This window comes from Fringilla coelebs (assembly GCF_963513975.1).
Source record: "Fringilla coelebs genome assembly, chromosome: 24".
NCBI lineage: Eukaryota > Metazoa > Chordata > Aves > Passeriformes > Fringillidae > Fringilla > Fringilla coelebs.
Window position 1 is genome coordinate 7,192,953 of NC_140050.1, and position 247,821 is coordinate 7,440,773.

The window sequence follows — 247,821 nt, forward strand, 5'->3', positions numbered from 1 at the left end:
GGATCAGCACCTCTGGGGATGCTCTGCTCTGCTCTGCAGGTGCCTGCAGCCCCTCCTGCCTCTCCCAGCTGATCCTGCAGAGCCATTCCCTGGGCTTGCAGGAATCCTTGGCAGTTCTGCACCAACCCTGCGGGATGAAAGGCGCAGATTAATTCCTGGAATACAGTGCTCATTCCCGGGATAAAAGGTGCTGAATCCCATGATTAAGGTGCTCATTCCCGGGATAAAAGGTGCTGGTTCCTGGGATAAAAGGTGCTCATTCCTGGGATACAGTTGCTCATTCCCGGGATAATAAGGGCTCATTCCCAGGATAAAGATGCTCATTCCCGGGATAAAAGGTGCTGATTCCCGAGATAAAGGTGCTCATTCCCACTATAAAGATGCTCATTCCCGGGATAAAAGGTGCTGATTCCCGGATAAAAGGTGCTGATTCCCGGATAAAGGTGCTCATTCCCACTATAAAGATGCTCATTCCCGGGATAAAAGGTGCTGATTCCCGGGATAAAAGGTGCTGATTCCCGGATAAAAGGTGCTGATTCCCGGGATAAAGGTGCTCATTCCCGGGCCCTGAGGTGCTCGCAGCTCCTGGGTGCTGGTTCCTGGCCAGCGTTCTGCACTGTATCCATCCACCCTCCCATATTTATGGAAAACCACCAAAGGAATGCTGGCTCGGTGCTGTCAGGAGTGCATTTTCCTGTAGCTTTACACTTTTTTGGAGGGGTGGGAATTTCTCTGGGGTGGGGGATGTGTGTGTTTACTGTATCGGGGCTCCAGGCAAACTTGAAAACTCTTCAAAGCAGCTCCAGACTCTGGATTTTACAAGAGTCCCAGAGCTTGTGACAGGATGGGTGGCCTGATGTTTGGGATTGTTTTTTTTTTTTTGGTTTTTTTTTTAATTATTATTTTTGGTTTGTTTTTTCCAACAGGTGCTTTTTTTTTTAAAAAAAAAAGAAAAACCAAAATCCAAAAAGTATTAATAATAATAATAATAAATTAGCAGAGCTGGGTTTGTGTGCGTGTGTTGAGCCAAAGTCTCAAAGCTCAAGTTTTCCTCTCCTCCTCTCTGGTGTGGTGTTTCGGTTTGTTTTTTAGGGTTTTTATTTTGTTTGTTTGGTTTTTTTTTTAATTTGTTTTATACTGACATTTCTTGCTGGTTGGTTTTTTTGGGGGGAAGTGTTGAAACCCCAAACCTGTGCCCCTTGTCCCACACAGAGAGGCGGCTCTTTGTGGAATTCCTTTTTTGTATCAGAAGCAACGGCAACAATAAAATTATTTTGGGTTAAGTGGGGCTGTGTCTTTGTGTGGGCACAGACTGGGCCCATCCAGCTCCAACCTGGAGCTCCCTTGGAGATGGAATTGGGATTGTTCAGCCTGGAGAAGGCTCCAGGGAGAGCTCAGAGCCCTTCCAGAGCCTAAAGGAGCTCCAGGACAGGGGCTGGGGACAAGGGAGGGAGGGACAGGACACAGGGAACAGCTTCAAACTGGACCAGGGGAACTTGAGTGGGTACAAGGAAGGAATTCCTGGCTGGGAGGGGCTGGGATGGGATTCCCAGAGCAGCTGTGGCTGCCCCTGGATCCCTGCCCAAGGCCCGGCTGGAGCAGTGGGACAGGGGAAGGTGTCCCTGCCAGGGCAGGGGTGGCACTGGGTGGGCTTGGCCGGGCTGGGGCCGATGGGGTCCGGCCCAGGCGCTCCTTCCAGACCGATATTCCCGATTTTCTGGAAGTTCTTCCCGGCTGCCAGCGCAGACGGAGCCCGGTGCCAGCAGAGGGCGGGCGGGACTGCGGCACCCGGGGCCGGGAGGGAGCGGGGACAGCACCGGGAGCACCGGGACAGCACCGGGAGAGAGCGGGGACAGCACCGGGAGAGGGCAGGGACAGCACCGGGAGCACCGGGCAGGGGGGACAGCACCGGGAGGGAGCGGGGACAGCACCGGGCGGGGGCAAACAGGAGCTGGGACAGCCGGAAAATGTCCTGGAACAGCTCCGTGCGTGAGAGGGGATTTGTGCGGGGACAGGAGGCGGCCGGGCTGGGTCCCCACGTCCTGGTGGTCACTCCTGCAGCGCCTGGCAGTGACCCCTCGCCTCCTCCTCCTCCTCCTCGTGCCCCCAGGGTTCGGGGAGGGTCCGGTTCCCCTCCCGGACGCAGCACAGAGCGGAGCAGGAGCCGGCTGGGGTCGGCACGGTGCGGCTTTATTTCCATGGAGGGGCGAGGTTCTCCCCCCGGGCCCAAATCCCTTGGCAGGACCCTCCCCTGCCCACCACGGCCCTTGGCAGCCCCTCGGCCGCTCCCAGAGCCCTGGGAGAGCCCGGGAAGGGCCGGACACCCCTGCAGGGATGCCCCAGGAGCCTCTCGCGGGGGTTTTGGGGACCCTCGACCCGTCCTCGTGTCCCCAGCCCAGGACTGCCCCGGCTCCATTGTCACCGGCCGGGCAGGGACAGGGGGGAGGGGACAGGCTGGGGGGGCTGCACAGGGGGCGTCTCCACCCTCCCCTCCCTTTTGGGGGGCCGAGGACCGGCGCAGAGGAGGAACAAAGCCAGCGCTGGGGGCCGGTGCCGAGAAACCCCTGACGGACACAGCTCAGCTACAGGACACACAGACACGCACTGGACCACGGGGGCACTCCCGGGGGGCACTCCCGGGGGGCAGCAGGGGCCGGGGGTCAAAGCTCGGGCCTGGCACCGGGCAGAGCCCAGCCCAGGGGCCCCGCGGGCCGAGGGCAGGTCCCGCCATGCCCCGTCCCGTCCCCTCCTGCCCCTCCGCGGTGCCCGGGGGCACGAGGGGCAGCGGGGTTCCCGTCCAGCCCCCGACCCCCAGCCTCCCACGGGCTGCCAAGAGAACTGAAAAGTGCTTAGAAAAGAGAGAAACCCCTAGAAAACCTCCCCGGGGCCGGACCCCCGCTCGCCGCCCTGCCCGGAGCATCCCTGCGGGGCGGAGGGAGGGAGGGAAGGAGGGAGGGATGGAGGGATGGAGGGAGGGATGGAGGGGGAGCCGGGCCGGGGCCGGGCTCGCCCTCACACCAGGGCGTAGTCGAACTGGCCCCGCTCCAAGCCCTCCTTGTGGTCCGTCCAGGAGGAGGCGGGCATGCGGCTGTAGGGGTCCAGCAGGATGCGGAAGCAGCGCACCATCAGCATCACCAAGAACACCAGGAGGAAGATGACGAAGGCAAAGACAGTTTTCTGCTCGGCATCCATGCCCGCGGCGCCGGCGGGGTGCTCCACCAGGGACGGGGAGAGCAGTTCATAATCCATGGTGGATGCATCATTCATGGCAGAGGCCGGGGGCTCCGGGGCAGGGCGGCTCTGGGGGCCCCGGGGCAACAACTTCAGGTTCCCGCTGTGCCCAGGCACCCGGGGAAGCGCCTATTCCATGGGCAACCCCTCGGGATCGGCTCCTGGGCGAGCCCAGAGCTCCTGGAGGGAAAAGCAGAGCTGGTGAGGGAGCAGGGATTGGGTACGGGCATGGAGGGATGGGGAGGGAGGAGGAATTGGCCACGAGGAAAGCAGAGATGGGGAGGGAGGAGGAATTGGGTGTGGGGGAAGCAGAGATGGGGAGGGAGGAGGGATTGGATGTGGAAAAACAGATGGTGAAGGAGAAGGAATGGGATGTGGGGAAAGCAGGGATGGCTGGGGAGGAGGAACTGGCCACGGGGTACAGCAACAGGCCCAGGGAGGGTCTCTGGGAGTTCTGGATTTCCTGGCAAGCTCAGGAAGCCACTGGTGAGGGCACAAGGCACGGGTGGGCAGCTCCAGGCACTGGTGCAGAGGCTGCTCCTCTGACCATGAATCCCCAGCAAACCCCAGAGAGGCCCAGGCTGGTGCTGAGGGACCCCTTGGAAGCCCAAATCCCAGGAAATTTTCACCAAAAAGGAGCTGTGGGGACACAGGGGCTGCTCAGGGAGGTCTGGAGCTGCCCCAGGATGGACTCAACAAGGACAGGGGGGCTGATTCCTGCTGGGGACTGGTGTCCAGCTGCTGCTTCCCCCGGGGCTTGGAGCAGAGGGAACAGGGGCACCCACCTGGCTGCAGCTGCGTGGGGACAGGAGCAGGGCCTGGCTGCGCCCACACAGCCACGTCACCGAGCTGGGCTCCGGCTCTCCAGGGCTTTGGGAGGCGAGGCAGAGGGACAGAGAGAAGAGGGACAGGGTTAAAAGGGCTCTGGCCACTGCAGGGAGCACAGCAGCACATCCCGGGACGCCTCGGGAATTCCCAGCACTGGGGGGGCTCACACAGGAGAAATCCACACCAACCTCCCTGGAATATCCACACCAACATCCATGGAAAATCCACACCAACCTCCCTGGAATATCCACACCAATATCCATGGAAAATCCACACCAATATCCCTGGAATATCCACACCAATATCCATGGAATATGTACATCAACCTCCCTGGAATATCCACACCAATATCTGTGGAATATCCACACCAATATCCATGGAATATCCACACCAATATCCATGGAAAATTCACACCAATATCCCTGCAATATCCACACTAATATCCCTGGAATATCCACACCAATATCCATGGAAATTCCACACCAATATCCCTGGAATATCCACACCAACCTCCCTGGAATATCCACACCAATATCTGTGGAATATCCACACCAATACCCCTGCAATATCCACACCAATATCCATGGAAAATCCACACCAATATCTTAGGAATATCCACACCAACCTCCCTGGAATATCCACACCAACCTCCCTGGAATATCCACACCAATATCCATGGAAAATCCGCATCAATATCCATGGAAAATCCACACCAATATCCCTGCAATATCCACACCAATATCCCTGCAATATCCACACCAATATCCATGGAATATGTACATCAACCTCCCTGGAATATCCACACCAAAGTCCCTGCAATATCCTCATCAATATCCCTGCAATATCCACACCAACATTCCTGGGAGAACATCCATGACAACCTCCCTGGGAAAACATCCACGTCATCCTCCCTGGGAGAACATTGACACCACCCCCTCAGGAGAACATCCACACCATCCCCCTGCAACATCCACACCATCATCCCTGCAGAAACCACACCAATATCCCCTCTGGAATATCCACACCATCATCCCTGGAGCATCCACACCAATATCCCTGGAGCATCCACACCAATATCCCTGGAATATCCACACCGTCTCTTCTGGAATATCCACACCATCATCCCTGCATCCTCCCCACCACCATTCCTGGAATATCCACCCCAATATCCCTTTGCAGCATCCTGGAGCCTGAATTCAGGCTCCAGAAGATCCAGGCTCCCGGAAAAAAAAGCCCAAAATCTCTCTGGGAGAGCTCAGGAGCATCCCCTGCCCTCCCTGGCAGCGATAGCCAATATCCAACATCCGATATCCAATATCCAATATTCAATATTCAACATCCAACATCCGATATCCAATATCCAATATCCAACATCCAATATTCAATATCCAACATCCAATATCCAACATCCAACATCCAATATCCAACATCCAACATCCAATATCCAATATCCAACATCCAATATTCAATATCCAACATCCAACATCCAGCATCCAACATCCAACATCCAATATCCAACACCCAACATCCAATATCCAACATCCACTATCCAATATCCAACATCCAACATCCAATATTCAATATCCAACATCCAATATCCACAATCCAATATCCAATATCCACAATCCAATATCCAATATCCAGGGGGAAGGGGGAGCAGAGCAATCCAAAGGCCACCACTGACCCTGTCCCCAAGTGCCACATCCACAAGATTTTAAATCCCCCCAGGAATGGGGATTCCACCCCATTTCCATGGAGGAATTCTTCCAATATCCCAAACCCAGCCTAAACCTCTCTTTATGCTTCCCCCATGGATATATTGGGTTAAAAACTTCCCCTTTGTGGTGCCCAGGACAGCAAAAAATCCTGGATCTGGAGATGCCCAGTGGCCCAGGTCCCAAATCCAGGGAGGATCAGGCACAGCCAGGACAAAAGAGAATAATTCCTGCTAATTGGTAACCCTGGTATTATTTGTATATTATTACTCTATTAATGTAAATATATCAATATTGTTTATTGATATATTATTAATACAATGTATATGTTTATATATTTTATATATTATTTATATTAAATATTATTTATCCTTAAAATAAAGGATTTGTTCTCCTTTGGGATGTGTTGTCTTTCCATCATTGGGGGTTCCCAGAGCAGCTGTGGCTGGAAGTGTCCAAGGCCAGGCTGGAGCAGCCTGGGGTGGTGGAATTGGGTGGAATTGGGTGAGTTTTGGGCCCTTCCAGCCCAACCATCCCATGGCTCTGTGCTCTGGATTTCCTGGGAATTTGGAGCAGAGCCCCATCCCTGCGCTCAGGCCCCTCCAAGGAGCTGCTGTTATTTCAGGAACAGTTGATGGAGTTTTATTAAGATTTTATTCCTGTTCCCTTAGTAACTCAAAAGACACAGGCGAGGAAATTGCTTAATAGGGACAGAGCTCACAAAGGAACAGGATCACTGTCAACAATTCCAGGAGGCTGTGCCCAGGTTTTTCTGGGAACGAGGCACGAATTAAATGTTAATTTGGGAACGGTGAATACCTAATGAGATGCTTATTATGAACAAAGGAGGGAGTCAGCGCAGAGCCAGGCAGGATCTGGGTGTGATCCAGGTGGGATGGAGGGCAGGATCCAGGTTCGGGCTGGAAGGACCTTAAAGCCCATCCAGAGCCAGCCCTGGCACCTTCCAGTGCCCCAGGCTGCTCCAGGGATGGAGCTCTGGGAATTCCATCCCAGCCCCTCCCCACCCTCATCCTAACAAATTCCTCCCTCATCCCACCCCGAATCCCCCCTCTTTTCCCTTAAAATCACTACCCCACCCTCATCTTGCTCAGAAGTGAAGCTCTGGAAAATCTCCCTGGAGCGTTTTCCCCCCGACTTTTGGTGCCCCAACTCCTCAAAGGTGGGGAAAGGCTCCAGGGCAGGGCCATGGGGGTCCCTCCCTCCTCCTCCCCCCCTTCACCTCCGCAGCAGCGGGTCCTGGTGTCCGTCCCAGCCGCGTCCCAGCCGTGTCCAGCAGGACAGACGGACAGAGGCAGCTCCGTGCCCCTCTGGACACCCTGGTGCTGCCCCTGGAGCAGCTGCAATCTCTGCATTGCCTTTTTCAGTAAATTCTGCTGCTGGGACGGGGCCTGGCTGCCTCTGGAGCACATCCAGGGGCTCTGCCAGGGGATCCTGAGCCTCCAGCAGGATCCAAGCCCTGGGCACGGAGCAGCCCCAGCCCCTGGGGGTTTGTGCCCCAGTCCAAGCAGGGTGGGAGGCTCCTGCAGAGCACAGGGCTGTTCCCACGGTTTATAGGGCTGGGACAATCCTGAATTTCCTCTCTGCCCTTGCTGGGAATCCCAAAGCTCTTATGGGGCTGTTCCCACTGGTTTATAGGGCTGGAACAATCCTGATTTTCCTCTCTGCCTTTGCTGGGAATCCCAAAGCTCTTATGGGGCTGTTCCCATGGTTTATGGGGCTGGGACAATCCTGATTTTCCTCTCTGCCTTTGCTGGGAATCCCAAAGCTCTTATGGGGCTGTTCCCATGGTTTATGGGGCTGGGACAATCCTGATTTTCCTCTCTGCCCTTGCTGGGAATCCCAAAGCTCTTATGGGGCTGTTCCCATGGTTTATGGGGCTGGCACAATCCTGAATTTCCTCTCTGCCCTTGCTGGGAATCCCAAAGCTCTGTTACCCCTGGAATCTGCTCCTGCCTGTGCCCCAGCTCAGAGCTGCCCCAGGGGCTGCCAGGCCCAGCAGGAGTAAAGGTGTTCCCCGTGCCAGGAATCCTGTCCACTGGGATCCACTGGGATCCACTGGGATCCACCTCCCCTTCCCAGCCTCCCTGCCAGGGTCAGACCCTTTTTCCCACCCTGTCCATGCCCAGGGGGATGCTGACCCCCCTGCACCCCCAGCCTGGCTGTTCCCAACCCTCCAGTGGGTCCATCCCACCCTGGAGAAGCAGGCAAAGCCAGGAGCAGGCAGTGCCAGCCCTTCCCAAGGATCCAGCAGGATCCAGGGGCTCCCTCCCAGCCCCTCTCCATCCCCCAGCCCCGTGGGATGGACAGAGGGATGCAGGAGGGATCCTGCCCTGGCTCTGGACGGTGCCCAGGGAGGATCCCGAGCCTCGTCAGGATTCCTCGGATGTCTGGTGTCCCCTCTCATCCCAAACCCTGCTCCCAGGATCTCTCCAGCTCGGGCAGTTCCCTGCTGGAGCAGCCTGTGGGTGATGGGAAGGGCTCCAGCCCCTCTCCCAAGCCATGGAGATTCCTTGGGAGCTCTCCCGAGCGGGAATCCTGCCTGGATCCCGCTGTTCGGGGCAGATGCACTCTGGATCCAGGGAGATCCCAGAGGATCGGCCCCACGGAGTGTCTGGGATGTCCCATCCCGTCCAGGAGCAGCCCAGGGGAAGGCTCAGCCCACCCCCAGCCAAGCAGGGATGGATTTCCCCAAATCCCAGGCTCTGAGACCCCCCACCCTGCCAAGGACCCTTTTCCAAAGCGATCCAACCCCAGGAAAGGCAGTTCCCACCCCAAATCCGGCTGCCTGCCCTCTCCACCCAGCCTGGACAGCACCCCTGGAACATTTCCTGGCTGCCAGCCCCCGACCCCCCGGCAGAGCGGGGCTGGGGGTCCCCGGCGGTGCCGCTGCCCCTCGGGATCGGTACCTGGCTGCCCCCCCGGGCTCCCGGCTCCATCCCCGGCCATCCCGCGGCTCCCGGGGAGCGGCGGCTCTCGCTGCCGCCCGAGCGGGTTCCTATGGCGATGCGGAATCAATTAGAATAAAAGGTGGAGCGCAGCAATTGGAGCCGGAGAAGTTTCCTGAGGCGCCTGCCTGGGAAAGCCAGACCGTGGGAGTGCTCGGGCTCTGGGGCTGAGCTGCGCCCCCACCCCGGCTCCGCATCCCTGTGATCCCAAAAAAACCCCCTGTGATCTCCCGGGGAGCTCCTGCTTCCCAAAAAACCCCTCTGATCCTACGGGGAGCTCCTGCTTCCCCAAAAAAACCTGCTTGGACCCCTGGGAAGCTCCTGCATCCCAAAGAAAACCCTCTGATCCCACGGGGAGCTCCTGCATCCCAAAAAACCCCTCTGATCCCACGAGGAGCTCCTGCATCCCAAAAAAACCCCTCTGATCCCACGGGGAGCTCCTGCTTCCCAAAAAAAACCTGCTCTGACCCCTGGGAAGCTCCTTCATCCCAAAAATTCCTGCTCGGAGCCCTGGGAAGCTCCTGCACCCGTGTCCAGGATCCAGGACTGTCCCCAGCGTGTCCAGGGGTGCTCCAGCATTCCCAGGCTGGCACAGCCCCCTCCGTTCGTGGCACTCCCACCAGGATCAGCCTCAGGGACACGCTGGGGTCACACCTGGCAGCACCTGGGCACCTTCCCAGCCCAGGATCCGCAGGGATGCAGCTTTTTGGGGTGCAAGGTGCCGCAGCTCCCATGTGCCCTTCCCACAGGGAAAATCCCTTGGAAATAGCTGGAAACTGCCTCGAGTTTTCCTGCTCTGCCAGGCTCGGTTCTGATGGAATTTGGGTTCCTGGGAGGGGATTTTTCCACACTCCAGCAGAGCAGGGAACGCTCGGTGCCCGGGGCACAGGGCAGCCTCAGCAGGGGCAAATTAAAATTGCTTTGCTCCTACGGATGGACAATTCCTGAAGGTCTCCTTCCCACTGCTCCTGGAAGAGCCACGGGGGCTTGGTGTGGCTGCCCTGGCCGTTCCCAGAGCTCCTCTGGAGAAATCCATCCTCTGTCCCACCTCCAAATCCCAAATGTGGGCAAGGGTCCTCAGTGCCTCCTTCTCCATTCATCATCCATCCATCATCCATCCATCATCCATCCATCCATCCATCCATCCATCCATCATCCTCCATCCATCCATCATCCATCATCTATCCATCCATCATCCATCCATCCATCCATCCATCCATCCATCCATCCATCATCCATCATCCATCCATCCCTCCATCCATATACCCATCCATCCATCCATCCATCCATCTGTCCATCCATCCGTCCATCCATCCATCCATCCATCCATCCATCCATCCATCATCCATCCATCATCCATCCATCCATCCATCCATCCATCCATCCATCCATCCATCCATCATCCATCCATCCATCCCCCATCCATTCCTCCATCCATCATCCATCCATCCATCCATCCATCCATCCATCCATCCATCCATCCATCCATCCATCCATCCATCCATCCATCCATCCATCCCTCCGTCCATCCATCCATCCATCCATCCATCCATCCATCCATCCCTCTCTCCATCCCTCCCTCTATCCAGCTCCTGGCAGTGCCCAAGGCCAGGCTGGACAGGGCTTGGAGCCCCCTGGGACGTGGGATGGGGCTGGAAGAGCTCCCAGGTCCCTCCCAGCTGGAGCCGTTCTGGGATTCGTGGCTTTAATTCCAATTTAATTTCAAGACTTTCATCCCAAAATTCCTCTGCCTCTCCTGAAATCCTTGATAAAGAGCCCCTGGCTGTGGGAATTGCCGTGTGGAGCTTCCCACTCTGCCCTCTCTCCTTGGAAAGCTCTCAGAGCTGGAAGAGATCCTTGTGCTGAGGATTGTTCCTCTTCCGGCACAAAGAGCTGGGATGGTCTCGGGGGAGCTGGGGACAGAGGTGCCCTGAGGCACAGGGATTCAGGAATATTCCCAAATTCTGGCACTCAGGAATACCAACCCCAGCCCTACCTCAGAGCCAGGTTTGGAGCTGCAGCCTCAGGGGGATCTGGGGTTTGGGGGATGCTGAAGAAGCTCCGGGTGGAGGCAGGAAGGGAGCTGGTTCCTGCTGGCTCAGGAAATGAGGTTCAGCCTTTGCCTCGTCCCACGCTCAGCCCTGCAGTTTGGGGAGAGGAAAATCCGAGAGTCCCTCTAATCTGAGCTCCCTCCCCTACGAAATGCCAGAAACCTCGGGCGGGATCTGAGCCCTTTTTAGTGCTGACAAAGGGATCTGTGGAACCTGCAGTGGCTGCTCTGGGTACAGCCCTGTGGCACTGAGTGACTGTTCCTGCTTGGAGGACAATCCCACACTTGGCTGCTCCAGTTCCAGGCAAAAAAAACCCAAAAAACCAACATTGCCCGTGCCTGGGGGAAACCATTTGTGCTTCCTGCAGCTTCCAGCCATGGCAGGTTGGATTGAACTGCCAAGGGAAATGAAAGAAAATCACCTTGGGCTTAGTGGGGGCTTAGCCTGGGTGGCTGCAGGAGGAGAAATTCCTCCATGGAAAGGGCGGACAGGCCTCGGAACTGGCTGGAGTTCCATTCCTGCAGGGCTTGAAAGCCACTGGAATGTGGCACCTGGGGACAGGGGTGGCCTTGGCAGTGCTGGGGATGGTTGGGCTCGATGGTCCTGGAGCCTTTATCCAACCCTGATCATTCCATGATTATCCTGGATGGCACCAAGGCCCCCCCAGAACCCCTGGCCCTGGTGGGGTTCCCCTCCCCGCCCTCCTGGGCAGCACCAGTGCCCCTTCCCGAGGACTAAACCTCATCCCAACATTTCCTGGTGACACTGAGGGACTGTCCTGTCCTGTCCTGTCCTGTCCTTTGCAGGCTCCCCTGCTCAAGCAGAGAATTCCAGCTCGCTGCCCCTTCCCGAGCCAAGCCCAGCCCTGCCGAGCTCTCCTGGACAGGTGAGGGATGTTCCACACCTGAGCTGCTCCCTGCTCGCTGCAGGAGCTCTCCCTGCACACAATCCCAGCCCCAGCAGAGCTCTCCAGGACAGGTGAGGGATGTTCCACACCTGAGCTGCTCCCTGCTCGCTGCAGGAGCTCTCCCTGCACACAACCCCAGCCCCAGCATCCCCAGAGCACTGAGGAGAGGCCACGAGGGCAATCCTGGTCCCTTGGATGCTCCAGAGGGGAAAAGGGGAAAAGGAAATCCCTGGAGCAGGAATTCCCAGGGTCAGGCAAACACGGGGAGGAGACCCCAATTCCCAGGGGGCCCCGAGTGTCCCCAGACAGGAACTGGGGGTGCAGCCAGGGCCATCCACGCCTGTGGACAATCCCAAATTCCCACAGTTTTCCATCACACCCAGAGAGGTTTGTGACACCAAAAATGGGAGTGACAGGGGGTCAGTCCTGCCTGGCTGGGCAGGGGACTGCCCAGGGCAGCTCTGGGGACACCAGCGGGGTCCAGGTCCCTGCAGCCACCCCAGGAGAGGCTGCAGCAGCTCCAGAGCCACCAAATTCCCTAATCCCTCTTTCCTTGCCGTGCATCAACCACAGGAAATTCCCAGCCCCTGTCCCTCCTCCTGCTCTGGTCCTGTCACCCCAGCCCTGCTCCAGAGCCCAGGGAGGAGCATCCCAGGCTCCCAAAATGGATTTTGCTGCCAGCCCAGGTGACCCAGAGGCCACAAATTGCGTTGCCACTTCCAGAGGGACGCATCAATCTGCTCCACAACTCCTGCAGAGAATCTCTGGATAACCAGGAGCATCCCATGGGCTCTTCCTGAAAGAATTTGTCACCATCCATAAATTGCTGGGAGATTTATTCCTGCCAGCCCTAAAACTGCACACAAAGTAATGGGATTTGTCCAAAGCCTTTAACAGGCTGTTCCCCTTGATTTAAAGGCTGTTGAAGTGTCTTTATTTTCTTAGCACATTATTAATTCACATTCTGGCTCCGAGGTGCCGCCAGAGCTGGTGATTTGGGAATCAGAGCAGGAAAGGGCAGCTGGAAGGGCTCAGGCAGCAAAAACCCAGCCCAGGGTGACTCCAGGCTGGGAATGAGCAAAGCTTTTCCGTGCCTGGAGTTCTGCATGGAGCAGCCACGCTCGGCTCCACAGCTCCCAGAGCTCTGCACAAAAAATGAAATTATTCCCTGTCCTAAACTTTGGGAATTGCGATCCCAGTCCAAGGCTGGGGCAGCACCTCCTGAGGAGCTGGGAAATGTCGGCTCCAGCCCCTCCAGGGGTTTCCAGCTCCTCGAGGCCCCTGCCCACGTTTCCCTCGGGGTGGGGTCTCTGAGCCCCACGGGGAGGAAATTCAGGATTTCAGCAGTGCCACAAACGGGGGGGCAGCTCCTGAACACCCCAGGATCCATCCCTGGTGGGGAGCAAAATCCGGGGAAGGCTCAGCCCAGGGCCACTCCAAACCCAGCTCAGTGCCATTCCCATCCCAGTGCCACTCCCATCCCATCCCAGTGCCACTCCCATCCCAGTGCCACTCCCAGCCCATCCCAGTGCCATTCCCAGCCCATCCCAGTGCCATTCCCAGCCCATCCCAGTGCCACTCCCATCCCAGTGCCACTCCCAGCCCATCCCAGTGCCATTCCCAGCCCATCCCAGTGCCACTCCCATCTCATCCCAGTGCCATTCCCATCCCAGTGCCATTCCCAGCCCAGTGCCACTCCCATCCCATCCCAGTGCCATTCCCATCCCAGTGCCATTCCCAGCCCATCCCAGTGCCACTCCCATCCCAGTGCCACTCCCAGCCCATCCCAGTGCCAGCTCCTGACCCTTCATCCTGACAGTCCTTTCCATGAAAGACTTTTCCCAATATCCAAATTAAGCCTCCCCTGGCACAGCTCGAGGCTGTTCCCTCTTGTCCTGTTGCTCCCTGGGAGCAGATCCCGATTTCCCCTGGCTGCTCCTGTCAGGAATTGTGGAATATTTGTAAATACAGCCCCACATTCCCTTATCAGGAGGCCCAAACCCAGCCCCAAAAGCACCTGGGCATTCCAAACTCCTCCCAAACCCACCCATGCAGAGCCTGGAAGAGGACGGGGATCAAACCCCGGAGTTTCCCACGGGCAGCCGCCTCTTTTCGTGTTAATTTGCATTTTTTCCTGGTTTTTATGAGCCATTAGAAGAGGATGGGGCAGCACAAGGCTTCCCTCAGCACCGATCCAGGGATAAGTTTACAGGAATTCAGCCTGGAAAACAGGGAGGGCGTTTCTGCTGTGTGCAAACAACCCCAGAAATGCTGAGTAATTCCTGGAGCATGGGAAGCAATCATTACTTTTAATTACCAATTAAATGACTCGGTAATTTCTTGCATTCAAGCAGCAATGGAACTGCAAACAATGCCAGGCAAATCGGGTCTTTAGCATTTAATTACCGGGCTCTGCCATGAATTATTGAGCAAATGGGCAAAGACTCAGCTCCGAAGAACTCCGGCGCTGCAATTAAAGGATTTTTAATCATTCCTGGGTCGGAGGCGCTGTTCGGGGCCGCCCTCCACGTGCACCAGCGCCCGGAGCAGCGGCCGAGGCTCTGCGCGGATCCCGGAGCTGAATTCCCCCAAAACAACGAGAAACACACCAGAGTGGGATCAGTGGGATCGTCAGCCCCAGCCCGGCCAGCTCGGCTCCTGTCACAGAATCCCAGACCGGGCTGGGCTGGAGGGACCTTCAAGCCCGCCCAGTGCCACACTGGGACACCTCCCAGTGCCCCAGGGGCTGCCAGCCCAGTAAAACCCAGACTGGGAAGGCAGCAGAGGCTGAGCAGAGAGAAATCCAAACCCACGGCTGGACTCTGCCCTGGAAAGGTCCAAGCAGGGATTCAGCCCAGGGCTGAGCCCTCAGAGCCTCAGGCACGATCCCAGCCCTGCCCTGGAAAGATCCATCAGGGATTCAGCCCAGGGCTGACCCCTCCGAGCTCTCCAGGCAGGATCCCAGCCCTGCTCTGGAAAGATCCATCAGGGATTCAGCCCAGGGCTGACCCCTCCAAGCTCTCCAGGCAGGATCCCAGCCCTGCCCTGGAAAGGTCCAAGGAGTTCAGCCCAGGGCTGACCCCACAGAGCCCTCCAGGCAGGATCCCAGCCCTGCCCTGGCTCCCAGAGCTCTCCCCTGCAGGGAAGGATCCCGATCCCGTCGGCTCCAGCGGGCTCCAGCCCAGCCCCAGCGGCTCCTGCCAAGGCAGGGGAGGAGCAGCCAGGGAAGGGCAGGGCTGGAGGGGCCAGCCCGGCCCGAGCTGAGCTCTCCCTGCCCTGGGAGTGCCAAGTGCTCCCCGGCCCAGCAGCCCCACACGACCATAAATCCAAGGGGAAATGGACCTTTCCAGGGCCAGCACGGGCTGATTGCTGCCATCAAGGAATTCCAGAGGCGACAAGAGCAACCCCCCCTGCCTGGGGAATTCTCTGGAATTGTTCAGCCCCTCCACCCACCCAGCTCAGAGGCACACGGGAGCAGGAGAGGGAGGTGAAGAGGGAAAGCCAAGCCGGGCTGGATTTGGTCCATGTCCTTCCCAAAAGCACGACAAGTGTCCCAGCCTCTCTCCCTGGGGAGCCTTTTAACCTGGAGAACGTCCCTGCATCCCTGATTCCTTCCATCCCTCCATCCCTGCCTCCCTGATTCCTTCCATCACTGCATCCTTCATTCCTTCCATCCCTTCATCCCTGCATCCCTCATTCCTTCCATCCCTGCATCCTTCATTCCTTCCATCCCTGCATCCCTGATTCTTTCCATCCCTTCATCCCTGCATCCCTCATCCCTTCCATCCCTGCATCCTTCATTCATTCCATCTCTGCATCCCTCATTCCTTCCATCCCTTCCATCCCTCCATCCCTATCCCTTCCTTCCATTCCTCCATCCCTGAATCGCTGATTCCTTCCATCCCTCCATCCCTGCATCCCTATCCCTTCCATCCCTATCCCTTCCTTCCATCCCTCATTCCTTCCTTCCATCCCTCCATCCCTCCAGCCTTTGCAGGACGTGTGGGGCCCGGCAGGGAGGAGCTGAGGGACCACCAGCAGCCCCCCCAGAGCAGAGCAGAGCTGCTGCTGCTCCTCCTCCTCCTCCCTCCCTCCTCCTCCTCCCCCGCAGTGCCAAAGCCTCTCAGTCACCGAGATGAGCTGATAAAAATGCAGATCGATCGCAGGGCCAGGGCTCAGCTCCCGGAATCGATGCCGCTCCCCTGCTGCCAACTCCCGGGATTTTACCCACCCTGGGGAGGCTGGGGGCTGCAGGGAGCCGGGGGATCCCATCCCTGCTTCCCTCGGGGAAGGTCCTGATCAAACCTGGCCACGGCTCCCAGCATTTGGGGCAAACCAGGCAGGGAAAGGAACTGGGAGCTGCTGGTGGATCAGAGGGGCTGCCCTGAGCTCCTCGAGGCTCCCCAGATGCAGACTCTGCTCCAGGGGTGTGCTGTGGGATGAACAGGATTAGGGAAGCCAGGGACGGCCACAGACCACAAAAAAATCCCCCAAATCCCCTCAAAATTCCCAAAATAGTCCCCAAATCACCAGAAATCTCCATCAAAACCAGGGGGATCCAGCAGGGTCCAAATCCCAGCAGGGTCCTGGATCCCAGCAGGTCCCTCTGGCCCATCCCCATCTCCCACCTCCTCCGTGGCTTCCCCAGGGCCGGGGATGTCTGGCCTGGGTTGGGGTGAGTGGCAGAGCAGGGACAGAGCAGGAGGGAAGGAGCATCCCCAGCACCAGACCCCAAATCCTCTCACCCCACTGCTGGAACCCTTCCCCTTCCCACCCCGCCTGTGCCAGGCAGGGACAGACAGGGGGACAGCGCTGTCCATCTGCAGCTGGGACCCCCAGCCCCGCCCGGGGGTCCGTGTGCCCCCCACCCTGCCCTGGGCTGCAGCTCCCGTGGCTCAGACTCCGTGCCAGCCTCCCAGGCTGCCCGCCCGGTGCCAGGACACTTTGTGCCACGCCGGTGCCAAGCGCTCTCCATCAGCGCCTGATTTGCGTCCCCGCCGCGCCCCGCGGCCTGAGGCATTCCTGGAAGCACCTTGGCAGCCGAGGCGGGCCGGGATCCCGCTCCAGCAGGGCTGTGTCTGCCCGGCCTGGCGGGACAGGGGTCCCCTGGGGACAGGGATCCCTCCCCGCTGCCCCCGGGGTGCGTTCCTGACGCCCTGTCCTGCTCAGCTCGGCAGGATCCGTGTGTTCACTCCATGTTCACTCCATCCCCCGGCGGCAGCTCTGGTTCCAGCCCCCTCCTCTCCTCTGGAGGAGCTTTGGGCGCATCCCTGGCCTGGAGAGAAGAGGATCCCACGGATGGAGCAGCTCCGTGGGATCCAGCAGGGAGCAGCTGCTCCTTCCACAGGAGACAGAGCATCCCCAGCTCTGCCCGGCCCTGGAGCCCGTCCCCATCCCTGAGGGAGCACCCAGCTCCATCCAGGAGTTCCCTCAGTCCTTGGGAAGGCTCAGCAGCTGCTGGGGACTCGTGGCCCAGCCCCAGCAGTGGCTCAGCTCTGGATCCCAGCGCGGGATGCTCCAGGCGGGGATGAAGGAAGGAATGAAAGGAGAGCGTTACAAAACGAGCCCTTCTTGGAGCAGGGAGGGGAATTTGGCCGGCACCGCTCGCCCTCCCAGGCCTTAATCCCTTCGTTAGCACAGCCCGGCACAATTAAAGACAAACTCCCAGCCCTGCAATGCAGAGGGGCTGCGGGAGATCCCGGGAATTCAGGGAATTCAGGGACCGGAGCCTGAGGAGCCCCGAGGAGCCCTTCCCACCCCGGGCAGCTCCCTGGGGCTGATCCAGGGATTTTCCAGCTGAATCCCCCCAACCAAGAGCTCTCCCAGGCCAGAGGATCCCTCACCCCCCGGGCTGGGCCAGCTGGGACCCCGAGGGCAGTGGGAGTGCGGGGACAGTGAGGCCGGGATGGCAAAGCCACCTCTGCTCACACGGGGACACCGCCGAGGGGGCTGTGGGATCATGGAATGGGGTCAGGGAGACCTCCCACCGTCCCAGGCTGCTCCAAGCCTGGCCAGCCTGGCCTCCCGAGCCATTCCAGGCTGGAAGAGCATCCATCAGCTCCTGCCCTGCCTCTTTGGGAGCCCCCAGGAGTCTCCTCCTCTCTGTGACCCCAAAGCTGTGGCTCTCCCGTGGGCTCAGGGGTCTGTGCTCCAACCCTCTCTGCCCCAAACCGTTCCCAAGGACTGGGGAATCCCAGCAGAAGCCAAACGTGCTTCCAAAGAAAGGTTTGGATTCCAAAAATCCTCCCTGAAGGAGGCTCTGCCTGGGTGGTTGGGATGTAGGGACCTGGTGGGCACCAAGCCCTGCCAGGCCGGGAAGGGAAAGCCACACAAGGACTTGGGAGGATGCTGGAATCCATGGATGCACCTGTGCTGCCCCATCCTGGGAGCTGCCCCGGCTCCAGCTCTGCACCTCAGGCACTTCCCAGCAGCATCCTGCCCTTCCCACACCACGGAATCCTTCAGCAGGGCGGCTGTGCAAGGGTCTGGTGGGTCCCTCCCTCGGGGGGGACCTCCAGACAGACCCGACCCCAGGCACGGCTGGAATTGGAATGGGAGTGGGCAGCTCTGTCCCACCAGCCAGGCACGACTGGGATCAGCAATTCCAGACCCACTCCAGATCCCTCTTTTGGGTGCCCACAGCTCTTCCCTGCAGGTTCCAGCTCCTTCTTCCAGAAACAGCCTCCAGCTCCCCCCTAAATCCCAGTTTTCCATCCGTGGCCCCACGCCCTGGAGCACTCCCATCCCGCAATTCCCTCCCCATCCTCGGTCACTCCTTTAATCCCGGGTTTAACGCCCCGCCCCGGGCTGCAGCTCAGCCTAATGGCCCTTGGGTGCCTTCAGGGAGCTCCGATCCATCAATTTGACTTTGTGGGGAACGTTCGGGGGCAGCGCAGCTCCGGCCGGGCAGCGCTTCCCTGCCGGATTTACCGGCTCGGGATTTACCGGCACTTCCAGAGAGCTCAGCGCCGCCAGCCCGAGGTGTCACCCGCTGCTGTCACCCGCTGCTGTCACCCGCTGCTGTCACCCGCTGCTGTCACCGTGTCAGGCGCCGGGGGAGGCGCGGAGCTCACGAACCGCGGCTGCTGCTCCGAGCTCCGGCTTTTCCGGCAGCCGCCCACGGCCCTGCTGCTGCTCCAGCCCCGGGCCGGCCTGCCGGGGGCTGCCCGCGGCCCGCTCCGTCCCGCTGAGCCCCGGGAACGCTGCCCCGGCCCCGGGAGCAGCGAGCAGATGCCGCCGGCAGCGGGAGAAGCCGCGGGGGCAGCGGGAGCGGCCCGGCCGGGGCCACCGGCAACAGGTGGATGGAGCCTTGGGGACAGCAGGCGCTGCTGGGTGGCCCTGGAGCTGTCCCAGAGGATGGAATCAGGGAATTGTTTACGTTGGAAAAGTCCCCCGAGATCGTCGAGCCCATTCCCGGCGTTGCCCAGGCCACCACTGACCCCGGTCCCCAAGTGCCACATCCCGGTTTGAAATGCCTGCAGGGATGGGGACGCCCCCAGCGCCACCGTGCCAGGGCTTGAGCAGCTTTTCCGTGGAGAAATTGCCCCAATATCCGACCTAAACCCTGCCTGGCACGGCCTGAGGCCCTGTCCTCGTCCTTTCCGGGGGGATTTGCAGTCCTGGGGTTCCACCCGTGCGGTTTTCAGGGATGATCCCACCTCCCTCCCTTTCCCTCCTGTCACAGGAGCCGTGGGGAGAGACCCCGAGCAGATCCCAGGCAGCCCCCAGGGCTGCTCAGGAAAAACAGAGCCTCACCCAAGGACCTGAGCGCTGCCAGGAGCGGCTGGGGCTGCGCTGCCACAGCAACCGGGCAGATCCTGCTCCCTCCGCCTCCCTTGGCCGGGAAAACCATCCCCGGCTCCTGTCCCACGCACAGCCCTGCCCGGGCGCCACCAGAGCCACCGCCAGCAGCACCCTGTCCCCTCCCGGGCTCTGGGACACCCTCCTGCCCAGTGCCAGCGGCTGGGAGAGGCAGGAGCCGGGAATGCAGGAGGAGGGGATGGCAGCCGGGTCCTGGGAGCCCCGAAGCGCCGTCAATCCCACAGCTGGCCCTGCCGGAGCTTCATCTCATGTTCAACACGAGGCTCTGCACCAAAAGCTGCCTCCAGCCGGCCCAGACTTCCCCAATTCCCTCTGCCGCTCCCCGGCGCTCCCGGAGAGCCCCCGCAGCTCCGGCTCTCCCCGAGGGGGCCGAGAGCGAAACGCCCCCGGCTCCTCCAAGGGGCAGCTCCGTGGCTCAGCCCTTTGTCCCGGGGTTCCGCGGGGTCCCCCCGGCTCCCGCACAGACCCCCGCCTCCAGCAGGGACCCAGCGGCTCCGTTTCATCCCAAAGTTTCCCGGAGCCGCCCTCCGCCGTCTCCCAGGGCGGGGTGCGCACCCCCAAATCCCCTCCGCACGCGGGGCCTTCGGCAGCCGCCCCTTTGCTCCCCGAGAGCAGAACCCCAAAATCAGCAGCTTTGCAGCAGCTGCGGGAATTCCTTGTTTTCCACTTCTCCTTCCCCAGAATGCCCATCCCAGATTTTATCTAGCAGCGATATTCCTTCCGATATTCCCCTTTTTTCCCTCGCCCCCCCACCCCAGGCTGTCACAGACCCCCGGGCGCACCCCGACCCCGGGGATACCGCACCTCTCCGGACCCCCCAGCCCCGCAGGGAGCCCACCGGGCACCGGGAGCGGCACCGGGAGCGGCACCGGGAGCGGCACCGGGAGCGGATCCCCCCGCATCCCGCACCGCCCCTGCGGAGCCGCGGCCGGGCGGTGCCCGGTGCAGCCCCGGGGCTCCGCCACCAAACTTTCCCGGTTCCCCCCGCTTCCCCCGGTTCCTCCCCGCTCACCTGCGCTCCGGGCGGCGGGCGGGGGCCGCGCCCGCCCCGCCGCTCCCCGAGCCCATCCGGACCGGCCCCGCCGCCGCTCCCGGCCGCTCCACGGCGCAGCCTTCCCGGCCGGGGAGCGGAGCGGAGCCGCCGCCGGCGCTTGCGGGGCCGGGGTTTGAATTCCTCCGAGCGGCCCTGATTGGGCTGCGGAACGGGGGGGAGCTGCGACTGGGGGGGCGGAGTGAGGATACGGGGTGGGGAGGGCGTGGAGGGATGCGTGGGGTGCGGGGATGCGGAGGGTGTGGAGGGATGGAGGATGCGGGAGATGGAGGATGCGGGGGTGTGGTACCCGGCGTGGGGGGGATGCAGCGGCTGCGAGGAGGCGGGAGGGGGTGGGAAAGCGTGCGGGGCTGCGGGGGGATGGGACAACGTGGGGATGCGGAAAGGTGTGCGGGATGTGGCGCCGGGGGGATGCGGGGGGAGGTGGTGCCCTGGGGGGGGTTTAGGGACGTGGTGGGCCGGGGATACAGGTGGAGTGGGGGGGATGCAGGGATGGGGTTCCTGGGGGGATGCAGGGATGTGGTACCTTGGGGGTTTCAGGGATGTGGTACCTTGGGGATTTCAGGGATGTGGTACCTTGGGGGGATTTCAGGGATGTGGTCCCTGGGGGGATTTCAGGGATGGGGTTCCTGGGGGGATTTCAGGGATGGGGTTCCTGGGGGGATGCAGGGATGTGGTCCCTGGGGGGATTTCAGGGATGTGGTACCTTGGGGATTTCAAGGATGGGGTTCCTGGGGGGGTTTCAGGGATGTGGTCCCTGGGGGGGGTTTCAGGGATGGGGTTCCTGGGGGGATGCAGGGATGTGGTACCTTGGGGGTTTCAGGAATGTGGTCCCCGGGGGTGCAGGGGTTGTGCTGTCGTGGGGGGCGATGTGAGGAATGTGCTGGAGGCCCCCGGGGAGGTGCCAGCACGGGGCCCCGGGAGCAGGGACAGGGGGCTGCAGTGGGTGTGGTCCTGCAGGAGGACCCTGGGGATGCAGGGAGGAGCAGAGCCACGGGAATGCTGTGAAAATACGGGACTGGGGGGTCAAGGTGGCTGCAGGGGCATCCATGGGAGTGGCCCTGGGGATGTGGGGAACAGGAGGGCCCTGGGGATGGCAGGAAGCCTTGGAGCAGCCCCGCGCTGGGACAGGCAGGAGGGATCCAGGCCCCGAGGGGGCTTTTGGCCGAGATTCCTTCCCAATGCCAGCTTGGAATTCCAGGATTGCTGCTGCTTGTGCTCATCCCATCCTGCCTGGGATCCCTGGGATGCTCCTGGGCCAGCACGGGCTGACAGCAGGGACAGGACCGAGGTGATGGAGCTGCTGCTCCTCTCCAGCCAGGAGCTTCCAGCACACCCTGAGCATCCCTGCAGCCAAGCACATCCCTGCTGCTGCACCATTCCTGGCTGGATCCGTCCCTCTGGAGCGCTGCCTTCCACACCCTGGGGCAGAGCAGGGGGTGACCCTATTTTCCCTCCATCCCTCATCCCCAGTCCCTCTCTGGCTCTCCTGGAGCCCCTTCAGGAGGCCCTGGAAGGGCTCTGAGCTCTCCCTGGACCCTTCCTTTCCCCAGCTGAAGGCCCCCAGCCCTCCCAGCCCGGCTCCAGGGCAGAGATGCCCCATCCCACACGGAATCCTTCTGGCTGGCCATGGGAAGAGGAGCCCGCTGGGGTGGCACAGACCTTGGAAGCAGCAGGGTGCTGGGAGCAAGGCTAAGCTCCGCCAGGGCTCCCACCTGGCATTCCAGAGAAAATTCCACTATTCCCTTAAAATGATCAGCCCTTGCTGTGGGCACAACAGAGTCACACGGACCCGAGGAGGCTGGCAGGGGGAAAAAAATAAAAAAAAGGGAAAAAACGCCTGGAAAAGTGTTGCTGTGCACGGCTTCAGTGTCTCCATGGCTACGGGAGCTCGTGGCAGACGTTCCCGGGGAACTCAGACGTGCCGGTGCCAATGGAGACCGCGGGGCTCATCCCCGCCAGGGCAGGTCCCACTCCCATCCCGCGGATCCGAACGAACGCCCGGAGGAGAGATCCCGTCCCACGGCCGGGGGGATGGAGGGAGCCGCGGGGCCAGCGCCCAGCACGTTCCCAAAGGAAAGCTGAGCCTGTGATCCCGGGAAAGCTGAGCCTGTGATCCCGGGAAAAATGAGCCTGTGATCCCGGGAAATCTGAGCCTGTGATCCCGGGAAAACTGAGCCTGTGTTCCCGGGAAAACTGAGCCTGTGTTCCCGGGAAAACAGCCTGTGATCCCGGGAAAAATGAGCCTGTGACCCCGGGAAATCTGAGCCTGTGACCCCGGGAAATCTGAGCCTGTGTTCCCGGGAAAAATGAGCCTGTGATCCCGGGAAAGCTGAGCCTGTGATCCCGGGAAATCTGAGCCTGTGATCCCGGGAAAACTGAGCCTGTGTTCCCAAGGAAATCTGAGCCTGTGATCCCGGGAAAAATGAGCCTGTGATCACGGGAAAACTGAGCCTGTGTTCCCAAGGAAATCTGAGCCTGTGTTCCCGGGAAAAATGAGCCTGTGATCCCGGGAAAACTGAGCCTCAGTTCCCAGGGAAAGCCGAACCTCTCTCATTTCCCAGGGAATGCTGAGCCTCTCTCAGTCCCAGGGAATTCTGAGCCTCTCTCAGTCCCCGGCAATTCTGAGCCTCTCTCAGTTCCCAGGGAATTCTGAGCCTCTCTCATTTCCCTGGGAATGCTGAGCCTCTCTCAGTCCCAGGAATGCTGAGCCTCCCTCATTTCCAGGGAATCCTGAGCCTCTCTCAGTCCCAGGAATGCTGAGCCTCTCTCAGTCCCCGGGAAGCTCCGGGCAGGGCTGACAGACCCCGCTGCAATCAGAGCCTGCCGGGGTGTTCAGATCCATCCTTTGCCAGAGCAAACCTCGCTGGCAGAGAGGATCCATCAAAATCACGGTGGATTTTCAGGGTATTTTAAGAAAATGGTTTCATGAAGTTTCTGCTGCATCCGCGTTTAAAAAGGAAGGTATTTTTGGAAGTTTTTCCTTTCCCGTTTCAAAATCTATGTAAATCCTGTCAGATAGTCCCAGTTCCCAATTAGCAGCACTGCAGCAGCCAAGGGAAAATGAATTAAAGCTGTTTTAAAAAGCACCTCGGCCGAAAACATCCCAGGGAAAGGCGAGGTGGAGATCAAGGACAGAACAAAACCAATGGATCCATCCCTCAGCCCGTGGCCGCTTCCCTCCCGAGGGCTGCACCTGCATGGCTTCCCAGGGATGGCACAGAGGAGCTGGATCCCACCTCCCTGGGCATTCCTGGGGTTTTCCAGCCCTGCAGGGACACCCCCAAAGCTCTGTGTGCCCCCTTGGTGACAGCCAGGGGTGGTGGCACGGCAGGTCCCTGCTGCTGCAGCCCCTGGGGATGCTGTGCCAGGATCCTGCTCCTGCTGGGCACCCAGCCACTCCCAGGGCATGTCTGGAAGCTCTTCCCCTCTGGAAAACAAATCCCTGCTCCCTCTGCAGCCCTCGGCGCTGCCATTTGGGATTTTCCAGCTGCTGCTCCCGGCTCCTGCCCTTCAGGGGGCTGAGCCAGGGAAGGGGACTGGCCTGGGAGGACCTGAAACCCCTCCAGTCCCACCCCCTGCCCACCAGGGCCGGACACCTCGGGCAGAACCTTTCCAAGGGGAATCTGAAGTGTTCGCTAAGCCTTGGCCTTAATGAAGCTTTATTTATTTCTTTTTAATTGGCAGGAATAGTCAGAGCCAGAAGGATCCCCACACCCCTCAGTAACTCATCCCTCCACCCAGCCTGACAAAGCCCCCGCTCCTTCCAGCAGCTCCAGGGAGGACTCACAGCTCTTGGAGCTGAGCTGAGACAGGAGAAGAATCATTTTGGAATCGTTCACCAAAAAAAAAAACAACCAAACCAAAACCATCTCCGAGGCTTTGGCAGAGGAGCTGAGCTCTGGAGAGGCAGCACAGGAGGCTGCTGCTCCGTGGATCCATCCCAGCTCCCTTCCCAGATGAAAAACACCTCATTCAAAAAAACCTCCCCCCGCTAATGAATTGTTCTTAAACGAGCTTGGTGCTCGGGGCTTGGCTCAGAGCTGTCATTTGGCAGAGATGTTTTGTGTGCTAAAGGCTGGAAAGAAGAGCCCCCGTGCCAGAAAGGCCCAGGGAGGACAATTTCACCTGGCAGCAGGGGCTGCACGCCTAAAAAATGCATTGGAGGGAGGAAGAGAGGAGCAAAGAGCACTGAGGGACCACTGGGGATCATCACATTCCATCAAATCCAGCCCTGAGCTGGGAAAAAGCCCCAAATGCCTCGGGGTAAGAGTGAGGGATGGCCCAGGGGCAGCTGGGGGATGACAGAGCCCTGGAACGGGCTGGAATCATCCCCTCCCACCCCTGAGGCTGGGGAGGCCCTGGAGTGGCACTGCCAGAGCAGCCCTGGCTGCAGGCTGCAGGGAAGGTGAGGGGGATGAGGGGGCTCAGAGCCCCCCAGGGTGGGAGGGGAACGGCCCACGGGCTGTCAGAGCCAGCAGGAGCAGCTCTGAGTCACCATCCCAGCATCCCCATCCCCATGGCAACCCTGCAGCATCCCGGGGATGGAGCCAGGGCAGGGCTGGCAGTGCCCGGCCCCGCAGCCATGGAACCCCCCAGAACCCCCCAGAACCCCCCAGAACCCCCCAGAGCCCCCCAGAACCCCCCAGCCCTTTGCACCCCAAGGCCACCAGCATCCACCCAGCACTGCCAAGGCCACCACTGGCCCTGTCCCCAAGTGCCACATCCCCTTGGCTGTTAAATCCCTGCAGGGCTGGGGACTCCAGCCGTGCCCAGGGCAGCTGTGCCAGGGCTTTACAACCCTTTCCAGGAAGGAATTTTCTCAATATCCAACCTAAACCCCCTGGCACAGCCTGAGGCCGTTCCCTCTTGTCCTGGTGTCCCCTGGGAGCACAGCCAGACCCTCCTGGCTGTCCCCTCCTGGCAGGAGCTGTGCCCTGATCACCCTTTTCTCCAGGCTGAGCCCCTTCCCAGCTCCCTCAGCCCCTCCTGGGGCTCCAAACCCTTCCCTGGACCTGCTGCACCCCAGCATTCCAGCCTGGAGCATTCCCTGGGCTGGCTGTGACCCAAATGCCACCCCCAGCCTGCCCTGGGGGTGACCCAGACAGGGAATGTGGCATCCCCACACCCTGGGGATGCTCCAAGGGCTGGGGCTGTCCCATCCCAGGGAAAGGCTCAGCCCAGGGCTTGGGAAGCTCCCAGGGATGGTTTAAGCTCAGCCCAGGGCTTGGGAAGCTCCCAGGGATGGTTTAAGCTCAGCCCAGGGCTTGGGAAGCTCCCAGGGACGTTCCAAGCCCAGCCCAGGGCTTGGGAAGCTCCCAGGGATGTTCAAAGCTGCAGACACTTGCAAAAGAGGAACTGGAATTATTCTCTTTAATCACTCAGGCAGGGCAGAGCTCTCCTGCCTCACCCTCAGCACCACAGCAATCCTTGGATTTCCTCTCCAAACCTTTTCCCAAGCTCCCTTGCCATGGGCAGGGGGTGCCTCGGCCCTGGCTCAGCTCCCAAACCCCTCCAGAAGCCCAAATCCCACAATTTCTGCTCCCCCTCAGCCATTCCCCCCTGCTCTTCCTCCCAGCAGAAAGAAGCTCAAGAAGGAGAGGGTCCCAAACCCCACTGGAACCCGGATTTGGGGATTTTTTTCCATGATTTGGGATTTTCAACCCCTTTTTTTTCAGATTGGGATTCACCCCACGCTCCAGCAGCAAACTGGGCGAGTTTCTGCTCCTGGACCTGGGGTGAGGGCAGGGATGAGGAGCAGACGAGGCCAGAGAGCTGAGCAAGGAGCACAGCTTTCCTCCTGGCAATGGGACAGGATGGGACAGAAAAACTCAGCGTTCCCAAGGCAGTGCCACTCCTCACACTCCCCCTGCCCTTCCCCTCCTGTCCCACACCCTCCCCACCCCCCCAGGGGATGCAGCTGTGGCTCTTTGTGACCAGAACCAACGACATTCCCCCTTCCAAGCTGTGGATAAACAAATCTCCCCTGTCTGTTCAGGAGTCAGCCCCAGCCCACCACCAACCTGAGCATCCAACACCTCCATGTGCAAAGTCCTGGCTGTATTTGGCTTGGGAAAGTGCAAGACACGGCAGGGACACCAGGCTGGAGCCCCTCCAAGGCCTCTCCAGGGATCTCTGGGGTGCCAGCAGGTGGGAATGGCAGCTCTGGGGGGTTCCAGCTGCCCAGGAGCCTCTGAGGCACGAGGATGAAGCAGCAGCCGCTCGTCCCGGACGTCCCCGAGCCGGGATTGCCGTTCCCCAGGGATTGGGGGCTCTCCCAGAGCCCCAGCCTGGGCTGCTCCCCACGGGCAGTTCCAGGCTGGAGCTGCTTCCAGAGGGTGGGAAGGGCCCAGCCCAGCCCTGCTCAGAGCACCTGCTCCGTGCTGGAGGAGGAAATGTCCAGCAGCCTCCAGGCCATGTAGGGGTTCAGCTCGTCCTGGTCCCGGCACAGCGCCCACACGTAGAGCATCCTCAGCACCTTGTCCTGCCACAGAAAGTGCTCTCAGGGGCAGGGTCAGGCTGCCAGCAGGGCACCTGCCAGCCCCAAAATCACATCCTTCCAGCCCCAAAATCACATCCTTCCAGCCCCAAAACTCACATCCTTCCAGCCCCAAAATTCACATCCTTCCAGCCCCTTCCAGCCCCAAAACTCAAATGCTTCCAGCCCCAAAACTCCAATCCTTCCAGCTCCTTCCAGGCCCAAAACTCCAACTCAAATCCTTCCAGCTCCTTTCAGCCCCAAAACTCAAACTCAACTCAAACCCTTCCAGCCCCTTCTACCCCCAAAACTCACATCCTTCCAGCCCCAAAACTCACATCCTTCCAGCTCCTTCCAGCCCCAATACTCAAATACAAACCCTTCCGGCCCCTTCCAGCCCCAAAACTCACATCCTTCCAGCCCCAAAACTCACATCCTTCCAGCCCCAAAACTCACATCCTTCCAGCTCTTTCCAGCCCCAAAACCCAAACTCAACTCCAATCCTTCCAGCTCCTTCCACCCCCAAAACTCAAATCCTTCCAACCCCAAAACTCCAATCCTTCCAGCTCCTTCCACCCCAAACTCTGGGGATTTGAGGTTCCCCTCTCCCCAGACCTCCCTGTGTTCAATACTCCAGCAGCTCCCCCCAAGCCCAGGCTCCTGATTAAAGCTGAGCTTTGGGCTCCACTGGGGGATTTGAATTCCTCTCCCTGATTGATTGCAGCCCTGGAGGGATCTGACAGCAAACAGACTTTGATATCCTGTTCAATAATGATCCCATCAATATTTATCTCCCAGGAATGCAGGAGTTTAATGCAGGGAATCACTGGATCAGCTGTTTCTGCCCTGGCTGTGAATCAGCCCAGATGGGCCCCAGCATTCAAATGAATCCCATTTTTCCAGCCTGGACCAAAGGCCAGCCTTGCAAAAGGCAATATTTGTGAAAACTCTGTATTAATTAAAGGACAATGAGCTGGGAAGTGGCAGCTCCAGCACTGACACTGTGAGGTGTCACTGAGCCACTGAAGGCCAGGACAGGCTGGAGCTGCCTGGAGAGAAATATTAATAATATCAATAGCATTATTAATCATATTATATTAACTATATTATATTATATTATATTATATTATATTATATTATATTATATTATATTATATTATATTATATTATATTATATTATATTATATTATATTATATTATATCATATTATATCATATCATATTCTATCATATCATATTCTATCATATTCTATAATATCGTATATTACATTATATTATATTGCATTCTATTATATAATATCGTATCATATTATATTATATCATATCATAATATTATAATTATGCCTGGATAGAGAAATATTTATTCTGGGAATTCCATGGGCCAGGCTCAGCCTGGAAGCAGCCAGGAGGGAAGAGCCCCAGGGCCAGCCCAGGGCACGCAGGAGGTGCCAGGGATTTGTCCCCCAGATCATTCCCTGCTCCCCAAGAACCCCCACAGCTGCAGGCAGGGGTGGGAGTTCCCTGGGGGATTTCCATGGAATTCATTTCATGCATTCTTGGTGGGAGGATGGGGAGATAAAAATGTGGATTTGGGGTTTTTTTTGATGCAGTGACTCAACCCTGCTCCCACCCTGTTTGCCAGAGGGCTCTGCCCTGCCAGGGAAGGGAAATGGGGAGGGAAACCCAGCAGGGCCAGGTGGGAATGGGATGGAGCTGGAGCTGCAGTGGGAGACCCCAAACATGGCCCTGATCCCAAACATGTCCCTATTCCCAAATGTGACCCTGACCCCAAACATGTCCCTGATCTCAAACCTGACCTAGACCCCAAACATGACCCTGACCCCAAACATGGCCCTGACCCCAAACCCGTTCCAAACCCCAAACCTGTCCCTGACCCCAAACACGTTCCAGACCCCAAACCTGTCCCAGACCCCAAACGTGTCCCCACTCACCGGGTCCCCTTCCACCACCTCCCCCAGGTGGTTCTTGATCACCATCACCACCTGGGCCTGGAAGGTGATGATCAGCACGGGCCCCTGCTCCATCATCTTCCCCATGGCCAGCTGCAGGGACACACAACCCCGTGGACATCACCCCAAACCCCAGGGACATCACCCCACAACCCCGTGGACATCACCCCAAAACCCCAGGGACATCACCCCATAACCCCAGCGACATCACCCCAAAACCCCAGGGACATCACGCCCATAACCCCAGGGACATCACCCCACAACCCCGTGGACATCACCCCAGGGACATCACCCCAAACCCCAGGGACATCACCCCACAACCCCAGGGACATCACCCCACAACCCCATGGACATCACCCCAAAACCCCAGGGACATCACCCCAAATCCATGGACATCACCCCATAGACATCACCCCAAATCCCATGGACATCACCCCACAACCCCATGGACATCACCCCAGGGACATCACCCCAAACCCCATGGACATCACCCCAGGGACATCACCCCAAACCCACGGACATCACCCCACAGACACCACCCCAAACCCCACAGACATCACCCCTGTCTCCCAAAACAATTCCAAGTAAAAGCTTGGGAGCCCTCAGAGCTTTCCCCAAACCTTTGTGGATTTTTCCCATTATTTCCCCAAGTCCATAAATCTGGGAAATGGGAACAGGCTCTGCTCCGTTAGTCCCAATTAGGAACCAAATCAAAGACACCCTGCTCTCCAAAAAAAGGGATTTTCTGAGGGAAATGCTGGGAATCAGAACATCCTGAGCTGGAAGGGACCCACAAGGATCAAAGAGAGCCTTTTCTCCTGCTTTTACATCAGGAAGTTGTTCTGAACCAGACAAAAACTGTCCAAAGGACGTCAAGGTGGGACCCTTTTGTTTGCCAGCATCTTTTCCCTCTATTCCCAGGCCACCCCGTTAAATATTTAAAGCCTTTATTCACTGGAATGCAAGAGGACTGGAAATTTTCCCCTTTTTAAAGCCCATAATTCTCTTTCTGCCCATTGTGGGAGATCTCCTTGCATCCCTTTTTTTGTGGGAATGCAGGATGCCATGGGATGCTCTGCTGCTCTTCAGCTCAGGAGTTCCTGCCTGTGCTGCCCCAAAAGGAGCCACAGGGACTGAGGACAGCAGGATTTTCCTCTTTTGAAACGTTCCCAAACATTCTGTTTTATCCCTAATAAAGGAAGCAGCCCCAGGACAAGGCTGGGCTGTGTCACAAAGGAATAAATTTATTTTTATTTTATTTTCCCTGTTCCCTGAGGGAATCTCAACAGCTCTGCCTGTTCCCATGCCTGATCCCAGGGAAGGAGCTCCCTGGAGCTGCCCCAGCCCAACCCACACTGGAGCTCAATCCATCCAAATGAAAACCAATTTTTCACCCAAACCCAAGCCTAACCCAATTTCCAAGATATTTTAGATATCTTGGATGTCTGGGATTTCCCTTCCAGCACTGGGATTTCTCTTCCACAACTGGGATTTTCCTTTTCATAACTGGGATCTCCCTTCCAACACTGGGATTTTCCCCTCCACAACTGGGATTTCCCTTCCACAACTGGGATCTCCCTTCCACAACTGGATTTTCCCCTCCACAACTGGATTTTCCCTTCCAGCACTGGGATTTCCCTTCCAGCACTGGGATTTCCCTTCCAGCACTGGGATTTCCCTTCCACAACTGGGATCTCCCTTTCACAACTGGGATCTCCCTTTCACAACTGGGATTTTCCCCTCCACAACTGGGATTTCCCTTCCACAACTGGATTTTCCCCTCCACAACTGGATTTTCCCTTCCAGCACTGGAATTTCCCTTCCAGCACTGGGATCTCCCTTCCAGCACTGGGATTTTCCCTTCCAGCACTGGGATTTCCCTTCCAGCACTGGGATTTTCCTTTCCAGCACTGGGATCTCCTTTCCAGCGCTGGGATCTCCCTTCCAGCACTGGGATTTTCCCTTCCAGCACTGGGATCTCCCTTCCAGCACTGGGATTTCCCTTCCAGCACTGGGATTTCCCCTCTGGGAGCAGAAATCCCAAACCCCAGAGTTCAAACCCAGCATTCAGAGCAAAGAAGGTGGGACTGGGTGATCCTGGGGGATTTTTTCCATGCCCCTGATCCTACAGAACCCCTCCTGAGCCCCAGGGGGAAAGCAGGGCAGGGAACTCACATCGATGTTGTCGATGTCCAGGATCCTGGAGTGGAACTGCAGCCCCAGGGCCTTGGCCTGCTGGATGGGATGGGCCAGCTGGCTGTAGGTCTGAGGGATGAACAAACTTGGGTTGGGAATTGTTTGGGATTGTTCTGTCCCCATCAAAGAAAAAAAAAAAAAATAAAAAAAAGGGATTTTTTGCTTGGAGAGGAAAAAAAAAAAGCCCCGCGAGAAAAAGTAAATTTTTTTATTTTTGTGAATGTGCTGAAGGGATTAAAGAACTGCAGGAAATGCTTTGGGAGTCACAAAAATCCCACTGAAAATCCCATTTTTACTGGGAAGAACGAGAGGACCTGAGAGCAGCTGAGAGCTGAGAGACTCACAATTGGAGTGAACAACAGGAACAGGGAAAAGCAGGAAAAAGCAGGGAAAAACTGGGGAAAGCAAGGAAAAGCAGGGGAAAAACTGGGAAAAGCAAGGAAAAGCAGGGGAAAAGCAGGGGGGAAAGCAGGGGGAAAAGCAGGGGGAAAAGCAGGGGGAAAAACTGGGGGAAAAACTGGGGGAAAAACTGGGGGAAAAACTGGGGGAAAAACTGGGGGAAAAACTGGGGGAAAATTGGGGGAAAATTGGGGGAAAGCAGGGAGAAAACTGGGGAAAAAACTGGGGAAAAAAATGGGGAAAAACTGGGGAAAAGCAGGGAGAAAACTGGGGGAAAAACAGGGGAAAAAATGGGAAAAGCAGGGAAATGAGGGAGTTCAGTGACCAGAATCTCCATCTCAGCAGCCCTGGGATCCATGAAGAGGTTTTATCCCCCAGGTTCTCAGGGATAAAATTCCCATTTCCACCCTGGCTTATCTGACTGATTACTCTGGACTTTGGAGCTTCATTTCCATTTCCAGCTGCCTTGGGAATGTTTGATTTTGGCCTCAAAAAAAAAGAGCAGTGAAGCTGCTGCTTCCCTCCAGAGCAATCCAAGGTGTCATTCCCAAGGTTGCTGGAAGCAGGGAAGATTCTCTGCTTTCAGGCTGGATTATTGTTAAAAATAAAAATACTGATCAGGATTTATTGAATTGAAAAAAAATTGGCTCTCCCAGCCCTCTGGTGGTGGGGAACAGCACAGGGAATTCACTTGGAGAAATTCAGCTCTTGGATTAATTTTGGATTTGGAAGAGCAGAATTATTTTGGGTTTTACAGCACAGCAATTTTGGAGGAATGAAGACCCAAATAAAAGCCCAGCCAGGCTGCCAGGAAAGGCTCTGCTGCCAGGAACTCCCTGAATCCCAAGCCCTCAAAAAACCCCATTTCCAAGGGAGAATCCCAAGCTTTGGGGAGGTTTTTGGGAGCTTCACTCACGGCCTCATAGCACCAGTCCTTGAGGATGTCGAGCTCCCCGGAGATCAGAGCCTGAGCAGGAAATCAGACAGAGCATCTTAAAGAAAGAAACATTTTACAGCTCCCCCTACATCAAAGGAAATCAGACAGAACGTTTTAGAGCTCCTCCTGTATCAAAGTGGGACCCATCAGCCCTTCCAGCAGCACAACACCTTAAATCCCTCATTTTGTGGGACTCTGGGGGGAAACTGGAGCTGCAAAGGGGAGCAGCAAAAAGGATTTCTATAAAAACACAGGAGCTGAGGCCAAGGGACATAAACCCTGGGATAATGAAACTCTCCTAAAGCTTCCAGCTGAACCTGTCTGTTAAATCTTCCTGTTCACCCTGCCAGAGAGCCAGCAGAGCTCCCAGGGCTCCCAGATCCTGGGATCCAACAGGAGCAGAGCTGCAGCTCCCACACTGAAAAATTCAGGGCACAGAGGGAACAGAACAATCCCACCCCTGGCTCCTCAAACCCACTTCTGCCAGGCTCTCCTGAGTCCCTCTGAACAATTCCTGCTCCACTTCAAATCCCAAATCCAGAACAATTCCTGCTCCACTTCAAATCCCAAATCCAGAACAATTCCTGCTCCATCTCAAATCCCAAATCCACAACAATTTCTGCTCCACTTCAAATCCCAAATCCACAACAATTCCTGCTCCATCTCAAATCCCAAATCCAGAACAATTCCTGCTCCATCTCAAATCCCAAATTCCCTCTGTCTTTCCTGCTGCAGTGACAGGGACCCACATCCATTTACAGTCACATCTCCCATCACTGAGTCCCTAAAAACCTCAAATTCCAGACACTTCCATGAGCACTGAACCATTGCTCACAACCTGCTGCTCTTCCCAAACCCCAGACCAAAACCCTGGAGCACATTCCAAATTCCTTCCCTTATCCCTCTGCTATCACCATTTGCTCACTCATTTCCCTCTGATCCCACCTCCTTTGTGTTTTCCAGGCCAGAAATTCATTATTTAGATTTTTTATATCTCTCTCTCTCTCTCTCTCTCTCTCTCTCTCTCTCTCTCTCTCTCTCTCTCTCTCTCTCTCTCTCTCTCTCTCTCTCTCTCTCTCTCTCTCTTATTTATATTTATATTTATATTTATATTTATATTATGTGTTTTAACAACACATATTTTAGATATTTGGTTTATATATTTATAATATAATTATCCCACGGTTTCAACTTAAATGTGGGATCTGATTCCTTCCCCAAGGTCTGTGCAAAGCTGCAGAAACAAATCCCATCCCAACTTTTGATTTTAGCAATTGAAAAGTAAAAAACCCAAACATTTCCCAGGGGGTAATGCAGGGGAAATGCAGGGCAGCAGTGGCACCTCCAGGACGTTGGGGATGATGTCCCGCTCACACTGCTTCAGGAAACGATCCTTGTCAAAGGAGGGATCCACCCTGAGGATCTCTGTCAGCACCTCGGACATCTCGGTCTTGGAGAAGAGTCCCCCTGCAAGAACAGCCCAGTGGGTGCTGGCACTGCCACCAGCACCAGGACACAGGGACAGAGCCATGGGGACAGACAGAGGGGGAAAGGCACCTGGACACAGGGACAGAGCTCTGGGGACAGGGACAGAGCCATGGGGACAGACAGAGGGGGGAAAGGCACCAGGACACAGGGACAGAGCTCTGGGGACAGGGACAGAGCCATGGGGACAGACAGAGGGGGGAAAGGCACCAGGGAACAGGGACAGAGCTCTGGGGACAGACATGAGCGGTGCCAGGGGGGTGTCCTTGTCCCCATGAGCAGCCCCAGGGGGTGTCCCTGTCCCCATGAGCAGTTCTAGGGGGTGTCCCTGTCCCTGGGCTGTCCCTGTCCCTGTCCCCATGAGCAGCTCAGGGCTGTCCCAGGGCTGTCCCTGTCCTCATGAGCAGCCCCAGGGGGTGTTCCTGTCCCTGTCCCCATGAGCAGTCCCTGTCCCTGTCCCTGTCCCTGTCCCTGTCCCTGTCCCTGTCCACATGAGCAGCTCAGGGCTGTCCCAGGGCTGTCCCTGTCCCCATGAGCAGTCCCTGTCCCTGTCCCTGTCCCTGTCCCTGTCCCTGTCCCCATGAGCAGCTCAGGGCTGTCCCAGGGCTGTCCCTGTCCTCATGAGCAGTCCCAGGGGGTGTCCCTGTCCCTGCCCCTGTCCCCATGAGCAGTCCCTGTCCCTGTCCCTGTCCCTGTCCCCATGAGCAGCTCAGGGCTGTCCCAGGGCTGTCCCTGTCCTCATGAGCAGTCCCAGGGGGTGTCCCTGTCCCCATGAGCAGCCCCAGGGGGTGTCCCTGTCCCCATGAGCAGTCCCTGTCCCTGTCCCTGTCCCTGTCCCCGTACCTATCAGGTCGGTGACGCGGTCGGTGACGGCGCGCGACGCTCGGATGAAGGCGTTGTCGCTCTCGTCGTACTTCATCTTCATCTCAAAGAACCCTGCAGGGAACAGAGAGCTCAGAGCCCTCCCAGCAGGGCCCAGCCTCTCCTCCAGCCCTTTGTGCAGCACCAGGCACCACCTGGGAGTTGCTTTGCTCCCCATTTTATTCCCCATTTTTCTGTTTTTTCCCCATTTCATTCCCCATTTTACTGTTTTTACCCCCGTTTCATTCCCCATTTTCCTGCAATGCTCTGCTCTCTCAGCAACCCCTCCTCTGCCAACACTCAGCTTTAACACCTCTGGGAATGGCACTCATCCAATGGAATGAGCAAATTCAGGATCAGGCTCACTTTGAGCAGTGCTGCTCCCACTGCAGGAGTGGGACAAGGTGGGGATCGGGGCAGGTTGGACTCCAAAGGTCCTGGAGGGCTTTCCCAGCCTAAATTCTGGGATTGTTTTCAGGGCATTTGCACCAGGAACAGCCTCAGATGATACTGAAGGTCAGCTTTGCACGACAGAAACATCACAGGATTTTTGTGCTTTTTTAAAAAGCCTTTCACCAATTTGGAAGTTGTGTGAAACTCCCTGGATTTTTCAGGATTTTCCTTGTTTTAGGCTCCAGCTGGGGAGGAGCAGAGCTGCCCTCCCTGCCCCTGGTGCCAGAGCAAAGCTGAGGAGGGAAGAACAGGAAAGCCACGAGTTCAGCTGGGCCTGGGCAGGGTTTGGTGCCCTGGAGCTGCTCCCAGCACAGGAGGGGCTGCAGCACAGCTGGAGCACAGCTGGAGCAGCTGAGAGCTCTCAGCTCTGCCTCCCTCCCTTCTCAGCACTCCCAGCACTGGCTCCAAGCCCACAGAGGAAAGTGGGAATTTGGGATTTGCTGGGGCTGGAGGCACAGATGGGAGCAGATCCAGGAGGGAGCAGGGAATGTGCTCAACTCACTGTTGAAAACCACGTTGTTGTCCTTGAAATCTTTCCACTGCTGGTACCACTTGGAGTCTTTATGCAGCACCATGCCCATGGCTTCCCTGGAGAGGGCAGAAAACAGGGATAAAATGTGGATATTTGGGAAAAATTAACTTGTAGCAAATACAGACAACACCCTGAGGAATATCCCTGCAGCATTTGGCATCACTGAGGCTGAGACAGCACTGAAATGATGAGCTCAATTACAAGATAAATGATGGCCCCATCAATTAGAATATAAATTGCAGCCTCATAAATTATAGCCCCATAAATGATCCACCAGATAAATGAAACACCAGACAAATAAAAACCCAGATAAATAAAACATGAGATAAACAAAACTCCAGATAAATAAAGCAGCAGACAAATAAAACTCAACTCAGAGGAGCAAAGCAGCCCCAAAAAAGGAGCTCAGCCTCAGTCCTGCCCAGCCTCACCCAGCAGCAAGAAGTTAAAACTGAACACAAAACAATGCTCAGCTCAGGATTTCACCTCAGAACATCAAATTTCACCTTTGGAATTTGAAATTCCCAGTTTCACCCCGGGATCACCCACTCCTGCTGGGAACGCGCTGCAGACCCAGCTGCTCCCACCCCACAGCTGCTGGATTTCAATCCCTGACCTGGTTTTCACCTTTTCCATCAAATCACACACAGAAACATCCCCCCAGAGGATCCCCCCACGTACTCATTGGCCTCAAACACTCGCTGCTCTTTGATCCTCTCTCCGGAATATTCCGTCCGCTTCCGGAGCCGCTCCGGGCGCCTGTAGGGACCAGTCTGCCCCAGAACACTCTCATCGATCTCCTTCTTAACAGTTTCCACTCCCTGCAAGGAAAAGCCCCATCAGGGGGGGTTCATGGCTCTCCCAGAAGCTGAAAATCCCATCCTGGGATGGTCGGGGAGAGCATGGGTGGGGCAGGGCTGGGGCAGCCACAGCAGGGCAATAAAACATTGGATATTTTCTGTGTTTTCTGCAAAAAGAGGGAGCTAAAAACCCTCTGGAGAGGGACTTTAGCTCCCACACAGCTCCCCAGGAGCTCAGCCCTGCCAGGGGAGGTGTGGTTTCCCCCCAAACCTCCCCAAAAGGGCCCTGGCGAGGTCCTGGGTGCCCCAGTACCTGGGAGATGGCTTTGAAGGCTGCAGTCCTGCCCAGCTTCTCCCCTCCCCTGGTCACAGACTCTGCAGACTGCTTGGCCGTTTTGGCAGCTTCCTCCACCCCCTCCTTGATCTTCCTGCCCAGGTCGCTCTTGCTGACCTCGTCCAAACTCTGCAAGGAAAAAGGGAAAAGGGAAAAGGAACAAGGGAAAAGGAAACAGGGAAAAGGGAAAAGGAAAAAAGAAAAAAAGGAAAAGGGAAAAGGGAAAAGGGAAAAGGGAAAAGGGAAAAGAGAAAGGGAAAAAGGGAAAAGGGAAAAGGAAAAAGGGAAAGGGAAAAGGAAAAAGGGAAAAGGGAAAAGGAAAAAGGAAAAAGGAAAAAGGGAAAAGGGAAAAGGGAAAAAAGAAAAGGGAAAAGGGAAAAGGAAAAAGGAAAAAGGGAAAAGGAAAAAGGGCAAAGGGAAAAGGGAAAAGGAAAAAAGGAAAAGGGAAAAGGGAAAAGGGAAAAGGGAAAAGGGAAAAGGAAAAAGGGAAAAGGGAAAAGGAAAAAGGGAAAAGGAAACAGGGAAAAGGGAAAAGGAAAAGGAAAAAGGGAAAAGGGAAAAGGAAAAAGGAAAAAGGGAAAAGGAAAAAGGGAAAAGGGAAAAAGGAAAAAGGAAAAAGGGAAAGGTCATTGCAGCTCCAGGCCTGGCCCCAGCCCCTCTCCAGCCCTCCTGGAGCCCCTTCAGGCCCTGGAAGGGCTCTGAGCTCTCCCTGGAGCCTTCTCCTCTCCAGGTGAGCACCCAGCCCTGGGAGCAGCTCCAGGGGCTCCTCCTGACTCTCTCCATCCTTATTTTGGGCTCCCAAGGGTCTCCTTCTTCTCCATCCCCCCAAATCCCAGAGGAATCCCTGGCTGGGTCTCCTCTGACCACACCCCATCCATTATTTTATAAATGCCTCTGGTTTTAAAAGCTCCAGGAGCAGCAGCACCTGCCACCAGCAGTGACAATTCCAGCCCCCCAAAAGCCCAACTTCAGCAGAGCTGCCCTGAGGAAAAACCCTTTTACCTCTTTAACCGTGCCTGTTATTTCTTCAAGTTTCTTTTTAATCACTTCTGAGGTCTTCACTGTTTCAGATTCAATGGTTTTCTGGGGGAAAAGAACATTAATCAAGAGACAGAAACTACTCAAACCCAGCTTGGATGGAGCACAATCCATTAAGGCTGGAACTGAGGGCAGAAAAAGCAACATTTCAGGAGTTCATGGCCTGAGTCAGCAGCAGCTTTGCAAATGAAGATGTTCAGAGCTCTCTGAACAATCAAAAGAAACATTTGATGCTCAATTTAATGCCTCATTATTTGATCTGCTCAGAAATGCAGCCAAGCGTCTGCTGGAAAGACTTTCCACTAAAATAAAAAAATAAAAAAAAAAAACCCCAAAACATTCCAACAAATAAACATTCTGAGGCATCCATTGAGCACTGAGTGCTTCCAGCCAAGCAGAACTCCCCCTGAACAGTTCAGCCCTGGGTGGAAATGTTCACTCAGGGCAGGAAAGGCTCCATAAAGCAGGGAACAACCCAGGGAACAAAGCAGGGAAATCCCAAACACTCACATATTTCCTCCTGGCTTCCCGCAGAGCATCCGACTCCTCCAGCTTTTTGGCCTCATCTCGGAATTTTTTGATGCTTTCCTTCATCTCTTTGTTTTTGGCTAACTCCTGTTTGATGTTCTCCACAAAACCTGAGATGAATCCCTTCCTTCCTCCCGAGGAGTAGCATCTGGACTGGAGAAAACCATTCCATGTTGGAGAATCCCACGGAATTCCAGCAGACAGGACCCAAAACCCACAAGTTTTGGACTTGAGGCAAGCCCTGGATCACTTTTAGAAGGTGTGGAAAGTGCAGAGCTGCTTGGGAAAGCAGCAGCTGATCCTTCAGAGAGCCACATGGCCAGTGGATTTCATGGAACCTCAGGATGGTGTGGGTTGAAATCCTTAAATCCCACCCAGCTCCACCCCCTGCCACGGGCAGGGACACCTCCCACTACCCCAGGGTGCTCCAAGCCCTGTCCAACCTCAGCTGCCCCAAAATTTCCTGGAGTTCCATTTGAAAAGTGGAGATTTCCAGGCAAGAACCGGCCCCAAAATTTCCTTGAATTCCATTTAAAAAGTGGAGATTTCCAGCCTGGAACTGGCCCCAAAATTTCCTTGAATTCCATTTAAAAAGTGGAGATTTCCAGCCTGGAACTGGCCTCAACAATTCATGGAGTTCCATTTGAAAAGTGGAGATTTCCAGCCTGGAACTGGCACTCCCCAGAGCCACATCCACATCCAGCCGAGGGCTCTGCTGGGAACACTCTGTGGGGTGGAAATGGAATAAATTCAGGTGGGACCAACCTGGGGGGAGCCCAGGGCAGGGCTGCAGATCCTGTACAGGGCACTCCTGGGGAAGGCAGGGCCGGGATAACGCCTGGAGAGCAGCCACGGGGCACTGAGGAGACATTTCTGCAAGGAGAAGAGCACGGCAGGAGCTCAGGGAAGCGCCCAAGAGCGCCCAGCACCCGGATCTGGGCCAGCAGCCACTGCTCAAATCCATCGGGAGCTGAAACGTGAGAAGCAGGAGGGATTTTTTCGGGGAAAACTCCTCCAAACACAACTTTCCCAGATCTGGAGGGTCCCAAAACAACCCCGGGACGGTTGTGCTGCCCTTGCCGAGGTCAAACCCGCAGGTTCTGCTCTGGAAGGGGTCGGTGCTGAGCTCGGGGCGGGCAGCGGGGCAGAACCGGGGAAATCCCGCACGGAAATCCCGAGCAGCACCGGGAGCAGGAGCCCGGACCGAGCAGAGACCCCGAGGCGCTCCTTTCACCCCGGCACACGGGGCTCATCCCGGCCGCTCCTGCTCAGCGAGCTCCGGGAGCAGCTCACGGCAAAACCGCCCCCACGGAGCCCCGGGAGAGCCCCGGGAGCAGCTCGGGGCTCGGGAGCACCGGGAGAGCCCCGGGAGAGCCCCGGGAGCCCGGAATGGTTGGGCTGGAGGAGCCTCGACCCCTCCAAATCCCGGGAACACGGCCCCGCTGGAGGCTCCATCCCGCCGGGCCGGGCGGGAGCAGCGGGCGAGGAACCGGGGCCCCGCCGGCCCGGGTGTCCGCACCGGGAGCCGCCAGCGCCGGGGCCCTGCGGGCTGCGAGGGAACGGCGGCCCCGGGCCGGGCCCCGCCGCGCCGCTCGCTGTCCCCGCCGGCCCGAGCAGGCCCCGGGGGTCCCGTCCCGCCCGGTCCCGTCCGGTGCCCCCGCGCTCACCCGGCACCCTCCGGCCGCCGCCATCGCCCCGCGCGCCCCGTGACCTCCGCGCGCCGCCGCCGCGCCGTGACGTCACTGCCGCGCGCCGCCCGCGCCACGTGGCCGCGAACGGCGGGACCGGGCGGGACCCCCGGGGCTGCTCCGGCCCCACCGGGGCTGCTCCCCACTCTCCCCGACCCCACCGGGGCTGTTCCCGACTCTCCCCGGCCCCCCCCACGCCCGATCCATTTGTGTTGAAATCGTTTCCTGCAGAAAAAGGGGAATTCTCGCCCCTCGCACCTGCAGCAGGTGTTTGTCCCTTACCTGCCTGGGCCACACACCCCCACGGGACACAATAAAGAGGTTTTTAACCCCATTTTCAGTTCAAACCTTTCCACTGGCACCAACACCACCCAGGGGAGATTTTTTTAAGCCAGCATTGCCACTAGAGAAAAACCTTGAGTTGCGACTGCCCACGGAGTAGGTGGGAGACAGGAGAGGGAAGATCCTTCACTCTTGGACACAAAGAGATTCTGTCAGAAATCAAGAGCAACACTGGATTTCTTTTTGACAAAAGGATGCTGCAACTGAAATACTGAACTGGCATTTATTATCAAAGTCAGACTGTTTACATCTGTCAGGTCAACGAAATGCCACAACTACAAAAAAAGATTGTGCACATGGCAGTTCCAATGCAAAAAACCAGTAAAACGGGGCTCCCTCGGTTAAAAAAAGGACTTAAAATTACTCCAGAAAGCAACCGGGTCGGGCTGAACAGCTTTACATCCAGTCAGAGGAGGAGTTGCGGGGCAGCGGTGCAGGGCAGCGGTGCAGGGCAGCGGTGCAGCGGCGCAGGGCAGCCCTGTAGAGGTGCGGTGCGGCCCTGCAGCGGTGCGGCCCTGCAGCACGGCCCTGCAGCGGTGCGGTGCAGCGTTGCGGCCCTGCAGCACGGCCCCGCAGCCCCGCAGCGGTGCGGTGCAGCCTGCAGGGGTGCAGCCCCGCAGCCCTGCCTAGGCGTTGCGGTCGATCCGCACGTCGATCTCGCGGCCGCGCAGCTGCAGCCCGTTCATCATGCGGCACGCGCGCTCCGCCACCTCGGGCGACTCGAAGCGCACCACGCCGCAGCCCTTGGACTTGCCGTTCTCCATCTTGATGTCGGCGTAGAGCACGTGGCCTGTGGGCACAGCAGGGCAGGGTCAGCCACCCTGCATCCAGTCCCTGCTCCCATCCCAGCTCTGGCACTCTCCATCTAATCCCAATTCTCCATCCTAAGGACTGCTCCCCACCCCGGCTTTGGCCCCCTCCATCCAGTCCCCGTTCTCCATCCCAAGGACTGCTCCCCACCCTGGGTCTGGCACCCTCCATTCAGTCCCTGTTCTCCACCCCAAGGACTGCTCCCCACCCCGGCTTTGGCACTCAGAGCTCTGGGAGGTTATTCGTATTAATTCCTCAGAGTGAGGAAAACAACTCACCGCATTCATTGAATTTATCTTTCAGCATTTTCCATGTAAAATCAAAAGGCAGCTGTGGGAAGAGAGAAAGAAACCATTACTGAGACTCTGCTGAACAACCTACAGGCACCCCCAACTCCCCAAAACCAGAATCTATCCCAGGACAGCCACTGCCATAAAACCATGGATCACAGTCTGCCAGGAGCTCTTCTCCTGGTAAGGAAACAGCTCCAACTGTCCCCAAAGAGTGGCAGCATCCAGTACCAGACATTGTGACTGGAAACCGAGCATGGATGGGATCGACACATCAGTGACAATGAACGCCATGGGTGGGAAGGGAGGGGTGGGAAAGGGCAGGGCTGGAAGAAGGGGGCAGCACAGAAAGGAGAAGAAGGGACACTCACATTTCTCACAAATATCTGACAGGCTTTCCGGGCCACGCCGGCCGCAGGGCCTCCGGCTCCTCCCAGGGACCCTGCAAAATTCCCTGCGAAGTTGCCCCGCTCCATGTCCATGGGCCGCTCGAAGTTGCTGCCCATGGCCAGCCCCATGCGCTCCATGCCCGCCCCCATGCCCTGCCCCATGGGCGGCCCCATCCTCTCCATGTTGGTGGCCCCGATGCGCTCCAGGCCCATCCTGTCCATGGGGGCGGCTCCCATCCTCTCTATCCCGATCCTGTCCATGGGCGGGCCCCCGATGCGCTCCAGCCCCGCGGGCATCCTCTCTATCACCTGCCCCATGCCCGCGCCCATGCCGGCGGGCACCATGCGCTCCAGGCCGATGCCCATCCTATCCATGCCCGCCCCCATGCGCTCCACGCCCGAGCCCATCCTGTCCATGGCGCCGCCCACGCGCTCGATGGCGGCGCCCATGCGCTCGATGCCGAAGCCGATGCCGGAGCCCATGCGCTCCATGCCCGGCCCCATGCGCTCCATGCCCGGCCCCATGCGCTCCAGGTTGGGGGCCAGGTGGTCGATGCCCAGCGGGGCCATGCGCTCCATGCCCGAGCCCATGCGCTCCACGTTGGAGCCCATGCGGTCCAGCACCAGCCCCATCCTGTCTATCTCCGAGCCCACCCGCTCCATGCCGTGCCCCATGCCGGCCGGGAGCCGCTCGATGCCCGAGCCCATGCGCTCGATGCCAGGGGCCATCCTCTCGATGCCGGGAATGCTGGCGTTGCCACCACCTGCAACACAGCACAGACAGCGTCAGCGGGGTGGGGATGCGGAGACCTGAGGGCTGCTCGCTCTGCTGGCATCAATTCCCATCGCTCAGAGCTCCCCCAGGCCAGGGCTCTGTGCCTGCAGCATCAGGCAAACTCAGAGGCTCAGGTCAGACCTCTCTGCAGAGCTGCCCCAGCCCTGGGACCCCGAAAAAGGACGTGGAGCTGATGGGACAGAGTCCAGAGGAGACCCCGGAGCTGCTCCCAGGGCTGGAGCCCCTCTGGAGCTCCGGGAGAGCTGGGGGTGCTCACCTGGAGCAGGGAAGGCTCCAGGGAGAGCTCAGAGCCTGAAGGGGCTCAAGGAGAGCTGGAGAGGGACTGGGGACAAGGCATGGAGGGACAGGACCCAGGGAATGGTTCCCTTGATTCTGAAATGTTGTGATTTGGCCATTTAAACCAAATTAATCTGGAAGTTGATGGAGGAGCTCTGCCTGCTCAGAGATGTTTGAGTTCAGCTTTGCTCCAGAAATTCTGCAGTTTCATTACTGAGATTGTCCAATATTTCCAGGGAACGTGCTTGGAAGTTAAATATGATACAGGCAGCAGGAGAAGCAGGAATTTGTTTTCACTGACAAAAATTAACAACTTCCCAGCAGCATTTAGAAGCCAGACAGCAAATTCCTACAGCAAACCTAAAATCTGCTTTTTTTAAATCTCTAACACCCCCATAATTTTTGTGAGCAGTTCAGGGATGAAAAGCAGGCAGGAAATGGATTTCATATACTGCACTCACCTATTCCCCTCTCCAAGGTCTCTCCAAAACTCCGGGACATTCCCATCTCATTTCTTCCAAACTCCCTCTCGAATCCCCCTCCCATGGCCCGATCCATCTCTGCAGAGAGGAAGTGGAGAAGTTTGCAGGGGTTTTTTTGTGGCCCCTGAGAGAACATTTTACCACAGGAATCATCTTGAAGATTCACAGCACAGGAAGGTTTTTGTGATTTTCTCCTGATCATTTTGTCATGGCTTCAGGAGCCCAAAGCCCCAAGGAAAAGTAGGATTTACCCCAACCACATGGGAGGCTCTGGACAGAGCCAGAATATTTCTGAATAAACCCTCCAAGGTACCATCAATAAATCCCTGGGCTTGTGCAGCTCAGAAACCACGAGGGACTTAGGGACACAACTGGAAAAACCCCAAGTTACTCCCATAAAAGTGAGAAGAGGCTTCTGGCAAGAGGGGAAGGCAGCAGGACACAGGAGCAGCCGTGCCTACCGCTCATCCTGCCCATGTTCATCCCGGCGGGGAAGCGGCCGATGTTCTCCATGCCACCGAAGGGACCTTCCATTCCTGAAAAACACATTTGCCAGGGGTTCTGTAGCAGGGATTCCAGCTCCACACTGCTGCCACACAACAGTCCCACACAACTCCCCAGCACCAGTTCCCAAAAAGGGGTCAGGATTTGGGCACAGTGTTATAAAAACCGTGGAATCACAGAGTGGTTTGGCTGGGGATATTGAGGGTCCAGTTCCACTCCCAGATCTCCTGAGGTAAGGAAGCACAGGCCATGTTTTAGGGGATGTACCCACCCTCCCCACACACCTGCAGCAGTTTGAATACCCAAAAAGGACCAAATTCTTGCTAAATTGGTGATGATTCCCCAGCACAGCAATTCCTGCCACACGCACACAGCTCAGTCTGCAGGACTTGCACCAAAGGCCAAGCTATGAACAGATCAAGAACCACAGCTTACCTCCCATTTTATTCATTCCAAAGCCCATGCCTTCCATTCCCATTCCTCAAAATAAAAGAGAAAGCTTTATATAGCAGGTGTCATCCAAGAAATTCCAGCCAAAGGCTGCAGAACTCAAACCACACAACACATCCATGGCTTGGGCTGAAGAGCTTACATGGGATAAGTCTGAGGAGATTTCAACATTCCTGCTCAGAAAATCAAGCAGCAAAGGGGAAAAACCCACTGGCATTTCGACATGGAAAGCTGAGTGTGTGCTACTTTTTAGGTGGCTCTTTGAAACTTGTGCTATTTCAAGAGATCCTCACCAAAGATTTGCAAGCCCACTAGAGGTGTTAAAAGTGAGAGATGGTTTGGAGTTTCATGGATCTTTGCAGTGTCTGCTGCTCATGCTCAAGAGTCAGAAAATGAGAGCTGTGTCTTGACCACAGTGAAAAAAAAAATAAAAATGGAGCAGTTGGTTAAATTCAAGTTTCCATTATCAAGCTGAACAAAAAAACTCATTTGGCTTTAACATTCCTAAGAAACTACCAACTTTTTGGGGAGGCAAACAAAGCTATCTACCTTCTACACAGCTTAAAGCTCTCATGAAACAAAAGCATAGGAGTAATCTTCTTACCTCCAGGTCCCATGTTGCCCATTCCCATGCCTTTGTTTAAATGATTTGCATCAATAGGTTGACCTCCAGGTCCTAATCCCATGCCAATACCACCAAGACCATCTGAAGGAAATATTCAGATATCAAAAAAGCCTTCTTTCCATAGTTTGACAAAACAGCAAGTTTTATTTCTTAAGTAATTGACTTTCATTCTCCAAAAAAAGCTTGCTGTGTCCCCCCTGTGGGGTGTGTACTGAAAGCAGGGAAGTGTGGAATAAATCAAGAGTAGATGTGTCTTGAAATAGGCTAAAAACTATCTCCAATTATTTGGTTTTATATTTAAATTTCCATCTTACTGCTGAGAAAACTTGGTTTGGAGCTGACTCCTGAAAAATAACTGGCTAGAACACTGCTTCATTTGGGCAAAGTCCTCAGCTGAGGAGGGTGGAGTGGGCAATTTGGGAGAAGATCCCCTAAAGCTGTGCACAGTTCTCCCCTCCAGCCCTGCCAGGGTTGGCCCCTTGCAGGGGAGAACTGAAGCACCCATGGATCAATGACAGCCACCGATGGAATTGGAGCACACAGCCAGCCTCTCTCCGAGCAAACACAACAGGCATTCCCAGGCAGGGAGCTCAATCTGCCTGAAGGATTCCCCAGCCCAAAGAAAGAAGAAAAAGCCCTTTTTTTCCTGAAGCAGGAAGACAGTTCTCTGCTTGGCACAAACACCAGCTCATGGCATTCTCTGCCTGCAGGATTCCCTCGTTTCCAGCTCAGCACTGAACACAGGAGTGTTGAATCTTGTTTTAAAACAGCACAAGGTCCCCCTTCCCCGCCCCAGTCAAGGCCAAAATCCAGGCTTCCAGAGGGATTTAGGGAGTTTTACACCAAGGTAATGGAACTGGAACCCAGTGACTTTGTCCTGAAGAGAGGAACATCCTTACAGTGACACTGCTGCTGAGGAAGGCCTTGACAGGCACTGCGAGCTGAACTAGGGAGGGACTAATTAATGATCATTAATAATGGGCAATTTAGCAGCACACAACAGGTCTGGTTCCCAGGAAGAAAACAGCATCTGTCTGAATTCAGAGAATCCCAGACTGGTTTGGGTTGGAAGGGACCTTAAAGCTCCTCCACTCCCAGCCCCTGCCCTTCCAAAGCCCAGGCTGCTCAGGACAATTCAAATGCCACCAACAGCCCCAATTAAGCGGCATTTGAACAAGCTCAGCCTCCAGCTCTTCCAGCCCCAACTCTTCTCTTCAGTATTCCAGTACCTCATCCCAGCATGGCCGAGGTTGGGAAGGGCCTCTGGAGGGCCCCAGCTCAGCCCAGCTGAGCCCAGATCACATCCACAGCTTTGGGGTATTCCCAGGGATGGAGACTCCTCAGGAGCTCTGAGCAACCCAGTCCCCCTCCCAGGAATCTTTCCTTACATCCACGTGGAGCCTGTGGATTTCCACTGCTGGTTTAGACTTGATCTTTTAGTTCATTCAAATTCCAAGTTGGAAGGAGCAGCTTGGGGCAGCCAATTATTCTGAATTTTCATCTCCTGGGTTTTGGTCGGTGCTTTCTGCATCCTGCACCTCCAAGAAGAGCCTGGTTCCCTCTTCTTTCCATATTTAATACATTGATAAGATCTCCTTTGGAAATGTGAAGGCCTGGAAGGCTCCCAGGTCCTGAATTCAGCCCTTCCAATTTACGGGAGAACATTCCATTCCCGGAGCACCACCCCACAGAAGGAGGTGCTGCCTGATTCACTGTATTTCCATTAAATCCCACTATTAATGGAAGGCACTGGGATCTTGGAATTGCAGTGGAGAGCTCTGGAAGCCTTGAGAAGGTGAATGTTTTAAGACAAGCTTCTGGCCATGAGCTGAAAGAAGTATCCAAAAAATCACTGAGCAGCTCTTCTTCACTATTCCCCTTTCTGAAATGATTCAGGAATTTGGCTCCCAGTTTTCCAGTCCGAACCAGAGTTCTACTGGGGCTGGGACTGGTTCCCAGGTGCTGAACAGCCAAATAAAAAGCAGAAGATGTTGAATCATGCAGGGGACACTTACGAGGGAGCTGTTGGGGTCGCTCTGGAGGGAAGAAATCTCCCTTGGGGAAGGCTCGTTCATCCTAGAAGGAATTCAACATGTTAAAGCTGGCAAGGAGAGCAGGAAATTATTTCCTGATTCTTAAAACTTTGAATTAAAATACAGAAATTTCAAGTTAAAGCAGTCTTGACTGTGGTTTTGTCTTTTAGCAAAATGATCTGAATTAACCTTCCCCGATGGCATCAATTCAGCAGGCAACAGGCAAATCCCACATTTCCCCCCCTGGATTTTGATTTACCCTTGGAACCAGAGATTCCCCCCAGATCAGGAGGGCATTGCCAGGTCAGTGGGAATGGGGGTGTCCTCACCATTTTGACGTGCATGGGTCTGTCAAAGAGCAGCTGCCCATTGAACATGGCTGGGGGGTGTTAAGGATCACTGTTCAAGCACTGAGGGCTCTGACTGGGAGCACAAAAACCCCTCAGAAAATCTCATCTCCTCAGTTATCATTCACACATTATCCCAAATCCTTCTGCCTTCTCCAAAACTAAAAAGCCTTGAAATCCAAATATACTGAACATTCCAAAAAAAAAAAAAAGGCTTTTTGAAATTAAAAAAAAATTTATAAAAACACATTTCTGGGTAAGATTCAGTTCACAAAGAGATACAAAATGTAACTCTAAGTGTTTAAATGTTTCCTCAGTCAGCTTATCCATTGAAAACAGGGAAAAGTTTCACAGCAACACGACATTCTAAAGTGTGCCATGCCAGCAAATCCTCTGCCCAAGTCGGGCTCACACAAGGTTTAGTGAGTGCAGTGCAGAAAACAGAAACTTTGGGAAAGGAAAGAGGGAGTATTTTCTTCCTATCCATACCATAACCAGGAGCTGAGAGAGCAATACCTGGAATTTTATTGCTGTTTGGTTTCTAGGTGGCAAATCATTGCTTGGCCAGTGAAAGGGAACAGGAACAGGAAAACACCAGCTCCATGTGCCTTGGCACGGGGACCTTTTCCCTTTCCAGACAAACCTTTTCAGAGAATTGCATTTTAATACTAATTACAACCTAGAGACAGAAACTCACTTGGGATAGAAGTACTTATCCAAGTAGGAAAGAGAATTTCCTTTGCTAAAGATTCTGAGCAAACTGCAACAATTCCTTCAAGAAGGAAAAGCGAGAGAGAGACAAAACTCCATTTCCCATCTACTACAACCTGACCTTCCCTGCCATGGCAACATCCTCCTTTGGAATACAGCCCCCCTGTGCCCTGCTGTGTTCCCGGGGTTCCCTACCCCCTGCCCAGCTTGCTGCCAAGGATACAGATGGCCTGCACGGCCTCGATGGCCTGCTCGAAGGTGACAGTGCCGATGCCGCGGCTCTTGCCGTCCTTGTCCTCCAGGATGTCGGCCCGTACCACCACCCCAGCCATGCTGAACACCTCCTTCAGCTTCTTCCAGCCCACCTTGTAGTCCAGCTGGAAAACAGGGCATCGTTGGAAATGCAAGAGAGATTTCCATGAGCAAACAGCTTTAGTGGGCTCCTGTCCCTCCCTGGTATTGGCACTGAAGGTGTCACAGAGCTGAGATAAGATTCAATCGAAGCACAGAGGTTTGTTCAAAAATCCCAATGAACAGACTCTGTGGTACACCTTAACTGAGAACCTCCTTTGCACAGAGAACCAAGAGGACACAGAGGAACTTTTCCTGGCATTGCCAAGGCTTTTCCTCCCTCAGATTTGCCCAGCTGAGAGGCTCCCATGCTGGATTTGCAGCAGGGGGTGCCCAGCACTCACGTTGGCCACGAAGACGGTGCTGCCGAGGCGGCCGGCCTGCAGGGCGTGGATGATCTCGTTGGGGATGTTGGGGTTGTTCAGGATGCTGGGGGGGATGTTGATCATGCCAGGGCCACCGGGGCCGGGTCCGATGCCCATCCCTCCTGCTGCCATCACCTTCTGCATGGCCCTCCTGGCGTGCTCCCCGTCGGGGTCCTGGAACACACACACTCACATCAGATCCCCCGGCCACCAAGGTCAGTGCCAGGGCTCCAGCAGGCACAGACAGGAGGCTCCCTTTATCCCAGGATATCTGCTCCCTAAGCATTCCCAGCCAACTTCCTCCCTTCCACTGTCAGTCAATTTACTTTATTTTAGCCAACACCCAGCACCCTTTTATCATTTAAATGATACCTTTATTATTGGTACCCTTTCTTATTGGAGTTATTCCTCCCCAGGCATTTTCCTGGTTCCCAAGGTGTTTATCCATCATTAATACCAAGAGCAAACCTCTGTTACATCTGCTCCAAACCCTGATAAACCCCCAGTGCCACTGGAGAGGGTTTGGAATGAACTCCCAGGAGTTCATTGACTGGCTGTCAACAGCAAAGCCACTAAAATGGAAACACATCTTTGAGGTATTCCAGGAAAAAGCTGATTCTATGGAATTGTTGGTGGAATCCATTCATTATGATGCAGAATTCAAAGGGAAGTTTGTAAAGAACAAACATGGAGGTTTCTGTGTCAAATTATTAACAAAGGAACTGCAATTAAAGCCAAGCTCCTGCTTTGTCCCCACATCAAATTTAATCTTGATAACCACAAGTTCAGCAGTGGTTAAAACGATTAGGAAAAGGCTGACTGAGGGTTTTTATCCTATTTAAGTCCTGCTTTCTGTCCATCATCCTCTGAGCCAGCCCCAAACCCTTAACAAGAACTCCCCCTCTGCCAGAACAGATCCCCTCCTTCCTTACTTCTTTCACTTTCAGGGGTCTCCCACCAAGACTGTGCTTGTTCAGAACTTCAGCAGCCTTTTTCATGCTCTCCTCCATCTTGAACTCAACCACCCTGTGGGGACACAACACAGCTCAGGATGTTTTGTTTGAAAAAGCCTCCTTGGATTGCTTGTAAAAATTCAGAGTGAACTTACGCGCATCCCTGGCGAGGTGATTTCCCAGGGCAGTCACAGGGAGGAGGGAAGAGAGAAGAAACAAAGTCAGTGAAAGCCCAAATCACACACAACTATTTTATTATTAAAGCCAAATCACATCAGTTAAGCCCTACCAGCGAAAATAAATGTAACCTTACACAGACAAGCCTCCAATAGTGGAATTCCATAACTTCTTATGCCTTAACAGGATTAACCTGGGGTCTCTGAGCTTGTAACAAACACTAAATCCCGACTCTCCGAGAAATACCACACGCTTCCTGTGACCTGCATTTCCCTGGCATACAGCAAAACCCTCCACACTCTCACCCTAAATCCATATCCTTCAGGACACTCAGGAGTGCTCCTACTGTCTTCCCTGATCCTGGGCTCAAGGCCCATGAAGGCACTGAACGTTTACATTTAGGAATTTCCCTCTCTCTACTGGCCCAGGAAGTGGAGTTTGCAGCACCTGCTGTTGCACCCTGGCCCTTCCGAACTCAGCCAACCACTCGAGTGACTTTTCCAAAGCACAGGAATATTCCAGAGCCCTGTCCTGCCTGCTGGGCTCCAGGGTCACACGGCCAACGCCAACGGCACGCAGGGAACAGCTCCTGACTGCAGAGCCCACCCCACCTCCTCCCATCCCACAGCACTCCTGACCTAGAGCCACTGCACATCCACACTCTGAGCCTCCCTGGCCTCCTGTCCAGCACACAGAAACATTTCAGGTAGAAAATCCACAAAGAAACTCTCAAACACTTACCCTTGACTTTCCTTCAGCGTCCATTAAGAGCTCCACGTATGTTACCTCACCAACTACAAATCAGATTCCAGACGACACAGATACCAAGGGAGAAAAGCCAAGAAAACAATGGGAATTTAGAACAATCAACAACCGTGTATGGAGCCTCTGCCTTATAAGAAAGCCCAGAAACACTCCATGTTCTCTAGACCACAAAACTGGACAATTACAGGTATGCAGTAAAGGCTTCAAGCACTTCAATATGTTCTTGGTTTTCCTCCACCTCAAAAGACAAATTTCCAGAGTTCCCTGGAACTTTAGTGCCCACTTATTACCTGAGGCAATCCAAACCCACGGGAAAGGCTGCAGGAACAAGTTTCCTTCACTTCCCACAGGATGCAGTCCTGGATCCATAATCCAGAATTTCAAGTGACTTGTTTTTGTCAGGATTTAAGACAAAAAAAGCAGTCACACTGAATCAACAGATCAAGAGATCGCTGCCTGCCTGCTATTTATTTTAACAGGTATTTTTAAAGGCCACAATAAATTATATGTTAGCATTGAAATCTGCCATATTTGCTCTCAAGACAAAACTGTCAACAGCAAAAAGCAGTTCATGGAAAACTCCAGCTTTCCTCACAGGATTGGGATTGCCTCTCTAGGACCAAATAACCCTGTCAGGGACCTCCAGAATACAACTACCCAAATGGCTGCTGCCTTTGAAGGGACTGGCACACAGAAGAATGGAATAAACACTTTTTAAAAAATATTTATTGTTTCTGGTTTTAGAAGTCCTAGGGTTTAAATTTAAACCAGGAGGACTCCAAGCTGCATTATCTGGACAGTGGAGTGTTTTATTTGTGGGAAACCACAAGCCAGTTGAGTATGAATAGTTTAACTGGAGCAAGGAACTGGGGTTTCATAAGACTCTGCCAGGCACAGAGGGAGGTGCTCAGCCTGACCTCCCCACGCCCAGCAATTTACAGGACACTGTGGAAAACTGACAGCCCAGAAGGGCTCTCTTGAAGCTGGGAAAAAACCAGAAATGCTTAATGAAATCACTGATTTGTAATCTCCACTTGTTATTTTAAACAATAATTTAGCAGTAAGAGCATTCCAGCCAGAGAACAGGATGAACAGCTCTGATCCACTCCTGCTTTTGGGAGGACAATGCTTGAGGCTGGAAAAGGCTGGGAAGTCCCTCTGAAAGGGACTCTGGGCACTGGGGTGTCCACTACCACCCACAGCTGCAGCAGCTGGATCCCCGTTGGGATGGAGCCTAACAAGGAATTCCAGCTGCAATCCCTGAGAGCTCCCACAGCACACGTGGGACTGTTCCAAGGAGTCCTGGGGGCCCAGCACTGCCACGAGGTTCTGTCGCCATCCAGCTCAACTGCAGCAGCCAGAGTCCAACCACACCTGGGGCACGATCCACCAATTCTTCCCAGGTGAGCTCCACTCCAAAACCTCTCTGAGCCACAGCTTCCAGGTCTGGCACTCCCCAGAGAGGGCTCTCCTCTCCCAGCCACTCCACCTACAGCTCCTCACAAACAGCTCCCCACGGAGTTTGCCACGCTTGAGGATATCCATACAATTGAACAGCTGCTCTTGTAACCAACCCCTGACTCTGAAGCACAAGATCTCCAGGAATCTCTTGGAAAGCTGAGTCTGTGCCAATTTTGCTCAGAGCTTCCTGTTGGAACCTTACAGGTACATGAAAATCCAAATATCCAGCCTGAAGCAGCTGCTTTGCTCTAAAGGACATCTGAACTTCCTGAAGAGCCCAACTTCAGAACAGCAGGAGGGGGGAATGACACCCCCACTGCAACACCTCTGAGCAAGACAGAGCCCACAACCAGTGCCATGAAAATGCACTAATTTCACCTTAAAATGTGTGAGAGGAGCCAACCCAACCCCTCTGCCAGGAGAACGTTGTCTGCAACTGGCAAAGGAGAACTTTTTTTAAGAAACTAGGCTGGGTCACATTTTATTTGGAGTTTTGGGGTGTTTTTCTAGATCCCAAACCACAGGATGCCATGGAAAAGTACCAGGGGCAGATATCCATGTGCCAGACCCAGATAAATGCCCAGTTAGCCTGGCAGGATTACCTTGTGCCAGAGAACAGCTGGATTCTGACAGGGAACACCCCACAGCCACATGTGGAGAAATTTCATCAGAGCACGAAAACTTCAGGAGCTTCCCATGGGAAGAAGCTTCCAAAAGACACTGGCTCCAAGTCACTGCAGGTTCATTTAAAGAACATGTCCCCATGGTGTCTTTAAGCTTAATGTAGGGGAGACTGATTTATGGATTTATGTGTACCTCACACTTAAAGTTTGGAAATGCAGCTCTCCCAAACCAAGAGACTGGAGCAGAATTTGCTGCAATAACCAGAAATCCAAACTGAAGGAAGCTTCAGTGCTATTTATCACAGGCACTATTTTTAATCCTCTTTAAAACTTTGCATCCCTTTTATCAGTACAGGAAATGCCAATGTTCAAGCTGAGCTGCTCCAGCAGAATTCCAATACTCTGCAGGGCCTGCCCAGGAAGCTCCTATCAGGATTCACAGGGTGACCTGAGCCCTGAAGACACATCTGGGAACTCCCGAGAACAAACTCAGACAGAAACAACAACTTCAGGTTGGGCAATTTGATTTTAACAGTTTGTGACAAACCAAAGAGCTCTGAGAGGTGTGAAAGGTGCAGAGAGGAAGTGGGAGCAAGCACAGAACTGGGACTGGGGAAATGCTGTGTAGCAGTTATTCCTTGCCCTCCAGGGCCAAAAGTAAATACTAAATATGGAAGGAAAGCCCCAAACTGGCTGGATCAAAAACCTTCACATTTGCAACGTGAGGCAAAGCAGAGCTGGCCACAGCTCCTCTGTCATTTACAGGTAAAAGCTTGGGACAGGCAACCCCTGAAAAGCTACAGGGGAGAGAAGAGGAGCAAGTTTTACACATGCAAAGCTTTGGCTGAAAAGGGAGAAGGAAAACCTTCCCAAAACAGAGACAGCAGTCAGCAATTCTGTCACAGATGGGGAAGGGAAACTTCTCTTTTACAAGAGATGGTGGTGATTTAGGCTCTTGAAGAGCTCAGGCAGCAGAGGGAGTGAAAAGCTCCCTGCAGCCAGGGAAGGGCTGAGATTCCTTGGAAAGAGGTGAAAGCCCAAGGGAAACAGAGCAACTCATCAGAGACTCCAGCAAATGGAAGGGGGAGCAGGCCAAGGGCAGAACAGCACATTCCTTCCCCATCCCTCCCTCCCTGAGTCCCCAGAACTCCACACTGTGACCAAACCCTGGGGACTTTGCACTAAGGTAACACCTTGTGTCTGCCAGCAAAACGAGGGAGTTCCAAACAAGAACATCTCTTCATTCCATTACCAACATTCCCACTGCATACCTGTAATTGAGTTTCTCCAACCAATCCACTGGGATGCCCGAGCCACGGCGTGGGGGGAGAGAGAGAGGTGGCACCTGGAGCAGCCGGGCCACTCCCAGGCTGCAGCAAAGCGGCACCTCCCCGAGCTGAGCTCCTGCTGCTACAGTAGCCCTGCAGAGCCCTCACACACCCAGGGTTTCCCCTTGGGCACAGAATTCCACCTGCTCCCAGAGCCTGGGACGTTTGGCCTGGCGTTCTTACGCTTCCAAAGCAAGAATTCCAAGGGGTCAGAGTTCCTGGGGCTTGGAACTGCTCTGCCTCAGGACAAGGACTGAGCACAGCTCGAGAGCAGCAGTCTGGGAGAAGTCCAGAACAACTCCACGGCAAATCCAAATGCTTGGATTCATCAGCAGTGCCAAACCCCGGGAATGATCCCAGTTTTAGCAGGACAAGCCCTGCAGCCAGAAGGAAAAGGCTCCAATGTTCCCCTAGGAGCATCTGCTAGAATGAGCAGCTGAACAGCCCGGCAGGAAACAATCTCAGCCCAGCCTCTGCCATCCACGGGAACTGGAGAGAAACCACCAGACACTGGGAACAGGACCCAACACAGCACAGAGACTTGGACATCTCCACACCCGGAACACCAACAGCTCTGGGGCAGCCACGAGGCACTGAGGGCTCCATCCATAATCAGGGCCTGCTCAAGCAGCCCTTGAGGCTGACACTGTTGCTATGGCACAAAACCACTGCTGCCTCCCAAACAGCCCCTCATTAGGGAAGCTCCCAGTCCCGACGGCTGTTCCACAGACTCTGTTCCCTTCTGCTGCTGAAGACAAACAATTGAAACCCTCTGGAACTTTGTTTTCCCCTTCTTTAGGCCACAACTCAAACACCTGAGCTGTCAGTCCTTACCCAGCACAATGACCACTGCCCTGACTGAGGCTCTGTATCCAGAAGTGCCCCACAGGAAATATTGTGCTGTTACTCTGAACTTAGTTTAGATATTTTAAGGCTGGAGAAGCCAAGGACTTTCTTGCCACTCCACTGCAATTCCAAGGTGACTTGAACACTAGAAAGCTGGGCACCAGCCTGAAGAAATGACACTACTTTAGACTTGTCACTACCTGAATACTCAGCTCAATCTCTTCATCTTCCTCAAGAGATGAAGGCGTTCAGGTCAGCAAAGGCAGCTCCCATCCACATGGGAACTAAAGGGAATTGTGGAAGGGGGAACACCACAAACCTGATTTCCAAAGCCCTGATTCCGCTGCAGCACGTGCCAAAGCACCAACCTGATTTTGCAGGTCACCCTTAAACACATCGAACTGCAACCAATGGCAGAATGGCTCTTGTAGCCAGCCCAAACCCCTGCGAATCTGGGGACACAGCTGGATATCCACACACCAGAGCAGGACGTAACCACCTGAATGCCCAAAAAACATTAAAATGCTTCAGAAAGTTCTGCTGCACTTCAAGGCTAAAATCTGCGGAAAGCCGGGGGTTGGATCCCTAAGGAAAGCACTGCTAATCCTGGGATGAGGCTCTCTCAGCTGCATGCCACAGGCCTCCACAGGAACCATCCCTGGAAGGCTGCCAGGGACCACGAGGCTGTGCAACACCCAGGAGGCTTCGGGAAGAGCCTTCCCAAACTGGTGTGGCCAAGCGCACCCAGAGGTGCAAGTGCTGAGCTACAGACAGAGCCAGGCACGGGCTGGAGCACAGACAGCCTCTCCACCTGAGCTGCACTTTACCTTTCTCTTTGACCAGGTCCTTCAGGGACTGCCACTTGACGTCGAAGGGGATGTTGGTGATAAAGGCTCGGTACCTCTTGGCGGGGTTGGCGTAGGGCTCGAAGCGGTTCCCTCCCCTCTTCATCCCCTTCTCCTTCTTCTTCTCATTGGGGGTCGGGCGCTCGCCTTCGCTGCAAGGAGAGAAGCCCTGTGAGCTGCTGGGGATGGAGCAGGGCCAGCAGCCCCAGAGGGAACAAAACCAGAGCTGCAGCACTGAACCCCAGAGCACTCTGCCTGGGAAGGGACCTTAAAGCCCAGCCCGTCTGGAAAGGAAGAAAACCGAACCAAGGGTTCAAAGCTTCAGCCTCAGCCTTACATAATTCCTTTCACTAATCCAATTAATCTCCTTGCTCACTCAGTGCTGCTGGAGAAGATGCACCAACACATCTTGAGGAGGAATTCAGAACACATCAGATAAAAAAAGCTGAAGTTTCTACAATCTCTCTGTCCTGAGCTTTTCCAAACCTAGCACCTGTGCAGCCCTGCAAATTCTGGGTAAGAAATCCCAGGAAATCCCTTCAGGACCATTTCAATCCCTGAACACACACAGCAGCCTGCAGGGAAAAAGGAAATTAAGAATGTAGTGGCCTTTGAAGGTTTCTTTTGATAATATTTCTATTCTCCCTGCTTCTATCACCCAGCAGCCAAAGCTTCTCCAGACACAGGAATGGGAATTTTCCAGTCTTTCTCTCACTTAACTTTTTTAAAGCTTCCTAATTAATGAAACAATGAAAACTCCAAAATTAGACTTGAAATAGGACAATCCTTTTTCCACCTTCATTTCTGTTTGGTTGATGAAATAACACAAAATGTAGCTGTGTTAAAAGCTGCTCTCAGATTTTAGTTGTCATTTCTTAAACTGGATTTCCCCAAGGCCCCTGAGAACATGCCCACACGAACGTTGGTGTTATCCCTGTGGAAATGAGAGCTCTGCCACGTGGAGCTGGATAGTCCAAACAGAACTGCACCTGCAGACACAAACAAATTCCCTGGAGGCATCCCAAACATAACAGGGTCAGGAAAACCAGAATCACAGCAGAGAGATATCTTTATTTATACTTCCAGGAATTAACTGGCTCCTCATGCAGGCAAACTGCTGATTCCATGTTCCCAGGAGTGGTGGGAACAGAATCCAGGGTGGGAACACCCTTCCCTGCCGCTGGGATGCCTCTGCCTGGCTCAAGCTGCACAGTCAATGAAATCGTGTCTGTCAGTATCTTTTGCCTAAAGCACAGTCTGACTGCTCTCCAATGGAAAAAAAAAAAAAAAATTTCCCCTAAAGCGACACTTGGAAAGCTGTTCCTGGTCTCGGGAAACACAAATCCAAGCTCAAGTCTGCAGCAGGAATCACAGCACACCAGGTTCAACCTGATTCTTATCAGCCCGCCATAAAACCGAGGCCAAAAACGCCCCGAGGGAGAGAAGTCCTTTCTATTCAGTGGATTTGGTACCAGAACCGGCTTTGCCAACTGCAGAACTTTCACCGAGCATCAACACGAGGAAGTGAGAAGCAGCACAGGCTTTCTGTGCCCTTCATCCCCACGATTACAGAGCCGGAACTGCAGCGCTGCTGATTCGGGTTTGAATTTCTCTAACGTTTTACCGAGGGATTGTGCAACCCCTCCCCGGCACCACCTTAAACTCTCACCCTCGAGGTGTCTGCGCTTCTAAATCCCCTCACACGTAAATCACCCCCAAAAAGAAGCACGCTCGGCTCCAAAGCGAGCAGCAGGATGAGAGCGTGCTGAGAGCAACGGAGTTCTTACAACTTACTGACAGCACATAAAGTAATGAAGTTAAACACCCCCACGCTGGCGGGGAGGCCCAAACTCCACCACAACTCAGCAGCAGGTTTTCCTGAGGGGATGGGGGCGATCCCAGGGGACGGGGATGATCCCAGGGCTCCCTGCCCGCCGGGACCGGGCCTAGAGCGCCGCGGGAGCCCCGGAGGCGCCTTCGGGACGGCCCCGCCCGGGATCCCAAGGCGTGCCCGGAGGGAGCAACGGCCGCAGCGCCAGGAACGACCCCGCACCGGTATCGACCTCTCCGGGACCGCTCGCCGGCCCCGGTCCGTCCCGCCGCTCTCAGGCCGGGCCCAGGAGCGAGGAGGCCGCACGCGGCCCCTCGGCCCCACCGGCAGCGCGGCCCCTCACAGCCCCCCTACCTCTTGGGGGGCGGCCCCCCCGCGCCGGCCGCCCCGTTGGGCGCTGGCGGAGCCGCCGCTGCCGCCGCGGCCGCCGCCGGGGGCGGCTCCATTTTCCCGGGGGCGTTTTGCGAGGCCGCGGCCGCCGCCATTTCCCAGCGCGTCCTTTGTGTGGGGAGCGCGGGGCACGACGGGACGGCGCCGCGGGCCGGGCCGCCAGGGGGCGCCGCGCCGCTCATGCGCGCGAGGGGCAACGAGCGCTGGGCGGGGCGGCGGGAAACGGCGCGTGAGGCGCTGCGCATGCGCCATGAGGCGGCACGGCCGCCCGCGCCGGGGGTAATGGCGGGTCTGCGCGGGCGCGGGATGGCGGCGCCGTGCAGGAGGGACGGGGGGATCTGAGAACGCGCAGGGCTGCAGCCACGCGGGGCTGGCGGCAGCCGCACCGGGGATAGCCCGCGCTGGCGGCTGAGGCCATGGGAGGCGCGCTGTACGCAATGGCGGCAATAGCAACGCCGCATGCGCAGTGAGGCGGTGCCGTACAGCATGGCTGCGCATGCTCAGTGGAGTGAGCGAAAAAGTAGGTGCAAATTCAACAGGGCTCAGAGTCCTCGGTTTTTCTAAAGGAAGTGACATTTTAAACAGAAACCAGACTGTTTGGGGACTGTTAGCTACATGATGAGTACGCGTCAGGGGAGACCTGGGCCTGCATCCCATGTTGCTGTGAGGAAGCCGAGTTTCCCCTGCTCCAGATCGTAGCCCCGGGATCCTCCTGCCCCAGATCGCAGCTCTGGGATCCCCCTGCCCCAGATCGCAGCCTCGGCGTTCCCCAGCCCCAGCCGGAGGACAGCCACCCGCCAGGACCCAAGAATGTGCGGAACCCCTTGTAAGGCCGCGGCTTTCCGGCGGACTCTTGGCTGTGTTGTACAACAGCCGTGGGCGGATCCTTTGACGGACAGCTGGATCAGCCAATAACAGGCGAGGGCTGGGAAGGCCGCGGCTCGCTACGCCAATGAGCGGCTGAGGGGGCGGGGCCACACCCGGAAGCGGTGAGGGGCGCGGGGACAGCACCGGCAGCACCGGGGATCGGGAGAAGCCGCAGCGATGTCGGAACGGAAAGTGCTGAACGTGAGTTGGGGAGGATCCGCGCCAAGGGGGCCGGGGAGCGTCCCGAGCCGGGCTGGGCCAGGGGAGGGTTCCCCGAGGCCTCTGACGGGGTCCCGGTTGGTTCGGGAGTCGCTCGGAATCCTGGGATCATCGAGGCTGGAAAAGACCGGGGATCGAGTCCCAGCTGTGCCCGGTGCCTGCCTTGTCCCCAGCCCAGAGCACTGCGTGCCCGTCCAGGCCGTCCTTGGGCACCTCCAGAGATGGAGACTGCAGACCCCCCTGAGCAGCTCGTTCAGAGTTTATCAACGCTTCCCGCCAAGGAATTCCCCGGTGTCCGGTGTAAACCCCCGCTGGGGCCGCCTCCTCTCATCCTCTCGCTGTTCCCCGGCAGCAGAGCCCGAGCCCCACCTGGCTGCAGCCTCCTGTCCGAGCTGTGGGGAGTGAGAAGATTCCCGGTGCTCCAGCACTCCCAAATCTGCTCTGTGTCCACAGAAACATTCCCAGGATCCCCAAATACAGAAACATTCCAAGGATTCCCCAATGCAGAAACATCCCAAGAATTCCATAATCTGCTCTGTCCATAGAAACATTCCCGGAATCCCCAAATACAGAAACATTCCCAGCACTCCCAAATCTGCTCTCTGGCCACAGGAACATTCCCAGAATTCCCAAATCCCCTCTCCCCACAGAAATATTACCCCCCGGACTTCGATCCGGCCAAGATCCCGAAGCTGAAGCTGCCGAAGGACCGGCAGTACGTGGTGAGGCTCATGGCCCCCTTCAACATGAGGTGAGAGCAGCCCTGGGGTCACTCCTGGGGTCACTCCTGGGGCTATGGGGTCACTCCTGGGGTCATGGGGTCACTCCTGGGGTCACTCCTGGAGCCCTGGGGTCACTCTTGGGGCCCTGGGGTCACTCCTGGGGTCACTCCTGGAGCCCTGGGGTCACTCTTGAGGTCACTCCTGGGGCCCTGGGGTCACTCCTGGGGCCATGGGGTCACTCCTGGGGCCCTGGGGTCACTCCTGGGGTCACTCCTGGAGCCCTGGAGTCACTCCTGGGACCATGGGGTCACTCCTGAGGCCCTGGGGTCACTCCTGGGGTCACTCCTGGGGCCATGGGATCACTCCTGGAGCCCTTGGGTCACTCCTGGGGCCTTGGGGTCACTACTGGGGCCCTGGGGTCACTCCTGGGGTCACTCCTGGGGCCATGGGATCACTCCTGGAGCCCTTGGGTCACTCCTGGGGCCCTGGGGTCACTCCTGGAAGGGCCTCAAAGCCCACCCAGTGCCACGAGCAGGGACACTCCACCGTCCCAGGGTGCTCCAAGCCCCATCCAGCATGGGCTGGAGCACCTGGAGGCAGCTGGAGGAAGGAGGAATCTCCTTAGGAGGTCCAGATGTTGTTGGGTCCAGGCTCCAGATGTTGCCTCTGGTGGCTCCAGGTGACCCCAGCAGGGCAGGGGGTGAGGGAGGGCAGGAGGTGCTGGGGGTGGGGTGGGTTTCCTTCCAGGACCCAACAGGGTGGAGAGTGACCAAGGACAAGGGACAGAGGGACAGGACACAGGGAGAGGCTTCCCACTGCCACAGGGCAGGGGTGGATGGGATACTGGAATGGAATTCCTGCCTTGGAGGGTGGGATGGGAGTCCCAGAGCAGCTGTGGCTGCCCCTGGATCCCTGGCAGTGCCCAAGGCCAGGCTGGAGCAGTGGGACAGTGGGAGGTGTCCCTGCCATGGCAGGGGTGGCACTGGGTGGGATTTAAGGTCCCTTCCAACCCAAACCAATCCACAATTCCCCAATTTCAGGGTTGGTCACCCCTAAATTTCTAAAGGCAAAACCAGCCTGACACAACAAGTCACCTGGACTGTTGCTGGTGTTCATTCCCTGTTTTTCTGACATGCCCTGGACAGAATTCCAGAATCACTGGGTTGGAAGAGCCCTTAAAGATCATGGAGTCCAGCCCAGCCCCAACAGCTCAAACCCTGGCATCCAGTGCCACATCCAGGCTTGGTTAAACACACCCAGGGATGGGGACTGCACTGCCTGCCCGGGCAGAACATTCCAGAACTTTATCACCCTTTCTGTAAAAAACTTTTTCCCAATATCCAACCTATATTTCCCTTGCTGTAGTCTCAGTCTGCCTCCTCTGTTTCTGTCCTGGGGACAGAGCCCAGCCCCAGCTGGGCACAGGCACCTTTCAGAGGGATGAGGGCACCCCCGAGGCTCCTTTTCTCCAGGCTGAGCACCCCCAGGGTGCCAGGCTTTGTTTCCCAGCCCCTCCCCAGCCCTGTTGCCCCCTGGGGACGTTTCCCTGCCCCTGCCCAGGTGCAAGACGTGTGGGGAGTACATCTACAAGGGCAAGAAGTTCAACGCCCGCAAGGAGACGGTGCAGAACGAGGCCTACCTGGGGCTGCCCATCTTCCGCTTCTACATCAAGTGCACGCGCTGCCTGGCCGAGATCACCTTCAAGGTCAGCCTCCCCCTGCCCTGGGCACTGGGCTGGATCCCAGGGAGCAGCTGCAGCTGTGCCAGGACCAGGACATGGAGGTCAGGGAAAGGTTTTCCTCCTAGAGTGGTGGGATGGAGATCAGGGAAAGGTTTTCTTCCCCCAGGACCAGGGGATGGAGATCAGGGAAGGTTTTTCTCCCCCAGGGTGGTGGGATGGAGATCAAGGAAAGGTTTTCCCCCCAGGACCAGGGGATGGAGATCAGGGAAAGGTTTTTTCCCCCCAGGGTGGTGGGATGGAGATCAAGGAAAGGTTTTCCCCCCAGGACCAGGGGATGGAGATCAGGAAAGGTTTCTCCCCACTAGAGTGTTGGGATGGAGATCAGGGAAGGATTTTTTCCCCCAGGACCAGGGGATGGAGATCAGGGAAGGTTTCCCCCCCAGGACCAGGGGATGGAGATCAGGGAAAGGTTTTTTCCCCCCAGGATGGTGGGATGGAGATCAGGGAAGGTTTTTCCCCCAGGATGGTGGGATGGAGATCAGGGAAAGGTTTTTCCCCCAGGGTGGTGGGATGGAGATCAGGGAAGGTTTTTCCCCCAGGGTAGTGGGGTGCTGAATTCCCCCAGGGAATGGGGGCTGCCAGAGCTCCAGGAGCCTTTGGACAGTGGGGTTGGTGGGGTTGTCCCATTTAGAGGCAGGAGCTGCTGTCCCTTCCAGCTCAGGGTGTTCCATGATTCCTTGACTCACCTGCCCAGCAAAGGCTGATGTTTTTTTTTGTTTCACTAATTTGAGATTTTCTTGTTAATGTATTAAAGAGTGTGGTGTGTTTGGGAAACCACAAAAACACAGCAGCTGAGTCTCAGGGTGGGTTTTTGGCTGGATCAGCCCGTCCCCAGTTCATGGAGCTGGGGGATGTGTGGCTCTGGGGGTGGCTGTGGGCTGGCTGGAGCAGGATCCCCACCCTCCGTGGTTTTGCTGCTGTTCCCCCTCAGACAGACCCTGAGAACACAGATTACACCATGGAGCACGGAGCCACCAGGAACTTCCAGGCAGAGAAGCTCCTGGAGGAGGAGGAGAAGAGGATGCAGAAGGAGAGGGAAGAGGAGGAGCTCAACAATCCCATGAAGGTACAAGGACTGCAGGAGAGCCTCTGCCTGACTCTCCCCAGCCACAGCAGTGACTTTGTAGCCATTCAGACTTTCCTGTCCTACCCAAAAATGAGGATGAGGAGGATCCTCTTGTGCTTCACCCAGCGTGGGGAGGTGTTGGAGGCTCTTGTCAGGCCCTGCTGCCTCAAATATCCCAACTTGTGCCCCCCAGGTCCTGGAGAACCGGACCAAGGACTCCAAGCTGGAGATGGAGGTCCTGGAGAACCTGCAGGAGCTGAAGGAGCTCAACCAGCGCCAGGCCAACGTGGATTTTGAGGCCATGCTGAAGCAGTACAAGGAGCTGGAGGAGGAGCAGAGGCGCAGGGAGCAGGAGGAGGATGAACAGGAGATGAAGTGAGGGGACTGGCAGGGCTGGGAGTGGGATCAGCCAGGCTGGGCTGGGAGAGGGGGCTGAGTTACCAGGACTGGGGGGTGGGAGGAGATCCCAGCCTGTCCTGGCAGAGTGTTCAGGGAGGAGGAGTGGGAGGTCCTTCCAAGCCAGCCAGGCTGGGATTCTGTGGGATCTGGGCTGCTGGAGGGGTCCAATCCTCTGGGAACTGCCCTCCCATGGACACAGTTCCTGCTCTGGGCTGAAGCTCCAGATCCCAGTGCTCCCACCCCTCAGGCTTGAACCTGCTCCCATAGAAGCCCCTGGGAAGGGGGATGCCAAGGCTCCTCTGCTGGCCCCAGCTCCCCTGGAGCCAGCAGGGCCTGGCAGTGGGATGGATCCAGCTCCAGCACTCCTCTGTCCCCGCAGGGCCATGCTGGAGCAGGCCCAGAACCGGCGGCTCCTGGTGGATTCCGACTCTGACGAGGAACCGGCAAAACCCCGGCCCAACCCCACGGCCCAGACAAAACCCACGGACATCCTGCAGGAGGTGAGAGCCTGCCCTGCCCTTGCCCAGCCCCACTGCTCTGTCCTGGGGCTCTGAGTGCCCCTTGTGTCCCTCTCTGGGTGACACTGGGCTCGTGTCACGCCTGAGCGGCTCCCAAAGGCCGCGTCCCTGTGCGCTGGGCTGAGAGGAGCCGGGGATCACTCGGGGATTCCGGGCTGGGCTGGTGACAAAGGCAGGGATGGAGCTGTCCCCATCCCGTCCCCACCCTCCCTTCCTCGGGAAGAACGGCTCTGCTGGGCCCTGCTGCTGCTCCAGGCAGGATTTCAGTGTTCTGGGCCGGCCTCTCCCTGGGCTGGGCTGTGGGTTCAGGCGGAACAAAAGAGCAGCCAGCCCCGGCCTGGAGGGAGGGATTATCCCAACAAACAGCCCTGCCCTCCCCCACTGTCAGCCCTGCCCCAGGGCCCGCTGGGCTGGATCAAAGCTGCCGTGCCTGGGGTTAATCCCAGCCGTGGTCCCTGGCCTGGCACTAATCCCTGTGCCCAGGGCACTCAGACTCACTGGGGTCCGTGGCTGGACCACCTGCAGGCACCCAGGGCTGCTCAGTGGCCTTGAAAGGAGCTGATAAAACAGAGAGAAAACAACTCTAACCAGGCAGGGAGGGATAGGACACGAGGAAATGGTCTGGAACTGAGGCAGGGGAGGGTTGGATTGGATTTAAGGAGACTTTGGAACAGATTGCCCAGAGAAGCTGTGGCTGGAAGTGTCCAAGGTCAGGTTGGACAGGGCTTGGAGCAATCTGGGATAGTGAAAGGTGGGATTGGATGGGCTTTAAGGTCCTTCCAAGCCAAACCATGCTGGGATTCTTTTCTCTGCCTCCTCAGCATCCTGAGGCTGGGTTTAGGTCTCTGGCAGTGGGACACGGATCTCCAGGGGCAGCTTTGCAGATCCACATCCCCATTTGTCCAGCCTGTGCCATCCCTGCAGGGCAGAATTCCCCCTCAGGCCCCTCTCCTCCTGTCCCTGCTGGTTTGATCCCCAGTCCCCTCCAAGCTGGAGCCCCCTGACCCCGGCTGTGCCCACAGGAGCCCCAGCCCCAGAGCAAGAGGCCGAGGATGGAGAGCTGGGAGCGCAGCGTGGGCAAGCTCAGCACCAAGGCCCAGCTGGCAGGGCTGGTGGCCCGCAGGAAGGACAAGCCAGATCCTGCCCTGGAGAACGGGATGGAAACCAGAGGCACCACGGCCAGCACTGGTACCTGCCCCTGGCTGGGCCCTGGGGGGCTCTGACACCTCCTGAGTGGGATTTGGCTCCGTGCTCAGAGCCTGGGCTGGCATCCCTGGGGGGTGGTGTGAGAACAGGGGTTTGTCCCCATTTCCAGGAGCTTCCTGTGAGAACAGGGGGTTGTCCCCATTTCCAGGAGCTTCCTGGTGAAGCTGAGGCTCCCTCCTGGCTCTTGGCTCTCAGCCACGGCCTTGGGGACAGATCGGCAGGGCCAGGAGCTTCAAAACAGCAGATAGAGCCCTGGGGAGGTCACAACGGCGAGATAGGGGTGGAACAGCAGGGGAACCGCTTTGGTGTGGGGCCTGGTGATAAATCCAGCCTCACTGCTGGAGCTGGGAAGCTTCAAGGAGCACAAAACAAGCTGGAAGGCTTTTCAGCTTCTCAGTGAGCTGCCCAGCAAGGCAGGAGAGCCATGGGTTGGGGAGGGACATGGGGGATAGATTTGTTCTGGGCTGGTTGATCCTGAGCCTTTGGCTTAGTGAGTCCCCCTGCCCTCGGGCATCCCTGGGAAGGGACAGCTCTTGGAGGTGTCCCCTTTTCCCTGTGCTCCCCCAGCCTCCTGCTCCTGCTGCTGTCCCAGGGATTGGGGTGGTGGGAGCCCAGAGCTGGCTCCTCTCTCCCTTTCCAGGGTCTGGAGTCTCCCAGGGGGCTGTGGAGGGAGAAGAGGGTCCCAGACCTTGGTGCTTCCCTCAGGGTGGAGGAGGGAGGCTCCAGCCAAGGGCTGCAGGAGCCTTTTATCCACCTGATTTATCCTCCCTGACCTGAGGGTCCATCCAGGGATGAGGCTCCACTGGGGATCTCTCCAGGCTGGTGTTCCCACACCAGGAACTGCCCTGGGGAGGCTGGACCTGACCGGATCCCCTCCCTCCCTCCCCTTGCAGGCTCCGTTCCAGCCGCAGCGGCAGCAGCAGCCACGTCCTCGCTGGGTTTGTTGGGAGCCTACTCGGACAGCGAGGACAGCGCCAGCGACTGAGGAGCCGGCGGGGCGGGGACAGCAGCGACAGGGCAGGGACGGGGCTGTCCCCGCTCCCTGCTGCTCTGCAGGCGCCGCCAGCGGCCCGGGGGTGCCCGGCCACCGCAGCAGCAGCAGCAGCAGCTCGGGGAAGGTGTTTTCCCTGCAGCTGCGCCTGCTGGGTCCCAGCCCCGCTCCCAGGATGTGTTTGGAAGTGACAGGACTCTGGTGTGTCCATTCTGGGGGTGCCCTGACCCCCCTCAGCAGGAAGGGGACCTTGGGGCTGTCCTTGCAGGGCAAGGTGGGCGCTGAGCCCCGTCTCCTTCACTTCCCAGGGTGTGTCAGATGCCACCTTTGCACACACCTGGGGGCTCCTGCAGCCCCTCAGTACGGGGACAGGGCTGTCCTGCCGCCACCAGCCCCCCCAGATGTCCCCAGGAGCTCGGGGACAGAGCCCTCCCCACCGTTCCAGCAGCCACAGCTCCGGAATAAATGGGATCAGGCAGAGCCAGATCAGAGCTGCATCCCAGAGCTTCATTCTCCAGAGTGATTTGTACGTGGGCACAGTGGGACCCTGCCCCAGGGACCCCCACCCACCCCCTGACGGGGACCCCCCCAGTGCCCACCCACCCCAAGTGGGGCTCTCCTCACCGTGGCCATGAAGTTCCCCCTCATCAAGGCCCCCACCTCTAATTGCTGAGCAGCCTCAGGCTAATTAACACCCTCACAGAGGGGAGGGGGGGGGCGGGGGGGGCTCTGGGGCGTCAGGGAGAGCTGGACAGAAACCCAGCCCCCCCACCCCAATTAGCATTCTGTGCACATGCCTTAATTAACCTCTTCAAATATTAATGCTGGCCACTGGGCTCAGCCCAGGGCTGGGGGGCCATGAGGGGGGGTCTCTGGCCGTGTCCTCCCAGATGTGTCCCCCCAGTCCCCAGCTGTCACCACCCTCCAGCACCAGGTGGGACCCCGAGAAGGACCCCAAGGAGAGGGACCCCAAGGAGAGGGACCTTTGTTCTGGGGACAGACAATGCCAGGAGGGGACTCAGGGCAGGGCTGGGGGGTCCCAACCTCCTGCCCCCCGTGTGGTGCCTGAGCCCCCCCAAACCCCGCGGCTGGGGGGGAGCAGAGCCCCCCGTGCCCCCCAGGACGAGCTCCCCGGGGTGGGTGACAGAGCTGGGGGGGTCCTTGCTCCCCCCCAAAGCCCTGCACCCCCTCAGCACCGGGGGGCACATCCCATCTCCAGGGTCTGGGGGTCCCGGTAACCCCCCCCATCTCCCGCTGTCACCCGGGGAGGGACCGTCCGGTGTCATTTGGGGGTCCCGGTGCCCCCCGCCACTCGGGGGTCCCGCCGTGTCGCCCTCGCTGTCCCTGCCGGTGTCCCCTCGGTGGTCTCGCCCCCCCCGTGCCGGTGTCCCCGGCGAGGCGGGCGCGGGGGGGGATCGGGGGCTCCGGTCCGCGCCGCGCGCGGCGGCGACACAAAGCGGCTCCGGCGGCGGCGGCGGCGGCGGCGGCGGCGGGGGGGTCCCGGCGGGTCCCGGTGCCGCTGGGTCCCGGCCGTCCCGGCGGTGCCGGTGCCGCTCCCCGCCATGGCCAAGTGGCTCCGGGAGTACCTGGGCCGGGGGGCCCGGCGCTCCCCCCCGCGCCCGCCCCAGCCCGACTACAGCGGTCCCGGGGGCCCCGCCGCCGCCGCCCCCGGAGCCGCGCTCCGCGGCCCCGCCGCCTCCCCGCGCCACCGCCTCGTGCGGGTGGGGGGCGCGGGCCCGGGGGGCGGCCCCCGCCGCCTGCAGCAGGTACGGGCGGGGGGCACCGGGAGGGGACCGGGGGCAGCGGGCGGGAGCCGCAGCCGAGCGCCAGGAGCGGGGAGGGCGGCGGAGGAACCGGGGGGTGCAGCGGGGCAGCGGGTGGGGGGCTGGGGAAGGGGAGCGGGGGGCACCGGGAGCGGGGGGGTCGGGCAGGTGTGAGCGGGGCAGCGGAGAGAGCGGGGAGCCGCGAACGGGGGGCTGGGGACCGGAGGGGATGTGGGGAGATGGGGAACGGGGGTGGGGACCGAGAGCGGCCGGGAATAAGGACCGGGAGAGCGGGGACGGGGAACCGGGGAGAGCCAAGGGGTCGGGGGGCAGTGGGGTCGGGGGGCAGTGGGGCATCCGGGGCAGAACTGGGGCCACTGGAGAGGGAACTGGGGGGCGGCTGGGGGCGGCGGAGTCACTGGGAGAGGGGAAAGGGAGAGGGGCTGGGGGACAAAGGGACCGAGTGGGCGGGAGTGGGGACAGGGCTGGGGACAATCCGTGTCGGGGTGTGGGAGCCCGAAGGGTCCCGTGAGGGCACCCAGGGGCCGGGGGGCTGCCGGGGGGGCAGTGGGGGTCCCGTCCCACCCGGAGCCCCCCCTCAGGGCCCAGGTGAGAGCGAGTACTCGGAGCCCTTCGAGGGGGAGCAGGACCCGGCGCCCGAGGGCGGCTGCGACGAGGAGGCCACAGGTGGGTGGTGACACCCCGGGCACCCCCAGCACCCCCGCGGGGGTCCCGGGCGCCTCCCACCGCCCCCTTCCCCGTCGCCAGGGTGCCCGCGGCAGGGCGAGGGCCGGCGGGTGCGGCCGCGCCGGGGTCCCCAACTGTACGACACCCCCTCCGAGGAGTGGGACACGGCCGGGGACGGCCCGGGGGGGCCCCCGGCCCGCGAGAGCCGCCTCCCCCGCGACGACGAGCGCCCGGCCGACGAGTACGACCAGCCCTGGGAGTGGAAGAAGGATCACATCTCCCGGGCGTTCGCAGGTGACAGCGTCCCCGGGTGCCACCTCGGGGGCGCACGGCTGCCGTGGGCGCCGCTCCTGGCTCCCTCCTCCTTGTGGGGACACCCACTGCGTCCCCCAGCCCCACATCCCGCAGCTTCCACGGGTATCAGTCCTGGACCTCAGCATCCCCCAGCACCCTGTGGTCCCCCCCATGTCCCCTGGTGCCCACAGCTGTCCCCGCTGCCACCCTGTGCCCCCCGTGGGTACCCCCAGAGCACTCCTGGCCCCTGCAATGGGACCCCACGGCAGGGCAGAGCCACCCCTGGGACGTTCCTTTGTGGCGCTGAGAGGAGCCGGCAGCGCGGGCGGGGTGGGTGACGCCCCTTTGTCCCCGCAGTGCAGTTTGAGAGCCCCGAGCGCTCCCCCAGCCTGTCCCGGCCGCTGCCGCGCTCCCCCCGCGGCCCCGGCGGCCCCCGGCCCGCCTGTCCCCCCAGCCCCAGGCACGTGGACACCTCGCTGCCCCTGGAGAAGCAGGCGTGAGTCTGGGGGCGTCCCGTGGGGTGGCACCTGCAGCCTCCCGGTCACACAGCGGGGCACGGGGCAAACCTGGAGGGAGAAGGTCCCCATGGGTGGCTCCTTGTGGGGTCAGGGGTGTCCCTTGGTGTGGCTGGGCCCTTTGACACGGATGGGTCCCCCAGGGGGTGGGGAGGGCCCAATGTCCGGGGTGAATCCCCATGGGGCTGGGCACCCCACAGGATGTTTGGGTGCCCCACGGTGTGGTTGGGTAATCCATGGTATAGTTGGGTGCCCCACGGTGTGGTTGGGTAGCCCATGGCGTGGTTGGGTGCCCCACAGCATGTTTAGGTGCCCCATGGCATAGCTGGGTGTCCCGTGGCATGTTTGGGTGCCCCGTGGTGTGGTTGGGTCCCCCATGGCAGAGGGGGTGCCCCATAGGATGCTTGGGTGCCCCATGGTGTGGTTGGGTCCCCCATGGCAGAGGGGGTGCCCCGTAGGATGCTTGGGTGCCCCATGGTGTGGCTGGGTGGCCTGTTTGGGTGGCCCATGGCAGAGTTGGGTGCCCCGTGTCGTGGCTGGGTGCCCCGTGGCCCAGGGGGTGCCCCATGACGCAGGGGGTGCCCCATGGCGTGGCTGGGTGCCCCGTGGCGCAGGGGGTGCCCCACGGCGTGCCCCCTGTGCCCAGCTGGTACCACGGCCCCATCGGGCGGGCGGGCGCCGAGACGCTGCTGGCGCTGTGCCGCGAGGGCAGCTTCCTGGTGCGGGACTGCGAGACCAGCCCCGAGGACTACTCACTGTCCCTCAGGTGAGCTGGGGACACGGGCACAGCCCTGCCAGGGGCCGTGCTGGGCTGGGAGTGTGGCTTGGATCCGTGTTTGGCTGTGCCAGCCCCCGTGGGGCCGTGCTGGCGTGTCCCCATGCATGGCTCAGGCTGGAGGTGACCCGGGATCCTTTGCCTGGCGTAGTGCCACCCCCTGCCCCTGCTCTGGATGGGGTCCCTGTCCTCATCTCCACCTGCTGTCCACATCTGTGCCCCAAGCTCCATCCCAGACCTCACCCCTACTCCCATTCCCACCCCATCCCTATCCTTGTCCCCCTCCCGGTCCCAGCCTTCGCCCTGCTCCTCATCCCTGTTCCCATCCTCATCCCTGTCCAGATGCCCACCTTATCCCCATCCCCATCCCGCTATCCCGTTATCCCGTTATCCCGTTATCCCGCCATCCCGCTATCCCGCCATCCCGTTATCCCACTATCCCGCTATCCCGCCATCCCGTTATCCCGCTATCCCGTTATCCCGCTATCCCGCTATCCCGCTATCCCGCTATCCCGTTATCCCGTGCCTCATCTCCCGTCCGTCCCGCAGGAGCAGCCAGGGTTTCGTGCACGTCAAGCTGACGCGGACCCGGGAGCAGCACTTCACGCTGGGCCGGGCCGGGGCCGCCTTCCCGTCCGTACCGGCGGCCGTGGGGCACTACACGGCGCGGGCGCTGCCCGTGCGCGGTGCCCGCCACCTGTCCCTGCTCTACCCCGTGGCCGTGCAGCCCCTGTGAGCCCGGGACCCCCGCCCGCGCCCCCCGCCCCATTAAACCGCCGTGTCACAGCGGGCTGGGGACGCTGTGGTGCCTCCGAGCGGGATTTGGGGACGGGGATTTGCGGGGCGGGGATTTGGGGAGGAGTTTTTGGGCAGAGATGGGGATGTGGGCGGGGGGGATTAGGGACAGGGGTGGGGACAGAGATAGGGGACAGGAGTGGGGACAGGGAGGAGAAAGGGATGAGGATGGGGGATAGGGATGGGATGGGATGGGATGGGATGGGATGGGATGGGATGGGATGGGATGGGATGGGATGGGATGGGATGGGATGGGATGGGATGGGATGGGATGGGATGGGATGGGGATGGGGACAGGGACTGGAATGGGGACAGGAACAGGGACAAGAATGGGTGCCTCTGGTGCGTCTTGGTGCCCAACTCTGTGGTGTCCCTGGGGAAGGCAGGACAAGGTGGTGGCACTGCCACCCCGGGGAGGTCCGTGCTTCCCACCCCCCCAGCATAGCCCTCGGGTGCCGGGTGACACCGTGCAAGAAGCCAGGGGACAGCAGAGTGGCGTCCCCTGAACGAGGGGGTCCCGGGGCCGCTGTCACCCCGCTGGCACAGTGACCACGAGCTGCCCACGCACCGGATGGCACGGGGGCGGGGGGACACAGAGGACGCTGAGCCGGCTGACAGGATGCTGCCAAACGCCTTTTTTGGGGGGTTTCCTGAGGAAGGGCAGAGCCGGGAGAGGGTGTGAGGCACAGCGGGCACCCTCAGGGCCGGGGGGGCAGGGAGGGGCCCCGCGCCCGCCGCGGCTCCCGCTCGTACGGGCTGATCTCCGGCGCGGGGGGCGGCGGCTTTGCGGGGCCCCGCGCCCAGGGGGACCCCACGTTCAGGTAGATGGCCGAGTCGGGGTGCACAGCGCCTGTTGGGGGTCACTGCTGTCTGCCGGGACCTTCGGGGGACACACGGGGTGCCCTGGAGTGGGGGATGGCGGGGGGGCGAGCTGGGGAGGTTTGGGGTCAGGGGCGCGGGGGCGTTTGGGTGTGGGGGAGGGCGTGAGGGGCACTGGGGAGGGGAATTTGGGGACAGGGTTACCTGGGCCCCTGTGACAGCAGCGCTGGCCGAGCAGGGTCATCCCCAGGAGAAGGAGGGTGCCCCCCAGGCTGCCCAGGCCCCCCAGGAGCGCCCAGAACAGCGCTGCAAGCACAGCCCAGGGTCACCCCCAGCCCTGGGGACACCGGGGTGCCGGGGTGGAGGGCACAGCAGGGACAGCGGGGACACAGTTACCTGTCTGATGTCCTCTGAGAGCTGCTGCGGTGAGGGGAAAGCAGTCAGAGATGTCCCTGTCCCCGTCCCGGTCCCTGTCCCTGTCCCTGTCCCTCCTCACTGTGCCCACCCAAAACCCCCCGAATCTCCCCCAGGGGACCCCACCCACCCTGCTGGGGACCCTCAGTGACCCCCCAAGCCCCTCGGCGGTGCCACCTCCCCGGTCCCCCCGCCCCCCGGCAGTCCCGGGCGGTACCGCGGGTGACGAAGAGCTCGGTGCCGTTGCCGGTGGCGGTGTCGTGCCGCGGGATCTCGAGGGTCACCCGGCAGAGGTAGCGCCCGCTGTCGTTCCTCTGCACCTGCGGGAGGCTGAGGGTGGCCCGGGGGGGCTGCCAGGCCAGCTGTGCCCCCGGGCCACGGGGGGGACAAGGGGACATGTCCAGGGGGGTGCTAAAGATCAGGCGGGTGACACAGAGCACGCCGAGCCCCCCGTCCCTCAGCCACTCCATCCGCAGCAGGGCCTCGCCCTCGGCCACCTCCGGGGCCACCCGGCACTCCAGGGCCACCGTGTCACCCGCGGTCACCTGCAGCTCGCCCGGCTCCTGGGTCACCCGCAGGGCGCCCGCTGTGGGGACAGCCCCGGGGTCACGGGGGCACGGGGGGCACCCCCAGACCCGGCGGTTCCCCAGCACACACGGGGGGTGGGGGACGGGGACTCTCCAGACTCGCTGTGCACACATCTCCTGTCACCTCTGACCACAGACCCCATCCTGTCCCCCGCCACTGTCACCTTCCTGTCCCCCCTGACGCTGTGTGCTCCCCACCCTGTCCTCTCCCCATGTCCCCCACCCATCCCCACTGTCCCCTTTCTGTCCACCCCTGCCACAGCCATGTCACCCACCTCTGTCCCCACCTCTGTCCCTTCCTCTGTGTCCTCAGCCCCTCCCCGGTCTCCCCCTCAGGACAGATGTCCCCCCTCACCCCTGCTGTCACACAGGGGCCAGCCTGAGCCCCGTGCCCCCCCAGTGTCCCCTGGGTGGCCTGTCCCCAACCCCACAGCACTGCCACAGGGTCACAAGTGCTGTCCCCGCTGTCCCCACTGTCCCCCCAGCCAGCCGTGTCCCCCACTCACTTCCAAGGAGGGGGATTAGGACCCCGAGCTGCCACATCCCCCCTCTGGGGCCAGCCCAGCCACCCCCTCCGAGGGGCTTCGTCCCCAAGGGGTCCCAGTCCCCAAAGCGCCGCTGTCCCCAAAGCGCCGCTGTCCCCAAAGCCTCCTGGCCCTGCGTCACCCGGCCAGCTCACTGTGACACTGTGGCTTCCGGTCCCTGTGAACGGGGGAGGTGACAGGGACAGAGAGTGGCACAAAGGGGGGGCAGAGACGGGGACATGGGTGGGGGCCTGGGGAGGGGGATTTGGGCAGGGAGGGGGCAGATGGAGGGGATGGAGACAGCACGGGGGAAAGGGACAGGGATGGGGACAGGGATGTGATTGGGGACAGGGATTTGGACAGGGATGGGGACAGGGATGGGGACAGGGATATGGGACACCATCCAGAGTGAGGACAGGTGACAGCACCTCCTCAGGCTCCACCTTGATCCTGGCTCCGCTCCAGGCTGGGGAGCAGCCCCGTGGGGACTCCTCTGATCCCCCTGGAGCAGGGGGACCCCTCCTGCCCCCCGAGCGGGCTGGGGAGGGGTCAGCCTTCCTGAACTGGGACCCCCCCCCACGCACTGTGACAGTGTCCCCCCCGTCCCCCCGGCGGGGTGACAATGTCCCGCCCCCCTCCTCGCCCCCAGCCCTGGCCCGGCGCTCCCCAACCGCGGGGGTCGCAGCCTCCCCTCCCGGACTACAACTCCCAGCATGCCTCGGGGCGCGGGGCGGGGCGGGCAGGGGCGGGGCCGGGGCGGGGCGGGGGCGCCGCTCCCCCTTTGTTGGTGTCGGCGGGGCCGAGCGCGGCGGGGCCGGCCCGGAATGGGCGACCAGGTACGGCCCGCACCCCCCGGCACCGGCGGGAGCAACCGGGGCACGGAGCAGGACCCGGGAGCGCGGGGGAGGAGGGGATGGAGCGGTGGGGGCGGGCGGGATGGAGGATGGAGTGAGGAGGGTGGAGGGAGGGAGGGATGGAGAGGGAGGGATGGAGGGAGAGGGGATGGACGGGTGGAGGCAGGGAGGGAGGAGGGAGGGATGAAGAAGGAGAGATGAAGGAAGAAGGGCCGGAGGGATGGAGGAAGTGTGGATGGAGGGATGGGAAGGAGGGAGGGATGGAGGAAGAGGAAGGAGGGAAGGGAGGAAGGAGGGATGGAGGAAGAGGGGATGGAGAAGGGGGGATGAGGAGCGCAGGTGTGGAGGATGGAGGGCCGAGGGGTTCAGGGTGGCACCGCAGGGAGGGAGGGGTGCGGGAGGGCTGGGGGGCACGGAGGGGAGCGGGGGGCTCGGGGCTGGCACGCTCACACTGCCAAGTCATGGCCCCGCCATGCCGGGCAGCCCGGCACGGCCCGGCACGGCCCGGCACGGCCCGGCACGGCGGGCCCGGGGGCAGCGAGGGGCCCGCGGGCACTGACGGCCGCTGCAGGGCGCCGGGCAGGAGTCTCTGCGCAAGATCATCACCACGCTCGCCGTGAAGAATGAGGAGATCCAGAACTTCATCTACTCCCTCAAGCAGATGCTCCAGAACGTGGAGGTAGCCCCGGCCCCCCGCCCTCCCCGGGGCCCCGCCGGGGCGGCCCCCGCTCAGGCCCCGCCGTTGTGCCCAGGCCAACTCGGCGCGGGCGCAGCAGGACCTGGAGGCCGAGTTCCAGTCGCTGTACACGCTGCTGGACGAGCTCAAGGAGGACATGGTGATGAAGATCAAGCAGGAGCGAGCCAGCCGCACCTACGAGCTGCAGGTGAGCCCGGGCCCGGAGTCCCCCCCGGCCTGGAGCCCCCCCAGCCCGGAGCCAGCCCCGGCCCGGAGCCGCCCTTGGCCCGGGAGCCCCCCCAGCCCGGAGCCCCCTGACCCAGAGCTCCCCCAGCCTGGAGCCCCCTGACCCAGAGCCCCCCAGCCCGGAGCCCCCCGACCCAGAGCCCCCCAGCACTGCCCTCGCCCTCCCTCCCTGGCAGGCCCAGCTCGTGGCGTGCTCCAAGGCCCTGGAGAGCTCCGAGGAGCTGCTGGAGGCGGCCAACCAGGCCCTGGGCACGGCCAACCACCAAGACTTCTCCCAGGTGGGTCCCCGCGGTGCCAGGGGTGGCCCTGCCCTGCTGTCCCCACGCTGGGGGTGTTCTGATCCCCCCTTGCCACCCGCTCGATGCCACCCTGGGCCAGGCACCCCTTTTCTCTCTGAGCTGGGGCCGCGCTGGGCTGGCTGTGCCTGGGTGGGAGTGGGGCCCCCCTTTCTCCTGACACTGAGGGGCACCATGGCAGGGCCACGGGGGGACTGGGGGCACACGGGACGCTGTGCCAGGGGGGTGCAGGGGTGCTGTGCCAGGGGAGCTACTGTGGGATGCAGGGATGCTGTGGGATGCAGGGATGCTGTCCTGCTGGGTGCCACAGCTGGTGCAGGTCCCGCATGTGCACCCTGTGCCCGCTCTGCTGCCTCACTGCTGCTTTTCTCCTCTTTCCCTCTGCGCTCACAAGGCGGCCAAACAGATCAAGGATAGGTACGGCCCCCCAGCCCCCCACCCACTAACCCCCTCCTCCTCCTCCTCCTCCTCCTCCCCCCAGCCAGGCCCCACAGGGGGTGGTCCCAGGGTGCTGGGGTGGCCCTGCGGCTGCAGGGGTGGCTGTGCCCACCCTTCCCGGGGCCGTGCAGGGCAGGGGGTGCCCGGCCCCGCTGAGCCCTGTCCCTGTCCTGGCACAGTGTGACGATGGCTCCGGCCTTCCGCCTGTCGCTCAAGGCCAAGGTCAGTGACAACATGAGCCACCTGATGGTGGATTTCGCCCAGGAGCGGCGCCTGCTGCAGGCCCTGGCCTTCCTGCCAGGTACTGCCAGGGCAGGGGGGCACGGGGGGACAGGGCAGGGCACGGCCAGCCTGGCAGCGGGGGAGGCTGGCACAGCATGGGGCAGTGCCAGGCCTGGGGTGCTTCCCCAGAGGGGCAGAAGGTGCCAGGGGTGGGGGGAGGGATGAGGGGTCTGGGTGCTGTGCCCAGGGGGGCGGTGGGGGCCGTTCTGGGGGTCTCTGGGTGCCAGGGGTGGGGTCCCAGGGGCGCCGTGCCTGAGGTCTGTGACTTGCCGAGCTCATTGGGGTCTGGGGGTGCCCGGGAGTGCTGGGGAACCCCTGTGTGGCAGGGAGGGGGGACACTGGCACGGCTGCTCCTGCGGGCAGTGCCCAGCGCCCCCGAGATCGACCTGGCCGAGTCGCTGGTGGCCGATAACTGTGTGACCCTGGCCTGGAGGATGCCCGACGAGGACAGCAAGATCGACCACTACGTGCTGGAGTACCGCAGGACCAACTTCGAGGGGCCCCCCCGGGCCAAGGAGGACCAGCCCTGGATGGTCATCGAGGGCATCAAGGGCACCGAGTACACCCTCACCGGTGAGGGCACGGGGTGCCACCTGCCCCAGGCGGGCGCCGGGGCTGTCCCGGGCTCTGCAGGGCACACGGGGGTGGCAGTGCCCTCCCGGTGCCCCAGCCTGTGACCCCACCGTGCCCGCAGGGCTGAAGTTTGACATGAAGTACATGAATTTTCGGGTGCGGGCGTGTAACAAGGCGGTGGCGGGCGAGTTCTCGGAGCCGGTCACTCTGGAGACCAGAGGTGGGTCGGGGGGGTGCCAGGTGCCCGTGTCCCCCTGTGCCAGCCTTGTGGGGTGGGGGGGACCCGAGGCGCTGCTGACAGGGGCTGTCCCCAGCGTTCATGTTCCGGCTGGACGCCAGCACGTGCCACCAGAACCTGCGGGTGGAGGAGCTGAGCGTGGAGTGGGACGCCACGGGCGGGAAGCTGCAGGACGTCAAGGCCCGCGAGAAGGACGGCAAGGGCAGGACGGCCTCCCCTGCCAACTCCCCTGCCAGGTAACGCCACCCCCGGCCCCCGGCACGGCCCCTGGGCCTGGCAGTGCCAACCCCGCCCTGTCCCTGTGTGCCAGGGCGGTGCAGTCGCCCAAGAGGATGTCCCTGGGCCGCGGGGGCCGCGACCGCTTCACCGCAGAGTCCTACACGGTGCTGGGTGAGAGGGGCGCCCACGGTGGGGGGTTTGGGGAGCCATGGGGGGGGGGGTTTGGGTGCCCACGGTGGGGGGTTTGGGGAGCCATGGTGGGGGTTTGGGCACCCACGTTGGGGTTTGGGCACCCACGGTGCTGGGTGAGAGGGGCACCCATGGGGGGGGGTTTGGGCAGCCATGGGGGGGTGTTTGGGGAGCCATGGTGGGGGGTTTGGGCACCCAGGGGTGTGGGGTTTTGGGCACCCAGGGGTGGGGGGTTTTGGGCATTCAGGGGTGTGGGACACTGGGGCACCCAGGGGTGTGGGGGTTTGGGTGCCCAGGGCTGTGATTGAGGAAGGAGCACCCAGGGGTGTGGGTGAGGAGGTGGCACAGAGGGAACAGGGCACCGGGGGCACCCAGGGGGGCAGGGGACACCCCTGGCAGGGTGGGCACAGGGCGGGGCAGGCCGCGGGTGCCCCGGGCAGAGCTTGGCCGTGCCCCAGGGGACACCCTGATCGTGCCCCAGGGGACACCCTGATCGACGGCGACGAGCACTACTGGGAGGTGCGCTACGACCGCGACAGCAAAGCCTTCGGCGTGGGCGTGGCCTACCGCAGCCTGGGCAAGTTCGACCAGCTGGGCAAGACCCCGGCGTCCTGGTGCCTGCACCTCAACAACTGGCTGCAGGTCAGCTTCAGCGCCAAGCACAACAACAAGGCCAAGGCGCTCGACGTGCCCGTGCCCGACTGCATTGGCGTCTACTGCAACTTCCACGAAGGTGGGGCTGGGCTGGGGCTGGGCTGGGGCTGGGCTGGCACCTCCCGGGGCACTGGCACCTTCCTGGGCATTGGCACCACCAAGGCAATTGTCACCACCATGGGTACCAGTGTTGGCATTGCCACCACCATGGCCATTTCCACCACCATGGCCATTGTCACCACCATTGTCACCAGTGTGGACATTGCCTCCACCATGGCCATTGTCACCACCATGGGCACCAGTGTGGACATTGCCTCCACCATGGCCATTGTCACCACCTTGACCATTGTCACCTCTATGGGCACCAGTGTGGACATTGTCACCTCCATGGGCACCACCACGTCCATACTCCAGCACAGATACCAATGTCCACCATGGGCATCTCCACCACCATTATCACCACGTGGCCATTGTCACCACGTGGCCATTGTCACCACGTGGCCATTGTCACCCCCCAGGCACTGTGCCGGGGCTGTGCCCGCCCCGTGCCCACCTGTGCCCCCCTCCCCACAGGTTTCCTGTCCTTCTACAACGCCCGCACCAAGCAGCTGCTCCACACCTTCAAGGCCAAGTTCTCACAGCCGGTGCTGCCAGCCTTCATGGTAAGGGGGGGCAGGCCTGGGGGTCCCTGGGGGGGCTGCCAGCGCTGCCTTCATCCCCTGAGCCCGCGCTGTGTCCCCAGGTGTGGTGTGGCAGCTTCCAGGTGACGTCAGGCTTGCAGGTGCCCAGCGCCGTGCGGTGCCTGCAGAAGCGCAACAGCACTGCCAGCAGCTCCAGCCTGCCCTGAGCCGGGCACAGCACTGAATGTACCCCCCCTGCCACCCCCAGCGCTGCCCACGGGGCTCTGCCACCCCCGGGGCTGCCCACGGCCCCCCCACTCCGTGCCCCCCGTGTCGCCGGGGCTCGTTGCCCCCCCAGCACCGAGAGCTGCTTCTGGCCTGGAGAATAAACTGGGATGTAGGTGTGACGTGGCCTTGGATGGGGTATAGGGGGCATTTGGGGTCCCTGAGACACCCCCACGGTGACCTGGCCGTGGATGGGGGCACACGGGGGATTTGGGGTCCCTGTGACACAGGGGGGATTTGGGGTTCCTGAGACACCCCCACGGTGCCAGGACAGGGCTGGGTGGGCACAGGGTTCTTTATTTACAAACATTTGGGGGGTTCCTCCCCCTCCCCAGTGTCACCCCAGGCCCGGGGACACTGGGGACAGCTTTCCCTGAGGGTGAGGGGGGCCCCACTGCCCCTGCTGGTACAAAGGGGGGGTCCCCAGAGTGTCCCCATCACTGATCCTGGCGCTGCTGCAGCTTCCTGTGCAGCTCCCTGAGCATCTCCTGGGTCTTCCCTGTGCCATGGGGGGTGGGACTGTGAGCACCTGGCAGAGAATCCCCCTCCCCTGCCCTCCCCTGCCCCCCAGGAACCCCCCGCTCCTCCCCATTGCCCCCCGAGGCGGTGACAGGACCCAGCGTCCCTGTGCTGGCACCCCCTGCCCCTCCATCGTGTCCCCTCATTGTGCTCGGGGGGTGACACCGGGGCCAGGGGGGGCTCAGCTGCCTGTGGGGGGCCGGGCTCGGTGTGGGGGTGCCCCTCTCCTCCCCGAGCGGCCTCACCGGGGTCGTTCATGTAGAGCTGCTCCTCGGGCACCAGCCCCAATCCCGGGGGGCTTCTGCCCCTCTTGGGGGCCGGCCTGGGCGCGGCCGCAGCTGGGGCAGGGCCCCCCTTCATCGGCACGAACTCTGGAGCAGAGCGGGGGGGTCACGGACCCTCCGTCAGCACCCGCCACCCCCAGACCCCTCTGAGCCCCCCCAGGCTGAGACACCCCAGCAGCTCTACCCCCCAACTCCCAGACCCCCCGAGTACCCCTGACACCCTCCCTCCCCCGCTCCCACGGCTGATCCCGACACCCCAGCAGTGTCCCCGACGCCCCAGTAGTGTCCCCCGACACCCAGGAGTGTCCCCCGACACCCCAGTAGTGTCCCCGACACCCCAGTAGTGTCCCCCAGCCCCTCCGCGCCCCCAGCCCCGTGCCCACCCAGCTGGGAGCTGTACTCGGGCTCCAGGGGCTGCAGGCTGCCCTCGCTCCTCCGCACGAAGAACTGCACCACCTCTGCCAGCGATGAGCAGCGGTGCTGGGGACACGCAGGCGTCACTCGGGGACCCCCCCGCGCCCCCCATCCCCTGCCCTCCGCCCCAGGGTGCCTCCTCCTTGGCTGCAGCACTTTGGGGTGTCCCAGTTCCCGGGGATCCCAAACCTGAGGGGCTCCCTGTCCCTTTTCTTGGGGTGTCCCAGTTCCCGGGGATCCCAAACCTGAGGGGATCCCTGTCCCTTCTCTTGGGGGTCCCAGTTCCTTGAGCCCCAGCCCTCGGGGGACCCCAGCCCCTTGGTCCCACCCTTGGGGGTGCCCAGCCCCGGGGTGGCACAGCCCACACGGTGCCAGTCCCTCGGGTGACCCCAAGGGTCCCACCCCGGGGGCTCAGGGGAGTGCTTGGGGTTGGGGTCCCTGTCCCCAGGGCCAGCCTCGCCCTGTCCCGTGTCACCCACCGGGGTCTCCAGGTCGATGACGTAGCCCTGGGCCTCTCTCTTCACCCTGTAGTGCCTCAGCAGCGCTGTCCTGGAGAGGGGGCTGCCTCAGGGGCTGGGCACCCCCCTCGTGTGGCACTCACACCCCGCGGGACACCCCTGCCACGGGGACCTTCCCCCTGGGGCCACCCACCGAACCGGGACCCTCCCACCCCATGGGGACCCTCATCCTGAGCCTCCCCTTGCACAGGGCCCTTCCCCCTGGGGACACCCCTCCCCCGGTGTCCCCGGCACGGACCCTCGCAGCTCCTGGCGCGTGGTGACCGAGGCGCCCTGGCCGTGTCCCCCGGGCCGCAGCAGCAGGTTCCCCCTGCCCGCGCTCCGCTCCAGCAGCCGCTCGGCCTCGGCGCGCGTCACCTGGAAAAAGCAGCTGGGGACCCTGGGGACCCCCGCGCTGTCACCCCCAGCCCTGCCCTGCCACACCGGGCCACCCCCAGGGAGGTCCCCAGGGAGGATGGGGACAGCCCCCGACACCCCCGACTCACGGCTCGGAGGGACGGGGGGACACGGCGGTGCCCGGGGACACGGGGGTGGCCGGGGTCACGGCGGTGGCCGGGGTCACGGGGGTGCCCGGGGACACGGCGGTGGCCGGGGTCACAGGGGTGCTCGGGGTCACGGCGGTGCCCGGGGACACGGGGGTGCTCGGGGTCACGGCGGTGGCCGGGGACACGGCGGTGCTCGGGGTCACGGCGGTGGCCGGGGACACGGAGGTGTCCCTGCGCTCCCGCTCCTCCCGCAGAGCCTGCAGCAGCTGGAAGGTGTGTCCGGGCAGCAGCGCCAGGTCCTGGGGCATCTTCATCTGCGGGGGACACGGGCTGGTGGCACAGAGGGGCCCCTGTCACCCCGGGACCCCCGGGCAGCGCCCCGCGCCTACCTTGGCCATGGTCAGGATGAATCCCCGCCACATCTCCTGCATCTCCCAGCTCTTCATCTGCCAGGGGACACGGGGACATGAGGGTGGCCTGTCCCCTACCCCTTGTGCCCTCCACAGGTCTTCACAGCCCCCTAAGCCTGGCCCCAAATCCCATAGCCCCCAAGTCCTTCCCCTCTGCCCTCCAGTCTCCCCAGTCCCAAAATCCTGTCCCCTCTGTCCCCTAAATCCTTCCCTTACCCTCCCTGCAGCCCTGTCCCAAAACCCAGTCCCCTTGTCCCCCCAACCCTGAAATCCTGTCCTCTCTGTACCCCCAGATCCCCCCTCCAGGTACCCCCATTGGCCCCGGGTACCCCGAACCCCCATTGCCCCCCCCGGCTGCCCCTCACCTTCATTGTCACCTCTTGTCCCCTCAGCCTGAGGATGAGCAGCCCGTCCTTGGCCTGCACGGCCACCAGCTCGCCCAGGTCCAGCAGCTCCAGGGGCTGGGGGCACCCAAGGGTGGGATCCCCGGCCCAGGGACACCCCCACTCTCAGCCAGGGTCCCCCCAGTGTCACCTGAAGGTGCCACCCTCGGGGGGCCCTGCCCAGGGGGGTTTGTGGGGACGGGTCCCCAGTCCTGGGGGTTTTCACCAAACAGTCCCAGCTTGGGGAGGGGGCACAGGGGTCTCACCCTGGGGGGATCCTGCCCAAGGGCCCGGACAGGATGGGGGGTCCCAATCTTGGGGGTCCCAGCCCCAGCAGATCCCAGAGGTCCCAGCCTGGGGGAGCCCCCCCAGACCCACCCAAAGGTTCTTGTCCTGGGGGTCCCACCCTGAGGGGTCCCAGCCCGGGGGTGTCTCCAGCCTCGGGGGGTCCCGCGGGGGTCCCGGCCCGGAGAAACCCCGCGGGTCTGGCCGGGACAGCCCGTGCGGGGCTCCCAGTCCCGGGGATCCCGCCCGGAGGAGCCCCGGTACCTCGTGGTCCTGGGGCCCCCTGTAGAAGGCGAGTTCGAGCCCCCGCAGCCCGGCCCAGACCCTCCGGTAGCCCTGGGGGGAGGGACGGGCTCAGCTCCGCTCCGGCACCGGGAACCGGGAAACGGCACCGGGAACCGGGAACCGGCACCGCGAGCAGGGAAACGGCACCGGGAACCGGGAAACGGCACCGGGAGCCGGGAAACGGCACCAGGAACCGGGAATCAGGCAGCAGGAACCGGGAACTGAGAACCGGCACCGAGAGCCGGCACTGGCATCGGCACCAGGAACAGGGAACCGGCGCCGGGCTCGGCAGGGAACTCAGCCGGTGGCCCCGGGCGGCTGAGGGGACGTGGGGAGCCGGTCCCGGGGGGGCACAGTGCCCGGGAGTGCCGGGAGCAGTCCCAGGGTCCCTGGGTACCCGAGGGTCGCTCTTGGCGCTCGGTCCCGGGGGGTCCCGCCTGTCGGTGCTGGGGCGTGCCGGTGACCGGTCCCGGGGTGCCGGGGTCGGCCCCGGCGGTGTCGCCCACCTGATCACCTGGCCCCCGCTTGTCCACGAAACCCTCGTAGTAGTGCCGGGCCCGGGGCCGGGTTCCCCGGGGCAGCGGCACCGGCCGCTGCATCTCCGCCACCGCGCAGGAGCCGCCGCAGTTCCCGGTACCGGCCCCGCCCGGGCCGGGGCGAAGGGCGGCGGGCGGGTGTCCCGGCCGGGCCGGGGCATCCCCGGTGCGGGGCTGAGCCCCCGTGTCCCTCCCTTCGGACGCAGCGGGTGCGGGGCTGCGGCCCCCAACAGGCTCCAGTTCCCCCTCCCGGTGTCGGTGCCCCCCGTGCCCCTCCCGGGACGAAGGGCGGCGGGCGGGGGTCCCCGCCGGGCTGGGGGTCCGTGACCGGCGCGGGGCTGAGCCTCCCTGTCCCCCGCCCGGCGCGGCAGGTGCGGGGGCGAACCCGGCAGGTTCCTGCCCGTCCCCTCGCCCGGTTCCGGTGCCGGTGTCCCCCCTCCCCGGGGCCGGGACGAGGGGTGGCGGGCGGGGGTCCCGCCGGGGGGGGGGGGGGGGGGTGGGGGTCCGTGTCTCAGTGCGGGGCTGAGTCCCCGTGTCCTCCCCCCGCCGGTGCTGCAGGTGCGGGGCTGTCCCCCCCCGGTGCCGGTGTCCCCTCACCCCCCCGGGCGGGGCGGGGCGCCCGGGGCCGCCCCATCACGTGTCGCCGCCGCCGCCGCGCGCACCGGGGGGAGGCGGGAGCGGCGGGAGCGGCGGGAGAGGAGCATGGCAGGTACCGGAGGGCGGGGGCGCACCGGGCACCGGCTGCGGGAACCGGGAACCGGGAACTGGGACCTGGGAACTGGGAACGGGGAATCGTACACGCACCGGGCACCGAACACGTACCGAGCACGCGCACACCGGGCAAGCACCGGGCACCCGGTACCGGACACGCACCGGGAGCGCGCCGGGAACCGGACACGCTCGCACGGACACGCGCCCCGGCCGGGGACACGCACCGGTCACTCGCGCCCCCCCCCCCCGCGCACACCCGGGGCACGCGCGTGCACCTGCCCGGGCGCGCGCCCGCGGGACCTCGGTGGGGACATCCCGCCCCCATGTCCCTCAGCCCGTTCCTGTCCCCGCTTGCCGTGTCCCCGTGCCCGCAGTCCTTTACTGCCACGCTCCTGTGTCCTCACCCCCCATGTCCCCACGTCAGTGTCCCCATCTCCCATCCCCGAGTCCTCCTGTCCCCGTGTCCAGCCCCTCCATGTCCCTGTGTCCCCTCCGTGTCCCCGTGTCCGCCTCTTCCCGTCCCCACGTCCCTGTGCGTCCCTGTCCCCTTGTCCCCATCCGCAGGCAGAAACCAAGGGGGGGACCCAAGGGTGCTCTGGGGGGACACCAGGGGTGCTGTCACACGGTGTCCCCCCCGCAGCGCTGGCGGCCGCCTCCCCCGGCGGGGACGAGTGTCTGGAGGAGGATGAGGACGAGCTGGAGCCGGGGCTGGACGAGGCGGAGGCCGAGCCGGAGGTCGCGAAGGCGGCGGGGGCGGCCCGGGGGGCGGTCCTGACCCGCAGGGGCATCACCCTGAGGGTCCTGCTCCGAGACGGGCTCCTGGAGCCGGGCAGAGGGGTCCTGTCCATCTACTACCTGGTGAGCCTGGGGACAAGGGGACAGGGGACAGGGATGGGGACAGGGAGAGAGATGGGGACAGGGGACAGGGATGGGGACAGGGAGATGGATGGAGACAGGGATGGGGAGAGGGGATGTGGACAGGGGAGAGAGATGGGGACAGGGAATAAGGAGGGGGACAAGACGCAGAGATGGGACAGGAGACAGAGGTGGGACAGGAGACATGGTTCAGGGAAAAGGTTGGGAAACGGGACACAGGATGAGCACAGAGGATGTGGGATGAGGACAAGGGACACAGATGGCAAACGTGGGACAGTGACGGGGCTGAGGGAGAAGCGATGGGGACGAGGGGACGTGACTGCCGCCACTGTCCCCAGGGCAAGAAGTTCGTGGGGGACCTGGGCTCGGACGGGACGATCACGTGGCAGGAGACGGGGCAGGTGTTCAACTCGCCCAGCGCCTGGGCCACGCACTGCAAGCGCCTGGTGAACCCCGCCAAGAAGTCGGGCTGCGGCTGGGCGTCCGTGCGCTACAAGGGCCAGAAGCTGGACCAGTACAAGGCGGCCTGGCTGCGCAAGCACCAGCCCAACGTGCCGCCCCCCGAGGAGGTGGGACCGGGGTCGCCTCCCCCTGGCACCCCAGGGTGGGGGGCGAGCTGGGTGCCAGCCCCGTGTGCCCGCAGAGCTTGGCCAGCGAGGGCGAGGAGGAGGAGCTGCCCGAGGATGAGGAGGAGGAGGCGGCGAGGGAGGGTCGGGCGGCGGTGCCGGAGCCGGCGGCTCCCAAGAAGCCGGAGGAGAGGAGCAAGAAGCAGCAGGGCAAGGGCCTGGCGGAGCCGGCGGGGACGGGTGAGCTGCCGTGGGGGTGCCGGGGGTCCCGGGCAGCCCGGCCGCGGTGACGGGACCGTGTCCTTGGCAGATGGCGGCGGCGCGGGGAAAAGGCCGGAGGTGAAACCCCGGGTGCCCGTCCGCTACTGCACCCTGGGCACCCGCGACTCGGCCAGGTAGGGGACACCGGGACCCCGGGGTGCAGCAGGGGCGGGGACAGCGGTGACAGCGGGGCCGTGGCTCTTCCAGGAACCCCCAGACCCTGGTGGAGGTGACGTCCTTTGCCGCCATCAACAAATTCCAGCCCTTCAACGTGGCCATCTCCAGCAACGTCCTCCTGCTCCTGGTGCGTCCCCTCCGCAGGCTGGGGCACCGCTGATGGCGCTGGGGACACCTGCAGCGAGCGGGGTGTCCCTCGTGCCATCGTTTTAGCGCTAAACCGTTGATTTTAACCTTTTCCTTTAGGATTTCCACAGCCACCTGACACGGAGCGAAGTGGTGGGGTACCTGGGGGGGCGGTGGGACACCAACACCCAGCGTAGGTGGGGTTTGGGGGGGTGGGGGTGGCTCTGCCGTGGGCCGGGGGTGTCACCCAGCCCCGTGTCCCCGCAGTGCTGACCGTGCTTCGAGCCTTCCCGTGCCGGACCCGCCTGGGTGACGCCGAAGCCGCGGGCGCTGTGGAGGAGGAGGTGAGGGGCTGATCCAGCCTGGGGAGCGGCCAGGGGGCTCCGGAGGCTCCGGAGCCACGGTTCGTGCTCCCCCAGATCTGCCAGAGCCTGTTCCTGCGGGGGCTGTCGCTGGTGGGGTGGTACCACAGCCACCCCTTCGGGCCCGCGCTGCCGTCCCTGCACGACATCGACGCGCAGATGGATTACCAGCTCAAGCTGCAGGGCAGCGGCAACGGCTTCCAGCCCTGCCTGGGGCTCATCTGCGGTACGTGCCGCGGCCCGGGGCCGCCAGGGGGCTGGGGCTGCCGCCACCCCCCTGTGCCAGCCCCCTCTGTCCCCACAGGGCCCTTCTACCACGGCAACCCCGGCGTGGAGTCCAAAATCGCGCCCTTCTGGGTGATGCCGCCGCCGGAGGTAAGAGGGGGAGAATTTGGGGTGGGGTCCCCGCACCCGGCGCCCTCGGGTGCCCCCCCGGATGGTGTCAGGTCCCAGGGCTGTGCAGTGACCCCTGCCCGGCTCCCCCATCCCCCAGCAACGGCCCAACGACTACGGGATCCCCATGGATGTGGAGGTCACCTACATCCAGGACGGATTCCTCACCAACGACGTCGTGCAGGAGATGGTGAGAGAGGGGTGGAGGCCCCCAAAGCCCCCCGAGCCCACTGGGGGCAGGCTGGGGCCCCAGCACTTGTCCCCATCCTGCCCTTAGCCCTGGTGATGGTGACAGTCCCTTCTGCAGCCGCCGGGGCCGCAGGTGTGGGGTCCCCCTGGCTGCCTTTGGGGCACCCCCAGGGCTGCAGCCCCTCTGTCCCCCCCCCAGACGCTGCTGGTGGAGTTCTACAAGGGAGCCCCCGACCTGGTGAAGTTCCAGGAGCTGTGGAGCCAGGATCAGACCTACCTGGACAAGCTGAAGGTGGGAAGGGCCGGCAGGGGAGGGGGCTTTGGTGGGGCACCCATTGCCTGTGCTGGAATGAAGTGGGGTTCCCCCCCTCAGGGCTCCCTGGCCTCCCGCACCCCCAAAGACCAGAGCTTCAGCCACGTCCTGGAGCAGATCTTCAGCCTGCTCAAGCTCAGCGGGTGAGGACCCGGGGCCCCTCGGTCGGACCAGGCGCCTCCCGCAGCCCGGGCGGGGCTCGCAGCCCCGGGGCTCTCCCGGGCCCGGCGCGGGGCAGCTCCCGGAGCTCCCCGCGACCCCGCCGGGCCCGCCCTGCCCCGGGGGCGGCCGTGCCGGTGGGGACTCTGTGGGTCAGTGGTTTGTGGAAGTGGTAGTTTGATTAAAGAGCAGTTCCTGAGAGGTGGCTCTGCTGGCTGGGGACATCCTGCCATGGCCCGGACGAAGGGGATGCGTGAGGGAATTCCTCCCTGGGAGGGTGGCAGGCCCTGGCACAGGGTGCCCAGAGCAGCTGGGGCTGCCCCTGGATCCCTGGCAGTGCCCGAGGCCAGGCTGGATGGGGCTTGGAGCAGCCTGGGACAGGGGAAGGTGTCCCTGCCCATGACTTTCCAGGTCCCATCCAATCTCAGCCATTCCCTGATTCCACAAGGCAGCCATTAGAAAGAAGAAAACATTTAATACTTTCATTCAGAGATACAAGTCAAGAATTGTGGGTCGTCATTTTTTTCCCCTAAAAACCAGGAGAAACCATTACAAAAAAAAAAAAAACCAAAACAAAACAAAACAAAAAATCAAACTAAAACCAAAAAAAAGATCTAGCGAGGTGTCCCAGCTGACAGAACGCATTTCAATCCACCTGAGCGGGAGCCAGTGTCCCCCAGCAGGGAGGGGACAGCGGGAAGGGCCCCCAGGACTCCCGGCCCTGCTGGGAGCAGGGGGGGCTGCCCTGTGTCCCCCCGGGGCCGGGGTCACTGCTTGGGGGTCAGACACACGTGGACATGCACGGACCAAATCCTTAGAGAGAACGGGAGCAGGAGCAGCAGGGACGGGGTGCTGCAGGGACAGGGACAGGGACAGGGACAGGGACAGGGGGGCTGCAGGGCCCACCCCAGCCCCACGAGGGGAGCAGCCAGGTGTGCAGCACGCGCTGCCCTGCGGCCCCATGCCAACCCCACGCCCACCTCCTGGCCAGGAGCAGCGCAGCTGAGGGAGAAGGGCTGGCAGAGGTGCCACCGAGATGAACCATCCCTTTCCCCAGCAATGCAGGGGCACAGGGGGGTGCAGGGAAGGCACCTGAGGGCCAGGTGAGCTCCATCCACAGGAGGAACCCCGGGAAGGGGGAACGGGCAGAGCCCTGGGCAGAGGAGCCACGACCTCTGCCCCGGCACAGAGACAGCCTGGGCTGTGGCCCAGCTCCTCCCCTTCCAGATGATCCTCCAGCTGTGACTGACTTGGGAGTTTGTAGCAGGAAAAGCCTGAGGTCCAGGAAAAAACCACGGGCAGAAGGAGCAGCCCCCCCTCCCGGGGCTGAGCTCTGTGGGGAGGGGGCCAGGCGGGCAGGGGACATCCCTGCTGTCCCTCCAGGATGGGCAGGGATGGTTCCCAGCCCAGGCAGGGCCCAGCTCCTGCCCTGCAGGGCTGCCTTAGTGTTCTCTGGGTGTTTTAGTGTTGCTGTGCCCCAGCTCCCCTCCCCTGATCCCTCTGGGGTCCATGGGGACAGTGGGGACCGTGTGCTGGGCAGCGTGTGCTGGGGCGGGAGGGTGGGGTGGGGGCTGCCCTGCCCCGGGGCCATCCCTGTGCCAGGACACATCCTGGCTGTGCCACCTGTGCCAGGACACATCCTGGCTGTGCCACTGGGGTCACTCCTGTGCCCAGGACACATCCTGGCTGTGCCACCTGTGCCCAGGACACGTCCTGGCTGTGCCACTGGGGTCACCCCTGTGCCCAGGACACATCCTGGCTCCCCCACCTGCCTCATCCGGGCGCTGGACCCAAAGGAAAGACAGGAAGTGGGGAGGGACAGGGACAAGGACAGGGACAGGGCAGTGCCAGAGGCACGGCCGGGGCTGGGGGCGCACAAAGTACCGAAGTTCAAGCACCAGAAGGACAAAAAAAAAAAAAGGAAAAAAAAAAAGAAAATAACCAAATTCACGGGGGGAAGGGGCCGTTGGACCCTTCTGGTTTGTTCCCTGGTAGCGCCTGGCCCCGAGGGGAGGCGGGGAGGCCGGGGCTGGAGCTGGAATGGAGCTCGGGACACTCGGGGCGGAGCGGCGCCGTCTCACTGAGGTAGCGGGACCAGCACTTCCACGTAGTTGAGCGGGAAGAAGCCGGACTGGCCGTGGATCATCCCCTCGTACCAGTTCTCGTCGATCTGGTTCGTCAGGGTGATGATGTCGCCCTCCTTGAAGCCCAGCTCGCCGTCGTTCTCGGGCTCGAAGTCGTAGAGGGCTTTGCAGCAGGGCTGGTCCAGGGGGGCTGCGGGGACAGCGGGGACACGTCAGCGGAGCCACGGTGCCCTGGCACCGGGCACTTGGCACCGGGCACTCCTGCCATGGGCTCTGCATCCTCCCTGCACTGGCACCAGGCACTCCTGGCACTGGGCACTCCTGCCACGGGCTCTGCATCCTCCCTGCACTGGCACCGGGCACTCCTGCCACGGGCTCTGCATCCTGCCTGCCCTGGCAGCGCCGGCTGCCCCGGCCCCTCGCTGCTCCCTGCAGGTCCCAGCCCTGCCTTGCAGCACCCAGTGCTGCTCCTGCCGGCACCTCCTGCCTTCCCACCTCGCAGGATGGCACACAGGCCACCTCATCCCTCCAGAGGGCTGAGAACCTGCCCTGGAGCTCGGTGGTGGGGTTGGACATGGAAGGGGACTCTGGAGGGGCCACCCCACACCTGAGGGTGACAGGAGGGACAGGACAGCAGCTGCCTTCCTGGCCACGGAGCTTCAAATCCATGAGCAGCCCCTCAAAACTCAGGGGAAGCCCGAAATCTCATGCCCCCAGCTCAGCTCCAGGATTTAAGCATCCCCTTTTGGCTGCAAAGGGACTTTCTGTGGGATTTCCTACTGCTCACTCTGTGCACTGACATTTTGGGACTCGGCTTTGGAGCTGGGAGAATCCCAGTGGGAAGGGACAGAGCTAAGAGAGACCTGCAGGGCCTGCAGGATCCCCAGCCCTCCCCACTGTGCTGGAGCTCTCCCAGCCAGGGCACGGGAATGGCAGCAAGGGCACATCCCTGGAAGTGTCCAAGGCCAGGCTGGACAGGGCTTGGGGCAGCCTGGGACAGTGCAAGGTGTCCCTGCCCATGGCAGGGGTGGAATGAGATGCTCTTGAAGGTCCCTCCCAACCCAAACCATTCCATGATTCCAGGACCCACAGCAAGGGAGGGCCCAGCATGGGAAGAGCACTCAGAAATCACCACAAGCAGCAGCCAGACATTGATGGGCTTGAGAGAACTCCCCAAATCACCAGGCTGGTCCCACCACCACGGCCCTGCTGCAGGCTCCTTCCCAGCACAACAGCCCCAAACCCCAGCCCCAGGATCCCAAGGTCCTGCAGGAGGAACCACGGAGCCCACATCACCCCACAGACTCCATGAGCTGAGGCTCTGCCTCCTCCCTCCAGGGACATGGGAGCAGGAGTGGGAGAGATCCAGGCCGGGTGCTTGTAAGAACAGGGAAATCCTTGGGGTGTCTGATGCCTCGTGGGAAAGCACCTGATCCCTGGGGATCAGGACGTGCCTGGGTGCTGGCAGCTGCTGCAGCTCCTCCGGGCGAGCCAGGCCCCGCTTTTGGGGGAGGAAAATCCCCAAAATTCCCACTGGAGCATGGCTGGGTTAATTCAGGGCTCAGCTCAGGCTCAGCACGGAGGGATGAGCAGCTCCAAGGAGCAGCAGCAGCAGGGAGGAGCAGCCAGGAGGGACGGGGAGAGGAGGCCACACAGGGAGCAGTGCAGAGGGAGGAAACTCACGGATACTCCTGACGGAGGCCCGGGATGGCTTGTCCGACCGGAAAGAGGTGGAAGCTGCTTCCAAACAAAAGAGAGACATGCTTAAACCAACGGGAGACAGGGACAGGCAGGGCCCAGAGGGGTCTGTCAGGAGGAGCAGCAGGGCCCCCATGCTGTTAGGAACCCACCAGGATCAGGAAGGGAAGGAGGGATGCAGCGGGATGGAAGACAAGGAGGGAGGGAGGCAGGGAGAGAGGGAGGGAGGGAGGGAGAGAGGCTTCAGTTTTCCTGTCTGGCACTGACAGTGAGAGGCCCAGGCTGGAGACCCCTCTGGCACATCCCCAAAGCCAACACAGCAAAGGCTCCTGGGTCCCAGGAGAAAAGAGACCGATCTAGAGGCATTCCTGACGTTTTCCAGAGCCACAGGCTTGTGCAGGAGCATCCAGCACGGCAGGAACATCCTGTGCAGGCAGAGCAGCTGCCCTCCTTCCCCGGGAGGCTGCTCCAGAGGCACCAGTGAACACCTGGGACAAGGTTACCTGAGGCTTTGGGGGTGGGGTTGCAGGAGAAGCCCCCGTTGGACTGGTCAGGCTCCCTGAAGTCGTACGTCTCCCTGGGCTTGGGTTTGTATTCCCGCTTGGGACGGGAGGAGGCCTCCCTCATCCTGGGACAGGAAAAGAAACGTGGCTCAGCGCAATGAGGAATGGAACAGGAGGGGATCACACAGTGCTCCTCCTCCTGGGGGGCTGCACAGGGCAGGCAGGGCTTTGGAGACAGGGATTTGCACAAGTGGAGCCTTTGGAAGGTGGGACTTCCCCAGGGTTTGGGAGCTGCCCTTCGAGAGGGCCCACACATGCCGGGTTTTGCTATGGAATGCTCAGGAATTCAGGCCAGCAGAGGACACTCGTGCTGTAGTCTGAAAGCTCAGACTTGGCAGGGTGCTCCCAGCTCCTCCCAATTCAGAGCAGGCACGGGATCCACTCCGCAGTTTCTCCCAGGAGGGAAGAGCAGCAGGGCAGCACTGCCAGATCCTCCCCAGAGTGGGGAGGCTGAGCAAGCAGAGGTGGGACGAGCCTTCCTCAGCCAGGATTTGGGCTGGATCACACACCCAACTAAACTCAAGTCCCACATGGAACGGCCTGAGGAATTGGCTTTTTCAAGGCCAGGCTGGACAGGGCTCAGAGCAACCCAGGGCAGTGGGAGATGTCCCTGCTCTGTGAGCCCCAAGGTCCCTTCCAAGCCCATCTCTTGTGGGATTCTGTGATTCCAGGGGGACTCAGGTGTTTCCAGAGGAACCCCAGGGACTCACCTGCGCTTGAGCTTCTCGGCCAGCTCGTCCAGGATCTGCACGGCCTGCCTGTGGTAATCCAGCTGGGCATCCACCAGGGCTGACAGCTGGCTCACCTGCTCGATCTGGGCAACACCAGGCTGGCATCAGCACCTGCTCCCAGCTGCACACTGCCCTGGGGCAGCCATGGGGAGCCCAGGAGGAGCTCTGGGATTTGGCTGAGACTGCACAGGACAGAGCCCACTCCTGCCACTCCGGGCTTGCCAGCTGGGAAATCCCTCCCAAACCCTTCCCAGCTGGGTTACCTCCCAAACTGATCCTCCCAGCACCCCGAGAGGAGCCTGTTTGGTGCCAGGCACGGCTCTCTCTGGCCAAGAGCCGGGTCAGGGGCTAAGCAAAGGCCTGTCCCATCAGCTCTGGGCTTTCCCACGCTCAGAGGAGTGGCAATGGGTGTGTAATCAGTGCCTCCCTCAGGATGTCCCACCCCAGGGACACAGAAGCCCCCAGCTCTGCTCTCCCACACTCACATCTGTCTCCAGGAGGTTGTGCATGCTGGTCTCTGCCACTTCCTTGGACTCCTCAAACTTCTCCATGGCCTGCCTCAGCTCCTCGTCGGGGATCTTGCCCTGCCGCTTCTTCTTGTAGTCGAAGTCCAGGCGCCTCCCTTCCAGCTTCTTGAGGTGGTGCTGGGGGAGGATGGAGAGAACAGGGAAGAGGGAGAAGCCAGAGGCTTGGGAGGGCAGCTCCAGTTACAGGCTGAGTTCACTGGTGTCAGACACCTGATCTCCTGTGGCTGCCACCTTTGCTCCAGGTGGCAGAGAGGCCCCGGGGTGGGATGGGGGAATGATTCCAGACCCTTTCCGAGGAGGAAAAGGCTGCAGAGCAGCCAGGTCTGCTCCCCACAGAAGCTTTTTGGGAAGGTGAAGAGCTGTGCTGCTCCTTTCAGCTCCCCAGGAGCTGCAGGGATCTCTGGACAGCAGGAGTGTGGGCTCTGGGCACTGCACTCCTGGATCTTAGGGCAGGGATGTTTAAAGTCGCCCCACGGAACTGGGTACAGACAGGCACTTGTTTCACCCAGGACAGCAGTGACAGTGAAAACTCCCTCAGGAGACTGGCCTGGGGAATTGGAGGTTGGGATGGATCCTGTTACAAGGCCTGCACTGGTCTGTGTGTAGCACTGGGAGCTGCTGAGCTCCCTGTTCTTCCAGGGAGACCCCAGAGGGCTCCTTGTGATGCTGAGTGGAGACCTGAGGGGAGCTTGCTCAGAGCCTGGAGCCCAAATTGATCCCATCTGGGAACTCCCAGCACTAAGAACCCAACTCAGCAAGCCCAGAGGGGGTGTTGGGAAGTATTCCCATGGCACCCTCCATCAAACATGGCAAATGGAGAACCATTCCAACCTGCATGCAGCCTCTAGGGCTGCTCAGGAGCAGCAGGAGCAGCGCTGAGCAGGGAGGAAATACCAGAGAGTCTGGAGGGAGAAAACACACAGAGTGCAGGCAATTCCTGCCAGCCCCTGTTCCCAGCACTGCAGAGCAGGCAGCTCCGTGCCCCACCAGCCAAAGAGCCCAGAGAGCAGGGAGATGAGAGGGGGGTTTACCTGGATCTCTTTCAGGTCCTTGTCACACAGGTTCTGCAGGGGATCAATGAAGTTTTGTTTGACCTCGATGTCCAGCGAGTCCTTCACCTCCGCCAGGCGCTTCATGGACTCGCCGGCGTCGAGGAGCGCGTCCCCTGCAGGGAGGGCAGCAGGGACAGGAGTCAAACAGAGCCTGAGGCCCAGGGACCTGCCTCAGATCCCTTCCTTCTTCCTTCTCGGCAGGAAGCCCTTGTGTGTCCCACAGTCCTGGAGTGGTTTGGGTTGGAAGAACCCTAAAGCCCATCCAGTGCCACCTTCCACCACCCCAGGTTGCTCCAAGCTGGCCTTGGACAGCCCCAGAGCTCAAAGTCACTGGAACCTGTCCAGTTCCATCCTTTTCTAAAGCTCTGGCCACTCTGACACTTAAGCCAGGCAGACTTGCAGCAAAGCATATTCAGTGCTGGCTTTTTAGTGCAGAGGAAACATTTAGAGATGAAATTATTCCTGTGCAGCTTTGGCAAAACAACAATTTCAGCAGAGCATGAACACAGGAAAATACATGAGTGAAAGAGAGGGTCAAGGGAAAACATCTCTCCACTGTCCAGCTGGAAAAATCAATAGAGCAGAAGTGTTATTTCAATTGTAATAACTCTGAATACCCTGGAAGGGAGGGATGGAGTCCTCAATGCTGCTTTAAGGAGGCCATTAAGGAAACAGAGTTCGGTGTGCTCTCCTAAAAGCTTCCTTCCCTTGCTCTCCCCAGTCCCTGTGAGCCAGGATTGATGCAGAGCTCTGAGCTGGCCAGGGAGGATCTCCAAAATCCTCTGTCAGTTCCAAGAGCAGCCAGAGGTTTTTAATTTTCCTGAGGCAAGGCAGCTCCTCCCTGCCCTGGCAGAGCCAGCTGTGCTGCCAGGGGGCCATCACGTGCGCTGGCCGAGGTTCCAGGGGATTAAAACTGATGTCACCAAAAGGCTTCACCCCCTCCTCCCTGCCAGTCACACGTGGCTCCAAGGAACAGCCAGAAGATTTCTTGGCTTCAGCCTCCCTATGGAATCACAGCAGCAAGGTTTGGGTTGGAAGGGATCCTTCAGAGCTGTGTGAAACTCCCAGTCTTGCTCTGTCCCGTTCCTGCTTCGCTGCTCCGTTCAGAGGGAAGTTTTTATTTTATGTGCAAATTTCTCTCTGTGTTTAATAAAGAAAGTGGATTGAGATCCAGGATACCTGGGATCACAGAATAACAGAATGGTTTGGGATGGAAGCAGCTTAAAGCCCATCCAGTCCCACCTTCCACTCTCCCAGGCTGCTCCAGCCTGGCCTTGGACACCTCCAGGGATCCAGGGGCAGCTGCTGCTGCTCTGGGCACCCTGTGCCAGAGCCTCCTCACAGGCAGGAATTTTTTCCAATATCCCATCTAAACCACTTCTCTTTCCCTTGAAATCTGCTCACTCTGGAAGTTTCTGAACCCCTTTTAAGCCCCACGCGCTGTTCAGCGCCACAAAGTTCACCCAAACCCTTCCAGAATTCAGAGTGCCACCTCAGAAGCGAAGCAGGAGCCTGCCCCAGGCCCAGGAGCACTCACCAAAGTTGGAATCCTCTCCCAGCTCCTTCCCATAGCGGATCATGCACTCCCCCAGCAGCCCCTCGGACTGGGGGTAGCCGGGGTTCTTCACCTGCCCGCGGATCTTGGACATCGTGTTGAGCATGGTGAGCTTGGCTCTGGAAGCTGCCACACAAACACCTCAGCCTCTGCCCCCTCTGCATTCCCTGCATCCCTCAGCAGGTTTTTTCCCCCCCTGCTGCACCCAAAGCCAAGAGGCTCCATTGTCTCCATCCCCCAGGAATATCCCTCGGTCCTCTAACGAGACACAAAGCAAAAACAGTTCCCCACTGCTTGGCCAGGGAAGGCCAGAGGAGTTTCCCCAGCCCTCCCAGGTCCCTGGAGTGCTCTCTGGAGCAGCTGGCTGGAAGGATGCAGGGCTGACAGAGCCCAGAAACACCACTATTCCTGGACATTCTGAGAAAAACGGGTCCCCTTAGGGCCTCTCTACATCTGAGGCAAAAGCTGCATCTGTTCTGTCCCTGCTCAGCAGCCTGGATTCATGGCAAGAGGGGTACTCAGATCCCCCCTGCTCCAAATCTGGAGCAAAAGGGATCTCCCTGATCTCCCTGATCTCCCTGTTTCCCTGGAAGGGGCCAGGGGAGGTGCAGGCTCTCACCAGGGTTGGGCTGGAGGTACTCTATGGTTCTGGTCAGTACTTCTGTGACAGCCTTGCTGGTCACGTCCACTTTCTGCAGGAGAGACGAGAGCCCAGTGAGCAGCAGCTCAGGGATTCAGCCAATCCCACAGGAGCCATGGGGGGATTTTGGGGATCCCTCTTGTTCCCCACTCACCTTTTCCATCTCCTTGAAGTCATCATCTAACTTGGTCCCTTCGGCCCCTCCGACCTTCTCGCTGACCAGCTGTGGAGAAAGGAAAGGGAGGAGGGTCAGGCACTGCCTGAACCTTCCCACCTCAAGGAGGAATTCCCTGGGACAGAATGGGAACAGGGAGGGCCCACACAGCACCTGCAAGAGAAAGGAGGCGGCAGGAACACCCCAAGCCCCTCAAAAAGACCCCACCAAACCCCCAAACATCCCTGAGCACCCAAAGCTTGGCTCAGTCAGGATGTTCCTCACCCACCAGGAGCTCCACAGCTCCCTAAATCCCAGCCCACAGCTCCAACTCCAACGCCTGCTGGAAAAAACAAGCAGCACAAACGTCTCTCAGCTCCATTTGGAGCCAAGGACTCGTTTCACACACAGCAAAATCCAAGTAAACAGGGAATGAACACACTCAGCTCCCGGCAGGCAGCACAGAAGAGCCTGGGGAGCGCAGGGGGAGAGCACAGCCACCACTCTGGAACTGCTGGAGCAGCCTCTGGGACAAGGGGCTGGAATTCTTTCCCAGAGGAGATGTTTGACAGGCTGGGCAGTCAGGGCTCATTTCATGGGAAGCCTCAGCAGCCTCTTGAGGGGATCCCCTGGTCCAAGAACAGCCCCAGTCCCTGACCTGCAGCATTCCCTGCCCAGGGGTGACCAGTGCCCCCCAAAGTGTCCTTCTGTCCATCCTCCTGCAGCCCAGGCAGGAAAATGTTCCCTTCCCAGCCCCTGCACTGCCTGGGGATGCAGGACATGGGAATGGGCAAACACTGGAACCACGGAATGGCTGAGGCTGGAAAAGACCTCCAAGAGCACAGAGTCTAACCCGTGTCCCCAAGTGCCACATCTGTGTGATTTTGGGGCACCTCCAGGGATGGGGACTCCAGCACTGCTCTGGGCAGCTGTGCCAATGCCTGGCCACCCTTTCCATGAACAAATTTTCCCTGATTTCCAATCTAAACCTTTCCTGGTGCAATGTGAGGCCGTTTCCTCTGGGAGCAGAGCCTGACCCCCACCTGGCTCCACTCTCCTGTCAGGGAGCTGTGGGGAACAATTAGTGATTATTTTGCTCCAAACAACAGCAAATTCCCCATCCAGACATCCAAAGTGGTCTGGGAAACCTGGCACTGGCTCCCAGGGTTCCAGGCCTGCCCCAGGGCATTGCCAGGATTCCTCCTGTTTGTGCTGAAAACTCCAGATCTGAAGGAACAATCGGGTTTGTTTACTCCAACATCAAATATTTGATTTTTATCGAGGCTTTCTTCCTCTGGAACACTCCTGCTCCCGTGAGGATACAAAATGGGGCTGGATGTTTTCTGAGGAAGAGGGGGAGGGATCCCTTTAGAATATTCTCCAGGTTCAGAAACACCTGGAGACACCAAACCAGCTGAAGGGGAAAAAGAGAAAGGAGGGGAAAAAGAGAAAGGAAAGGAAGGAAAGCTCTCTTGATTTACCCAGCTCTGGATTTCACTCTCCTACTTTAATCCTCTGATAAGGGACACAGGACACAGCCAGAGTGGACCAGGCTGGGCAATCTCTGCTCCCTGCTCTCAATCCCTGCTCCCCAATCTCTGCTCCCTGTTCCCCAATCCCTGCTCTCAATCTCTGCTCCCCAATCCCTCCTCTCAATCCCTGCTCCCCAATCCCTGCTCCCCATGCCCTGCTCTCAATCCCTGCTCCCCAATCCCTGCTCTCAATCCCTGCTCCCCAATCCCTGCTCCCCAATCCCTGCTCCCCATGCCCTGCTCTCAATCCCTGCTCCCCATGCCCAGCCCTCAGAAGCAGCCCCAGGGGATCCCATCACCCCCAGCTGCCCCAGAAGCCATCCCAGTGTGATTTCCTGCTTTCCTTGGATGCCTGCTCCACACCCCAGCCCCGAGCTGGGCAGGCACGCTTTTCTCTCGAGCCTGGAGGACGTCCCAGGAGCAGCTGCCAGGCCTGCCAGGACAAGCTCAGCAGGGCACAGCTCTGCCCCAGCTGCCACCCCTGTCCCCTGCCAAGAATCCCGCAGCCAGAACGGGATCCCTTCCACCGAGGTCACACCCTGGCAGCCTGCACCGCTCCCTAACACACCTGGGAAGGGTGCAGCCATCCCAAGCAGTTCCAATCCCACTTTCCTCCCCGGATTTACAGCCTGGGGAGCTGTAAATAACCCCTGGCAGGACCCTGCTCCGAGGGGCCCGCGTGCCAGGCTGGCAGAATCCATCACCACAGCGATTCCGGAGGCTCCACACCCTCTGGAGAGCCCAGAGAAGTGAAGGAAGCAAAACCCCCTCATTTCCAGACTAATTTAATCCTCCTTTTGACGTCCAAGAAATGCTGCTGCTGCCCTGCTGGGAGGGAATAATAAGATTTAGGTTCTCTCCCTGCTGGCTCTAATTAAACTGGGAGGCGTCAGCACGGGAGGAAAGGAGGAGGGACTCCACCCCTACACCCCCAAACCCTCAGGAAGGGAGACAAACCAACACAGACACGAGCCTGGAGGAGCTGTCACCAGCTCCTTGGTTAACCTGGAGCCTCAGCAGGCTCAGGGAGCTGCATTTCCAAGGTGCCCATTGTGCACGCCACGGGGCTGCCCCAAAGGGCCTGGGAAGGATGGGAAGGGGGTGCCTGCCTTCCCCTGGGCAGCATTGACCTCTCCAGGACCCATGGAAGGAAGGAAGGAAGGAAGGATGGAAGGGTTTATCCATCCATTGCTCGGCCTAAGGGAACTGGAAGGCAGTTGGAGGAATGCTGGTGCTGCAGATTCCAGCGGCCCTTCCCCCAGGAAGCAGCTATGGGGCTTTTTGGAGGATGTGCTGATAATTTTTCTGCATTTTGATTTCCTGAGCAGTCAGGAGAAGGCTTGGGATGCATCCCCGTTCCCCAGCTGGGGTCTCACCTCTCCTGAAGCCAGACTGGGAAAGGATGGCACAAGCAGACATGGAAATGGTTAAAAACCAAACCAAACCAAGCATTCCCTGGGAGTGGAAGAGCAGAACAAGTCTGGCCTCCCTGGTCTGTGGATGGGAAACATCCACGGGGCTCACCCTGGGAGCAGTGAGAGCTGGAGCCTTTGGCCAAACACCTCCCAGAGCAAATATTGGCCCAGGGCGCTGCAGCTGGCACTGGGCAGATAAAATCTGCTCCCACTTGGCTGCTCCTGGCAGACATTTCACCTGGAATTCCACCCACAGGGTCCTGTGAGGGAGGTGAGGGCTGAGGCAGCTGAGGAGCTCCCAGCCCTCTCTTCCAGCCATGCTCCAGTAAAAGGTCACAGCCCCAGCGTGCCCCAGAGAGCTCCAGCCTGAGGTGGGAGCACAGGGAGGTGCCTGAGGTTCCTGGGGTGCAGGGAGCATTCCTGGGAGCTCAGCATCCAGCCAGGCTCATCCTCAGGAGAGCTCATCCAGAGGGATGGGACACAGCCCCTCTCCAGCCAAGGCTGCTCCAGCCACGCTCCACAGCTCCATCCTGGAGCTCAGGGGGATTCCTGCAGAATCCTTGGCAGATTCCTTGGCAGATTCCTTGGCAGATTCCTTGGCAGATTCCTTGGCAGGGCTCATCCAGAGGGATGGACACAGCCCCTCTCCAGCCACGGCTGCTCCAGCCACACTCCACAGCTCCATCCTGGAGCTCAGGGGGATTCCTGCAGAATCCTTGGCAGATTCCTTGGCAGATTCCTTGGCAGATTCCTTGGCAGGGCTCATCCACAGGGAGTGGACACAGCCCCTCTCCAGCCAAGGCTGCTCCAGCCACGCTCCACAGCTTTGTTTTGGGGGGGTTCCTGCAGATTCCTTGGCAGGGGCGTGGGAATGGGAACAATCCCGACCTCCCCGTGTGGGGGAAGATCTCAGGAATGAAAGAACCATTGTTGGAAAGAGCCAGGGTGGCCAGGGAGAGGCAGGAATGGTGTGTGTACATGGAGAGGGCAAGGAGGGACTCTCCTGGCAGCTGGGCTGGGGAAGGAACACGGGAATGCTGCTCCCAGCTCCCAGCCTGGCTGGGATGTGACTGGGTGAATTCAGGAGGATTAGGAGAGATTTTGGGAGCAGAGCTGGGCAGTCCCAGCTGAGGAATTCCTGCATCATTCCAGGTGGAGAAGAAAAGGTGATTTTTGGGCTGCACCATCATGAAAACCCCTGATAAACCTGGGAAGGTGCCAGCAGCCAAAGTTCCCCAGCTGAGGAGCTCCTCAAAAGCTGGAGAAGGGCAGATTCCAGCACATCCACCCTGAGGGTCTCATCTGCCCAGCTCATGGATGGGGGAGCACAAGTCCATATTATTCTCTGCTAATCACCAGCTTCCCCACGGGATTTCACAGATCTCATTTTGATATTTTGCTCTCCAGCCTTTAAATATTTTAAAACGGAAAATTATCCCTAATTCCCTCAGCCTCAAACAAGCAAAACACACCAAGAGAAACCCAAAAATCAGGTTTTTTTTAAACTCGCTTTCTTTTTTCCATCGCAGTCAGCCCTATTTATAACACATCAAACATTTGCCATCCTTGCAATCAAAACAGTTCCCTACAGCTGACTGAAATCCTTATTCCTGCAGACTCTGGGGTATCAAAGCCTTCCTCTTCCTCCCCTCCACCCTCCCAACAGCAAGTTCCCCTCCAGAAATACAAAAACAAACCCACAGATGAGCAGACAGAGAAGCAGGTCTACCCTGGCTCCCATCATCCCAGCCCAGGGCAAAAAGCCAGCCAGCCCACAAACCCAGGGAAGAAGGGGTGGGAATGTTTTGAACCCCCAAAGCTCGGCACAGGAGAAGGAGTGATGGAAACCCAGGGTTAACTGGGATTGCTGGTGCCCACTTTAATCGTCCCCAATGGCACAGATTTGTGGGATGCTCCATAAAACCTAAATAGAGGCACCAGCACCTCCCCAGCTCAGCAGGGTGTGACTCCCTGGCATTCAGCTTCATTTTGGGTCATCCCCATCATCCTGCAGAGCCAACGTGACCCTGCCCAGCTCCGTGTGTGTGTGAGCTTGGGAACACAGCAAAGGCCTTCAGCCACTCAGCCAGCGGGACTTGGCAATGGCAGGGCTGGAAAGTTCCCAAAACCTCCTGGAAAAACACACCAGCCCAGCTGCAGCACCTGGCAAAGCCTGGGGGTTCTCCTGGAGTGCCCCACACGGCTCTGCTGCCACCGAGGCTCCCTGCAGAACCAGCTGGTCCTGGGAGGTGTCCTGGGCCATCCTGGGATCCCAGCCCTGCTGGGCTCAGCCCATCCCAGGATCCCAGCCCTGGTGGGCTCAGCCTATCCAAGGATCCCAGCCCATCCCAGGATCCCAGCCCATCCCAGATCCCAGCCTATCCAAGGATCCCAGCCCATCCAAGGATCCCAGCCTTGCTGGGCTCAGCCTATCCAAGGATCCCAGCCCATCCAAGGATCCCAGCCCATCCCAGGATCCCAGCCTTGCTGGGCTCAGCCTATCCCAGGATCCCAGCCCATCCCAGGATCCCAGCCTTGCTGGGCTCAGCCTATCCCAGGATCCCAGCCCATCCAAGGATCCCAGCCTTGCTGGGCTCAGCCTATCCCAGGATCCCAGCCCTGTGCCTGCCCCAGAGCAGCAGGCAGCCCGGGCTGGGGCGAGCTGGGCACACCCACAGCACAGCTCACCCTGATCTGAGCAACTCCTGACCTACTTTGAGCAGAAGAAAACAGATCCCAGTGTTTATTGTGCAGAGGAGGGGAGGAACAATCACCTCCAGCCTTGGAAGAGGGAGGCACGTTCCCGAGCTCCCAGTGGCTGCCCCATCCCTGGCACTGCCCAAGGACAGGCTGGCCGGAGCCTGGAGCAGCCTGGGACAGTCCAACATGTCCCTGCTCATGGCAGGGTGGAACTCTGTGACCTTCCAACCCACACCACTCTGTGGCCCTGGGATTTCTCACATCCCCTCCTGGCAAAGCAGAGGAGGAGGAGGAACAGCAGCTGCTCTCAGGCCCCAGCCCCTCTGAGCACACCCTGCTGCTGGCTCCAAATGTCATCCCTCTGGATCTGACCTGCCTGGGGGCACCTGGACACTCCAGCAGCCCCTCCACTGTCTGATCTTCCAGACAAACAGCTCCCAGGAACATTTCCCCTCCGTTACCCAACTCTCAGCCCTCTCCTGCAGCTCCTTCCCTGCGTTTTTCCCATTCCCATCATCCAGGAGAGGCCGGTCCTGGCTGAGCCCTGCACACAAGCGCTGGGGACGAGCTCCACGACGGAACCACGGAGTCTCTGCCCTGGAACAGACTCGTGCCAAGGCACTCGAGGTGCTCGGCTGCCTCCAGACACGTGCCCAGGGAAAACGTGTCTCGAACACCCCGAGCTTCCCACCCCCTCAGCAGCCGGGGCTGGGAGCTCTCCCTCCCCGCAGCGCCACAGGAATTCCTTGATCTGGAGCAGGAAGGTCAGGCTGGAACAATGAACAGCTCCTTCCCTTCCCTCTGCCGAGGAGGAAAGGCTTCCCAGTGACCTCGGGTCGTAATCTTATCCTATGGAAAGGGCAGGGAAGAGCTGCACAGGCGGCGTTCCAGGAGCCACCTGCCAGCCCTCCTCCTCCTCCTCGGGCTCGGGTGACTCATCTCCATCCAGCAGATGGGCTGCAGGAACGAGGACAGCGGGAATTAAAGGCAAACCCGGGATTGCAGCAGCGGCCACGGGGCCGGCGGCAGCGCCGGGCCAGCCAAGGGCAGGGAGGATGCTCTGCAATGCAGCTGCTCCTTCCCGGCCCTGGGAATTCCTGCTCTGCTGGGCTGCAGGGCAGAGCCCAAACCCTGGTTACCAGGCTCCCTGCTCGCTGGGGTGATCTCCCAGCTCCTTTTTCCAGCAGGAGACAGAGAAGGGCACAATCCTGCCCCCAGAGCAGGCCCATCCCAAAGGATGGATGAAGGTTTCCATAGGGGTCTTGGAATGCTGGTGCTGAAGAGATGGGGGCACCTCCCAGCTGCCATTTGCATCCTGTTTTCTCCTGTTATTATTTCTCACACGCTCTGAACCAAACCAGACACAATTTCTACTCAGCTGGGGAAAAAACCATGGAATTGGGTCAAGTTCCAGGGAAAACACAAACACGTAAGGAGCAGCAGCAGCTCCTCTCTCCCAGCAATGATCTCCCCTCACAGGCTTCCAGTGACTTCAGCAACTGAGAGGAAGTTCACTAAACTGAGGGGAAACATGGAATACTGGCCTTGCATCCAGACTTCCTGCACGGCCTCCCCGTGTCCTACCCCAGTGAATCACAGCCTGGCTTTTCCAAAGCTGCTGAGCCATCACTCCTGGGCAGCTCCACCCGGCCCCAGGAGCTGGGGCAGCACAGGCTCCTCGCCCTGGAGCCTTGGAGCTGCTCCTGAGACGGGACAGAAAAGTGCAAAGCACTAAAAGTGCCTCCTAGGAACTGCAATCCTTGTTTTTCCCAGCTGCAAAGCTTCAGGAAGAGCACCCAGCAGCCTTGTCCTGCAGTCAGCATTTGGAGGGTGGGCCCACACAGAGCTCTGAGAGATTTCACAAAAAACAAGGGGAAAAGGAGGGGAAGGAGGGTGTAAGACACCTCTAAATCCCTGGAAAGAACACCAAGCAGCAGAAGGAATTTCTGCTCCCTGTGAAAACCAGGAAAAAACCCTCCCTGAGGTGCTGGGATCACCCAAAGTGAGGGTACAGCAGGAGGCAAGAGACTGTCAGGAGCTGGGAAGGAGCCAGAAAACCTCTGGATGTGCAGGATGATGGGAGCAAGCCAGGCTGGTGGGACACAGAGAGCTGCTGGGACACGGCTCTACAGCCATCAGGGAGATCAAAAGAGATCCAAGCCCCCCAAAGGAAGGGAAAGTCCTGCCCCTGGCGTGGGCTGGGTGGGAGAGCCCCGTGCAGAGCACGTTTCACACGGGGAGCGGGGCTCACACATCAAAGGGCACAGAAGTGGCTGAGGACACTGTAAACACTCGTTTTCCTCGTTGCTTTGAATTCTAGGAAAAGCTCCGTGGCTATCAGAGCAGAGCACAGCATCCTAAGGAAAGGGAGAGTGGGAAGGAGCGACCCCAGCGTCCCTCAGGCTGCCAGGGTGGGATTAAAGTCCTGCATCAGCTCCTCCAGAGCTGCACCAGGGCCTTCCCCACACCCCAGCGCTTCTGGCAGCTTCCAGCCCATCCGAGATGCTGCTGAATCTGGTTTTTCCCTCACTGCACACTGAGACTCATTTGGGGATGGTTTAATTGGGATAAAATGCCCCCCAGCACTTGGCATCACTGTGGCCTTCCTGCCCTGCAGGCAGAGCCAGAGGTGGCCCAGAAATCCTGGGGGATGACATTTGGATGATGTTTTATCCCAGGCTGGCACAAAAGGCCAGAGCCTTTGCCCTTTATCACTCCCCCAGTACAATCAGGAGGAGCTTTACTGGGACAGGAGCTCCTCCAACATCTGGCACTCTGGATTTGTGCTGCCCCTGCTCCCCCAGACACACGTCAGCAGCAAAAAGATGGTTCCTAATCCAGGGAAGAAAATCAGGAAAAAAACCCAAAACAAACCAGCACCTTCTCCTGCAGTGGATTTGCTTTGGGTGTAGATAACTGTTTACCCTTCTTCTGCCTTTTTCATCATGAAAGTGGGAAAATTAAGTTTAAATGCAGCTAATCCTGGGATGCCAAACCAGATTTGGTCAGGAGAGTGGTTAATAAATTGTCACTGGAGAATAAAGTCTGGCGCAGCCAGGGGGTGCAGCCGGGTTTTCAGGCTCTAGGCTGAATTATGAAGCATTTTCTCAATTAGGAAAAGCCCTTTAAAGCTTTAATCATGCAAATTTAACCTTCTGTCTCAAAGACAGAATTTCATTATGGAGATGTTTAACTCATCTTTTTTTTTTCCTTTAGAGCAGAAAAGCAATTTAATTAGTGACAGTACCATGAACTTTATTAATAGCCAGGCATTAGGAGATCCTAAAATTCCCAATGGCTTTAAAAGGACTGGTTCTATTAATTAGCTACTGGTGGCAGTGCTGGGAGGAGGGGGTTACAAGGCTTTTCTTGGAGGCAGGAGCAATCCAGGCTCTCCTGATGGATTCTCCAGGACCTTGGGCACCTCCAGGCGCCCCAAAAGCAGCAGAGGAAGCCCCAGCTCTGAGTCTGGGCCAGGCCCTTTCCTGCCAGAGGAACCTTTCCTGAAAGCCACGGGCTCACTGACTGCAGAGATGGGGCTGAGGGGAACAGGAAAAGGAAATCTGTAAAAAAATATTAATGATCACTTTTATAATCCCAGAGAGAGACCAAGATGGGCTGGATCCTGCACTAGGTGCTGTCATGGGGCAGCTTAGGAAAAGGGAAGCTCTGGGATGGTGTGGGGCTCTCCCAGCTGGATCTTTCCCATCTGTCCCAGGCTGGGACATGGCCATGGCACAGCTCACAGGGAGCAGATCCCCAGGAAAAGACAGGATCAGCCTCCTGCCTGCTCCCCCTCCAGGCATCACATCCCAGGCTGGGTGAATCTGTGCAGTTAAGGATGGGAAGGAGCAGGGACAGCAATCTCAGAGTCTTATGAAACACCCAGGGCTGGGATGCAGCCTGAGTTTCCATGTGAATGAGTTCAGCTGGAATTACACAGCCAAAACCATCTGGATCAGGGATTTCTTTCATTTCTGGGCTTTTCAGGAGTCCTGCCTGGGAGGGACAGCAGCAGGGGTCCAGCAGGATCAGCCCCTGACATCCCAGCTGGATTTTGGCACTGGGATTTCTGCAGTGTCAGGCAGGAGGAGCTGCCCTGCTCCCTCCCCATGCCTGGTACTCCCACAGGGATGGGGCTGGGAGCCCTGGCAAAAGGCACTGCCATGTGCAGGGATGGGGGAGAGGAGGAAGAAGGAGGAAAAAAAAAAAGTGCTAAAAAAATGAATCAGCTTTTACAAGGCAGGCTGCCTGAGCTCATCCCCATTTTGCTCTTTCCCAGGAGGAAAGCAGTGGCAGGGAAAAGAGGGAGGAAGGATTTCCTTTTGCTCACGCAGAACCATCCCCTGTGCAATCAGCTGGATAAATCCATGATTTCGTGACGTGGGTTCAGCATCCCAGCACCACATGACCCCCCTGAGTCACAGATCCTGCCCTGATCCCAGATTCCCCCAGCTGCAAGCACAGGATAACACTTTCCCTGGCTGACATCAGCCACGGGAAGGGGAGCAAACAGAGCAGGATATGGAGAGCTGGACTTTCCCAGCTTTGGTTTCTGTCTCTGCCTTCCAGGAATCGGAGCTCCCGTTACTGTCAGGGCCCAAGGGCTGCAAAAACAACCTTAAAAGGGGGGGAAAGACAATTTATAGGAAACACTGGAGAGAAACAATCCTGGAAAAATGAAAGCTGCTTGGTTCTGGGGCTGCTCAGCTCCAACAAAGATTGAGCAGCCAATGCAGGGACAGGGTTTTGATGCAAATCACCCAGGAAAAGGAGAGGGAATCCACAGGAAAACATCCTGGCTGCAGGTTTTCCCCTGGATGTGGCAGAGGCACCTCTGTGAGTGTCCAGTCAGCATCAGGCAGCCCTGAAGGGATGCACTGGCACCTCATCCCCGTCTCCAAGAGGCTTGGGGACACTCAGCCTCTGCTCTCCACCTGCCACAGTGGAATCATGGAATGGGAAAGGTTGGGAAGGAGCTTCAAGAGCACCGAGTCCAGCCCAGCACCAGGCTCACCACTGTGTCCCCACATCCACGTGGAACACTTCAGGGATGGGGACTCCACCACTGCCCTGGGCAGCCTGTTCCAATGCCTGACAACCTTTTCCATGGAAAAATTTGCATTAGTATCAAATTTCTGCCTCACTGAGGCCGTTTCCTCCCTCCTGTCACTCGTTCCCTGGCAGACTGAGCCCTGCTCCCTTCCAGGGAGCTGTGCAGAGGAGTGAGGTCTCCCCTGAGCCTCCTTTTCCCTGTGGATCTGCAAACACAGCACCAGAACAGTCCTCCCCAGTGCCAGCACAGCTGCAGGAGCCAGGGGAGGATGCTCTGGGCTAGAGGCAGAGCTGGAGGATGTCACCCCAGCAAATCCAGCTTTGCCCCGGCCTCGGGAGCAGATTAATGTGACAGATAAACCCAGAAGCTGCAGGGGGATCCAGCCCAGGTTAATGTTAATACAGAAACATCAGGTGCTGTGGGACAGAGGTTGGCAGGAGGCTCCAGGCTGGCAGGAATCAGCAAAATCCCTCGACTTCCCAGTCCAAATTCCCATGTACAGATAAGGAGCTTAGAGGCTGATGCTGCCAAATCCCTCCCACAGGAACTCCCTGCTCCCCTCTTTGCTCACACGGTGCTGAGGCCCTGGCACAGCTCCCCAAAGATGCTGTGGCTGCCCCGTCCCTGCAAGTGTCCAAGGCCTGGAGCACTCTGGGGCAGTGGAAGGTGTCCCTGCCTATGGGATGGGATGAGCTTTAAGGTCCCTTCCAACCCAAACCGTCCCAAAGACACTTCCAAGAGAAAGCCTGGAGAGGCCAATGGGAGCAGGGCTGAGTTAATATCAAAAAACACCCAAAATGAATTAAAAAAAAAAAAAAAAAAAAGAGCTTTTGAAAGGTTTACCTGGGAAAGGGGAAAAAAAAATCCCACGTGAAAGCAGAGCACAAAATCAGCACAGAGGGAACCCCAGCTGAGGAGAGAAGAAAGGAAACCCAGGGAGAAGTGAAGGAAATCCCAGATCAGCAGCACCAAGAGCAGTGACCACAAAGGCCAAAAAAAGGGGAAATGCCCTCGCTGGCAGCTGCACCCTGTCCCCTCAGTGTCACACACGCTCTGGGAGCACATCCCCAGCTCACAGCAGCACCTGCAGGAAGCTCCCAGGGCAGGGAAAGCTTTCCCTGCCGGCCCAGGGAGCCGGGGAAGGGCTGAGCTGCCTGTCCCAGGCTCTGGAGCACATCCCGGGCCAGGCAGGGAGCAAGGGGCTGTTTATGGCCAAAAATACCCCTGGAAGCTTTGGGAGCTGCCATCAAACACAGGGCAATGTGTGTGTGTGTCAAGGGCTGCTGAGATTTAATTAGCACTTGCCTTTTCCCCTTCTGGGAAACGGCTCTGGATGAGGAAGAGGAGGAGGCTGGGCTGTGGCTTGGGCCAGCACGAGCTCCTGAGCCCAGGCAGGCCTGGCAGGGTTTAGGCTCAGCTCACACAGGCCTTGGGAGCACGTTAGTCCAGTTTGCAATGGCAGCAGCGCCCAGGGCTGAACCCCTGGGACCTTAACCCCATCCTGTCCCAGCCCTGCCACTGTCCCAGGGTGCTCCCAGCCCTGTCACACCCGGCCTTGGGCACTGCCAGGGGCTGGAAGGAGACGAGCTCCTCCACCCCAAACCCTGCTGTGCTCCAGGGGCAGCACCCCCAGCAGCTGTGCTGGGAACCCCAGAGCTCCCACCCACAGCTGGGCTCTGGGAAGGGCAGCACAGACCCAGCCCTGCATCCCCCTGTCCCCAGAGCTGCTCCCAGGTGAGCAGCACAGACCCAGCCCTGCATCCCCCTGTCCCCAGAGAGCTCCCAGGTGAGCAGCACAGACCCAGCCCTGCATCCCCCTGTCCCCAGAGAGCTCTCAGGCTCCCAGCACAGACCCATCCCTGCATCCCCCTGTCCCCAGAGCTCTCAGGTGAGCAGCACAGACCCAGCCCTGCATCCCCCTGTCCCCAGAGAGCTCCCAGGTGAGCAGCACAGACCCATCCCTGCATCCCCTGTCCCCAGAGCTGCTCCTGCTCCAGGTGAGGCAGACAGGGATCCCTCCAGCCCCCCATCCCTGCTGACACCCCCAGCATTCCCTCAGGATTCCCCAGGAACAGCAGCCTGTCCTGCCCACTGCCGGGGGAGATTTGCAGGATTTCAGGATTCCCAGCAGTTTGTACAAAACCCAAACAGTGCAAAGGAAGCTGTTTCTACACCAGAAGGTCCCTGTGAATCCCAGGCTGGATGAAACCTTGGACCAGGCAGGGACTTCCCATCCTGTTCCCAGCTCCAAGCTGCTGCTGCTGTTTCTCCCCCTTCCTCAGGATGTTTTCTCCAGTTTTATTTTTTTAGAGAACAGTTTGCTGTGAACAGGCAGAACCTGTTCTGGACACACTCAGAGCTGCTCCCCATCTGCAGCATTTGCCAGCACGACTCAGATTTATAATTTTTTTTTTTTCCAGGATACTCCAGGCTCTCTCCTGCGTGTGGGCGCCCGGCTGCCTCACCCAGGGGAGACGTGGGCTTGGAGGAATCACATGGATGAGCCCCAGGAGCCAAGCCCTGCTCCCCCTGGATCCTGGACAGGGATCCCAAACCCTCTGGGGTCCCTGCAGACCCCGCTCCTGGCTCTGTCTGCCCTCAATTAAACACAGACGTGGAACAAAACGTAACGTTTTAGGAAAGATCTTCCACATGTTGGGCTTTGGCAGCTTCTGATGGTTTGAAGGGAGCCAAAAAATAACTAATCCTCCTCTCCTTCAGCCAAGGGCTGAGTGGGACCAGAGGGGGGAAAGGGGAGAAAGGGGGGAAAGGGAAGGAAGGGAGGAGGAGACAAAAAAAATGGCCAAACTGGAACCAGTGAGTCCCAGTTTCCAGTCAGAGCATCTCCAAGTCATGGACACCTCTGTCCCTGGAGCACAGCAAGGGGTGGCAACTTGCAATTCCTCCAAAAAACAGCTTCATCTGGGGTTTAAAATGATATTTTTGGGCTCAGAACACGCTAGTCCTGAGTCGCCAGCACATCCAGGCCAGCAAAATCCTCCCACCAAGTCCCCAGCACGACCTTTCCCCATGGAAGTTGTGAAAAAACACCAGAAACACCACCCCACGATGGGTTTAGTGGGAAAGGGGGTGGAGGATGACTTCAGGAATTTGTTCTTTTGCTTTGCAGGGTAAATAAAATGGATTTGGGGAAACAGAGGCGAGGACGAAGGCGACACACGTCGCACGCAGGGGTGGGATGAGCTGACAGGGTTTAAACTCAGGGATGGAAAACACCATCCGTGCCAAATTCATCTGGAATTCAAACCAGGGGCAGGAAAGCAGCAGCAGAGGGGGATTTGTGATTCCTGAACCGTTCCCAAAATGCATTAACAAAAGCTCGGGACTGTTCACAGGAAGCGCTGGGAAGGAGAATTCCACTCGGGGGGACCGGGAATGGCCTCCCCGCCTTGGAGGGAGAGGGAAAGGGCTTTGTGAGCCCTGTTTGAGGCCATTCCCGCCGGGAATCCCGGAACGGTTCACGGAACATCCCCTCGCACCGTGCCCGGCTGCTCCAGCCCGGCCTTGGGCACCTCCAGGGCGGGGAGCTCGGGGGAAGAGCTCCAAGGACGAACCCCTCGGTCCCGGCTGCAGCTCCCGACCCGCCGGAGCTTTTGGCAGCCCGGGGCTCCCCGAGCCCCGCTCCAGCCGCTCCGCACGAAGCGGGAGCTTCCCGAGCCGGGGCTCCCGGGGCATCCTCCGGCTCTCCGGGCCGGTTTAGGGCTGGACCCGTCCCGGTTTTGGGGAGGGGGAAGCGCCCCCGGGACCCCGGTGGTGTCACCGCCGCTCCCCGCCGGAGGAGCTTCCCTGCCCGGGTCCCCTCCCCGGTGCCACCGGGAGAACGGCTCCACCACACCGGGCCCCCCGGCTGCCCGAGGGGTCCCAGCTCCGCTCACGGCCGCACCGAGCCCCGGGAGCCCCGGGAGCCACACTGAGAGCCGGGAGATAGCGGGGGGTGCCAGCCGGGACACCGGGGGTACCGGGGGATGCCCGGCGGGCCCGGCACCGGGATGCCGGGACGGGATAACGGCAGGGATCGGGCACCGCCGGGGCAGCAGCGGCCGGGACGGGTTCTCCGAACCGCTAAGGGAAGAGCGGCCTCCCCGGAGCCCAACGGCGGCGGGACCGGCGCGGGGTGCCGGTGTCTCACCTGGGTCGCTTTGTAGAACTGCTTCTTCAGCCCCGCCACCGACATGGTGCCGGTGCCGGTGCCTGGCCCGGTGGCGGCGGGGAGCCGGTCTGCGGGCGGCGGGACCTGGAGCGGGGGCGGCGGGAGCCTCGGGAGCCTCAGGACGCTCCGCCCGTCCCAGCCCGGCCCGTCCCCGCCGCCGCTTCCGCCGCCGCCCGGCCCCGCCCCCGGCCGCCACCACCGAGCGGCCCGGCCGGAGCGCCGCGCGCTGCCAGCGCGCCCCCTGCCGGCCGGGCGGAACCGCCGAGCGTCGCGACTGAGCGGCGAAGTGAGTCGTTCTGTCGCGACACGCGGGACGGGCGGTCATAGCGGGAGATGACTGTGGCGCAGCCGTGTCTTTCTCCTGAAGGGCCCAGCGCCGCCCGCGGGGAGAGGAAAGCGTGTGCGACACGGGGACAACCGGGCCGGGATCCCCGCCGGGGGAAAATGGGGCGACAGATACTCCAAATGGAAAACTACGACTCCCAGCATCCCTCGCGACAGTGGCGGCGCATGCGCCTCACAGCGGCGGGCGCTGATTGGCCACCGGCGCCGCCGCCATTTCGCGCGTTGGCTCAATGCCCGTAGCGGCGCGGCGGGCGGCAGTGCTGGCTCCGCCCCCTCCGCCCTCTGCTGCGGACAGGCCGCTCCGGCCCGCCGCGGCATCGCTCCCTCCCGGTGACCGTGTAGGCCTGGGTCCCAGACACAGGGACCCAGCGGCGCCCTGCCGGCCCTTTACAAAGCCACCCAATCAGCGCCTGCGGCGCGCCAGACCGACAGCCCCCTCCGCCAATCAGCGGCGCTCGCGGCGGCGGCCAATCGAAAAGCGAGACGCAGCGGGGAGTGTGTCTGGGCGGGTCACGTGGGGCGCGCTCGGCCAATCAGCGGCGCGGGACGCGGGGTCGCCCCGGCTCCCGCCAAGTACGAGCGGGACGGGCCGGGCGGGACCGGGCCCGGAGCGGCGGGGGCTGCGCGGGCCGGGCCGCCTCGGGGTCGGCGCCGCCGCCCGGCACCGCCGCGAGCCGCGCCCGCCGCCGCCACAGGTAGGGCCGAGCTGGGGGTGCGGCGCGGCCGGGGCGCGAGGTGTTTCCGGCGGCGGTTGGGCCGCGGGGTGCGCGGGGCCTGCCCGGGGTAACAAAGGAGGTGCCGGAGCTGCCGCCGCGCCCCGGGGCTGGGCCCGGGCCCGCCCTGCAGCCGCACTCGCGGAGGCACAGACCGGTTTGGGTGGGGAGGGATCCGAAAGCCCGTCCCGTCTCGTCCCAGCCCTGCCATGGCAGGGACCCCTCGCGCTGTCCCCGGGGGCTGCAGCCTGGCCTCGGGCACTGCCGGGGATCCCGGGACAGCCGGGGCTGCTCTGGGCACCTGTGCCCGGGCCTGCCACCCTCACCGCCAGGAATTTCCTTCTCGCCTCTCCGTGGGGGCAGGCACAGGCTCCTAGGGACGTTCCTGCCCCAGGACCGTGTGAGGGGGACAGTGTGGCTGCCGGGACCCGGTGGGTCGGGGGTTCCTTTGGCTTGGGGGTGACACTGGGACCCCTGGGAGAGCTGTTGGGCTCTGCCTCAGCCGTCCCGGGGAGGCAGCAGCTTGCTGGGAGCTACCACAAGTGCTGATTTGTTGTTTTCTCCCGTAGCCATGGAGTGCAGAGACAAAGCTGCTGTTCCTGCACGGAAGCTCGTCCAAGGTAAGGGAGTGTCTCTCACCCACCACAGTTTTAGCACATTAAGAACATCTCAGACCTGATTTTATGAAGTATGTTGGCTTGGTTGTGATTAAATGATCTCCAAGTGGCTCGTATCAGTATTGTGCTTCAGAATGAATGAAAGCCTTTGGTGTTTCCTGTCTCTAACCTGCTGTTGTTGTTGCAGCTCGGCTGCCCTTCAAGCGCCTCAATCCCGTGCCAAAGGAGAATCTCGATGTCAGTTCAGAAGTCAAAAAAGTCAAGAGCTCCCCGAGTACTTTTGCTGCCAGCAAGGATCCCTCCCTGGATGTCTCAGGTGCCTCCCTGGACAACGTGGAGAACGACTGCCAGCTGGGCTCCGACGGGAATTTGACTCCAAAGCTCGTGAACGGGAAGGGTCCGTTGGACCATTTTATCCAGAAAACCCCGGGAGGTGACACCGGTGACCACGGGGATGTTCCTGACCCCTCCAGGGGCTCTGCCCACGGACTCGGGGACGGCGCCGAGCGGGGGGCTGTGGAATCTACAGCTGCTGTGAGCAATGGCACCACAGGCAAGGAGCTGGGCTGCCTGAGCCCCTCGCAGAGCAGCCCAGCAGGTGACTCCGTGGGGACTGAGGGGCCCTGTGCAGCTGCAGCTGGGGCAGGGCAGGCTGCAGGAGCTGGGCCCCCGCCACGCCCGGGCCTCGCGGCCTGCCAGGACGGGGCGGGCAGGAAGGGCGCTCAGGGAGAACTGAAGGATGTGCTCTTTGAGGGGAAGGTGCCCGTGGTGCTGCTGGAGGACATCATGACCCTGAAATGCCCCCAGGTGGCCTCTCTGGACGTGTCGGAGAGCGAGGCCCTGGAGTCGTCCCACGAGGGGGACTCGGGACTGACCAACTCCTCGCTGAGCTCCGGGAGCTCCCCCGAGCTCCTGGCACAGAGCAAGGGCAGCAGCAGCCCTCTGGCTGCCTCCACACCTGCCAGGAAGGTGGGTCTGCTCTGCTTTGGGGTGCAGCTGCTGTGCTGGAGTGTTTGGGTTCCTGGGTTGAGGGTGAGTGGGGCAGCGAGGAGTGTAGGAAAGGTGGTGGGGGTTAATTACTGGATTGTTGCCCTTTGGGGTCTCTGAATCCTGCAGCTCAAGGGTTTGATCCTCCCTGGTTCTGGCTGCTGCTGTATTTGCATTTCTTTAATGAAATGCCCACTTGGGGCTTGGTGTTTTGGGAACAGCATCCAAGGGCAGTTCTCTGTTTAGGTGGTTTTTCCCAAGCTCTGTTCATCCTCCTCGGAGCTGCTGGGATTCCTGTGAGGATGTTCCCCCAGCACAGCCAGTGCAGATGCTTTTGCAGCTCTGAATTTCTGCAGCTGCCATGGAAAAGCTCTCCTGCCTCATCCCAAGGCCAGGCTGGGTGGGAATTGGAGCAGCCTGGCACAGTGGAACGTGCTCCCTGGCAGGGGTGGCACTGGATGGGCTCTAAGGTCCCTCCCAACCCAAACCATTCTGGGATTCCATGAAGAAGCTCTGGATGAGGGGGTTTTTGGTCACCTGAGTTTCAGCCACCCTGATTTTTGGGGCAGTTTGGACAGAGAAGCTTCCACGGGCAGCAGCATCTGCTCAGGTGGCTCAAACACCACAGGGATGGTTCTCCCAGTCCTTTTGTTGTGTTCATCAAGTCAAGTGATGTGAAAACTCCCAATCTTCCCTCTCTAAAATAAACAGACACACTCAAGCAGGCATGAAGCATTTCCAGTGTAGCAGAACAGCAGAAAGCACCCCTGGTGTAATCCAGTACTGCCAGTGGGGCTGGATTTGCTCATATGCTGCTCCCCAAAATGGGGGTCTGCACCCCAGGCTGTGCAGCTGGGAGTCCTGGCAGCTTTGTTTTCCTGGGAGGAAACAGCTCTGAGGAGCTGAAGCCCCCACTTGGCAAAGTCCTGTTTTTTATCAGATAAATATAGAAAACAAAGGAGTTGGGCAGTGTTAGCCTGTTAATCACAATTTAAATGTGGTGCTGTGAATGGCAGGAGGAGGAGGGGGGGGGATCCAGTAAATCAAGTCACAGTGTATTGATAAATTGACATGTTAGGCCTTTAACCAGTCTTTGAATGATGGTCTTATGCATAAAACACCTTTTTCTTCCCCCCATAAATAAAAGATAAATGAGAAGTGTGCCCTGTTTGGAATTTAGGGTCAGTGAGCTGTTACTCTTGTGGAAGATCAAGTGGACTGTGATGACAAGGAGAAAGTGTTAAAATGTGGAAAACAGTCTTTGTGTTCAGAAATTACAGCTAAATATCACAGCAAGATAGGTGGATGCCAAAAAAAAAACAAACCAAAAAACCAAATAAACCTAAGTTTAGCTGGGAGGAAGTGAGTTTGCCCTATTGAAATGTCCCCTGTGGTTCAGAGCAGCTCCCCTGGTGTGGTGTTCCCTTGCAAAGGGTCCTGTAGGGCTGAGGGGACCAGAGGGGTTTGTTCAGGGGGACAGAGCCCTGGGGTGGATCAGGCTGGGGTGGGAGTGGGGAGATTGATGTTCCTCAGTGTGTCTTCATTCCCTGCTCTGGGAGCAGTTGGAGTTGGCTGGATGTGATCTGCAGGAGCAACCTGGTGTCACTCAGGATCTCCTCTAAAACTTGTGTTCTGTATTTCCAGGTACCTCAGAAATTCCACAGAAGTTCAGCAGAGAAGGAGAAGCTGAGATTGCAAAGAGTAAGGCATTTCCCTGACACCCACACCTCCCTTGAGGAGCCAACAAAGGCTTTGCCTTTTATCTCAGCCCAGCTGGGACATCTCTTTTGCCATCTTTCCTCACCCTGAGGAAAGAACCTTTACTGCAGGCAGTTCAAGGGCTTGGCTCTTTCCAAAGCTCCTGCATGGAGCCCTGGGTGCATTTGGGGCTCTTTGGGGGGAAGATTGGAAGCGTTGGAGCCCCAAGATCCAGGTTCTGTTTTTATTAATACACGAGGCAAGTGGGCCACTGTGTCTGTGGCTTCCCAGAGGATGTCACCACTGGATGCCACCACTGGGAATGCTCAAGCTCCAGGTTCTGCTTGCTTGGATGCAGCTTCTCAGCAAACTCTGCTCCCTCTTTCTGCTGGCTGCAGAGGAGGCTGAAGGGTCACTGCAGTTCCCAGCAGTCATGCTGCAGGAATGGGCTTTTGGGGCTTGTTTTATCTGCACCTGGGAAGGTTTGTGCTCAGGAGTTCTGTGTCTCTCAGTGGCTTGTTTATAAACTTGTGTGTTTTATGTAAGTTGTAGCTGTAAAGCTTTTCAGCTTTTCCCAGTGCCCCATATAGAATCCCAATCTGTTGTTTTCTTCCCTTCTATAGCTGTGTTAAAAATAGCAGGGATGGGAGGGAGAGAGGAGAATGGAAGCTAAAAATGATGCTGGGAATGAACCAGGGCCACCAGTGAGCTGTCAGCTTCACACCAGCTTCCCAGCACCCAGCACATTCCATGACTCAGGCTGACAGTGTTGTTTCCTTGCCATTGGCACCATTTGGCTGTTGGTGGCTTTCTGCAGTTATTTGTGTTGTGACACTGCTCAAGAAAGCCTTGATGTTGACAAGGAGAGATGTGAAATCAATAAAAGAAAACTGAAAATACCCAGGGAGGAGTTGGAGTGTCTGGGCATAGGCAGATCCTCCTTTCCTGGTGACATCACCAGTGCCTGCAGCACAGAAAAGCTTTTTCTGTTTAATTTGACATTTTCCTCCTTTGTGTCACCAGAGCCACGGTGGGAATTGCAGTTGTTTTGGGAGGAAACACCATAAAAGGCAACACTTCCAATAAAATCTTCCCCCCACTGTTCCCAGAGCGCCCCTTGAACAATCTCAGGGCACTGGTGATGTCTGATGATCTAAAATGGAAGAAAATAAGGGACAAGCTCCAGAATCTGGGGTTTGGAGACTCACTTTATTGCTGAGATCATGGAATATCCCAGCTGGGGGGGACCGTGAGGATCATCAGAGTGATTGCTGTGGTTGTGGAACCATCAGAAAATCCTTGTGGGTTTATGATGTCAAATCAGCTCAAATTCACTTGTAGAGCTGACACCACTGTAGCCCTGTGATGACACCAAAGCATGAAGAGCTTTGCTCAGGAGAAAATATTTTGGAAAGAATCTGAAATCTCCTATTAAATAAGGGAATAATTACAATTTTTTAATTCCCATCTAATTTTCCATAGTGCTACAGCGGTAATGAAGATGACTCAATACAAAGCTTTCTTTGATGCTTAGAGAAATGAAAATACCTTTTTTTTTTTGCTAAGGGAAAAGAATAATTAAAGCTTTCAGAGAGGCAGCAGAAGGAAGCTCAGCTGGCTGCTGCCTGAGGCAGGGGGGCTGTGGATGTGCTCCCACCTGCTTCCCTGGGGAGGAGGAGGGTCCCTCCCATCCAGGACATTTTGTGATGCTGCTGGTCAAGCACTGGGGGGGTCCAGCTTCCTCTTTGACAATGAAATGCTGATTTTCACCAGGGCTTTGGGAGCACAGAGCTGCAGTTCTGAGTGTCCCCTTTGTGCCCCAGGACCAGGAGCGTGCGGACAAGCTCCAGAAGCTGCAGGCAGAGAGGGAGGAGAAGGGGAGGCTGAAGGAAGAGGCAAAAGCTGCGAAGGAACGAGCCAAGGAGGAGGCAAAGAAGAGGAAAGAGGAAGAGAAAGAGTTGAAAGAGAGAGAAAGGAGGGAAAAGAAAGAAAAGGAAGAGAAGGAGAAAGCTGAGAAGCTGCGAGTGAAGGAGGAGAAGCGCAAGGAGAGGCAGGAGGCTTTGGAGTGAGTGCCTGGGCTGGTGCAGCCCCTGGGGGTCCCTGTGCTGGTTTCCATCCCCACTTTCCCTGCCCTCCTGCTCCAGCAGCACGGGCCTGGGGTCAGGGGGTGGCTCTGAGGTGCTTGAGGGACTCTGCAGTCCCAGCAGTGCCTCTGCTGTCCTGCTGCCCTGAGCTTCCCCGCCTGACCTGGCTCACTTGTGCTCTTTGTGGGGGAGGTTACCTGGGACTTGGTAACCCCTGAAACTCCCTGGTGTTGGGAGAAACTTGAGGCAGCCCATTAACTTGAAATGGGTCAATATTTGCTCTAGAAGGAATGAACAAAGTCTCCTCTGCACTTAACCAAGTGTGGTTCTTGGCTGGGTTGACAGATGATCCTCGCGGTGGGGTCTGGGGCTTCCCACCTCTTCCTCAGTGCAAATAAACCCTTCCTAGAGGGTGACAATTCACATGATCTTTGTTTTCAAGGGCAAAACTTGAGGAGAAGAGAAAGAGAGAAGAGGAGAAACGGTTAAAGGAGGAAGAAAAGGTAAAAATGCTTTCTCTGGCTTGTCTCTAAATTCTTTCTGGGGTGAAATGCTGTTGGTGGAGCAGGTCCCTTTGGGTGCAGCCTGTCCCCCCTGACCTGCAGGGACTGCTCCATGCAGATTTTACCTGTTACTTTCACACCTGCTGGTTCCTTTTCCCCTCTCAGGTGTTTTCTCTGTGTGTTTCTGAATGCCTACCAGTGACCTCTCCCCTGGCAATGACACTGGAGCCCTGCTTGTGGCAGGGAGGGCAATGAGTGTTTCTGTTGAGTCACAGGAGCTGCTGACTGCCTGAACTTTGCTTTGTGCCTCATTTGAAGTTGAGTCATGCATGAGCTCACCTGGCCCTCCAGAGCTTTGTCCTGTCTCACATTTGCATTTGGGTTCTCGTTCCAGCGCATCAATGCACAGAAAGCAGAGATCACCAGGTTCTTCCAGAAACCAAAGACTCCACAAGCCCCCAAGGTGAGGGACTGCTGTGCCTCTGTGTGTTGGTCTCTCACAGTTGTTTCCTGACAAAATACCCCAATTTCCTTCTCAGCTGCCCCTTACAGCTTCCTTAGGTGGTCAAAACATTGTTTTTTATTAATTTCCTGGTCTCAAAAGTGCAAAGGATTTTAAGAAAAGGGCCAGAGCAGAGACTACAGAAGACGTTTGTGGTTGGTTTAGTGAATCTCAGCTCTGTCTTCTGCATTGCCTGGAAGATCTGGAGTCCTGGATAGGAAGGGCTTAACCTAAATCTTCACTTAACCTCAATCTTCACCTCAGACAACACCTCAACACCAGGTGTTTCTTGCATGTGTTGGTGCTGCAGTGTCCAAACCCTGACATTCCTCACTTGATGTTTCAGACCCTTGCTGGCTCCTGTGGGAAGTTTGCTCCTTTTGAAATTAGGGAGAACATGGTCTTAGCCCCCCTCAGCCGTGTTGCCCTGGATCCAGATGACCTGGAACAGCTGGATAAGCTCCTGCACGCCCAGAATGGTGAAGATTCTTTCTTGAAGGATCTAAAATGTCGTAAACCACGAAAAACTGGGCCCACTTTGGTCAGTGACAGCAGTGACAGCAGTGTCAACAGGTCAGTCTGCACTCGAGGGCTTGCTTTGCTCCTGGTTTGTGAAATGCACTGCAGAGAGGGTTTGAGGGTTGGAGAGGAGGGAAGGCTGGAGCCGCTCCGTGGGGCTCAGCCACCTTCCCCTGTGTTCCCAGTGACGTGGTGGTGGTGGATAGCTGCCAGGCAGATGCTGTTCCTGAGAGGGAGAAGTTTGGCAGGATGAAGCTCCTGCAGTTCAGTGAGAATCACCGCCCTGCCTACTGGGGCACCTGGAACAAGAGAACCTCCCTGATCCGTGCCAGGAATCCATGGTCCAAGGACACTGTAAGCACCTCAGCCTGCTGCATCCTTTATGCTCTAGAAGTGAATGTGCTTGCCCAAGTCCTCTGCTTCCCTGGCGTTTCTGAGCCATTTTGTTCCCTTTGACACCCCAGCCTGGGTTTGGTGCTGTGCTCTCCAGTGGTGGACAGAAATGTTGGCATTTCTTGCAGAAACTGCTGGACTATGAAGTAGACAGTGATGAAGAGTGGGAGGAGGAGGAGCCAGGGGAAAGTCTCTCCCATAGTGAAGAGGTGAGGATCCTGCATGCTGAAAAAATCAGGAACTGCTTGCACTTGGCAGTGTAACCTCTAATCCATTTATTTGTAGGACGATGAAGAGGAGGGAGAGGATGAAGATGAGGACGATGGGTTTTTTGTACCCCATGGGTACCTATCTGAAGATGAAGGTGTGACAGAGGTAAGGGAGCTGGGTGTCCCTGAGTTCCCATCTCCAGTGAACTGTGCCATGTCAATATTGGCAGGGAGGAGAGCACGGGGCTGTGCCTGCACGGTTCAGGAGCCCTGTGTGGCTCAGGGAACACGAGGCAAAGCTGGCTCAAAAAAGCTCTTTTTCATTCCTGGCGTGGCACTAACGTGTCCTTTGTCCCCTGTGGCTGCAGGAGTGTGACCCAGAGAACCAGAAGGTTCGTCAGAAACTGAAAGCAAAGGAGTGGGATGAGCTGATAGCCAAGGGGAAGAGGTTCCATGTCCTACAGCCTGTGAAGATTGGCTGTGTCTGGGAAAGGGCAGCAAAGGACAACGGCACCAACCCAGACCTGAAGGTGCTCCAGCAGTTCACAGCCTGTGTCCTGGATCCACCTGCACCAGAGGAAGAGCAACAGACACAGAAATGTAGCAAAAAAAGAGCGAAAGATCAGCAAAGTAAGACCTGAAGGGCTAAACAGAACTTCCACAGTGTTGTGCTCTGCTTTGGAGGGAGCAGGGGGATTAGTGAGTGTTGCATTCACAATGACCTGTTTCTGACAAGGCTGGAATCCAAGGAATCTCTGAGAGCTCTTGGAAAGGAGTTTTCTGGCAGTGCCTCTCCAAAAAGTCTTGCTCTGGGCAATCTAGGAACTAAAGCCAGCCAGACTTGAGCAAGCTCAGATTTAGGATGGGCCTGAGCCTGTTTATTGTTTGGGGGAAAAGGTTTGGTTTCTGTGTTTGGTTCCAGTCCTGAGCTTTTCCTGCACCTGATTAACACAAGGCCATGAATAGCTCACATAAAGGCCAAGCAGGGGGTGGGAATTTCACTCCAGGCTGTTGTTATTATTGGGGGTGAGTTTCCTACATCAAATCTGCTGTTACAGACTCCCAGAGTGGTTTGGGTTGGGAGACACCTTAAAGGCCATCCAGTTTCTGCCATGGGCAGGGACACCTTCCACTTGCTCCAAGCCCCATCCAACCTTGGAGCCTTCCAAGCATGGGGCACCCCCAGCTTCTCTGGGCAATCCCATCTCTAAAACCAATCCTGGTGCTTTCCCCCTCTGCAGTGCCCATGCTGATTTCTGTCCCTGTGGTTTCCCAACCTTTAACCCATTCTGTGCCACTTTCCCCCTGCAGTCCTGGGCCAGCTCTGGACTGCCCATGCTGATTTCTATCCCCGTGGTTTCCCAACCTTTAACCCATTCTGTGCCACTTTCCCCCGCAGTCCTGGGCCAGCTCCTGCCGCTGCTGCACGGGAACGTGCACGGGAGCAGGGTGATCATCCAGGAGTTCCAGGAGTGCTGCCGCCAGGGACGCTTCAGCCACGTGCCCGAGGGCGGCTCCAGGAGCCCCCCAGAGCCCCCAGGCGGGGAGGACAGCGGGGTGCCCTCCAAGGCCAGGCTCAAGAGGATCATTTCCGAGAGCTCTGTGTACGAGAAGAGGCCCGAGTTCAGGATGTGCTGGTACGTGCACGCCGAGGTGCTGCGCAGCTTCGGGCAGGAGCAGCTCCCCGTGCCCTGCCAGTGGAACTACGTCACCCAGGTGCCCTGCACGGGCAAGGAGGAGGGGGGCAGCGTGCCAGGAGTGGCTGTCCCCCAGCCCACCCCCCTGGCAGCCAAGAGGAAGGCCATGGGAAGCATGTCCATCACCAAGTTCATGAAGAGGCCTCGGGGTGCTGAGCAGGTGAGTTCCTGGCGGGTGTTGTGCCCCGGTAAGGAGCGCTGGGAATGGGGCTGGGGGTGTTTGCACCCCCCAGCTCAGCCTGTTAACTCCAGCCACTGTCCTGCACACCAGAAGACCCTTTTTATGGGGAAAGAAGTGAAATGATGGGACTAAAGAGATGGGTTTCTTTTGTGTGTCTGCAGCTCGGACTCTCTGTTCCATTTGAAACGTTGCTCTCCTGCTGTTCTTCCATTCTCTGCTATTTGGCAGTGATTGCATCCAAGCTGTGAATAGTTTGAGAGTCTGCTTGGCCTTGGTTTTACAGCTGTGTGTAATTTGTGTGCAGGTTTTATGTGTGCCTGTGGCTGCCAGATGTACAGCCCGAGCTGATGACTTACAGCAGTTGCATGTGAACGGATTAAATGTGGTTCCCAAGTGCTGCAACTCAGCCCAGAGCAGTCTGTAAAGGCTCCAGCTCATCCTGACACACATAAAGCTGAATTTCAAGAGCTGGTTTAAAAATATAATAATTCATAGGGACAAAATGAGATGGAATTGCAGTGGTTGCTGCCTGGGAGCTGTGTTGTGGTTTTCCTGTTGTTGTTTCTGCTTTTCAGGGCAACCACAGGTAGTGCTGGAGCCTAATCATGACTGAAAAATGGGATAGTGGAATTCCAGAATGGTTTGGCTTGGAAAGGACCTTAAATCCCACCCAGTGCCACCCCTGCCATGGCAGGGACACCTTCCACTGTCCCAGGCTGCTCCAGCCTGGCCTTGGGCACTGCCAGGGATCCAGGGGCAGCCACACCTTCTCTGGGAATTCCATCCCAGCCCCTCCCCACCATCACAGGGGGGAATTGCTCCCAAGATCCCATCCACCCCTGCCCCTGGCAGTGGAAGCCATTCCCTGTGTCCTGTCCCTCCACCCCTTGTCCAAAGTCTCTCTCTCTGTTTCCTCTTGGCCCCTTCAGGCCCTGGAGGAGCCACAGCTGGGGCCCCACAAGGCTTGGAATGCTCTGTTGAGGCTTTAGGTGCTGGAACTTGGGGTTACCAACCCTCCCCCAGGCAGGGCAGGGTTTGAAATCCCTGCCAGTGGGTTTATTCCTCCCTCCCTGTGCACCAGCTTAGGAAAGAGCCCCAGAATGGTTTGGGTTGGGAGGGACCTTAAAGCTGATCTCGTTCCACCCTCCTCCCATGGACCACAGATGAGGCTTTTGATGCTTTTTATGCTTTGCCTTCCCAATTTATTCTTGGCTTTTTTGGCTTTTCTACTGAAAAAGCTCAGCATTCAGGTATTGATAGAGATCAGAGACTTGTGAGAAGCTGTTCAGCCCCCAAACTCCATCTGCTTGGGTTTTTTCTTGTACACTAAATAAAGGCAGAGATAAAAGTCTCTGCTTGGCACCCACTGGAAATTCAGCTTATAAGGGAGCAGAAATAGCAAAACAAAGGCTTTTAGGAGAATTACATCACCAGCCTGAATGCTTCAAAGCTTCTCAGAGCCGTGCTGGGGAGGTGCAGCTCCGAGCAGAGGTGTCACAGCCCCAGGAGCCTTTCATTCCTGATGTCTCAATCAGCCCTGAGCAGGTGTTGAGATCCCACCCCACCTGTGGAGCCAGGCTGGGCCATGGGGCCAGCCTGGGAGCGGCTGGGAGCTGCCAGATTCCCACTCTGGCACGTGTTTCTCTGCTGGGAAGCTCACACCAGGGTTGTGTGAGTCAAGGTGCTCTTACATAAGCTGTGGAGAGAGAAATTTGGTGCTGAAGTGGGCAGTACCTGCCCACGTGTAGGAGGGATTTAATTTGAGAAGTGGGACTTTATTGAAAGATGTAAATTGAAAATTTCTTGGCTTGGAAGTTTTTAGGGGATGGGGACCAGGATTTTCATTGCAATTCCAGCTGAAGGGAAAAAAACCCAACTCAACAGACCCTCACAGCTGGGCAACTTTGGTTTGTGTCACTCCTTGGGTTCTGTGTTCTCCATTCCAAATGGGGCATTTGGGCTTTTCCCGTGGCAGGAAACCTGGGCAGCAAGGGAAGAACTGGCACCACTCCCTGAATAAAAGCTGATGGGGAAAGAGGAGGAGGAGTCAGGAGAGAACAAGGTCCAAACTTGACAGCAACAGTAATTCTCCATCTTCAGAAGGGAGAGGACATCCAAAGGGGCTGAGCCTGGAGCAAAGGGGGCTCAGGGGGCCCTTGTGGCTCTGTACAGCTCCTGCCAGGAGGGGACAGCCAGGAGGGTCTGGCTGTGCTCCCAGGGGACACCAGGACAAGAGGGAACAGCCTCAGGCTGTGCCAGGGGGGTTTAGGTTGGATATTGAGAAAATTCCTTCATGGAAAGGGTTGTAAAGCCCTGGCACAGCTGCCCTGGGCACGGCTGGAGTCCCCAGCCCTGCAGGGATTGAACAGCCATGGGGATGTGGCACTTGGGGACAGGGCCAGTGGTGGCCTTGGCAGTGCTGGGGAACAGTTGAACTCGCTGACCTTTATGGGTCTGTGATTCTATGAAAATAATAAACAGAGGGGGGAGAGATTTCCCTTCCAAAAATGCAGCAAGAGTCAGATTTCCATGGAGCCTGAGCTGCCTGTGCTGCGGGGGCTGCTCAGCACGTTGTGTAAGAGGGAAGGATCCTGGAGCAGGAGCTTGGCCTCTTTCCCACTGTGTGCCACTGCAGAGGAGGCCTTTTGTCACAGGTCTCAGCTCGTGGAGCTGGGAATTGCAGCTTTCCTTCCCTGCAGGTGTGCCCACCTGCCCAGAGGGTGCCCAGCACTGCCTGTGCCAGCTCTGGCCCCTGGCACCTCCTGGCTCACACCTGCTACCTGCTCTTTCCCTGCAGGCTGCAGAGATGGATGGATTTCAGGCAGACACTGAGGAAGATGAGGAAGATGATGACTGCATGATTGTGGATGTACAGCCAGGAAAAGGTGGGAAGGGAGATGGGTACCAGGCTCTTGGCAGACCCTCCCCCAAGGGAGCAGCACCTGTGTGAGCTGAACTTGGGGTTTTCTGCACTTGTCACCATTGCTTGAGCTTTCTATAGCTACCTTAACCCAGATACTGCTGCTTTTTACCCTTTTTTAAAGATGCTTCTTTGCTCTTTATGGCCTTCTCTAAGCTGCTCTTGCCTTTTCTGCCCTCCTCCTCCCCTTCTGCCTCAGAGGCACCAAGCCCTGTGAGCAGCACCTGGCTGCCAGGGTTACCTGCTTGTTCCTGGGGGCACAGGTGAGCACTGGGGCAGTGCCAGCACATCCACTGGTCAATGGTGGCAAATATTGCTGCCCTCTGGGGCATGCAGAGCCCTTCCAGGCCTGGCAGGGGCTGGGTTATCTCCCCTCTGGTGCATCCTCAAAGGTGCCAATTGTCTGAGGGAAGTCACATCAGGGAGCTGCTCTGCTCCACAATCCGAGCACTTGCTTGTGTTTGTGTCCCAGTTATCCCTTGGAAAATTGCTTCAAAGCCCCTCTGCTGCAGCCTCTCCTTTCAGGCTGCGCTGGGATGAGGATGTGGAGCAGCTCCTTTCATCTCCAGGAGCTTTTGGACGTGATCACACAGATCAATGAGCTGACTCAGGCACGTGCTGTGGTTTCCAAAGCTCTGGGCTCTTTCTTGCTGCTCACAATGGAGCTCTCCCAGCCTGCTCTGAGCAAAGTGGTTTGTGTTGGGCAGCTCCTCTGGTAGATAAGGACTCGTGCACAGAAATTCTGTAGTGTTTGACCCGTCCCAGGCATTATCTGGGCTCTCCTTCCTCTCTGAGCTCCTCTCTCCTCCCAAAACAGACACTGGGACTGCTTGACAAGGAGTCTGGCTTTAATCTTAAGCTGCTTTTGCTTATTACCAGGCTCTGAGATGAAAACCTCGCCTCAGGTTTGTCCCCTCTTGTTCTGAGGATGCCACTGAGCGGCTTCCCTCCCTCAGGCTCTGCTGACACACATGCAGCTCTATTTGTTTGGCTCTGCCTGACTCTAAAGCACTGAAAAGATTATGAAAATCCTTTTTATGGTTGAAGTGATTTTTTATTCTGGATTGGTGATATTAAATACGAAGCCAGTATTAAAATCAGTTTTTAAATAGTGTTGAAAAGGAGACTCACAACAGATGCAGGAAGCTAAGACAGATAAAACATAAAGTAGTCAAATTTTACTGGATTAATGAGGATATTTATAAAAACAAACCAAACACATTCTCTCCTTTGCAGGTTCCACAGCTTCAGAATCCAGTGGCACAAGAGCTGCTCACCAGGACAGCAGCATGGTCAGCCCATCTAATACAATTTGAGACTTAAATGCTACTAACTCCTCTGTATGTATGTAGAATGAGCTAGAAAGTTTTAAACCTTGTGTATCTTTGACCAAGATACTTGAAAGTATTCCACATTTCTTGTAAAGAGAAGACAGCACTTTGTTCTGCTTCAGACCAGATGGAAGCTTAAATTTTTAGCTTTAGCTTTTTAGCTTTTTTTTTTTTAAATACTGCATATTAATCTGTCCTTAATAAAGCATTATTGAAATTTTGATACTTCTTTGTAATGGAAGGTATCTAAGTTATCTCTAAAAGTAGCTGAGGGATTTTGGAATAAGCTTATTGTGATGCCACTGGGGAATGACTGTTCATAATGTTGTACAGCGTGGCCTTGGGTATAAATGATGTACAATTATATATGAATTTATGCTCTTGTACCATCCTGTTTGTGGTCTTACTTGCTCCAGAGAACAGCAGCAGGGCTTTACCTTTGGAAAAGGAAAAATGCATTGTTTCTCTTATTTTGGGACAGGCTGGACAGGTCAGGGCTAGATTCTCAGTCTCTTGTCTACATCAGAGCTGGGCTCTGTCCCACAGAAAAACTCTGCTTGAGGTATTAAAGGACTGAGCTGGCATCAAACTTGGTGACACACAGGACAAACTTGCTGGGGCTTTCAGCTTTATACGACTGGTGAGTTATGAATTACTTCCTTAAAAGATTGTCTGTAATTCCAGGTTTGTTATCTCCCCCTGGGCACCAGCAGTAGCTGTTCCCTCTCTGGTCTCTGAAGGGACAAGGGGGGTGATGCTGCCCCAGTAACAGAGCACAGACTGGTTTGGCATCTCAAACCTACCACAACAGTGCAACTCAAGCAACTGGGATCAGAACTGAGTCTTTAAATAATTCCATTTAATCAGACTAAGTGTAACTTTATCCAAATAGCTTCTCTCCAGTAGGAGTTACAGTGCACACAGAAGCAGAACGGGAAGCTGAGCTCTAAACCCAGCCCCCTCCCCAGGCTCAGGCTGGTAATCCAGCCTTACCAACCCCTAATCCCTGCTCCACCACTGCCTTGGGATCACCTGGGGCAGTCCCCGCTCCAGTTTGGTGTTGGAAGCCCCAGGGAGGAGCCACTGGCCAGGCCACCCCGAGTCTGGAGCTGGGAGGGGACAGCAGGGCCCAGCCCCCGCGCGGAGCGGAGCCGAACCAAAGCCACCTCTGAGCTCCCGCAGCTCCTGCAGTCTCGGCAAAGGGAGGGACGAGTCCAAAGCCAGCAGCACTGGAGGCACTGCCCTTTATTTCAGGACAGGGGCTGGGCCCTGGCCAGCAGCTCGGGCCGGAGGGCGCTGCGCTGCTCCTGCGCCGCCGCCTCCACGTCTGCCATGACCGCGGCGTCCCAGGCCAGGCTCAGCAGGGCCGAGGGCACCTGGGCACACAGGCAGCACTGAGCACAGCCAGGGAAGGGCAACAGGAATCCTGACACCCGTCCAGTCCCACCCCTGCCCGGGGCAGGGACACCTCCCACTGCCCCAGCCTGCTGCATCCCACAGCTGCTCTGTTCCCCGTGAGTGTGGAACACCCTGTGAGCATTCACAGACTGAGAAGGACAAGGCTGGATTCTGCAAGCAGCTCCTTTCAGGGGATGCTGCTTTGGGCTTTCTGTTCATACCCTCCCTCACCAGCGCTGCCTTCCCTCTTTCCCAGCCTCTGACAGCTCTGTTCTCCAGGAGGAGGACCCTGCACTTCCCTCCACACCTTAAAGCCCCCAGGCAGTTACTGCTCTGTTTGTGCTTAAAATGAGGGGACAGAGCACAGCCTGGGGCTCTGAAGGAACACAAACTTCTCTTCCCCCCAGCTCTGAGCAGCAGAGGACTCTGACAGCCTCAAGATGCTCTGGAAGGTAGCGACAATAATTTTTTTCACTCACCAACCCACATTCATTGAAGGCCAAGTTCTCATCAGTCAGTTTGAGACCTCCAGGTCCCAGGAGCTCAAAGGGCAGCCAGTCATCTCTGAGTGCTTCTCTCACAAAGTTGTAGAGTGCAGATACTGATTCTCGGGCATAAAAAGTCCCTGCCATGAGAAAACAAGGTGAGAGAGTCTGGCATTTACCAAAATCTAACCTTTTGTGGTCGGTTCCGTGGGGCTTCACCTGCTGATGCTCACTTGATCAACGACTTCCCCGCCACACAGCCAGCCTGATTTAACTGAAAACTATAAAAGCAGAATCCCCAAAGAAAAATAGTCAATTGTTGGGAGCCCCTGCCAGCCTGTAACAAAGAGCTGGGGAAGCCTGAAATGATCTCCAGAGTTCTACTGGAAAATTTGAAGAGGATTTATGCTGTTGTACAGTCTGACATCACAGAGGCAGCCTCACGCTGGCTGCTGTCACACACGGATCTAATGAGTCCAGCTTGGTGTGGGAAGAGCAGACTTTAATTAATGATGCCTTGAGATTCTTCCCTCTCTGTCCAATCCTGGCTTAAAATCCCAACCCTGAGCAGGGGCAGGGTTTGGAGATGGGAACAGTTCATGGGGAAACATTCCCCCGCTGTGGTTTTGGGGTGTTTTATTCTTCCAGCTGAACTCAGCACCTCCTCTTTACACTCTGAGTCCCCTCAGAAGCTTCTGGAGCGCCCCTTACCCTGGAGGATGTATCCGTCGGGGAAGCGCACCCGCAGCAGCGTGTAGTTGTACTTCCTGGCCTCCCTCTGCTCGTCCTTCTCGCGCATGGCTCTGGTCCTCAGCATCGACGCCTTCTCCACCGCCTCTGTCCTGCGGGGACAGACCCCTGTAGGCCCCGAGGAGAGCCACCAGCTGCTGGCTGCCGTCCCCCGGCCCCGCTGCTGCCTCACCGGAGCCGCTGCTCCCGGCGCAGCTCCTCTGCCGTGAGGCTGAAGAAGTCGTGGGGCAGCTCGAAGCGCGCGGCCGCGGGCGACGGCTGGAACACGGCCAGCTGCCGGTGCAGCTGCGCCCGCACGGGCTCCGAGCTCAGCAGCTGCTCCTTGTGGTCCTTCAGATCTTCCAGCCTGCTCAGCACCTCCTCCTTCAGCACGTAGAACTCCTCCGTGGTCTCTGCGAAGGCAAGGATGGGGCGTGAGGCTCCTCTTGGTCTTTAGGGCAGTGACACGGGGACAAGGATCTCTGGGGAAATGTCACAGGAATGTGCAGGCTCAGAGGCTGTTTTTGTTCCAGCCTCGGAGGAATGACCTCTGTGGAGCTGTCAGCAACCAGAGCTGCCGCCAGCACCCCCCAAAGCCCTGACTCCACAGTAACACCACGAGTTCTTGCCTTGTCCTGGAACAGGCAGTGTTTTTGTCTCAAACCCAACAGCCTGGAAAAATTTGTGTGTCCCTTCCAAGCAGCTTATCCTTTCCTGCAAGAAAAGGACAGAATTTAGACAGAGTTTGCTCCAAGCAAGGGCTTTCCAAGGCTGAACAGCTGTGGAGTCTGAGCTCACCTGAAAAACCTTGTTCTGCAGTTTGATTTTCCGGTATTTCTCCTCCTCTGGATGGAGATAGATGTTATCCAGGTACCTGCAGGAAGAGGAATGCACTGACTGGGTCAAAGCAGGACACTCTAAGGTCAGAGAGAAAACGGAGATCTCACTGAGAAAAAAACCTGGGAAATCTAGGAAAATAAAATACATCAATGTTTTGGGGCCAGATCAAACACCCAGCAGCTCCCAAACCTCTTGGATTTGTGGGACCAACTCAACTCCTCCAGGAAGCTGACATCAGGTCAACTGACAAATTGGGTGGTTCAAGAGTCCAGTTTTCTTCCCCCCAAAAAAAAGACTTTGCTAGAAGCAGAACAAGAAAACCCATCAGGGAAGGGATGAGCTGCCCGTGCCCGCAGTGACACTCACTTGGCCATGGTCTCCACGCACACCCGGACCTTCTCCCGGTCCTTGTTGAAGGTGTGGATCTCCATGATGGAAGCAGCCACCGGGTCCACGGAGAAATACTGGGGGAGAGGGAGAGAAGCTGCTCAGGGAGGAGCTGACCCCAGCCCAGCTCAACTGTTCCCCATTTACTGGGCTAGAGATGATTTAAAAGGTAAAGTGAAATTGTCCTGGGGGAGATTTTACACGAAGGAGGGGGAGGGTTGGTGAGGTCACTGCTGGTACAAAGGAGTTTGAAGAGGGAAGGGAAGGAGTTTGAAGGGCAGCACTCACTGCCTGGATGGCTTCTCGGAGCTGCTTTTCCTTCTGGTCTTTCCTCACAACAGTACCAGTCAAAGGGCAGATGAAATAAACCCCTGAGACAGAGGGAGCAGCTGCCCCTTCCTCCGCCTGCTCCTGAAGGAGATAAAACCAAACTGAGCACAGGGAGGTTTTAGAGGGGCTCTGTTTATAAATACCCTCAGGACAAGGAGAGCAGCCCCAAGGGGAGCTGAGCAGGGAATGGCAGCATCTCCCTCACCTTTTCCTCCATGGAGAGCCCCTTCTCGCTGGCAGCTGCCTCGGCCATCAGCTCTTTCCTCACTACAACACACAAACCGCAGCTGGAGTGGAGGCTCAGCACATTCCAGAGGCCTTTGGACAGCTCAGCGCTGCCCTGGGAAGCAAACACCTGCCCAGGTGTGGCGTCCCAGCCCAGGGCTGCACATGACCCCATTTCCAAGACAGCTGTCCCAAAACACCCTCGAGAGCCGTCCCGGGACGCTTTTCCAGGGGGTACCGGAGCCGGGATTGGCCCGGCCGCTCCTACCCTGGTTCCGGATGGCCTCCTGCGAGGCGGACGGAGCTTTTCCCTTGGGCTTCAGCTCCAGCCGGGCCAGCGCCGCGGCCGCCGCCCTCTGCGCCTCATCCGTCGGGGCCTGACGGGGCTTCGGGGCCACCTCGGCTTTCGGCTTCTCCCTGGGGGCCCTGGCACGGAGGACACGGCTCGGGGACCGCCCGTGCGCGCCCACCCGCCGGGGACAGCGCGGGGCCGCGGCCGCGCGGGAAGGGGCGCTCGGGCCCGGCGCCGCCGCCGCTCCCGGCCCCGTGTCCCCCTCGTGCCCCGGGCCGGTACCGGGCCCAGGGCGGGGAGTACCGGCCGCGGAGGGTGCCCGGGGGTGGCGTAACCGGTGGTGGCGTTACCGGAGGGTCCCCCCACCCCATACCGGGACGGCTCCGAGAGCTTCTGCCCGGGCCCCGCCGTCTTGAACTTCAGGTCGGCCTTGATCTCCTGGAAGAACTTGCGCATGGCGGTGCCGGGCTGGGACCGGGCCGCGACGGGAGCGCCGGGGCGGGAGTACCGGGACTGGAGCACCTGGACGGGAGCGCCGGGACGAGAGCACCGGGACGGGAGCGGGGCCGCCGCGCCCCCCCCGCGCTTCCGGCCCGCCCGCGCCGTCACCGGAACGGGGCGGGACCGGCCCCGCTCGGGCGGCGGGGATGGGGCGGCGGGAGGGCGAGGGGTACCGGCACCGGGATCGCCGGGGGCTGCGGCACCCGCAGAGCCCCGGTTGCATTCGTGGACCCCCGGCGGCACCCACGGAGCCTGACGGAACCCAGAGCGCCCCAGACCCCCCCAAACCTGCACCCGCAGCCCCACGGAGCAGCCTCGGCTCCCGGTGCCCCGGGAGCAGCCCCGGTGTGAGCACAGCAGGCTGAACGGAGCCCCGGGCAGCTCCGGAGCTGGGACACAGCCGGGGCTGGGGCGTCTAGAGCTCACGGACAAGGAGCCTCGTGTCTCCCGTCCCTGGCGGATCGGCCGAGGGCTCCGAACCTGAGGATGCACACAGCGAACATCCCCGCCTGTACTGCGGTTTCACGGGGTTATTTCCACGGCACAGCTTCTGCTCCCGCTCCTCGTGGGACACGGGACACTCGCGGCCGAGGAAGGGGCTGCGACTCTCGGCATCGGGCGGACCCCACCCCGAACGGGGCTGTCGGCACCTGGCACTGCCCCTCCGGGGGAACAGGGATGGACCCCGGCGGCACCGAGAGCCAGGAACACCTGGATGAAGGCTGGACACGCACCGGTATCGCCCGTGGGAGTGACAGACTGAGACACGGACCTGCCCTCCAGTGACACCGCCATGGCACAGGACAGGCTGGGGGAATGTACAGAGCCCTGACGCTGCTGGGATGTGGCAGAGCTGGGATACAGCACGGCCAGGATGTGGCACAGCCCGAAATATTGCACAGCTGGGACACGGCACAGCTGGGGCACAGCACGGCCTGGGACATGGCACAGCTGGGACACGGCACGGCCTGGGACACGGCACAGCTGGGACATGGCAAGGCCAGAATATGGCACAGACTGGATGTGACACGGTCAGGATGCAGCATGGATGGGATATGGCACAGCAAGGATGTGGCACAGCAGGGACGTGGCACACAGGGACATGGCACAGCCCAGCAGGAGCAAGGCCTCACTCACAGTGTGACAGGGAGCACTCCCAACACCCCGACACCACCTTCACGAATTCCCTGCAGCAGGATTTCCCCTCCTCGCACGCCTCCCCCCAAAACCCCTGGGAATGAGGAGTTTCTTCCCAGAATCAGGGCTGTGGTTTGGGTTTTGCTCTCGCTGGGCGCTGGGAGCAGCCCGGCGTGGGCAGGGACTGTTTTCCTTTCCATGACCTTGCAGAGAAGCCAGTTTGCGTTAAAACTGGGTTAAACCCCAGTGCAGCTCCCTGGCCAGCTGCACAGCGTTTGCTCCAGCTTAGCCAGGCTCAGCCCAAGTTTGGAACCCGGTGGGTCAGATTCCCGCCATGTGGCCCCAGTGACTCCCCCTGTCCTGGGCCAGCGACACGGCCACCCACCAGCCTCCCCAGCCCAGGAGGAGTGTGGAGCCCCGGGATGGCCCCAGGGCCGGGAGCCACATCCCCAGGCTGGGGGGCTGAGCTGGGGGCAGCGGATGGGGCAGGATCGGCGTTTGTGCCACCCACAGTCCTGACCCTGTCCCCACACCCTTGTGCCCCCAGCCCTGACACCCCCATAGTCCCACCCCTCCCATAGCCCTGTCCCCACTCAGGTCCCAATTTCCAGTCCTTGTCCCCATCCCTGTCCCCCTCAGTCCCCAGTCCTTGTCCCAGTCCTTGTCCCCATCCCCGTCCCCCTCAGTCCCCAGTCCTTGTCCCCATCCCTGTCCCCAGCCCCTCGGGCCTTGTCCCCATCCCCGTCCCCCCCGCCCCTCAGGCCCCGCCCCCCAGCGCCCCCCGCTTCGGCGCCTCCGGCGGCGCGGCCCAATCCCGTTATCCCGCCGCGCCACCGCCTCGCTCCTATTGGTCGGATAGGCTGAGCGGCGTGCGGCGGAGCCAATGGGCGGCGCGGTCGCGACCGGGGGCGGGACATCCTGCGTGCCGTGCGGTGCGGGCCGCCCCCGCCGCCTGCCCGGTGCTGCCGCGGCCTGGGCTGGGCCTGCCCGCGCCCGGTGCCCCCCGCGCCCGCCGCGCCCCCCGGTGCCGCCATGCCACACAGCTTCAAACCCGGGGACCTCGTCTTCGCCAAGATGAAGGGCTACCCGCACTGGCCGGCCCGGGTGAGACCGCGGGGCCGCGCCACGGAGGGACGGAGCGGGAGGGGGGCGGGGGTCCCGGACCGGAATGGGGGCGGGATCGGGAAGGGGGACTCGAGACGAGATGGGGACGCGTGCCAAGGGACCGGGCCCTTGTCCCCGGAGCGGAGGCCCCTGCCGGGATGGAGATGCCATAACGGTACCTGTACCGGGATGGGGATCCCGGGCCGGGATGGGGGCACGGTACCGGCGTGGGAACACCTACCGGGATGGAGATGCCATAACGGGACCCGTACCGGGACGGGACGCCCTGCACCGGCACGGGGAGCTGGTAACGGGGTGGACATGCTGTAACGGTACCTGTACCGGGATAGGAGAGTCTGTACCGGGGGGAGACCTGGTACGGATGGGTGTCCCGTTCGGGATGGCGGAGCCATGTCGGTATCTGTCATGGAACGTGAGCCGGTGCTGGCATGAGAGACCTGTCCCAGCGCGCAGACCGGGCTGTGGGGTCGCAGCCCAGCACCTGTACCGGATTGGAATGTCCTGTGCTGGGACGGGGCCCAGCCCCGGTGCGGGGTGTCCCATTCTGGGATGGGAGCTCCCATTCCAGCCCCTCTACTGGGACGGGGGCCCAGTACTGGAATGGGGTGTCCTGTACAGGAATGGGGGACCCCATATGAACAGCGGTGCTGGGATGAGGGTCCAGCACTGGCTCAGAGATCCCGTATGGGAACTCATGTCAGGGTGGGAGCTCAGTACTGCACTGTGGGGCCTGGGCTTCTGTCCCTTGCTGGGGACAGCGAGGGGACACTGTGGGTGTGACATGGGCGGGGGGCTGCTGTGAGCGCTCACGGTGTGGGATCAGCGGGTGCTGCTGCGCTTTGGGGGGCTCATTTGGGATGCTGGAGCGTCTGGGGAGGGGGACAGCTGGTGCCACTGGCCGGGTGACAGCGTCGTGCCGCGGTGCTCCTGGAGAGCGGGAGCTGCTTTGGGATGTGCTCAGCTGGGGGGTGCTTGGGGGCTCTGCGGGGTCCCGGGAGCAGCCGAGGGCGTGGCAGGTTCACGCGCTGCCCTCGGATGGGAAGAGACTGGCAGGTGGAACCGTGCGGGCTCGGGGAGCTCAGGGGGCCGGAGCTGACACCGCTTGGCTGCACCTCGCCGTGAGACCCGGGACTGCCGCTCCCGCCAGGACAGCCCCTCTGCTTTAGCTCGCTTGCTTTTTGGGGAAGGGTCCCCCCGCCCCGAAGACCTCCCCAGCACCCCCTGCGCACCCTGAGGCTCTCCCTGCCCACGGCCCAGACGCCCGGAGCACAGAAGACGGGGTGTCCGGCCGGCAGCGGGGCCTTTCCCGCGGCCGGGCTCCAGCCAGGACGGACCCTGCGGCCGCTCGTCCATCGCCCCCGCCCGCGCTGCCGGGTACCGGCCACGGATCCCGGGGGAGTAGCACAAGGCCCACGTTGCCCACAAGACCTCGGTGCCGGATCCTTCCCGTTTCTCTGGTAGAGACCCCGCAGGGACTCGGATCCGTAGCCAGGGCCCCGTCCGGGTGCTTTCCTGCCGCGCTTGGCTCCAAGCGGGTGCCGGACCCGACGCCGCTTGCCGGGGCTGAGGACGCGTCACCGCTGTCTCTGACCTCCTCGTGCTTTGGGTTTCCTTTCAGATCGATGACATCGCGGACGGCGCCGTGAAACCCCCCCCGAACAAGTACCCCATCTTCTTCTTCGGCACCCACGAGACGTAAGCGCTGCCTCGCTCCCCCCGCCGGGCTCTGCCTCCGCTCCGGCCTCACCTCTGCTTTGTCTCTCTCCAGCGCCTTCTTGGGCCCTAAAGATCTGTTCCCTTACGAAAAATATAAAGACAAATACGGGAAACCAAACAAGAGAAAAGGCTTCAACGAGGGCTTGTGGGAAATCCAGAACAACCCCCACGCCAGTTACAGTGCCCCTGCGGTGAGTGTGGGCTGGGCAGGGGATGCGGCTGCGGCCCCTCCGTCCCCCCGAGCCACTCCTCCTGTCTCTGCTTCTCCTCGCTGCTGTGCCGATTGCTTCCAGCTTCCAGCTTGGCTTCCTTGGGGTGAAATTAGCTCCTCTCTGCTTCCCCTCCCTCTCCCTTCCTCAGGGAGTCTGCTCTCCTCATCTTCCTCCGGGGAGGGGTTTCCCTCAGGCTTCCAGGAGCACTGGAAGTTCCCACTTGCTCTGGAGGAAGGCGCTTCTACCCTGTTGTCATGGTGGAAACAGGGTCATGCTTTATGCTGCTTGCCCAAAATCACAGAGATTTTGTTATCAGAACAAGAACTTGAGGCTTGCTCGTCCCTGGCTCCTGGATCTGCTCGTGGACTGTTGGGAAGTCCCCTCCTCCATCCATTTCCAAGGTTCCTGATCCCTCCAGCAGGATTTGGCGCGGGCCAGGCCAGGGAACAGCTCTTCGTCAACATCTTGTGGGGGCTTCTCATGACCATAATTGGGATCCAGTTTATTCCGTAAAGATCATCCCAGGAGGCGTCGGCTTTGTAGGCAGGGGGGCTGAAGAGGCAGAGCAAGGTTCGTAGGGTGGGCAGCAAGGTCCAGGTGGTCCCTGGAGGTCAGCAGGTGCAGGGAATGAGCCCCCCGGGCCATGCCATGGCCAGGCAGGAGTGAGGATGTGGTTCGAGGTGCATGGCTTGGGAAATGATCCACCCAAAACTGGATGTAGGGTAAGGTGAGGCTGTGGAGGTGCTTGAAAACCTGGAGATTGGTGGTGGTAACGGAGGCACCACCTGCCACGGCCAGGAATCTGCTGGGAATTTCCATCAGGGACCCCTAGGGGACCCAGCAAGGCTGAGGTGTCACCAGCACCCACTGCGTCCTGTGGGCGAAAGGAGCAGGAGAAGACATTGAAGTTTCCTTGGCTTTGAGACCTGAGTGAAGCGAGGTGCCAGGAACAGCCAAGGGTGAGGAGAGGCTTTTCAGCAGCTGGAAGAACTCGGGCTCTAGGAATGTCAGTGCTGCCACACACAGAGGAGCAGCCCAGAAGACGAAGTTGGGGTGTGATGTCCTATGCGAGGAACCTCCCGATGGGCTGGAGAAACAAGGAGATCTTCAGGGAGCAGGACACAGGAGATCCCACCGGGGAAGAGCACCTGGACTCCTTGTGTGGACCTTTCCCCCATGGGGAAAGTGTGAGAAGAGGACAGGAAGAGGCCTGATCCAAGTGGAGGCAGAAGGAGAGGCTGAACCCAGCCACCCCGGCTTGTCTGGCGCCGTCAGGGCAGAGGAGGGCTGGGCTCTGCTCCCAGCTCCAGGCTGCTCCAGGGATTTTGGCAGGGCGTGAGGATGGGGGGCAGAGGGCAGCGAGGCAGCAGCATCCCGGGAATGTGTCACTGCTGCTCTCGGAGTGGCGTGTGGGGCTGTGGGAATGGGGGCAGCGTTCCCCAGGCAGGGCCGGTGCCGTTGTCTGGAGCAGTTCCGGAGGGATCCGTGCTGGGAGGGGGGGCTGCCCTGCACTGCTCTGCACACCCAGCTCTGCCCTCCTTTGCTCCCCACCCTTGGTGCCCCCTCTGTCCTCTCCTGCCCCCCCAAATCCCCACAGGCCCCCCTAACCCCGCTGTCCTCCCGCTGCCTTTAGCCTGCGAGCTCCTCCGACAGCGATGTCCCCGAGAACGACCCCATGGCCGGCAGCGACGCCGGGGACGACGAGGACGACTCTGCCATGGCCACGGGCCCCACGGAGAAGGTGGACAGCGACGAGGACTCGGATCGAGGCAGCGACCACAGCGGGCTCAAGAGGAAATCCTTGGCCATGAAAGTGAGTGTGGGCTGGGGACAGGAGGGTGGCCCAGCCAGGGGACACCGTGGCTCCAACACAGAGCTTCCCTTGAAGCCACCTCAGCAGAAGGTGGTGGAGAAACCAACTCCCTCTGGATTCTCCAGTGGGAAAGGGGGCTCAGCGTGGTTTTGGGGGTCTCACAGCTGTGGGGTGGTGGGATGGACTATCCTGGCTGGGTTTGCAGCCTGGAGGAGGATCCAGAGCTGCGGATCTGAGTGCAGCTCTTGTGGGCCTGTTGGGAAGAGTTGGAGAAAGCCCTTCCCAGGAAGCATTTGCTTTCCAGAGTGGATGGAGAAGGAATGGGCTTCTCTCATCTTGTCACCTCTCCTTTGCCAGATGCCTGTGACAAAACGGCCTCGGAAATCCTCCAGTGACTTGGATCAGGGCAGCCCCTCTGTCACAGAAGAGGAGAACTCAGAAACCTCTTCTGAGTCAGAAAAAAACAGTGACCAGGTGAGAGGATTTTGGGTTACACTGTCAGGGTGGTGGGGAGAACATCCCTGTGGGAGTGGGACAGAGGCTGAAGGGAACCTGAGTGGCTTGATTCCGTGGTGACACTGTTCCACATTCCCTCATATCTCTGTTTTCCTCCAGGATTTCACTCCTGAAAAGAAGCCAGTGGCCCGGGCTCCACGCAGGATGCCGGCAGCGGGGAGGAAGAAGAAGGTAAAGGACCCCAAATCTGAGGGAGGCTGGAGAGGAGCCAGGGTCTGCACTGTGGGGAGGGGGGAGCTGGGGGTGACAGGGCTGTGCCCTGGGCTGGAGCACCTGGAGGGACCTCGCTGATCTCTTGGTGAGGTGCTGGGGCTCTGGGTGCTGGACTTGTGGGTATTGCTGGGACTGGGGCAGTGCCACCCCACAGCCACCCTCCATCCCAGCCCTGCTCTCTGCCTGCAGAAAGTGGAGTCTGGCTCTGACTCCGACTCCAAAGTGGACTCGGATCTGGAGATGGGCAATGCCACCGTGGACATGACCAAGTCGGACTCGGACTCGGACTCGGATGTGTCGGTGAAAAAGGCACCACGGGGCCGCAAGCCAGGTACCCCGGGGCCACTCCTGCTCCTGCCACCACCTCAGGATGGGACTGTGGCAGCTCAGGCATTCCCAAGGCTCTGGAGTTCCATCCCAAATTCTGGGCACATTCTAGAGCCCCTTTGCCTCTGAGCTCGGGGCTGTTTTAACAGAGGGACCTGCAGTGCTCCTACTGAACGTGTCCCTGTTGTCTTGCAGCTGAGAAACCCCCTCCCAAGCCCCGGGGCAGGAAACCGAAGCCAGAGCGTGTCCCCAGCAGCTCCAGCAGTGACAGGTGAGCTCAGCTGGGACACTGTCACCCTTGGGCTGGGCTGGGGGTCCCGCAGGGGTCCAAGCCTGCCCTGTCCTGGCAGTGACAGCGACAGCGACGTGGATCGCATCAGCGAGTGGAAAAGGCGGGACGAGGAGCGGCGGCGGGAGCTGGAGGAGAAGAGGAAGAGGGAGCAGGAGGAGGAGATCCGTCGGCTCCGGGAGCAGGAGAAGGAGGAGAAGGAGAAAAGGAAGGAGAAGGCAGAGAAGGGCGAGGAGGTGCACTCGGACTCGGACAGCAGCGCCGAGGACGAAACGGCCAAAAAGGGCCGGAGAGGCCGGGCCAAGGCTCCGTCCTCCTCCGACTCTGAGCTGGAGCAGGAGAAGGAGGTGAGTGCAGAGCTGTGGCGCCTGGGGGTGGATGGACAACCCGTCACCTCCCTGTCAGGCCATCAGGGACCTGCAGGAGTGGTAGGGACCTGCCCTTGTGGTTTGGGGTTAGCCTGCAGCTGCCCACGTGGTGTTGGGAAGGGTTGTATCCGTGCCTTGGAGTGGGAGCTCTTCCCCTGGCCCAGGATGCCTCTTCCAGCTGTGGGCCTCACATCTGGCACAGGGTGCCCAGAGCAGCTGTGGCTGCTCCATCCCTGGAAGTGTCCAAGACCAGGTTGGACAGGGCTTGGAGCGCCCTGGGACAGTGGAAGGTGCCCCTGCCCGTGACAGGGGTGGGACGGGGTGAGCTTTATGTTCCCTTCCAACCCAAACCATTCTGTGATCTCCAAGATGCTCTTGCACCACAGTCATGGGGTTTGTCCCACTGTCCCCCTGGAGCCTCTGGGAGCATGTAGGGTGACCATGCACCATGGGGTGGTGCTGTGCCATGGCAAGGGGGTGACCGTGGGGTGGCCATGGGTGCCATTGTGGTGTGGCTGTGGCTCCGTGTGTGCCGCAGCAGGGAGGGCTCTGCTGCTCTCCCTGCATTGTTCTCTCCTCCAAGGTAAAGAAGCCAGCGAAGAAACAGCCCTCGGAGTTGTCAAGGAAACCAAATCAGAAGGAGAAGAGGGGCCGAGCAGAGGAGAAGCCACGGAACAAGTCAGCAGCTCCACATCTCCCTCCCTCCCCTTTCCTCCTGGGAATGGGGCTGTTCCTGCCCAGCTCCAGCCCTGGCACCCCGGGGTGGGCATGGGGCTCCTGGGGCTGCAGCACCTGCAGAGGGGCTGGGCCTGTTCCTCCCCTCCTCCTGAGCTGGAGGGGCTGGAGGAGCTGTTGGGGGTTACCAGGATGACATTCCGTGGTGTTTCTTTCTCGTGGGGCTTTTCCTGTCTGCATTCCTGGGAAGCTGTGGCACAGGGGAGCTGTGACCAGGGTGGAGGGGTCTTGGATGCTCCAGCCAGTGCCATACCCCTTGTTAGCCCAGTGCTGAGCAGAGGGATCACCACAGCCATCTTCCCTTTTTCCTTCCCTTCACACAGACCTCTGAAAGTGGAACGAGGCCGGAAGAAATCCGACCCGATCCCCGAAAGGAGGATGGAGAAGAAAAAGGGTGAGAGAACCCATTGCTTCCCATCACAGAGGGGAGGGCTCCAGGGTTGGTTCCCCCATCCCTGAGACAGGGAGGGATCAGTGAGGTTGTGCCAGGGTTTTTCCCAGCACTGCTGTGATCCCAGGATCACTTCCCTGGCATCCCCTCCCTGTCTTGGCACATCCCAACCCTTCCTCTCCAGAGACATTCCTGGGGCTGTGCTCAGCTTTGGAAGTGCAGGAGGACACAAACCCCTGCCTGGGAGTGATTCCAGTCCCCAGAGCAGTCCCTGGGCTCTGGGCAGAGCTGTGGGCTCTGCTGGTGTTCTGACATCTCGGGCTGTGTCTGTCTCCCTGCTCTAGAGCCCACAGTGGAAGAGAAACTCCAGAAACTTCACAGTGAGATCAAGTTTGCGCTGAAGGTGGATAACCCGGTGAGTGCCTGGCCTGGGACATCCCTGCTCATCCTTGCCCTGCTGTGATACCCAGGAATGCTCTTCCTCCTCCTTTGGGGGAGCTGGGAGGCCCCAGGTGCCCCCAGGGCAGCTCCTGATCCCCCTACCATCCCTGCAGGACATCAAGCGGTGTCTGAATGCACTCGAGGAGCTGGGCACGCTCCAGGTCACTTCCCACATCCTCCAGAAGCACACGGATGTGGTGGCTACACTCAAGAAGGTAGAGCAGAGGGCTGAGCCCTCCCTGGGGCCAGCAGGGAGCCTGCCTGGCCCCAGCTCTGAGGGGGTCCCTCCTCCTGCTCCCCGGGGCAGATCCGGCGCTACAAAGCCAACAAGGACGTGATGGAAAAAGCGGCCGAAGTCTACACCCGGTTGAAGTCGCGTGTGCTGGGACCAAAGATGGAATCCATCCAGAAAGCCAACAAAGCTGGGCCTGAGAAGGACAAGGGGGAGGCAGAGAAGGGCCAGGAGAAGCTGTCAGGAGCAGAGACACGGAATGAGAAGGGGGAAGAGGAGACAAATGCTGGTAACATTCCTGAATGTCCCAGAACATCCCAGCACCGCTCCCTGCCCTGTCTGGGCAGGTCACAGTCCCCTCCTTGAACCATGCCCTGTCCTGCTGGGGACACAGGACATGGGGGGGTGGCTGTTGGCATCGTGGTGGAGGGATCAGCACCTCCAGGCCCTGTTTGCTGGAGTGCCAGGAGTGGGAAAGGGCTGGATGGGGAATGCAGTGAGAGCAGAGGGCAAACCTCGAGCCCTACACCCGGGCTCTGGGGGCCTCCGTGCTGGTTTTTGGCTCAGGACAGCTCCTCCCTGCCAGCCTGAGCTCTGGTCCAGGCATGAAGGAATGTGGAGATGTCCTTGGACACTGGCTCAGACTCTTGCACAGGGAGTGGTGACTGGGATCTTCCGCCCTCGGAGCCAGGTCTCTGCCTGGGCCGTCCTGGTGATGCTGCAAGAGCCTTCCCAGAGGAACTGACAGGGAAAATCCACCCTGACAGTGTCTCTGGGCTGAGGGATGGAGGTTTTGGGGCCCTTCTTGCAGCTGTGGGGGTCAGGCCAGTACAGGGGTCCCCTCAGGCTTCACTGCATGTCTGTGGCCATGGATCCTCAGTCCAGGAGGGTTGGGATGGATGAGGGGGTCCAAGAGCCTGCAAAGGGCTGGACAAACCTGAGTCTCTCTTCCTTTCAGACCTGTCAGGTCCTGTGAATGGTGAATCCCTGTCCCAAAAGTCAGAGGGCACAGAGGAGAAGGACAAGAGCCAAGGGCCAGGAGCTGGGGAGCTGGAGGCATCCACAGAGGAGCCGCACAACAAGTGAGTGTGGGGGGCAGGGCTGAGGGCTGCAGGGATCATTTGGGGGCATCCTGTGAAAGGGTTGGAAAGGGTTCTCCCAGCTTGGGAAGGAGCTGGGATGTGGGAGAGGGGCCAGGGGAGGCAGAGGGGCGGGGGGCTGAGCTCTCCCTGCCCCTGCTCTCCCCCAGCAGTGTCCAGGACTATCCCAAGGCCGGGCCGGAGCGAGCTCGTGGGGAGTCGGAGGCTGCAGATGAGGAGGAGGAGGAGAGCTGAGGAAGCAGCTCCCACCTGGAGGAGGAGGAGAGGCTGTGAAGGGAGAGCAGCCTCTGCCTCGTCTCCTGGCTGAGTCACTTCACTCTGTCCCACCGTAGCCGATGTCCTTGGTCTTGTCCCGTGTCCCGTCCCTGCGGAGGCAGCACCCGCGGGGGGGCTGTGCTGGTGTCTGTGTTTGTCTCCCCCCCCTCCCGTTTTTAATTTTTGTTTTGTTTTTTTTCCCCTCCTACCTAATTTCTTGTGATTTCAACCGACATGAAATGAATATAAAGGGTTTTCTAATGAAAAACAGAAGGAACCCCAGTGTCTCTTTCTTGAGGCATCTCTGGCTGGGACGAGGGGAGAACCTTAATCCCCTGCCCAGGGTCGGGTCAGGGCTGGACAACACCCCATGGGTCCCCAAATTCCCTCTGACCAGGATCAGCTTCCCTCAGACCACTTGGGGGCTGCTCCAGGCCCCTTTCCCCACCATCACAATCCTCTCTCCATCCAGAGGCAGCTGCTGGAGCCGGATCCCCCTGCCCCAGGGTGGCAGCAGGGCTGGGCACCAACTTCTTGGGGTAAAATAAGGGTAAAAAGTGCGTGTTCTCTCCTGACTGTGCCAAGGAGGGACTGACCCTGGCACCATCCTGCCCGTGCTGGGCAGCAGCTCAGTGTTTTTGCTCTGTTGCAAGGCTCCAGAGCTTTTGTCCGTGTCCAATAAAGAACTCCCGGCTCCACCCGGCGCCGCCTGTTCTTTGTGCCCGGCCCCCGGGGGAGGATGCCCCGACCCCCCCACCCTCACAGGCTGCAGTAACTCTGCTCTGGGGACACTCGGCTTTTGCTTTTTCCAGGACTGATTTCACACTCACGTCGTAAACAAGACCTAAATAAAGCCCAAAACATCCCAAGTGCCTCTTGCCCAACTGCTGGCAAGTGGGAGGTCCCCTCCAAAACCCCACTCCTGATCCCACTGCCAGGTCCTCTCCTCCCACCCCTGCTCCCACGGGGGCAGGGACAGGCTGGGGGGGCTGTCTGGGCAATGGGGCTCAGGACATGGGGGTCCCCACATCTTGGGGAGGGGGCTGTTCCTCCAGAGCCCAATTCCTCCCTCCCACACCCCCAAAGAAACCTCAGTCCAGTGCAAAACTAACCAGAGTTTATTGCTTTTTGTGCTGTTTTGACCCTACAAGGGTGGGCATTTGAAGGCACAGGGGGGACCCCCGACAGGCACTTGGGGCAGCCAAGGCACAAAGCTGCAGGTCTCCAGCAAGGGGACAAGTGACAGAGCTGGGGCAGGCAGGAGGGTCCCCAAAGAGGCAGGCACAAGGTGAGGGGGGCTGGGGGGCTTTAGCAAAGGCTCTAACGAGGCGTTTTGGGGAGGGAAGCAGCCCAGAATCGCTAGTCCGCCTCCAGCGCCGTCGGGCGCTTGCCCGAGGGGGCGAAGGGTCCCACCAGCCACGTCAGGGGGGTGTTGGAGGCCACGCGTTCCACCAGCTCGTCCATCAGCTGCCGGGCTTTGGTGGCGTGGCCGCGGGCCCGGGCCAGCACGGGCCCCGTCACGTCCTGCAGGGAGGTGACAGAGGCCAGCGCCGCCCGCAGCCCCTCCACGTTCTGCCGGACCTGCCCCGCCGTGTCCTGCACGTTGGCGGGGAGGCCCTGCAGGCTGGACACCAGGGGCTGGCAGGAGCTCTGCACCTGCTGGCTCAAGCCCTGCAGCATGGTCACCGTGCCCGACTCCACTGCCTGCGGGGGGACACGGGGGGTGAGGCCTGGGGGACACCCCGGCTCACCCTGGGGACCCCGTGCCCCGCTCCTACCTCCGGTGGCACCGGGTCCGTGGCACCGCCCGGCTGCTTCTTGCTCCAGTCCAGCCACAGCTGCTGCAGCTTCTCCTGCCCTCCCTGCAGCCTCTGGTCCACGCCCTGCTTCATGTTCTCCACCTGGGAGAGGGGCACAGCCCGGCTGGGTGGGGGGGCCACCGGGGGACACCCCGGGGTGGCACGGGGGGCGCGGGGCTGGGTCCTACCAGGTCGAGGGTGCGCTGGAGCTGGGCCAGCAGGTCCTGGCTGCTCTGGCGGGCGCTCTGCAGTTTGCCCAGGGAGTGCTGGAGCGCTCGGTGCCGCACCTTGGCGGAGAGGGAGCCCAGGCGCACGAAGTAGCTCTGCTGCTGCCGCTGCTGCTCCGGCTCGAAGCCCTCCACGGCTGTGGCCAGGTTGGCTGTGGGACAGGAGCTGCTCAGAGGGTCCCAGCACCACCATCACCACCCCACAGAGCCTCCCCCGCTCTGCCCAGGCTCTGCCCACCCTCTCCGGAGGGTCGGGACCAGCTGCTCACCCAGCTCCTCATCTGTCATGGGCAGGTAATGGTCCACCAGCTCCTCCGACTTGCCCAGCACGGAGCCCACCCCGCTGGCCACCATCTGGCCCACGGTGCTGACGCGGCTGCTGACCGCTGACCTGGTCAGCTCCACGCCATCCTGCACTGCCTCTTTGGTCATGTCCACCACACCGGTCACTCGGCTGGTCACCGCGTCCTTGGCCCCGGTCACAGTGCTGGACACTGCATCCTTGGCCCCAACCACTGCATCCCTGGCTCCGGCCACAGTGCTGGACACTGCATCCCTGGCTCCGGCCACAGTGTTGGACACTGCATCCCTGGCTCCAGCCACGGTGTTGGACACTGCATCCCTGGCCCCGGCCACGGTGCTGGTCAGCACATCCCTGGCCCCCGTCACCGTGGAGGTCACCAGCAGTTTGGTGTCTGAGATGATCTGGGCAGACACACAAACCTCTGTTAAGCACTGGGGAGGCCCCGAGAGCGCTGCCCACGCCACCCCAGCCCACCCTGGTACCTTCTGGGGGGGCTGCTGCAGGATGGGCAGCTTCTCCTCCAGCTTGTCCAGCCCTTTGCAGGCGAATTCATTGGCGGAAGAAACTGGAGATGGAAAGAGGGGTGAGTTTAGCACCCTGCTGCCTTGCAGGAGCTCTGCCAGACCAAATTTTCCATCGCCCCAAAATTCAGGGGGTGCTGCCCCCACATCTTTTCTTCCAGCTTCTCCAGCCGTTTACTCCTCGGCCATACAAACCAGAGACACAAAACCAGATCATCCCTCTCCCGGTTCCTCACGAGAGCTCGGAGAGAGCCAGTTTTGGGGTCCCCCAGCCCCGTGGGGTGCTGTCCCCCTGCCCTGCACTCACTCTGGGGCTCCAGCCGGGTGAGGAGGGGCTGGGCCCCGCTCACTGCTGCCGCCGTCAGCGTCTTCACGCCCTTCTCAGCCACATCGCAGACGGAGCGCACGTAGGGGTGGCTCTCCTTGGTGCAGGTGTAGGCGGAGGACACCATGTCGTAAGCCGAGCTCACCAGGGGCAGGTTGGCCACGCGTGTCCCGATGTTCTGGGGGCCAGAAGGGCTCAGCGTGAGCGTGGGACTGAGGGACCCCCAAACCTCATAGGGAATAGGGTGTGGTGTGTGTTCCCAACACCCCGGGGATGGTTTTGGGGTGCTCCTGTAGCCCTCCAAGCCCATCGGAGGGTGGGAGAACCCCGATCCCCGTCTCCAAGCAGGGACCCCGTGGATTGCCCCCAGATTCCCCGCCTTGCCCGCACTGACCTGCTGCTCCTCTGCCTTGGGCTGCGCCGGTGTGGGCTCGCTGGTGGCCATGGTGGGGCTGGGGGGCACAGGACGGGAGCGTGAGTGGGGTCAGGCCCCCCCAATGCCCCCCTCCTGCACTCGAAGGGAGGGCCCCAAGTTACCGCTCCCCGGAACGGGGCAGCTCCCACGCGGTTGGAAAAGCCCGGGACAGGGGGGTCCCGGGGACCGGGACCGGGATCATGGTCGGGATCACAGGCGGGATCGGGACCGGGACCGGGATCGAGACCGGGAGTGGGAGTGGGACTGGGATTGCCATCGGGAACAGGGCGGGGATCGCGATCGGGAACCGGACCAAGATTGCGATCGGAACAGGGATCGCAGTCGGGATCGGAACCGGAACCGGGATCGCAATCGGGATCGGAACCAGGATCGCGGGCCGGTCCCGGATCGTGCTCACCGCTGGCGGCTGGGGTCGGTTCTGCTCCCCTCGGTTCGGCTCCGGGCTCGCCCCGCTCCTCCCCGCCGCCCTTTATACCCCGGAGCCCGCCCCGAGCGCATGTGACCGGGGCCGCCCAGCGGGGCCGGCCCGGGGCGGACCGGGAGCAGCGACCGGGGGGAGCGCGGGGCCGCGAGGGCAGCGAACCCCCGGGGCCGGGAGGGCAGCGAACCCCCGGGAACCGCCTGCACCGAGTCCCCGGCCCAGCGCCGGACCCGCCGGGACTGGGCTGCACTGAGTCCCCCGGGACCCCATTCCTCGGCCGGTGCTGCACTGACCCCCCCCCTCCCCGGTAACGGATCCCCCGAGACTGGGCTGCCCTGACACTCCCTGGGGACCGGACACTGCCGGGACCGGTCTGTAGTGACACCCCGACCCCGGAACTAGAGAACCCCCGACCCTCCGTGGCACCGATCCCCCGGGACAGACGGCGCCCCGACCCTCCCAAGCGTCCCCTCCCCTCTGCGGCTCCCAAGCCCGGGGGTCCCGATGCTCCCCCACACCTGGCCCGGTGGAGTTGGTCCAGCTGGCCCCGGTGGGTGCCGGCGGCGGGACGATGGACGGTCCTGGGGCTCCCGGAGTCGCCCCACCGGGTACTGTGACCACGCTGTGCTTGTGACGTCGGGGATACCCCGGGCAGGCCCAGCCCCTCCACGGTGACAAGTGGGACAAAGTTCAGTGCCACACGGCTGCGGGTCACAGTCCAGATGGCCTGGCACCTTGTGGCACCCTCTCTCCCAGTACCCCAGGGAATCCCGTCCTACTGTCCCACCCTGGCACCCCCTTATTGAGCCCCCCCGGGGTGCCCCCGGCTCCGCCGCCCGTGCAGAGCCCCCCGGTGAGCCCGCACGGCGGCTCTGCCACAGCACTGCAGGCTCTGAGTCATTTTAAGGCCAAAAAAGTTGTTTTCTTCCTCTTTAAACTGGTTTGAAGCTGTTAAGACACGAAATTCCAGTATTCCTGGGGCTTAGGGCAGCGCTGGATCCCAGACAGACTCACACTGTGTCCTCCACGTGCCACCATCCCCGCAGGAGTCCCCGGCCGTGACACTGGGGTCACCAGGTCCATCAGCCCCTCATTCCCGGTGGGATCGGGGTTTGTGCCTCGGGTGGGGGGCTGCTCCCCCAGCTCAGCGGCAGCGGTGACTCAGTGCCGGCTGCAGACCCGGGGGGCAGCGGGCACCCGGCGCGTCCCCCCCACGGTGACACAGCCCTCCCACTTGGACATGTCCACCGGGACATCCTCCGGGTACTCCACGAGCGCGGGGGCGAAGGGTCCCAGGAGCCAGGGCAGGGGCGTGTGCTGCCCCACGTGCTCCAGCAGCCCCTCGAGGCTCAGCTGCGCCCGCGTCGCCGCCTCCCGGCTCTGCGCCAGCACCAGCCCCGACAGCTCCTGGAAGGAGCGGGCGCCGGCCAGGGAAGCCTGGATGCCCTCCACGCCGTGCCGGACGTGTCCCGCCGTCTCCTGCACGCTGCTGGGGAACGCCTGGGCGCCGGTGGCCAGGTGGGAGCAGGCGGCGTGGAGCTGCTGCAGGAGCCCCTGGAGCATGGCCAGAGTCCGAGCCTCCACCTGCGGGGTGGGCAGCGGGCAGCGGGGGCTGGGGGTGATGGACCCCACCCCTGCCTGGATGGACGCACAGCTGGATGGACCCACAGCTGGATGGATCCACAGCTGGACTCCGTGGCTGGATGGACCCACAGCTGGATGGACCCACAGCTGGACTCCGTGGCTGCTGCTCCACCCTGCTCCCCACCCCAGGTGTCCCCTTGCCATGCGCCCCCACCTCAAGGGACTCAATGGCTGCTGTCCCCATGCACTCCAGATGGAGCCATCTGTCCCCCACGGTCCCTCCACCCCGTACCTCGTTGTCCTCCATGGGCACTGCGTCCTGCTGGCTCCACTCCAGCCACAGGCGGTGCAGGTGCTCTCGGCTGCTGTGCCAGGGCCCGTCCGTGCCCTGCCGCCCCTCCTCGATCTGGGGGGAGGTTCAGCCAGCTGGGAGCACACCTGGGGGTGCCTGGGGCCGGCACGGTCCCGGCACGGTCCCTGCCCCATCCTTACCAGCCGGATGACGTGGTGGAGCTGGGCCAGGAGCCGCTGGGCACGGAGCCGTGCCCGCTGCAGGTCGCCCAGCGAGCGCCGCAGGGCCCGGTGTGGCAGCCTGGCTGACAGGGAGCCCACGCGGACAAAGTAGCTCTGCCACCGCCTCTGCCGCTCCTGCGGGGCCCCCTCTGTGCCCCTGGCCACCTCTGTGCCCCTGGTCACCTCCGTGCCCGTGGCAACCTCCGTGTCCCTGGCCACATCCGTACCCGTGGCCACCTCCGTGCCCGTGGTCACCTCCGTGCCCGTGGTCACCTCTGTGCCCCTGGTCACCTCCGTGCCTGTGGCCACCTCTGTGCCTGCTGCCGCTGCTGTGGGACCAAGGGTGAGGGCAGCGTGGCTGGGCCATCCTGTGCTGGGCACTGGAGCCCAGTTTGAGCACCCACAGGATGCTTGGCCACCAGGTCATGTGGAGATGCCACCCTAAGCACCAGGTGGCCTCTGTGGTCACCTCAGCTGTGACATGGGGCCAGCTCTGCCTAATGTCACCCAGTGCCAAGCTATAAATACCCAGGCAGGCACACAGGACTATATTTGCTCTTGGTTTTCCAGGTGAGAGTTCACCCAGTGCCATCCCGTGTCCTTCGGACAGGGACTGTCCCCTGTGTGGGGTCACACTGGCCTCAGTGCTCCCTGTATAGCCAATGCCAAGACCGAGCAACAGGCCGAGGGTCTGGCACCCCGAGATTTGGGAGATGGTGGGCACTCACCCAGCTGCTCGTCCGTCCCGGGGAGGTACCGATCCAGCAGCTCCTCTGACTTGCCCAGCACGGAGCCCACGCCCGTGGCCAGCAGCCGCCCCACGCGGGTGCCCGCCACGGCCCCGAGCGCCGAGCGCGTCCTGGCCACCGCCCCGCTCACCGTGCCCGACACCAGCTCCCTGGTCCCGGCCACCACCTGGCAGGGGACAGCGCAGGGACAGCTCGTCCCCGCTGCTCACCCAGCCCCGGAGCCCTGCCCGTGCCCTCCGGCTGGCGTTACCCTCTCGGGGGGCTGCTGCAGGATGGGCAGCTTCTCCTCCAGCTTGTCCAGCCCTCTGCAGGCGAACTTGTTGGCGGTGGAAACTGGAGATGAGAAAGGTGGGTTTAGCACCCTGCTGCCTTGCAGGAGCTCTGCCGGGCCAGGGTACCCCAAAACTTGTGGGGTGTTTTCCCTCCAACTCTCCAGCTTCTCCAGCCATGTATCCATGGCTGATACAAACTGGAGATGAGAAACCAGATCATCCCTCTCCCGGTTCCTCACGAGAGCTCGGTGAGAGCCAGTTTTGGGGTCCCCCAGCCCCGTGGGGTGCTGTTCCCCGCCCTGCACTCACTCTGGGGCTCCAGCCGGGTGAGGAGGGGCTGGGCCCCGCTGGCTGCCGCCGCCGTCAGGGTCCTCACGCCCTTCTCAGCCACATCGCAGACGGAGCGCACGCAGGGGAGCCGCTCCTTGGTGCGCCCGTACGCCGAGGCCACGGCCCCGCAGGCGCAGCTCACCAGGGGCAGGCTGGCCACGCGGCTCACCACGCTCTGAGGGTAGGGGACAATAAGATGGGGTCCCCAGAGCCACCCGCAGCCCCCCGAACCCTCCGTGCCCCCCTACCTGCGTGTCCGGCCCGGGCTCGGCCGGCACCGCGGCGTTCTCGGCTGACATGGCAGCGGCGGCTGCGGCGGGGAGAGGGAGATTTTGGGGACCATGGGTGGGTGAGACTGGGGGGGACCCCCTGGGGATGACCCCCCCAGCACCCCCCAGCCCCTGCTCCCTGAGCGCTGAGCGCCACCAACTCATGATCCGAGTGGGAGCGGCTGGCGGGTTCTGAGGGGCTCCCAGGGGTCTTTTGAGGGGTCTGAAAGGGGTTTTGGGACGGGGCTGGCCTCTTCCCCTGCCAGGAAACGGGGGGACTGGGTCCCCTCAACTCCTCTTGGGACGCCCTACCCCTCCCGGGATCCCCACACCCCCTTTTGGGCCGGGGAGGTGTTTTTGGGTGATTCAGCGAAGCCAGACTGGACTGGTCTGTCGCAATCCCGCGCTGGGGACGTGCCGCCCGTCACCGCCGGGGCACCGCCGGGAGCCGAGCCCCGGCAGCCCCCCCGACCCCCCGGCAGTCCTCCCGGCAGCCCCTCTGCCCTTTGGGGTCTCCCGTGGTCCCCCCGGCCTGGGGACGAGTTCTGGGGGGATTCGGGGGGCTTCAGGCAGGTCACTACGGGGGACGGGTCCCCTGGGCTGTTCCCCTGAGTTTCTCGGGGTGTCTCTCTGGTGTCCCTGGGGGGTTCCGGGGACCTTGGGACCCCCGACCTCCCCCGCACCACGCGGAAGCCCCCGGGGACCTCCGGACTCCACCCGGGACCACCCGGAGCCCCCCCCGGAGCCTTTCTGGAGCCTCCCGGGACGCCCCCGGCCCCGTTTCCCGCCCTCCCGCTCCCGCCAAGCCCCGGGCACGGTACTCACGGGGGTGGGGGTGGGGTTCTGTCGCGACCCCCGGGCGAGATCGCGACCCCGGGGCCCCGCCCAGCCCGGACTCGCGGGGAGCGGCGGGAGCCAATCAGAGAAGGGGCGGGGCCGGATCTGCGCCAATGAGGATGGACGGGCGTGACCGGGGGCGTGGCTTGGGGCTGGGGCGCGCTCCCCGCGGCGTCCGGGGACAGCGGCGGGGACAGCGGCGAGGACAGCGGCGGGGACAGCGGCGGGCACAGCCCAGCCCGGGCGGCGGGCACGAGCCCCCGGTCACCTCTCACGTGTCCCCGCGCCGAGGGACCCCGTGGCCGGTGTCCCACCCTCGCCCCAGGTGTCTCCGCCCCCGTTATCCCCTCCCCCGGTGTCCCCATCGCAGGTGTCCCCTTGCCACGTGTGCCCTTGCCAGTTGTTCCCACCTCAAGGGACTCAATGGCCGCTGTCCCCACCCTCTCCAAGTGTCTCCATTGCAGGTGAGCCAACTCCAGGAGACCCGACAGCCGCCCGCCCAGGTGTCCCCACGCCAGATGTCCCCAGCCCTGGTGTACCCACACCAAGGGACCCAATGATTGGTGTCCCCAACCCCAAGGACCCTAAAGACCGGTGTGCCCACGCCAAGCATCGCCACTTCAAGTATCCCTTTGCCAGATGTCCCCACCCCAGGTATTCCCGTGCCACCAGAGCCCCTCAGGGTGCCAGGTGTCCCCCCAGCCCCTGCGGGTGCTCAGGCCAGGGGACAGAGGGCCGTGGGTGACCCCCGTGGGTGGGCTCGTGGGGCGAGAGACAGCCGGGAAAGTGGACAGGCAGGGGACACGGCGGGTGCGGGGTGGCACGGGCAGGGACACCTTATCCTCAGGGGAATTCGCGGGGAAAGTGGGATGGGGACCTTGGTGGGGCGGGGTGCGCGGGTGGGTGCGTGTGTGTGCGCTGGGTGTGCGGGTGCCCACGGAGCGGCTGCCACCTCGTGCCCCCCCAGCCCTGCGCCCCCCTCCCCGGCCGGTCCCGGCTCCCGAGGGGTGAAGAAGGTGCCGAGGCGGCGGCGGGGGAGTCGCCTCCGGTAACCGGGTGTTTATTGGGGCCGCGGGGTACAGCCCGCGGGCGGCCGCATGCATGGCCGCTGGGGGGGGGCTCCCGCCGCCCCCTGCCCTATTTACAGCCTGCCACCCCCTGGGGACCTGCCATCCCCCGGGGACCTGCCACTCCCCCGCGACACACCACCCCGGGTGTGTGCCGGGCAGGGGTGGCACCGAAAGGGCACCCTTTGCCAGCAGAGAGTGGGTTCGGTGGGGACCCCCCCGCTGTGCCCCCCCTCCACCCCGGCTGTGCTTTCCAGGAGGGGGTGCTGGGGGGGGAGAGGATGGGCAACCCCCAGGCTGGCACTGGGAAAGGGCTGACCCCAGACTGGGGGTGAGAGTGTGCCCCATCCCCAGATAACGCCACGCTCGGGGCCCCCAGCCCCCCGCACCCAAAACGTTCACCAGGTTCCATCACCACAACCAAAGCACCCCCGGCCCGGTGTCCCCGGGGGGCTGGCAGCACCCCCCAGGTGCCACTGCGGGGCTGCGGGCTGGGGGGCACAGCCCAGTGCCCGTGTCCGTCTGTCCACCCTGCTGCCCACCAGGGATGCCCCTCCCAGGGCGCTGCGGGCCCTGGCCCCAGCCTGGGGAGGGGACGCGGTGGACTGTCCACCCCGGCATAAGGGACAGCGCAGCCGGAGTGCAGGGCACTGCCCCACGCCGGCCGGGCACACCCCCAAACCCTATTGGGGGGCACCCAGGGGGTGCCTGTCCCCCCCTCACCCATGCAGCACCTCACTCCATGCCCGCAGCTCCTGCCCGGCCGCCCGTCCCTGTCCCCAGGGAGCCGGGGCCCCCATCAGTGTCCTGGCCGGGGGACGCACACAGGGTGGCACCCTATTTTCCCGAGGGAGTCCGCTCCACGCCGTAGCGCAGGAGGTGGTGCAGGTCCGTCAGCGGCCGCGGGGTGCCCGGTGCCCGCGCTGCCCGGGCCGCCGTCCCGTGCCGCCCGTAGCCGCCCGCCGCCGCCTCGCCGCTGTTGAACGTGTGGTTCCTCTTGAGGTGGGCGCCGGGGCGGCCCGTGCCGTTGTTGGCGTTGAAGTTCAGCTGCTCGGGGTGCCAGGGCGGCCCCTCGGTAAAGTCTCCCCCCTCCCCGCTGGGTGCCGAGACCACCCGCCGGCGCTCGGGGCTGGGGTGCGGCGTCCCGCCGAAGTCGCCGTAGGAGCTGCGGGGCGGGCGGCGGGCGCCGGCGGGTGGGTGCTGCCGGGTGCGGGGCCCCTCCTGAGGGTCTCGACCCCAGTGGCCGTCACCTGAGGAGTCGCTGAGTTCGGCCTCCAGCTCCTGGTCCACCAGGATGGCGTGGCAGGAGAGGGGGATGCCCCGCGGCGGGCGGCCGGAGCCGCCGTGCCCCCGCCCGGCGCCCGCGGGGCCGGAGCCTCCAGGGTCCCGCAAAGCCGCGTTGATGATGTTGTGACTCTGCTCCCAGGTGCAGTTTTGGAGGGCGCCGGGGCAGCGTTTCTGCTGCAGCGGGGTCTGCTCCGGCGTGGGCAGCACCCCCGAGTCCAGGTCGTGTTGGGTGACCTTGCCCAGCTCCTTGGGCCACCCGTTGGGCATGAGCGGGGCCAGCAGAGCTCCGCGCGCCCGCCGCTCGCCCAGGCGGCTGACGCTCACCACCGACTCACTGTGCGCCAGGATCGTCTCCTTGTCCTTGCGCCGCGCCAGCTCCTTGCGGTCCCGGTGCCCGATGAACCAGCACACGCTGAAGCCGGAGATGACGGCGCCGATGACGAAGGCGGCGACAGAGGAGATCACCAGGAGGTTCACCGACACCAGCCCGTCCGGCTCGTCCACGAAGCTCTCCGTCACCAGCCCTGGCGTTGGGGACACGTCAGGGCACCTGCGGGTGCCGCCACCGCGTCCCCGAGCCCGGTCCCGGCCCCGCACTCACCCTCGCACTCGCCCAGGTGGGACGTGCTGCCGCCGGCGATGTCCTGCTCGAAGGCCACCCTGGGGGTGCAAATTGAGGGGGTCAGTGGGTCCCAAAGGGCCTGGCAGGATGTCCCAGCTCCCTTCAGCGAGCAATGAGTTTGTTGGAGGCTGCAGGAGCTCTCTGGGGACACCACTGTCCCCCTGCACGTCCCCAGGCCCGGCAGCGTTACCTGGGGCTGGGCTCCAGGAAGATGCAGGAGCCCTCGGGTGTCCAGCCACAGTAGGGATCCCGGCTCCCCAGGCAGTTCCTGGCAGGGAGCAGAGATGTCAGGGTCAGCCCCGATGGGGGGACACAACACCCCGGCCCTCCCAAGGGACTCTGTCCCCGCCCCGTGCCGTGCCTCAGTTTCCCCAGCCATGCTCCCAGCCCCAGGCACTCACTTCATGCAGCCTGAGTGCTGCTGGCAGCGAGCCACGGGCACCCTGGCCACGCACGGGGGGAAGGCCAGCAGCAGGGACCCCGCAGCCTTGTCCAGCTCCAGCCCCAGGAGCCGCCGCTCGTCCTCTGTGTCACGGCCACACCTGCGGACAGGGCAGAGCTCATCATAGCCCCAGCCCCGGGCCACAGGGCCCTCCACAGAGCCTGGCCCAGTCCAGAGGAGATTTTCTCATCCATTCCCCCCAGCCTTGCGTCCCTCTCACCCATCCTCTCCATCCATCCATCCATCCATCCATCCATCCATCCATCCATCCATCCATCCATCCGAGCTCCCCACCCACCCCTTTTACTGCCCCCTCTCCTTCCCCTGGCACGCTGGCACTCACCTCCCGGGTTGGTAGGTCTCAAACTCCTCCAGGAAGACGCTCTGGCTGCCAGGGGCAGAGGGCACAGGGCTGCTGGTGGCGTTGGGCAGGATGAGGAACTTGAGCACGGTGCCGGTGCTGGAGCCCAGGAACACCACGGTGTGGTTGCCCCACGGCCCCGCCGCGTTGTCCACCACGATCCTGCGGAGCTGGTACCTGTGGGGGGGAGGGAGCAGGCTTGGGGTGTGGGGGAATCCAGGGGTCCCCAGGGAGGGGGAAAGGGTGAGGCCCCCAGCCCCACATGCCCATGTCCCCATCCCCAGCCCTATGTCCCCAGCTCCAGCCCCACATCTCTGTCCTCATTCCCACCCCCCCGTCCCCAGCTCCCTGTCCCCATTCCTGTCCGTGTCCCCATTCCATGTCCGTGTCCCCATTCCTGTCCCTGTCCCCATTCCTGTCCCTGTCCCCATCCCTGCTCACGCCCCGGCTGCCCTGCCGGCAGGAGGCTGCGGCCCAAGAGCGCGGCTTGATTAATTCCCCATCAAGCAGCAATTAAGGCAGATTTAATTAGGACGAGACAATCTTGACTGCAAAGTGTATGAGATTTATCAGCTCTCCCAGCGCTCCCAGGGCTGGCACAAGCGTGGAAAGGCAGCACGGGAGGCCCTGGCCAGCACCTCCCAGCCCCTCCCAGCCCCTTCCAGCCCTCCCGGTGTCCCCCAGCCCCCCCGGGCACCCACCGGGTCATGGTGCGGAGGATCCAGGGGGCGTTGCCCAGGGCCGGCACCGCCTCGTCCATCAGCGGGTGCGTCTTGACGAAGTTGAGGATCTCGTCGGGGAAGGCGCTGGAGGAGTTGTAGCGCATCCCCGGGGACGCGCAGCACCCGGGCCTGCGGCCACGGCACGGCTCAGTGGCTCTGTTCCCAGCCTGTCCCCAGCCCCGCCGGTACTGGCCGTGGTTATCATCACCCCTGTCCCCATCCCTGTCCCCAGCCCTGTCCCCAGCCCTGCCCCCTTCCCAGCAGAATGGCTGCCACCGTCCCTGTCCCCAGCCCTGCTCCTTTCCCCAGTCCCGCCACTGTCCCTGCCAGTGACAGTCCTTGCCAACTCTGTCCCCAGCCCTGTCCCTCACCGTGGCTTTGGCACCATGTCCTCTGGCACGGGCGTCCAGATGGACTCGGGTGATTTCTGCTCCCGGAAGCGTCCCTCGAAGACGGCGGCCACCTGGGTCATGTCGAAGGCGCAGACGGCGGAGCCGGGAATGCTGTGGGGACAGGGCTGTGGGGTGAGCCCGGGGAGGCCCTGCACATCCCAAATGGAAACGAGCCCATTTCCTGTCCAGGACCCAGCTGGACCCATCCCAGACCCCATCCCAGCTCCCACTGAGGATCCAGCTTTGATTCCACCCAGATCCCTGCTGGCACCCAGCTCAGAGCCCGCCGAGCCCGGGCAGTCTGGGTGGGACACAAGCAGCTCTGACCTGTTGGTGGGTGTGGAGAACACGGCCAGCACCACGGGGCGCCCGTCCAGCTCCAGGATGTCCGTCACGGCTTGGATGACGTTGAAGTAGAAGTGGGAATCGCCCGGCACGGAGCAGTTGAGCCGGGCCTTGAGGAAGGACGTCCACTGCTTCTCCAGCACCCGCTGCGAGCCCCCCATGTCGTTCTTGCACACCCGGGCCACCCGTGACACCACCACCTGCGGGGAGGACACCCGTCAGCACCCAACCCCTGTGTCCCTGTCCCCACCCCGGGTGTCCCTGTGGTCATCCCAGAATGGTTTGGGTTGGAAGGGAGCTAGGGGATCATCTAGTGTCAAGGGAAATATAGGTTGGATATTGGGAAAAAGTTTTTCATGGAAACAGCGATAAAGTTCTGGCATGTTCTGCCCGGGGAGGAGGTGGAGTCCCCATCCCTGGGTGTGCTTAACAAAGCCTGGATGTGGCACTGGGGGCCAGGGCTCAGCTGAGCTGTTGGGGCTGGGTTGGACTCGATGACCTTGAAGGTCTCTTCCAACCCAGCGATTCTGGAATTCTGTGAATTCTGGGAATTCTGGGAATTCTGGGAATTCTGGGAATCTCCTTCCCGGGGGACAGGTCCCACCTTCTCCAGGTAGTTGAACTCCATGGCGATCTCCCGGAAGAAGAAGTAGACGTGGCTCCTCCATTCCACGGCGTGCACGAAGTAGGGCTCTGCGGGGACAGCGGGGTCAGGGATGGCCCAGCGTGGGGTCACAGGGGACACGTGCCATGTCCTGGCACGGCCCAGGGTGGGGACACACCTTTGAACCACTTGGAGTCGTGTTTGACGGTGCGCAGGGTGGGGCTGTCCCCGAGGCTGCGGTAGATGACGGCGTCGATGGCCAGGAAATCCGTCACCGTGGCGGTGAAGAGCATCCCCCCTGCAGGGGACAAGTGTCAGCAGGGCTGGGGGACACCGTGCCCGCTGTGACACTGGCAGTGCCACCACTGACCTGTGAACAGGGCCACGTTGGCGTGCTTGGGGTCGTAGGGACACCGGGCCATGCCGCTGATGTTGTCCCCGACGGGCTCCAGCGTGTCCATCTAGAGCGGGTGACAGGGGGACGTGAGGACACGCCTGGGCACGGGGGGACCCGGCGTCCCCATCCCGAGGGGGGCTCTGGCTGCAGTTGGCACAGACAGGGTTGAAGGGTTGATGGTGCAGACCCTTCCCATGGGTGTCCCCTCCTTCCCTGACCCCAAAACTCTTCCCAGGGGTGTCTCCTCCTTCCCTGACCCCAAAACCCTTCCCATGGGTGCCCCCTCCTCCCCTGACCCCAAAACCCTTCCCATGGGTGTCTCCTCCTCCCCTGACCCCAAAACCCTTCCCAGGGGTGTCCCCTGACCCCAGCCCCCCTCCCACAGGCGCCCATCCCGGGGGGCTCACGCTGTAGTTGGCGCAGACGGGGTTGAAGGCGTTGGTGCCGCAGACGAACAGGAGGCTCTCGTTCCTCACCAGCAGCACCTTGATGAAATTTCGGCACTCTGCCTGCTCCGGGAGAGGGGACCGTCACCCTCAGCACCCCAAAACCCCCCTCACCTCATCCCACCCCACCCAGGCCCTCATCCCTGCCAGGGGATGGCTTGGGGGGGCTGTTCTCACCCCAGAACTGCATTTATGGGAGCCGGGAATGGGATTTCTGGCCCCCAGTAATTAATCACAAATCAATTTAACCAAGCGGCCAATAAATCAGAGATACAACCGCTGGGAGGGAGTGGGGTGGTGACACTGGGGAGGGGACAGGGTGTGGCACGGCCACAGAGGGTGCTCAGTCCCCTCGGGGGTCCCCAGGGGGTGCAGATCCCACAGCTGTACCTCGTGCTTGCCCTTCATCCGGCAGATGCTGATGTCGTGCTGGTTCGAGCGCCACGTCAGTTTCTGCGTGGGGAAAACCAGTGTGGGGACAGGGACAAGCCAAGAGCACCCCGTGAGACCCCCCTGAGCCCCCCCAGAGCTCCCTGAGCACCCCCTGGGACCCCCAGCACTTACCCGGTGGTAGCGCATCTCAGCGGCCCCGCCGGGCTCCAGGCTGACCCGATAGACATTGTCCCTGGGGAGGGGGACACGGGTGTCACCACCCCCCAGCTGGGATGTGCCCCCAGCCCTGGGGTACAGGATCCACCCCCCGGGAAGCTTTGGGGTGCTGGGGTGGACAATGAACATCATCAGGGCAGTGTCAGTGCCAGTGACCCCCCCAGTGCCCCATGGCAGGTTTGGGGTGCCCCGGGCAGGTAGTGGGGTCCTCTCCAGCAGAGGGGAGTGGGGTGGGTGTGGGGTGTCCCCCCCGTGGAGGGGAGGCTTTGGGGTGCCGACTCCAGACCTGTCCCCGATGAAGAGGGTCCTGTTGACCTTGAGGATGCGCTGGATGTTGAGGCGCTGGGTGCCCCCCCCCTCGGGGCCCCCCGGGCGGGCGGTGCCGTGCCCCACGAACACGGGGTAGTGCTTCACATCTGGGGGGGCACGGGGGTCACACGGGGCCGGGCACCCCCACACAGCCCAGCTGACCTCCCTCCTGCCATCAGCCCAAAATCCCACCCCATGGGCGCCCCCCGCCTGCCTTGACCCCAAAGCACCCCAAACCCCTTTCCATAGGTACCCCCAAAAGTAACCCAAAGCCCAGCCCTGCTCCTGTCCTATCCTCTTCCAAAACCCTCCCTAGGGTGCCCCCTTCTCCCTTCACCCCAACCCCCCCAGCCCCTCTCCCTTTCCATGCTAGGCCGTGCCCCCCGTGCCCCCCGTGCCCCCCGACCCCCTCAGCCCCGGGTGGGCACTCACAGTCCGGGGGCGCCACGGCGATGGGCCCGGGCTCCTCGGGGAAGGTGCCCCTCGCCGTCCTCTCGGCCGCCAGCAGCAGCAGCAGCAGCAGGGGGACGCGGGCTGGGGGTGCCATGGTGGCCCCCGCCCTGGCTGGGCACCCACCGCACCTGCGGGCACGGGCAGGGCTGGGAGGGGCAGCACCCACCGGGAACCCCCCCGGAGCACCCCAAACCCTCCGGTGTCTGCGGGGATTGGGGCCATGCTGGTGGTTCGTCACCAGCAGCACGTGGGGGAGGCGCTGCTGGGGACATGGCGGGGCTGGGGACTTGGGGACGCGCGGACAGAGAGACACGGGGACATGGGGTCAAGAGGGAAGCCAGAGAGGCTCTTCCCCCTTCCGAAACGCCACCGGGGTGTCTTGGAAAATCTCCAGGGGCGCTTCAGAGCGTCACAGCACCTCCCACCCAGACAGCCCCAGTGCCACCGCCACTGTCCCCTCACCACGCCGGGCCACCATCCCCACCCTGTCGCTCGTCCCCGAGGGGCTGGGGCCGGGCTGGGTAATTAGCAGCCGGGCAGGGAATTAATTGATCATTAATTCCATGGGAGCCGGGAGCGATCGAAGCGGCGCCCTCCTCCCCCGCGGGGACCGGGGACGGTGACATTGTGCGGGCTGGGGGTCACGGGCCCCGCGCCGGGCGGTGCCAGCGGGGGGACGCGTCCCCAGCCCCTCCGCGGTGTCACCGGCCCCGCGTGAGACCCGGCACTGTCCCCAGCCCGTCCCCCTGCGGTGCCACAGCCCCCGGGGACATCTGACCCCGACCCTGCTGTGCCACAGCCCCTGGGCAGGAGGTGACCCCAGTGGGACCTGACCCTGGTGTCACAGCCCCTGGGGACAACTGACCCCGTCCTCAGGGTGTCACCAGCCCTGGGACGCCCAACCACGTCCCCACTGTGCCAGGGACATCCAAACCCGTCCCCGCAGTGCCACAGCTCCCAGTGACGCCCAGCTTTGTCCCCACGGTGTCCCCAACAAGCAGGAAATGAGCGGTTTGTGCCCGGTTTGTCACATGGCAGCACCCGAAAGCCACCAAGGGCCGGAGGGAGGAAGGGGACCCCAAAAAGCCACGGCAGGGCAGGGCTCGGTGTCCATCGGCCACCTGAGAATCCTCCCTCGGGGGGTTCGGGGGCCGGGGGGGCCGTGCCGCAGCCTCGGAGCCCCGAGCGGGGGCTCCGGTGTCACCGTCCCCAGCCTGGTGGTGACAGCGAGCGGCGCAGGGTAACCGGAGCCTCCGGCGCCATAAATGCCAGCGATTGTGCGGGAAAAGAAAAGGCAGCGGGAAGAGGGGGGCACGGGGAGGAGGGGGCACGGCGGGGAGGGGGACGCGGCGGCGGGGGGGTGACAAACAGGGACCCATTCACGGCGGCGGCGGAGCAGGGGGACGGCGGAGCAGGGAAACTGAGGCACAGGGGGTGTGCCGGGGGTGAGGGGGGGTCTCCGCTCGGATGTCCCCGACACGTCGCGGGTGAGCAGCCTCGGGCACGTCCCTCGTTCCTGAGGCTCCGTGCCTCAGTTTCCCCACAGCAGAGCCCGCTCAGCCCTCACCCCGACACACAAAGCTTTGGGGGGCGGGGGGAGCTGCTTGACCTGTCCCACCCCCCCTCCCCAGCATCTCCGCGACCCCCGGCACTGGGGAATGGGGCAGGAAGGGGGGGCAGCCCCAGGCTTCCCCCTCTTGCTGCAATCCCGGCGGCTCTGAGCACAGCGGGATCTCCGATCCCCCCAGGGGTGTCCCTGCCGGGGCCCCCCCTCCCGTCCCTTCCCGGGGGGGTGGGAGCCCTTCCCGCGCCATCTGCCCCCCCAGCGCGGCGCTCTGCCCACCTGAGCCGCTCCGGCCGCCTCCGCCGCCGCCCGGTGTCACCGCTGTCCCCTCCGCTGGCAGGGGGGTCCCGTGCCCGGGGGTGCCACCCCCCCTCCGGGACGCCCCGGCGGCGCTGGGGGCTCCGGCGTCCCCAGAGCCGCTCAGCTGTCACATCAACCCCCCGCGACCCCCGGGGGAGGGGGCCCGTGCCCCCCGCCCGCGCCAGGTGGGAAGGTAGGGCTGATGTCACCGTAACCGGAGCCACCAACCCCCCCTCAGCCCGGCAGCTGTCACCGCAGCCGGGGACCCGGGGGGGCACCCCTGCGACCCCCCGAGCGGCACCGCGGCGTCCCCACGGGAAAGCAGCGGCACGGAGCCACCCGTGAGACCCCCCGGACACCGAGCGGGGACAGAGGGACAGCGGGGACCCCCCCCGGGTCCCCCACCCTCATAAACCCCTTAGGAGGACAATGGGAAAGAGAGGGGGACAGGGACAGGGGGGACACACCGGGAATGGGGGGGACACCGAGAAGGGAGGGACACCAGGGAAAGGGGGACACACCCCGAGAAACACGGGGGACAGTGGGAAAGGGGGGGACAGTGGGAAAGAGGGGACACTGAGAGAGGGGGGGACACTGGAGAATGGGGAGGGCACCGGAGAATGGGGACAATCTGCGAAGGGGGGGACACACTGAGGGATGGGAGGTGGCAAAGGCGGAGGACGCCAACAATGAAATCCCTGAAAATGCAACTTTTTGGGAATCCCCTCCCTGGTATAATCTCAATATCCACATCGCTCTCCATCGGTCTAGTGCCGGATTTTGGGGTCATTTCCTTCAGAAGATGCCCAACGCCAATGAGAAATCAGTAATTAGTTATGCTAATGAGGCATTTAAACCCCCCCACATGCTCCAGCCCCCCAAAATGTGGCCCTCGGTGCTTGCCCAGGGGGGTCACGCAGTGCCACCCCCATTGCCACAGAGGGGTTTGGGGGTCACCAGCAGTGCCCCCCCCAAGTGCCCCCCCCCCAATCCCAGCTGCTGCTGCCGCCGGGGCTGGGGGGCTGAGCCCCCCCGGGTTTCCGTTCCGGGGCCGGTTCAGATGGCAGAGCCAGGAAGCAGCTGTCCCCACGGCAGGGACGGAGCAAATGTCACCCCGGCCACCTGGCACCGCGCGCTGGCCTTGTCCCTGTCCCCGGCTCCTGCCGCGGGTCCCCCCCTTTCCGAGCGGGTGCAGGCAGCACCCCCAGAGCTGCGGAGGTGCCAAGAGGACGGGGGAGCACCGGCACCGGAGGGGTCCCCGCGTGGTGACAGGGACGGGGGGGTCACCGGCGTGGCGGGGGGGGACACAGCACCCACCATTTACCTTGGCGCTTCCACGGCCCCGCCGGCGGCTCAAATGTCCCCCCGGGCCTCCCGCTCCGGTTACCGGCTCCGCTTACAGCTGCCGTTTATAGCCCCGCTCCCTGTCCCCTGTCCCTTGTCCCTGTCCCCTCCCCATCGCCCACCGGGTGGGGACACAGGCTCCGAGCCCCCCGGGACGCTGCCAGCGACCAAGGGCGTCCGGCCCCCGACACGGGCAGCGGGGATGGTGCGGACCCCGCGGTCACCTTGGGTGGCTTTGTCACCCGCCGTGGGTGCCCAGAGGGGGCCCCTGTTGCTGGGAGCCCCCTCGATACCCCCCGGGTGCCACCCATGGGTGCCCCGACACGTCCCCTCCAGCACGCCGCCGGGGCTGGTGGCCGGCCAGAGCCGCATGGTGATTTGCATATTAAATCCAGGCTCATCTGCATATTAAGAACGGTCTCCTAGCGAGGAGGATCACGCGTCACGCCGAAATAAACCCCGGGGGGGGGGGGGGAAACAGAGGGGGTGGCAGACGGAGTGCTGGGTGTCCCCCCCTCCCCAATTCACAGCCCTTGTCCCCTGCTGTCCCCCAGTCCACTGCCTTTGTCCCCTTGTCCCCCCCCCAGTTCTACAGGACAGGATCCTCCCGTCCTGCTGCTCTCCCCAAGCCGTTTGTCCCTACTGGCACACATCCCCCATGTCCCTCCTGTCCCCCCAAAAACTGTCACCTCCCCTCGTCCCCAAAGGGCAGGCACGTGCCTGCCCCCCTGCCCCTCCAAAACACCCATTGCCCTCGTCCCCCTTGTCCCCAAAGCCCCCCTTGTCCCCAGGGCACTCACCCCGGTGCTGTGCCACCGCAGGGGCTCTGTGCCCTGGCGGGGTCCCCTCGGTCTCACCCTGTCACCCCTCTTTGGCACCCGCATGGCCCCAGGGCGGTGACAGGAGCAGGCCTGGCTGCTGCAAGTCACCTCCAGTGGCTGCTCTGAGTCACCTCCTCCGGCCTCGTGCCTCGGTTCCCCTTCGGGGAGGGAAGAGGGAACCCCCCGTTCCTGCCCCGAGCCCGGCACCGCCCTGGGAACCCCCACCCAAAGCCCTGCCAGTCCCGGGATGGCACCACCCCCGGGCACCCCGCCTGTCCCGTCCTTGTCCCCAGGGCTTCCCGTCACCTCCTGATGGAGCCCCCGTCCCCAGGGTGTCCCAGTCCCGAGGAGCCCCTTCCCCATGGCTCCGTGTCCCCACGGGACCCCCGAGCAGCAGAGGGGCAGCAGCTCCACGGAGACCCTGCAATAACAACTGCAGTGTTTACATCCGGCTCAGGAACCTGCAATTACAGGCAGGACACAGAGCCCCGGCATTCCCGGGATGGGAGGCTGCTGAACACACCCACAGCACCCACGGGCACCCACAGGCACCCACAGGCACCCCAAACCCCCCCAAACCACCCCAAACCCCCCCAGCACTCAGAGAGCAGCCCTACAATCACAACCCCCCCATCCCAGAGCCAGACGAGCTGGGGGAGGCTCTGGGGGGTCGGGACCAAGGGTCAGTCCCAAAGCCAGGTCCGTTTTTAAGCCCTAAAAAGCTGGGTTGTTGCTTTTGGGGGTTTGTTGGGTTCGGGTCCCCCCTCCCCGTGTCAGCTACGCTGCTCTGCTGGGGACAACGGGGCTGCTCCTCTCTCCAGGCCCAGAACCAGCACTTCCCATCAGGATTATCTTCCAACTCCTACTTGTATTTAAATAAGGTTAAATATAAATATCTGCTGGGTTCAATGGGCAGAGAGGGGCTGGGGGTGGCAGGTCACCTCAATGTCACCTCGGTGTCACCGCAGTGTCACCACCATCCCCAGCATCCTGCTGTCCCCTGCTGTGATGATGGCCCTGGAGGTGGCACTCAGGGTGCCCACCTTCACTCCTGGAGCCACCCTCCTCCCAGGGACACTCTGGGATGGGGACACCAGAGGGGACAGGAGACACGGCCACCCCCAGCAAATCTCCTCCTGCCACCCCCGGTTTGCCCAGAGGGTGACACAGTGACAAGTGGCTTCCGGTGCCAAGGTGTGGGTGAGAGCACGTGAGCCTTCACCCTGCGGCCTCCTCCTCCTCCTTCCCACCCCCTCCATCCTGCTCTCCGCTTTGGAAGTGTCCTCTGTCCGTCTGTCTGGGGACAGGTGGGGACAGGGGGGTGACACCCACCCCCCCAGCCCTGTGGGCCCCCAGCTCAGAGCCCCGCGGGGCTGGGATGGGCCCTGGGACGGGGGGAGCGTGGGATGGGGATGAGGGAGGGTGCAGGAGGTGCAGGGGGATGTGCAGATGGAGCAGGGATGTGGGATGTGCAGGGGGACGTGGGCTGGGAGGCAGCGGGAGGATGGGATGGAGGGTGGGATGGAGGATGGGATAAAGGGTGGGATGGAGGATAGGATGGAGGATGAAGGATGGGATGGAGGATGGGATGGAGGGTGGAGGATGGGATGGAGGGTGGGATGGAGTATGGGATAAAGGGTAGGATGGAGGATAGGATGGAGGATGGAGGATGGGATGGAGGGTGGAGGATGGGATGGAGGGTGGGATGGAGAGTGGAGGATGGGATGGAGGGTGGAGGATGGGATGGAGGGTGGGATGGAGGGTGGAGGATGGGACGGAGGATGGGGGATGGGACGGAGGATGGGATGGAGGATGGAGGATGGAACAGAGGATGCAGACTGGGTTAGGGGACACAGGGTGAGATGTGGGATGGGATGCAGGCTGGGATGCAGGCCAAGACATGGAATGGGATGCAGGTCAGGATATGGGATGCAGAATGGGATGCAGGATGGGATGCAGGCCGGGCTGTGGGATGCAGGATGCAGGCTGGGATGCAGGATGCAGGATGGGATGCAGGCCGGGCTGTGGGATGCAGGATGGGATGCAGGATGCAGGATGGGATGCAGGATGCAGGAGGCAGGATGCAGGGTGGGATGCAGGATGGGATGCAGGATGCAGGATGCAGGCCGGGATGCAGGCAGGGCTGTGGGATGCAGGATGCAGGCCGGGATGCAGGATGCAGGATGCAGGCCGGGATGCAGGCAGGGCTCTGGGATGCAGGATGCAGGATGCAGGATGGGATGCAGGCTAGGATGCAGGATGCAGGATGCAGGATGCAGGATGCAGGCCGGGATGCAGGCCGGGCTGTGGGATGCAGGCTGGGCTCCGGGATGCCAGCGGCGGCAGAACAAAGGGCCATTGTTCCCAGCGCCGCCTCCGCGCTGCCGCCTCGCCGGAAGGTCCGAGCGGCCTCGCCGCCCTCGGAGCTGCTCCTCGTTCTCCCGGCACTGCCCGCGGCACCCACCGGGCACCGCTGCCACCGCTGCCACCGCCACCGTCACTGTCACTGCCACCCCCACCGCCACCACCAACACCGGCGCGGCTGCTCAGGCAGCGGCGCCAAAAGCCTCGGGGCACGAGGGTGTCCCTGTCCCCCGCGAGGCCCTGCCAGGTGTGCCAGGTGCCATCTGTGCGGGGGGGTGTGCACGGGGTGTCACGTGTGTGCGGGGGTTGTCACCGCGTGTCACGCGTGTGTGCGTGTGTGTGTGCAGGTGTCGGTGTGTACAGCAGGTGTCACACGTGTCACATGTCACTCACAGTCAGTGTGCGTGTGCACCGGGTGTCTGTGCAGGGCTGGCAGGAGGCACCGGGTGACACACATGTGCAGGAATGTGGGCACCAGCTGGCACCACCTGTGTGTGACAGTGTGCTGGCACCGGGTGGCACCTGTGTGTCTGTGCGTGGGGTGTCACACGCGTGCAGGTGTGAATGGGGTGTCACATGTCACACGTGTGCAGGTGTGTTCATGGCTGTCACATGTCAGACATGTGCAGGTGTGCAGGGGGTGTCACACGTGTGCAGGTGTGTTCATGGCTGTCACATGTCACACGTGTGCAGGTGTGCAGGGGGTGTCACACGTGTGCAGGTGTGTTCATGGCTGTCACATGTCAGACATGTGCAGGTGTGCAGGAGATGTCACACGTGTGCAGGTGTGTTCATGGCTGTCCCACGCGTGACCAGGACTGGCACAAGGGACAGAGCACAGCAGGGACGGGTTATTTTGGGCACATGGCAAGAACGGATCCCAGCTCCACCTTGACACTTCCTGGCTTCCCGGCGCTGTGTCCCAGCGTTCCCGGCGGGAGGGGATGGATGGGCGGTCAGAAATGCCTGCGGTGCTCCCACCATGCCAACCAGGGCCGGATCCGTCTCTCGGGGTGACCCGCGGGTGCTGCCACCGCTGGCTCGTCCCATCTCACCCTCCTCCATCGCCCTGCGGCTGTTCCCAGCACTGCCTCCCTCCACTCCTGGTCCCTGCTCCGTGCCTCAGTTTCCTCACCCGAGCCCCACGCGGGGTCCGGCAGCTCCCACGGTGCCTCCCGCAGCCGGCACTCCCCCGGGGCCACCGCGTCTCCCCCCCGTGTCCCTCCCAGATCCCCCCGGCGCCAAACCCGGCGCTGAGCTCGGCCGCGGCGCTGCCGGGTTTGATGGGATTATCCCGGCGGGCGGGATTACACGGGAAGAGTGAGGATTAGCCACGGCGCATCGGCACGACACTGCCACTGCCACCGCCACCGCCACCGCCGCGCCGCCAGCCGCCCGAACTGGGCTCAACTGGGTGCAACTGGAGCCCAGGTGTGGTGCCAAGCCCCAGCCTGGCAGGGGTCCCCCAGGAGCGGTGGCTTCAGCAGCCGCTGTTTAATTAACCGGCTGCTGGGAGCCGGCACAAAGAGACGAGAGGGATCTCTTTATCCCCCCCCTTTTTTTTTTTTAATTTGACAAAATTGTAATTAAATAGGGAGTAAAATCCCGGTAGCACACGGCAGCCCCTCTGGGAGCTCCTCTGTGCCAGCCCGCTGCTCTTCCTCTCCCCCTGCTTCACTCAGAGAATCCAACCCCTCCTCATCGCCTTTTGGGGGACGCCACCACAGCCCGGAGGTGCCCGAGGCGCGGCTGGGTGGCCCCGAGGCCCTCGTGTCCCGTTTGCCGCCGGGCCGGGCGCTGCCCGGGCTGCAGAGCCTCCCTTGGGTGCCCCCTCCGGGCCCAGCCCGGGCACCGGGGCAGAGCCCGGAGCTCCCCGGGACGCGGCTCCCGAGGCGCCGGCGGCGATCCTCGATGGGCACCAACAGGTTCGGAGGTTCGGCAGGCGCGGCTCCCGCCCGGAGCCGGGATCGCTCCCGGTTCGCTTTGCCGCTCTTGATGTCCCCCAAACGCAGCGGGTGCCACCACAGCGGCGCCGCGGGGAGAGCATCCCGGCCGGCCCGGCACAGCGGGGATCCGGCGGGGAAAAGCCACCCTGGACAGCGCGGTGTCCGTGTCACCGTGCCCGGTGTCCGTGCCCGGTGTCCGTGTCACCGTGCCCGCTGCCAACCCCCCCGACACGAGCTGGGATCCGGCCCCAGCTCGGGAGATGCTCCAAGGGCCCGGCGCAGCTCAGCCCACTGAAAAATGAAATCGCATCCAAACTGGCAGGTTTAATTAAAAATATTCCAGCTTGTCTAGGGATACAAACCGCATCCGGCACTGCAGCAGGGATCTGCATCCAGCTCCAGGGCCTGGCGAGCAGGGCCGCGCGGCCCGGCCGTGCCCCAGCAGCGCCGGGGGAGCGCTGGTGGCGGCGCAGGAGTTACTGGTTTAACTGGGAGCCAAACCATCGCCGGGGCCGAGGGGACAGGGCCACCCAGCCCGGTGGGGACAGGGACACCCAGCTCGGTGGGGACAGGGACACCCAGCCCGGTGGCACTGTCCTGTCCTGTGACTGGGGGCTCCTGCTGGGGCTGGAAGGGACGCAGAGCCAGCAGAGCCCTGGGCTGGGGGAGCACGGGAGCCCCCCCAGAGGGGACAGCTCTGCCGCGGGGGGCACACGTGGGCACCCCCGGGCTGGGTCACCCAGCCGATCTGGGCCGTCCCCCTTTGTTTATGGGAACTGCACCAAAACCGTGGGGGGCTCCCGGGAGGGGGGATGAGCCGTGCCCCCCACACCGACACCCCCGCGCTGCTGGTGGGGGCCGAGCTGCCCCCAGCACCCCCAGAGCTGAACCCGACCCCCGGGGCCACCTCCTCACCTCCTGTCCCCCCTCACAGAACGTCCCCGTGCAGCCACGTGCCCCGGCGGCAGCGGTGGCAGCGGTGACCCAGATCCCGTGGCACCCCGGGGACGCTGCCCGGGGGCTGCAGAACCGCCCCGGCACCCCGGGACCCGCCGGGATGGCACCCCGGCACCCGGCGGGGACACCCACGGCACCCACCCCATGTGGGGGACACATGGCACTGCCCGGACCGGGCACCCCGGGACGGACCCTCGGCGTCATTTTGTGGGGTAAACTGCTGGGGGGCACCCAGGGGGACCCCTAAAGCGGCCCAGCCCTTCCCAAGGCTGTGTCTGCAGGGCAGGGAGCTCAGCCCTACCCCCCCGGGCCCCCCCAGCACATCCCCGGGGCGTGACCCGGCCCTGCCGGACCCAAAGAGACCGAGGGGGGCACCTGGGGGGGGACACGGCGGTGCCACACGGGCCATCGTCACCCCACCCCTCCCAGGCGAGCAGTGCCCCGTGGGGGGGTCACTCCTGGCAGGTGTCTGACACCCCCCCGCACCCCAGGGCCGGGGGATGGATTGGGGGTCCCCTCTGCAACCCCCCACAGCTCATGACCCGGTTTGGCAGAGGGAAACTGAGGCACGGCAGGAGGCAGAGCTCACCCAAGGTCACCCGTGCCGATGGCACAGCCCCGTGGGCATCGCCCCCCTCCCGCTCTACCGGGGGGTGCTGAGCCCCCTCCCCAAAGCTCCTGTGCAGGGAGGGGCCCCGTGGGGGGGGCTGGAGGGGCTGGGGGGGCTCGGGGTGCCCCAGCCCCCCACTGCTCTGGGAGATGGAGGTCAGGCCGGGGGGGCAGGGGGGTTTGCTGGGTCTGGGGGTGCCCGGGGCTCCCCAAGTGAGGCTGACAGGGGAGGATTGGGGTCAGGCAAAGCACCCCCGGCCATGGTGGTTTGGGGTCCCCCCTCCCCTCGGTGCAGCGGTGCTGAGCCCCAAAAGGGGGCACAGAGCCCCCCCAGCCTGGCATCGCTGCCTGCACGGCCCCCCCGGCCCTGCCCTGGCGCCGGGGGGTGTCAGACCCTCCCCGTACACGGCGGGTCCCCCACTTCTGCCGGCTGCCCCCCAAGTCTTGTTCCCACCAAGTTACAGCCCCGAGCCAGAGCCGGGCACCCCCGGATTTGTGGGGATCTCGCTCTGCCCCCCACCCAGCCCTGCGGGATTATTTGAGGGGGGGCACAAGCACCAACCCCCCCAGGCTGAAGCTCGCTGCTCCCCACTGCTCTTCTAGGAGCTGCACTGGCCGGACCCCCCCATTTGCGTCTCTCTGCCCCCCCAGGCCAGCAGAGGCTGCCCGGGGTGGGGGGCACAGACCAGCCCCTCCTTTTCACACCCCCCCTCCCCCCAAAAAACAACAAGCCCTGGCTGCTTCCCAAAGAAACAGAGGAGGCAAAAAGGAGCCCGAGGAAGCAGAGACACCCCCGGATCCCCATCCCCATCCCATCCCCGTCCCCATCCCCATCCCCGTCCCCATCCCCGTCCCCATCCCCGTCCCCGTCCCCATCCCCGTCCCCGTCCCCGTCCCATCCTCCCGGCTCGGGGCGGGGGGGCTCCTGCTCCCGCGCCCATCGCCGTGTCCCGGGGCTGGGGGAGGGTCGGGGTGCCGGTCCGGGGGGCTGATGGGTGGGAGGGGGGCGTGGGAGAGGATGGGGGGTGGGACAGGGTGCTGGCTGAAGGGGATGGGGGGGCTCAAGGGTGCGGGGGGGCTGTCGGGGTGCTGGGCTGGGGAAAGGGGTGCGGGATCAGGGCGCTGGGGGGGTGGGATGAGGATGGGGGGGCACCGGGGTGCTGGGGGGGCACATCGGGGGGCTGAGGAGAGCAGGGGTGCTGCGGGTGGGGGCATGAGGCTGCGGGATCGGGGTGCGGGGAGGGTCCCCGGGGTGCCGGGGGGGCTGGGGGTGCGGGATGAGGGTGCCGGGATGCTCGCGGGGTGCAGGGGAGGGCTGGGGGTGCGGGATAGAGCTGGGGGGTACGGAGGGGGCTGGGGGGGAGAAGAATTGGGGTGCGGGTGGGACCCCCCAGGAGTGTCGGGGTGAGGATGGCGATGCCGAATGGAGATGCTGGGGAAGGAGCGGTGCAGGGGGGCTCAGGCTGCGTGGAGGGGGGACAGAGGGGTGCGGGTTGGGGGGCGCGGGGGGGCCCCTCCAGCCCGTGACCCTTCAAGGTTCCGCCCGCTCCGCTAACAAAAGCGCCGCTTCCCAATGCAGCAGCGGCGGCGGCGGGAGGGGGGAGGGCTGGGGGGGGGCACCCCCTTTTCTCCCTTCCCCCCCACCCCAGGAGGGGCAACGGATGGAGAAGGAGGAGGATAAAGCGGGAAGGGAGCGCATCGGGAGGGGGGCGGGGGGGGGCACCGGCCGCGCTCTTACCTCTCCGTCCCGGGGGGGTCCGGGGGGGCTCGGGCCACCGCGCACCTGCGCCCACCGGCAGCGGCTCGGCCCGGCCCCGCTCGGCTCCGCTCCGCCGCGGCGGGAGCGCCGGTACCGGGGCCGGGCGGGGCGGGGCCGCGGGGGGGGCGGGGGGCCGGGGCCGGGCCCGCCCGGTGGCTGCGGCGGCACCGGGGCCGCTCCGGCAGCAGCGGCGATGGAGGAGCCGCCGCCGCCGGCGCTCCCGGAGCGGCTGCGCCCCCCGCCCTGCCCCCGCCCCGGGGAGGTGGCTCGGCCCGGCCCGGCCCCGGGCCCCCCGCCCCCGGCGGGGAGGGGGGAGCGCGGAGGGAGCCGGCCCCGCCTGCCTCGGCCCCCCCGAAAAGGGGCAGCGCTCCCCCCGCATTCCCGGGCACCGGCAGGGGTGGGACCGGCCCCCCCGCGTCCCCTCGATCGGTTTCGCCCATCCCGGGTGCCGGGAGGGGCTGGGGTTGATCCCCCCCATCTCCTGCCCCGGTTTTCCTCCATCCTTGGCACGAAGAGGGGTTCAGACCGAGCCCCCCCCCATCCTCTGCCTCCGTTTCCCCCAGCCCTGGAACGAAGAGGGGCTGAGGCCGATCCCCTCCGCCCTTGCCTCAGTTTCCCATCATTCCCATCCCGGCCAGGACTGGGACCCCGTTTCCCCGCAGCCTCGAAGGCGATTTCCCTCCGTTGCTGTCCCTGTCCCCAGGCTGAACCCCCTCCCCCGATGTGAGCCCCCCCCATCCCGTGCCTCAGTTTCCCCTCACCCCCAGGAGCTGCTCTGCACCCCGCGGGTGCTGCCCACCCAAGCCTGCCCCCCCCGGGCGGCAGGGGACGCCAGGATGGGCCCGGGGGGCACCCGGGGGGCTGGGGGTGACACCAGGGTGAGGGCCTAGCACGGCATTCCTCGGGTCGCTTTGTTGCTTTGTCCCGGTTGTTGTAGCCTGAAAATCCCCAAACCGGGCTAAAACCCCGTCCGGGTGCCAGGGGTGCCCCGAGCCGTGCCCGGGGCTCAGCCCGCCCCGGCGAGCAGGAGGTCCGCAGTGATTCACCTCTTCCTGCCTCCCTCCGCTCCCCGCCGCTTCCCAGGGCAGGGACGGGGACAGCCAGCCCCGGGGGGACACTGACGGAAGGGGGGTCTCCAGGGGAAGGAAACCCAGCCATGACTCAGCGCCTGAATCACCGTCCCCAGGGGGACAGCGAGGGGACCCCGCGAGCCCCTTGACCTGTTCACACAGCCCCGGCCCTCCGCTCCCCCGGCTCGGGCTCGTTAGGGCTAATTAATCAACCCTCCTCCGAATTCATTTCTCCACAATTCCTGCAAGCACCGTCCTGACGCGTTTTGCTGAACATCGGCACCCCGATATCCCACAGATATCCCATGGCACCCCAATACCCCCGGTACCCCCCCATCTCCCTGCACCCCGCACCCCGTGGCACCCCAATACCCCGGTACCCCCCGTCTCACTGTACCCCACACCCCGTGGCACCCCAATAACCCCGGTACCCCCCCGTCTCACTGCACCCGCACCCCGTGGCACCCCAATACCCCGGTACCCCACCATCCCACAGAGTCCCATGACGCCTCAATATCCCACCCAACGCCCGGTGGCACCCCAGTGTCCCATGGCACCCCCGCATCCCCCGGCCGTGGCGGTCCCAGGACTCCTCCCGTGCAGGAATTTTGGCCGGCACTTTGGAAAACAGCGGCCCTGGGAGGGCTCTTCCCATCCGCAGCCTCCAGCTCGGGATTTTCTCCGGGATTTGGGGATTTGGGTGACCTTTAAGGGAAGAGCGGAGGAGTCGATGGGCTCGGGGGAGTCCCACGTGCGAGGAGCGGGGCCGGTGTCACCACGGGGTGCGGTGGGATCGGGGGGGTCGGGGCAGGGCCGGTGTCACCGCGGGGTGCGGTGGGATCGGGGGGTCGGGGCAGGGCCGGGGTCACCACGGGGTGCGGTGGGATCGGGGGGGTCAGGGCAGGGCCGGTGTCACCGCGGGGTGCGGTGGGATCGGGGGGTCGGGGCAGGGCCGGTGTCACCACGGGGTGCGGTGGGATCGGGGGGGTCAGGGCAGGGCCGGTGTCACCACGGGGTGCGGTGGGATCGGGGGGGTCGGGGTGTGTCGGCCCCCCCGGCTGTGCCCCGCCGGCCTCGTGCATCCCGAGCACGCGGGTGGCAGCCGCGACCCCCGGCCTGGCCCGGCACGCCTCGGCTCGGCACGAGATCCCAGCGCCGGCCCCGGCCCCGCCGCTCCCTGCTGGGGCCCAGGCTGGGCTTTTGGGGAGCGCAGCCTTCACAGCCCCCCGTGTGCCCTGGCGGATCCCCCAGCCCCAGAGACCCTGGCACGGCAGCCCGGGGCCCCTCTGCCCCGGGGAGGGCACGTGGAGGGCGGGAGGAGCCCCAGTGCCCCCAGTGCCCCCAGTCCCGGGGGAGCCTGGCACGGCAGCCCCGTCCCCGGGCAGAACTCCTGGATCAGCAGCCCTGGGCGTGCCCCTCGCTGCGTGTCCGTGTGTTTGCAGCCACGTACATGTGTGTCCATCCATCCGTGTGCCCATCCGTGTGTCCATCCATGTGTCCATCCATCCATCCATGTCCATCTGTGTGTCCATCCATGTGGCCATCCAGGTGTGTGGCCATCCATTTGTGTCCATGTGTCCATCTGTGTGTCCATCTGTGTGCACATCCATGTGTCCATTCCATGTGTGTCCATGTGTCCATCCATGTGTGTCCATCCATGTGTGTCCATCCATCCATGTGTGTCCATCCGTGTGTGTGTCCATCTGTGTGTCCATCCATCCATGTGGCCATCCAGGTGTGTGGCCATCCATTTGTGTCCATGTGTCCATCCGTGTGTCCATCCATGTGTCCATCCATGTCCCCCTCTCCCAGCCACATCCAGGGGCACCTCCGAGCCCCGTGTCCCTACACCCTACACTGCTGTGCACACGTGTCAGTTTGCACACGTGTGTGTGTGTTTGCACACGTGTGTGTGTTTGCACACGCGTGTGCCGCTCCCGGCCCCGCCGCCCCCGCCGCCGCCGGCCGTGCCGGGGCCGGCCTTTCCCGGCACGCGGGCGCTGGGGAGGAAGAGTGGTAATTAAGTTAATTTGCACATGCAAATCATCCGCAGTTGGAATCTGTTAATTTTATAATTTGATGTTTAATGTACATATCTGCTGTGTTTTCCCAGGCAGAAACCCAACATTTTCTGGGTGTTAATGACAGGGGCCGTGCCCCGGGCAGGGGGACAGGGACCCCCGCGGGGGTGTCGGTGCTGGTGAGGCACCGGGGGTCGGCCACCCCCGGGGCTGGGTGTGTCCTGCCCGGAGAGGCCGCTGTGCGCTTGGGCCAGCCCCAAAATGAGGGAATTTTCCCCATTCTGGAGGCAGGGGGGTTTCTTTCCATCCCTCCTGCCCAGGGAGTGTTTTGGGGTGATGGTGGCGAGCTGACACCTGGAGACTGCTGTCAGCTGAGGGGGTGGGGTGGCCACCAGAGGGTCCCCACCCTGCGGGGTCACCGATGGCGTTGATGGCAGCACCCAGCACCCCAAAATGCAGGAGACACAGACACAGCGTCCTCCCCCCTGCCCCTGCACCCCGGGGAGCTCTGCTGCCTCATCCCCATCCCCAGGGTCCTGCCTGGGGCGGGGGGAGCTGCAAAAGCTGGGGCTGTGCCTAGGCTGAGCATGGCACCAAATAAACACTGCCCTGGGGCTGAGCACGGCACCAAACACTGCCCTGAGGCTGAGGAACACCCCAAACACTGCCCTGGGGCTGAGGAACACCCCAAACACTGCCCTGAGGCTGAGGAACACCCCAAACACTGCCCTGAGGCTGAGAATTGCCCCAAACGCTGCCCTGAGGCTGAGGAACACCCCAAACACTGCCCTGAGGCTGAGGAACACCCCAAACACTGCCCTGAGGCTGAGGAACACCCCAAACACTGCCCTGAGGCTGAGGCACACCCCAAACACTGCCCTGAGGACGAGCATCCCCCGGGGCCTGGGCATCCCTCCAAGGCTGAGCATCACCCCGAGTTCAGGCATCCCCCCGGGCTCAGCATCACCTCCAAGTCGAGCATCACCCCAAGGCTGAGCAGCTGCCGGGGGCCCAGCAGCACCCCGGGGCCAATCCTCACCCCAAAGCCACCCCCCAAAGCCACCCCCCAAAGCCAGCCCCCAAAGCCACCCCCCAAAGCCAGCCATCCCCCCGAGCGAGCGGCGCAGCTCCGGGGCTGCCCGAGGCCACCCCAGGCCGGTCCCGGTTATCTGCAGGACCAGCTGGGGCTTTGCATGTGCCGGATTTGCGGGTTCCCTTTGAAGCTGCGGCCCCCGCCGCTGCCTCGGCCGAGATAAGGCGGCTCCCCGCAGCCCGGGGCTCGGAAGGACGCGGTCACCCTCCCTGCCCGGCCTGGATCCGGCTGGGAGCTCCCGCAGTCCCCGGCAAGGCAGGGAGCGGCCCCCGGGGAGCAGGGGAGGGTGATGCCACCTTTCTAATGAAAACTAATTGCCATTAATCCCGTCTCATTGTTTACTCGGGGCTGATTTAAGCACATTTCAGGCAAGACTGAGCAGTTGAACATTTCTAATGTATTTTTCTTTCTGCTTTAATGACCTCGTTCCCGCCGCCCCGCTGCCATCTCCCTGCTCCGAGAGGCGACTGGTGACTTCATCGGGTTCGTCCGGAGGGAGAAGGACCCTCCGTGGCTGCTCGGGGGGGCTGGGAAGGACCTGACCTCCCCGAGCCCCGGGGGACCCGGCTTGGCCCGGTGCCGGCTGGGACGGCCCCTCGTCCCCATCAGTGTCACCCAGCCATGGCTGTCACCTTCACCGGCCTCTCCCGCCCAGATGTGCCCCAAGGCCAAACCCAGATGTTCGCAGCCCTGCCCAGCCCCCCTGGCGGCTCTGCCATCCAGATGTGCCCCCAGTGCAGCTGTTCCCACTGTCGCCCCAGGGCCATCCCTCCAGCTGCTGCCCCCATGCTCCCCAAACAGCTGTTCCCACTGTTTCCCCGTCCAGATGTGCTCCCAGGAGCCGCTCTGTCCCAGCCCAGCTGTTCCCCCCGGTCCATGGCCCGTGCCCCCCGGACCCCGCCCCATCCCCGTGCCCCCCAGCCCCCCAGCGAGCCGGGGCTATTTTTGTCCTCCTTTCAGCTCTCTCCTGCTCCGGTTCCATCCGGAGTCAGTGACTTTCACAACCTCCTTTATTCCAAGCCCAGACTTTCAGTTCTCCCTCCCTCTGGCAGTGAACCAGAGCGGGGGGGGTGCCTCCACAGAGGTGCCCATGCCCCCAGATCCCTGATGAGGGACTTTGCCACACGGAGGAGTTGCCCCCATCCCTGCTCCCTCCTCAGCTTTCCTCCTTTCTGCTCACGAGGACAAAATCCTCAAGATTTCCGTGTCCTACCGAGGAGGAGGAGCAAAGTCGAGGCTTTTTGGTGAGCAGGGTTTTCCCCTCCCCGCGGTCTTGGTGTGGCAATGGGGGGATGCCTCACGTCACCCCCAACCCCACGTCCCCTCCGACCCCTTCCCTGAGCCCGTCCCTCTCAGCTCGTGCCTCAGTTTCCCCAGTGACCCAATGCTCCAACAGACCCCCCCAAACCCAACCCCCAGCCCCCCAAAGTGACCCTGCCAGCCCCCAGCGGCCCCCGTGTGGATCCCCCTGGCTGAGGGGCTCTTCCCGGGGAAGGTCCGGGGCCGGCTCCTGGCTTGGGGCCCCGGCAGCGATTGTGATTTTCCCCTCAAGCGTGGCTAACGCCGGCCCCGCAGCCCAAGCCAAAGCATTTTCCACCCCCGGGGGGGCTCCGGCAACACCCCCTGCAGGGACAGACCTGGGGATGGGGGATCCCCCCCCACAGGCAGCAATCCCATCACAAGGATTTCACCCAGAATAATGGTGCAAACTGGGAGCAGGCTGCTGAACCCATCCTGCCGTTTACTGGGGTTTTCTTGCCCTTTCCATCAGCTGTTTTCCAGCTTTCAGCCCAGTGCTGTAGCCCTGATGTCGTCTCCGCACGAGGAGAAACCCCTAGGAACTGGGGTTCTGTTCCTCAAAAAGATTCATTCATTCAAGGACAATCAGAGTCAAAAAAGCCGCTTTAAAAAAACCCAACTCTTTATTTATGCCATTATTACAGCCACCGAGTAAAAATGATGCACTCCTGGCTTTCAAGTAGAGCAAACAAACCGCCCGAAATGGTTAAAAAACCCCAATTAAATGGTGAAAATCCTGCCCTTCCTCCCTGCCTAAGGACTGGAGTTAAGGTCAGCTCTTTCCTTCCTTAATCTGTGATTTTTTATCTGGATAGCAATTTCCCCTGGGCTGCCAGCCGGTTGGTAAACGGCCTCTTTTGTCTTTAGCCCTTCCTTTCTCCTCAGGAAAATGGAATCCGATTTTTTCGTCGGTGTTGTTTGTACACCACCGCGCCCGGTGCCGCGAGCCGGGGATGCTCCCGCCGCATCCCGGGCCGGGCTCGCTGCCGCTCCAGGTGCCGCGGGAGCGGCGGGCCCGGCTGCCTTGGGCACCCGCCCGTGCCTTGTTGAACGTCCCCGTCTGTCACGGCGAGCGGCCGGGACGCGATCCAGGAGCGGTTTGTGGCGAGGCAGTGCCAAGCCGGCACGCCGCGGGCGCCTGGCAGGCGCGGCCGGGGCGCATCGGCGTTTCCCATGGCCCGGCACGTCCCCACCCCGCCGTCCTTTGTCCCCGCCGAGGTTTCTGTGCCTCCTCCGGCCTCCAGAGCCCGAGGCAGGACCCTGCACTCCCGGCTGGGGAAGCCTTGGGCCTCGCTGAGCCTGGGCTTTGCTCCAATCGATGCTCCAGCCTCTCTTAACACCCCGCAGGGATCGATGGACGAGGCAGGGAATCGCCTGCACCGGGCGACGAGGATAATCCCCCCGGCACGGCTCTGCCCGCAGCGCTCACCTCGCCCCTGCCCTGTCGTGGTGTCACCAGGCTCCCGGGCAGTGCCACCCGCCTGTGCCATCCCCGGGGCTCTGCTCAGCATCGCCCCCAGGGCTCTGCCTGTGTCCGCCCTTCCTGCAGCCGCAGAGCTCCCGCAGCCAGCGAGAAAACACCAAAATCCACCGAAATCTCCCCCAAAACCGGACCAGCTGGGGGCACTGGGGTCATTTGCCTGAGAGGGGGGACACCGCCGCCCATTGCTGAGCTTGCCCTTCCCGGATCCCTTCCCAAATCCTTTCCCTGCCCTGCCAGACCTTTTCCAGACCTTTTTCCAGATCCCTTCCCAGATGCCCTGCCAGATCCCCGCGCTCCACTTCCACACAGCAATTTAATCACTACAAGGCAATTAGACGCCTTACAGGGACGCTCTGCGAGCGGGTGCGGGGCTGCCCCCGCTGCTCCCGGGTGGGTGCGTGTCCTGAGCGGGCTCCAGGCCGGGGCAATGCCCTCATCCCGCCCTGCCCGTGCGCCTGCAGCGGCGGAGGGAGCATCCTCAGCGGAGGAGGGACCGGCCCGGCCGGTGGCAGAGCCCTGTCCCAGCTCAGCACACGCATGAGCTCAGCGCGGGGGCACCCGGGGGGTGACGCGGCCAGGGACGCAGGGGACAGCGACGTCCCGGCGAGGAGCTGGATCCCATCCTGGGCAATCGGCTTTCGAGGAAAAGCAATGTGGGGAGAGGGAAGAGGAAGCTGGAAAAGCTCCAAGATCAGCGGCACTGATACGAAACCATAAATTATCCTCCGGCTGTGCCGGCTGCGGGGACGGGCAGCCCCTCGGAGAGCCGGGGAAGCGGCACCGCCGGCATCGACCCCGGCCCCGCCGCCGCGCCTGAGCCGCTGCCATCGTTAGCGGGAGCTGCAATTTCTCATCAATCCAAAGCGACTAATTAACAGGCGCCGCGGCCGGGGCTGCTCCCCGCATCCATCACGGCACGCGGCCCCGCATGCATCACGGCCCCGCCGCCGGCGGGGTCGGTGCCCGCCGTAAATCACCGGCACCGGGGCCGTGCGCCAGAGCCCCGGGCCGGCGGGAGGGGCCCTCGGCGGGGCGCAAAGCCCCGGTTCCGGCGGCTCGGGAGCATCCGGCAGCACCGGGATGCGCCGGCTGGGTCGGGAGGACTCCGGTTCCCTTCATCCCCCTCCGGCAAGCGTTAACCGGCTCGGCTTCCCGGCATCCCCACCATCTAATTACAGCGAAGATGAAGCAGGGAACGATACCTCGCCGTTAATTAATAACTCGTCACGGCTCAGAGCAGGCGGAAAGCGTGAACGGCGGGTGCTGGCGGATCAGGGCGCCCGGGTTTTGGGGTGCAGGGGGGGCACGGGCACCCTCGAAGCCGGAACGGGAGCGAGGAGCTGAAAAACGACATTTAAATAATAAATTCCAGCTATTAAGAGAGGCTGTACCTGGGAGCGCCGGGCAGCGCCGGCGGCCAGCGGGGTAATTAGACCGCGGCTGAAATGATGAAAAGATATCTGCAGGCTTTGAGGCCGAGGCTTTGAAGCTGTAAATCCTGTGAAGGCAGCATCCCCGCACGCACCCGCCGGGAGATATTTACCCGGGACCTGCTTCCCACCATCCACGTGGTGTGCAGAGCCGAGGAAAAAAATCCCCCAGGCGCGGGAAGATGATGAGCCCGGAGGGATATTCCTGGGCACCCCAAATTCTGCGCTCTGCGCAGGGGTAACCCCCGCGCCGGGGTGCACCGGGCACCGGGGTGCTGCCGTGCCTCGGCCGGGGGCTCTCCCGGTGCTGCAATCGGCTGTGCCGGGAGTGCCAGAGCCTCGTCCTGTGCGTGTTGGAGCTTCTGGGACGAAGTGAAAGGTTTCAGTCGGAGCAGGGGGTCGGTGAGCTCGGCGAGCGGGGCCGACACCGCCAAGTTGCTGCTGGGTTTGTGGTGCTGGGGGATTCCACCGGCCTGGCCCGGAGCGCTCCCCCTGTGCACGGAAAGGTTTGGATGTCAAACACCCCTGTCCCAAGCTGGCCTCGCACACCCCCCACGGACACACAAACACCCCTGCACGTGCCGGGTGTTCACCCAGCCACCCACGGCAGCCCTCGCTCCTTGGCACCGGTGTGGCCGTGCCAGGTCACCCGAAGGGACGTGACCAGGGTGCGGGGGTGGCACCTGCCTCAGAGAGACCATCGGGCCGGGAAGATCGCTGGGTTTGGCCTCTCGCCGGCCCGAAACCCCCTTGGCACGGGGTCTGGGCCCGGCGGGGCCAGCGATGCCATCGGGATGCGGTGGGAGCCGCGTGGCGTGGCCGGACAGGCAGAGCCCAGCAGGAGCGATGCGGCAGCTCGGCACAGGGGTAATTAGCAGCTTTGATTCCAGATCCTCATTAGGGGCTGGCACCCCCCGCTGTTGCGCTCCGTGCAATTAGTCGCTAAGTAACACACGGATATTTATACCCCTGCACAGAACCGGGGCCGGCGCGATGCCGGCATCGCCATCGCCGGGATGCTCCGGGTGGGACCGGCCGTGGCCGTGGCGGGGACATTTTGGGACAAGCAGCCCGGACTTCGCGGGCCAAGGAGCTGGGATGAGAGTCCCAGAGCCTCCCCGGGGTGCTCAGTGGCCGGGCAGCACCCAAGGGTGGGCACCCTCAGGGGCACGTGTGGCACGGTCACCCTGGGGAAGCCACATCCCTGGCACCACCGCGAGGGACCGGCAGCTCCAAGAGGCTTTTCTATGGGGAAGATGTTTTAGCTTCCCTCTCACCCCACCCTAATTAATTGTTTTAATTAAGGAAATGCCACCTCCACTCCCGACTGCCATTTGCCTGCAGAAACGTTGCTAATTACGGCGAGGGAATCGCGCCGGGGCTTGTTCGCAGGCAGCTGGGAGGGGGGTTGTGAGCGGCGGGGGGGGGGGGGGCTAAAAATATATGGGAAAAAGGAAAATAAATGAGCTCTAAGATGCAAATCTTCCTCCAGGCAGCGGAGGGAGTTTGGGGTCCCCTGTGAGGGAAGGGGTGGCCGTGATGGGGGATGCGGTTTGGTGCCTCCATCCACCCCCTCCGCCGGGCAGCGGGCGGGTGCCGAGGGAGCCGGGTCCGCGGTGGTGTCACACAGCCGGAAATGGGTTTGGGAAGGGGGGGCCGAACCCCGAATTTGCCACTGCTCGGAGCTGGCACCACCGCCTCCCTCGCCGGCTTTGTCAGCAGCAGCCGGGAGCTCGCGCTGCGCTCTGCTTTTTAACAGCTTTCATGAATTTTAATGGGCAGTTGCTGCTGGATTTCTCCTCTTCCCGCTGCTTTCCCGCCCCCCGCAGCCCTTCGGGTCGCCCTTTTCCTCCCCGGGGCTGCTCCGGCTCTCGGCATCCTCCGAGCCTCCCAAATCCTCCCCGGCGTCTCCCCGGTCACCCCCGCAGAGCAGATTCGTCCCCACCGGCGCCGGCTGTTCGAGGGTGCCGCGGGTCTGCCCGGTGGCTCCGGGCACCCCGGCGGCTTTTCCCGAAATTGCACGGATACAAAGGCTCCGGAGACGCCACTTCAGAACCATCCGTCTTTATTAGCAGCTGGTTAACACCTCCCCGAGGGACCATAACGAGGGGAAGCGACTTAATCACCGTCATGCAGCAAAGTGCGGGCGGGCACGTCTCCCCCGGCCATCGCCACCCCCGCGCCGCTGCTCCCCGGGCCTGCGGTGTCCTCGGGTGCTCCCACCTGGCGACAGGGTCCGTCCTGGGGATGGGGATGATGTCCCTGCTGGCTCCGTGTGACAGCCTGGCCCCTGTGCCCGATGCTCCCTCCAGGTTCTCCCGGTGCTTTGGTTCCTCCAGACCTCCTGGTTCTCCAGCCGTGTCCCTCCTCGCCCCAAGCGATGATGCTGCTCTGATGTCCCCTCTCCTCCCTCCTGGTCCCACAGTGACATCCCTGCTGCTCCCTCTGGTCCCTGCTGGTCCATGATGGGATCCCCCGTGGAAGGGGGCCTGGATCCTGCCCTTTCCCAGGGGATTTGCAGTGTGGGGCCGGGACATTGCAAAGCAAAGGAGTTTGGGTCCGTGAGGGAAAGGCCGCAGGGCCACGGCTCCCCAGACCACCTCAGGGACAGGGACACAGGGCGCTGCCTCTCCCCGGGGGTGGTGACAGCCCCCGAGCACCCCCCGAGGTGCCACAGTGCAGGGACACCGTGGGGGTGTGGATCCCAGCTGCCAAACCCCACCAGCCCTCGCTGTGGCTCCATCCCAGCTCCCAGCAGCTTTCCCAGAGCTCCGTTTCCAGCTCCTTTAGATTTGGGTCCCATTCCCAACACAAAGCGTCGCTTCCAAACGACTCGTGCTTGCCAAAGGGATCGAAATAACATTTTCTGGCGAAGATTTCGCTTTGTTTTTTAAAAACGCTGCTTAGAAATGGCTCGGCGCTGTCGGTCCCTCCCCTGCCACCGCCAAATTCCAGAGATTTTGGAGCTGATCCCGCCTGGCTCCAAAATTCCTCTTATTCTGGGAGAAATTTCTCAGCTCCATCCCCCGCCCTCAGAGCCAGTGTTGGACCTGCGTGAGCTTTGGGAAAGATAGAAACAAGCTTGGACTGCCGTGGGTCTGCTTGGCTCCCTGGGCTGGGAAAAACTTCCAGGAAGAGTGTGCAGGAGCAGGGGAAGGAGTGGGAGCCCTGGGTCAGTCCTGCCCAGGGCCTCTGCTGAGCCAGGTCCTGCTGTCCCAGCAGGGTGGGACCACCGAGGAGTGTCTGTTCTCCCACCCCTGGTCATTGAAGTGCTCTGCTTGAACGAGGGGACGCGGTGGTGGCCACGGAGGGATGGCGGCTGTTGCCATGGGGAGGAGATGCTGGTGGCCATGGGGAGGAGATGCTGGTGGCCATGGGGGGATGCTGGTGGCCACGGGGAGGAGATGGTTGTGTCAGTGGAAGGATGATGATTGCAGATCCAAGCACCTGATCCAAACCCCAAGGCCACATCCGTTTCCCCAAGGTCACACCCATCTCCCCATGACAACATCTCCCTTACCTCCATCTCCATCCCCTCCACTCTTCATCTCCATCACTCCCAGTCCTGCTTTCCTCTCCCCCGGCTCCTCCACCGCCAGTGCCGGACCCCGCGGGTGCCACCGGCTCCCGCATCCCCACGAGGCGAGGGCGCCGGGGAGGAGCGCCGGGAACCGGCGGCGGAAGATCAAGAGGAAAATGATCAAAGGAGGGATGTGGGTGAGCGCTGGCAACCCCGTCACCCTGGAGACGGGAAGCAAATATTTGGGCTAATAGCACTCCCGGGGAGCAGGACTGGGCGCTTCCCATTGTCGGGTGACAATGGCGATGGGCAGCTGCCACCGAGCCGCTCTCGGGGGCGGCGCGGGGGGAATCGGGGCTGTCGGCAGCTCCTGATGGGAATTGGTGCTGGGTGCCCGGCCGGAGGGAGGCTCTGGCTCAGGGATGCTCGTTTGAGGGATGCTCTGGCTCAGGGATGCCTGTCCAGGGGGGTGTTTATCCCGGGAATGCTCTGGCACGGGATGCTCGGCTGGATTCGGGGGCTGTTGGCAGGGTGAACGTTCAGTGCCACCGTGTCACACGTTCAGCAGCACCAGGGGCTCCCCCAGCCCCGCTCCGTCCCCTCCCGTGCGGACCTGTCACAGCCCTGGGCCAGCCTTTCCCCACCGACCCTCCTGAGCCTTCCTCCCACAGCCCCGGGTGCTCCTCCTGCCCAGCCGGGAGGGAAACTGAGGCACGGGGCGCTCAGACAGGCAGCGAGTGCCGGCTGCAGGAGCTGCAGCCGTGTGTGCACACAAATAAATACACATTACTTTTTTAATATATCTTTTTAATAAGCTCAAGCAACTGGTTGAACACAGAGAACACTTAAAATTAAATATAGCCTCAAATATCTGCAGTCTTAATCCAATGGTGTGTTTGTAAACACATCTCTAAGACACTGGGAGAGTGGCCAGGCTGCCACCTCCCACCCTCCTGCTTGGGGACACCTGCAGAGGTGACAACATGGCCCTTGGTGGCCCTGGGCCACCCAGGCACTGGCATATGTGGGTCTGCCTGCACTGGGCAAGGCAGGGTGGGCACAGCCCGGGGTCCCGGGGAGCACAGGAGGATGGTAACAATTATAATAATACCAATATTATCAATAACGATAATAATAATAATAATTATTATTTTACAATCTCAATTTTAATAATAACAATGCTGACAATGGAAGCACTAGTATCATTAATAATATTATTATTAACGCTAATTATTCCCGGGCTGTCAAAGGGCTCTTGCCTGGTGCCCCGGTCGGTCCCCACAGCGCAGCACCTGACGGGCCGCCCGCCGCTTCCAGGAGCACGATGGAATTGGAGTGACACGGAGGAAAATCAATCTGAATGAATGAGGTCACCTGCCTCATAAATAATTCATCAAAGGCGCGTGGTAACACACCTCGGCCCGGGAGCCGCGGGGGCAGGCGGGGAGCGGGGCCGGGCTGGGTGCGGGGACAGGGCCGGGCTGGGTGCGGGGACAGGGCCGGGCTGGGTGCTGGGCCTGGTGCCACTCTCGGTGCCCTGGTGCCACAGCCAGGGCTGGGCCTGGAGCGTGGCAGGACCCCCATCTCTGGGAAGAAGCCGAGAGGTGCCTTTGCAGCCCCCAGGGCCCAGAGGTGACCCCCCCCAGCACCCAGCTGCCGCCACCAACTGCCCCCAGACATGGCAAAGGGGCTTTTGTGCCCTGGGAGCGGCGGGCAGGTGCTGGGCTGTGGGCAGGAAGGGCAGCAGGCGCAGGGATTACAGCGGCAAGAAAGAGGTGCAGTGTGAGCCCGGCAAATGTTTTAATTCCCTTTAATTCCGCGGCTGCACCGTGGCCCTGGACTCGGCCCCGGGGTCATCAACCCTCCCCATGAGCACAGGGCTCTTCCCAGCCTCCCTCCTTGGAGCTGTTTTGGAGGAAGGCGAGCAAAAGAGCCCAAAATGTTGGAAAAGAACATCTTGAAGCCCTTCTGCCATCTGTTGTGCTTTCAGCGCAATTAAGCAGGCAGCAGCCGTGCCAGGCAGCAGGAGCATCCCTGCCTGCAGCAGCCGTCCCCCTGCCAGGCCTGCGAATGCACCCGCTGGGGCTGCGGGTGCGGTTTTGGGTGCCCAGGGCAGCTGGCTGGCAGCTGGCAGCGGGCACAGATGTCCGGGCTGTGTGCTCGGCAGGTGCCTGGAAGGAGGAGCTCGGCTCCCCCGGCTCCCCCGGCTCTCCCGGCCTGCCAGGGGGTGCCAGCCCAGCTGTCCCTCCCGGGGGTCAGTGGGTACTCACCCATGAGGGGTCATCGCGGGGTGCAGAGGGGGGGTGGGAGGGGGACAGCCACACGCTGGCAGGGGGCTGTGGCACCCCGAAACCTCCCCTCCTGCTGGGCTGGGGACGCTTGGCCAGGGGATGCGGCTGGCTGGTGTCAGCACACAGCGAGCTGCCGCAGATGGGGCTCAGAGCAGGGCTGGGAGCCGCGGGCTCGTCCCAGCAACCCCGAGCCCCGCTCCCCCCGCAGGGCCCGAGGCATCGCTCTGCGCTGGATTCGCCTCCGGCTCCGCTGCCGCCAGCCCGGGCTCGTCACCGCCTCCCTGAGCTGCCGCCGGCGTTAACTTCGCCGGCAACATCGGTTTATCCCCTTGATCTTGACGGAAACTGGGAAGCACGGGAAGCGTCCCCAGGGATCCGCCGCCACACGCTCCGAGCTTTAATTAGGGCTGGGAAATCGCCGCCGAGAGCGGCGCGGGGAAGCGAGCCCGGCACGGATTGGGGCCGGAATTCCACGGTCTGCACCGAAACGGGGAGCAGAAGGCCCCGAGCGCAGCTCCCGGTGCGGTGGGGATGCGGCAGCAGCCCTGCAGCCCTGCCCGCGGGGATCGGGGCAGATGGCTGAGACACGCCGCGGGGAAATGCGGGATGGAGCCGGCCCCGGCAGCAGCTGCGGCGAGAACCGCCCTGCAGTCGGCTCGGATGGGGATGCGGGAGCCGCTCCCCAGCCCCCTCCCTGCCCCCAGCCGGCAGGGCCCGCTGGGACCCCCGCGCTGGTGGGGACGGGGGGGACAAGGCCACACACGGGGCCTGAGCTGCTCTCCCGCGGGCAGGGACAGGGATGCACCGGGCAGGGCTGGTCCCCCCCACCCTCCAGGGCACGACCACCACGGCGAGGGCTGGGGACACGTGTGGCACCAGTGACACGCATGTCACCTCCCCCCACGTGGCCCAGATGGCACGGAGGGACGCCGCAGACGGGTGCCCACCCACCAGCCGCTGGTCCTGCTGTGCCAGGGCAATTCCTGCGGTGCCACCCACCAGTTCTGGGGTGAAACCTCGCAGGATTTGGATCACCGGCGTGAAGCCACCACCCGAGCCCGAGGGGGATGGCATCCATCCCTTCCCTGGGCCAGCACGAGTGTCCTGGCACGGGGGTACCCAGCGCGGTGGCACTGTCACCACAGCCAGCTGTGTCAGCACAAACCACCGGCTCCCAGCCCGGCCCAGGATTAACCAGCCAGCTCTGCTGCTAATTAATAATCCACTTGATTAAGAATTGTCAGTCAATATGTCACCAGCACAAGGACAGACTCAGCGACCATGAGCTGGGGACATCTTCCCATGGGGCCACCATCCTGCTCCTGCTCCTGCTCCTGCTCCTGCTCCTGCTCCTGTCACTGCTCCTGCTCCTGCTTCTGCTCCTGCTCCTCTTCCTCCGCATCCAGCAGTCCCAGCCCAGCCTGCTCGGGCCCCTCTCTCTGCCCCCTGTTCATTGCCACCTGGTGATGCCATGGATCATCCTGACGGCCATCAGCATCCCGTCTGTCCCCTCACCCATCCGTGCTGCCACCACCCAACAGGCTGGGGGTCTGTTTGTCCCACAAGGTGACACAAGGACCCCCTCTGATGATGTCATTTGTCACTCAGCCTCCCACACTCACCCCAGGTTCCCACTCAACAGCTTGGATGGAATTTGCCACGAGGGATCCTGAAGCCTTGGGGCGCAGCAGGACACCCCCAGAAAGGGGGTGGGAGCCAGATCCATCCCAGGTGCTAAGGGCATCGTCCCCACTGTCCCCAGCAGGTGACACCGGGGATGTCACATCCAGCAGGGCTGGGAGCAGCAGATTTGGGGGGGCTCCCCTTCCCTCCATCCTGAACCTCCCCAGCGCTGAGCAGAGCACGGGGGGCACGGTGTCCCCGGGGCAGTTTTATCCGACGGAGAGTGAAGCAGGGAGCAGTGACAGGAGCAATTAGCTAATTGCAGCGGTGGGCCCTGCCTCGCCGAGCAGCAGCACTTTGTGCTTAACCTACATTTGCTTTTGTCCCGGCCGGCGCAGCCGGAGCCGCCCGGGGCTCTGCGCTGGGCTCGGCTCGGATGTCCGGGTCCCTCTCAGCAGCCCCCAGCCCCAAATGAAGCGGCCAGGGCTCAGCTGAGCCTGGGTAAGTGGGTCACACTCAGGCGGGCCACACAGCAGCGTCCCCAGGACAGGGATGGAGGTTCCCAGGGAGGGAAATGTCAGAAACCTCTTCCCCAGGGCGCGTCTCTCCCTTGGAGCATCCTCCTCCATCTCTTCCCGGGAGCACGGCAGCGCCCGCAGCCTCTGGAGGAGCGGCACTGCCTGACAGCTTCGATCGAGCTTTAATTAACTAACGAGGAGAGAGAAGGGGCCCGGTCCAGCTGTGACACCAGGCCAGATGTGCGGCGGGGAGGGTGGGAGGGGCAGGGGACTGCTCCGCTCAGGAATGTGGCGCTGGGGACCCAGGAGGCCCCTTTGCCCTGAGGGAGGGCCAGCAGCTCGGTTGGGACACAACCCCGCACTCGGGAGCCGCAGCCCGTCCCCACGGCCCGAGAACAGCCCCGGGGTCTCACCGGCTGCCTTTGGGCACCGCCAGCACCCCTAAGTCACACATCCAGCGTCCCTTTCCTTCCACCCACCGCCAGCTAGCCCTGCTGGAGCATCACTGGGATAACTGGTCACGAGAGTGTGCCCTGCTCGCGGCTCTCCTCCGGAGCCGGTGCCTGCCAGGATGGATTTTTTCTTTTCTTTCTTTTTTTTTTTTTTTTTTTTTTTTTAGCTGGGATGAATTTTTCCGCCTCGGCTGCCAGCGGGGTGGCTCGGGCCCGGGGAAGGGGCCGAGGGAGCGCAGCCGGCGCCGGTGACGCGGCAAGAAGGGGCCATTGTGGCCAGGCACAGCTGTGCGGCGCGGGCAGGGAGCAGGGGGAATGCAAAATGCTGCGGAGGGAGGGAAGGGCTTGCGGGATCCAGCACCCCGCCGGGGGTTCCCCCACCCCGCACGTGCCCCGGTGACAATAGCGGCTTTATGGGCAGTGACACCACCCCCCGTCCCGGGAGCTGCCGGGGTCTAGCGTGCGCCATCACGGGCACAGGTGGGTGTTGGGGCCACGCTGTCCCCACGCTGTCCCCACGCTGTCCCCCTGCACGCCCCCGGCTCGGCCAAACGAGGTGCGGGGTCCTCCCGGAGCCGGGCCGGGCCAGCAGCCTGCTCTGGAGGCTGACGGGCCCGGAGGTGTCCTGGCACGGCGGTACCGGGGCTAAGGGGAGGCCAGAGAGCGGCTCCGTGCCCTCCCCAGCACCCTCGGCGGCCGAGGGGCAGCGGATCCCCCTTCGCTCGCTGAGCTCCCCTGAATTATTCAGGCGCTGCCTCCCCGGGGCTGCTCCCCCCTGCCCGCAGCGCAGCCCCCGCTCCGGCCGGAGGGGAGCAGCCGGGACTGGAGCTCCTGGAGCTCTGCGGGTGTCCGGGTGGGACGTGCCGCGGCACAGGGAGGGGGATGAGCCGGGCCGCCTCCCCGAGGACGGGCGATGCTCGGCGGGTAGGAGAGCAGCGGCTGCAAAGGCCCATTTCATTTCCCTGAAAGGAGAGGAGGGACGGGGGGAGAGGCCGATCGGAGCTGGCTCAGATCCTGCTGCCTCTCTTTTTTATTCCCTGTTTTCATGCGGCGCCAGCTCCCATCCCCGCTGATCCGCAGCGGCTGCTCCATCCACCGGCAGCGCCCTCCGGGCAGGGCCATGGATTTGTGGGGGCTCCCTCGGCGTGACCCCAGCCAAGCGTCCCCCAGCCGCTGCTCCAGGGCTGCAGTGAGCTGCAGAGCTCTGCGAGACGTGGGGACATTCCCGAGATCCTTCCCGAGTGGGGAATTGTGGGGTCCGCACGTTGGGCACACGGAGTGCGCTGGGGGTGCTCCCCACACGCCCACCCCATCCCTTCACCCTCCAAAACACCTTCGGCAACAGCCTGAGCCAGGTGAAAACCTGCGGGGGTGTCCCAGCGATGGGAATGTGGGATGGGACAGCGGTGGGGTGCGGGACAGGGCAGCAGTGGGGACACAGGACCAGGCTCCTGGCGGCCACCAGCACCGGACGAGCCCGGAGGGTGATTTATGCCGGGCAGGCTGGGGCCACAACTGTTCGGAAGTGCGGCAACAGCTGCTCCGGCTGTTCCGGCACGACCTGGCACCGGAGCAAACCCTCGGGGCTATTGGGAGTGGGGGCGATGCCCCGGGGGGGTCGGGCACTGCCGTGGGCCGGGGGGCAGCACGGCCGGGGGGGCTGGAGAGGATCTGGGGTTCGCTTCCCAGCCGCTGCGTGAGACCAAGACTCGAGTCAAGGCTCCCGTAAATCCGGACTTTAATCCGCTCTAAATGCCACCTTTAATCTGTTTAACGCCACCTTTGGGAATTAGGATCCCGTGCCGCGGCTCGTACCCGCTGAGCCGGGAGGAGGAGGACGAAGGATGCTCCGACACTCCCGATGCCGGGCAGCTCCGAATCTCTGGGATGTCGGGGGGTCCCCAGCACCGGGATGAACCGACAGCCACGACCCCCGGGCCCAAACACTCCCGCACACGCCGCTCTCGGCCGGCAGCACGGCAGCCCCCGCGCCTTCCCCTCTTCCCACGGGTGTCCCATCCCCTCGTGAGGCCGCGGCGCGCCCGCGGAGGAGGGGGAGCTTTGCCGGACCCCGCGGCGCTGCCCCCGCTCAGCCCGGTCCAGCAGCGCCCTCCTCAGCTCCCGCTCATCGGCGCCGCCTCTCCCGCCCGCCGTCCCGCGCCGCTCCCACGCGTGATCCTCGCACCCAGCGCGTCCCCGCCACCCCCGCGCGTGCCCGCCGCCCACCGGTGTCCCCGCCGCCCCCGCGCGTCCCCGTCCCCCCCCGTGCAGCCGGGGGGCCCCGAGCCCGCCCCGCGCGCGTTACCGGGACCGGCCCACGCGCGCGGGACCCACGGGGACGCGCCCGCCCCGGCCCCGCCCACGCCCCGTTCGCGCGCTCCCATTGGCTGCTTCGTAGCAAGCCCCGCGCCGCCATTGGCTGGCGCCCCCCGCGAGACACGCCCCCAGCCCCGCCCCCGGCTCTCCCGGCCCCGCGCGGGACTCGGCGGCGACCGCGGGCGGGAGGCCCCGACCCGCCGGGAACCGGCACCGAGAGCCGGGAACCGACACCGGGAACCCGACACTGAGAGCCGGGAACAGACACCGGGAATCGGCACCGGGAACCGGACACTGAACACCGGGCACTGGGAACCGGACACCGAGAATCGGACACCGGGAACCGGCACCGGGCACCGGACACCGGACACTGGGAACCAGCATCGGGAACCAGCATCGGGAATCTGGAAACAGACATCGGGAACCAGCACCGGGAACCGGGAACCGGGCACCGGGCACTGGACACAGGGAACCGGCACCGGGAAACGGGAACCGGACATCGGACACCGGGACTGGCACTGGGCACCCAAGACTGAACACCGGATATCGTCACCGGGCACCGGCATCGGGGACCGGGCACTGGTAGCGCCTGCGGGGGCCCTCCGGGCCGGGAGAGGCGCCGGGGGAAGCGGGGGACCCTCGCCTGGCCCCGCCCCGTCCAGCCCCGTCCCGCCCCTCCCGTCCCGCCGGGGGCACCGGAGAAGCCCCGGTCCCGGTCCCAGCCCCTCTCTATCCGAGGCAGGCTGCAGGTAAGGGCCGGTTCCTCCGGTACCTCCCGGTACCTCCCAGTTCCTCCCGGTTCCCCCGGTTCCTCCCATCTTCTCCCATCTTCTCCGGTCCGTGGGGGCGGGGGCGCTCGGTACCGGCCCGTTCCGTGCTTGCACTGGGGGCGAAGCCTCTCGTCCCCCACGCCGGGAATCGTCCGTGCGTGTCCCCCCTGGCCGGTGTCGGGAGCCCGGCGGGAGAGGAGGGTTTGGGGGGCGGCGGGGGCCGGGAGCTGCGGGCGGGCAGAGCCGGAGCTGCCCCGGCAGCCCCCGGATGTGCCGCGGCTTTCCCAGGTGGAAAAACTCGGGGAAGGAGCGATTTCCCCGCAGACTCAAGGGGAACGCGATGGGGCTGGGAAGGGCGGCGGGCCCGGTGGGTGCTGGATAACGGGAGCCGGGAGGAGGCACCGGAGCCACCCCCGTGGGGCTGTCACGGCCCCACGTGCCGGGGCAGGCCGGGTGCCCCATGGCAGCACTTGGCTTCGAGCATCGCCTGTCCCTCCTCCCAGCCCTGCGCTCCAGAGGATGAAATTCCTCCGTTCCTGGAAAGAGGAATCCCCTGGGAGAGGCCGGATCGCCCCGGGGGCTGAGCTGGGTGTGAAACTCCCAACTCTGACCGATCTTCCCCGGGCCACGGGAGGATTTGGGCCTTTCCTTACTGACCCCGGGCCCAGCTTTGGGTCCGAATTGTCCCGGGGAGTTTTCCTCCCTCCCAGAGCGACTTTGTCCTCCTGATCCCCGGGCAGGAAGCATGTGATGTGCCCCGGCCCCCTCCGCAGCCGGACAGACGGACGGATGGTGGTTTGGCCTCAGTTTCCCCCCTCCCAGCCTCTGTTTTCTACTTCCCCATGAGTCTCCGTCTGCTCTGAGCGAAGGAGAAAGGAAGTTGCTGCCAGAGAGAGCAGCTTGATGGCAGCTGGAGAAAGAAAAGGAGGAAATGGAAGGCGAGACAGATGCTCCAAAATAACCCCCCCTTCCTCCTCTCTGTAAAATAACCCCCTTCCTCCTCCTCTTCCTCTGCTTTTTCTCCATAAAATCCCCCTTTCTTCCTCCTCTTCCTCCTCCCCTCCATAAAGTAACCCCCCTTCCTCCTCCTTCTCTCCTCAAAATAACCTCCATCCCTCCTCCTCCTGCTCCTTCTCCTCCTCCTCCTCCTCTCCAGTTTGGCAGCTGCCCCTCCCCCGGGGCACAATAATCCCGGGGGGAATTCCTGGTGCCACACCAGACCCTCAGATCAGCCCCCGGGCTGCCCCCCTGCCCTGTGTGGGGGTGAGCACCCCCGAGCCCCCTCCCTGTGGATCCAGGGTCCCGTTCCCACGGGAAGCCCTGCGGCCATTCCCCAGCCGTGCCCGGGTTGGCACCGCCGGAGCCCCCTCGGACGGGCGGCTCGGCTCCTTGCACAGACACGTCGGAGCTGCCGGGGCGGATCAGCATTCCCGGGCAAAACCAAAACCCGTCTCCTTCCCATGGCTGCATGTGCGGCCCCAGGAGGGCACCTGGGGAAGGAGCTGCGGCCCGGAGGAGCTCGGCTCGGTGCCGGCGGCGGACGGACGGTGACGGGGACGCGCCAAGCGCTCGGCACCGCCGCTGGCACGGGCACCGGCAGCGAGCAGGGCAGGGGGGAAGCGCCGGGTGCGGCGGTGCCCCGCAGCGTTCCCCGTCCCTCGCAGCGTTCCCGGTCCCCGCTCCGGCCGCGGATTCACCCCGGCCTTGCCAAGAAAGGAGCTTTTCCCCGGGCGAGGTGTTTACTCAGTGCCTTCCTCCCGGCCTCACCCCGCTGGGCACACACGCGCCCGGCAGCGGCTCCGGCTGCTCTTTGCACCCATGGCAACCTGCGAGGGCCGGCACGCGTCCTCCGTCCTTCCTCCCGCTCCTCTTCCCCGGCTCTCCCGCGCTGGTAACGGGGCCTGGGGAGGTCACGGAGGGTGGGGACAGGCTGGAGGCACTGCTGGGGCTGGATGTGGGGTCATGGATGGTGGGGACAGGCTGGAGGCACTGTCAGGGCTGGATGTTGGGCCATGGATGGTGGGACAGGCTGGAGGCACTGCTGGGGCTGGATGTTGGGTCATGGATGGTGGGGACAGGCTGGAGGCACTGCTGGGGCTGGATGTTGGGTCATGGATGGTGGGGACAGGCTGGAGGCACTGCTGGGGCTGGATGTTGGGTCATGGATGGTGGGACAGGCTGGAGGCACTGCTGGGGCTGGATGTGGGGTCATGGATGCTGGGGACAGGCTGGAGGCACTGCTGGGGCTCTCAGGTTACTGCCCAGCGCTCTGACCTGGCTCCTGTAATCCAGGAGGGTTTAATTAATTAATAGGGGGTTGGAGCACGGGAAAAGCGATGCTGGGGGATGGAGAGCAGAGCAGCGGGATGCCATCCACCCACCTGGCATCTAGCCACGGATTCCGGGCCCCTGGGAATGCTGGGGGGCAGAGCAGGGGTGTTTCCCGCAGCAGTGGGAGGGAAATCCAGGGAGATCGCCACTATTCAATGTTTATCCTGTTGGGAAACGATGTTTCCATGTTGGAGGAAAGACAATCCAAGTTTCCATGTTGTAGCAAGACAATCCAAGTTACTAGGGCCGCGGTGGGAAGGTGGAGGAGGAAGAGGAGGAGGAGGAAGAGGAGGCAGAGGTGCCTCTGCTCTGAGCTGGAGCTTTGTGGAGCCTCCCCCTCTGTGCTGCTCCATGAATTAATGAAGTGCTTTTCCTTTCCTGCATGAAATATTCACCTGCTGCCAAGGGAACTGGGGGGGCTCGGGGGACCAGAGCTGCTAGTGGGAGCCAGGTGAAAGGGACAGGCAGGGAGAGGGATCTTTGGAGCAGGTAGAAATGATAACTGGGATGATATCACTGCTGGGTTGTCACTTGGCAGCTCTGCTGTGGTGCCACCGGTGCCAGGTGACCACAGGGTGACAGGGGCTTGTCCTCCCCCCTCAGACAGGAGCTTGCTGATGATGGTTGATAGTTGATGTTTGTGCCCTCAGTGGTGTGGGAGAGGTTTTTTGGGGAAATCAGGTCACAGCCGGGTGTTGGGTGAGGTGCAAGCCCAGTGGGGTGAACGCCAAACCGGAGACGAGCACGGCACGTGTCTGTCCCCAAGGGGCCACGTCTGTCCTGAGACAGGGCCACCCTCTGCGTGCTCACCCAGGACACCCCAACCCTACACCGCCACTCAGGGCTGCAAGACTCCCCCAAAAACCTCCAAATTGGGTGGAAACCCTCCAAGAGAGGGCTGTACCTGTCCCCAAAGCCACAGTTGGGACCGCAGCCCTGCCACACTCTTCCGGGGCAGGGAGGAACTTGGTGACAGCAGCACTGGGCTGCTCCACTTTGGAGGAAGAAGAAGAAACTGTTTTTAGGGCGTTTTCATTAAAAAGAAGAAGGGGGTGGGGGGGGAGCCCAAGCCCTGAGCTGGGCTGGAAACTTCAGCGACAGGAAGGAAGTGCAGTGGGTTATTTGAGGCTCCACTTGGCTGCTCGGGGCAAGGCTCGACTCTTCCGTGCTCTGATAGCAGCCCCTCGTGAACAATGGGGTCCCGGGGCCCTTCCCGGCAGGAACACGGCTCGTTCCGGTGAAATCTCCCGCTCCTGCTGAGTCAGCAGCTCCTGCCGGGCCGAGCTGTGCTGCGGAGGGCGCCGGGGGAACATCCCGGGGCGGCGGGAGCGCCGGGGGAACATCCCGGGGCGGCGGGAGCGCCGGGGGAACATCCCGGGGCGGCGGGAGCCGGCAGGAGGTGAGCCTGCCTTTCCTTGGGGCTTGCAGGGAGCAGCCTATAAAGCCATCCCTGGGCACTGGAGAGAGAGCTGCATCTCCAGCAAATGCAATCCCTGCATTTTTAGGATCTCCACACCCACCCATACCACTTTTGGGGTCCCTCTATCCCCCCAATAATGCTTTGTGCCTCAGTTTCCTCCCGGGAGGATGCTCCTGCTCCCGGAGCAGGGCAGGGCTGGGAGCAGCCAGGTGTTATTTGCTGCAGGGAGCAGAGGGTTGATCCATTATTGCAGCTGGCATTTGGGAGCCGTGGGCAGCTCGCAGGACTTGGCACTTCCTATTTTTCATGTGCTCTGGAGGTGGAGTTTGCACTCGCTTTATGTCTGTGGTCACCCAGGGCAGAGCTTGGGTGTGGGAATTCCTATTTATCCAGGCACCGTTCCCAGGGCACCCCACAAGGCTGGGGAGGGAAATTCCAGGCTGTCAACACCACGGCAAAGCCCTGCTCCTTCCGGACAGGAGGCCTGGCACGGGTGAAGCGAGTCCCCTCGCAGCCAGGGCAGAGCTGGAGCTGCCTCTGCCCACCCTGCCCATCCCTCCCTCCTGGATGCAGCCATTGGAATTCCGTCAGCCTGACCCAGGAGCTGCTGTCACCAGCTCTGTGTTGTCATTTTTGTCTTATTAAGTGCGAGAGCCCCAGCTTGAGGCTCAGGCTGACAAAAATCAATGTTTTCCCAGCGTAGGAAATGCTTCCAAACCTCCGTGTTTTTCCTGAGGGCTGTAAATAACCCTGCAGGCGACGTCTCTGTCACTGCTCCTGGAGTGCTCATCCCCACGGAGCCTTGGCTGCCTCGGGTTTGGGAGCTGGGGGCTGGGAGGGGCTCAGGGAGCCAGGGCTCAGCACCATCGTCCTGGCACGACTGGGGGAGCCTTGGCCACAGCAGGGGATCCCTGAGGAGCTGGGATTTGGTCCTGAGGGGCTGCTGTGTGCTCCAGAGTGGTAGGAGCAGCACTGGGGATCCCCAGAGGGGTCTGGGACTTTCAGCTTGGCCAGGGGGGAATGACAGAGCTGCCTGTGATGGGGACAGACCTGGTTCAGTGACAGAAGCCCAGAGTCATGGAATGGTTGGGTTGGAAAGAGACCAAAAGCTCATCTCATCCCACCCCTTCCACCTTCCACTCCCCCAGGCTGCTCCAGCCTGGCCTTGGACACTTCCAGGGATCCAGGGACAGCCACAGCTGCTCTGGGCACCCCGTGCCATGGCCTCAGCTCCCTCTCAGGGAAGAATTCCTTCTTAACATCAAATCTAAACCTGCTCCCTATCCGTGAGCAATTTATCCCCATCCATCCTCACACCAGCAGCATCCCTCAGCTGAAATATCTCCTCTCCCCTCCCCGGGGATGTATTTATAGGCTGATCCCATCCCCTCCTGCTCTGCCAGGCTGTCCCTGCCATGTGCAGGCTCTTGCAGAAGCAGCTCCCAGCTCTGCCCATCCATCCTGGTTGTTTTCCTGCTGTTCTCCCCTCCCTGTGATTTGTAGCTCTGCGGTTTCCCAGGCCAAGATGCATCTCCAGGGTTTTTTAATCGTTCCCAGCCGAGTTTAGAGCCGTGCTCTGCCCCAGGTGATGGATTTGGTCCCGCCGGGATGTGGGAGTGGGGCTGTAGGTGAGGCTCCTGTCTGGGTGAATTATTCACCTCTGGAGGAGGCCGGGGCAGCAGCACAACAAGTCCCAGCTCGTGTGGGTGTTGCAGGGTGAGCAGTGCCAGGGAAGAGGCTCCCAGCCACTGCTGGGTGCTGCAAACCGGCTGTGCCGCCCCGGCCGCGGCCAGACCGGGGTGGATGTGGCACATGGCATCGGGGGTGACTCAGCTGCCACCTGGGCTGTCCCCAGCTCACCCTGCAGGAAATGAGTCAGGTTTTAAGGAAGGAAAAATGTTCAAACGATGGGGCAAGAGTCCTTCCTGCGCCAGGAGGAACCCGGGATGGAGGGGCACAGGCAGTGCTCAGGTAGGGACACCTCGCTCGCCGCAACCTCCACAGAGGCTGGGAAAAGGGGGGTGGGAACACCCTGCAACCGACCCCACCAACCAAAGCTGGGGGGTGAGCTCAGCTCTCACCTGCCCTGGCACCCAGGAGCTCCCTCAGTCTCTCCATTGCCTGGAGATGCTCTTTCTCCTGCCAGAAATCTGCGTGGGGAGGTGGGGAATCACAGAACATGGCCTGGGACATCCCCTGCCATGGACTGGGGCACTCCGCCGGCCCAGGTGAGACGGGGATGGATGCAGAGCAGGGACTGACCCCTGTGTGCCTCTTCCCCCGCAGAGATGGACACCTTCAGCACCAAGAACTTGGCCCTGCAGGCCCAGAAGAAGCTCCTGAGCAAAATGGCCACTAAGACCATCGCCAACGCCTTCATCGACGACACCAGCAGCGAGATCCTGGACGAGCTGTACCGGGCCACCAAGGAGTACACCCGCAACCGCAAGGAGGCCCAGAAGATCATCAAGAACCTCATCAAGATCGTGATGAAGCTGGGCGTCCTGTACCGCAACGGGCAGTTCAGCCCCGAGGAGCTGCTGGTCATGGAGCGCTTCCGCAAGAAGGTTCACACCCTGGCCATGACGGCCGTCAGCTTCCACCAGATAGACTTCACCTTCGACCGCAGGGTCATGTCCAGCGTGCTGACCGAGTGCCGGGACCTGCTGCACCAGGCGGTCAACGGGCACCTGACGGCCAAGTCGCACTCGCGCATCAACCACGTCTTCAACCACTTCGCGGACTACGAGTTCCTGTCGGCGCTCTACGGCCCGGCCGAGCCCTACCGCACCCACCTCAAGAGGATCTGCGAGGGGGTCAACAAGATGCTGGAGGAGGAGAGCATCTGAGGGGGCTCCTGGCAGCCGGACTCCGAGGATGCGGAGTCTGCTTTGACCTCCGCCGGGCTCGCCGTGCCCTCCTCCTCCTCCTCCTCCTCCTCCTCTGCAGTGCTCACTTGTGTTCTCCTCGTTTCTCCAAGAGACTGAACCTCTCGGCTTTGTGTCCCCTTGCCCAGGGTCTGCAAACCCCTCCCTGTGCTGGGCTGAGCCCTCTCCAGGCCATCCTGGGATTTTGGGCCCCTGCTGTACAGCTGCATTTCCTTTGCCCACCAAGTGCCTTTAGCTCAGAGTCCGAGGGTTTGGACTCTTTGCTTTGAACTCTGTTCCCTCTGCGGGGAAACTGAACCAAAGACTCGCGGTGTGAAGCACCTCTGGGGTGCCCCTGAGCAGGGGGGACAGTGTTGGGGTGAACAGTTCTGAGAGCCCTAACTGCAGGGGTTGAACAGTTGGGGTGAACAGTTCTGGGACCCCCTAACTGCAGGGCTTGAACAGTTGGGGTGAACAGTTCTGGGACCCCTGACTGCAGGGGTTGAACAGTTGGGGTGAACAGTTCTGAGACCCCCTAACTGCAGGGGTTGAACAGTTGGGGTGAACAGTTCTGGGACCCCCTAACTGCAGGGGTTGAACAGTTGGGGTGAACAGTTTTGAGACCCCTAACTGCAGGGGTTGAACAGTTGGGGTGAACAGTTCTGAGAGCCCTGACTGCAGGGGTTGAATAGTTGGGGTGAACAGTTCTGAGATCCCCTGACTGCAGGGGTTGAACAGTTGGGGTGAACAGTTCTGGGACCCCCTAACTGCAGGGGTTGAACAGTTGGGGTGAACAGTTTTGAGACCCCTAACTGCAGGGGTTGAACAGTTGGGGTGAACAGCTCTGAGACCCCTAACTGCAGGGCTGTGCGACGCCGTGGTTTTCTTCCAGCAGCTCCACAACGTGGTGGGAGCAAATCACGGTCCAGACTTGTGCTGGCTGCCTCAGGCTTAGGTGTCCTCAGAGACAAATCCCTGAGGCCAGGAGGATCCCTCCTCACCTGGGGGAGGGCTGGGAGGGAGCTGGGGGGAGCTGCTCCATCCCTGCGTCCCTGGAACCACCCAGCACCCAACCACCCACCCGTGGTGGGGCCACCTGGCAGCTCCAGCGCTGTCCCTGGTGGTCACCCAAAGCCCCCCTGGGATCTCATCCCTTTTCCACTCCCTTGACTGAGTGATGTTCGTTTTTAGCAAACTCTGTAGCCCTGATGAGTTATTTAAATAAACTCACTGTGTGGCCTGGGAGCTCCGTGAGGGTGCTGTGGTGACAGTGACAGGATGAGCCCTGGGGACAGCTGGCTTTGTCCCCAGCTGGTGGTGGCTCTCTGTGACCTGGGGTTTGTGCTCTCTGTCCCTGCTCAGGGGCCCAGCAGCTCCTGGATTTGCAGGGACAAAGGGAATGGCTTCCCCCTGCCAGGGGCAGGGTTGGATGGACACTGGGGAGGGGTTCCTTGGTGGGACAGGGTGCCCCTTGCCTGGCAGTGCCCAAGGCCAGGCTGGACAGGGCTGGGAGCAGCCTGGGACAGTGCAAGGTGTCCCTGCCCATGGCAAGGGTGGGACTGGATGAGCTTTAAGGCCCCTCCAAAGCCCAACAATTCCATGATTTGGTGAGATCCCAGCCCCAGCAGACACCCACACGTGCTCCTCTGCACCCCCACATCCCCTCAGGGCCCAGAAGCAGAGCCCTGGCAGCAGGGGTGGCTCTGCAGGCAGGCACAGCCCGCAGCAGAGGGGATGCTCAGGTCACTCCCAGCACTGAGCTCTCTCTGAGCACTGGAAATTGCCCTTTTAGCACCCAAGACACCACACAATCTCCACTGGCCTTATCTCTGTGACCTTCTGGTGCCTCCTGTTCCCTGGATGTCTCCAGGCATGGGCTCCTGCTCCCTTCCCACCCCTGGCACTGATAACTCTCAGCCTTAGAAGATGAAATAAAAGACACAAAGGCCCTGTCTCTGTCATTTCAAAGGCCTGGCTGCAGCTGTCACTGATAATTGTGTGACACAGCTTGGGCTGGGGCCAGTGGCCTTTGAGAACAACTCCTGTCCCCCCTGGGCTGCTGTGTCCCTGTCAGGAGCGTGCTGGACAGGAACCAGAGCTGGGAATCCCAGGCAGGTGTAGTGGGATATGGCTGAGGAATGCCCAGCCAGAAATGCTCTGCTGTTGCCAAGGTGTGTGTCTGTGTCAGCTGGAAGAGCCCCCCAAACCCTCTGCAGCCCCCAAATTCCCATGGGACACCTCAGCTCCTCCTGGCCAAGCAGCAACAAAGGTCCACACAGCTGGAGAGGGGAGGAGGGACAAAACAGAGCAGCTTCAGGCCAGAGCATGATGCTTTATTTCTTTATTTGTACTGTATTTACACAGGAAAGGAATGGCACATTCCCTGTTATTACTCTGCATAAGAAAAAAATCACTTTTCTGTAGGTATAAAATAGTCCCTTGGTTGTGCTGACACGTGGAAGCGTTGCCTGGATTGATTCCTGATTGTGCCAGGACAAGCTGCTCTGCCTTCCCCCAGCCCAGCTCTGCATCCACCCCAGCCCCACACTCACCACGGCGGCAGAGCTTGGGCCAATCCCTTCCCTCCCTCCCCCTGAATTAATTATTTCCTCCTGTCACGCTGGTGGAGGGAGCAATCCCATCTCCCCTCCAGGGACTACAGAGTTAACAACCTCCCTTCAGCCAGCCCTGCTTAAGTCCAGCCCCTTATCTCCCCCCTGCTCTTCCCAGGCAGGCAGATAAGGAGCCCCTGAGCAGGGAGCTCTGCCCTGCTGGCAGCTCAGCCAAGCAGGAAGGGGCACAGGAGGATCAGGAGCCTCCTGGGGTGTTACTCTGACACCAGGCAGAACAAATCCGTCCCCAGCCCTCCAGGCCCCACTCGTGTGGGTCCCCAGCACATTGCGGTATGGAAAACATAAAAGGTTTGGCCAACCAAAAGAAAAGCCCTGCAGGTGAGCAGGAAATGCCTTCCCTGCCATGCTGGTGTGGCCATGGCCCCTGCCCAGGGCTGGCCTGGGCTCACAGCTCGTCACGGGGGGTTTTTGCCACAATCATCAGCTTGGACAGCTCGAAACGGAACTTGCCTTCCGTGTGAGCCACTGCAGAGAGAGACAGAGAGAGGGAGAAGGGAGGGTCAGCAGATGGAAGAGCAGGAACAAAACAGCCCTGCTGAGCCCTGCTGAGCCCTGCTGGGCACTGCTCTTCCCTCCTCCTCCTCCTGCACATGCCAGGCTGGGGGAGAAACCCCTTCCTTACCCTGGGAATTTAACTGGGATGGGACCCACAAAATGCAGCTGCCAGTGGTGGGTTCAGAGCTCTGCACCCCGGCTCCATGGCACTGCTCACACCTGGCACCTGGCATGTCCCCAGCCCAGCCCCTCAGGCACACACCTGTGGTTTCAGTGATCCCAAACTCCTCCTGCTTTAAGGGGATGTCGTTCAGGGCACCCGCAGCAGCCTGAGACTGAAACAGGAGGGAAGGAGGGGTGAGAGGCTGAGGCAATCCAACAGGTCACAGAATTCAAACCAACAACTGCAAATGAAGGGGTTTGAGATTTACGTGCAGTGAAAGAATTAAGAGCACAAAAGAAACCTGAAGGAAAGTCTCTGTCTGCTTTTCTGTTTCCTATTAAACCACGGACTCGTGTCCTTGGGGTGAGTGAAAGCCTCACCCCTGGAAACTGGGAAATGGAAGAATGAGCCAGACAAAAACACCAGCAGAGATTTCATTTGCTTTGTCACATGCAATTTGTTGAGGCAATCCAAGACTCCCTTTGTGCCCCGGTGCCTCTGGAGCCCCCTCCCAGCAAATCCCTGTGGCTGAGAGGGCAGGAGCACAATGGAGCAGGCTGCCCACCTGCAGCCCCTCTCCTGCCTGCCACCAGTCTCTAATTAGGGACGTGATGGAGCACATTTTATGGCACAGATGTCTAATAAATGTTTTCCATGTCTAATTCATGTTTTATAGCAGCCTCCCACACTCCTGCTTCCCCGGCATCAGCTGGGACTTACATAAGCCATGGCATACTCTATCTTGGCTCCTTTCACTTCAGCTTTAAACTGGGTAAAGAAGAGATAAGACTTCCCTTGGGGCCTGAAAGAGAAAGCAGAGCCTTTGTCATCGGCACAGAGGTGCAGAGGAGGAGGAGCAGGAGTGAAGGATTCCCGGCTCCCTCTCTCCCTCCCTCCCCCCACAGCTACCTCTGGATCTCCTGTCGCTTTTGTGCAGAGCAGGAGAGAGGGGAACAGAGGATTTATAAACCAACAGCTGCACCAAAAGCCCCCAGAGCATCCCTGGGAGAGAAAACCCCTCCCTAACCAGGTGTAAACCCTCGCAGTGGCCGTGCTCAGGACACACCTCCAGATGGAGCAGGAGAAGAGCCCGCTGTCCTCGCTCACCCCGACCGTCATCTGCCACTGCTGCACAGGGGAGACTGGAGTCAGCGAGGGGAGAGCCCTGCGGGGCCCAGCCCTCCTGTCCAGGGGCAGCAGCAGCTCCAGAGCCACCCAAACCCTCCCCTCCAGGGGCAGCAGGAGCTCCAGAACCACCCAAACCCTCCAGGGGCAGCAGGAGCTCCAGGACCACCCAACCCCTCCTGTCCAGGGCCAGCAGGAGCTCCAGGATCACCCAAACCCTCCAGGGCCAGCAGGAGCTCCAGGATCACCCAAGCCCTCCCCTCCAGGGGCAGCAGGAGCTCCAGGATCACCCAAACCCTCCAGGGCCAGCAGGAGCTCCAGGATCACCCAAACCCTCCAGGGGCAGCAGGAGCTCCAGGATCACCCAAACCCTCCAGGGCCAGCAGGAGCTCCAGGATCACCCAAACCCTCCCCTCCAGCTGCAGCAGGAGCTCCAGAACCACCCAAACCCTCCCCTCCAGGGGCAGCAGGAGCTCCAGGACCACCCAAACCCTCCCCTCCAGGGGCAGCAGGAGCTCCAGGACCACCCAAACCCTCCTGTCCAGGGGCAGCAGGAGCTCCAGGACCCCCGCCACCCCCAGCCCTGGCTGGCCCCCTGCAGTCGGGGCTGTGCTCTCCCACCAGCCGCCCCCAGCCTCTCTCCCTCCAGGGTGAGCAGAGGAGCTGGCTGCAGCAGCCGTGCCCAGCTCACCTCGTTGGTGCCGCCCTGGGCCGAGTAGGTGAAGGAGCAGCTGTAATCCCCCTGCCAGAGAGAGAACAGCAGCAGCCTCCTTCAGCACCAGCTTTGCTCCCACAGCACCCAGGAGCTGCTGAGAACCCCCCAGGCCCCCCAGCACTGCCAAGGCCACGCTGGCCCTGTCCCCAAGTGCCACACGGCCTTCAGTCCCTCCGGGGATGGGGACTCTGGCACTGCCACTGTGCCTGTGCCCGGCCTCCCTCTCCATGAGGAATGCTTCCCAATATCCAATACCCAGCTTAAACCTCCCCTGGCACCACCATTTCCTCCTGCCTGGAGTGCTGGGGTGAGGACTCATGTTCTGGGGTGCCCAGGGACCCCAGCCCCTCCTGCACTGGGGCCCTTCCCTTGCTGAGCCCCCTCCCATGAGGACCCTTCCTTCTCTGAGACCCCTTCCCCTCTCCCTGCCCTTGGGGTACCCCCCTTCTCCTGGGGGCCGTTATCCCTGGCAGGTCCCCATCCCTGGAGGTCTCCTTGCTATAGAAACTGTCCCACCTTAGGGACCCCCTTCTGCTGGAGAACCCCACCTGGGGACTCCTTCCCCTCCCCTTCTCTGTGGAGGCTCCCTCCCTCCTTGAGTACCCCCGGTCCCCCTGGGGTCCCCTGCCTTTGGGGACCCCCTCTGGGGACCCCCTTTTCCTTGCAGACCCCTGGGGTCCCCCTGCCCTTGCAGCCCCCTTTGGGACCCCCTTTCCCTTGCAGCCCCCTTTGGGACCCCTCTCTCCCTGGGGTCCCCCTGCCCTTGCAGCCCCCTTTGAGACCCCTCTCTCCCTGGGGTCCCCCTGCCCTTGCAGCCCCCTTTGGGACCCCTCTCTCCCTGGGGTCCCCCTGCCCTTGCAGCCCCCTTTGGGACCCCCTTTCCCTTGCAGACCCCTGGGGTCCCCCTGCCCTTGCAGCCCCCTTTGGGACCCCCTTTCCCTTGCAGCCCCCTTTGGGACCCCTCTCTCCCTGGGGACCCCCCACCCGCTCGTCCCGCCCTCCCTCGAGGCCAGCCAATCCCCACAGCGGCCGATATGAGTGACGTGTCGCCCAACCAATCAGCGAGGGGCGCGTACCCTCTCCGCTCCCGCTCCCTCCCTCCGCGCCGCTCACCAGGCTCCGGGAGAAGGAGTGAACCTCCCCGCCGGGCCGCACGTCGAACTCGGCGGTGCTCGAGGCCGCTCCCGGGGCCGTGCCCGGTCCCGCGGCCGCGCGGGCCGCCAGGCACAGCAGGGCCGCGGGCACCAGCGCGGCCCACGCGCGCCCGCCGCTCCTCCCGCTGGGCGCCGCCATCTTGGAGAGGAAGCGCGGCTATGGCGGCCGGCAGGGGTCAGCGCGGCGGCGGCGGCACGGCGGCCATGTTGGGTGTGGGCAGGAGCCCGGGCGGGCCGGGGCGGCGGGGAGCGCGGAGGGACAGGGGGACAGCAGGACAGAGGGACGCGGTGGGCACGGGACAAAGGGAGCAGACATTCCTTGGCACAGAGACTCTCCCAGCCTTGCCAGGCCCCCTCCAGGGCAGGGCCAGCGGCAGCCGCGGGGTCAGGGGCCCCGGCTGAGCCCCCCAGGGCTGGGAGCAGGAAAATCCGGAGTAGAGCAAAGGGGAGGCACAGAAACCCGTGCCAGCTCCGAGACGGGCTGGAGGGGGTGTCTCTGCAGAGGCTGTGTCCCGGCACGGAGCTGGGATGCCTGCGATCTCACCAAAATCCCTCCGAGAGGATTCTCCAAGATCAATTTACAGCCCTTGGTTTGGCCAGCACGGACGGAGCCCAGCCCTGTGCCCTCCCTGGACACCCCGCTCCTCCTTTGGGGCGCCCGGGGATTTCTGAGCTGCTCCAGCTGTTCTGGGGTGCAGCAGGACACAGATCAAGTGCCCGAGAGCCCCGAGCACCCGGAGTTTCCACTGACGTGGCTTTCCCAGAGCTCGGGGTGGTGGCACCTTTATCCCACCCACGCCGGGAATGGAGATGCCAGGAAGTTTTCCATTCGAGCATCTTTCAGGGCAAGGAGTGACTTTTCTGAGCTAATTCTGTAGCTTGAGGAGTGATTTTGTTTTAAAAATAAGTCCTCAAGAACATCTGTTCTCCCTCCACACCACCCACCTAAAAATAAAGCCCCACAGGGTGGGTTTTGGGAGAGAAATGCCTCCCAAACCACTCTCAAGTCCCAAATTCTGGAGGAAAAGTGGGTTTTGCCTGGTTTCCCCAGCACCTGCTGGTTTCTCTGTCATTTCCACTCAGGAAATTAACTCAGCTTCATCCTCCAGCTGCAAATCCTCCACCCAGAGCCACCCTGCTCGCATCCCCGGGGTGGGGCCTCCCACATCGTTGGTGTTTCAATCCTGACAGAGCCCATTCCATATGCAACAGCTCCGGGACAATTCCTCTCGGGATTCTCAATCCCCAAAGGAAGATGACCAACCCCTTTCTAGGGTGCCAAAAAGTCCTGCAGCAAGCTCGGGGATCAGAGGAGCCAACAGATCTGCAAACTCTTCTAGACAAGAGCGTCTTAAGACATTTTAAGAAACACTCAGCTTTTTGGGGACAGGAAAAAGCAGTTCAAATTAAGCCTAAAAATTCAATTAGGGAAGCACAGAAACGAACTCTGCAAAAATAAAGCTTCTTACCATCCAGCAGCACCCAGCCAGCTGTGAGGAACAGAGGGTGCTTTTATAGACACATCCCAGAGGTCAACTTCCTCCACCCCAGTCCCTCTTTTCACCCCTCTGACCTCAAAACTCACACCTGAGGTGCTTTATAGCAGCCAAACCACAACTGCAATATTGGGACAATTATTTGGGCACAGGGACAAGAAGAGGGGGCAAAATCTGCTCCCAGCCATCCCCAGGAACCCAAATGCTCCATCTGGAAGAAGCTCTGCCTCCAGCAGCACCCTCAGGGCATTAACAGCAGGTTAATTAGCAGCAGCTCCCACGGAGGAAGGCAAAGCAAGGCCAGGTTTAGGAGCTCTGGGCCGGGAGGGCGAGCAGAGGCAGGCCCAGCCCTGCACGAGCAGCTCGGTGTGTCCCAGAGTGGGAGCAGAGCAGCTGCACCCCCATCCCATGGCAGGGAGGGAGGGAGGTGCCCACCCCAGGCTGCTGCTGCCTGCTCAAGGTCACACCGAGCCGAGCACACGGCCCAGGATTCCCAGCCCTCAGTTGCTTGGATCGTGCTTCCCCCGAGGAACATCAGGGATTTAATATTCTCTCCACTGCTCGGCACAGAAAGAACAGAGCACTTGGCTTGCAGCAGAGCTGCTCGGGCTGTGGCAGCAGCTGCTGCTTCCTCCTGCCCCCCAAAGCAGCCACCACATCTCTTTCCAATATTTTAATGAGTCGCTACATCTTACACTCATAATTATAAAAGAATAAGAATCCATAAAAATATTTTCTTTTCATAATACGCACTTAAAATACTCCAGGGCAAGTCAACGTGGTTCATTTGGGTGGGTTTTGTTTGTGTTTTTGTTTTGCCCCTGGCAGAACCCTTGGCTTGAGGGGGGGATGTGCTCCCCTGAGGTGTGATTGCTCAATCCCCCTCCCCAGAACTGCAGTTCCTGTTGCCCAGGTAAATAAAAACCAGGAGAGAGCATTGCTGAGTAGACGGGCAGGGGGACCAGTCACTGACCCGCAGAGAACTGAAGCACAGCCAATTTCAGTGCACATTGGAAAGCTCGGGGAAGGACGAGGGGGGTCGGGAGGCGGCACAGAGAACAGGGGGAGGGAGGATTTGCATAAATATCATCCATCTTGTGTTGCAAAAACCCAAATGCTGCTGTGAGCTCTGGAGAGGCTCTGGCTGTAGCCAGCTGCCAGTGCTACCTGTTGGCACAACTCTGAGTGAGAGCGGCCATGAGAGGAAGGATCAGAGCGCGCCGTTACCGGCCCCGGCCACTTCCTCCATCTGCTCTGCAAATTTAAACTTGAAAATAGATATATATAAAAAAAAGACTAGTGTTGCATGCTTGTGTAGACCTCTCTTCAGCTCCCAGGGCTCCAGTGTGGCAGCAGGGCCAGGACACAGACCAGATCCCCAGGTGAGCAGTAGGTAGTTCTCTTCCCTCGCACTCCTGGCTTAAGGCAGCTTCTGATTCGGCTCTTCCGTTTTCAACACAGGCACTGAGTTCTTGCAGGTAAGAGTTTGGGAACTGCACAGGTGCAGTGGAAGAGGAGAAGGATTGGGGAGAGAGAGATGGACACAAACCTCAGCTTCGGGACACAGACCACTGTCCATTGATTCCCAGGAGAGAGGGAGTAGCAGCAAAAAAAGCATTGAACAGCCAGGCTGGAGGAGAGGAGGAGGACGAGCAGCCGAGCAGGAGCAGACCTCCAGCTTGGAAAGTGAGAGAAGGTGGCACTGTCCAAAGGGAAGGTGCCCTCCAGCTTTTCCCCCTGGCCTGGGGGTATCCCCAGCCCGACGTGGGCACTCAGCCCCTTGTGCTCTGGGTTGGACGCTGCCGGGGAGCGGGAGGGCACGGGGCAGGTGAGCTGTCAGTGTCCAGTTTGCAGAGGCTCGTGCTCTCAGAGGTATTCTTGTAGAAAGTGCAGCAGCGTGATTTCGTAGTGCTCTCCTGACTCAGGGCACCGAATACTGTGTCTCTCGTTGGGGTAGATCTGTGCCAGGGCAGACACGGGGCATTGGTCACTCAGCAGGCACACAGCTCCCTCCCCTCGGCCCTGCTCCCTCCATCCAGTCTCCACCAGGACAAAGAAGGGCCAGGGAAGGTCTGGAGCAGCCCTCCCTCACTGCAGCCACCCCTGCCAAGTGGGGCAGAACGGCTCGTGGAGGAGGAAAGTTCCAGGCCCCAGGGCAGCAGCCCTGCCTGCACATGGCACATCTGGCAGCCAAGGAACAGCCACAGTGCCACCTCCCGGCCTCCTCGGAGTCCAGCGAGGTGCTCACTGGCACCAGCATCACCACAGCATGTGGGGATCTGCCTCCATCCCCTCCCATCCCCAGAACACACAGCAGGGAACTTTCTCCAGGTTGATGGGACCTTCCCTCCCCACTCCTGTCCCTCCTACCTGCAGCTGGTAAGGTTTTCCAGCCCGGATTAGCTGCGATACCAGGAAGTTGGTGTGAAAAAAGTGCACATTTTCATCCAAAAAGCCATGGAGGATCAGCAAACGATTTGGCCTGGGACATGGGGCGAGATAAGGAGAGAAACAGGATGAGAAACCAGATGGAAAACACAATGAGGCACCAGATAAAAGCTCTGCAGAGGGTTTGAGCAAAGAGCTTCCAGCTGGACAAGCCAAACGCAGGCAAGAGCAGTGCCAGGCCATAGCCACGGGCCTCAAGCCCTCCCTGGCAGGGGGCTGGGGGTGCTGTGGCCCAGCTGCTGCCGAGTTAAAGCAGATCAGAACCCCTCCATTTCCATTCCTCTGGGACTGAGCAGAGGTCCAGGAGCAGGTACTCACTCGTTGGGAAGCTTTTCCACGTGCAGTGCCACCGAGCCAGCCTCGTAGCCCTGCTGGTTGTTCTCGGGGACGTCCATGTAGCGCTCGGTGTAGCCGGTGTCGTAGGCCATCCACACGGTGACAGGGGCACCTGCTATAGCAATCTGTCAAACAGAGAGGGGCCACCACAGCCTCCATTAGCGCCTGCTCAACAGCCCAAGTGCTCCCTGCTTTCCTGGAGAGGCAGCAGAAAGGCTCTGGGCTGTTCTGGCACTCAGACCAGGATTCTCCTTCGGCAATCCCACACACAACCCAGATTCCTCCTCCTGCTGTTCCTCTTGTGGTCACAGTGGGAAAAATTCCTGCACATCAGCACTAAAGGGCCTCCCCTCTTGCAAGGAGGAGTTGTGAATGATCCAGAAACTGTTCTGGAGACTTGGCATGGGGAATAGCACATCAGTATCGGCCTGCATGGCAGACCAAGCCCATCCCAGAGCCATCCTTCTCCAGCCCCCGCCAGGGATGAGCTGCAGCAGGACACAGGACTGGAGTCAGGAGCTCCAGGCAGGCAGGACAGGGGGACATTTCCACCTGTCCACCACAAATAAACCAAAATGCCAATTCCAGCTGCCAAGAGGGACAGAAGCTGCAAGGACCAGGTGTCCCAAAGGTGCCAGCCCCACATGCAGGCTCACCTTGAAGACGTTGGGTTTACAGATGAGCCCCATGAGGGACAGAAAGCCCCCATAGGACCAGCCGTGGATGGCGACCCGGCTCAAGTCGATGAACCCGTATTTTTCTGCTACATAATGTAAACCTTCCACCTGGTCCTCTATCTCCACCTGACCCTAAAAGGCAAAAAAGGAGGCTCATGTTAGTGGATGTGATAAATTTAGAAACTTGAGACAGAAACACCCACACAGGAAATGAGCAGCCACCACCCGTGAGAAGGACAAACGATCAGAGATCCCCCAGCACAAAGAGGACGTTACCATTTGGTTTTTCAGGGCCCCCTCAAATTTGAGGCCTCGCTGGCATGATCCCCTTCCATCAATCACCACCACAGCATAGCCCAGGGATGCCAGCGTGTTCAGCCGCAGGTACTTGATGCCTTTGAAGGAGTTGTTCACCAGCTGCACCTGCACAAGGAGGGAGGAAGAGTTTCAGAGCTCAGCAGCTGCCTTCCAGTGCCAGTGGAAGCATGACTGACAGAGCTCTGCTCAGGGCAGCAGCCCCAGCCCTGAGCCCAGCGTTGCCCTGGGTTTTTACCTGAGGGCCTCCATACACAAAGAGCACCGTGGGATGTTTCTTGCCCGGCTGGACATCGTGGGGTTTGTAGACCATTCCGTAGAGCTCCACGTCCGACTGCGTGCGGAAGTGGAAGATCTCCGGGGGGACGTAGTCTGGGGGACAGCCTGCAGCAGGAGGGTCACACACAGTGCTGAGGGGCTGAGCAGGCTCTGCTCCCACCCCCTGAACCAGCCCTGTCCAAAGCTGACCCTGAGCAGGGCTCCTTCAACACCAAACCGTGCCAAGGCTTAGCCAAGCCCCTCCCTGGGAAGCACAGCCTCCACCTGCCTGCACAGGGAAGGGATTCCACAGGAAAACCTCACTGGTTGGGAGTTCTCCAATGGGCACTGTGCCACAACAGCAGGGTGGGAGAAGGTAACAACAGGGATGGGACGCTCTCCAGGACTTACTGGCAGCCTCCATCATGCTGGCCCAAAACTTGGGCTGCTTGTGGAGAGGGTCGTCGTCAGAGCCGCTGAGCTTGTAGATGTGCACACAGGGAGGAGTGCTCACACTGCTGTAGTGGCTGATGAACATGTCAAAGTTCTGGCAGGGAACACAGGAGAGTCAGGGCACGAGGTCCTGCACTGCCCACCTCTCGAGCAGCGCTCAGGACTCGTTACTGCCCACGAGTCATTGCCATTCCCAGTTAGGATCCCTGTCAGTCAGGGGATGGGAATCCAGGGAACAACAAACCTGGCTCATGGAGCAGCTGTGGGAGAAGCCTGGAGTGGTGAGGCGCATGATCTCCCCGGGAGACTCGTAGCTGACCACGTAGAGGTGGTGCTCCAGCGGGGTGTCCTTCGTGCCTTGGAAATACACCAGCTTGGTGGCCTCATTGACCCAGATCTGTGCCAGGAGAGAGGCCTCAGGGACAGGCAGGGACAAGCTCTGCTCCTCTGCCAGCCCAGAACACACACAGACCATGACAGGGCTGCTAAGGGCAGGGGGTTGAAGGGCCAGAGAACACACACAGCAGCACCTGGGAGAGCTGCAGACAACACACTGCAGTGACAGCAGTCCCTCAGCCCTTCTGTTAAAGACTCAAAACATTTGCTTATTAATGGGCATAAAAAGCTGGGCTTTGTTCCCTGCAGGTTAACAGGAAGCCACCTCTTAACAAGGAACATTCTGTGCTTCTATGGCATCTTACAGAACCATGGAATCATTCAGAAAATGGAAAAACCCCTCCAAGATCAACCATGAACCCAGCAGCACCGTGTTCACCACTAACCCACATCCCCATGTGCCACATCCTGTTGAACACTTCCAGGGGTGGTGACTCCCCACTGCCCTGGACAGCCTGTCCCAATGCCTGATCACCTTTCCAGTGAAGCCACTTCCCCCATCTCCAACCAAAACCCCCCTGGAGCAATGAGAGGTGGTTGCTCTGCTGCTGTCCCTTGTTACCTGGCAGAAGAGCCCAACCCTCACCTGGCCACAGCCAGCATGGCTGGATTATAAAGGTACAGCTCCCTTTTTTCCAGCCATCATGGTAATGAATTCCCATTCGTGGGAGGACCAGTCTAACAGCTCTCAGCACCAAACTTTGAGACACATTAAAATAGGCTTTACTGTCCAGATAAAGCTGTTTCTAAAAACCACCCAGTCAGGCAGGAACAGAGGCGACAGCTTTTAAATCCTGCATTGATCCAGCAACAGTAACTGAACTGTTTTTCCACCTTACAGTTTCCAAATGCTATTTCTGGCTAACCCACAGTTTGAAGACCCCTGTGAACAGCAAAGGGAAAAACATCCAACTCAATTGGCCAGGAAAACCAGGCAGAGCCCTGTGGAGCAACAAATGCATCAAAATAATTGCTGCTAACACAGTTTTAGCCATAACACATGCAGGGAAGAGCTGTGGCCAAAATCAACAGCATGTACAGTGAGAATCCACATGGGGAGGGACAGCAGGTTAATTGCAGATTGAGGAAAAGCAGCAGAAACCAAAAGCTTGGAGCTGTTGGTCTTTTAAAAAGCGAGAAGTGAAAATCCAGATTAATTGGAAATGAACAGACAAGGTCTTTATTTTGACAGAATCACCTGGGAGTGTTAAAGATCAGACTCGGAGTTAATTCCTGAAGCAAAAATGAAACTAGGTTTCTAGAAGATTAATAAAAATTCATTTCTGGCTGTTCTGCAAGCGACAACAGATACAGCTTCTCCATATTCTAAATTGCTTTATATTCCCCAGCTGCCTTGTTCCTAAAGGCTCTGTTGAGGGATCAGCTGGAGACCAAGAGTTCACTCTGAGTGCCAGGACACATTTCCACATTGCAAGAACTCACTGGAGTTAAAATGCCTCAGCAAAGGCAGCAATCCCCAGCTTCTCCACAAAATGGTTCTTTGTTGCTCTTAAACCTCAGACTTGTGTCCTTTTTTATGGCCTGACCCACTCCTGGGATTTACCTAAGGAGCAATCCAAAGTCTGATTAAGAAGGCAATCAGATCCATGTGCACTGGCCTACAGCACTTCTGGGGAAAGCAGAGGCAGCAATAAAAACAGCAACAAAATGAAGCTTAAGCAGTTCTAGCAGGCCCCAAGTGTAAGGGAGGACTCAGGCCAGGACTGGGGGCAGACAATGCAGAGCTGAGCACTGCAAGAGAATAAAAATAACCCTACCTTGGATCCGTGCCTCGCCAGCACCTCCCATTCCCCACCAGTCAGGGCAACCTCCTCCTTGATGGGGCATTTGAAATCATCTACAAGAGAGACCACGAGCATAAATCACTGCCCTCCCCAAAGGACAACGGGAGTGGGAGCTCCCAGGGCTGCAGCCCTTACCCTCACTGTGGACACAGGGCTGCACCCAGTCGTGGCTGCCTGGCTTCAGGATTGCTGTCACCCTGTACAGGTGGCAGAACCCCGTTTTGCACTCGTTGGCTCGGATAAAGCAGAGCTCTTCCTCCTCCCCCTCCGGCTGGATGAAAGGATAGAAGATGTCATGAACCTGCCACACAAGATGAGAAACCTGTGAGTGATTTGCTTTATCAAACCCCTGGTTCAACACCAAATTTGGGACTGAGTAGCAAAGCTGCCATAGCAAAGACTTCACTGGACACCCAATCAACATGAGAATGGTTAACTGAGGCGAGGAAGGGGCAGCCTGTGTTCTCCTCCCAGCCCTGAGCCTCTTACATTTATCCACACATCAGTGGTTTCTTCATAGATCACAAATGGCTGGACATTTTCTGGCACAGTTTTGGCAAATTCAGCACGCTGCTCCTCATTTTCTGGGACTGGAATAAAGAGTGCTGGAGGCAGAAGGACTAGCTGGAGCCTCTGCTGAGGTCTGTCTAGGAACATAGCCCAGGCACTGGGGAAAGAAGTCGGAGGTGAATGTCAGCACCACAGAATAGAGGTCCCTTTCCAACACTCAGAACATGCATCCCTTTCTTCCCCCCGCTGCCAGAAAGGATTTGGGCATCTGAATGCAAAGCTTTTCTCATCACTGCTGCTTTCTAATCCCCTGGAAGCTGTGCCAACACACACGTACTGCCAGACAGCTCTGGTATTTCACAGGGGTATCGCTCAGGCGAGATGTCTGACAGATTTGCCAGTGCCTGTTCCAAGGGAGCACTGCTAACACAGCCCTGTCTCCAGAATGGAACTCCTCCTTGGACACCCCTCCAGCAGGAAGCACTGTTTGTGCTCAGCTCTCCTCAGCTCAAGTGATCACCCTCCCAGAGCTCTGTCTGCAGCCTCCTCCTCGTGCTCTGGCAGGGAGAGGCACAGACCCAACACGAGTGCCAGGGGAAGGAGCTGCTTCAGTCCCAGCCCTGCTCCCCTCCATGGAGAGTCCCTGGAAGTGGTGCTGCACTGCAGGCTCTCAGCATGACAGATGGCAGAGCACAGCCACCCCAAGGCCTGTGAGTGCATCCAGAGGAGTTTCAACATGAAAGACAGATTTGAGAAGAGCCAGCTCTCCCCCAGCACCGCAGGATTTCAGGAACTGAGATATTCAGCACATTTAGATAAGCTCTGGTGCAGAACATCACAATCACCTCTGGGATTACCTGCTGGAAAGCTCTCTAAATTTCCTTTCCAGAGCAGAAAATTAATGATGAGTTACAGAATGCCACCTTCAAAGACAGCCAAGTCACCTTAACTTAATCTGCACACACACCAGTTAGCAGGCAAGCTTGGGAGGGGGAAAAATTAAGAACTTTAAAATTTCAATCAGATTGGGGTGAATTCTCTAACTCTTCAGGCAAGACTGTGTATCCCATTTGGAGCAATAGCCAGCCCCAGAGCAACCCTTCTCTTTGGACACGCTGCATGAAGGATGTGGCACCACAGACCCTGTCCCTGTCCTGTGACTCAAGCTTTGATGACAAACTGTGCCAATGAGCAAAGATAAAACTTCCCACAGAACACCCCCATTTTGAGCAGGAAACACCTTGTACCTGTGTTAAACATCTTCACCTCCAAAGAATTCCCCAGGACTGCCCACTACTGTATCAATGTCATTTAACTCTGGTTGTGACAAACCCCACAGCTGGTCACTCTGCTCTGCTTCGTTCCCACTTTTAGGACGTTACAGCGCGGAAGAAGCCAAATATTCATGTGCCATTTCTGGCACTCAGGGCTTTAAAACCAGGTCATGAACACAGCAGAAGCATGCTGAGGGTCTGCAACCAGAGGAGCCCTTGGGAAAGTTATTCTGGGAGGAAAATGGAGACTTACTATTTGCCATCCCGGGTCCATCCAGCACGGGCAATGTACTCCACAGTGGGAAACAAGGCAGCAAAGGGTTGCACCAGCTCTTTGTCCTGAGCACACACAATCTGCAGCAAAACCAAGGCCCAACATCAAACCAGAGCTCATCACCTTCTCCCTGGGAAGCTCAGGGAGATGGCACAACAAGGAAGTTTAGCTACTGGCATCAGCAAGGGTCAGGCCAGGAGAAGCAAGCCTTGCTACAAAGAGCAGGAAGAGAAGGGAAAAACAGCTTCAAAGCAAAATGATGTTGGCATTCGGCCACAGGAAAGGACACAGGCAGGGACTGAAGCCCCAGATTAGACCTGGCTCCAGCCCTCCTGTCTCTGCCATGGTGCACCAGGCAAGCCCCAATTCCCCCTTCTCTCCACATTCCCAGCTGAATCTCCCCCTGAATGACTCTTGTCAGCATTTTCAAGTCTTTCTGTTTCTTGGATAAACACATTAGAGATCCAGCTATTACAACAGAATAAAAAGCCCAGACTAACATTATTTAGGATTTCTTTGTGACCTTGTTTTGATTCTAGGGATCTTCAAAAACCCTCCTGTGCAATGTCCCTTTCTGAGTTATCACTTACCTTACCCTTACTGTCTGTTTTAAATTCTGCCAGTTTCAATGTAATCTTGGGGTTTTTGCTGCCTGCAGAGAAGAAGTGAAAAAACACCAAGATGATCAAGTTGAACATTCTGTGTTTACACAAAATACAGATTCTAAAGGAGAACTGCCCCTGGTCCTACTGAAATGGCTCTGTGTGAATTTACAAATATCAAATATGTGTGTGAGCAGACACCAGAGTCATTCTGGGAATGGGAACAGTTTGCTTTGCCTTCCCTAGCTGGCTGTGCATGTTCCCAGGGGGGAGAGGAAAGATGGGATTCAGAATGTATTCCACAATATGCCACCAGATATATTCCAATTCCTCAGCAATCCTTTCATTTAGGGTTGGGAATTGAAGTTCAGCCTTTCTTGCAGCAGGTTTTGCGATCGGAGAGTCAATTAGGTCTCAACTTTTACAACCTTTCTACCTCCCAGTAAGTGCCCAGATTAATGATGCAAAGTTTATAGCCCCAATTCCAGGGCTGATTCCAGCAGGAGTCCAAAGCTGCCTCAGCAGCCCCACGTGTTTCACCCACCTGTCCTGGGGTACCGATAGGAATCTGTTTTTCTCTCCTCCAAGGCAGGTGAAGGAACATGAATTATCTCCACCTCTGACTCATCCACTTCCTCATACAGGATGCGCAGTGTTTTCAAATCCTCTGAACCTGGGACAGAGAGCAGGAATGTTTACAACAGCATTTCCTGCTGTTTCTGGCTTGCCTGGAGCACTGGTGCAGAGGGAACACCTGTACAGCCCCAGCTCTTAGTGACCACCTGCAAACACTCCACAGTTTAATCCCCTCAGTGCTTTGTTCCTTCAGGTGATCTCCTCAGGAACAGCCCAAAGGAAAATCATGCTCAGAACCTCATTCCTAGCCAGAGGCAGCAGTCCCATGCCAGGATTTGATGAGCAGAACAGTGACTGACCTTCTGTGGAAGCTGTGGGACACCACCAATAGCCCGTGAACCGATCAAACTCTTCCTGAATGACAAAAGTGGCTACACCAGCAGACTTGGGGTCATCCAGAACATTGGATAAGCCTGGAGAGGAACAAAGTCGAGACAGCATTTGCAATTTGCATTTACATCTCCTTGGAAAATGCTGACCCAAAAGACAAATGTACTTGTAAGAAATAAGCCAGGAATGGGGGCACTGCAGGCCAGATTCCTCAGAGGAATTCCCCTCGGGGGTGGAGGGAGCCCCACACCTTTATGGCAGTATGTCATCCGCCTCTCCTCGCCCGTCTCGATGTTTGCCACCCACAGGTCGTTGTTGTTAATGAAGGAGAAGAAGGCTGGGTCAGCAGGGCAGATTTTGGGATCCATCCGTGGCCCCGTGCACTGAGTCTTGATCTCCAGAGGCTTCATTGGAGACACCTGTTGCAAGGGACACACACACAGAGCTGGGTGCCACATCAGCTCCCAGCTCTGCAGAGAAAGAGCCTAAACCAGAGACACAGCCCAGCCCAGGGGATGATGGCAAATGTGGCCCTGACAGGACACAAGAGGAGCCACCATAACCAAAGGGATGAAGATGTGGAAGATGCAGACCTGCTAGAGCAGGTCCAGAAGAGCCACAGAGTCACTCCAAGGCTGAAGCCCTTCTGGAGCCAGGCTGGGAGAGCTGGGAATGTTCACTGGAGAAGACCTTAGAGCCCCTTGCAGTGCATGAAGGGGCCCCAGGAGAACCTCCTGTGAGGGTGGGGAGGCCCTGGCACAGGGGCCCAGAGCAGCTGTGGCTGCCCTGGGTCCCTGGCAATGTACAAGGCCAGGCTGGATGGGGCTGGGAGCAGCCTGGGATAGTGGAAGGTGTCCCTGCCCATGGCAGGAGGTGACACTGGGATGGGCTTTAAGGTCCCTTCCACCCCAATCCAGACTGGGATTCCACGTGCAACCATCTCCAATCCAAACCATCACGCCCATTTGAGGTGAGTCCATGAAATAAATCCCTGGCAGACTCACCATGAACCCATTCTTGCCCCCATCTCGACAATGGAAGAGGCTGTTGCTGGCCTGGAAGAGGAACAGGCCACTCTCACTGTGGAAATCATAGGATGTTATCCCAAAGACACCCAGTCTCTTGCGCTCCCTCAAGAGCTCCTCCTCTCTGGAATACATCCCATGGTGAGGGGTTGCCTAGAATTGAAGGAAAGGAATATCTGAAAGGATTTGCAAGGAGAGCAACGTTCACAGGAGTGCTCTGAGCCTGTCACAACACCCCAGCTCAAAGAGGCAGCAGTGTCAGGGTACAGGTCCCCAGTTCCTGTACTCCAGGCTACAGCTGTGGGGTCCAGGAGGCCTAATCCCCCACACGCCCCAAATTTCCCTCTACAGGAGGGCTGAGCTGTGAATCTCTCAGTTCTACAGTTGGCACTTCAGCAAGAAGTGAGAACAGCTGTGCTTGCGCTGCTTATGCAAATTAGATGTAACCAATTAACTTAATGACGTTATCTGCAGCCTTCACAAACAGTTTCCATGTCAGACACTGCAAACAAAAGTTCTTCCGGGATCTTGAATTACCCTGGAGAGAACTCCCAGCCCAAATGGGGTCAAGACAGATAAAGTTCTGTTCCACCAGGAACTGTTTAAGTAGGGCTGAAGAGACCAACACCCTCCAGTGCTGTCAGTGACAAAGGACACGAAGATACTGAAACCAGGGAGGGGGAAATTCCCTCCCCTTCTGGTGCACTCACAACAGGGTACGGCAGAAGCACAATTTAAACTCAACTTTCCCAACTTTTTAAAAGCAGGAAGGATGACAGACACCACACAGATGACCCCACCACAGCATCACCCAGTTTCCCCAGGCTCTTCCCACTCTGGCTTACCTGAAAGTGATCCAGCATCTGTTTCCAGGACAAGAGCAGCAAGGCCTCCTTCCGTACCTTTTTGGGAATCTCTGAGTAAAGAAGGGAATTCTCTCTGCTACCATATGGCATTCCTATTAGGACAAAAGCATCATTCCACTTAAGATGAATTAGCCAGGACAAAGAGCAAATTCAAACAGAAGTCTGTAGACAGGAGCTGGGGGTGCCCAGAGACCTTTACCCACACTCCTTCCCAAGCAGCTCCCAGATCAATCCCAGAATAACATCTAAACCACTTAGATATTGATTTGTTTGGAATTTTCCTAAGCAAGATTTAACACTACCCCACCTCTCCAGAATGTTTCAGGTCCAATTTCCCCCTCTGTGCCTGTCCTCCCATGCTCCAGATCCACTCTAAGAGCACCACTCCCTGAATGGGTGACTCAACATTACTCTCCACACTTCTCATACAGAAATTTGCTACAGGGACCTGATTCAGGCCAAGGCAGCAGCTTGCAAGGGGAAAAGGAAAAGCCTGGAAGCTCCAGAGAGCCCATTCAAATGTGAAACAGTATCCTACAGAGTCAAAAGACCTTGTCATTTTACATAAGCCTTTGACTGTGGTTATCAAATAAGCTCCTGGCCTTAATCCAACTTCCAAAACAACCATCAAACATCCTGAACAGAGTTTTGACAGTTTCGACCAAAACAAAGACCATGAACTTGCCCTCTGCTTATGCTGCAGAGACTCCCTGGATCAGAAATTCACAGAGGGATATGTGCCCTGATACTGCCTACTCTGCACATGTTCTGGGCAGAAGAGAGAGATTTCTGAGCTGGCTGACCCAGCAGTAGTTCCTTCAAATTAAAACTGAAATATTAATAAGTGCTCAGGAAGCAGAGCAATATGTGAAGATCTAATCCTCAGAGAACCAGGAACACCAAAGTGCTGAGCATGTGGTGTTTAACATAAGCAGCATCTGCCACGATACAACACAAAACTCTGTGGGGATGGCCCAGGAATGATTGAGGATGGCCATACAGGAAAAACTGCAGAGAGGAACAAATGACTCTGGACACACATATCTGACACTCAGGCAACTGTGACCTGGACTTCCCTTCCCCTTATGTTAGAACTTTCTCCAATGATCTCAGGCTGACTACAATCAATTGGCATTTACAAGGAAAATATTGCTTTCCTCCCCAAAAGACAGTTTACTTTGCTTCCCAATGAAATATTCAACCCTACAGCAAAGTTCATCAGGACTCTCCATCCACTCCTCAGTTTTATTTAAACACTTTAATATGTTATTTCATGCTGGGGCAGTAACAGCACATAGTGTCCATTTATTATGGAAAAGAATCAGCATTTAAATCAGCATTTACCCTTTATTAGGGACATCTGAGAAGAGGTACCCTGAGATTACCTGGCTGATGCTGATCTTAACTGAGGGATTAATCTGCTCTAAGCCCTGTATAATTCCTTAAGGAAGGAAACAGTGAAAAGGCACTCGTGTATCCTCATTCCTGGTTCTGGCTCCTGGAACAGTCACACCCTGGCAGAACTCCAACCACCCAGTAGCTGGTTTGGTTGCCATTTCATACAACAGAACATTAAAAAAATTTAAAATTAGCCACTTAGTTCTTTAATCATCAAGATCAAAACCAGTATCAAAGTAAACTGGAAATACATCCAAGCTTTAAATCAAGTCTCACTGCTCAGACTTGACAAGAAAAATATGCCACTTCTGGATCCTGCCCTTCAGAGCAGCACTTGTGTCCCAAGAATTTATGAGAACTACACAAATCAAGTCACTGGCACACAGGAGCTGCTTAGTGACGACACAAATCAGTCCCTCAAGTCCAGCATCCTACAGTGACCTACACTCAAAACCTGGAAAAAGAAGGAAGAACAGCAGGGTCACTTCAGGGCAGCAGTAACTGCACAGAGTTGCACATCTGGCAACTTTTCTACTGGCCCAGTAATGATCAGCTCATGCCCCAAAGCACAACAAACTCTTTATAGTCTATAAAGCTTCCCATGTTACCAGCCACAAAATGATCCAGTTACTAAAATTCAACAACTCTGTCACTAATTACATCGTGGCTCCATCTGTAACAAGGGACCCGTACAGCGTGGAATTCTGCTTTCAGTCCCACTGACAGAAAGGGATATTTCCCTGCAAATGCCAGGAACAGCTCATTCCCACCTCAATTTTCTTCCCTGCTCTTGAAAGCATCCTACCTTCAAGATACCTAATACAGCAGGAGACACCACCACCCTGCCATTAATATGTTGCAACGTGTAATTAGTCATTACTGACAGTGAATTTCTTGGAAAGTCAGTCTGGTTAATGAAGCAAGGAAATCCCACTTCTCCCAAGCCACAGAGGCACGAGACAGTCCCTTCTCTTGCCCCATCCCCTGCGTGACAAAGGACACAGAAGTGCTGGCTGGCCAACACTTCCCCTTGTCACAGCTGATCCCCATGTTTGAGGCTTGTCTGGGACTGGGGAGTCCCTGCTCACTGGGACTTTGCGGAAGATCCCGCAGGCCTCGAGCCACGTTACCCAATCTCAGTTCCCAAATCTCACCAAGGGAGATCTCTCCCATCCCTCCCCTTGCCTGCTGAGTTTGGAAGAGCCCCACGTTCCTCTGCTGCTGGCACGAGGCTTACCCAGGTAATAGAGGCGGTGAGAGTGCGGGCTGGACTCCTCTGTTTTCCGGACAAACTGGAAATCGTGGGGAGCTTTGTTCACGATCATGCCCGAGTACTTCCTGCTGCTGTGAATAATGTCGCGCAGCCCATCCCAAGAATGCTTTTGCACCTGGAATTGGGAAGGCACATCCTCCATCTCGACCACTTCGGAGCTGTCTGAGAGCGTGTCCACTGCAGTCATCCTCGCTTCTCCTTCAGAACTGGGCAAAAAACTGAGGGAGGAGTAGAGGGAGAGAATTGAGCCTTAAAATCAAGCAGGTGCTTCTTAAACTACACATCCTGGGATTGTCTGCACTCAAGGATTACATTTTAAACACATTGAAAGGAAAAGTCCATCTCCCATCCCATATGGAATCCTGTAAATGAAGATATTGACCTCAGAGAACTCCCTCTCCCAGGGCTAGCTCTAGAATAAGCTGTTAAAGGAAGCTCAAGCAGCAGATTCTGGTGCAGACAACAAGCAGCTTGACTCAAAGGAAAACCTCTCCAGGAATTCAGATGGATATGTCATCAAAGCTATGACCTATCATAAAGGCACGTAAACTCCTGCCCTGTGAGACCACAGAAGTGGAATCCCCTTCCTACCCCAAAGGAAAACCTGCCCATTGCTTGGGGAGAGAGGTTCAGACCCAAGCACAGCAATTCACTTACCTGAGGAGATACTGAGGCCAGGAATGACGTAAGAGAGATGGGAAATAGGGAAAAAAAAGTGCAACTGCTTTGCTAAGAGAGAGAAGGTAGCAGGAGCAGACCCTGGTTGTATCCTGAGAAATGTGGCACACATTCCTCAGAGATTTCCAAGTGAGCAGGTGTGGAAGGAGAGGACCAGAACCGCCTCCACATTAACACAAATGTTAATTTGAGGTGAGGTGGACCCACAGACTTGCCCAAGGTCAGTGATGTCATCCACTGCAAAGCAGGAATGAGCTGAGGACTAGGGAAACCTGTTTCTGACACCCCACTTGAGAAGCAGGATGTCCCTCAAGAGGACATTTTTGGGGTTTTGGAGATACCTGAAAGAGAATTTCAGAACAACTTCAATTTACTGGACAAAATTAGCTTGGATAATTTTGGTCCAAGGAGACAGAATCCGTGTTGTGCAAGGGTTGAAAATGTAACATCTCCTCAGACTCCTAAGTCCTGAAATTGTACAAAATGTGCCAAAAGTAACACAAGAACAAGATCCCAAAATAATTCTGTAGGTACTCCTGGTACCTAGTGCCCAGCAGTAAATCCACAGCTTGAAAATGGATAAAGAGGAGTATTTTCCAATCAAAGGCAGGCAGGAAGCCCAAGTGAAACCACAAAAGAGATGTGGGATGTTTTAAGACTGTGTGTCTGTGGCCTCTGCTTGTATCCAGGCTCTCCACTGCAGCAGCTAAAATCACAGCTGAAGGCAGAAGTGCTGCCTGTCAGAAACACATGACAGAAAGAGCATGAAAATCCATAAACTGAGAGCAATTCTCCCAACGCCATCCCACTGCAGATCAACTCCTCCAGTTAAATACTCTGGCTTTAGCTCGCAAAGCCTGGCCCTTGGATAACTCTCATCCAGCTGATGAATCCGTCTCACTCAGCCAGGCTGGCTCCTCACAAGTGAAAGTTTAACCTTTAAAACCAATCCACAAATGTGATACTGGTACCTGTCCCCAGCTGAACTGGAGCCTGGAGCCACTTCCAAAATATACTGCCATGATTTTATCGTGTGAACAGCAGAGCTCTAAGCTTGGCACTGTTCTCATCCTGGTGATTTCAACACTAGAATGGAGTGGGGAAGTGGGATAAGCACAGCACCCACCACACAAAGTGTGAAGTGGGAGTGTTGGGAATTACCACTGGCACTGCTGGAGCTTGGTGGACTCTCACAAAATCACAGAATGGTTTGAACTGGAAGCAACCTTAATGATCATCTAATTCCAGACCCCTGCCATGGGTGGGGATACCTCCCACTAGAAGGGAAAAAAACTCCTAAAACTTAGGTCCTGGCATGATAGAGAGTAAAAGGAAACTCAGATTTCTGCCTTGTCACTACAGCCACCTCTGGAAAAAGTTGTAGTCAGTGTTTGGCAACACCGTGTACGTAAGTAAATAAGTACAGGGAGTAACTTATCTCAGGGTAGATTTTGGGATAACATTACTCAAACGTGAGCTGGATCAAGACACCAGTTATTAACCATCTTAAGACAGGCAGCAAGAGCACACAGAAGATTTCCACCTTGCTGCAGAGGCCCTGTCCCTTCTGCCCCACGCTGAGGCAGGGACTGAGATGACTCAGAGATGTAGCAGAACACTGCTCTCCACTCCCAAAAACATGGAGCTGCCCCTTGGGGGTCCTTGAATGCCATTTGTTCCCTGTCAGGTGAGGTGGGTGAGCCACCAAGCCCTCCTCTGGGAGGAGGTGCTAGTCTGGAGGGGACAACAAGCACAGGTGGGAAACCAGAACCCAGAAAAAACTCTAAAGCTCGACACTGGAAGTGAGTGAAACAAGTTATTGTCCTGAGTCACTTCCTGACTCACTGATCCTGACACAGAGCTCCTGGGCAGGACTGTACAGATGGGATTTCTCTCAGTGCAGAGGTGATTGCTGCTCTGTCCCACAGCACACAGAAGCCACCCAGGGGCCTGGACATACCTTCTCCAACTTCCTGCAGTCTCGTTTTCCAGACGAACCCTCTTTATCTTCTGCATTAACTACTCAGAGAGCTGGGCAGGACAGGAAACTGGGGAGGAAGAGGGGAGAAAGGAGATTTCATACAACTGCTAGGTAAAAGCATCTTCCATAGGTAACATTTCCAGCTGAGCAGGAAACTCAGCCTTGGGTTTCATTCCTTGGTCCAAATCTGTTTTCTGTCAGCACAGCCTGGATTTGAACAGCCCTGATAAATCTGAGAGACTTCATCTGGCTCAGTGAACTCTGTGGTGTGCCTTGTTCCTTCCCAGAAAATTCTTCTTAAAATCCGAGAATCTTGAGTACCGAACCTTTCTGTCATCACCGTCCCAAAATCCTGGAATTCTTGCAAGTATCAGGTACTAAAAACTGATACAACAGAGGTCTGGTCCATACACTTAGAGGGAAGAATCAAACAAAGGACACACCATAAGGAGCCAGCCAGAGGGTCACAGTCCCACCTGGGACATAAAAACCACATTTATCTTCCAAACCTGAATGCTGCTTCCCTGTGCTTCAGCCTACTGCCATGAGGAACTCTGGCTCCCCACACCAATCTGCTCTCCAGGAGCACAGGAAGGTGCTTCACTGCTGTCCTGTCTCCCCAAGTACAAAGGTCTTTAGCTCTGAATCACAGACACACTCAAGACCTGCCACCGCCTTTTGTCGAGGCTCGTGCTCTCCCCAAACAGCCATTTCTCCACCAAAAGCGCACTCACAGGGGACCAGGAGAGACAAAGCCTCACAAAGAAACTCCTCCGCTGCAGAGGAGAGCAGAGAGGGAGGAAGCAGCAGCGTTCAGCAGTTTAAGGGCAGTTTTTGATGCAGGCACGAAGGGCAGCGGGAGCGATGATCAGGAATGCTGAGTAACCTGGTCTGATCCCCCATCTGACCCTGCCTTGAGCAGGGGTTGGTCCAGAGACTTCCCCAGGTCCTGCCAGGCTCAGCTGCTGTGTGATTTTAATGACTCTGAGGAACATCTTAACCCTCATTGCACCCAGCCCAGATCACGCATTTCACGCAGAGAAGGAACGGTAAAACCTTGAACCAGGAAAAAAAAAAAAAAAAAAAAGAAACTGAGCAAAATACACAAAAGAGATCAAGAACCAGCGTGAATCATTCGGGAAGAGCCAACGGAACAGAGGAACAGAGTCACCTACAGGAGCCCTTACAACGTGTCCCTGTCGTGGCAGGGAGCTTTAAGCTCTCCAAAAATTAAAGCAACCGAGGGTGGGATAAACCGGTGAAGATTTCTCCAGAGAGGGATGAGCTCTGGCAAAGGCTGCCAGCAGCCCGTGTCCCTCTGCAGCTCTCGCCGGGAGCTCTGCCCTTGGTGCAGAGGAAAGGCCGGGATTCGGGACAGCAGGAGCGGGGCAATCCCCGGGGATGGAGCATCCTGTGCCCCGCGTGTCCCTCCCTGCTGCGGACGGCTCCTTCCCGTGCAAGGGCAGCGAGCAGCCCCTCGCCCGCCTGCGCCCAGCCGGGGCTGCTGGGGGACACGGGACCCCTACAAGGGCAGGGCCCCCATCACCCATCCGTGGGCAGCCTGCGGGGGGAGTGAACTGCAAACCGCCCCGAGGGCCAGGCCCGGGCCCACGCGGGCGAGCAAACGCCCCCCGGGGCAAGGGGAGGCCGCCGCCATCCCTAGAGGGGGAAAGAACCCACGGAAGGGGCAGGCACCGCTCCCCCCGGGTACCCCCCGCCCAGGGCAGCGGGGATGCGGCCCACGGAGCGGGCAAGCGCTCCCCGCCCGCCTCAGCCGCCCCTCGCGGGCGTGGGCCGCACCCAGCCCTGCCCGTGCCGGGGCGGGACCCTCCGTCCCCGCCATCCCCCCCTCCCCTCCTCACTCACCGCGGGGCGCGGCGACCTCCCCGTGCCGGGCGGGGGTGGGGGCGGCTCCTGCGCGGGAGGGAGGGCGGGGGAGGGAGGGGGCGGCGGCGGCTCCGTCAGTGCCGCTCCATGTCCCGGGCGCGGGGCAGCCCCGGAAACGGGGGCGCGGGGGCGGCGGCGGCCACGGCGCGACCTCTCACCCGGCGGCGGAAGTGGCGGGAGCGCGCGCGCGGCGGGAGCGCGCCCGGGCGGCGCGGGAGGAACCAGTGCCTCTAGCGGGGGGGAGATGCCTGCGGGAGTACGGAGCTGTTAGAAAATGACACAGAATAGATTAGGTGTCGGAAAAAGCCTCCGAGGTCATCCAGTCCAACCTGTGACCGATAGTCACTTTGTCATCCAGACCATGGAGCTAAGTCTATCCTTAAACACCTCCAGGGACGGTGAGTCTGCCGCTTCCCTGGGCAGTTTTTGGAGAGGGTGGGCACAGAGAGAATTGAGGCTGATACAGGGTAAAAAAAGCACGGAGAAAAGATCCTTCTCTCCCTCAGAGATGGGCCCCAAATTCAGCATTTGTTGTCGTCGTGGGGCGGCTGTGGAACCATTCTCATCTTTCGTTGTGCTTTGCCTCTTGTTTCAGGAGAATGGTTGGGTCCCGCCGGTGATGCTCCTGAGGGAAGCCGGGAGAATGAATATCAGCGGGCGTTGGTGGTATAGTGGTTAGCATAGCTGCCTTCCAAGCAGTTGACCCGGGTTCGATTCCCGGCCAACGCAGCTTTCTTTTGTTCTTCCTCTTATCTTTTTTTTTTTTCCCCGTTTCTCACCGATCCGGTCCGAATTGAGATACACCGGCACGCGGGGCGCCTGCCCGGCTGCGCTTTGCCCACTTGAGCCCCGGCGGGAGGCTGGCGCCGGTCAGCGATGGGGCGCGTGCTACCGGTTACTTCTCTTTCCGACTCGCAGCAGAGACCCGAGTCGTGAGGAGACGGCGGGGAAATAAACAAATAACTCAGAATAAAAAAAAAAAAACACAAAAGAGGAAACCAAACCAAAAACTTAAGCCCCCCAAACCAAAACAACAAGGAAACGATCTGCCACAAAGGGCCATCCCGAGATGAAGGAAAAACAGGTGTTTCCGCCCGGGATCGAACCGGGGACCTTTCGCGTGTGAGGCGAACGTGATAACCGCTACACTACGGAAACCCGCTGTATGCTGCTTTGCCTAGCGATAACCCATGTTTCCGCCATAGCGGCTGAGGTGAGTCGGATTTCCCTCTTGGCGACCTTAAAATAAACCTCCCGCAAACCCCGAGAAGCGCCGCGCGGGACACCCAGTGATTATCATCAATGACTAATTGGAGTTCCCAGACACCCGCTGGTCTCAGGAGAGGACTGAGGTGCGTGTCCCGGGCATTGTTTCGGGGGTCCCCTCAGAGACGACGCAGCCCCACAGGGAGGTTCCCGCTGAGGGGGCGCAGGGCGCTGCTGAAGAAATGTCGCTTTTCCCTAAGGCAGCTGCCACCAGATGTCGGTAGAATAGTGGCGACAGGGAGTGGAGCTCCCTGGAGAGCTGCCCGGGAGGGACAGGACCCACCTGGTCCAGGGGACAGGGGCTGGAAGAGGAACGGCCCCCAAGGACAGACCTGTTGACAGATTCACAGATTCACAAGATGCCAGGCTGGCCTGTTTTGGAAGGACTTTAAATCTCATCTCATTCCACCCCCTGCCATGAGCAGGGACAGCTTCCGCTGTTCTAGGATGCTCCAAATCTCATCCAGCCTGGCCTTGGACAGTCCCGGGGATCCAGGGGCACCCACAGCTGCTCTGGGAATTCCATTCCAGGGCCTCACCACCCTCAGTCAAGAGCTGACAATCCCAGATAGTTCTAAGTTTGTTCCTCTTACCCTACTGCAATGTTAGCATCTTACTTAATGGCAATCCTTCTCTTTTTGGTAAAACCTCAGCCCTTGAAATCAGGTGGTAACATGAGAATAATGTTTTCCTGTTTTGTTTTCTTTGTTGACGTGTATCTTATGCTCTGCTGGCTGCAGAGAAAAGCTTAGAAGGGAGAAATGAATCATAGATGAAAGCAAAAAGAACCTCACTTTTTATAACACTTGCTCTTAATAAAATCGATTTTTAATTTTACAATTTCATTTTACAATTTTGTAGCTGATCTTTTGATTTGGGGCCAAAAGGGGAGGGAAGAGGTTGTCACTTGTCCTTTAACTTCAGGGCTTGCCAGTGCTTTATTCTGATGTGATTTACGATAAGGATTATAATGTTACATCCAAGTCCGTGACGAACCCGATGTCTCGGGACTTGTTTGCTTCGTGTTGTTGTTAAACATCCTGGATTGAAATCCTTTTTGCCTGCAGCTGGCAGAGCTGCAGGGAGGACTGGTTCCAACCTTTGCACTGAGCATCAGCTGAGCGTGCTGGGGCAGAGCTGATCAATAGCTGGGGGCAAGGTCCCCTCCCTCGAGCAGGGGGAAGCGGACCTGCGAGTGACCCAAGACCATCCATGGGAAGATTCAAACACTTTGGGCTTTGCTTTTCTTTTGCAGCCCTCTTTCAGTCTGGCGACGGTGGAGAGAGGAGCCGCAGAACAAACAGCGCCGGCGAGGAAGCTCTTGGAAGGTACCTGTGGGAGGCAGAGGCAGGAATTCCATGGAATTTCCATGGAAGACGTCGTGCTGTCGGTGTGAACTCATAAATCCACCCGGATCCCGCGGTGGGGCTGGCTCTGGCAGCGCCACACCGAGCCGTGGGCCCTGGATGCGCCGTGTGTGGGCAGCGCTGGCTTTGGGGCCCTCTTCCCGCTGGTTCCTGCCTGCTGGAATGGCTCCCGGGGATGTTCCGGCTTCTCTGACAAAGATCCATTGTCAGGGAAGGCTCAAACTTTACCCGCAGGACAAAGATCCTGCAGCATTCTCCCTTCCAGTCCGTGACCTGTCCCACTTGCTCCGCTCCCAGCGCTTCCCACCCATGTGGCGCCGCACCCCGGGGCCTCCCCCGCACCCCGGGGCCTCCCCTGCACCCCTGGGCCTCACCCCGGGGCCTCACCCACAGCCCTGGGCCTCACCTGCACCCCGGGGCCTCCCCCGCACCCCTGGGCCTCCCCCGCACCGCTGGGCCGCATCCCTGGGCCTCACCCGCATCCCTGGGCCTCACCCGCATCCCTGGGCCTCACCCGCATCCCTGGGCCTCACCCGCACCCCTGGGCCTCACCCGCACCCCTGGGCCTCACCCGCACCCCTGGGCCTCACCCGCACCCCTGGGCCTCACCCGCACCCCAGGGCCTCACCCGCAGCCCTGGGCCTCACCCGCTGCCCGTGGAAGGACTGTGCAGGGAAAAAGGAACCGGGGGCTTGTTTGGAGGCGAAGGCTGGATATTCTCCTCCATTATCACCAGCATCTGCCCTTTCTGAGCGAGGAGCCCTCCCCCAGCTCTCACCAGCGGCCCTGCTCGGCTTTGTTTCCCTGACACGCTGCGCTGGCTGCACGGTCCCATTCTCCCCTTTTCCTCCCTCCACTCCCAAAGCCTGCGTGGCTGTTCCAAGAGGGGAGCTGGAAGCACCGTGGAGCAGGAGAGCTGACAATCAGGGCCAGGAGACGACGCTGCTGCCGTGCACAATACCCCCCCAATTAGCCATTCATTTCTTCTGCCTCTGAAACGGGGAGCACAGCCCTTGTGCTGGGAGATAAAACAAGAACGGCTTCAATAGCACTGATTTAAATTAGGTCAGGCTGGCTTTTGTGCGGCAGGGACCACACAATAGCTGTCACACGACCGGTGGAGGGGAGCAGCAGAAAGGAAAAGAGGCCAAGCAAGTGGCACAGATGCTGGGAGTTGGTGGGTGCTGGGACCTCAGGGGTGCTGGGACATCCTCCCCGCGTGGGGATCGTGGAGGGACTCACCCAGCACATGATGCTGAGGCAGGAAAGGGCTGGCATGGTCAGCAGGGGACAGAGGGGTCACACACTGCCTGGGCACAAACCAGCTCTGCCACACCACAGCCATGTGCCCCTGGGAGATTGGTCTTTAACCATCGCTGGTTGTGAGACAAAGGCGTGACAAGTTTTGGAGCCCTCAGCACAAGAAGGATATTGAGGGGCTGGAGTGTGTCCAGGGAAGGGAGCAGAGCTGGGGAAGGAGCACCAGGAGCAGCTGAGGGAGCTGAGAGGGCTCAGCCTGGAGAAAAGGAGGCGCAGGGGGACCTTCCTGATTGTTGGGGTGTCCTGTGCCGGGGCTGGAGTTGGACTGATGATCCTTGGGGGACCCTTCCAACTCAGGGTATTCCATGATTCCATGACCTGAGTTGCAATCCCCAGCGTTGCCCAATTTCTTTCCCCTCATAAGTTCTCCAAAAGTCCATTCCTGGCCTGAGCACCTGGTGTGCTGTGAAATCCTACACTGGCTTCTTTATGGATGGGTGTGTTTGGGAAAATACCAGCAACTCCCTCGAAATAATCTCAGCTCAGGTTCTCAAAGCCATCTGAGTGTCTGCCTTCAGAGAGAGGTCTTGGGGAGAGTTTTCTAGGAGGATGTGAGCACTGGAGCCTCGTCCCAGTTCTCCCCCCATTTTCATTAATATCCTCATTGCTGTTTTTACAGTGGCAATGCAGATGTTCATGATTGTCCGGGTTCGGGCTGTTATTTGTCTCTGCCCAGACAAGGGTGAGATGGGCTCGCTTTTCGGGCTCCAAAAAAACAAGGCTGGACTCTCAGGTTCGGTCTTCAAGGTTGTTTATTATTTCTTATCTACAAAAATTTTCTTTCTGCCCAGCCGGGGTCTGACCAGCAAGGCAGCCAAAGGCACTCTGACCGCCCACAGGGCGGCCACCTCTTTTTATAACAAAGTTTACGTAGACTATATTTATCTTTTGTCTCCAATACTTATAATTTTTATTACTAAGTGTACCTTTACTATAAACCTATCAAAAATACCTACGTCACCCGGAAAATGGAAGACAAGAAGAAGGAGGAAAAGCCATGTGGCAGGCCTAACTCCCTCCATCTTGTTCTTTTCCAACCCCCCTGTACCAAATCTTAAAAACTGTGCTTAAGCTTATAAATGTTCTATTTCTATATCTTTTACACGCCAGTGATTCTTATGTCCCCACATATAGGTGGAACATCTCTTGCAGGGTCAAAGTTGAGCCACCAGGTACTTTTTGCAACATCTCAAGGCTCCCGAGCTCCCCAAGGGTTCTCTCGGTAGCTCTGGCCCTCAGGAGAAGTGTGCTGAGTTCCCACACATGATTATCTGGCCATGGGAGGACACAAGAGCAGCGTGCTCAGAGCTATCAGCAAGAGTCCGACCTTTTCAGCAAGCTGTTGTCATGGTTTAAATGAATTTATCCATATGCAAAGGAAGGGCAGGTAAGTTTAAAAATAAGAGTCCACCCCTACAAGTCTCCCAGGAATAAATGAATGGTCTTTTGTTCCCCAGATTTGACTTATACAGGTCCCACTTTGCTACATTGGGCCAAAAACCAGTGGGGGAAATTGTGGGTGGGGAAAAGTGGAAAGACATAATCAGCCATTTAATTCAGTCTTTTTGGAGAGACAGCTTAATATTCCTTTGCAGTTGCAAGAAAAAGCTGTAAACAAAAAACAATACTTAAGAAAAATGTTCATTGTATTACAAAGTCATAATCTGCATGCCAAAATTGCAAGTGTTATAATTTCTACTACTGATAGTAAAAAAGTAGGTGAGCCAAAGCACTGAGTGTGCCAGCCAGTGCCAAAAGGAGGAAACTAGGTTAGGCTGAAGTATCAGTTATTCCTATTCCCCTTCATTTGTTTGTTCACACATGAATATTTTTTTTTTTTTAAATACAAGGCAGCTTAGAGCTACCCTGGGCCATCAGCTACAATGGCCTACATAATTCCCAGGCTGATTGAAACACACTGCTTCCCATGGGCACTCACAGGCAGCGGAATATTCCGTGGCCACCAGCTGATATTGGAAAGGCAGGCACTAAAAATAAGTTGTCCTTTTTAACAGTAAATGTAATTAAGCACTGAAATAGTGCCTGTTGTAGGGAGGTGGCCCTGAAGGCACGGAGCCAAAACGAGACATGTTGTTAAAAGGTATGTTCCCTTCAGCAGATGGTCAGAGCTCTGGTGCATGAAGCACCCAGTGAAATTATCCACCCAGTTCCTGTAGGAAGCCTGTCTGGAGCAACCATAATAGCCCTAATTTCTCTCAAAATACAAATATGTGGTTGCTAGTTTTCACTGCTTTACAGCTATACTATTTGGTGTATTTTTAGCTGTTTAGTTGTGAGAACACAACAAAAACAGCAACAGCCCACTTAGGTTTGCATTATGATTTACATTCTAAAGCCCACACTGCAGTGGAGGCTCGAGGTGCCCAGGTACCAAAAGCAGTTTAACTGTGGTAGCACAAAAATGTGTTGTCTGTCAGGGGAAGGTTAGGTGGAGTATTAGGAAAAGGTTCTTCCCCCAGAGGGTGGTGGGCACTGACCAGGCTCCCCAGGGAATGGTGACAGCCCCAAGGCTGCCAGAGCTCAGGGAGCATTTGGACAACAAGCTCTGTCCCTGCACGTGGGGTGACCCAGGAGCAGAAGAGGCAGGAGGCCAGCCCTTGTTGGCAGCTTAGGAGTGTGATCATTGTGGGTTCCAAACAAGAAGACATAAAAGTTATATCTGATCATGCTATTAGTGCAGACATCCATATATAAAAATAAACCAGAACAATACAATTATGTGGATATAGGTAGAGATTGTTATTCTCCAGCAAATGGCATCATCTGGGATGCTCCTGAGTTGTGACTGTGTAAATCCCGGTGTTCCTGAGATGGCCTCTATAACCTGAAATACTCATTGGAATCCTCTCCAACAACCCAAAATCCACTGCAGAAAATAATATGTTCTGCAGAAGATTGGTTCATTCTCTGAATATTTATTTGCTGGTTTGGGCTGGGGTATTTTTCTATTCTTATTACTACTATTATTTGTTTTGTTTATTTCTTCTCCTTTTATCAGCTCCAGCTGAGACAAGGGAGGGTGGGAGGAGGGTTTTGTTCCTCTGGAGATAACAGGAGGCTGTGCCTGTGCAGCCATGGTGACAAGATCCAGGGCGCTTTCTGGCTTCCAAGCAATTTGCTCCCCACCCCTGGCTCCCAAGTAAAAGTGGGGCAGAGATAGAAAGGAGCTTTTGTTTCTCAAGTGCTTCAGCTGTTACTTCTAATTAAGCGAAGAGCTCCGGTGCCTTCCCACTCCCCAGCCGAAGGAGGATGGGGGCAGAAGGAGAGCCAAGAGGCTGTGGCAGCTCCCCTCTTTCCAGCTGCAGCCTGGCTGGGTGACCTGTGCCATCCCAGTGCCTCAGATTCCCTGGCTGCAGGGGGGAAGAAATGAGAGAGCCCGAGCCCAGCACGAGGCCAGATGGAAACGACCACCCTGCTGTTCAAGGTGTTATTATCGGTTTAGTGCAATATGTTCCCGGCTTCCCAGACATGCTGACTATCAGCAAATTGCTCTTTCCTTCTCCAGCTTTCCCTGGATGCCATCCCCTTCTCTCTGAGATGCCAACCCCTGCCCTTAGGTCTAGCAGCATTTCTCCAACCTCCCCAGTGTGCCTCTTTTTAACCCCTGCTGGTATCACCAGGATGTACTGCAGGAGCCAGGTGAAGTGTCAACAGCCAGGGATGGGGCAGGTGGCCTTGGCACAGCCAGGTGGGGTCTGTGGCTCAAGGAGAGTGCCGTGGGCAGAGGGCAGAGCTCTGACAGCTGTGAACCACACAGCCCCTGCCCAGCTCTGCAACAGGGCACACAGACTGTGCCACAGCACTGCACGAACATGGGAAGGACTGCCAAGAGGAAAAGAGGGTGGAGAAGTGGAGAGAGAGAGAAAAAAATGAATGCAGGGAATAGGAAGGCTCAGGAATCCAACAGAACACAGACTCAAGGTCCAGGCCTTGGCTCAGCTCTGGAAGTTGCCCACCAAGGACTGAAGGAGCCCTCCAGGTCACCGCTGCTCCTCTGTGCCTCTGCACCCGCTGAACTCTGATGGATCTCTTCAGCCTGGGATCTCACAGGGAGAAGTTTAGGGCTTCACTTGGAAACAGATGGTCTCCCTCTTGGGCCCCATCTGCCAGGCAACGCTGGAGCAGTTGGTCTCTGCAGTGCTGAGCAGAATCTTGTTTACTTTCCCCTCCCATCCCTAAGGTGACCCAAGCCTTCTGTTTCAGCCCAGATTTCCAGGAACTGCCAGGGACTCTGAGGTGCGGGAGTGTAACCCAAGAGCAAGAGAGGGCATGTGGCATCAGCCAGCCCTGATCTCTGTCACTGTTCAGCGATGGAGAGATGGAGCAGCACCTGGCACCTGCCCCTTTTACCCCCCCAGGACACAAGAGTCTCCATCCAGCAGGGATGCAGGGAAGTGTCTCCTGACAGCATTAAGCACGCACAAAAATAGTAGGTGAGACCAGCTCTCCTTGAGCAGCACCAGCCAAGATTGTTGCAGCGTGCCTGATAAAAGGACTTTACTTCTTCTCTGCAACTCTGTGTCAAGGACTGGAGGATATCATCCATCCATGCACCAGCCCATGTTTTCCAGAGACCTCGACCCCAGCAGCCAGAGCAGCGAGGTCCTGCTCTCTCAGTTGCCAGGCTAGGCAGTCAGTGCTCTAATGGTGCTCGCTGAGCAGAGGGCACGGAGCACGGCTTCCTCCCTCCCCCGAGGGTTCCCATCCAGCCAGGACGCTGCCGGCGGCAGCTCCGCACTAATCAGCCCCGAGGCAGGAAGTGGAAACTTTCTGCTTGCAGCCACTTAGTTTCATTAGAAGCATCACGAGAGAAAACAGGGCCTCAGGTGGGGCAGGGAGAGGCGGGAGGTGGGGAGAGGGGTTTGCAGCTTGTTTGTTGTGGCACTTGGCGTGGCAGCTTCAGCTGGAGAGGAAAGGGGCAGAGACAGCCTGGAGCTGGGGCCTGTCACCCACACTGGTCAGAGCTCTGGAGGTCCGCAGCTGGGTAGAGTTATTGTTGTAAGATACATTACTCCCATCGCTGCAAAGAATTTTTCCCCACGTCTAGCCTAAATCTTCCTTGTTCAACACAAACATGGTACTGTGCAGAGGTGGAATATTAAGGGCTAGAGTCGCTGCCTAATCATGTATTGATTTCAGTGGAGCTGAGCTCGATGAGAGGAGTCTGCCCGGCCTTGCTCCATCCCCCTCGTGCCCCAAGAGAATGTTTTGTGTGAGACTAAATGCCTCTGTAAGTGCCTCTCAGCTCCCTGCTCATTGAGAGCTGTTCTGCACAGACACATTGGAGCAGGGAGGGTGCAGGGTCCTGGAATCACATTTCCTTTTGGCAAGAGGGATTTTATCTACCTCAGTCTTCCTGGGCGTGGTGGGGCTGTCAGTTCCCCTGAGCAGGACTGAGCCCAGCCAGGCAGGAATTCTGGCCCTACCAGCAGCCCTCTACCCCTTGCCTCCCTTTTCACTCACGTCCTCACCCAAGAGCAGAAATAAACTCAACTGCTCACCTCTAAGTCTGATTTCCCTGCTTACATTTTTCACTAAGCCTTCTCAAATAAAGCAACACTTTCAGGAATTGGACTTGATCATCCATATGGGGCCCTTCCAACTCAGGATATTCTACATTCTGTGCACCCTGATGGCTCTGGGAGAGATCTGTGGCAGGAACAGAGCTGGCAGGATTAATAAGACAGGAAAAAGTGACCAGAAGAACAGAGCTCAGATTCCTGAAGTCTCATTCATGAAAAAGTATTGCCCTTGTTCCTGGTTTGTGCCTCGTTTGTGAACACAGATGTTCTATTACTCCCACGTGGATGAGCAGTTGTTTTCATGTGAGCTCCTGTCCATCTTCCAGTTAAGGGTTCGTTTGTTGGCCTTGGAGATTTCAGCAGCAATAATCCTGTTTGGAGACACCCACGCAGTCCAGCAGGATCTCTGCCCTGGGATAGAGAGGAGCTGGGTCAGGGAATGCAGCAGCCAGGAGATGGAGCAGCTTGGCTCCTCAGCACAGAACAGGAGCAGGCTCGGGAGAGAAAGGCCAGGCCCTTACAGGGCTCTTGTCCCTGATGGAACAGATGTGGCAGCTGCTTTGTGCCACAACCGCGGCGTGTCTGTGGAGCGGCCAAAGGACTCCCCGGGCTGTGCCTCGGGCTGGCACATGGGGCCTTCCATTTTCCTCAAGGGCTCTCGAGGAAGAGCTCATTGTACCTGCTCGGAATTAATTCTGCCAGTCCCCAGCCTGCTCATGGACTCCCCGTGCTGGAGTTCAAGACGTGCCTTTCATTTTTTTCCTTCTGTCTGGGACAATTGATATCCTGGGATGGAGCTGCATCCTAGTGAACACCACACAGACCTGACTTGAAGCCTCCAGGAATTGGATTTTCCAAGTCTCCCTGCAGCAGCTGCTGGCTGACAGCTTCATCCCGTTCCCTGGTTGAACAGCCCTCGTTCCTCCAAGGCCAAGGATCCCCCTTTGTGCTCCATCAGCTGGAAGTGCTGTTCTGTTTGGGGCTACCTCAGAACTGCTGGCACAACAGAGCTGTTTTGGTTCTGGCTGAGCACTCGGCATCTGAGCTCTCATGTGGTTGGAGCCCATTTTTTTGCAAGAATGAAAACAGTGGATTAATGAGCTGCTTGTGGCTAATGTGCAGGGTTTCTCAGAACTGGTGCTATTAGAGCCCAGCGTCATGTAGGAGGTAAATGGCAGCACACGGTGAATAAAGCAGTGATATAATAGGTTTAAGTAGTCCATTTCCCTTTGGAGTGTTACTGATAACAGGCCCAAATGCATACAAGACCGTTCCCTTAATGAATAAGACTGCTCTCTAGCAGAGCACACACTGCAGCGCCTCACAAGGGGTTTATTTTCCATCATTTTCATCCAAAACAAGGCTTGGGTGTTTGAGCTGGAGTGGGGTGCAGGGAGGACTATAAACATGGTCTGACTGCTCCACAAGAGACACATCCTTATCCCAGTGTGCTGGAACTGGATGTAACCAGAGGAAGATACCCAGGACAGGTCACAAAGCTGTAAAAAGAATAAGGTTTCTCCCCACTGCAGTTTTGTAGCTTCCAGCAATCTGTGGGGTCTGCTTGGATGTTGCATCCAAACTATTATGTTTAATCCTCACTGATAGACCAAACCTCCATAATCTTGTGTAAAACCTTTTGAACCTATTTATATTTTCAGGCTACAAGATATCCTGTGGCAAACGAGTCCAAGATTTAATTATGTGCTGTGTGAAAAAGCCATTCTCTTTTTGTTTGTTTTAAACTGGCCTTGTAATTTCACTGGGGCACTGACTCCCTGTGTTGTGAAAAACAGCATCTAAAATACCTGAGGGAAGTAGAATCCCAGATTTTATTGGAAGGGCATGTGATTATGACTTCAATGTGTTAAAAGCACTTCTGAAAATGGAGCATGGGTTCTACCTTTAATGCTTGTGGAAATATTGCCTCCAGTCCTCTTGTTTGCTCTTCAACTTGTTTTTATTTATTTAATTTTTTTCCCCTTAACCTCTCTTTACAAGCTACCCTAGTCCCTGACAGATCCAGTTCTCAAGCTCCTTGTTTACTCTGTTTGCATGGGCTTTATTTTTTACAATATTCTCCTTTTAAGTGCTGCAGCAGCCGAGCGTCTCTTGCGGGAGCTCTGAGCACAAACCCCACCAAGGACAGGCACACGCCTCGGAGCAACCTCTTCCTCCTCATTATGTTTGTGATGGTCTCAATGTCACCAGTTCAAGCACAGGCACACGGGGTTCAATACAGCACCGAGATAAAGGCAGGAGACACATCCCCACTCCCCCGAGGCGTCAGCGACTCTGCCGCTCCTCGATTGTGCCTTTGGCAGACACCTCATTAAAAGTGGGTTATTCCACACAAACATCCCCTTGTCCTTTGGCAGGCGTAATCTGAGCGTGGAGGGAGAGCTCAGCCCCACAGCAGCGTGTCTGAGTCTGTCCAGACCTCCACTCTAACGAGCTGCTGTTCATTTGTAGCCTTCTCTGCCCCTCCTGGAGTTGTACTCTCCTGGTGCATCCTTCACTTACACTGTCTCACAGGCAGTTTTGATCGTGCCTCCCGCTACTAGGATGAAAATTAACGTTACCCAAACCGAACCCAGGACGCTCCTCTTGCAAGTCCTTTGGTCTTAGTCCAAATAACGTTTCTCCTCAGTCGGATACACCTCCTGCATGGAGTGTTCTGATGTATGACTAAGTTAACAGGTAGAGGAACCGGTCTGAATCCTTCCCTTCCCATCATGTAAATGGTTTAGTGGAAGGTGTCCCTGCCTGTGGCAGGGGATAGAACTGGGTGATCTTAAAGGTCCCTTCCAACCCAAACCTTTCTGTGATCCTCTGTCCTGCAGCCTTGTCCTGCTGTGCTCAAAGCTGTGGCTCCGAGTACTCTCTGCACTGCAGAGCTTTTCAGAGACTGCCTGTGCCTCAGTTTCCTTTGCACTGGAAAGTTTGTGGGTAGATGTGGCAGTACTGAGTTAAGAGTTGGACTCAGTGACATTAGAGGTCTTTTCCAACTTAAACTTGCGTGTGGTTCTCTGCTCTGTGTACGAACAGCCGAGGATTCCTCCAGGGCTGTGCGGCGCTCAGAGCGAGATGCCTGCAGGTAGCACCTCCACAGGGAGGGACTGTGGAGGGAGGTGCGAGGAGCTGCTGTGTGTGGAGGCTGCCACGCCTGCGTGTGGGCAGAGCTCCAGCTGCATGTGCAGGGAAAGGGATTTGGGGGAGAGAGAGGAGATTGGTCTACGTGGGAGCTCTGTGCCAGCCTGCAAAGGATGCAGGTAGGCTGGATCCGTGCGCGCAGCGGTGGAAAGCTTCCAGCGAGGCCTCTGTGATTATAAGAGACTTTTTAAACACATCTCAGGAAAGGGGTCTCAAACGTGTCCTCGAGCTCCTCTTGCAGAATCCCATGGAGCATGTCTGCTCTGGAGCTGTTGATGAGTTTGTGGTGTGGTTTGCTCGGACGGGCGTGTGCGGGGTGCGTGGGGCTGGGATGGGCGTGCAGCGGCGGCCGGCAGGGCTGAGCCAAAGGCAGCTCACGGCCCGGGGAGCCGAGCACGCACCGCAGGGCTCTGCCCGAGCCGCTCCCCTAGGAGCATCACCGAGTTCCACGCCAGTGCTTTCTGTTTTGGGTGTTTCTCCGCGCAGCTTTGCTCCCGTCTTCTGTCCAGCTGGCGTCAGGCCCTCGGGACCTAACCGCGGCTCTCCCTCACTTGTTGAGGAGCAGCGGCAGGAGAGGGAGCGGTTCCCTTGGAAACCTCTGGATGCCCAGCAACAAGTCGTTGACAGCTGCCATGTGACCAGGTGCATTAATCAGAAATGTTGTATGAATCAGGTCAGATGGGGCCAAAGTCCAGCGCGCTCCCCCTCCACTCCACTGCTAATTACTGAGCCGCAAGGGCTGCTCCGAGTACGGGGTGGAAAACAACTCAAAATAATTAAATCAAACAGTGACCTTTCTTGTTGTGGATTCTAAGTTCATCCTAGAATTTCTCCATGAAAAAAATCTGTCCAATCCCCTCTTCCACTGAAACAAATCTTGAATGCAAATGAGTGAGGCAGAGGAGTCTCCCCAGGTGGAAATCCAGGGAGAATGAATGTGCCATGGACACAGAGATTTCCCAGCTCTCTACTCAAAATAAACCAAACATTTCAAAAGAATCTTTTGAATAAGTAGATCAGGCTTGAGACAGTTTTGGCTGGACAGGTACAGCTTGTGTTCATCACTTGGATCCCTTTGAAAATCATATTTCTGAAGCCTCAGCTGAATTTGCTGGCCAGCATCACCAATTAGAATGCAGGGAAAGGACTTGAGTCCAAAGTCCTGCCCAACAGCCTTAAAAGAAGAGGCTGCAGCTCTCAGGAAAACAGGCAGTGCCTGTGCACGTCTCATCCCTTGTGAGCTGCTGCAAAATGGCTGTTCTTTGTAGATACAGAGACCTGGAGCCCCTCTGCTCTGGAGCCAGGCTGGGAGAATTGGGGTTGTTCCTTTACCCTGGGTTTCCTTTCTAGGATCTTCTAAGGGAATTAGGTATCTGAGGACTTGGGCACCCCTCAGCATTTTTCCATAAGATGTTGTTTACAGCTTCAGCTCTCATTCTTTTCATATTTCCCCCAAATTTCTGCTTTGCCTGGACCAAGTGAGAGCAGTGGCTCCCAGATTTGTCTCCTGAAGGAAAATCTCTTGCAGACACACGTCCAAGGTCAGGCACCAGCAAGGCTGTAACGTCTTCTCTTACCCCAACACCAATCTACATTCCTTGTGCTGTGACTAATTCATGGCAAGGTCATCAGGGCCTGCCAGGCTCATGCCCTGCTGCAGGGTTTGTCTCCTAGGCTGTGATTTGTGTCACACACAGGTACATTCTGCCCAAACCAGCTTTTATCTCAGGCAAAACAACACTGTTGGCTGTGGCTGGGCAGGGCCTGGGCTGGCATAAGCCAGGCAAAGGATTTGGCCCATGATCGATGGTAGTGGGGGGGAACAAACAAATAAAAAACAAAAAGAGTTGGAAACAGAGCACCTGGCTTTATTGTAATCGCTCTGTAATTTGAATAGCATCCAGTGCCACTTGAAAATGGGCTCCTTCATGTTATCTGCTCTTACTTGCAGGTCTTAAGAGCCTCATTTTACCCACAGGGATCCATTTGTAGCAGAAATTTCCCAAATCAGACATGAATGTGGGTCTCAAGTATTACCCAGACATCTCAAGTATTACCCAGACCAAGCCTTCAACTCTGGACCATTTTGATTTCTATCTAATTAATGTTGCCACCAATTATTATTTTTCCTTTGGTATCGTATGGTAACACATCCCATGCACAGGATATACCAGAAGACAAAGCTTTACTCATCAGGCTGACCATCTAGGGTAACTTCAGGGCAGCCTTGAAAAATTGGTGTCTGCAACTTGTGTGTTTTCCATCGTAGAGGTGCAACTCAAACCCAGCCCTGCTGACACCCCCAGTCAAACCCAGGAACATGAGTGTTTCTGGAGGTGAGGGTTAGGAAATAAATTTGTTCTCAGTGCTGAATGCTGTGCTCCTTGGCACGCTTAAGGGAATAGTTCTCTGACCTCCTTGCTGTGGAAACAGGAGAGGTCCAAATGGATTTCAGCTACTCACATCTGGGCTGTCTTTCAGTTTGGTGTGTCTGGGAAGAAATGGAGAGTTGGGGTTTCTGCCAGCCCCAAAACCAGGATGATAAGGGCTGAAGCTTGGCTTGTCCATTGGAGTGGGAAAGCAGCGGGTATGAACCCCCAGGCCGAGGGACATTGTGGCAGGATGGAGAGGACAGGCTGGTGGCGTTTGGTCCTGGGGAATCCGGAGCCAGTGCCCCGCACAAAGCAAAGCTTCCGTGCTAACGCCGGAGCCGGGTGGGCTCTCCCTGCGGGATGTTCCCTCCAGGGAGAGCTCGGAGCGCGCTCCGCCGGCGCTGCCCCTTTTCCGGGGCTCGCTGCTGCCCGGACGGACCTGTTGCCGTGTGGCCCCGGTGCCGAGCGCCGGTGAGACTCTTACACTGAAGGCGGGCGGTCCCATGATGTAATGCTGCCGCAGCTGCCCGGAGCGGCCGCTGCCGTTGGCCGAGGCGCGGAGTCCCCGCCCGGGCGCTCCGCCCGCCGCCCCCCCGGCGGGCCATAAAAGCCCCGAGGCAGAGGCAGGGCAGCTTTCCCGGCCCCTCCGCCGCTCAGGTGACCCAGGGACAGGTGAGCCCCGCAGGTGCGGAGGCGGCCCGGGACGCTGCGAGGGGCTCCGCGGCCACCTGTGGAGCCGGTCCCGCCTCTGCCGGGCGGCTCCGCCGGCGCAGGGACCCGGCGGGTGCGGGGAGCGCTCGGGGGAAGGGGCCGCGCTCCCCCGGCCCTGGGGGCGGCCGGGGCGGGCGGGCCGGGGCGATCCGGGGAGATCCCGACCGGATCCCGGCGGCGGGGCCGCGGATCAGCACCACGGACAGCGCCCGGCGGCGCCTCCCGGGCGGGGCTGGACGGGACGCGAGCCCGGCACCGGGAACCGGCAGCGCGCACCGGCGCGGGCGGGCAGGGCTCTCCCGGGACATCGCCGCCCACCCAGAGCCACCGAGGCGGCGCTGGACGTTCGCCGGGGCCGGGTGAGTCCAGCCCGGAGGGCTCTCTCGGGAGAGGGGAGGCAGAGGGAGCGGCACAGCCCGGTCACCCGGCCAGGTAGCCGGTGCCGGACAGGGATGCCCGGCTCGCGTCCCCGTCCGGCCCTGCCCGACACGGACACAGCGGCCGGAGCCGTGGCACTGCCCCGAGCGCGGCACTCGGGAGGGACTCGGGCTCTGCCTGAGAGCCAAGGGCCGGAGGAGGTGGGAAGGGACCTCGGGATGGAGGCGTTTTCCAAACATCCCTGCCAGCCTCAGGTAAGAGACGCTCGCAGCCTCGGGAAGGGCGGGGAATGAAAACATTTGGGAAGCACGGTATGACTGCATGAATCCAAATGTAACCAGCACTTCATGTCTACTCAACATCAAAGCTTTATGCTGGAAAACCCAACACTCTCATTTTGAAAATGTGTCTGACTGGTCGTTCATGAGTAAAGTTGTTCTTAAAATTCCCTAGTTTGTAGGAGAAACAGGACATTTCACCAAGGTACTGTTGGGAGATGATGCTTCATCAACAGTTATTTGAAATTATTTTTCCTCCATGGCTGATTCTATCTGACCCCTCAAAATCTGCCTCGCAGTAGTGGCACACTTTGGGTCCACTGACAGATTGTGTTATCTTGAAGTGCTTGATGGCTAAATCAGAGTGGATTTTTTCCCAAAATGCTCGCCTCCAGAGAAGAGAAATTAAAAATTGAGTGTGATCAAATTAAATAAAGTGGTTGGTTTTTGTTTTTAATTTTGACAAAATTAAAATATCAAAGTATTTATCTCTGGCTCATGCTGAAATAAAGCATTTTCTCTTTCGATTATTAAGCCAAGGATCTAATCTAGAAAATAAAAAAGATAAAATGTTGAAGTGTTTGAGCACTTTGGAAATTAAGCATTTCACAGAGCTATTGCCAGCTGAAGTGATTTGCTGCATTTGTTTTGTCTCAATTTTTGGAAGCTGGGATACTCCCTGAATGAATCCCTGTTCATTGGAAATTCTCCCCCAGCTCTACTAAATGTGTGTTTAAACACTTTGCTGAGCAGAGGCTCCAGGTGATTTAATCCAGGCTCAGCCTGGCCACATCTGTCCTTACACTTGTATTTTTCCTGAGTGATGCTGGCCTCTCAGAGGAAAAGGAAACAAGCTGTTCTCCATTTTAAGAAAACTCCTATTTTTTATTTCAGAATTAAATATTTGGGGGGGGGGAAAGAAGAAAAACACTTGAAAAGAAAGTTGTTTCCTTTCAGGCCTTGACTATCCACACAGCCTTTAGACATATTTTGTAGACATTGAACAAAGTAAGGGTGGTAATGTTTCCCTATGGATCTGGAGTGAAGAGATATCTTTGTTACCTCTCTGTAAATCTTCTGACATCTCCCATCAGTTCTGTGTGCACACAGTGACTTTGATCTGTCCTGAATGCAACAACTGCTGAGGTTGTCTGGCAGGGCCTTCTCTCTGCCAACACCAATATCAGGCTTTTCTTCTTGAAGTGCAGTTGTAAAATAAGGGAAAAAATCCCATATTGTTCACCTCCTGCCCCCAAAAGCCATGCAGAAGAAGCCAGAAAATGATATTATACCAAATACCTATTCCTGCTTTTATGGGTTTATCTCCACATTCTGGGAAATTACCTAATCAGATTTCATATTTAATATAAAAAATAGTAGAACAGATGATATCATATCCTCAAAGCTAACTACATTTTGTATTGTGCAGTCTTGCTTAATCAAAGTTTCATTTCCATTTGTTCAGGGCATATTTTGTCACTTTTTTTTTACTGGCAATTTTCTGTAGATCTCATAGATGGATCCAACCCAGAGGTCTCTGAAGAACAGGGGACTCAGGGTAAGGTCTGAACTTAATTCAATTTAATTCCTGACCCTTTAAGTATTCTTCAAAATGAGTAAACTAGAAATGAATCTGGCAGGAGGGTCCCATGTCACCTGCTGGAAGCAAATCTTTGAAGTTTTGCTAGAAATAAACGCCGTACAGATTTTTGTTGTTTAAAACTCAATAGAAATAGAGCCTGTTAAAGGCAGGAGCCTTCCTGCCCTCTCCCCTCCCACCACACAGACAATGTTCCAGGCTCCTGGCTCTGTGTGCCTTGCACAAATATTTGTCTGTGTGTCGCTGCCACTCCACTGCAATCGTGGCATCTGGTAGTAGCTGGGAGACTGGGAGGTGCTTGGGAATCTCAGCAGGAAAAAGAGAGTGGATTTCAGACACAAGATCTGCGACAGCTTTTGAGCCTGGATAAACAGGATGAGGCTGCCGTGCCTTTGGCAGGGATTTGTTCTGCCCCAAACACCTGCAGGGCTTCACCTCCAGCCTCTCTCAAACGCTGCCCTGGGGACACAGCACCTGCCCCACCTACACCTGCCCCAGTCCTGCAGGCTTCAGGCCACAGTCCAGGGCCAGAGCGAGACCTCAGGGAAGTCTGAGCAAAGGGTTTGGCTTTTCTGCTCACCCAAATCATAGAATCACAGAATGGTTTGGGTTGGAAGGGACCTTAAAGCTCCTTGGGACATGGAAATCGTGTTCCATGTGTGTTCAGCACCTAAAGATTCTGACTCTGGGACTCTGGCTCAGGGGTTTAGGAAGGCCAAAGAGAAGATCTTTCATGGCACACCCAGTCTGTGGCTCTGCAGGTGAACACACGGACCTGCAGCAAGCCAGCAAAGAGAACTTTGCCTTTTGATTTATTTTAATTTGGAGACTCAGAATTTTTCATAAACCTACAGTAACTTACACAATGTCAGGCTCCACTTCAGGAGAATACAAATGCACAAACTTCAGCACTGAACTCCCTCAGGAATCAAACTAAAGTCAAGCACTTGGCTGCACTGAGGATTAAAGGATGTTTCCATAATGTTATGCAAAGATCCCTTTATCCTGTGTTACTTAAGGCTGTACATTCTTCCCAAGTCATGTTCAGAAACACAACTCCCTCCCCTGTGATTTTCCAGAGCACTTTACTGTTTTCAGGTGCTCAGCATGACATATTCCAATTAATCCTGATTTTCAGGGACTTCTAAGCACCTGCCTCTTGTAATCGGTCCCTTTCAGAGTGTCTCAAACACAAATATAAGGTGTCCAAAATTGCTAGCTTCTTTTGACAATCCAGAGCCATGATGAACAGTCCACCTACAAGATTCCAGCCCAGGTGAAAATTGCATGGATTCAAGCCCCCCAAACTCAGAGGCAATAGTCAATACCTGCTCCTGTGGGATGACAATGCACCCTGCCATTAGAGCAAAGTTTCTCTTAGAAAGGAGAAAATTGCACCATTCCCAGTGAGAACAAGGGCAAATCTTTTCAGTTCAGCTCACAAAATTATTAATGTTGTGGTCTGTAATTCTGGCTAATCAAATATTCCATTGCTCTGTGTTGCCAGTCGAATGTTCATGGAGAAATCAATGCCACAAAGAGATTGAAAACTTATCCTGAGTTCCTCTCCTCAGACAAGGAGTCCCCACCTGGGGGGCAGAGGCTCCAGCAAAGGGCAGTGCTTTGCAGGCTCAGACCTTGCAAGGGTCAGGAGCAATGGGAATTTCTCAGGAGCAAGGAGAGCAAAGGCCAGTTCAGACAAATCCTTTCCCAAGTGGAAAAGAGCTGGGAATGTTTAAAGAGTTTTCAGTTGCTCCAGTGGGTTGTTCAAATCTGCTCAGAGACAATCTGTAGCCTGAAAGCAGAGGGGACAGAGGGGACAGGAGGACAGTGCAGGGCTGAATCCAGATCCCACCAGGATCAGGGAGCAGCAGCAGAGCTGTGCCCTTGCACAGTGCCTGGCTCTGGTGACAGGGACAGGGACACCCCTGGGACAGGCCAGGACTGACTCCCACTCTGGCTCAGCTGGGAAAAGGTGGCTGCAGCTCTGGTTTGACCAGCTCCTCCTCGGCCCTGCCCGAGGCACAGCGAGAGATGAGAAACAAACTAAGAAAAAGGCAAGGCTTTGACTGATTTTTGCAATCCTAATCGGAAACCTAAAGCCTAAATGAGACACCTCAAATCTCTCGTCCATAAAGACAAGCCTAGTGATCCCCATTTCCAGGGTACCAGAAAACCAAATTCAGTGAAATCTGTAAAGCCCTGGTGATCTGAGAGCAAATGGAACCAGAGAACAGAAAAAGGTGATTATCCTGTCAGGTTTGGCCTGGGAGGAAGATTATCCATCTATCTTGCCAGACCTATTTATCGTCTGATTTTCTCCTGGCTTAGCTTTTATCACCTTCCTAATCCTCCCCATCTAATTCAGACAACATTTTATCTCAGCAGTTCTCACCCAGTGCTGACGGTGGGCTTGGAGCTCTGGGCAGGTTTAACGTGACCTCACAAGGGGCTGCACAGGTGGGTGGAACATTTATTGCCAGCTAATGAGTTCACAACTTTCAAAAATAAATGAGCTGGTCTATTTTTCCAGAAGAGCAGTGTTTTATCTCTCTGCTGGTCTGGTCAATGAAGGGATGGGTTTGGAAGAACTGCTTTTCCAGAATTTTTAAAGAATGGACTAATTCCACGTGACACACAAATCTAAATGTGTCTGTGTGTGCACCTATACCTCTTGTACAGTGTGTATTTAAGTGGATGTGATGTATGGTATTGGTTTCTGGGATGGGAAATACTGGGATGCATCGTTTGAATCAAGCAGGACTCAAGATAAATTTGAGGCAGATTATGTTTTTTGAGTATCGCTCATGGTTCGAACCCACTCAGAGAAAACAATGAAATTCCAGGGCTCCCAGTCCCTCACAGGGTTGAAGACCCAAATCCCAGTGAGATGGAGGTTTCTCTGGATACCACAGCCCTTTGCCTTTCCCTTTTCATCCCAAATCAACGGGCACTTTCCCCACCTTGCTGCTGGTGGATGCATTAGGGGCTAAACTTTATCATGTCCACAGCGGTTCCTGGAATAGCTGCAAGCTGAGCACTCGGTTAGGGACAGCCAGGAGGCTGGGAGAGATGATTACCTGCAGGCAGTCTCCGTGGAACATCCCAGGGTTCCTACAGGCACAGCCTAATGTGGGACTTAGGATGCTGAACAGACTCCCATTACAGGGCCAGCCATCTCCACAGCCGCACACGGAGAGAGCGCCTCGTTAACATGCACACCAGTGGCTCCAGAACACAGCAGCCCAGTCGGGGCTCATTAAGGGCAAAATCATTCCAAGGGACATTGTTTCAGAAAGGAAAGAATTTAATTTCTCTCAGGGCTGGGGTTGAGTTGCAAAGAGCCTGGGGATTTTGCTCAGGGTTGTGTTGGAAGCTGTCTTGGAGTGTGGAGCTTGGCTGGGCCAGAGGCTGTGGTGGGGTTACCTTGAGAGGGACCCTGGCTCACCTCAGGGGCACATTAAAATAAATCTTGTTAAAAAGGTGACTTAAAAGCCTGCGTGTCCTCTGGGAATCAGCAGCTGAGGTGGGAATTGCTCAGGCCTGAGCCACAGGCTCTGCTCTGCTGGTGGAGGCTCTGTCTGTGTGCCTGGTTCTGATCTGTCCCTGCCCCGGACCTGCAGAGCTTCTGAGGCCAGGAGGGGCAGTTGTGATGAGGAAATCTCAGTCCACTTTTATCAGCAGGCATTAAAAACCCCTAAGAATTATCATGAATAGATACAAATGAGTCAGTGCACAGCTGAAATGTCCACTTTCTCCTGTTTACCATGGAATAATCCACTAGAACACACAAGACATCCAATGCTTTAGTAATACACTACAAATAAACATCTAATTCTCAGGTCTGAGAGGGGAAGGCCTAAAAAGCAACAAGGATGAAGCCATTTGTCACCTCAGTTTGATTTCCTGTACAGAGTCCTGCACGAAGTGTGCTGGTAGCTCTCCTCTCCCAGGTGTGCTCCTCAGGAGTAACTCTGATGCCTGCTCGTTCAAAGCTCAGCTCTATTTTAAAAATCTACTCTTTCTGAAAGGGCTGTCTTTAAAAAAACCAAAAAATTGTACAGGAAAAAGGACAAAATTGCTTCTCAACAAAGGGGCTTATCAACAGCCTGTCAATAATGTGCCAAAGGCCAGAACCTGCCTTTCAAAGAGGCTCTGAAGCCTCGACGTGTACTTTGAGAGCAATTAAGGGATGTAAGCAACATGATTATTATCTCATGGGTGACATTTTCATCGGCTCTTTGGGAAAACGAGAGATGGGCTTGAGATGGCTGTGATCAATGTTCATCCCAGTCCTGCAGAAATGGCAGGAAAACATGTGGTAGATGGGCCTGGAAATCAAAATGCACAAGGAAAGGAAGGGTGGGAGGAAGGGGTGATGAAGCCAGAAGGATTTGAAATCATAGAAGCTGAAAGAATGAGTTACATGAGAAGGAGAGAACCTGAGAAATGTGAGTGGGAACCTGTAACTTCCTTTTCCCATCTCAGGCTGGGTCTTCCACCTCTTCACTTATCAGGGCACAGCTCCATCCCTGAGGAAAGAGGAACAGAACAATCCCAGGACTGAGGTCATGCTTCGGGGCCGACGTGTGTCATGGTCCCTCTGCTCTTTCTCCAGTTATTGCACAGACCCACTGAGTTTGGGGGTGAGCTCAGCCCTGGCTATCCCGGGGGGACTGGGAGCACAGAGCCCACATGGACTCTGCTGCTGGCACCAGCACAGGACACAAGCCAAGCAGAAGCTCAGATGTTGCACATACCCAGCTGTTTTGGAGCTAGGCAAAATGTTTCATGGAAAACACATCTGCAAAAGCCCATTTGGCTGCAAGATTTCCCCAGTTTTGCTGAATTTCTTGTTTAGGAAAACAAACTTAATTGCAGCAGAACAAATTGTTGCTTAATTTGCTATAAAAAAATCTCCTTCCTACAATTTCATTTTATGAAAAAAAATTTAGCAATGTTAATGTGGAGTGAAAGAAACAATTTTTTAAATGTTTGGAAATCTCCCTTGTCCCAAAAGATGCTGTTGTATTCCCAGTTCCTCTCTGCATGTATCAGCTCAGAGAAGCACATATCCAAATTTCCGTGTGCATCCCCACAAGTGTGCACTCACACCCTGGGCAGACAATTCCAGGCAGTCCTGACAGGCATAAGCTGCTCTGCATTCTCCAGGAGTGCCTTTTGAAGAGCATCTTAATAATAAAAATAATGTAATGTTACTAGTTAAACACTGGGAATAATTCCTCCATCACAGGCAAACTGTGCTGAAGGCAGAGTGAACCCAGCCGCTCCCTGGGAGGAATCCCCAGGGTCCCAGCAGGATGCATTAACAGCACGTCTCTCCAGTGAGCCGTGATGGGAAGAGCACGGAGCAAAAAAAAGGTAAAGTGGATAAAAACAACTTGTATTTTTAGAGCCCAGTCTCCCACAGAAATCTTCCGAGATGCTGAGCTCTCCACTTCTGATTTGCAAGGAATAATAGTTTGGAAGCCCAGCTGATACTCCTGGGCTGTAAATTTTCTGTAATGTTTTTCTCCAGACCCATTTGCTGTCCTGCTAATTAATCCAGGCAATGGCTGGGTTGTTTTTTTTCCCTTCAGCAGCAGTTTTCCTTTTTGTTAACACGAACAGAGAACCGAAGAACCGATCTCTCGAAGGATCCCGGCTGGCAGCAGTATCACCATCTGACTGAAGAGAACTCAGCCACACGCATAATGCTCGGGAAAATTCATCTCCACCCTCCCGCAGACCCCGGTGAGAGCCCTTGAAGTGGTAATTAAAGTCTATTGAGTGGCAACTGCACCTGTTTAGAGAGGAGAGTGCGGGTAAGAGGTGCACAAAGGGAGATGAGCAACGCGGAGAGAGGAGCTGCTGGAGGTGGGGAGGAAGAGACGGGGAAAGAAGGAGGGAAAAGGTGTTTGTTGAAGTCGATCCAATCAGTTGTGCATTTCCATCCTGCCCTAGATTTGCTCCCTCCCCGCTCTCGCAGGCACTGATGGAAGCTGCGGGGGTTCCCCACCAGGGCAGCTCCCGGGTGGAATCAAATCCGCGGTTCCGCAGTCCTTGAGGGCTCACGGCAGCCCCGGCTCCTCGGGCTGGCCCCGGAACCTGCCAGCTCTTGTCCCTCTGGCTGCAAGAGGGGGATCCAGGTGCAGGCTCCTGGGAAATTTTCATTCTGAGACCCATGGCTTGATCACAGAACT

At 59.5% G+C, this 247,821-nt stretch overlaps 18 protein-coding genes across 25 annotated transcripts; 7 read left to right on the forward strand and 11 right to left on the reverse strand.

Annotated features, from left to right (window-relative positions):
• Positions 1-3,012: 3,012 nt before the first annotated feature.
• CTXN1 (cortexin 1) lies at positions 3,013-3,270 on the reverse strand (the record flags this gene model as incomplete). The annotated part of the gene is made up of 1 exon (XM_084221070.1): positions 3,013-3,270. The coding sequence occupies exon 1, from the start codon at positions 3,265-3,267 to the stop codon at positions 3,013-3,015; it is 255 nt and encodes an 84-aa protein (XP_084077196.1). The 5' UTR covers positions 3,268-3,270.
• Positions 3,271-26,481: 23,211 nt separating this feature from the next.
• Positions 26,482-40,308, reverse strand: TIMM44 (translocase of inner mitochondrial membrane 44). The gene is made up of 13 exons (XM_084221094.1): positions 40,248-40,308; positions 39,346-39,453; positions 38,563-38,733; positions 38,017-38,097; positions 36,994-37,143; positions 36,562-36,701; positions 35,851-35,936; positions 34,878-34,970; positions 33,892-34,016; positions 32,529-32,579; positions 31,193-31,282; positions 29,000-29,110; positions 26,482-27,054 (listed from the first exon to the last, which is right to left on the reverse strand). The coding sequence occupies exons 1-13, from the start codon at positions 40,269-40,271 to the stop codon at positions 26,935-26,937; spliced, it is 1,350 nt and encodes a 449-aa protein (XP_084077220.1). The 5' UTR covers positions 40,272-40,308; the 3' UTR covers positions 26,482-26,934.
• A 518-nt stretch (positions 40,309-40,826) lies between these two features.
• HNRNPM (heterogeneous nuclear ribonucleoprotein M) lies at positions 40,827-58,379 on the reverse strand. Of its 2 annotated transcripts, XM_084221000.1 has the most exons (16): positions 58,223-58,379; positions 56,020-56,189; positions 50,911-50,963; positions 50,148-50,155; positions 49,972-50,065; positions 49,019-49,213; positions 48,547-48,700; positions 47,595-47,644; positions 47,248-47,308; positions 45,212-45,313; positions 44,593-44,637; positions 44,115-44,189; positions 43,633-43,731; positions 42,082-42,863; positions 41,699-41,750; positions 40,827-41,400 (listed from the first exon to the last, which is right to left on the reverse strand). In XM_084221000.1, the coding sequence occupies exons 1-16, from the start codon at positions 58,351-58,353 to the stop codon at positions 41,237-41,239; spliced, it is 2,235 nt and encodes a 744-aa protein (XP_084077126.1). In that variant the 5' UTR covers positions 58,354-58,379; the 3' UTR covers positions 40,827-41,236. The 2 variants fall into 2 exon arrangements, with proteins under 2 accessions (XP_084077126.1, XP_084077125.1); XM_084220999.1 differs by lacking the exons at positions 45,212-45,313; positions 50,911-50,963; positions 56,020-56,189; positions 58,223-58,379 and having other exon boundaries at positions 50,148-50,744.
• An 814-nt stretch (positions 58,380-59,193) lies between these two features.
• YJU2 (YJU2 splicing factor homolog) lies at positions 59,194-66,482 on the forward strand. The gene is made up of 8 exons (XM_084221109.1): positions 59,194-59,326; positions 59,995-60,095; positions 61,627-61,771; positions 62,739-62,873; positions 63,067-63,248; positions 63,652-63,772; positions 64,813-64,978; positions 65,890-66,482. Exons 1-8 carry the CDS (start codon positions 59,303-59,305, stop codon positions 65,979-65,981), a joined length of 966 nt encoding a protein of 321 aa, XP_084077235.1. The 5' UTR covers positions 59,194-59,302; the 3' UTR covers positions 65,982-66,482.
• Positions 66,483-67,549: 1,067 nt separating this feature from the next.
• Positions 67,550-70,757, forward strand: SHD (Src homology 2 domain containing transforming protein D; the record flags this gene model as incomplete). Its single annotated transcript, XM_084220954.1, has 6 exons — positions 67,550-67,753; positions 68,353-68,437; positions 68,519-68,731; positions 69,089-69,227; positions 69,893-70,012; positions 70,571-70,757. The coding sequence occupies 6 exons, from the start codon at positions 67,550-67,552 to the stop codon at positions 70,755-70,757; spliced, it is 948 nt and encodes a 315-aa protein (XP_084077080.1).
• A 757-nt stretch (positions 70,758-71,514) lies between these two features.
• Positions 71,515-73,246, reverse strand: TMIGD2 (transmembrane and immunoglobulin domain containing 2; the record flags this gene model as incomplete). Its single annotated transcript, XM_084220967.1, has 5 exons — positions 73,143-73,246; positions 72,267-72,635; positions 72,032-72,052; positions 71,840-71,941; positions 71,515-71,666 (listed from the first exon to the last, which is right to left on the reverse strand). The coding sequence occupies exons 1-5, from the start codon at positions 73,177-73,179 to the stop codon at positions 71,515-71,517; spliced, it is 681 nt and encodes a 226-aa protein (XP_084077093.1). The 5' UTR covers positions 73,180-73,246.
• A 1,359-nt stretch (positions 73,247-74,605) lies between these two features.
• On the forward strand, positions 74,606-78,678 carry FSD1 (fibronectin type III and SPRY domain containing 1). Its single transcript, XM_084221108.1, has 12 exons — positions 74,606-74,693; positions 74,767-74,898; positions 75,113-75,214; positions 75,627-75,649; positions 75,850-75,971; positions 76,316-76,525; positions 76,647-76,745; positions 76,840-76,999; positions 77,074-77,153; positions 77,653-77,904; positions 78,399-78,487; positions 78,568-78,678. Exons 1-12 carry the CDS (start codon positions 74,676-74,678, stop codon positions 78,670-78,672), a joined length of 1,392 nt encoding a protein of 463 aa, XP_084077234.1. The 5' UTR covers positions 74,606-74,675; the 3' UTR covers positions 78,673-78,678.
• A 5,205-nt stretch (positions 78,679-83,883) lies between these two features.
• MPND (MPN domain containing) lies at positions 83,884-87,004 on the forward strand (the record flags this gene model as incomplete). Its single annotated transcript, XM_084220968.1, has 13 exons — positions 83,884-83,979; positions 84,125-84,418; positions 84,775-85,005; positions 85,080-85,242; positions 85,313-85,397; positions 85,471-85,567; positions 85,687-85,759; positions 85,834-85,910; positions 85,986-86,154; positions 86,233-86,303; positions 86,422-86,511; positions 86,710-86,802; positions 86,884-87,004. 13 exons carry the CDS (start codon positions 83,884-83,886, stop codon positions 86,968-86,970), a joined length of 1,626 nt encoding a protein of 541 aa, XP_084077094.1. The 3' UTR covers positions 86,971-87,004.
• A 263-nt stretch (positions 87,005-87,267) lies between these two features.
• On the reverse strand, positions 87,268-111,002 carry SH3GL1 (SH3 domain containing GRB2 like 1, endophilin A2). 3 transcript variants are annotated; one of them, XR_014616726.1, is made up of 12 exons: positions 110,840-111,002; positions 95,987-96,055; positions 95,812-95,884; positions 95,175-95,318; positions 93,617-93,750; positions 92,544-92,702; positions 92,038-92,141; positions 91,268-91,392; positions 90,750-90,803; positions 88,678-89,256; positions 88,606-88,646; positions 87,268-88,575 (listed from the first exon to the last, which is right to left on the reverse strand). XR_014616726.1 is itself a non-coding variant. In XM_084220997.1 (10 exons), exons 1-10 carry the CDS (start codon positions 110,882-110,884, stop codon positions 89,060-89,062), a joined length of 1,104 nt encoding a protein of 367 aa, XP_084077123.1. In that variant the 5' UTR covers positions 110,885-111,002; the 3' UTR covers positions 87,268-89,059. The 3 variants fall into 3 exon arrangements, 1 of the variants encoding a protein (XP_084077123.1); XR_014616727.1 differs by having other exon boundaries at positions 88,606-89,256; XM_084220997.1 differs by having other exon boundaries at positions 87,268-89,256.
• Positions 111,003-111,805: 803 nt separating this feature from the next.
• Positions 111,806-125,591, forward strand: CHAF1A (chromatin assembly factor 1 subunit A). Its single transcript, XM_084221278.1, has 15 exons — positions 111,806-111,900; positions 112,488-112,538; positions 112,723-113,504; positions 115,167-115,223; positions 117,044-117,285; positions 117,747-117,807; positions 118,202-118,270; positions 118,656-118,882; positions 119,014-119,182; positions 119,350-119,430; positions 119,507-119,596; positions 119,799-120,060; positions 120,830-121,287; positions 124,106-124,193; positions 125,465-125,591. The coding sequence occupies exons 2-15, from the start codon at positions 112,490-112,492 to the stop codon at positions 125,542-125,544; spliced, it is 2,715 nt and encodes a 904-aa protein (XP_084077404.1). The 5' UTR covers positions 111,806-111,900; positions 112,488-112,489; the 3' UTR covers positions 125,545-125,591.
• Positions 125,275-130,822, reverse strand: UBXN6 (UBX domain protein 6). 3 transcript variants are annotated; one of them, XM_084221282.1, is made up of 11 exons: positions 130,619-130,822; positions 130,222-130,379; positions 129,934-129,995; positions 129,687-129,803; positions 129,378-129,475; positions 128,970-129,045; positions 128,801-128,885; positions 128,365-128,584; positions 128,154-128,284; positions 127,437-127,582; positions 125,275-126,935 (listed from the first exon to the last, which is right to left on the reverse strand). In XM_084221282.1, the coding sequence occupies exons 1-11, from the start codon at positions 130,699-130,701 to the stop codon at positions 126,810-126,812; spliced, it is 1,302 nt and encodes a 433-aa protein (XP_084077408.1). In that variant the 5' UTR covers positions 130,702-130,822; the 3' UTR covers positions 125,275-126,809. The 3 variants fall into 3 exon arrangements, with proteins under 3 accessions (XP_084077408.1, XP_084077407.1, XP_084077406.1); XM_084221281.1 differs by having other exon boundaries at positions 129,687-129,806; XM_084221280.1 differs by having other exon boundaries at positions 129,687-129,809.
• A 2,000-nt stretch (positions 130,823-132,822) lies between these two features.
• Positions 132,823-141,980, forward strand: HDGFL2 (HDGF like 2). Of its 2 annotated transcripts, none has more exons than XM_084221100.1 (16): positions 132,823-132,987; positions 134,627-134,703; positions 134,777-134,915; positions 136,570-136,749; positions 137,107-137,223; positions 137,365-137,436; positions 137,668-137,809; positions 138,001-138,076; positions 138,156-138,441; positions 139,046-139,140; positions 139,521-139,591; positions 139,933-140,003; positions 140,143-140,244; positions 140,337-140,550; positions 141,220-141,343; positions 141,511-141,980. In XM_084221100.1, exons 1-16 carry the CDS (start codon positions 132,916-132,918, stop codon positions 141,593-141,595), a joined length of 1,923 nt encoding a protein of 640 aa, XP_084077226.1. In that variant the 5' UTR covers positions 132,823-132,915; the 3' UTR covers positions 141,596-141,980. The 2 variants fall into 2 exon arrangements, with proteins under 2 accessions (XP_084077226.1, XP_084077227.1); XM_084221101.1 differs by having other exon boundaries at positions 141,514-141,980.
• Positions 141,981-142,734: 754 nt separating this feature from the next.
• LOC311162659 (perilipin-3-like) lies at positions 142,735-145,715 on the reverse strand. Its single transcript, XM_084221093.1, has 8 exons — positions 145,626-145,715; positions 145,187-145,244; positions 144,775-144,970; positions 144,429-144,511; positions 143,912-144,347; positions 143,604-143,794; positions 143,395-143,517; positions 142,735-143,320 (listed from the first exon to the last, which is right to left on the reverse strand). The coding sequence occupies exons 2-8, from the start codon at positions 145,235-145,237 to the stop codon at positions 142,976-142,978; spliced, it is 1,425 nt and encodes a 474-aa protein (XP_084077219.1). The 5' UTR covers positions 145,238-145,244; positions 145,626-145,715; the 3' UTR covers positions 142,735-142,975.
• An 849-nt stretch (positions 145,716-146,564) lies between these two features.
• Positions 146,565-149,407, reverse strand: LOC311162635 (perilipin-3-like). Its single transcript, XM_084221064.1, has 7 exons — positions 149,346-149,407; positions 149,077-149,272; positions 148,746-148,828; positions 148,475-148,661; positions 147,726-148,075; positions 147,526-147,639; positions 146,565-147,233 (listed from the first exon to the last, which is right to left on the reverse strand). Exons 1-7 carry the CDS (start codon positions 149,394-149,396, stop codon positions 146,811-146,813), a joined length of 1,404 nt encoding a protein of 467 aa, XP_084077190.1. The 5' UTR covers positions 149,397-149,407; the 3' UTR covers positions 146,565-146,810.
• Positions 149,408-152,107: 2,700 nt separating this feature from the next.
• Positions 152,108-158,353, reverse strand: SEMA6B (semaphorin 6B; the record flags this gene model as incomplete). The annotated part of the gene is made up of 16 exons (XM_084221022.1): positions 152,108-153,081; positions 153,159-153,217; positions 153,370-153,447; positions 153,581-153,721; positions 153,965-154,159; positions 154,684-154,833; positions 155,076-155,207; positions 155,424-155,641; positions 156,046-156,134; positions 156,224-156,343; positions 156,416-156,506; positions 156,850-156,951; positions 157,279-157,341; positions 157,453-157,513; positions 157,784-157,913; positions 158,239-158,353. The coding sequence occupies 16 exons, from the start codon at positions 158,351-158,353 to the stop codon at positions 152,108-152,110; spliced, it is 2,718 nt and encodes a 905-aa protein (XP_084077148.1).
• A 31,052-nt stretch (positions 158,354-189,405) lies between these two features.
• Positions 189,406-196,971, forward strand: TNFAIP8L1 (TNF alpha induced protein 8 like 1). Of its 2 annotated transcripts, none has more exons than XM_084221211.1 (2): positions 189,406-189,788; positions 195,847-196,971. In XM_084221211.1, exon 2 carries the CDS (start codon positions 195,849-195,851, stop codon positions 196,407-196,409), a length of 561 nt encoding a protein of 186 aa, XP_084077337.1. In that variant the 5' UTR covers positions 189,406-189,788; positions 195,847-195,848; the 3' UTR covers positions 196,410-196,971. The 2 variants fall into 2 exon arrangements, with proteins under 2 accessions (XP_084077337.1, XP_084077338.1); XM_084221212.1 differs by lacking the exon at positions 189,406-189,788 and adding an exon at positions 193,500-193,539.
• Positions 196,972-198,752: 1,781 nt separating this feature from the next.
• On the reverse strand, positions 198,753-202,857 carry MYDGF (myeloid derived growth factor). The gene is made up of 6 exons (XM_084221078.1): positions 202,672-202,857; positions 201,535-201,585; positions 200,785-200,846; positions 200,439-200,520; positions 199,818-199,890; positions 198,753-199,525 (listed from the first exon to the last, which is right to left on the reverse strand). The coding sequence occupies exons 1-6, from the start codon at positions 202,849-202,851 to the stop codon at positions 199,446-199,448; spliced, it is 528 nt and encodes a 175-aa protein (XP_084077204.1). The 5' UTR covers positions 202,852-202,857; the 3' UTR covers positions 198,753-199,445.
• Positions 202,858-204,897: 2,040 nt separating this feature from the next.
• Positions 204,898-223,759, reverse strand: DPP9 (dipeptidyl peptidase 9). Its single transcript, XM_084221315.1, has 21 exons — positions 223,610-223,759; positions 221,723-221,810; positions 219,049-219,302; positions 216,393-216,505; positions 215,527-215,700; positions 214,773-214,941; positions 214,492-214,605; positions 214,101-214,229; positions 213,545-213,606; positions 212,934-213,034; positions 211,386-211,563; positions 211,032-211,197; positions 210,870-210,949; positions 208,940-209,092; positions 208,654-208,789; positions 208,223-208,368; positions 207,946-208,092; positions 207,649-207,801; positions 206,975-207,117; positions 206,579-206,690; positions 204,898-206,167 (listed from the first exon to the last, which is right to left on the reverse strand). The coding sequence occupies exons 2-21, from the start codon at positions 221,776-221,778 to the stop codon at positions 206,075-206,077; spliced, it is 2,679 nt and encodes an 892-aa protein (XP_084077441.1). The 5' UTR covers positions 221,779-221,810; positions 223,610-223,759; the 3' UTR covers positions 204,898-206,074.
• Between the last annotated feature and the right edge of the window lie 24,062 nt (positions 223,760-247,821).

Excerpts from the sequence above, each read along its gene's own strand:
- TIMM44 (XM_084221094.1), bottom strand. The coding sequence starts at position 40,271 with ATGGCGGCGGCCGGAGGGTGCCGG. Across the intron at positions 37,144-38,016 it reads TAACAGGCACGGTTAAAGAG|AGTTTGGACGAGGTCAGCAA; the intron begins GTAAAAGGGTTT and ends TTTTCCTTGCAG. Across the intron at positions 35,937-36,561 it reads CGAGTGTTTGAGGCCAATGA|GGAAGCCATGGGCATGGTGC; the intron begins GTACGTGGGGGG and ends TGCCCTCTCCAG.
- HNRNPM (XM_084221000.1), bottom strand. The coding sequence starts at position 58,353 with ATGGCGGCGGCCGCGGCCTCGCAAAACGCCCCCGGGAAAATGGAGCCG. Across the intron at positions 56,190-58,222 it reads GGGGGGCCGCCCCCCAAGAG|CGAAGGCGAGCGCCCGACCC; the intron begins GTAGGGGGGCTG and ends CTCTCCTTGCAG. Across the intron at positions 45,314-47,247 it reads GCGACCCCAACAGCTCCCTC|ATGGTCTTGGTGGTATTGGC; the intron begins GTAAGTGTCCCC and ends TATTTCCTTCAG.
- YJU2 (XM_084221109.1), top strand. The coding sequence starts at position 59,303 with ATGTCGGAACGGAAAGTGCTGAAC. Across the intron at positions 61,772-62,738 it reads TGGCCGAGATCACCTTCAAG|ACAGACCCTGAGAACACAGA; the intron begins GTCAGCCTCCCC and ends GTTCCCCCTCAG. Across the intron at positions 64,979-65,889 it reads AGGCACCACGGCCAGCACTG|GCTCCGTTCCAGCCGCAGCG; the intron begins GTACCTGCCCCT and ends CTCCCCTTGCAG.
- FSD1 (XM_084221108.1), top strand. Across the intron at positions 77,000-77,073 it reads CCTGCCAACTCCCCTGCCAG|GGCGGTGCAGTCGCCCAAGA; the intron begins GTAACGCCACCC and ends CCTGTGTGCCAG. Across the intron at positions 77,154-77,652 it reads AGAGTCCTACACGGTGCTGG|GGGACACCCTGATCGACGGC; the intron begins GTGAGAGGGGCG and ends ATCGTGCCCCAG.
- SH3GL1 (XM_084220997.1), bottom strand. The coding sequence starts at position 110,884 with ATGTCGGTGGCGGGGCTGAAGAAGCAGTTCTACAAAGCGACCCAG. Across the intron at positions 95,885-95,986 it reads ACTTCAAGGAGATGGAAAAG|AAAGTGGACGTGACCAGCAA; the intron begins GTGAGTGGGGAA and ends TCTCTCCTGCAG. Across the intron at positions 90,804-91,267 it reads CCCCACCCCCAAAGCCTCAG|CTTCCACCTCTTTCCGGTCG; the intron begins GTAACCTTGTCC and ends GTTTGGAAGCAG.
- CHAF1A (XM_084221278.1), top strand. The coding sequence starts at position 112,490 with ATGGAGTGCAGAGACAAAGCTGCTGTTCCTGCACGGAAGCTCGTCCAA. Across the intron at positions 117,286-117,746 it reads GAGAGGCAGGAGGCTTTGGA|GGCAAAACTTGAGGAGAAGA; the intron begins GTGAGTGCCTGG and ends TTTGTTTTCAAG. Across the intron at positions 119,431-119,506 it reads GTCTCTCCCATAGTGAAGAG|GACGATGAAGAGGAGGGAGA; the intron begins GTGAGGATCCTG and ends ATTTATTTGTAG.
- UBXN6 (XM_084221280.1), bottom strand. The coding sequence starts at position 130,701 with ATGCGCAAGTTCTTCCAGGAGATCAAGGCCGACCTGAAGTTCAAGACG. Across the intron at positions 128,886-128,969 it reads TGCAGAACAAGGTTTTTCAG|GAAAGGATAAGCTGCTTGGA; the intron begins GTGAGCTCAGAC and ends CTTTTCTTGCAG. Across the intron at positions 128,585-128,800 it reads ACTGCCTGTTCCAGGACAAG|AGACCACGGAGGAGTTCTAC; the intron begins GCAAGAACTCGT and ends TTGCCTTCGCAG.
- HDGFL2 (XM_084221100.1), top strand. The coding sequence starts at position 132,916 with ATGCCACACAGCTTCAAACCCGGGGACCTCGTCTTCGCCAAGATGAAG. Across the intron at positions 132,988-134,626 it reads ACCCGCACTGGCCGGCCCGG|ATCGATGACATCGCGGACGG; the intron begins GTGAGACCGCGG and ends GTTTCCTTTCAG. Across the intron at positions 137,437-137,667 it reads CAGCGGGGAGGAAGAAGAAG|AAAGTGGAGTCTGGCTCTGA; the intron begins GTAAAGGACCCC and ends CTCTGCCTGCAG.
- LOC311162659 (XM_084221093.1), bottom strand. The coding sequence starts at position 145,237 with ATGGCCACCAGCGAGCCCACACCGGCGCAGCCCAAGGCAGAGGAGCAG. Across the intron at positions 144,512-144,774 it reads CACCCGGCTGGAGCCCCAGA|TTTCTTCCGCCAATGAATTC; the intron begins GTGAGTGCAGGG and ends TTCCATCTCCAG. Across the intron at positions 143,518-143,603 it reads TCCAGCGCACCCTCGACCTG|GTGGAGAACATGAAGCAGGG; the intron begins GTAGGACCCAGC and ends CCCCTCTCCCAG.
- LOC311162635 (XM_084221064.1), bottom strand. The coding sequence starts at position 149,396 with ATGTCAGCCGAGAACGCCGCGGTGCCGGCCGAGCCCGGGCCGGACACG. Across the intron at positions 147,640-147,725 it reads TCCACCACGTCATCCGGCTG|ATCGAGGAGGGGCGGCAGGG; the intron begins GTAAGGATGGGG and ends ACCTCCCCCCAG. Across the intron at positions 147,234-147,525 it reads TGCCCATGGAGGACAACGAG|GTGGAGGCTCGGACTCTGGC; the intron begins GTACGGGGTGGA and ends CCCACCCCGCAG.
- TNFAIP8L1 (XM_084221211.1), top strand. The coding sequence starts at position 195,849 with ATGGACACCTTCAGCACCAAGAACTTGGCCCTGCAGGCCCAGAAGAAG.
- MYDGF (XM_084221078.1), bottom strand. The coding sequence starts at position 202,851 with ATGGCGGCGCCCAGCGGGAGGAGCGGCGGGCGCGCGTGGGCCGCGCTG. Across the intron at positions 200,847-201,534 it reads CCCAGGGCGGCACCAACGAG|CAGTGGCAGATGACGGTCGG; the intron begins GTGAGCTGGGCA and ends TCCCCTGTGCAG. Across the intron at positions 199,891-200,438 it reads TAGAGTATGCCATGGCTTAT|TCTCAGGCTGCTGCGGGTGC; the intron begins GTAAGTCCCAGC and ends CTCCTGTTTCAG.
- DPP9 (XM_084221315.1), bottom strand. The coding sequence starts at position 221,778 with ATGCAGAAGATAAAGAGGGTTCGTCTGGAAAACGAGACTGCAGGAAGT. Across the intron at positions 216,506-219,048 it reads TCACCGCCTCTATTACCTGG|GAATGCCATATGGTAGCAGA; the intron begins GTAAGCCTCGTG and ends TTGTCCTAATAG. Across the intron at positions 211,564-212,933 it reads TGGACCCGGGATGGCAAATA|TGCCTGGGCTATGTTCCTAG; the intron begins GTAAGTCTCCAT and ends TTCTTTCCCCAG.